The sequence below is a fragment of the Homo sapiens genome, chromosome 9 (assembly GCF_000001405.40).
Source record: "Homo sapiens chromosome 9, GRCh38.p14 Primary Assembly".
NCBI lineage: Eukaryota > Metazoa > Chordata > Mammalia > Primates > Hominidae > Homo > Homo sapiens.
Window position 1 is genome coordinate 86898768 of NC_000009.12, and position 283964 is coordinate 87182731.

Here is a 283964-nt window from a genome sequence, read left to right on the forward strand (position 1 = left end):
ATTCATGAAAAAAAGTTTTTTAAATCCATACTTTTGATTCAATAATGCCATTTCTAGAAATCTGTCCTAAAGAAATACCAGTACTATGAAAAATCCAAGCAATTTTACGAATGAAGATGTTTAGCATGGTAATATCAAAAGGATAAAAAAATAGAAAGGTGTGGAAAATTATAATATATTAATGCATTGATATGCAGCACAAAGAGAAAAACAAACACATGTAAGTATTAGGCACATGCAGAAGTAAATAGAAAGCAACTTCTGGAAGAAGAGCAAAATATTTCATGTATTCTGTCATTACAATCAAGGTGCATCTACACAGGTAGATTTAATCCATAAAGATTGTATTAAACTATCGGAGAATCTGTCAGATATGGTGAATATATGCCCCAATATTTACGTAGGTTCTTTTCTATTTTCCTTAAGCATCGGCCAGCTTGAGAAAAAAAGGGACAGAGTACAAAAGAGAGAAATTTTAAAGCTGGGCGTCTGGGGGAGACATCACATGTCGGTAGGTTCCGTGATGCCCCACAAGCCGCAAAAACCAGCAAGTTTTTATTAGGGAGTTTCAAAAGGGGAGGGAGTATGCGAATAGGTGTGGGTCACAGATATCAAGTACTTTACAAGGTAATAGAATATCATGAGGCAAGTGGAGGCAGGGCAAGATCACAGGACCACATGACCGAGGCGAAATTAAATTTGCTAATGAAGTTTCGGGCACCATTGTCATTGATAACATCTTATCAGGAGACAGGGTTTTGAGATCAACCGGTCTGACCAAAATTTATTAGGCGGGAATTTCCTCTTCCTAATAAGCCTGGGAGCGCTATGGGAGACTGGAGTCTATTTCACCTCTGCAGTCTCGACCATAAGAGACAACCACGCCCAGGCGGGCCAGTTCAGAGACCCACCCCCAGGTGCGCATTCTCTTTCTCAGGGATGTTCCATGCTGAGAAAAAGAATTCAGTGATATTTCTCCCATTTGCTTTTGAGAGAAGAGAAATATGGCTCTGTTCTGCCCGGCTCACCGGCGGTCAGAGTTTAAGATTATCTCTCTTATTCCCTGAACAATTGCTGTTATCCTGTTCTTTTTTCAAGGTGCCCACATTTCATATTACTCAAACACACATGCTGTACAATTTGTGCAGTTAATGCAATTATTACAGGGTCCTGAGGTGATATACATCCTCCTAAACTGACAGGATTAAGAGATTAAAGTAAAGACAGGCATAGGAAATCACAAGGGTATTGATTGGGGAAGTGATGTGTCCATGAAATCTTTACAATTTATGTTTAGAGATTGCAGTAAAGACAGGCATAAGAAATAACAAAAGTATTAATTTGGGGAACTAATAAATGCCCATGAAATCTTCACAATCTACGTTCTTCTGCCATGGCTTCAGCCGGTCCCTCTGTTTGGGGTCCCTGACTTCCCACAACATTAAACCTCAATTTAAAAAATATTTATTGAGAAAAAACTCAACAAAAATTAAGAGTCACAAAAAATTTAAATTGTTGCTTCTAGGCTGGGCATGGTGGCTCACGCCTGTAATCTCAGGACTTTGGGAGGCCAAGGTGGGTGGATCACCTGAGGTCAGGAGTTCGAGACCATCCTAGCCAAAATGGCAAAACTCTGTCTCTACTAAAAATACAAAAATTAGCCGGGCTTGGTGGCACATACCTGTAGTCCCAACTACTCGGGAGGCTGAGGCAGGAGAATCACTTGAACCCAAGCGGCAGAGGTTGCAGTGAGCCGAGATGGCGGCACTACACTCCAGCCTGGGCAACAGAGCAAGACTCCATCTCAAAATAAATAAATAAATAAATAAATAGATAGATAGATAAATTGTCGCTGTAAGATGGATTGTAAGGTGAAATGAATTATTAACTGTTTCATGCTTGATGTTGTGAAGTTGTGTGATGATACTTAAAATGCAAAGCTTTTAGGAAAAAAAGCACCAAGTCTGTCCTTAGGGGGACATTGTGCCTCCACCAGCAAGAACATCCATCTTAAATATATGTAGTCCTGAGCCAGGTGCAGAAGGTCACACATTGTATTATTCCATTTACATGAAATACTAAAAATAGGTAGATCCAAAGAGACAGAATACAGAATGGTGGTTGTCAGGGGCTTGAGGGAGGGGGAAAGGGGAACTGCTTAATGAGTATAGGGTTTTATTCTGGAGAGAGAGAAATGTATGGGAACCAGACAGATGTGGTGGTTGCACACTATTTTGAATGTACTAAATTACTGAATTGTCCACTTTAGAATGATTAATTTTATGCTATGTGAAATTCATATCCATACATATTTTAAAGAAGCTTTTTAAAATGATGCATGCTGGGGCTCCAGTCTAGAGGACCTGTATGGTATTGAAGTTTTCCAGTCAGATGGTCAGTCAAAAACAAGTCATAGAGAACTGCCCAACTCTGACTACCCAATTTGCAATGTTAGCAGACAAACTGTATAAAATCAACAATGTCATGACAGTACTGTAGCTTGTATTTGAGAAATTTAAACCATTGGCTGGGCACGGTGGCTCATGCCTGTAATCCCAGCACTTTGGGAGGCCAAGGTGGGTGGATCACCTGAGGTGAGGAGTTTGAGGTCAGCCTGACCAATATGGCAAAACCCTGTCTCTACTGAAAATACAAAATTAGCCAGGTGTGGTGGCAGGCGCTTGTAGTCCCAGCTACTCGGGAGGCTGAGGCAAGAGAATTGCTTGAACCCAGGAGGTGGAGGTTGCAGTGAGTTGAGATCATGCCATTGCACTCTAGCCTGGGTGACACAGCGAGACTCCATCTCAAACAAAAAGAAAAAAAAGAAAGAAAGAAAAACGAAACCATCAAACCCTGACTGGTGGTGGGCACAAGAAGAGCACCTCCAGTGATATCCCATTGGAAGCCACATTACCTCATTGAAGAGCTCGGAAGGCTTAGGGTATCCCAGAGATGGTGCAGGGCTATGTCTGATCCTCTCACAAGGTGGGTGGGGAGCATGGCCAGCTTCTTCTTCTGTTCTCTTCAAGCCCCTCCATACAAGCATCTGTAGATGTCTGTTGACTGGTGCTAAACTTTAAAATATGGACCAACACCATTGGTTAAGAAGAAATGGTTCTAATCACTATACAGAGACCAGATACAATATTTTATCAAAATTATAAAGAACAGATTTACCCCATTTGTTGTCTTTGAAATTTCCTTTAACTGGATCCCATTTTTACCATCAGAAAAGGTTTCACTGAGTAGCAGATCTTTTAGGAGCCTTCAACACTTCTGAAACTGCTCAAAGATAACCAGTCTTACAGAGCTGTTGGTGAAATCACAGAACTACAAAAACGCTCCAAAATGTGTTAACATGCAGAAGCCGCTGGCCATGCAAAACAGGTACAAAGGACAATCTCAAATGAAATGAAGGGAAAAACACGCAGGAGTTCCCTTCTGTAGACTCATTTGTCCTCTGCAGAGGTAGGTGAATTACCAAGAGAAAGCTTTGCAGTTTGCAAAGGTGTTTGAAAGATAAATGCAGTCTTTTGCTTGGTTGTATTAAGTTAGAGAACATTCCTCGTATTAGGATTCTTTTCTAGGACATTATGGCTGGTAATTTTAGGTTTGTCTGTTCTAGGAAACGTTCCTTTTGGGGGAAATGTGCATCTGTCGAAATTTAAGCAATCAGTATCTGCACATTAGGGTGAGGTTTTCACCTTTTTGTTCTCAGAAATATGGAAAATGAGGGAGGATCACACGGGTCTGGTAACACCCCACTTTTCCTTTCAGCGGTTTAATCACACGGGAGGTCTCGCATTTCATCAGGGTGTGAAATGCCTTATATTTCTCCTGGTTTCTTTTTTCCTCTTGCACAATGAATGCAAGTGCAGGAACGTGAATGCGGCCCTTCCCCACCACACACAGGCTCTCTCCCACCCCCTGCCAGCTATCCCTGCTCTGACCTCCCCGGGCCTCCCTAAGGGGACGATGCCCCTTCCTCCGCAAGTGGCAGTCCTGCAGCCCGGGCCCTCTTTCCTCTTCCCCCGGCCTCTGCGGGGGCGCGCGGGCTGGGAAAGGGACGAAATGGAAAAACCGTCCCCTCCAGCACCCTCACCTCCACCGCCACCCTCACCTCCACCGCCGCCGAGCCCGGGGTCAAAGCTGCCCCATCTCACAGGGCCTTCCCAGCGCGCGGCACCAAGACCCCCATTTCTATGCACCCTGGAAAGGGTGATTAATTTAAAGTGAGTGGAGTCTGTTTCTTTAAGACAAGCTCATAAATCGTGAAAGATCACCACTTCTTTTCAAAAGCCTCTCCACGGTCTGAGTCTCCCTTCTGGGTCAGTAAAGTCATTGAAGCTTTAACGGCATGCCATGGCAGATTACACGATACAGCTGTCCCGGCACCGTGAAAATTAAGTTATGCCCCGTGTCAGCAAGGGGGTTTTCCCCTTTCTTTTCTCTCCCCTCCCCCACCCCTCCTCTTTTTTTCTCTATTCCTTCCCACCCCTACTCCTCTCCATCCGCGCTTATTCTCTCCCCCTTCAACCTCGTCCCCGCCCCTCCCCTCTCCTCCCTCCTCCCAGCCTCTCCAGCGATCTCCCCTCGGCCCTTTCACCTTCCTGCCGGGAAGTGCACATCCCAGAACAGGCAGAAGTTGGCCCACAGGCTGCTGTGCTTTGAGCCTGGGCTATTGAGACAGTAAGTGGAGATGATTGCCTTTCAGAGAAGAGCTGGCAAAATGGTGTCTTTTGTTCTCCACCCACCCCCCAACACACACACACACACATCTTTTGCCTCCTTCTCTTCTGCTTATCCCCTTCTCCTCCTCCTTCCTCCTCGTGTCCTAGCCCTGAGTCGAACCCCTCCCGACCTGATGCCAGCAGCGCCCTGTCTGAGTGCTTCCACCTGCTGCTGCTCACTCCCTGTTGTTGGGCCAGCCCAGTCTGCTTGGAGGTGACTCTCCCGTCAGGTCAGCAGCAGCGGTCAAGCCTTAATTTCCTTCCAAAGTTAATCACTAGTGTAGCTGTGGCTGCTGCTCTTTTCTCTTTGCGGGAGGGGAAGGTGAAGAGAGCTCCCAGCAAAATAAGAGAGCAGCTGCTCTGCAGCCCTGAGCTCCCATGCTGATGGTGACTTATACACACATGGCCTCCTAAGAACCTTCAGGGTTCAGGGCCCACCCCCTGCCACACACACACACACAGAAAGACAGAATATAAAGCCTTTAACATCATTCACTTATAGCCCTCTCTGCTGAACAAATTGAAAAAGCAATCTAAATAAAGAAACACACATTTGTCTATTTGCATAGTCTGCATCACCCCAAGAGATGGGAAACATGCTTACAATGTGAAAAATTAAACCCTTGTAGTGCTTCTCCAGCAGGGTGAAGGGGAAGAATGCACTATTGGTTTTGAAGAGTCTGGCTGGCATTTCCTATGGGTTAAGGGACCGCCTTGTTTTGGGGTCCCCGCTCTGCCCACACACTGCCCCACTCCCTGGCTTCTCTTCTCACCACCCAGGGCCTACCTGAGCCAACTCTTTCCTGCAAAATATCCAGGAATTAAATAAAACCACCTGGTAAACTAGAGAGCAGTTGTTGACATGAAGGATATAATCGCTGTACCATGAAAAACATTAAGGTTTTGAGAGACTGACTCAGCTGGGATGGAAACTTTTAAAGCAATCACATTTTATAATATTTTTAAAGATTAGGTGCTTTGGAGGAAACATCTAAGAGTAGGGCAAAATTTTGATTTTCTTGGTCTAAGACCCAAAAGTAGGCCAGGTGTGGTGGCTCACACCTGTAATCCCAACAGTTTGGGAGGCTGAGGCAGGAGGATCGCTTGAAACCACGCTGGGCAACATGGCAAGACCCTGTCTCTATAAAATATTTAAATATTAACATACCTTTCATGAAGGTGATAGGGAAAGGCGACCCCTTAATTTGAGGGGTTCAATGGGTACCCATGTGAGTTGAGGAATTCCCTGAAGCTTAGCCCCATGGGTGGAGAAATGACGTGTGTGAATGGGGTCGCCTGAAGTCCCAGGGGGATCCGGGCTATAGGCAGACTCCTCTGCAGTCCAGCAGCCTTACTCCAGGGGCAATTCTCCACCTCATAAACCCTAACCTTCCTTCTCCTTCCCTAATGAGCTAGCTTCTGACTTCCTGATGCAGTTCCTAAACTGGGTCTGAAGACTTCCAAAGAGGATATTTGAGAGTGGCATGAGCAACTCAGGAGCACAGAGAGAGGTGCAGGCATCCTCGGGGTGGCAGCAATGGTGGTGCTCTCCTTTGAAAATATTCTTACGGAATTGTATGGATGCCTGCTTATCACATGGCAATATCTCTAATATGATGTGAACTTTAGAAAAATCTTGCAGCCAACATGTTTTAATATGGTCTCCTCCCCAAAAAAGACCCTAAGGGAAGGACATGGGTCCAGGCAGTTTATGTGGGGGTATGATCCCAGGAAGCAGGGATAAAAGTGTGGGGAAATGAGACAAGAAAAGAACAAAGGCCCATTAAAGGGTGAATTATCAAGCTTACCACTGAGAGCAAGGGGATCAATTCTACCTAGACTTTCAGAGAAGTGTCCCAAATGCTTCCTAGAATTACCTGCTTGAAGACAGGGGCATTTATCCACAGCCTCCATTTTTCCCATTGGCTAAGAGTTGTCCCATAAGTCTTAATTTCCCTACTCTTCTCAGCCAGGCATGCACCAAGTAAGTCACCATGGGATTGGAGGAGCTCAGAGCAAAAGTGAAGATTGCAGTGTACACTGGAAAAGAGCATTAGGTATTGCACACCTACTTGGAATTGTGTCTCGATGCTCACGGATCTCAAAAAAGGGGTCCTCTCTATATTTTATAGATGAAGCTCAGTGACAGGGAGTACTTTACCCACGGTTCCTGCCTAGTGAGTCATGAAAGTGGAGTTTTTGCTCAGGAAAGCTTCCCACTGTAGCCAGATTGCATAAACTGATTCTCTAGCTCTTCACCTCTATTTCTATCTGATTTCTAGTTGTCTCTTGAGGACTAAAGAAAACAAATATCCCCCATGCAATGATTCTAAAAGGGTTCCCTGTTAGAGTGTGAGACATAGTTTAAGGGCATGTAATATTTTTTGGAGATAAAGGGAACACCAGCAAGGGTGGGGAGGTGACATAGGGAAGGGAAGGCACTGAAGGAGGGGGCATTATTGAGCCAGGTAACACTGAGGGCAACTGATTTGCAATCTTCCCAGAAAGCTCTGAAAGTGATGTAACACACATCCTTCATCCTTCAGAAAGATTCCCACCACGGGGCAGAGGAACTGTAGTACTTATGCCCCACACTCTTGAGTTATTGATTTCAATAGTGGCTGGGTGGGGTGGGCCATGGATCACCAGGCTGTGTTGAGGTAACATAGGTTCCAGCAGCTCCCCAATAGAGACTCAAGTGCTACCACTGGCCTCCAGAATTGAGTGCTTCCACAGGAAAGGGTACACCAGGGGCCTGGGCAGAGTGGTGCCTGAGTTGGCAGCAATTTCCCTATGCATCTTGACCTTCCAGTGACTTGGAGGATTGGAGCTCATCCTGATCAAATTACTCAGGGCTCCTCCCATAATGAGAACCTAAGATGTCAAGGCTTAATGTTGTGTTTGCAGATACCCCTCTTTGTCTGCTCACTTTTTTGCCTAATCCTTCTCTTCCCTCTGTTGTTGCTCATTTGTTACCCCGCAAATATCAAGGTTCTATATTTCTAAGGTACAGTATTGTTCACATACTACCTGGTACAAACTCTAACCTCCTATTAATCCTAAATTGTGTCTTTTGTGGAAGACCTAGTGTTTTCCATAACCTCTTTATGTTCAAGATAAATATAGAACTGAATGTGAATATAAAGCCTTAGACAGTTTTTAAAAAAATCTAGAGGTGTTTAATTTACATCTCGTGGATTTCTTATGTGTAAAAAGAATTTTGCTCAGTGATTTCTGCACTTGATTTGCTAACTCTGAGAAGCATGGCTGATTTGAGCCATGGCTTTCTGTTTCATCAGGTGTCATATCCACCACTGCTATGTTGCTAGCCTCTAGCATCACCCCAGAATTTGTGCAGAATGTTGAACCCAATTTTCCCCAACATCTTTTCTGTTCCAGATGCTGCCTGAACTATGCCTATAGGAAAAAATATAATTTGCCAGAGTTTCTGTTGACATTGTATGGAGGGGTGGGAAATGGGAGACAGTGTTAACGACTTTCAGATCACCACAGAGACAACAGAGATGTAAATTATCAGTAAAACTAGTAGTAGCCCCAACTCAGTTGAAAGAAGATGAATCCCATTTCCAGAGAAAATAGTTGGAAACCCTTAAGAATTTAGGTCTTAAAGACATATATGTGGGCCAGTCTTCACTTTCTAGGTTTTGTTTACCATCTATTAATGCACCATGTTTTTGCTTTTGTTTTTGTTTTGCTCTCCTGTGTCTATTTGTAGTGTTTGTCACAAATTATAGCAGACAATTAAGGAGAAATTAACTTGGAGTGCAAGGGTCTGGGAGTATGTATTGGGAGTGATATAAGGAGGAGGTGGAGGGAGATAACATGTAAAATGACTTTTACTGAAGGAGATCCTGTTTCTTAAAAGCATATCCACTCTTTCACCTTTCAAGCCAAGAATTATAAAAACATTCTTCTGTTACACAAGTAACCTGATACTTATCCTCACTTTCAATTTTTTTTTTACATTCTTCATCCCTTTACAAATAGACCTCCAGTGAAACACACCATATAAATACATGGTCACCCCGCATTTATGCCTCTGCCAATTCTTTCCTCACATGTAAACTTTAGGAAGTTCCACTCTAAATAGTTTTCAAATCCAAGCTGCCACTGTGATTTCATCAAATCAAGCCCTTGTTGAGATCAAACCTTTGAAATGAGAAAAGATTTTTAATCCATTTACACCAGCTGGGGTCTAACTCTTGCAGTCCTGAGAGCTGCAGGATTAGGATTTCTCAAACCCTTTCCATACTTCTACCTCCCACATACCTGGCATATTTTACAGCTATTTTAATCAAATTGTATCAGCACTTGCATTTGAACAAAATCAGGATAAGAATGTTCTTTATAAGCCAGACTTGTTGTAACTGTTGGTGTACTTTAGTGACAAAAAGTTGTCTTTCTCTACAAGGTTCAGCAAATAAAAATGAAAATAAAACTTATTGAAAATAAACTTGAAGCTAAGTCTTTTAGTAAGGGATAACAAAAATAAGAAAATGGCTGAGGTTATAATCGAGGGGTATTTTTGTAATAAGCTCAAAACATTTCTGTGCAGGATGGATGAATGAAAATGACAAGTTCCTTCAACCATATATACTGACATTCTGAATTTAAAAAATCATTTTCTAAAATTATTCTGTTTTAAAGTGTCATCAAAACTATTTTTCTGATAGAATCTGTCTTCAATTTTATTTTCTTATAAATAGCATTTCAAAGAGTTATTAAATTTCTTGTAGCTATGACTTACTCTGCAAAGTTACCTCCGTTTTCTTCTACTGGCACTTGCCAGAAAACAGAGATTGTATTTTACCTTCTCAGTTCAAATTATAGCATAAGGTAATTTGTGTAGTTGTGTGCTACACAAACAAAGCTGGAGAATCTACTCCTAGGAATAAAACCCACAGGCACAAGGAGGCGGGGTGTAGTTGTGGGCGGATGGCATCAGATCCATTCAGAATCTATGTGACAAGCACATGTGTCTCTCCAGAGCCTGCTTTGTGATTTCCAACATGTGATCAAGGCACTACCTGTGAGAAGGAACCCTGCAAGTGGTGAAGTAGTTATTTGTGGCATTTACAGCTGGAGGTCCTCCAATATCATCTCAAGCTGAAACAAATTGATGCTAGATTTTTAAAAAGTTTTGTTAAGTCTCAAACTCTTGATCTCAAGTGATCCACCTGCTTCAGCCTCTCAAAGTGCTGGGATTATGGGTGTGAGCCATCACTTCCAGCCCCTTTTTCACTTATAAGAACTCTTTTGACTGGAGTTCAAGACCAGCCTGGCCAATATGATGAAACCGCCTCTCTACTAAAAATACAAAAATTAGCCGGGTGTTGTGGCGGGCACCTGTATTCCCAGCTACTTAGGAGGCTGACGCAGGATAATCACTTGAACCTGGGAGGCCGAGGTTGCAGTGAGCTGAGATCGAGCCACTGCACTCCAGCCTGGGTGACAGAATGAGACTCTGTCTTAAAAAATAAATAAATAAACAACAACAACAACAAAAAACCTCTTGTGATTACATTGGGCCCACCTGGGTAATCCAAGACACTCTTCCCATCTCAAGATCCTTAACTTAATCCCATCTGCAATGTGATTGTCATGTGTGTCACAAGTTCTGGGAACTTATAATGTAGATATCTTTTTACATTTTCTTCTTGGATGGGGGTGGGGAATTACTCTATCACAGGTGAAAAAAACACTACTATATCAGGCAGGGTTTAGTATGCTAAGTTTAATCTTTACCCAGTTACCTGAATTTAATCAATCTTATTACCTAACTTCTTTTCAACTGAAGAGAAGTAGGAACGTCCCAACTTTCAAGACTGCTTAATGAATACCTAAGTAGCTTCAAAATAATGCCACAGCTTTCAAGGGTTTATTATAAATATCTGTGATTGCAAATAAGAGAACTAAAGGAGACATCCTCTGCAATTACTTCCAATCTCAGTGTACGATAGCACGAACAATCTAGCTTTATCAGGCAACTGTATTCATAGACATAATCAGAAGAAGGAAAATTCCAGTGCCAGGAAACCTTTTGGTTATTACAGATGTTTGGCTATGACTCATCCAATCCTATTTCAGATGCAAAAAATCAACTTTCAAGAGTTCAGTGGATGGCCATACTATCTGAATCATAGAATGAGAACCTCTGTAAATCCATTTCTCCATAAAAGCAACAAAAACACTGGCAAAATGGTCAAAATCAACATTTTCATGACTCTGGAAATTAACCAAAGCCTGCAATAATCTAAAGTGTTTATTTAAGAAATAAATAAACCTTTCCTACCAGCTAAGAGTTATCTTTGGCAAAGTTCAGTCCATAGATGGGTGAGCTCAGGGCCTGGTCCTGGGACTCCGGGGGTACTGCTGTGGTACCATGGAGCTCTCACCAGCCTCCTGGGCTTGCCTTGTCTGGGTGAGCTGGCTTGTGTGTCTTCAGTGACATCAGAATTTTAGGTACATTTTAAACTTGCCTACTCACTTTCCTCTCTCCACAGCTCCACGGTAGTCATGAAAACCAGCAGCCTCCAACTATGGTAGCTGTCACTAGAGGGAGGAAGCCAGCTTTGGAGTCCTATCCCAAGAGCATTGCCATTATTTGAACTGTCTTGCAGCTCCTTGGAAAAGCACCATTTGCAAGGCTGTGCCTTCATTTGACCTAACCTGGAGCTCACCCACAGGGAAACCCTAACCCCAGGGCATTTGCTGAAAACAATCAGAGGAAATTGTTAACATTATAGCTGCCTGAGACTGTTCTACCACTTAGGGAAAATGAGACCCTTACCAAAACCTGAAAGGAGAGCCTGAAGAATGAGATGTTTGTAGGGGGCTTTGAAAAACTCTGACATATTCCTGGGGATTTACAAAACTGCATACATGTATAGAGCTATGTGCATGACGAGGAAAGACCTCACAGGACCCCAAACTCTCATCTCTGGCTGAACTTGAGGCCCTGCACAAGCAGGAAGTGAAGGCTAAGGCAGAGTTGTAAAATGTTAGAGCATTGAGCATGTATTCCCAGGCAAACTCAGGCCCATTTGACAAAAGATGAAAGACTTATTGCTTTAGGGCCTGTAAGCAAATCTCTGACCAATCGTTCACTGATTACTAAGCTAACTGAGATGAGTTTTCAGTTACTCACACCACAAAGACTATAGATTTTATAGGATTAGTCCAGGAAAAGCACTAAATGAGCAATCAGCAGCAGCAACAACAAAGCAAACAAAACAAATTGGGGGTTGGGATGAGGGTAATTTGACTTCCAGAGTTGCCACACTATATTATCTAAAATGTTCAGTTTCAACAAGAACTTACAATACATGCAAAGAAACAAGAAATTATGTTTCATACACAGGGGAAAAAACTAGCCAATTGAATGTTTATCAGAAAGGATCCAGATATTTGCCTTACAAAACAAAGACTTCAAATCAGCTATTATAAATATGTTCAAAGGACTAAAGGAAGCCATGACTAAAGAGGAAGAGGAATATATAGAAACAGTGCTTCACAAAATAGAGAATACCAATAAAGAAATAGAAATTATTTTTTAAAAAAACAGATAAAATTACAGAAATGGAAAATGTGCAAAAGGGACTCAACAGAAAATATAAACTGAAAGGATAAAGATTAGAGAACTTGAAGACAGGTTAATTGAGATGATCTGGTCTAATGAATAGAGAGAAAAAATGAATAAAAATGAACAGAGTCTCAGAAATTCCTAACGCACTATCCGACATCCCAACATCTGCATAATGGGAATTCTAGTGAGAGAGAGGGGCGGGGGGCAAATAGAATATCTAAAGAAATAATGGCCAAAAACTTTAAAAATTTGATTAAAAAGATTAATTTGAAATAAGCTCAAAAGCGCCAAGTAGGGGCCGGGCGCGGTGGCTCAAGCCTGTAATCCCAGCACTTTGGGAGGCTGAGGCGGACAGATCACAAGGTCAGGAGATAGAGACCATCCTGGCTAACACGGTGAAATCCCGTCTCTACTAAAAATACAAAAAAATTAGCCAGGCATGGTGGTGGGTGCCTGTAGTCCCAGCTACTGGGGAGGCTGAGGCAGGAGAATGATGTGAACCTGGGAGGCGGAGCTTGCAGTGAGCCGAGATTGCACCACTGTACTCCAGCCTGGGCGACAGAGCAAGACTCTGTCAAAAAAAAAAAAAAAGCTTCAAGTAGGATAAACACAAACAAATTCACACCTAAACACATCATAATCAAACTGCCAAAAGTCAAAAACAGGTAATCTTGAAAGCAACTCCTCTTATGAGGCCAGTATTAACCTGATATCAAAAGCAGACAAAGATATCTCAAGAAAACTAAAGGCCAATATCCCTTATGAATATAAGAGTCAAAATCTTCAAAAAAAATGCTAGCAAGCTGAATCCAACAATATATAAAAACAATTATGCATCATGGCCAAGAAGGATTTATTAAGGAACACAAGGTTTGTTTGACATCTGAAAATCAATTATATTGATAGAATAAAAAAACAAAAACCATATCTGCCTAGATGCAGAAAAAGCATTTGACTAAATCCAGCAACCTTTCATAATATGAAGAAAAATACACTCAACAAACTTGAAATAGAAGGAAACTTTCTTAACCCGAGGGAGGCTACCTATGAAAAATTCAGAGCTGGTATCACAGTTAACATTTATAGTCTGAGTGTTTTTCCCTCTAAGATCAGGAGCAAGAAAAACATGTCTGTTCTTGTCATTTCAAATCAACATTGTATTGGAGGTTCTAGCCAAGGCAGTTAAGCAAGAAAAAGAAATGAAAGTCATCCAGATCGGAAGAAGTAAAACTACTCTACTGACAGATATTATAATCTTGAATATAGAGAATCCCAAAGAATCAACAAAAAGAGGAAGTGGCCCTCTGTGGCCCTCCACAGGTTTTTGCATCTGCGGATTCAACCAACTATGGGTGGAAACCTGTGGATATGGTGGGCTGACTGTACACATTTTCCATCTGAGTTGGGTTGAATCCATGGATGCGGAACCTGCAGATGTGAAGGGCAAATTGTACTATGTCATTTCATATAAGAGACTTGAGTCTCTATGGATTTTAGAAGTAATGAACAAGTTCACTGATGTTGCAAGATGCAAGATTAATGCAAAGAATCAATCATATTTCTCTTCACTAACAACAAACAACTCAAAAATAAAAATAAAATTTAAAAAACAATTCCATTTAGAATAGCATCCAAAAATACTTAGTAATAGATTTAATGAAATAACTCATACATCAAAACCTACAAGTTTTGTTGAAGGAAATTAAATTAGATCTAAACAAATGAAAAGACATCTCATGCTTTGGATCAGAAGACTTAATGTTGTTAAGATGGGAATACTGCCCAAATTGTTCTACCTATTCAATGCAATCTCAATCAAAATGCCAATTGACATTTTGTAGAAATCGACAAGCTGATTTTAAAATTCTTATGAAAATGCAAGGGATCCAGAAGAGTCAAAATAATCCTGAAAAGGAAGAAAGTTTGGAAACTTGCAGTAATCAAGACATAACAATAAACATCTAGATTAATGGAGTAGAAATGAGAGTTCAGAAATAAACTCTTACATTTATGTTTAGTTGATTTTCTACAAGAGTTCCAAGGGAATTCAATGGTGAAAATAATAATATTTTCAACAAATGGTACTGAGACTATTGGAAATCTTAGAGAAAAGATTGAAGTTGGTTGCCTACTTCATAACTTACACAAAAATGAAATGAAAATGGGCCAAATACCATATACCCAAATGTAATTGTGAAAACTATAAAACTCTTGGAAGAAAACTCCAAAGTAAATCTTCATAAACTTGGGTTAGGGAGTGGTTTCTTAGATAGGACACCACAAGCACAAACAACAAAACAAAAAATAGGTAAACTGGATTTAATTAAAATTAAAAACTATTGTGCTATAAGTGAGAGCATCGAGAATTGAAAAGATAACCCACAGAATGAGAGAAAATATTTGCAAATCTGGGTACGAGGGTTGGGATCCAGGGTGTATAAAGAACCCAAACTAAGAAATAAAGACAAGTAATACAAATTTAAATAGGCCAGAGGATTTGAATAGACATTTCTCCAAAGAAGGTATATAAACTGTCAATACACACAAGAAAATATGTACAATATTACTAGTTACAGGTAAATTAAATCAGAACCACATGAGATACTACTTCATAGGTACCAGGATGGTTGAAATAAAAAAAGACAGATCATGCCAAGTGACAATAAGCATGTAGAGGGAGTGCAACCATCCCAGATCTTTGGTAGGAATTTTAAGGGTACAGCTGCTTTGGAAAACAATTTGGCAGTTTCTAAAAAAAAGTTAGGGATAGAGTTACTGAGTTAACCCAGCATTTCCACTTTACTTCTCACCCAAGAGATGAAAATATGTGTTTACACAAAAACTCATAGACATATGTTCATAGCAACTTTATTCATAATAACCAAAAAGTGGAAACAATACAAGTGCCCATCAATTGATGAATGGATAGACAAAATGGGATGTGTGTGTACAATGGGAGAGTATTTGGCAATAAAAAGGAATGAAGGACTGATATACACTATGACATGGATGAACCTTGAAGTCATTACGCTAAGTGAAAGAAGCCAGCTACAAAAGACCAAATATGATATGATTCCATTCATATAAAATGTCCAGGATAGGCAAATCCACAGAGATGAAAAGTATAGTGATTCCTTAGGGCTGGAGGGAGAGAAAATGTTGGGGTAAATGGGGAGTGACTGCTAATGGGAACTGGGCTTCCTTCTGGGTTGATGAAAATGTTCTAAAATGAGATGGTGGAAATGATTGTACATGTCTGTAAATATACTAAAAAGTCACTGAATTCTACACTTTCAATGAGTGAATTCATAGTATGAGTTATGTCTCAATAACTCTGATTATACATGTGTATTTCATGTATATGTGAAATAATATGTTTACTGGAAAAAATATCTATTAGGAGAAATACCAGCCAAAAGGAGGTTTCTCCAGCTTGAGTCAGCTCAACCACCAATCTAAATTGGATCTTAGTTAAATCTCTTTCCTTCTCTCAGCCTCAGTTTTCTCATCTGCAAAATGGGCCGATGGTAATACCCATTCTTTGGGCCTCACAGAGTTGCTGTGAGGATCGAACTAGGTAATTAGAGTGAAATCAGTGTTCAGAGATGGACAGGGCAGGAAACCAGGAGTTACATTTAAGTGTAGCTTAGTCTGTAGAGAGTGTCAAGGTTAAGAACATAGACTCTAGGGCCAGGCAGCCTATGTTTAAATTCATCTATAGCACTGACTAGCTGTGTGACCTAGAACAAGTGACTTCACCTTTCTCTGTGTAGTTTCTTCTGTAAAAGGGCATCATAGTATTGCTGCCTTCATAGAGCATTATGAGAATAAAATAATTTAATTAAACACATAAGGAAGCTTTTTAAAAAAAGTTTAGTGTACTAAGAGATTGAAGTAAATTCTGAGAATGCACTGCCCAAACTCTGAATACTACAAAAAAAAGAAAGGGAGAATGGAAAGAGGAAGGAAGGTGATGGGGAGAGGATGGAAGGAGGGAAGAAAGAAAGAAGTAAAAAGAGAAAGAAGGAGGGGACGAAAAGGAAAGGAAAAGAAAAGAAAAATGCATTTTCCAGCTGGAAGGCAGAAATGATACAAAGAAAAAAAAGTATTTTCCGGCTAGAATGCAGAAATAATACAAAGAAAAAAATGTATTTTCCAGCTAGAATGCAGAAATTATACATTTTCGAGGGACTGAGAAAGTTACTGCCTCAAATTGCCATCACTGGAGATTATGAAACAAATTACACTGGGCCGTTTAAAATGGTGATTAATAAATACCCTTTATTTATCAGCTGTAGACATTTTGAGTAAAGACAAAAGGAGGAATGTATTTTTTAAATATCTGGAATTATTCCATTTGACCACATTGCTATAAATGATGGTGAGGATTATAAGAAAGAACTAGTCAAACACAGTTTTTTTTTCTGTTTTTTTAAAAAAAACCCCTCTGTTTGACTAGCTATAGAAAATGTCTGAAATGTCTCATGTGATTTTGCACATAAGATTTTTGACAAAATCTTGAGAGACAATTCATTCTTTAAAAACTACTTCTTGAGCATGGAGGTGAGCTCCTGAGAGGTGAGACCGTTGTAGCTTGAGGGGCCCTAAGACTACATCTAGAACGATGGCTCTTGACTCTAACTAGCAGAATAAACTAACAGAAGCCAGTTTAGCATTTCTCCATGTTGTTTGGAATTCAAACATAATGAAATGAATAAAAACTTTTTTTTAATTGTCTTCGGAGAAATTTACATTTTCATATTGAACAGTTCCATCAAGAATCCCATGCGGTTCCTCACATTTCAGGTCTGAGCCTCAGTGTTTAGCCCGTGGGACTTCAGCAAAATGGCCTGTGCTGTGGAGGAACCCACAGTCTCAGCCTGTGCTTTGGAAGAGCTGAAGATCCACTAGGAGAGGCAGGAGGCTGAATGACATAAATGTCAACCAAAGGATTACAGACAAAGCCACAGAGGATCAGATAGGGAGAAAACTAGAAGAGAGAACTAAGAAGAGATCCCAGGAGATGGCAGTTCAGCTGGTCTTTATGGAACAGGCACTGGGGAGAAGTGTTCCTGATACCTGGGCTTGGATGTGGACTCTGGGAAGTCAAAGGCAGGGCCCATGTACTGGAGGTAATTCTGCTTGCCTGGAATGCAGGGACCACAAGAGAAAGTGATGAGAGAGAAGACTGAAAGATAACATGGTATTTAATCATCCCCAAAACTCAAACCACAATCTATGAAATTTAGAATTAGTTCTTTCAGCTCATAGGAGGATACTTTTAAAAGTTTTAATCAGAAAAATATTATAATTGGAGCTATGCTTTAGAAAAAGTAATCTAGTGACTCCCTTTAAAGAACCTTCACTTGGAAAATTTATTTTCTTTTTTGCTTCTGAGAAACTCTTAAGTTTACTCTTTATAGGGAATAGAATCATCTAATTGTTTTCTTTTTCCATTTGTCTCCCAGGATGCTCAGTGCAAATCTGCCATTTGTTTTTACCTGGCTAAATATTATGGCCTTTATAATCTGCAATCAGTTTCTGCTAGTTTCTGATCTTCCACTCTGATATTTATTTTTCCATGATTCTGACTTTTATACTTTATATTTTATCTTTTATTGAATATATTTATCAATATTACCATAAATCCTCAGGCTAAAATGAGGTAGAGTTATAAATAAGCAGCAACATGATATGTATATCTGAATATAGTTTGTGGCAAAGATTGGGCAAGCATGAGTCTGAGTCCAAGACACTAGTGAGGCAGTACCAGCTCCAATTCCAAGCTGGAATCATAGCAACATGAATGAATGGGGGAGTGTGTCTCAGACAATGAAAAGGTCAGCATCCATGAGATTCATACACTTTGTTTATTACTATTTATATGTATTTATTCATTTATTTATGTAAAAAAATAGAGACAAGGTCTCACTGTTGCCCAGGCTGGTCTTGAACTCCTGGGCTCAAGAGATTTTCCCGCCCCAGCCTCCCAAAATGTTGGGATTACAGGAGTGAGCCACTGTGCCCAGCTGAGATTCATACACTTTAGATGTATGATGTGGAGCAGACCAGGGAGTCAAAGGTGATTGATGCCATGGATTAAGCATGAGGTGACTAGGTTTCCTCAAGAGTGATGGCGGCCTTAATACAAATAAAAAACATAGGAAGAAGAAAAGTTTTGCATGTTAAGGCAATGAGGAAGGTTCCAGGAATGATGACCCATAGTTGGACACATACAACACATGGATAGAAATGGAGAAGAGCCATCGAAAGAGAGGCTGAGCTGGAGAAAAAACTTGGAAATCATCTGTAAGGAGTTGGGAATTGAAAGAGAGAGAGAGAGAGAGAGAGAGAGAGAGTGCAAGTAGGTGAGATTTCCAGAAAGAAGAATATATAGAGTGAAAAGAAAATGGCCAAAAATAGGGTCTTGAACAATGCTTGCATTACAGGGTGGGAAGATTGAAAGGAATTAGAATAGATTCCTAAAAGAAGCAGAAAAATGTGGTGCCAGGAAAGCCTAGGTGGAGAAAGTAATTAAGAAGGACATGTGATCATCAATAGGCAAAACTATTGGATTAATTTATTAGAAAAATCAGTGATAACCTTCAAGAAAACTATTTCAATGGACTGGTGGGGCCAAAGCCAATTTCAAGGTGTTAAGAAATGGTTGGATGTTGGGAAAGTAAAGGGCATGAGTATAGACCAGTAGTTCTCAAACACCACCTGCAAGCCTGGGGGCTTTGAGAAATCCAGCCTCTTGGGCCCCACCTCTGGAGACTCTGGTTCAGTGGGTCTGGAAGCAGTTGTCCTGGTGAAGAGGACAGAACCACATGAATCGTCTTGCCTATGCTTGTCTGTGGCTCATGGTGAGCTTGTTGTTTGGATGGTTGGTTGACTGTGTGGTTTGAGGGGAGGTTACTCTCTAACTCCTAAGGGTGGGATAAATTGATTTGGGAAATAGACTGCAAGAGAAAAGTCTCAAATTGGTGTGCAAGGGTGAAAAATAAGGAACAGTGGGGAAAGGAAAACTGGAAGGAAACGAAGCAGAGGAGGGACAAACAAGGAGTGAACAAATATTAATATGACTGAGGACCTGGAGCCATGGCAGGTACTTGAGAGTAATGTAGAGTGTTGGGAGAAAGAGAGAGAGAGAAATACTAAAATCTAGACAGAAGGGTTTGGAGTTGGTACTTCAGAGCCATGATTCTCCAAATGTGGTCCTCAGGCCTCTGCTCCAGACCTATTGAACTGGGGACCCTGGGGCTGGGCCTCAGCAATCTGCATTTTAGTAAGTTCTCCCATTTGGATGCAAGTTTGAGAACCACTGCTTCAGAGAAAAAAAAACCCCAAAAACAAAAAACAAAACAAAACAAAAAAACAGGCCATATATTTTCTTATTAAATGTACAAGCAGCATAGTGAAAATGATGTTTGGAAAAGATTTTCCAATCAGATATCGGGGTTTGCAAAAAGATAAAAATGGATGAAGTTGAAATAACCTAGATTTGAGAGGCTGGAATAGGGTAACAACTAAAGAAATGGATGGAAGAGGCAAATGCAGCATCAGCACAGGGCTTTGGTAACAGGGCACGTGGAAGGAGAGGGAAGAGAGTCTAAGCATTCCTTATTTGCCTGCCCAGAGCAGCCTGTGGTTTTAGTATCAGTCATGATGATCAACTAAGGAAGTTGGGAAAGGTGTGTGCTATGGGAAAAGAAAGCTCAGAGGTTTCTGTTTTGTTTCAAAGTCCAGGTGATGAAGTTGAGAAGGTGTGTCCTGTAGGTCACTGGACATAAAGAGGGACACAGACATAGCAGACCTGGGGCTGACCCTGGAAGGCGGCAGCTGACACAGCTTGAGAGGTAAGATACATATGTAGGTAACCTTGAGTGACAAATGTACTACACCCTCACTACATGTGAGCCACAGTCAATGACCAGCATCTCAGTTGTAGCTGGAGCATGTTGTGTATATGGGTGGGGGGCAGTAAGAGGGAAGAGCAGTAAAAGGCAAATTTTTTTTTTTTTTTTTGAAACAGAGTCTTGCTCTGTCCCTCAGGCTGGAGTGCAGTGGCGTGATCTCGGCTCACTGCAACCTCTGCCTCCCAGGTTCAAGCGATTCTCCTATCGCAGCCTCCTGAGTAGCTGGGATTACAGGCGCACACTACCAAGCCTGGCTAATTTTTTTTTTTTTTGTATTTTTGGTAGAGACGGAGTTTCACTATGTTGGTCAGGCTGTTCTCAAACTCCTTACCTCGTGATCCGGCTGCCTCAGCCTCCCAAAGTGCTGGGATTACAGGTGTGAGCCACTGTGCCTGGCCGAGGCAAATGTTCTTTAGTCATCTAGTTTAAAATGCATATGTGATCTTGCTTTTATTAGAATGAAATACTGTCCATAATAGATCACCTTATAATTTCAAGTAATGATTTACTTTTTTGTTTGTTTTTAATAAACTTCATTTTTTGGGAATAGTTTTACATTTACAGGAAAATTGAGAAAATAGTAGAAAGAGTTCCCAGATATGCCCTCACTCAGTGTTCACTACTATTAACATGTTCTTTTTTTTTTTTTTTTTTTTGAGACAAGTTCACTCTGTTACCCAGGCTGGAACGTCATCACAGTTCACTGTAGCCTGGGTCTCCTGGGCCCAAGAGATTCTCCCACCACAGCCTCCTGAGTAGCTGAGTAGCTGGGACTACAGGTGCATCACCGTGTCCGGTTAACTTTTTTTTTCTTTGGTAGAGATGGGGGGTCTCATTATGTTGCCCAGGCTGGTCTCGAACTCCTAGTCTCAGGCAATTCTCCTGCTTTGTCCTCCCAAAGTGTTGGGATTACAGGTGTGAGCCACTGCACCAGGCCCACATTATATTTGTATGTTACATTTGTTATAATTAACGAACTAATATGGATATACTGTTATTAACTAAAATCCATAGTTTTTTTAGACTTCTTGAGTTTTGTTGTTGTTGTTGTTGTTGTTGTTGCTGTTGTTGTTTTGAGATGGAGTCTCACTCTGTCTCCCAGGCTGGAGTGCAGTGGCGTGATCTTGGCTCACTGCAACCTCCACCTCCCAGGTTCAAGCGATTCTCCTGCCTCAGCCTTCTGAGTAGCTGGGACTACAGGCGCCCGCCACCACGCACGGCTAATTTTTTGTATTTTCAGTGGAGATGGAGTTTCACTGTGTTAGCCAGGATGGTCTCGATCTCCTGACCTCATAATCCGCCCACCTTGCCCTCCCAAAGTGCTGGGATTACAGGTATGAGCCACCATGCCTGGTTTTTACCTGTTTCTGATTTTTATTTTTCCCGTTGCAGGATCTCATCCAGGCTGTATTTACTTGTCCTGTCTCTGTGGGCTCCTCTTGGCTGATAGCTTCCCAGGCTTTCCTTGTTTTTGATGACTTCACTTGGTTTTGAGTTGTTCTGGTCAAGTATTTTGATGTTTTAAAAATATTATAACAACTAACACTTCCTCAGCATTTTATATGTAGTGTCTCTTAACATTCACAGCACAGATACTTTCTGACTGGATAGTATTACCATGATTATGATTTACATAGGTGGGCAGACCAAGGCTCTCTTTTATTTCTCATGACACGTTTAACAATAGAATGCAGGAGAGTTAGGGTAAGAGGTTGAGGACAGAGGCATACATTTTTTCAAAATCCACAGTTAATTTTTTTTTTTTTTTTTTTTTTGAGATGGAGTCTCGCTCTGTCACCAGGCTGGAGTGCAATGGCGCGATCTCAGCTCACAGCAACCTCTGCCTCCTGGGTTCAAGTGGTTCTCCTTCCCCAGCCTCTGGAGTAGCTGGGACTACAGGCATGCGCCACCATGCTCAGCTTATTATTATTATTATTATTATTTTATTATTATTGTATTTTAGTAGAGATAAGTTTTCACCATGTTGGCCAGGATAGTCTTGATCTCCTGACCTCGTGATCCGCTGACCTCAGCCTCCCAAAGTGCTGGGATTACAGGTGTGAGGCGCTGAGCCCAGCTGATAAATTTCTTTATTTCCCGGCACCACTTCCCCCAGTGGCTTCCAGCTACCCGACCCCCCGCCCCCACCACCCTACCCAGGAGGGCAGTTTAATTTTTTCTGAGATGGATTTGCCCCAGGAAAGCTGTTGGATGGTGCGCTTGCTTATCTCATTCCTTTAGAAGGCTGCTACTCCCCTCTCCAAGCAGGACGTTGGAAACACGGGTTGTAACAGTGTGTCACTTTATGGAGACCTGGGAAAACGGGCCAGGTGGCAGCTCCTCAGTGACTGCAGAAAGCAGCTGTCTGAGGATGAAACTTCATCTCGCCTCGACTCCCTCTTATCCAGCCTCTTAGGAGCAGTCACAATTAAGCCAAATGTCTGACCATTTTTTAATCACCAAGCAGATAATAATTCAAAGGACCAGGCCAAAGCAACCTCTCTGAAAAGATCTTATGAAATAATTTCTCTTCGCAAATCCATAAAAATCGCCCAGGACTCCTTATCAATAGGGAGGCTTAAAGGGGGAGCAGAAGTCATTGGATTATGATGTGCTCATTTTAATGAAATTCCTCTCCTGCTGAGATGTTCCCTGCAGATTTTCCATATTTCAGCCTGGGAAAGGTTTGATGCTTTCCTGCTGGTGCCAAGAGTTAATTGAAAACATTTCAGGATAAATTTGGCTTGGGGGCCAACGCTTCCAGCCCATCATTCTTCTTAGCAATAATAGAAGAGTAATACAATTATTAATAGGCATGTTGTATCCTCTTATGGTGCCCGTGGGTTTAGGAACCGTGTCTTTGACGTTCTTTCTAAAACGCCACACAAAACCCTGAAATGCGAGACTAGGAACTTAGAAGAAAAACAAGCTTTTGCTGCTAAATTATATAGTTTGTCTCTTCCTGTTTGGAGTGGATGAATGGTAGTAGATGATTGCTGCTTTTCCTAAAAAGTTCTATTTTCAAATCTAGCATTGGGATTTGAGAAAGATGCACTTATGGATATTAAAAGAAAATGTATGTAAACATTGGCAAAACAATTTACACAACTAAAATCATGTTAAGTTTTAACGTAGTACTCACTGGGGGAATTATTTTGGCATCATCTATCAAAATTGAATTAGCCTTCAATTTTAAATACAGCCTGTTTTACCCTCTACATGCTATTTGACTGTCTCCTGAACTGTATTGAATAACATAGCAAACTAATATTTAGTCATTGTTATGAACGAGAATTCCAATTCTGATTTTCTTTGCTTTTTAATGTGATTTGGAATGTTAACTCTTTTACTAGCACCTTTCCATGTAGTTTGAACACCTATGATTAAATCTTCTCTTGAAACTTAATCTCTCTGGAGTCCTTGTAGAAACGTTAGGATAACGGAGCAAATCAGAAACACATCTCTGTCCTGGGTGTTGCCTCTTAAAGGGAGGAGTTAACACCATCCAACCTTCAGATATGTTCTTCCTCTAGCCAGGAGCACAGGCAAAATGTGTATGAAGGAATGAGTAAGTCACACAGAGCAGTAGCACCGTTTACTTTTTTAGAGCAGTACTTTAAATCTCTAATCTGACATTTAAGTTAATCATTGTGTCATCTTTTTGTTCTCTAAAAATATGTCAGAGTTTCATACATATATATGCACATTTTAGGTGTATGTTTTAATCTCACTGCACACCCATTTTCTACACAGGGAAAACTGAGATGTAACGGTGTTAAGGGAGTGAGTGGCAAGAGCATTTAGCGTTCTCATCTGCCCTTGGTTTCTCGTTTGCTTTCCCTTCTAGGCTGGAGGCTCAGCGAAGGCAGGGATGTGTTCAATCACTGCTTTTTTTCTCCAGTGCCTAAAAGGGTGCTGAACATTCACTGAATAAATGAAAAAAAACAACAACTGCTGACTCTCCCTGACTCTTGCCTTTACTTGGGGAAAAAAACCCAATTAGAAGTAATTTTCTACTTCATTAAACTATAATTGTGTGGTTTTTGTGGAGTTCTCTAATAAGATCATTTTAACTAAGATGCATAATGAGTACTTTGGGGATATTCTCTTAGATGTTAGCTAGAAAGATTACTGCTTCTGTAGTGGGATTTCAGGACTCTCCATAGAACTACACTGCTGTGGTTTGAATGTGTCCCTAAAGTTTATGTGTTGGAAACTTAATCCCCAGTGCAAGCGTTGAGAGGTGGGACCTCAAGAGGTGATTAGGTCACGGGGGTTCTGCTCTCATGGACAAATTAATGCCATTATTGAGGGAGTAAGCTACTTATACAGGAGTGGGATTCTGATAAAAGAATATTTGGTCTCCTTCTCTTTCTCTCTCTCTCTCTCTCTCATGCTTTTTTGCCCTTCTGCCTTCCACAATGAGATGATGAAACACAAAGGCCCTCACCTGATGTGGCCTCTTGATCTTGGACTTCCCAGAACTGTAAGAGATAAAATTCTTTGTTGAAATAAATTATCTAGTCTGTGGTATCCTTTTATAGCAGCAAAAAACAAACTAAGACATACACCAAAAGATGCCTCCACTTCATCAAACAGACTTTGCATGAAATCTCATAATTCCTTCAGCTCTTGTCAGCGTCCCTCAAAGTGTGATCAATAGACTCTCCTAGGGTGCTTGACAAAAACAGATTCTCAAGGCTTGGCCCTCAGAGATTCTGATTCAGTAGGAAGAAGAGTGGAGCCTAGAAATCTGCATTTTGAACAAGCTCCCCAGATAACTTTTATGTATACTAAAGTGTGGGAAATATTGGATTAAAGTTTTGACCCCTGTTGTAATGAATGTGGCCTTAAAAGAAGCTGTTGCCGGCTGGGTGCTGTGGCTCATGCCTGTAATCCCAACACTTTGGGAGGCCCAGGCGGGTGGATCACCTGAGATGGGGAGTTTGAGACCAGCCTGACCAACATAGAGAAACCCCGTCTTTAATAAAATACAAAATTAGCCAGGCGTGGTGGCATATGCCTGTAATCCTAGCTACCCAGGAGGCTGAGGCAGGAAAATCTCTTGAACCCAGGAGGCAGAGGTTGCAGTGAGCCGAGATTGCACCATTGCACTCCAGCCTGGGCAACAAGAGTGAAACTCTGTCTGAAAAAGAAGGAAGGAAGGAAGAAAGGAAGGAAGGGAGGGAGGGAGGGAGCGAGGCAGGGAGGGAAGGAGTTGTCGTATATAATATGGTATTATTATATGATAAGATACTTGCTTTAGGGGGAATGAGCTTTCTTAAAAGCAAAGCCTAACAATAGAGTCCACCAACAGTAGGATTCTCAATAAAGGAAGTCAAAAATGTAACCACAATGCTGTCACCACTCCAAATCCAACTTCTTTTGAAATCCCCTGTATTAGTTGGCTGGGGCGGCTGTTAACGAAGCACCACAAACTGAGTGCTTAAACAACAGAAATTGACTCAGTCCTGGAGGTTAGAACTCCACGTTCAAGGTGTAGACAGAGTTGGTTCCTTCTGAGGGCTGGGAGGAGGCATCTGTTTCATGCCTCTCCACCAGCTTCTGAAAGTTTGCTGGCCATCTTTGGCATTCCTCGGCTTGGCATCACCCTAATCTCTGCCTTCATCGTCACATGTGTTCTTCCTGTGTGCATGTGTTTGTGTGCAAAGTTCCCCCTTTTCAAAGCAAGGTCACCAGTCATATTGGTCCACTCCAGCATGATTTTATTTTAACATAAGTAAGTTACATCCGCAATGACCCTGTTTCTAAATAAGTTCATATTCAGAGGTACTAGAGGTTAGGACTTCAATCTGTGAATTTGGGGAGGAGCATAATTCAACCATAACATCTTGCATCCTCAACAATAGGCACTAGGGACGCTCGAGTTTGGTGCGGGTCATGTTAGGCCAAAGGCAACAAGTCCCCCACTGCAGCTTGGTTGCATAGACATGTCCCAGCAATGGCAGCCACATCAAGTGTAGCATGGACTGTCCCCTACAGTCACAGCCTGAGCTGCTGGATGACAGGCATTGTGGGGAAGTGGAGACAATGGAAGGAAAAACAGAGGCTGAAGCAGAGGAACTAAAAGAGGAAGCTGGAGAAATTGCTGCTGCCAATGACATCCCAAAATTTCTATATCCAGGAGCTTAGGGGCACCATCAATATGGTTGACAGGGGAGACTGGGAAACTTTTCCTGTTTCTTTTTTTTATTTTAAAAATATGTTTAGTTTTCTTGGAGACAGGGTCTTGCTCTGTCACCCAGACTGGAGTGCAATGGTGTGATCAGAGCTCACTGTAGCCTTTAACTTCTAGGCTGAAGCAATCCTCCTGCCTCAGTCTCCTGAGTAACTCGGACTACAGACACTCAGCACCAAGCCCAGCTAACATTTTTATTCTTATTTTTTGTAGAGCCAGAGGTCTCACTGTGTTACCCAGGCTGTTCTAGAACTCCTGGCCTCAAGTAATTCTCCTGCTCTAGCCTTCCAAAGTGCTGAGATTACAGGTGTGAGCCACCACACCTGGCCCTTTTCTTGTTTCTAAGTGTTGACTTAGCCAGGCTGCCATCATTCTCATGTAGCTCATATCAATATTTGGATGGTTGTGGGGGGATTGATACAACTGTGGGGGTGACTGAAGCATGCCTCTCCCCTCACCACACCTTGACTCTGCTATTTGTGGCTGACCAGTGGTGATGATGACGACAATGATAATTATGACATTGTCTCTATAGCATGCAGCATAGTTCCTGGCACACATGAGACACTTAGTGAATATTGGTTGAATGAATAGCTTGAAAGGGCTAAAGCCTCACTTAAGACCAAGCATGTTTGCTTCCTGGGAGAAACATTACAAACAAATTAAAGTCAGATGGCATGTCTGGAATGCATTTACTTGGCAAAAAAGAATCTATTCCAGAAGATTTGGCTTGGCTCTGGGATGTTTTGTATAACCTTAAGTTAGAAATGAATATTTAAAATGAGACTCAGTAAATAAGGCTAAATATAGGACTAACACATACAGACTCTTGGAACTTTATCACTAATGAAAGCTGCCTTTGTCACCCATTCCCAGTGGAAAATGTTTGTATCAGAAGCTGAAGAAGAGATGTTCTCAGGACCCAATACCTTTGAGATGACTCTAATCCTACACTAGGGTCACATAATTTGTGGGTCCACTAATCATAATAGCACCTCACATTTGATTGGGCCTTTCTGGTGCACAGAATGAACTTCATTGTATGCACTCATGAGGTGCACATTTTACCCTCTGCTGAAGGAAGGGCGAAGATCATCATCTCAATTTCGCAACCTTAGTAACCACTACTGTTCACTGACCATCTGCCCCATGTTCCTGCACATGAAGATATAAGTAAGAGCAGTTTGAACTTTCATTCCTGGAATTCTATGGAGTCTCGTCCTTTCCCCAAGCATCTGATGAATTCTCAGAGTATCATTTTTTTTCTAGTCCCCTCTGAATCTAATTTTCTGCTTTTCTTTTTTTTCTTTTGGGAACAGGGCCTCTTTCTGTCACCCAGGCTGGGGTGCAGTAGTGCAATTACAGCTCACTGTAGCCTCAACCTCCCAAGCTCAAGCCATCCTCCCACCTCAGCCTCCCAAGTAGCTGGGACTACAGGCGCACACCACCACATCCAGCTAATTATTTATTTATTTATTTATTTATTTTTGTAGAGACAGGGCCTCGCTGTGTTGTGCAGGTTGATATTGAACTCCTGGACTCAAGCAATTCTCCCATCTTTGCCTCCCAAAGTGCTGGGATTATAAGCATGAGCCACCAGGCCCAGCCATTCTGCTTTTCTTGTACTCTTATTTTCCCTCTGCATTGTGGACCTCTTTATGTCCACTCCAGCACCAGCCCACAGTGAGACAAAACTCTTTGTCTAAGGAACCGCATTCTTCAGTCAGTTACAAAAATCAGGAACATTCAGTAAGGGGTAGTGATGGGTGGTATATTTTTATTAGAGTTCATAGATAATAGCAAAGGATACACATGTAAATTTTATGCAGCAGATAATTTAAAGAGAAGATTAGATAGTCCCCATTGTCTGTAAGTCACCCCAGTCTTCTGTGTCTGGCCATGTTGCTATGTCCTATATTACTCTCCTCTCTCATGCCCTTCTCTTCTCTCTTCTGATTTCTCCACCACAAATTATTGTTTACTTACAAAAAGCACTTGAATTATCTTATTGTGTTCTCCATTCAACCTTTCTATTCTGGAGCCTCCCTCCATGCTGCTATCCAATGACTTATCAAGGTTCTTCCTACACAGTCTATTTTTTCCCTAAAAGGGACTTTGGTTCCACCTGGTAAAATAAGTTTTATTCCTTTCCTTTTATCTCAAATTCTCATGACAATTATGTAAGGTAGATATGTTTAAATACTTCCGTTTTTGCTGTTCTTCACAAAGAAAGCAGTAACATGTATTGTTAATTCCAAGTAAAGATGGATTACAAAAAATATGAATAGCAAAACAGGAAAAACAATTTATAGGATACAATATGGAAATGGTGAAAATGGTAAAAGAAGAAGGCTTAGGAAAAGTTATTGTTTTCTTTAGGAGGAAGATATGAAACTTTCCAACACTTAGACATTGAGAGAAAATAATAGTTAAATATATGGGCTAAGTTTTAAGATAAAACACTAGACAAAGTAGAAGTATAATTTATAACTTCAAATAATTGGGGAAAGGGGGAAGGTGTGAGAAAACAGCCACAAACATCCTCAACATAATAAAAGCCATATATTACAGATCCACAGCTATTAACATGCTGAAGGGGGAAAAACTGAAAGCCTTTCCTCCAAGATCTGGAATACGACAAGGATGACCACTTTCACCATTGCTATTCAACATAGTACTGGAAGTCCCAGCTAAAGCAATCAGATAAGAGAAAGAAATAAAGGAAATCCAAATTAGAAATGAAGGAGTCAAATTATCTTTGTTTGCAGATGATATGATCTTATTATATATTCAGCAGAACCTGAAGACTCCACCATAAAACTGCTAGAGCTGTGAGCCGAGATCCCGCCACTGCACTCCAGCCTGGGCGACAGAGCGAGACTCCGTCTCAAAAAAAAACAAAAAACAAAACAAAACAAAAAACCGCTAAAGCTTATAAACAAATTCAATGAAGTTGCAGGATACAAAATCAACATACAAAACTCAGTAGCATTTCTATATGCCAACAGTGAACAATCTGAAAAAGAAGTTTAAAAACTAATCTCAATAGCACAAATAAAATTAAATGCCTAGGAATTAACCACAGAAGTGAACGAAGATCTCTATAAAGAAAACTATAAAACACTGATGAAAGAAATTGAAGAGGACACAAAAAAGTGGAAAGATATTCCTTCTTCACGGATTGGAAGAATCAATATTAAAATGTCCTTACTATCCAAAGCAATCTACAGATTCAATGAAATCCCTTTCAAAATACCAATGGCATTCTTCACAGAAAAAAAAAAAAATCCTGAAATTTATATGGAGCCACAAAAGACCCAGAATAGCGAAAACTATCCTAAGCAGAAGGAACAAACCTGGAGGAATCACATTACCTGATTTCAAATTATGCTATAGAGCTATAATAACCAAAATCACATGGCACTGGTATAAAAACAGACACATAGACCAATGGAACAAAATAAAGAACCCAGAAACAAATCCACACACCTCATTTTCAACAGAGGTGCCAAGAACATACATTGGAGAAAAGACAGTCTCTTAAATAAATTTTGCTGGGAAAACTGGATATGCATATGCAGAAGAATGAAATGAGGTTGGGCACAGTGGCTCACACCTGTAATCCTAGCACGTTGGGAGGCTGATGCCGGTGGATCATTTGAGGTCAGGAGTTTGAGACCAGCCTGGCCAATATGGTGAAACTCTGTCTCTACAAAAAAATACAAAAATTAGCAAGGCATGGTAGTAGGTACCTGTAATCCCAGCTACTCAGGAGGCTGAGGCTCGAGAATCACTTGAACCCAGGAGGCAGAGGTTGAAGTGAGCCGAGATCACACCACTTGCACTGTAGCCTCAGTGACAGAGTGAGACTCTGACTCCAAAAAAAAAACCAATTAATTAAAAAAAGAAAACTAGACCCCTATCTCTTACCATATACAAAAATCAAATAAATGGATTTAAGACTTAAATCTAAGATCTCAAACTATGAAACTATTGCAAGAAATCATTGGGGAAACTCTCCAGGACATTGGTCTGGGCAAAAATGTCTTAAGTAATATCCCACAGGCACAAGCAACCAAAGCAAACATGAACAACTGGAATCATATCAAGTTAAAAAAGTTTCTGGTTGGGTGCGGTGGCTCACACCTGTAATCCCAGAACTTTGGAAGGCCAAGGCAGGCAGATCACCTGAGGTCAGAAGTTTGAGACCAGGCTGGCCAACATGGTGAAACCCTGTCTCTACTAAAAATACAAAAATTAGCCAGGCATGGTGGCACACGCCATCATCCCAGTTACTCAGGAGGCTGAGGTGGGAGCATCACTTGAGCCCCGGAGGCAGAGGTTGCAGTGAGTCGTGATTGCACCACGGCACTCCATCCTGGGCAAGAGAAAGAGAGATTCCATCTCAAACAATAAAAAATAAATAAAAAATATAAAAAAGCTTCTGCACAGCAAAGGAAACAATCAAGAAAGTGAAGAGACAACACACAGACAGGGAGAAAATATTCGCAAACTACTCATCTGTCAAGGGATTAATAACCAGAAGTTTTAAGGAACTCAAACAACTCTGTAGGAAAAAACCTAATAATCAAAAAAATGGGCAAAAGATTTAAATAGACCTTTCTCAAAAGAAGATATACAAATGGCAAACAGGCATATGAAAAGATACTCAACATGATTGATCATCAAAGAAATGCAAATCAAACTATAATGAGATATCATCCCACCCCAGTTAAACTGGCTTATATGCAAAAGACAGGCCATAACAAATGCTGGTGAGGATGTGGAGAAAATGGAACCCTCACACACTGTTGGAGGGTATGTAAATTAGTACAACCACTATGGAGAACAGTTCAGAGGTTCCTCAAAAAACTAAAAATAGAGCTACCATTTGATCTAGAAATCCTACTGAATGATATATACCCAAAATAAAGGAAATCAGTATATTGAAGAGATATCTGCACTCCCACGTTTGTTGTAGCACTATTCACAATAGTTAAGATTTGGAAGCAACCTAAGTGTCATCATCAGATGAATGGGTAAAGAGAATGTGGTGCATATACACAATGGAGTACTATTCAGCCATAAAAAAGAATGATATCCAGTAATTTACAATAACATGGATGGAACTGGAGGTCATTATGGTAAGCGAAATAATCCAGGCACAGAAAGGCAAATATTATATGTTCTCATTTATTTGTGGGATCTAAAAATCAAAATAATTGAACTCTTGAAGATATAGGGTAGAAGGATGGTTATAAGAAACAGAGAAGGGTAGTGGGAGGGGACCAGGGGAGAAGGGGATGGTTAATACGTATAAAAAAAGTTAGAAAAAAATGATTAAGATCGAGTATTTGATAGCACAACAGGATGACTATAGCCAATAATAATTTCACTGTACATTTAAAAATAACTAAAAGAGTATAATTGGATTGTTTGTAACACAAGGGATAACTTTTCCATGATGTGATTATTATGTATTGCATGCCTACAGCGAGACTCTGCTGTCTCAAAAAAAAAAAAAACTCATGTGCCCTATAAATATATACACCTACTATGTACCCACAAAAATTAAATTTAAAAATTAATAAAACAGCAACAAGCATACATAGTCTGTCCAACAAAGGCTATCAATGGGAGATTTTTGAGAAAAAAAAACCATGAAAGCATGGCAAATTTAAAACATAAAGTAAAATGGTGAGAATGTATCAAAACAAACCAGTAACCAATAAATATAAATAGTTTTTGAATTGCTATGAAGAAATAAAAAGCTCCATTGGATTTAAAAAAATGGTACCAATCAATCAAACAAAATTCATACTACCCAACTATGTGCTCATTACAAGACCTAAATTACAAGAAGATAAATGGATTGACAAGCGATTATGGTTTGGCTCTGTGTACCCACCCAAATCTCATCGTGTACTCCCATAATTCTCACATGTTGTGGGAGGCACCCAGCGGGCGATGATTGAATCATGGGGACGGGTGTTTCCCGTATTGTTCTCATGATAGTGAATAAGTCTCACAAGATCTGATGGTTTTAAAAATGGGAGTTTCCCTGCACAAGCTCTCTCTTCTCTTGTCTGCTGCTATGTGAGACATGCCTTTTACCTTCTGCCATGATTGTGAGGCTTCCCCAGCCACATGGAACTGTAAGTCAATTAAACCTTTCTTTTTTAAATTGCCCAGTCTTGGGTATGTCTTTATCAGCAGCATGAAAATGGACTAATATAAAGAGGAAGATATTTAAAAAGCTACCACTCCCTAAAGTGGTATTAGAGGGATTGTGAGTATGATGACACAACTTATAAAGTAGAATGTACTTTTTAATTTTAATTTAAATATATAGAAAAGCTCAAAAGGTTACATGTAAATGTACTTAGATTATCTATAGGTGTTATCATTATGGGTGGCTTTTAGTGTCTTATTTTTCATTAACTGCATCTTTAAAATTTTTAATGTGTGCGTGTTACTCTCTACAAAGAAAAAGCAAAATGAAGTTTCTTCAAAAAACAGTTAACAAAATAAAAGTAGGTACAATTTTTTTTGTTTGTTTTTGTTTTTGTTTTTGTTTTTGAGAAGGAGTCTTGCTCTGTCGCCCAGGCTGGAGTGCAGTGGCATGATCTTGGCTCACTGCAACCTCCGCCTCCTGGGTTCAAGCAATTCTTCTGCCTCAACCTCCCTAGTAGCTGGGATTACAGGCACACACCACCATGCCAGGCTAATTTTTGTATTTTTAGTAGAGATGGGGTTTCATCATGTTGACCAGGCTGGTCTCCAACTCAGGTGATCCGCCCACCTTGGCCTCCCAAAGTGCTGGGATTACTGGCGTGAGCCACCACGCCCAGCCCTGATGTGACATTCTTACACAAAATAAAATTAAAGGTAAACATTATTAAAAGGGCAAAATTAAGGTTCATATTGTTAAAAAATATATTCCTCCATAAAGATAAAAGTCGTGTACCTAAATGCATTTAACACTATACCTTCAAAATATATACATAAAATCTGACAGAAATAAGAGGAAAAACTGATGGATCCATAGTGTGACAGGAAATATTAACATATCTCCTAAAGAAAATAACAGAAAAAGACATACAGAGAATTAAGATAAGTAAATTGATACACTGTTGTAAAGAAGAACTCAGACAAAATCAGAGATTACACATTTCTTTTTAATGCACCTAATATAAATTTAACATTTTATCATATTAACAGCCATACATTAAATAGCATGAAGTTGCATACAGCAGAAGTTATTAGGCTGTGTTCGTTAATCAAAAATGCTGTAAAACGAGAAAATAATACCTACAAAATTATAACATAGATAATTCTGAGGCTAAAGAGACAATCAAAATAGGAAGTACGTACTCTTTGCAAATAAATTATAATAAGGAAATAGCACATCAAAACCTGTAACCCAAAAGTTGCACAAAGGAAAAGTAACATTTAGAAATGAACTTGTTAGAGCACATGAAAAAATGAAAATAAATAAGCTAAACATTTAGCTGAGGAACCCAGGAAAATAACAGAAACATAAAGTAGAAAAATGCAATCAAGAATGGTACAGCAGAAATTATTAAGATAAGAAACAACCAATCATAGAATACATTTGATAGATGAAACTAAAAACTTGCTATTTGAAAGGACCAATAGGCTGGACACGGTGGCTCATGCCTGTAATCCCAGTCCTTTGGGAGGCCAAAGCGGGCAGATCATTTGCAGTCAGTTCAAGACCAGCCCGGCCAATATGGTGAAACCCCGTCTCTACTAAAATTACAAAAAAATTAGTTGGTAATGATGGTGAGCACCTGTAATCCCAGCTACTCAGGAGTCTGGGGCAAGAGAATCGCTTGAACCCAGGAGGCGGAGGTTGCAGTGAGCTGAGATTGTGCCACTGCACTCCAGCCCGGGCCTCACAGCGAGACTCTGTCTCAAAAAAAAGAAAAGAAAAGACCAATAATACAAGCAAAACTTCCAAAGAAAGAAGGCACATAGAAGCTTAAAAAAGAAGGAAGATATAAACACAGGATCAGAAAATGTTAAAAACTGAAAGAGAATATCTTCCACAATGTAACATTAATATATTGGAAACCTAGATAAAGTGATTTTATTTTATCTATATGAAAATATAGATCACCAACAATAGCTCAAGAATAGGGCTAGGTGCAGTGGCTCACACCTGTAATGCTAGCATTTTGGGAGGCCGAGGTGGGAGGATAGCTTGAAGTTTGAGACCAACCTGGCCAACATAGTGAGACTTCATCTCAACTAAAAATAAAAAAAATTGGCCAGGCATGGCAGCACGTGCCTGAGGTTCTAGCTACTCAGGAGACTGAGGCAGGAGGATCTCTTGAGCCTGGGAGATGGAAGCTGCAGTAAGCTGTGATTGAGTCACTGCATTCCAGCCTGCAGGGCACAGCAAGACCATGCCTCAAAAAGAAGAAGAAAAAAAAAGAAACAAAAAGAATAGAATTTCACAATAGACCAATAAACAAAAAATAAACTGAAAAGAAAATTCTTTAACTTGACAAAGCATAAACTAGAAACCTATACCCAGCATCATAATAAAAAACATTACAAATGCCATCCCTGAAGTCAGCATGCAAGAATAGCCATTATCATACCCTCCTATTTAAGTGGAAATCCTAGCTACAACAATAAGACATGAAAAGTAATTATGTGACATAAATATTATATATATTAAAAAGTAAAAATATATCAGCCATTTTTAAAGTGTAGTGTATAGATTTCTGGAGGATTCCTAAGCTTCTTTCAGGGAGGCCATGGGGTCAAATAATCCCAAAGCTCAATTTTCCTTTTGCACTGTTGACATCTATTTGCACTGATGGAGCAAAAAACAATGGTGGGTTAAACTCATTGTGAATTAGCACAAAGGCAATTGCACCACACTGTACCAGTATTCTTCCCTGCTATGTATTTGCACAAAATATTGACTCTTTCACCTAAGAATAACCTCAATAAAGTAGTAACAATTTTATCTGATCTCAACCCTTGAGTATACATCTTTTTAACATGCTGATGATTAAATGGGAAGTATGGATTAAATGTTTTTCTTAAGAAAAAAGCTTGTGGTTGAGTTACAAATAGAATTAGCCACTTTTTTTTTTTTCATGGAACACCATTTTTACGTGAAGAGACTGCAAAAACGTAACTGTAAGGGAAATTAAGTTTTTCAGACTTGGATATTTGACAAATATTTATTAAAAACAAACACAATTTAAGGAAAATAACAGAATTTGTTGTCAATAGTAAAAATGTGGTATTCATGTAAAAATTAGAACTTCAGAAAAAACTTTTATCCTATACTGTGAGATTGACATTTTTCAACAAAGAATTATATGATGGAATCAGTGGGGATATTAACAAATGTGATTTATTTACTATTATGAGATTAAATGTGTCAACACTTGGAAAATCTTCATAATTCAGTGACAAATATCTTTCAAAAGATTGAGGCATGATGTTACAAAATGATGCATGAATGAATGATCCATTAAAAGTGCAAGATAGAATAATAGAATTTAATGTAACAGATTATGAAATGTTTATTGATATGGTTTCAGAGTCTACCTTATAATTAAACTTTTAAAGTTTACCATTTCCTAGATAGAAAACATTATTATATTTATGTCTAGGAAATCAAAGAGAGTCTACTGCCAATAGTTAGAACTCATAAGAGTTCAGCCAAGTATTTAGACACAACATCAATGTATAAAAACCAATAGTTTCCTATGTACTCAATTTTTTTTTTCTTTTTTTTTGAGATGGAGTTTTGGTCTTGTTGCCAAGGCTGGAGTGCAATGGGACGATCTCGGCTCACTGCACCCTCCGCCTCCCTGGTTCAAGTGATTCTCCTGCCTCAGCCTCCCAAGGAGCTGAGATTACAGGCGCCCACCACCACACCCAGCTAATTTTTTTTGTATTTTTAGTAGACCCAAAGTGCTGGGATTATAGGCGTGAGCCACCACACCTGGCCCGTACTCATTGTAATAATAAAATAGTGTAATAATAATAATAATAATAATAATAATAATCTAGCAGAAACTACAAAATACCTAGGAATAAATCTAAGAAGAAATAAACAAGACCTGAATTTTAAAAAGATACAAAACCTTCAGCAAGACCTGTTTATAGATAACTATAATATTTATCTAACTGGAAAGATGGAAAGATTCACTGTTATCAAGCTGGAATTGGATGGATCTGTAAATCCCATTCAATTCCAATCAAAATCTCAACAAAAGCTTTTTAAAATAAACTTCACAAGCTAATTCTAAAACTCACCTGGAAGGCAAACAATGCAGGATTATGTGAAATGTTTTGATATAGAAGCAGGTCCTACTAGAAACCAAATCAATGCAAGTGTTTGGTGAATAAAATAGTAGATCGGTATTTCAGGTCTTTTCTGGCTTTTTGGCTTTAAAGTTCTATAAATTCTGAAAACCAAAACAATGAACTGCTTTCTTACTACTCTTTCTTCCTATCATGCCAACAAAAGATGTGGGAACAGAACCCAGGGAAAATGATCCATTGTTGTAGAAGATCGTTTATAGAATGGCTGTCATAATTCTTAACATCCCCAAATGCTCACCTCTATGCAAAGGCTGCTGCCTGTCTTCCCACAGAGAGGTCGAGAGTCTATTTCTCCACCTCTTGAAGCTGGGCTTGGTCATGTGAATTTCATATAGATGCTCGCACATGTGCTGCTAGCGGAAGCTTAAAAAGTTCTTGCAGGCCGGTCGTGGTGGCTCCCCTCTGTAATCCCAGCACTTTGAGAGGCTGAGGCGGGCAGATCACAAGGTCTGGAGTTCGAGACCAGCCTGGCCAATATGGTGAAACCCCCTCTCTACTAAAAATACAAAAATTAGCCAGGTGTGGTAGCGTGCGCCTGTAGACCCAACTACTTGGGAGGCTGAGGAAGAAGAATCTCTTGAACCCGGGAGGCAGAGGTTGCAGTAACCTGAGATCGTGCCACTGCACTCCAGCCTGGCGATAGGGCGAGACTCCGTCTCAAAAAAAAAAAAAAAAAAAAAAGTTCTTGCAAACGGGGGCTTCCCCTCTCTTGCTGTTTTTGGACTCTAGCTGTCACGATAAGAAACTTGGGTTACCTTGCTAGATGTGAGACATGTAGTCCAGTTGTCACTGTCAACCCAGCCAATTGCCAGACATGTGAATGAGGCCACCAGGAACCAACCCTCCCTACCCTGACCTAGCAGCTAACTACAGCCAAATTAGCCAAGAAAAGGTCAAGATTATTACTTTGCTGAGCCCAGCCCAAATTATTGATCCAACAAAGGAGATCCAAAATTGGGATCAAAGGAATGACTAAAAACTTTAAGCTATTAAGTTTTGGGGTGGTCTATTATGCAGCAGAGGCCAAATAATAAAATCATGAATCTCCTGGCAGTAACCTAAATATTGGCAGGTTTTTTTTCCTCTTGTTTTGCCTTAAAATACTATTGGTTTCAATAGGCTGGATTTTGTGAAATAGAGAAAAATCAGGAGACAGTGAGCAAGGACCCCCTTTGGCAATTTACATGAAATATGAGTCTATGTGTTTCTAGAACTTACTCATAATTATTTTTAAAATAATATGCAATGTGAAATGTTATGATCAATTTAGTTACTATAAATAACTTGTCCTTCTAGAATATAACAGTATGTTTTCATTTTAGTACATGTCAAGAATCAGGGCATAATTTAGCCCCTGAAAGTGCCATAACAATTTTTGGCTTAGCCCTTCTATCAGAACTTCCCTAAAATAAGACAGCTGTACTTTCATACACTTTTTAAATATACTGAAATATTATAGGACTGAAGTCTTCCACTCATAAAACACATTTTTAAAAACCCAGAAGATTAATATGAGAGCTAATATTTTCCCACAAATATCTGTAAGGCACAAACATATTTTGAGAAAGAGAAGATAAACAAAATGGTTAATGAACAGATGTAGAGAGAAAAAAAAAAGAAAGGTGCAATCATTCTTTAGTAGAGGAAGAATGGGCTTGTTACAGAAGACAAGAGAGGGGGGTTCCAAAAAGCAGGTTTCTAGTGTTGACCCACACTCATAGATAGCAGGAAAGTTCACTCTTTGGTTCACTGTTGTATCCCTAGAGCCCAGCATGGTGCTTAGCCCATAGTAAGTGGTGCTCAATAAATTTTGATTGAATGAATGAGTAAACAATTTATCAAGTCTTCTCACTCTAACACTTTTGTGTTATGATTTATTTTCATACATCATATATTTTTCAAATAGAACAGTTTCAGAGTTTGTGTTATTTTATGAATACAAACTTCTTCATGAATCCAAAGTCTACTAAACAAATAAGGGAAAAAGAGGGCCCGTTCCTCCAAAGTATAGGTAATGGTTGTCAGGGGCAGGTTAGCACCAACAGGGACTGAATCCACATTCTGTTGTTTCTTCTTCATGGTTCTGAATAATATTTTAAAAACATTTTCATTGTGAAAGCAGGATAATATATATTCATTGATGAAATTTAGAGAACATTTAAATCTGTAAGGAAGAAAATAATAACGACTCACAATTACATCATTGACTGCTAACATTAAGACACATTTCCTCTCATAGACAGATGATTAGAAAAAGTCACTGGAGCCAGATGTGGTGGCTTATGCCTGTGATCCCAACAATTTGGGAGGCCAAGGCCAGAGGGTTGTTTGAGCCCAGGAGTTCAAGACCAGCCTGGGCAACATAGTGAGACTCCATCTCCACAAAAAATTTAAACAATTTAGGTGGGCGTGGTGGTGCACATCTGTATTTTTATCTACTCAGGAGGCTGAGGTGAGAGGATTGCTTGAGCATGGGAGGCTGAGGCTGCAGTGAGTCATGATTACACCACTGCACTCCAGGTTGGGTGACAGAGTGAGACCTTGTCTCAAAAAAAAAAAACAAAAAAGAAAGAAAGAAAGAAAAGAAAAAGTTATTTGAATTTTGCCCAATATTTCAAATGTTCTTGGGTTCTTTGGGCTTTTAACATTTTGAGAATCAGTAAGGTATTAAAGTTATAATCACAACCTCTTGATGCAAAGAGACCTAGATTTTATATTCACCAGCTTTCCCACTGAATGACTATGGTCAAGTCATTTAAGCATCTGCTCCCTCATTTTTACAGTGGTTGTGATAACAAAAATAACAATAAAAATAACAATTATTATTCATAAAGATGTAGTAATGTTGAAATAATGTGATACATGTTATGTGCTCGGCATTGTCATGGTAAATAATAATCACTTAATAATGTGAACAATCATTGATTATTATTATTATTTGAATATAATTGTGTAACTTGGTCATTTTAATTTTCCTGGAATTAGTTGTAATTACAATTATGATTACTATTATTGTTAAAATGAATAATATTTTGATCAGTTACGTTTTCTTAGAAATTCAGTGAATTCATCTTGCTTTCTAAGCTTTGCTTATAGTATTGCTCTCTTAAGCATTTTAATATTTAAGTGTACGTGCCCAGAAATGTTATTATTATTCCGTGTTCCTGCTTTCCTCAGACACCTCTCACTTTCTTTCATCCCTGCTAGGAGTACTCTCTGGGCACCCCTTCCTCTTCCCACTGCATGTCTTTCTCCCTCAGTTTTCACAATGACCACTATGCAAGGCTGACTTCTGCCTGAACTTTAGGCCTGTAGCTGGTTTCCTGCAGTGCACCACCAACAGGGCATCCCGTATGTCCTCACACATCACTTGCTCTCCCACCTTTCTTCCTCTAGGATCAAAGGTGACATCATCCACTGGTTACCTGAGCCAGAAACCCAGCAGTCATTTTGGCCTCTTCCCTCCCTGAATGCCCCATATTTGACCAATTATGGTGTCTTGAACCTGACTTCTTCCTCCCCTTCACTGACACTCCTTGAGTTCCAACCCTGGCCTTTGTTCACTGGACCCTGCAGTAGCTTCTGAACTGTTCTCTCATCTCTGGGCTTTTTCCCTTACAGCTAACATATGCTCTGTGCAAAAAAGTGAACTTTTGAGCTTTCAGCTGGGAACACCCAAGGATTCCCAATCTTTCTCATTGTGTAGGGTAAAGTCTATGCCTAGCATGTCCTTCAAGGCTTCGATGACTTGGCATGAACAATTCTTTCAGGCCCCTGCTACTCTCTACTTTGGTGGGAACAGGTGGTCTCATGCATAGCACCATGCTGATTCATCCCTGTATGCCTTTGGTCACGCTGTTCTCCCTGTTAAATCAAGTTTAGCCTAATGCTGTCTCCTTACATATTTTAAGTTCAGCCTAAAGGTTTCCCTGTACCATAACAAGTGGAGATGTGAACAGACCGTAACCTACTCTTGTGCCAATCACCAAGTTTCGGCCAATCCAGTATAGCCAACTGTTTGAACCGTGTGTAAATAAGGCAAACACTGAGCTGTAACCAATCCAGCTGTTTCTGTCCCTCACTTCCATTTTCTGTATGTCACTGTCCTTTTTCTGTCTATAAATCTTCTTCCAGCACGTGGCTGCGCTGGAGTACCCCAATCTACTGTGGCTCAGGAGGCTGACCAATTTGCAAAGCGTTCTTTGCTTAATTAAACTCTTACATTTAATGCAACTGAAGTTTTCTCTTTTATTACCTCTAATCCAATGGCCTTCCCCACCTTTCTCTTGGCTACCTTCCATGCCTGTCTTTAGATTTACCTTCAATGTCACCTTCTCCAAGAAGCTTTCCTTAAACCCAGCATTGTGCTGTGATCCTCTTCTATGCTTGCCATGTCATATAATAAGTTTCTATGTGTGCCTATCTCCTTATTCTGAGTGTCAGCTTGTCAATGGACGTGACTGTATCATATTCACATGGGTACACCCACACATAGCACACCCTCAGGAAATGCCTCTGGAACTCTTTTTATACCCCCCAGCACCTGTTCAGGATTATGGACATAAGTTTTAGTCTTTGCAAAACTCACTTCAATGTTTGTTACAGAAGGATGCTCCACATCAGTGAAACTAACTGGCAGGTAAGAAGTGACATGGATTAAAACCCAAAGGCTGGCATTTTTCCTAAAAGAAATGTCTATGACAAAGACCTCAAATCTCACTGAAATTGTTCCTCATTTTGATGCTTAGTAACATCTAATCAGGGATAAAATATACAATCAGATTTAGTTGTGGTATTAACCCCATTCTGGTATCCAAGAACCCGTAAATATCCTATAGCACTTCTAAAATTTAAATAAAAGATAAACTTGTAAGGACACATACTGATAACCAGAGAACATAAAGTTGTCTATAATAGCATTTTATTTTTTATTACAGATTGAAGATGTCCTTGACAACATTGTGTAGATGCTATCTGTGTGCTTAAGGAGAACATGCTATAGATAATTATAGTATATACCAGCACCATTGAGAGTAGCTGTCTTTGATCAACTTTATAAAATTGAACTCTTAGAACAACAAAATCAGTAAAGTATTGTTTTGGTGAATACCGTATCAAAAACCATAGACATTTGATTTTATTATGGAACCCATGCTCCTGAAATAAGTGGAGAAAACACTTTCTGCATCTCAGCAGCCCTTCGGGATTCTCTTGCATGCATATTACACAGGGTTTGAAGGTAGCCCTCCAAAATATTAGCTGAAAGCTTCCTCGGAAAGCAAATCTTTCCCACATCCTTCCCTGCAGTTCCTCTTTAAGAGGTGTCAGCATGGCTGAAAGAATGAAGTGGCTGCACATTGTTTGGCTGTGCTATTATGTGCTTAACATTTCCATAACAAAAGTGCCACTCGACTTCTCCCCGATTAATGCAGCTCGAGGGCTCTTGTCGTCCTTTAATAAAACATTGTTGAAATCATTTATTTAGAGCCCCTGGTTACTAGTGGGAGAATGACCATCTTTGTGCCAAAATATAGTGTATACAGTCCACTATTTTGTAGTAGATCATTCTGTTATTTAAGAAATTGATTAAATTGATGCTTAGAAGGAAGGTATTTATGCTAATAGCACATGACTTATGTCATTCAGATAGTCAAGGGTGAACCTTTTCCACTGTCTTCCAGAGGCAATCTCTCAAATAGACTACAGTAAAGTCCAACTTTACTTCACTCACAAGGCAACGAGACCCACTGGAAACTCAACCCTCCTTAACTACATTGGCCACAAGGCATTTGCAACCTGATGCCCTCCCACAACCTTGCTTTGAGTAGCTGGGAGAAACAGGGTCAATTGGCAAGAGTTCTGATGTCCCTTGGTGTAAGAGGTCAAAACACAAATAACGCAGGCTTTTCTTTTTATGGGTTGAAAAGAGATACATGAGGTTATTTTGTTAGAGAGCCTCCACAATGAACTCAACAAGCTAACAATGCAAAGCCAAAGTTTAAAAGTAGACAAAATTTTAATACAATGTTTGAGGTTTCTGAAAGTCCTCATTGTATTTTGGGGATCTATTTTTATTTGATTCTCTGTAACATTGCTGGGATGGGGTGAGGGTGTCAATACAGATGGTGGCAAGGAACAGAGAAAGCTCACTCCCATGAGGGTTCTCCTGACTCTTCAAGGCAGAGAGATGGAAAGATTCTGTCTTCACTCACAGGGACCCCATCTGGAGAATGGCGGTGCACCCTAGATGTGTTAGAGCCTGGTGGTCCCTTAAATTTGTGGCAGTCAGGGCCAGGAGCTGTGTCCATCCTTCTAGACATTTGAAGCGTTGCTGTCCAAGTACAGAGAAGTCCTGCTACTTAGTAGAAGAACTTATTTCCCTACAGACACGTTTCCACTTTACATACGTGTATTGCTCACGTACATAGCTATATATTGTTTAAAATAAACAGGGACCTTATGTTATGTCCATTGTGATTATATACAAAAGCGTTGCTGTGTGCTCGGGTGAGCAGTGAAGCCTGAACCTCCTTCTATTTACTGTATGGTCACTGTCAGTTCAATGAACTGCCTCCTTGTTCTCGACCATTGTCCCACACTCCCTTAAACATTTGTCACTGAAGTGCCTCCAAAGACAAATAAACTGTCACTGAGAATTCAAACCTGCTAACTGGGGAAATGGGAAAGGCCGTGAGGACTCATGATTTTACATGAAATCTAGAAGGAGTTCCTCTCACTCTGGCAGAGTTCTGTTAGAAGGGTGATGCTTTTTGAGAATCCCCAGGAAAAGCCAGAGATACCTTTTCTTTCATTAATGGGACTTCCAGCCATTCTCCATGGGACATTTGAGATGGCCAAATGTCCAAAATTCCAAAAGGCTCCCCAGAGAGCGTGAGATATTACAGATGTCAACATCTGTAAAAATCCTTTCTGCTTAGAAGCAGATGGCAATATGCAATCTCATAACCACTAGCCAAAGGGTTCTAACATCTCAACAACCTCCGCTAGGTCTGTAGGGGTACCAGAGGACTCCTGGGCTCCAGTGTATAATTGTTTAAATTAAAATGGACCACCAATCAATGTTCACTTTCTTTAAGGAAGAAAACATAAAGCCTCGTGTCCTCTCTCCCCAAGAGCGAGTTGTGTTGATTTATTCCAGGCAGATGCTTTTGACAGGACCCTGTAAAATCAAGTTGTGAGTTTATTGTAGCAGTTAATTATCAGGCCTTTTCTAGTGCTAATGCCTTTTACTTCTTACTGGGGAAAACTGGGCCTTTTACTGGGACAAAGACTTAACTTTTAGTCAAGCATGTGTTAAAATAACATGAGATGGAGATGATTTAAATATATTTAAGGACAAACGCAGGAGCACTGCTAACTTGTCGTTTTGTAAAGAAAGCTGATTTCATTTACAAGTCTCTGGGAATACTCTTTGTTCGCTTCCCAAAGAAACAACGCTCTCAGCTTTGTTTTAACAATATGTTTACTCAACCATTCAGGTGACTGGAGATTCCAACCACACACCACTCTCCTGGGCTTAAGTCTGACACTACAGCTATCTTAGACTTTCTAATACTATACATATAGAAATCGTGGTTTTAGGTGCACCAAGAAGTGTCTTGAATACCTCCATAAAAGCTGGGAAAAGAGCGAGTTAGAAGCACAAGAAACCTTGAAAAGTAGGGGGGTGGGAGTGGGTATGAGGAAGTCAGAATGGGGGCATAGCTTCGTTAATTACTTTAGGCAGCAGAGAAATCTGGTTATGTTTTTTCAGCACATGTTAATATCAAATAAAGAGACACCAGATCTTGCTAATCTGTCGACCCCTCAGACAAAGTTTATTTGTGGTGACTTTTAAACTCCCGACTTGCCTTCCAATCACCGCGTTTAAAATGAAAAGCTTTAAACAAACACCAGGAATAGAAGATAAATAAACTTTTTTTCCCCCTTGCAAGTGCCTAGCTTGGCGAGGTTCAGGCTCAAATCCCTAGAGGACAGAGCGCTCTCTTTTGTGTTAATGTTTAAAAGATTTTCCAATGCCGGAGTTTATTCCTACTGCAAACATTTCTATTTACAAGGTCAAGTGTATCAGCACTCGACACAGCTTAAGAGTGTAATTATTTATCTAAGGGCGTTTGAGTGTAGATCAGTAGCTCTGGCAGGAACCCAGCCTTCAGCCACTGCTAAACAACTCCTCACAACAATATTACAAGTTCTGGTGATTGTTCCTTTCCCCTGTGTGTTTACTTTTGCTGGTCTGAATGTTTTGCAACAAAATTTTGTACTTTTTCACCAAAAGTGTGAAAATGACTTTGAAGTATTGAGCTTGCAAGCTTCCTAAAACCTATTGGTAACAGATGTTATTGGCATGTTTGATTGAGAATGGCTAGTAGCCAGAGAGGATACTCTTGGGGGTAAGGGGTGATGGGAAGGGGGATACAAAGAGGGGAGGTCTCAGGGGAAAAGGGGGAGGCGGGGCAACATGTCTGAGTTATCCTCAAATTATGTACAGGAGACACTATTTTGTGAATTCTCTCCACAAATGCAAACACCAATAGAAGCCAGTCAATTACATATTTTTGGCTGCCTCATTTACAGATGTCTAATTGTTCATTAAATTAAAGGCAGAAATAATTTCTTGTCTTGTACTGTATTTTCATTTCAGTTGATGGTTGATAGATTCTCAGTGCCCCCTCAACCCCCCTCCTCACCCATTATTGGGTTAACCACAATGTAACTCTGGAAAGTAACTACACCATATTCATTGTTTAAAACTCTTTACTGATGTACATGTTTTAATAAAACAAATAACCAAAAAAAATACACAAATCCATAGTTATTTAAAAACTTAGGATTTTTAAAAAACATGTCTATAAAAATACAACGTTTAAGGCAGTTTGGAAATGCATTTGTACATTTCTACAACGTCCATAAATTCTCTTGAAAATAAGAATGTTAACTTCAATTCTATAAAATACACTGTACATTTTAAGACTGTTCTAAATATAGCACACTTCACAATGGACTGTGGGTTTTGATTCCTGATGACAAATGGATTCTATACATTTCAGGGGGGAAAGGTGTAATATGGATGTGAGTTTAAAACTTTTAATTTCTTTTTAAAAATAAATTATTTCTGAAGCATACAATTTATAAAAATTCTATATACAAAGTACAGCAACTGGTAACAAACCCCAGTTTTAATACATTTTATATACGATGTACCAGGGTTTAGCAACCCTGATAGGAGCAGAGGCAATATACATTCTCCGCATATTTAAACATAAAATTTCTTGATGTAAAGAACAAAAATGACAAAAAAACAAACATCATAAAGAGACTTTCATACATGGCAGTGCAGAGCTTTTTTAAATAAAAAGTTGCATTGTTCAACACCATGGCAACCCCTTAGATCAGCATTTTTGGACCCTTAATCCTAAGAAATGTGCTAAGAGATCAGAGTGGTAGCAATGAAATTAAGGTCAAGGGCTCAAACTTATCCAAAACCAATTTAGGGGTTCCCTCTAAGGCAATCGCCACCCACCCTCACCCCCACGTCACTGAGAATTCTGGGCGCAGATACAAACAGTGAAAGAATGAATCGGTAAGTGGGACTTTTCTGTTTACATAGGATTATAATATCCTCACTGGCCACAATCTGTAAAAGTCGATACTGGCACTTTTTTTTGCCCCCTCAAAGGAAATATGCTAATAGACAGCCCCTTTGCAAATATAATTCCTCCTTCCCAACCCTTCAAATTGCTAAGGCCCCACTGGTCAGCACCTTCCCTTTCGAGTCCAGGACTACTGTTCTGTCCCCCACATGCTTGCTTCCTCCCGGACGTCCTGAACACTGCAGCTAGCTTTCTGGACGGCAGACGAGTTGGGAGTTTCTGGAGCTTGGAATTGGGGCGGGGGAGGAGGTCCAAGAAGTCAAGCTCCGGAGAGGAGCTTCAGGGGAAGTGCCCAGAGTCGTGGCCGGGGAACCGGCTACACCAAGTTGACTTGGAAAAAGTTTTGGGAAGTATCCCCAACCATCCCTTCTATCTGTCCCAAGCCACAGGTGCCCGGCGCGGGGTCGAGGCGAGCACGGGAGTGGGACGCGGGCTCTCCCGCAGCCAACGGCGGGGGGCGCGAGGGCTAAAAGAGCGGCCCAAGCAGCAGCAGCAAGATGGAGGCGAGTGGGGTCCAGGCGCCCCGGGGCGCCAAGCGGCCGCCGCCGCCGCTGCTCCTGCGCCCAGGCCCATAGGGCAGGTCCCCGCGGCCGCCCGATGCAGCAGCGCCGCTGCCCGGGCGCGGTGGGTGCGGGACGCCGTCGTCGTCGTCCAGCGGCTGCTCACCACCCGCGCCCCCGGTGCGCTGCTCGTCATCGTAGTCCTCATCGTAGTAGTCGTCCAGGCCCCCGTCCGAGCCGCTGCTGCCGGGGCCGTTGCCCAGCTCGGCGCCGAAGCACAGGCGGGCCATGTTCTCCTTGACCGACTCGCAGATGGGCCGCTCGAGGCCGTCGCACACGCAGTCGTTGAGCAGCGCCGCCTTGGGCATAGCCAGCATGTCCTCAATGACGGTGCGGCATTCGTCCGTGCAGCGCAGCCCGTTGAAGACTTTGCCGCAGTAGGTCAGGTAGCGGCTCAGCGCCAGGTTGCAGCGGCTGTCGCGGTCGCAGCGCCGCCGGGCCTCGGTGCAGCCCATGACCCCGCCCGCGCCGGGGCCGCCCGCGCCGCCGCCGCTCGTCCGGGGCAGGCACGGCTCAATGGCGCGCTTGGTGGACTTGCAGTTCTCGTCCTGCGCGCAGTCACAGTCCTCCAGGGCGGGCCCGCGGCGCGTGTGGTTGAGCTGAATGAGGGCCGAGATGCAGTGACTCGGGCAGCGCCAGCGCGACGAGAAAGAGGCGGCCGAGGCCGGGAAAGCGGCGGCGGCGGCCCCGGGCGCGTCGCCCCCGCCGTGCTGCGCCAGCACCGGCGCGCACGCCTCGGCGTACTGGTTGTAGGCGTAGCTGCACTCCGGCTCCCCCTGGCACTGCAGCAGCGCCTGCCAGCAGATGAGGCGGCGGCCGTGCGCCAGCCCCGATCCCCGCGGCGCCGAGCCCAGCAGCTGCAGCAGCGCCATCAGGCACAGCCAGGCGCCCGGCACTGTCCCCCCGCGGGCCTCGCCGCCGCCGCCCAGCAGCGCGGCCACCATCGCGGGCAGCGGCGGCCGCCGGGAGAGGAGGGGAAAGGAGACGAGGCGCGGGGAGCGGCGGACGCGGAGCCGGTGGAAAAGTTTGTCCAAGTCCTGCCCACTTCTTGCATGAGTGTCTTCATAAATCCATGCGCGCCGCTGGCTGATGCCCCGCTGGTGGCAGAAGGTCCCCTTTCGCTCTGGCTGCGGTGGCTTCCTGGAAATGAACAGCTGTCGAGATCTGGTCCCGCTCTCCCACCCGAGAGCCCTCCGCTCGGCCCCCGGTGGTGGCGGGAGAGGCTCACTGTCGCCCCGGGGGGGTGCGGGCCGCGGGGCCGTGGCGGGGCTGCAGGACCGCGCGGCGCGGCGGGTGCATTTTGCTCCGCGCCTGCAGATCCGTTGTGCGGCCGGCTGTCCCCGTGCCGGCTGCTCGCGCTGCGGCCGCGGCGGCTCCTTCCTCCTGGGCTCAGTGCCTCGCCGCCGCCACCGCCGCCGCGGTCTCTCGCATCGCGCCGCTTCCTGGCCCGGCGTCCGCGCGCTGCCCGCCTTCCCGCGGCCCGGCCGCCCCGCGTCCCCTCCCCCTCCGCCCGCGGCAACCCCGGCCTCCGCAGAGCTCCGGGGAGCTCTTTCCGGGAAGCGCGGGGAGAACAAGAAAGTCGGCGCTGCCGGAGAGCGGCTCCCTGGCTTCACTCGGCGGCAGCTTCTCGGGTGACCAAGAGCCCGGGGAGCGGATCCGCTGAGCCCGGCTGCAGACTCGTTAGCAGCGAGGCTTTAAATACAAAAGTGGGCCGGGAGCCCCCGCGTGGTGCCGCGGTGCCCCCTCATTATGCATGCATGGAAAAGCAAACAAACAAAAACATTAGCAACGCTCCTCCGGCTCGCCGAGCCCCGGCCCCGCGCGCTCCGAGCCTGCCCGCTTTCTCCTTTCTCCACTCTCTTTCGCCCTTTGCTCGGCCCCCTTTCCCGGCTTTTCGAGATGCTATTGGTCCTGCCTGTTGTTGTTGAAAGTTTTTTTTTTTTTTTTTACGAGCCGCTGGAGTGGGGTTGCGGAGTGGGGGAGGGCGGGAGGGTGGTGGGCAGCTCACATTCAGGCATTCAGGGCTTGAAAGGAACGGCTTAGGGAGCCTGACGGAGGCCCGGAGCTCCTCCTACTCTTAAGGAGGCTCGGATATGCAGCCCCAGCTCGCGCACAGAACCAGCGGGCAGGGCTTAGGGGCAGCTGTTTGCATCCGGCTCAGCCACGGGCCTTTTTTGTTTGTTTTTTTTTTCTTTTTTTTTTTTTTTGTAGTTTTATTAATTCTCGCTGGCCCCCATCTGTGCTTTCGACTGGATTCAGAACTCAGTTTATCTTCCAGGCTCCCTGTCTTTGGGTCTTGATCACCACAGAGGGGAAGGGGAGAATCCAGAGATAAAATGTGAGACTGAAACTGTTTTAAAGAAGCATACAAGAAAGAAGCACACACTTTATTAGGGAGATGTTGATGAGATGCTTACAACCCGCCCGCCACCCCCCAGCCCCAGCTAGGCCATCTGGCAGGTACCGCCCGTGCGCCAGGCATCGTTTTCAAATTGCAAGACCGAAATCCAATCAACCGAAATAATTTCTTAGGAAGATAAGCTTGCAACACGTGCAATAATGAAAAAATTTAACTAGCATTAAAAATATTCAGGAATGTCGAGCAATTACCACCTGGCCGCAGTCACAGGACAGAAGACGGAATAAATGGGCACGCACCAAAGGTTTATATTAAAGTGTAAGTTTCAGCCCCTCAGTATATTTAAGGGAGGCTGCTCTGCAGAGGAAACCTCTGCCTTCTCGGCGAGGGAGTTTCCGAGCTACCTTAACTGGGGCGCAACGCAGCCTTCCGCCACCAGAGGCAGCGGGCGTCTGCGGCCTGTCAAAAACTGGCGCTTTTTTCCTCCCCTTTCCGTGGAGAGACTATCAACTCCATCTGTCACAAAAATTAAGGCTAAATCTCCTCTCCAGAAGCAGAGGGAGCCGGGGCTCCGACGCGCTCAGCGTCGGGCTGTCTGCCTCTCCCTAGAGGCCAAGTGAATTTGAAATGGCAAAAGTCACAGCCGGAGGCCCAGCACTAGGAGATTCCTCCGGCTGCGGGAAATCTTCCTGTACCTGCTGAAGCTGCTGCGTTCCTCAGAGGCGCTTGGTCTGCCGTGGGAAGCTGCACCTCTGCAGTCCCCAAAACCAAAATCAAACCTTAAAAGAGCCAGACTGAGGTAAGGCGGACCGTCTTGCTCTGATTTGAGTATTGGTAGACAAACAGCAATATAAATCGATACTAAAAAAATCCAGAAAGGCTGCAACTTCATGGCACATCAAAACAACCATATCCCTGGCTCTCTGTCTCTTTTTTTTTCTCTATTATTTGGAGTTGTCCTCTCAGTCCGGCCTGGAGGACTTGGACAACTCAGACACCTTCTCTGTGTCTGGGATCCCTCCACAGGTAAGGTTCGAAGCCAATTAGACAATTGAAAAATCCCCTCTTGTCTTTAAAGCTTTGTTATTTTAGGCCCATAAGGAACAAAGTCAGCACTCGGTTTCATCTTTACTTGAATTTTTGTTGAGTTCCTTTAGAATAGTGGGACCCAAACCTTAGCACGTATCCTAAAACTCAGATCCCTAGTTTTTGGAGTTTCTGATTTAGTTGGACTGGTGGGTCCCAAGAATATGCATTTCTAACAAGTTCTCAGGGAATGCTGCTCTCAAACTTTGAGAATCACTGCTCTCAAAGTTAACATGTTTCTTTTCTGTGTTGTTGCTGTGTTTTTGGTAACACTTGCCCCACCTTGGCCTTGATACAGCTCTCAGTGGGGTTTAAGGGAGGCCCAAGAGCTCTGCATGCTTTGGGGACTTCTGCATCCCAGTCACATAGCATTAGCATTGCAAGCCTGAGGGGTTCTCAGCCCACTTTTTACTGTGTCATTTCCATTCACCACAATAGGCTATACTGTCTTCTATCTTAAAAAAACATAATAGTAAAACCTTCTAGACTCCACGTCCCTATTCAGTCACTATCCCATTTTCATGAAAACTTGAAAATCTTGCTTTTACTCACTTTCCCCACTCGATTCACTCTACATAATCGAGTTCCATTCGATTATGTAGAGTCGCTAGTGACCAAAACCTTGCTCTACCTGATTGTCACTTCTCAGTCCTCAGCTTATATGACGTTTCAGCAGCATTGGCCATGACTGATCACCTCCTTTTCAAAGCGCTTTCTAAAATTTTGGCTTCCGAAACTCCATACTCCCCTGTTCTCTCATTTTACTGCCTGGTGGCTCCTTCTGTCTCTCAACTCCTTAGGTAACCACATCTAGTGCCTTGATTTTAAATTGCATCTCCTAATTTGATGTTTTCAATCTCAGTCTTTCTCTGATCTCCATATGTATATATTCACTTGGTTCCAAGGACATCTCAAACTTAAGCTTCCCCAAGAGCACTTCTAAATTTCCATCCCCAAAACCTATTTGTTTACTGGGCTTACTGTGGTAGATACCCTCCAAAATTGGTCTCCATCACTTTTCTCCCTACCTTTACATCCTTACTACTCAGATCAAAAGGCAGAGTATAATCCCCTTCCCCTTGAGTCTTGGGTAGGCCTTACTGACTTTGACCAATAGGACATAGTGAAAGTGACTGACATTCTGGGGCCTCCAAGGCTAGATCACAAGAAGCCTTGCAGCTTCTACTCGGGCCTTGTATTAGTCCGTTTTCACACTGCTGATAAAGATATACCCAAGATTGGGCAATTTACAAAAGAAAGAGGTTTACTGGACTTAGGGTTCCACATGGCTGGGGAGGCCTCACAATTATGGTGGAAGGCAAGGAGGAGCAAATCACATCTTACATGGATGGCAGCAGGCAACGAGAGGGCTTGTGCAGAGAAACTCCTGTTTTTAAAACCATCATATCTCATGAGACCCATTCACTGTCATGAAAACAGCATGGGAAAGATACACCCCCATGATTCAGTCATCTCCCACTGGGTCCCTCCCACAATATGTGGGAATTATGGGAGCTACAAGATGAGATTTGGGTGGGAACACAGAGCCAAACCTTATCAGGCCTCTTGGAATACTTGCTCTGCAGAAGCCAGTCACCACGTAAGACATCTGGACCACCTTCAGACTCGCATGCTGTGAGGAAGCCCATGCTTACTATGTGTAGAGGATACATGGAGAAGGAAAGAGATGCCTGGCCAGCTCCCTGCTGTTTCAGCCATGTGAGTGAAGAAGGCACCAGACTTGTGAGTGGAGACACTAACTTGGATGTCCAGCCCAGCTGAACCTTCAGGTGACTCCAGCTCTAGCTGCCATCCTACTGAAGACACATGAGAGAGACCCCAAGCCAGGGTCAAGATCAGCGTGAAGCAAGTGAGGCATTTTGGTGCAAAATGTAAGGAGGCATTGACCTTCATAATTGGGCTCCAAGACTCCAAGAGTGAGTGCCTCCTTAAATTTTGTACTTTAGACACTACACTCACCTTTCTCTAGTTCTGGTCTTGCCTCAAGCAAGAAGAGCAGAGCTTAGCTCAGTCAACCCAAAGAATCCTGAGAAATAACAAAAAAATATTCTTTTAAGCCACTCAGTTTTGAGATGGTTTGTTATGCAACAATAGAGCATTAGAACTTTTCTTCCTGTCCAATTGCTTAGGTGAAAGATGCTAGTATCTGCCTGAATTCTTTCCTTTTCTTCACATTCTACATTCAATTAATGGCTCATCATAGGTGTCAATAAAATATTTGATAAGTTGAATGAATGAAGAATCAGCACTTCTTGTCTTCTAAATCAGCCAACTCAGAACTAGTCCAAATCATTTCTACTACAAAGAACAGTAATAAAGACCCTGAGAGATTAAAGAATACAGAATAGTTCTGAAGTTTTAAAATATAAAATTATATTTCCAAAAGGGTTGACTGGTTCAGTGAAAGAACAAAAACCTCAATCAACAAATACCAATTACCTTTTGGTGCTTTAGCAACATAACCCAGATAAAGTAGGAGGAGATAGACTTCTGCCCTCAGAGGACTCAACAATATGTCACTTGGCCATTTGGAGTTGTCAGAGGCTCTAACCACTTAGCAGAAGTCTTAAGTCACAGACACCCTGTATTAGTGTGTTCTCACACTACTATAAAGACTGGGTAATTTATTTAAAAAATAGGTTTAATCTGCTCATGGTTCAGAAGGCTTTATAGGCTTCTGCCTCTGGGGAGGCCTCAGGAAGCTTACAATCATGGCTGAAGGCAAGTGGAAGCAAGCACTTCTTCACATGGCTGGCAGGAGAGAGAGAGCAAAGGAGAGGGGTGCTACACATTTTCAAACAGCCAGATCTTTTGAGAACTCACTCTCACAAGAACAGTATGGGGGAACTCCCTCCATCCCTTCCCCATGATCCAATCACCTCCCACCAGGTCCCTCCTCCAACACTGGAGATTATAATTCAACATGAGATTTAGGTGGGGACACAGAGCCAAACCATATCACATTCACTCTCTTGTTTTCTTTATTTACTTGCATTCTTAAAACCAGAAAATATTAATACTTCAGTTTGTGGCAGATACTGCATGGAAACCAAGCACCATCTACTCTAGAATTCTACATTAGACTTTGTATCCTGAAGGTTTACCTCATTCTTCACAAAAGTCTTCCCTTTGTCTGTTGCCTTCTTAAGAAGAATTAATTCTTGGGAACAAGATAGAAGGATGGGAACCTCATGTAGAAGGAAATCCCTTTCATGCACAGTAAAGCAGGGTCATTCTCCCAGCTAATGATCTGGAGCCTCCTCCTGAACCCCAGCTTTGCTTATATCTTCGGCAAGGACCATCTTCGCATCTTTGAGCCCTATTAATTCCATCTAAGAAAAATGTTGTTCACATTCACCCTCCCTGTCTTCTCATGTCCTGGTTTCTTCAAGGTTTTCTTCATTGCTGAATACCAGGTCTTTCCCAACTCTCCTCCAAACCAGGGATTGTAAACCAGAGAAGCATCTCTAAAGGACTCGGGAGCTTTTTCAAAATACATATGCCTGTGCCAACTTCATTACACTTGAATTCTTCCCCAGGGGCCAAGGAATGTGTACTATGGAAAAAAACAAACACACACACAATGGCATATTTCTGCCTCAACCACTCAACATCAGTGGTTGCTAGATTTTGAGATTTCAAAGATCCGTTTATTTTCAAAAAAAATCTGGAATATCTTTTAAAAAAAGATGCCAACTTTTTATTTTATCAAGCATTAACAAACAAACAAACCTACTACTACCATCTGTTAACACCAGTGTCTTATTAAATAAAGAGGATTTGAAACCCCAAAGGCAGAGAAAGAATAACCAGAGAATACAGGCGAGTTGAATACATTTAGATATTTAAAGGACTTACTATATTGTCCTATTTTTTTTTTTTTCATTTTAACTGAATTTACGACACAGGGGAAACTTCTTCAGAAACTTTTGCATCTTCAGACAGCATTTTGGAATAACTACTCTAAAGCAATCCTCCATGCTGATGTTAAATGAGTCGGATGAAATCACTACTCCACTTAAAAATTTATAGTGACTCCTCAGGAAAAAGTCCAAGGTCACTACCAGTGTTACAGCAGTTTGAGGTCTGGTGCAGTGGCTCATTCCTGTAATTCCAGAACTTTGAGAGGCCTAGGCAAGAAGATCACTAGAGCCAGGAGTTTGAGGCCAGCCTAGGCAACATCGCGAGACCCCATCTCTACCAAAGAACACCCACAAAAATTAGCCAGACATGGTGATGCGTGCCTATAATTCTAGCTACTCAGGAGGCTGTGGAGGGAGGACAAAAATTAGCCAGACATGGTGATGCGTGCCTATAATTCTAGCTACTCAGGAGGCTGGGGAGGGAGGATCACTTGAGCCCAGGAGGTTAAGGCTACAGTGAGCTATGATCACCACTGCACTCCAGCCTGGATGACAGAGCAAGACCCTGTCTCAAAAAAAAAAACAAAAAAAAAAACGCAGTTCGAAAGACCCATTCCAAATACTTAACCCCATCTATTCTTGCCTGTGCCCCCAAACACAAACGTATATGTGCACACACACATGCACTCACATACACATACATATGATGCATGTACTCACATACATATATGGATGTACACGTGCACACTCATGCAGGCACACACAGGCACAACATATACCCATGCATGCACTCACGCATACTCATTCGTGCACACACATACACACAAACTGGAATTTCTCTTCTGAGTATCCACCATGGCATCTCCATCCTGCCCTTCTCCGGGGACTTTGGTATGTTGGCCTCTTTAGCAGAGAAATGCTTCTGTCCCCCAGCTTTAAGGGATTACAAGAGAAAGTCTCCCTTTTGACGCTCTACTCCTGGATAATACATGTAAAGTCTCACCGCCCCCTTTCTATGTGCACATACTCTTTGTAACTGTAGTCAACGCTGAGAAATCCATGTTTGTTGCTTAAGCCACCCAGTCTATGATATTCTGTTATAGCAGCCCAAACTAAGATAGTGGATGAAAAAGACAAATTTTTCTAGTAAACAAAGAGCTCTTAGAAATTTACAGCAAAAGGGCCAGGCACGGTGACTCACGCCTGTAATCCCACCACTTTGGGAGGCTGAGGCAGACGGATCACTTGAGGTCAGGAGTTCGAGACCAGCCTGGCCAACATGGCGAAACCCCATCTTTACTAAAAAAAAGAAAAAATACGAAAATTAGCCAGGCTTGGTGGCAGGTGCCTGTAATCCCAGCTACTCGGGAGGCTGAAGCAGGAGGATTGCTTGAACCCGGGAGGTGGAGGTTGCAGTGAGCTGAGATTTTGCCACACCTCAGCCTGGGCGATAGAGCAAGACTCAGTCTCAAAACAAAACAAAACAAAACAAAACAAAACAAAACAAAACAAAAAAAAACAGGAAAAGGACAAACCAAGGGAAAATGGGTGAAAGATAGAAACAGACAATTCACAGAAGCATAAATCCAAATTGTCAGCAAACAAGTGAAAAAATGTTTAAATTAACTAGTAGTTAGATGAAAAGAAATTAGAAAACAATGAGATATTACTTTAACACTCCATAGACCGACTAAAATGTGAAAGCACTTTGACAGCCAGTTCTTATAAAGATACCTTCAAAAGTTGCTTGTGTAAATGTGAAATGTTGGATTCTTTTTTGGCAATACCTTTAAAATGTAAAATACAAATACTGTTTGGCCCAACCCATTCCTGAGAATCTTTCCAATAATAATAAATACTGATAAGGAAGGACACTATCTGCATTCTAGCCATTCCAATAGAAATAATTACTTTTTTCCTCCAAAAGTTCTAGCAAAAGTTTTGGAACCTCAATTGATCTGGGCCATGTGCCCATGTACCTTAGTGAAAGAGATGAGAAAGAGAGAGAGAGAAAGAGAGAGAGAGAGAGAAAAAGAGAGAGAGCACTTCCTGAAGGAAAACCAACGCTGTCATGATGAGAAAAATCAGCCGCTACACCAGGGCTCCACAAATGTGATCCAGTGCTTTGTAGTGGTCCCTGATGAGATGGACCACTCAGCTCATTAGAGCAGGCATTTGAATACTTTTATAGCTATCTCATAGAGTAATATGATGTCAGTTGAAGCTAATAATAAAATTTGAGGCTTCTGTTTTGTAGGTATTCTTTTTTCTAGTAACTTCAAAAATTTTGTTTTACAAACTATCTATGATAGACAAAAAAATTCTGCAGTTTCAGAACAGACAATTTGAGAAGCACTGTGAAATATATACATTAAAATACAAAAAAGAAATGGATACTGGTTATTTTCTTTGGTTTTAGAGGTAAATAAGTTGTCTGGCACAGGAACATAAGGATTTGGCGCTGTGTAAAGATTAATAAAAATGGAAGGAACAAACTTCTAATTCTTCAGAGAACATGGATAACAACTCCAAGATGCAAAATGACAACACGATCCCGCTTTCACTGATGAGTGTATCAACAGAGACAGAGCAGCTGTTTAACATCATCAGCCTACTGTTCTCTATGGAGCAGAAAACACACCCCCTCATCATTGCTTTGGAACTGGGGAGATCAAGATCCTGGCTCAGTTTCAATATCTAATAACATGAGGAAATACCCACAAAATTAGTAGGAGCTCCAATTATCAGGAAACTCGACTTTCATACTTTTTGAAAAGAGATATTAATGAAATAGAGACTTAAACCCATTGGCAAGATACAACATAGAACATTTGAGGCACAACATGCTTCAACCTCAGTGGATTGCAGTTAGCCAGTTAGCAGTACAACGATATTTCTACCAAGAGCATTTTTTCCCCCAAGAGAGTACCTTGGGCACATTTGGGCATTACCTACTAAATTCTCCAATAATTGGGGCCGATTCTACAATATGCGTAGTTAGTATGTTTCAAAGTCGTGCTAGGCCTTATTTCCAAATCTAGCTTCTCACTACTGAAATTAAGAAGAAACTTTTGGCTGGGTGCTGTGGCTCATGCATGTAATCCCAGCACTTTGGGTGGCCGAGGCAGGCAGATCACGAGGTCAGGAGATCAAGACCATCCTGGCCAACATGGTGAAACCCCATCTCTACTAAAAGTACAAAAATTAGCTGGGCGTAGTGGTGCATGCCTGTAATCCCAGCTACTCAGGAGGCTGAGGCAAGAGAAGCACTTGAACCAGGGAGTCTGAAGTTGCAGTGAGCTAAGATGAAACCACTGCACTCCATCCAGCCTGGTAATAGAGCAAAACTCTGTCTCAAAAAAAAAAAAAAAAAAAGAAACTTTTAAATAATTTAACTCTTTCATAAATCTAGATAAATTGTTTTCTAAATAAAAATAACATAGTTTGTAAGTGAACTTATCAAATGCCTCAAAAGTCTGCTTTTTATCTTGTGAGGATTTATATAAAGACAATAGACATCCCAAAAAAACCTATCCACAGGAAAAAAAAAATCTAGCAACAAGCTTGTACAAAATTTGTAAGTTTCAGGTTAATGCTTCTCTAGACAATTTGAGAAAAGTACTACAATTGCTTACATATTTACTGCTGAAAATCTGTAATTGTCATAAATGTCTTGGGAAAAATCTGTAATCTTATTGATAAAGATTACAAGCCATCTAATTCGTTTTAATGAAATATATATCCTAGGACTTCATCAAACACCTCATTGATGAGTTCACACTTTTCCTAAATTTTAAATTTATATGCACACTTACCTGCTCATTTCTCACTGAATTTGATTCAGTTGAATCCAACAGATGTTTATTGAGTTCCCACTGTATGTTCTAGGAAGGCAAATAATGTTTTCTTCAAGTCTTCCATCTCTGTTCCTCTTTTCTTTCTTTATTACTAGACTTTTTTTAAAAAGCACTTTTAGTTTTAAGGCAATTTTAGAAAAATTGATTGGAAAGTACAGAGGGTTCCCGCACAATTCCTACTCCCCCCACCTGTTTCCTCTATTATTTACATTCTGTGTTATATTACTGTGGCACACTCGTTACAACTGATGAACCAATACTGGTATTTTATTATTAACTAAAGTCTTCGATTTACATTAGTTCCTTCTTAGTGTTGTTCATTCTATGCATTTTGACAAATGTATAATGTCATGTATTCACTATTAGAATATCATACAGAGTTTCATCTCCCTAAATTCCCTGGAAGCATTCTGTATTAACCTAGAAGGGATCTTAAATCAAATTTTTTCGTTTACAGCTTCACTTCTTAAAGCTTCTGGATCTAGTATTTCTTTTTTGCCCATTATTTAAAAAATTAAGTGAGATTTTGCATGCCATTTGAATTCAAAAGTTGGTCTCTCTGTGGTACACATCTCCTCAAATGATTAACTATTTATGTTGAAATAGTACTTCTTATAATTCAGTTATCCATCCGGAAATATTTCTTGATTACCTGCCCTGGGCCAAGCATTCTGGTCTGTTTTCTCTTGATTAGTGAAGTTTGTGATAGGTGACCTTATGTAACATATCTTTGTTTCACTCATAGACATACATTTAATTATCAAAATCCTTTACACATATATAGTACAAAATGCAAAAGAATTTTTTTTTATTGTATAATTTTAGCAAGCTTCCACTTAACCTTTGCACCAAGACTGCCACTTCCTTTAGCCACTGTTATCAATTTCTGGCATGCATTTCCAGAGATATTACATGTATACACATATATAAGAATCTTTTTAAAAACAACAATCTTTGCCTTGTTTTTTTACTTAACAGTATATTTTGGGCACTGTTCCATGTCACTTTGTAAAAAGCTGATGTATTCCTTGCTTATCCTTTTTGATGAGTATGTAGCGTTCTGCTTTTGAGTGTTCCATAAATTATTTAAGCAGTCCCTTAGTCCCTTATTGTTGAATATTTAAATTCAAATTCTTTGTTATTCCAGTGTGGCAATGAATATTCTTGCACTTTTGTCATCTCATAAATATTTTAATGCAGCCATAGTTTACATTCGTAGAAGTGGAATTACTGAGTCAAAGAGGAGGTTCATTTTAAACTGTGCTAGATCAATTGTTCTATCTATGTATCTCTGATAGGTCCATTATTCCCTGTAGAAGTTGTGCCAGTGTATGAGAGTGTTTCCTAATATCATCACCAACATTACATGTTATTATTAAGCTTTTGGATCTTTGCCAATCTGATAAGTGAAAATTTATGCCATTGTAGCTTTAATTTTAATTTATCTTATTATATGTAAGTCATACATTATTATTTAAGTCCTCAGGAAGTTAATAAAGTAAAGACTGAATACATTTAACTGCAAGGAGGTTAGGTGATCCAACATCATCCAACTCATAAGTGAGGGCACCCAGAAAGTGCTCTCCCAAGCCCCTGTCCTCTGTCATCCCCCACCTCCCTGTACTATATAGCACAGTGCCAACAGGCTTGGTTAAAGGTTTGCATTTTCCTCCACTTGATCAGTAATTGTCAAAAAATTATTACTTTTTATGAAAAGGAATAAGTTTTCTTACTAAAATGGCAAAATCAGTTAATTCTGAAGAATCCTCCCAGATTTCATTTAAAATTTTAGGAAATCCCTTCCCTCTCACTAGAGACATACTAGAAAAAAAAATCAACATTTTTTATCTAGATAATCACTGAATGACTGACATAAAATATCTGGACTTCTGTTTGAGATGAAATTATCCTATTATTGATGGGACATATTTGAGAAACAAAGCTTCGCTCTTTCCTCCCTAACTTCCTGCTCTGAAACACCTGTTTCCATTCTGTATCTGACCAAACTCGGAGCATTGAGTTTCCATACACTATGGAACCCTGAGAATCTTGTGGTTTCTGAGCAGCCAGTGAAGACTTTGCTTTCCTTTGCATTTGTTGTGTTTGTCAGGTAGAGGCTTGTCTCTGGACCTAAGCTGTCTACTGCCTCACTGTCACAGCCAGTTTGCTGCTCTAAGAGGGTTAATTGCCCTTTCTTGTACCCTCAAATCCACTCTTGACCCTTGGTTTGGAAGGAAGGAAAGAGACAGAGCCATATGGAAGCAAGAAGGTTTCCTATGGTCCCAGGGCAGAGCAGTTTGTGGTAGTTTAACAATTATTAAACACATTAACAAAGTGACCAAATGAACCAACTTTCTGGAACAGACGTTATGTCAATCTTGAATTATGCATTTTTGCTGTTGTTATTCTTTATTCATCGAACAAATATTGCACACCAGCCGGGCGCGGTGGCTCAAGCCTGTAATCCCAGCACTTTGGGAGGCGGAGGCAGGCGAATCATGAGGTCCGGATATCGAGACCATCCTGGCTAACACAGTGAAACCCCGTCTGTACTAAAAATCCAAAAAAAAAGCCGGGTTCCGTGGCAGGCGCTTGTAGTCCCAGCTACTCAGGAGGCTGAGGCAGGAGAATGGCGTGAACGCGGGAGGAGGAGCTTGCAGTGAGCCGAGATCGCGCCACTGCACTCCCATCTGGGCAACAGAGCGAGACACTGTCTCAGAAAAAAAAAAAAAAAATTGCACACCAGTTTGTGTCAGAAGCTGGTCTCTGTTCTACAGGTCTAGCAATAACTAACAGGAGGAAATGCCTCCTCGTAGTTCATTTTATCCAATGGCTCTCATAATTTTCTTTCCCCATTTTCATGGTAAATCTGAGAACTGAGTGACCTATCATTACAAAAGCGGAGTCCGTTTCTGGAATTTCTGGAAAACGGCAGATGCCCTCAGGCTTAGTCTTATCTCTATTCCACAAACAAAAGAAGTGAAGTGAATTCCTTCCTAGGACCTTCTAGGTCCTGGAGGAAAAGTCTATGCCATTCTCAAATCTTTGAGAAACATCTGGGGGAAGCATAAACAAGGTGGAAGAAAAGCCTCCCTTTAAAAGCTGATCAGCCACTTCTCTGCCAAGGGCTTGTCAAAATTGCTCAAGAGGGAGGAAAAAAGAGAGAGAAACAAGTGCACATATACATTTTTAAAGTAGCTAGCAACCAAGACAACACCAATTATTTAACCACAGTAAAGAAACCAGCAGCCAAACCACACTGATTATTTAACCGCTTATCCAAGTGCTGAACACAGCCATAGCCAGCCACATTAATTTAATGTAAATATCCCCAGTAACCAGTCACACGGAGTCAAGAACTGCAGCAAGGGCAGCTCCTCACCTTTCCGTGTCTTGTCTCCAGATGTCTGGAACTGAGAAATTGGCTATCATCCAACCCATATTTTGCTATTTTTTCCCCCTTGGCATTTTTGTTTCTCCAAAAATGGGTTCATCCCTTCGCTGCTGATCTACAGTCTCACGTGTATACACATACTCAGGGGGACATTGCACTTAGTGAATTATGTTCTTTCCCTCTTCATTTCCACCTGTCCTTTTCAAATCAGTCTTTCTCCTTTTTTAACTTCAGTGCTTCCTTTACAGTACATTTGATTCCTACTTCTGTAATTTTCGCTGATCATTATAAGTAAACTTTACTCTCAAGAAGAATTTATCAGGAAAACATGATCTTGCTTTGCTATTTGTCATTACATAATCCATACCATTGGAATTTACTATAAAATATTTCCTTTCAGTGAGAAATGCCCAGACTCATAGATCTCATAAGCCCAGATGTTCATGTTTGAAAAACACAGCTCAGGTTTTAATGGCCACAGGTTTGGCATCTGACTCAAGGTCAGCCAACCCATTGTCTAGCAACCAATCTGATTCCTCTCTTTGGGATTTGAACCAAGAGACATGGAGATTGGCTTGAAATGTGGCATAGATTGGGAGCTGGCTGACAGGGGAGGCCATGTGCAAACAGAGCAAGCTTAACTGGAGAGAGGAGCAGAGAGAAACAGCTGAGGAAGACCCAGTGGTCCACAGCAGTTAAACGTGAAGCAACCGGTAACCATATGCTTCCCTGAAGGAAGGAGAGAGACGCCCCACTGCCTGTCTGTGGTCTAGTTCTATTTCTCAGGAACCGGTCTCTATTTCAGTTGCTACAACCGTGAGATTGATGCTGGATATGCCTCATATTACATTTGTGTCAGCAGATAATAGGGCAAGATTAGGCTCTGGGGTCACCTAGCTGGTCCCTTTCGATTCTGCTCTCTCCTCAATGCCCACCTTTTCTCTGGCCATGGCATCAGTTTTAAAATGATGATTGTGAATAAAATGTCTATCTCATGTGTAGGGAAGCTTCTTAGGCATAATGTAACAAGCTTAATGAGAACTTGAGCTTTGTGGAGTGAGTCATGGAGCTACTACATAGAGAAAAAGGTTCAGGGTGCCATTGATGCCTAACCAGCTTGTACAATACCTCATCAATGGCAAAGCGCAATGTTGGTGGGCTGAACCTCTTCTCTTTCCCATTGCTTTTGAGTGCTAGATGCCATATTCTGACTTCTCTGGTTCAAATCTAACCCGATTTTGGGGGTGGGAAATTAAAAGTGCTCTTGGCGCAGGATAAGTTCGAGATGGTTTTTGAACAACCAAATGAGTATATATATATGGAGATAAGAGAAAGACTAAGATTGAAAATATCACAAAGCACTTTGGAAAGAAGGGGGTGATTGGTCATGTCCAATGCTGTGGAAAGGTCACATAAGCTGAAGACTGAGAAGTGACCATTGCATTGGGTAGAGCAAGATTTTGATCATTAGTGACCTTGACAAGTAAAATGATGAGATAAAATCTGATTATAGTGAATTGGGAAGAGAACACGAGGAGACAGTGGAAAAAGTAAGTAAAAGCAACTTTTTCCAGGATTTTTAATAGAAATGAGAGAGTTACTCACTGGGGACTTCCCCAGGGGAGGTGGTGGGTTATCAGCACAGATGCTAGGAGCAGCCAGGGTTTGAATCTCAGCCTTATAGGAATTAAACTCATTAAGACTCAAATTTCTTAACCTGTAAAAGGAAGTTCAGAGCATAAAATTATTAACTGAAGAGTTGAGTTTCTAGCATGATACACATATTGGCTAAATTAAATCTAACCACAGATGAGATGCTTTATTTGTCTGATATCTATGAGCACACACCTAGTAGCTCTTGGATAGAAACTCATGCAGTTCTGTGTATATGACTCTTTACTGCCCATCTGCCGTGTCCTGGTGCTGTGCTGCTCTAGGTGAATGTGAGACAGTCCCTGTCCTTCACAGCCTCACCAGCTAACCTGAAGCAAGAAGATACCTCTACCACCACAATGACCTATCTTGAGCCTGAATAGAACTTCCCTGGGTTATTTCATAAATGCAGATTCCAGGACATCTACTGGACCTGCAGAAGACTCTGGTAGCAGAGCCTGCCGAATCCCACATGGTACCATCTACAGTGATTTCTTCTGCACACTGGAGTCTGAGGACTCTTGCTAAGGAAACTTGGATGGTTGTGGAAGTTTCTGGGCAGATGAGTGACAACAGAGCAGCATTTGAAGATGAGCCTGTTAGGACTGATTGGAGGGAAGAGAGGCAGCAGTACTAATTAAGATGAGATGGCCATGAACCAGGGTGAAAAGAGTGCTTATGTATAAGGAGGGAGCAGTGAATATAAAAAGAAGGGCAGGCAAGAAAGATTGTTTTCAACGCAAGAAATGACAGTGTTTAGTAACTGAGTGGAAATAATAAATAAAGGAAGTGTTAGCAGCGGAATGTTTCTGTATCACGTGACACCAAAGTAAGTTAGCGGAGGCAAATCCAAACGGGTCTGCAGCAACCTCAATTCTTGCCTCCTCGGAAGAAATAATTAGACCGAGGGACGTAGAGCAGAGTGAGAGACTGAGGCAAGTTTTAGAGCAGGAGTTAAACTTTATTAAAAAGCTGCAGAGCAGGAACGAAAGGAAGTAGAGTACATTTGGAAGAGGGCCAAGTGGGCAACTTGAGAGATCAAGTGTACTGTTTGAACTTTGACTCGGGATTTTAAACGTTGGCATGCTTCTGAAGGGTTGTACCCCTTCTCCCCCGATTCTCCCCTGATTCTTCCCTTGGGGTGGGCTGTGCACATGTGCAGTGTGTCTACTGCAGGCACTTGGGAGGGGCCACATGCCTAGTGTGTCTACTGGAGTTGTACGTATGCTCACTTGAGGCGTTCTTCCCTTACCATTCGAATGTTCTTAGAAGGTCATATGCCAGTTAAACTCCACCATTTTGCCTCTTCTTAATGCATATGCTTGAGCTCACTCCCACAGCTCCTGAGATCTTATCAGGAAGCTGCTGATCACCAGTTTAAGGGTTTTTTTTTTCTGTTGGGAGACTGCCTTTCTCTGGTTCTTGCTGCGACCAATTATTATTTTAGAGAAACTGTAACAACTGCCTGACCATCTCCTGATGGTGACCTGACACTCCTGGTTGGGGGAGCCCTCTGCTGCCCTGCTCATGCCTAACTAGCTACCCACTGTAATAGAAGGAAGGGAGGATGACTCCAAGGTTTCATTCAAGGAGGCTGCTCCCCTTAGTTTCAGATTTGTTTTTCTGCCTCCTCAACATCTCCACTCAGAAGTCCAATAGTCACTGTCAATGGAGCACATCAAAAGCACAAGCTGGAGTTTCCATTTTCCTCAAACCTACTTCTCCCCCAGCCTCTTCCCCATCTCAGCAAGTTACAACTCACGACAAGGCTCTGAAGTGATTCTTGAACTCCCATTTCTTCCATAGTCCCATAACCAAATCCTGCAGCTATACTTTCAAAATCAATCAACAATCTTTCTATTTTTCATTGCCTCCAACTTGACCATTTTGGCCCAACCAACATTATCCTTGGCCTAACCTATGACAACAGCTTCCTAACTTGTCCCTGCTTCTACCCTTGTTCTTCATAAACTATTCAGATCATGTCACTTCTCTGCTCAGATCCCTTTAATAGTTCCCCCAATTCATTCCAAGTCAAAGCCAAAGTTCTTACAGTGGCCCACAGGGTCCTACACGATCCCATCCCCCAGCACCTCTCTGACCTCATCTCTTCTCACTGGCCCACAAGCAATCTGCTGGAGACCTTCAGATGGCTGTGTTGTCACTTATATTTGGCCAGCCGGCTCCCAAATCTGGTCGTTTGTTCCTGCCATTCACTCTGCTGTTGGTGGATCTAAACTTCCTCCGTCCTTCCCTCTCCATCAAGGTTTGGAGGTGGTATTCCTTGCCTTAAATACAATCCTTCCAGAAATCCACATGATGGACTATTATTATTATTCCAATAATGTCACTGTGTCATCTTCACAGAGGCCTTTCATGACCTCCCTACATGGAATAACATTAATCAAGTAACTAGTTGTGACTCTCTACCTGCCTTGTTCTGCTTAGTTTTTTAATTAGCCCTTATCACTTGGTATATTATATACTTACTTTTCTATTATCTGTCACCCACAAACAGAATGTAAAATGCTAAGAGAAGGGCATTTATATAGTTTGTTTAGTGCTAGAGCCCCTGAGCCTTGAACAGAGACCGGCACATAAACCTTCATAAACATTTGTTGAATAAATGGCAAGACTGAATTAAGAGGCAGCGTAGCCACTAGGAAAGAACATGGGCTCTTGAGCCAGGTGGGCTGGGTTTGTAACTTGGCTCTACTTCCTGCTTAATAAGTAATCCTGCACAAGTTACTTTGCATCTCCATGCCTCGGTTTTCTTATCTGTAGAATGCAGGTATTAATAAGAGCCGTCTGTGGCCATTTTAAACATCGCTACACATTCTTTAACACTGCTTCCGTGGAGAGTAAGGTCTATGTTCCTCCCACCCCTAACTCTGAGCAGTCTTGCGACTGCTTTGATCAGTAGAATACAACAGAAGTAGTGCTTCCAAGGCTAGGTACACAAGGTGATCTAGCTTCTGCCTTGCTCACAGGAACCCTTGCCCTTGGAGTTCAGAGCTGCCATGTAAGAAGTACAAGTACTTTGAGGCTGCCATGGTGGGGGGATCCTCAAACTACATGGAGAGGCAATAAGTAGGTGCTCCAATCTGCAGTTCCAACTGAGTCCTGCCTTCAAATCCTCCCAGGCCAAATGTCAGATGTGTAGAAAGAATCACCCAGATGATTCCATCCCCCTGCAATTGGTCAGTTGGTCAGTTCACCTGTAGCTGTTCAGGTCTTTTGAGCTTAGACCTCAGATGTTGTAGAGTAGAAACAGATCACTCCCATCTGATTTCCTATGTCCAGTGTACTTATCCAGACAATCTGTAAGCATAGTAAAATGGCTGTTCTTTTATACCACTAAGTGGAATCATATTGTATTATATCTATGAGTACAGTATTACAGTATTAGAGTATTAAATATTCAAGTATATTAATATAAGTATTAGAGTTAGGTCTCACTCACTTGTGTGTTTCTCTGAGCACGTAGCAACAGTGTGAGGCCTAAAGGAGACACTCCACAAACGTTTGCTTCACTGGTTTCATAAATGCACTCGTGTTCATTATCGTCTATAAACTTCTTGGAAAACATTGTTTTTCAACAATTTTCTCCATTCTTGTCTTGAAATTTGTCATATTTGCCGAGAAGTTGATTGGTAATCTTATAAGATTTAGATTGAAGTTTATGGATGACATGGCTAGTATTGCTAAGAATGTACAGTGCAGCGTAAACACGGAAGTCTTGCATAATCTTTTCCTGGACTTGTGCTTTCTTGAACTGGGTTCAAATCTAAACTGAGCAAGGCCACACAGGGCGTTAAAGCAAAAAATGTACAGTTGGAATGCACTGAACCCCCTCGACTGGGGGAGATAGGCCTCAGAGGAGGTAATTTTTAAGAACCTGCCTTTTATTTCCAGTCACCTGGCAAGCCAATCTAAGAAAATATACAGTACAAATGTGATTTTCTAGTGACACAATTGTCTAGAGAGAAAAACAACTTCAAACATATCATGGTGTTTTGGAAATTATTTGCTGAATATGTCAACATACCCCTTGAAAGAAAAGCAGTTGCCTAGCTTTTGGACTCTTCTCATGTGCAGATTTCTCAAATTTTGAAATAACAAAATCCTTAAAATAATTACTTGGATATGACTCACATTTTTTAGACAGCCTGTTGGATACTTGCTACAAATAATTTCATGTGTCTAATTTAATGGTACAGCTATATAGGGCAAGAAGGAAAAAATAGGAGGGCAGGGAAGCTAAAGAAGAAAGGGAACAGCAAGCAAGGTTTAGATGTAATTGTTTGAGAGTGCTGCCTTAGGAAATAGTAATCTCTTTTGAGGTTTGTAGTCTCGGAATTCTTTTTTTTTTGAGTCAGAGTCTTGCTCTGTCTTCCAGGCTGGAGTGCAGTGGCACAATTTCAACTCACTGCAACCTCTGCCTCCTGGGCTCAAGCAATTCTCCTGCCTCAACCTCCTGAGTAGCTGGGATTACAGGTGTGTGCCACCACACCTGGCTAATTTTTGTATTTTTAGTAGAGACGGAGTTTCACCATGTTGGCCAGCCTGGTCTCGAACTCCTGACCTCAGGTGATCCACCTGCCTCAGCCTCCCAAAGTGCTTGGATTACAGGCTTGAGTCGCGGTGCTCAGCCTAGTCTCTGCATTTTTACTACAGCAAATATTAATGCTTCAATGTCATATATAGCCAGTAAAGCAGAGTCTTCATATTCAAAGTGAAACGTATTTAGGACTGTTTTTTCTCAGTTAACAGTGAAATCAGGGGGGTAACGGTGTTACTAATGATTTCCTATGTATTGACCCAGGGTAGAAAGTTCCTTTCTAGGGGCTGTTGACTTTATGAATCAGGATTATCATCTGAGAGCGCGGGAAGCCTGGTTGGGAGGGTCAGTTGCCAAATAAACAACCTGGGGAACTCTGTGTCTCAAGCAAGAGAAGGACATATTTATTAAACACACATGGTGCTATGGTTTAAATCTGTCTCCCAGTTCAAATTTCATGTCCAATTTTAATCCCTAATGCTGGAGGTAGGGTCTGGTGGGAGGTGACTGCATCATGGGGGCGTTGTTCTCATGAATGGTTTAGCACCACCCATCCTGGTACTGTATAGTGGGCGAGTTCTTACGAGAGATCTGGTTGTTTAAAAGTGTGAGGCACCTTCCTGCTCCCCCTTCCTCCTGCTCTGGCCGTTTGAAGTGCTCTCTGCCACTTTGCCTTCCACCATGTTTGTAAGTTTTCTGGAGGCCTGCCCAGAAGCCGAGCAGATGCCGACACCACGTTCCTGTACAGTCTGTGGAACCATGAGCCAATTACACTTCTTTTCTTTATAAATTACCTGGTCTCAGGTATTTCTTTATAGCAGGGTAAGAACAGACTAATACATTTGGGCAACTGATTTTGCCATTTACATTGCAATTTTATTTTAGTGATTAGCCCAATATTGCACCTTGCAAAACTATCTCCTTCATGGATTTTATTTATTTATTTATTTATTTATTTATTTATTTTGAGACAGAGTCTTGCTCTGTCATCCAGGCTGGAGTGCAGTGGCATGATCTCGGCTCACTGCAACCTTCACCTCCTGGGTTCAAGCAATTCTCCTGCCTCAGCCTCCCCAGTAGCTGGGATTACTGGCGCACACCACCACACCCAGCTAATTTTTGTATTTTTAGTAGAGACAAGGTTTCACTATGTTGGCCAGGCTGGTCTCGAACTCCTGACCTTGTGATCTGCCTGCCTCAGCCTCCCAAAGTGCTGGGATTACAGAGGTGAACCACCACACCCAGCCAAGGATTATCATTATTATTGATGATTAATTTTTTTTTTTTTTTGAGACGGAGTCTCGCTCTGTCACCCAGGCTGGAGTGCAGTGGCATGATCTTGGCTCACTGCAAGCTCCGCCTCCCGAGTTCGTGCCATTCTCCTGCCTCAGCTTCCCGAGTAGCTGGGACTACAGGCGCCCGCCACCACGCCCGGCTAATTTTTTGTATTTTCAGTGGAGACGGGGTTTCACCACGTTAACCAGGATGGTCTCGATCTCCTGACCTCGTGATCCACCTTCCTCGGCCTCCCAAAGTGCTGGGATTACAGGCATAAGCCACCGCACCCGGCCATTGATGATTAATTTTTATTGAGCATTCATATTTTCAGGAGATGTGGTGGGCTGAATACCTACTCTATGCTAGAGTGTACTAGGTTTATATGTGCACCATGCCCTTAATCCTAACATCATTCTACCTATTTGCAGATGCATGGCTTGAGATGCCCAGAGCCATAGTGCTAGCAAGCAACTGGGATATGGAGCTAGATCTCTCTGACTCCAACATCTTGCCTCACTTGCCTCATTGTACATGATGTGCTATCAAGTGCTTACTTTGAGCAGCTGCTGGGAAACAGGTCTGCTGGGGCCTCAAACAATCATTTGGTCTTTAGTCTCTGGTTTAATGTTGGCCAATTATTTTAGCCAACAAACCAAGCAGGTTGGAGGAGTGGGCTGGCTTTGACATCAGCATGTCGAGACTGGCAACCCCGCCTCAGCTCTGATATCATCACGGTGAAGTCAGCCTGGCGTGGCCCCCACTCACAATTCCTGTCAGAATTGTGGTCTAGCCACAAGCCAGACACCGTAGGCTCCAAGAACTGGTAAAAAGCCTGGGCGAAATAGATTGGTGGGAAATGTGCATTCCGTGGGCAGCCAGCTTCCCAAGGCTGCCAACCTTTGCTTTCCTAAAGAGAAAGAAGATTAAGTAGTTAGCTGCCTTGGATTCAGGATGCCAATTTCAACACTACACATGTGCAGAGTGATCCCTTTTGATTGTTTAGGCAACGCTGGAGAGAAATGTGTCTAAAATTATTTTATGTCATTTCAAATGTTCCTATTCTCCATTTTGTGTATGAGCTTCTTGGTGACTTCTTTGAGTCATTCTGATATTTGTGTGCATAGCTAAATGTATATGTGACATAAGCTGTTTTGAGCACCTACATTATAATGTGTCAGGGACAACAGTGCCTCTCTCTTTTCTGAATGTATTTAGCCAGTTAGTGTTAATGTTACCTAAGCTGACACTCCACCATTGTGCCATCGGCTCCAGATCCAGTCCCTGTCCTTCCCCTTCTCTCCCCTCTTCTGTATCACTGAGAGCTTTACCCTGCTGGCTGACTTTCTCAGGCTTCCTTGTAAGCTGTTTTTCAGCAGGGTTTGGCTGAGGGGAGGCACTGGTGAGGGACAAAGGAGAAAGAAAGAAGGGAGAATCCAGGATGTTTTTCCTGTCCCTCTTTGCCTCAAGCAGCATCCCCCGACTCCACACCTCCATTACCCACTTGGCTGCCATAGTTCTCACTGGTTCCTGTGACCTGACCCTTGGGCTCAGGTAACTATGATCTTTCTCTCTGTCCTTCTAGCCTTGGAGACGTGGCAGCTCCCTGCTCATGCAGATCTCTGGGTTACACCGCTGTGCCTGGTTCAGCTTCCTAGCATCTATTATCTATGTAAGGAATTTAATTCTCTCTCTTTGATGTACCCACAGTGGTTTCTGCCTTCTTAGGTGGATCCTGATAAATATAATTACGCTAGTTTTTGTCGCACTTAGGAATGTTTCAGATGCCTATGAATTGCCTTTAAGAGATTTTGGTAAGATATAGTTTAGGGGTCTTTCTTTTAGTTCAACAAACATTCAGTGGGTACCTACTATGCACAACACAAGTTTGTAGGTGAATAGTTATTGATTGTTACACAGCCAGCATCTAAAAAGATGAGACGATCTGAAGAGCGTTCTTTTCAGGTCAGTGGAATGTAATCAGCACAATTGATTTATTGCCTGCACTTAATAAGAGATATTAGGAGACAAAAACATTTATTAATGTTCTTGTTTGATCAGTGTTAATGTCAAGGCTTGTTATACGGGGGTGCCATCAAATCGCCTGCTCGTACATATTCTCACAGAGCACCAAAAATTCCATCCAAATAAATTATTGTTATTATTATTTCAACTGATTCATTTGGCAGGAAAAGTTGGGATCAGAAGAGCAGGTGAGCCATGTTTCCTCCTGCCCTTGATATAGGCAGTCTGGTGTTGAGCTAAGTGAGTGATTAAGACCTTTTTTTTTTTTTTTTGAGACAGAGTCTGGCTCTGTCACCCAGGCTGGAGCACAGTGGGGCCATCTCAGCTCACTGCAAGCTCCGCCTCCCAGGTTCACACCATTCTCCTGCCTCAGCCTCCCAAGTAGCTGGGACTACAGGTGCCTGCCACCACGCCCAGCTAATTTTTTTGTATTTTTAGTAGAGATGGGGTTTCACTGTGTTAGCCAGGATGGTCTCAATCTCCTGACCTCGTGATCTGCCTGCCTCAGCCTCCCAAAGTGCTGGGATTACAGGCATGAGCCACCGCACCCGGCCGATTAAGACCTTTTCTATAGCATCAGGCATTGACCTATGAGACCTGTGAGGTCCACACACTGATAACCAATTCCCTAGGAATGATGAGGAAGACACAGAAGATGGGAGCTATGAGAGCAGCCTTTTGTGATTTTTCATGATGTAACTGATACTTCCTGTGAGCAAATAAGCTACTGGCTAGGTTCATCACAAATGGCCTGTGGTGACTGAAGAGTTGTGCATATTTTTACTTACTAAAGGACATGTATGCAAATTCTTATTGATGTTATAAATCATGGTATTTTGAGGGATGCCAAGAAATTGATCATTTTCACTAAGTGAAATCATCTAATGCCTCTTAGAGGTGAACATCAGAGTTTGGAATAACAAGCATCTTTTACCGCTCTTCCTTGATACTCCTAGACTCTTGCTTTCCTGTCAAACTGCCTCCTATGTTAGCCTCAGAGGGAATGAGGTTGTTAAATTCCAGTTGTGGGATCAGTGGAGGTGTAGTAACCCTAACTTACTATCAGAGTATTCTCTGATAACATGAAAAGAAGAAAGGGGTGGAGGAGAAAGAGAAGAGGAGGGGAGGAGGGATGGGTGACAAGGAGTTAAGGAGGAGTGACGGATAAAGCCATGGCCATTCCAGATGCTGTTGTCTGAGCTACTACCTGCTTGTCCTGTTGCCTTAGGGATGGGGACCCTTCTTGCACTGCATTAGCCCAGTAGGGAAGGCTTGTGGGGCTTTCTATTTGTTTTCATTTATTTACTCTGATAGGAGGCAAGCTTCATTTCCTTAGCTTACCTCTTTTATTCTTTTATACTTAAAGTATACTTTTATTCTTAAATTTTTAAGTATAAAAACCGATCTCACCTGCATTTTCTTCTTGAAACCCATTCAATCTTGTAAGCTAATTGTTTGCCGGTTCACCATTCTCCCAGCTAGATATGAGACACAACCATTTGAAGTTCCTTTTTACGTGTGCCAGATGAAAAATCCAATTCATCCCTTAACTTTCCTTAGTAACCGAAGGAGGTGAAATACACCATCTGTTTGGTTTGTTAAAAAGTGGTGCCTTTGGATATCACATTAATTGGATTTAAAGCGTGGGCAAAATTGAATATCTAGCAGGCCTGGAAGTTATATTTAAAGCTATTTTCCCCTCTCGGTGGAAACAAAATACCGAACATTCATGATAGATTGAGATTTAAAATGGTAGTTCCATAAGAAGGTGGTTCTCCTCTCTCTCTCCGCATGTTCCTCTGTAAAGAAGTTCCTGAATTTAGAATAGAAAATAACAGTAAACAGTATTTTGAAAGCAATGTAGCCTAGTTGGTGTTGAAAAGTTTAAAGATTTAAATGTTCTGTTTGTGAAGGAATTTGCTAATTGTCCTGCAGATGTTCCTTCTTTTTATCCCTTATGTGTCATAGTTTCCTTAACATTCTCTTCCTCCCTTTCTTTCTCTGGCTTTAGCTCTCCATCTTGTTCTCTTTTTTAAAGCAGTGAAGATAAGTTCAAAGAATGTGTAAAACTTCTTTTCTTTCCCTGGAAACAAGGCTATGCCTCAGTGCCAAAGTCCTGAGGCCCTGTCTTGATGAGAAGCCCTCTTGCTTTAATTGTAACTTTTCCAGAAAGTTCTCTCCCAACTCAGTGACTTGTGTATCCTGGATTTAATTTTATTAAGTGAGTTGCAACGTTAAATTATTTGGCCCTATTTCATGACTCCACCTAACATTCTAACCCCCCACTGAAATAATCAAATAGTGAGTAACAAATACCTGTATTTTTTTCAGAGGACTTAAAATGGCGAATTCCTTAAGAGTCCTTGGATGATCAGAAAGCTCTCCTAACAACTCCAAACCATGGCTGGGAATCAGTGTTCTTATCCTTTAAAAAAAAAAAAGACCCATTAGTAGCACTCATTTTTAAGATTTGCTGTTCAGCATAATATTAAAGTCACCTGATCACTTTGCATTCATCTTAGTCAGTATTTTGAATTCCTAAGTTAATATCACCTTTAGAAATAAAGTCAAATGTCTTTGTTTTAGTTACATTATTAATCTTTCATAATGCAATTGAAAATGAACTCTAGTACCTGAATTTATTATTAATTTATTTTTAAAGTAGAGATAATCTTCATTTCTCTTACATGGGGCATTAAACACACATAAAACCAACCTACTAATGTAGATTCAATTCTTTTCCCTGGTGTAAACATGGTAGATCCCACAATGCATAGGCAACTGTGCTAGAAACGGGGCCTCAAGCTGCTTATTCCAAGCTTCCTCTCTGGTGAGCCTTGCCTACAACTCCTCTCCCCATCCCTGGGACTCAGATCCTCCTTAGCAAATGATCTTTCTCTCTCTCTGCTTGCTCTCTCTCTTGCCCTTCCCTCCCCACACCAATTTAAACAATAAAGGCAGAAGCATGAAACCAAGAAATTGCAGTGAGGAAAAGTATAGGTAATATGAGGGATGTTCTGCTTCCCCTATTTTGTGGGATTCATTGAGCAAATGATTTGTCATACAACCTAACTCCTGGTAAGACTAGCTTACCACCTAGTCTTACAAAGTATAGTTGACCACATTGACAGTTTTGCTTAAGGTGGGTCCTGAATATATAGAGCTTCTATAGACATTCCTGATTCTTCATGAAACTTGGCTTTCCTGAGCCATCTTTGCCATGAAAAGCATTTGGTAGCCCTTCCCTATGTTTCATCTCCCTCCTCTTCTCACATACACACACATTGCTGCTACTGCTCCTCTTCCTCCTCCTCACACACACACACCTCTCCCTTAAGAAAGAGTTTGAGAATCACAGAGCTAGAGATAGGACTTGCCTGAGTTCCAGAATATTCCTAATGATGAGGTAGATCACTTCAATCCCCAGAAACATGGATGTGGCATTGAAGAGTCATTGCAAATATGCTGCTAGTCTTCAGGGCTTCTTGCATTTGGTATTTAAAGTAGAGCTTCACTGTTCTCTGAGTTATAGTAGATTTTCAAATTTTTAACATATCTCACTTCCAATATACATAAACCATTAGATTAAGATTATTTTGAGCATAAATTATTTGAGATTATCCATGTGACTACCGACGTTGCATTTGATTATGTGACCAATAGCCAGCTATGAAATCTTCATCAATAAAATAATTTCAGGTGTCACTATAACTTCCTTACCCCAGAAAAAGACTACGATGACGCTCAGATAAGAATTTGATGTATTTGGCAACCTCAAAGTGTCGGAGGAGTATTTGTGAAGTTAAAAGAGTGTTCTAACCAAAGCTATACGGTTATTCCTTGTAGATGGTAAAGAAAGAATGAGAGCATTGTTGGGGTTTAAGGGATTGCATTAACAGAGCTCTGTGTAATATGGTGAAGTAAAACTCCACTGGGAGAGAGGCAGTTTTGCAAATTATGGTGCAGTCAGGTAATTACTCCTCTCCCTCCAAGTTTAGTTGATACTCTCTGAGATTTAAAGTTTGTCTCTGTGAGATATGTAAGTATGTGTGTTCAACAGTCTCTCCATCATGTAAAGGAAGCTAGATGGCTTGTTCATTGACTTAAAAGGCTAATTACCAACAATCACAATTCCTTCTAGTCTGCTGTTCCTCTCAGAGAGGAAAATGTTCTAAACTGGAGGAAGTATAGTGCTGGGCAGGGAAAAGGACAGATCGTGAGTTGAGCCTGTGATAAGAGCCAAAAAGCCTGCAGAGTTTCACACCATGGAGATTAGAAGAAGAAATGGTGGAGGGAGGTACAGGTCAGGTGGTCAAGGTCAAGGTGAATAACTTGAGTGTGACCTGGAGGAGATCCCTTATGAAGGCACTTTTCCTTTCAACTATAGGTGCTTTCCGCCAGAACGGTGAGAGAAGACAGTTTTAAAGTATAATTGTAAGTTTTTTAAAAGTTTTTTTCTCTTAGGATGTAGTTGTCTTGAAGTTACTCCATATCTTCAGGAAAATCTGATCATCCCTTTAGTCTTCAGTGACACGCAAGTGAAGAAGAGGAAACAGGACATTGAGGGAAGCTTGGCCAGGTACCAAATCAATGCCTCATCCCACCCATGCCTTATGGTTCCAGCTGGGAAAGGACAACACCCTTCCAAGGGGATGATGCTTGGTAATGACCATCAACAGCGAGTCAAGGTCCACCTTCAAGGAAGGGGCCATAGGGAGGAGCACTTGAGCTGAGATAGGACTTCCAAGAAGACATCCATAAATACTCAAGTGAGAAGAGACTTTTAGGTTGACAACCCAAGGAAAAAATGGAAAGTGAGGCTAAAAGAAAAGGATTTGTTAAGAAATACTTTAGGATGGCTATCCCTCCAACCTGTTTATCTCCAAGTTGTGAACTCTCCTCTACCCAAATTTATATCTCATGGCTTCACCCTCATGCTTCAGTTTAGAAGTTAAACTTCTCCAAGGAGTGTCACAACTATATATGATACCTTGGATATCTTATAGGATTTTGGACTTGGGTTTCAATTATTTTAAATCCATCCAAATGCCTTTTCTCTGCTGACAGCTCCACACTGCCCACTCAAATAAAAAAGACTCACCAGGAGAATAAATTATTTCTTCCCTTGTCAATGGTAATTTGTGTTCACTAAATTACCTCCAGATCTACTTTCCTGAGTCAAAAATAACTTCATAGTTTTTTTCCCCCCTCCATGTTTAGCTTGGAAAGACATATAGATTTAGAAGTTAACCTCTCTCTGTTAGATGCTCAAGAATAATTAAGCTCGTTTTCTTCTTAAATCAACCAGATGTTTCATTTTAAGATGGAACAATATGTGGTTTATTTGACCCAAGTTCTCATGAAAAGGCCATTGCTTTCATTTTGATAGTCCTGCTTTGCGAGAGGTAAAAATGAAAAACATCTTTAAGAGAATTCCATCTTTTTTTTTCCCTGGGAACAATGCTCAGTCTCAATAGGAAACCACATTTTTTAAGAACATGAAAGTTATTACTGATGATGTCCCGCAATCTGATCAAACACTTAAGGGACAGCCGTCACGTTATGATTTTACCGCACTGTTCTTCATAACTTTCAAAAGAGACTTAAATGTCTACTGTGTCAAGATTTGTTTCTGGCAAGGCATTTATTTACACTATTTCTTTGTCACTTTAGTGTTTTCTTCTAATCAAGCTAGGCTAATATGCTTAGGGCACCTTTCATTTTTGTCTTAAAAAATACCAATAAATGGTTAAGGGTAGTTTTTACAACATGGTGAGTGTTATTTCACAATGTTTCATTAGCCACAAATCCTCAAGTCACTTTTAAGAATTCCAGATGCCCTACTGTAGGTATTTTTGCAGCTGTTTTGTGGGAAATCATGAAAGTGCAACTCCTTTTGACAAAAAAGAGCATATCTCATTTCTACAGGGATTGGTCTCTTTTTACTGTACTTTATAGTAACAAAAAGGGCAATGTAAAGACAGCTGTGTACTGTATATAGTTTCTCCATGTGTCTGAAGTTCAGATAGTGAAAATATCTTCTAATTTGTAAACTACTATGATTTTACTTTGAAGGAAGTCTTTCTTTTAAATTGGTTATGAAATATTTGAAGTTACAACTTTCTTTCTATTATTTGCAGCACACAATTGGGCCTGAAATTTTTTTTATCTGGATCCAATAATTTTGCTTTTGAAATGCATTTTATTATTCTTTGTAACTAAATTCCTAAGTCGACTCCATGCATTCTTTTACTTAGGAGACAACACAGTGAATATAACTGTCGATAACTATTAACTCCTCCTCTAAACTATTAACTATTAACTATCTCCAATCCTCTTAGTATTACATATTTCCTTTAAATTTTTTTTTTCAATTTTGAAAGTTGTATATTTCAGGATGTTATGAATAGCTATTTACTGATATCTTATACCTCAAGAATATTTTGCTGCATAGACAGCCACAGTTTATACATTTTATAAAGAAAGAAGGAAGAAAAGGTTTTCCTTGTGTTAGTTCCAGTACCACACGATCTGTAGTTTTCATCATCGGGCTGTCCCTGAATTGTAATGTGCCCAGTGCTTATTTCTTTCTAACAAAATCACTTAAAAAATGTTGAAACTGGAGATTTAGGGCTCAACGGACCTAAAGGAATTCACATTGCTAAGATTTTGGCTACAGTGTCAAGACTAGACCTGTGATAAACAGGACCTGTGATAAAAGGAAAATAGATGAGGGTCTGGAGATGGGAGGTCATCCTTTGACTCTAGCTCCTTCTAGCTGTGGGTGACATCATTTAGAGCCAATTATGTAGACCCTTACATTTTATAGATGAGGAAACCAATGCTCAGATGTACAAAATTTCGTCTAGAATTTCATAGACCACCCAATGTAAAAAAGGTCAGTTTTCTTATTTTGCCATTTTGTCCTTAACTTCTATTGCTTAAACCTGGGCTTATAGACCTCAGAGTGGGTTCAGAGGAAAGTTGTTCATTCCACAATAGGCAAAGTGACTTAGTAAAACTGTGGGGATGCTGAGCTGAAAAGACACAGTGTCTGTCCTCAGAAGGCTTGACATCTAGTGAGAAATCAACACACAGCCCCGGGATTACAATACACAAAGGCAGATGCCCTGTTGAGGCAGGAATAGAGTTGGGTAGGACAGAAACAAGTGAGGAGGGCAGTGGTTTATGATGCTTGAAGTAGAGTGGAGATGGCCTCCCTGGGCAGACAGAATGACATCCAGACCATGAGGACCTGGAGTGGTGTCTCTGTTACCGAATGCAGGTGTAGAGGGCCGGGGGAGAGGCTGCACAGCAAGTCACAGTGGGATTCTGTAGCCTTTGTCTGCTCTGCCAAGGAGCTTAGATTATTCTACTGTGGACATCAGGGATTCCTTAAAGCATTTAGAACAGGGAAATGACATGCCTGACTTTCCATATTCTAAAGATGATTCACCCATGCCATGCTTTTCTCTCATTGCTATGACAAAACTTGCAGGTTTGAGGGGAAGGCAAAAAATTTCATCTCACCCTAATCAGGCGAAAGTCAGAAAATAACTCTGAAAAGCAAAAGAAGAAATAACCTCCTGACTTAATATTTATCTGAATCACCTCCAAAGTATTCAGTTTACAAGAATTTTCAGGCCTGTCATTGTTTTACTCAAAACTCTTTATTACAATTTAAAGTACTACGTGTAAGACAATTCTTTCCTTAAATTCAACAAAATATTTAGTTCCACTGAAGTGGTTGACTTGTGAAATTGTTTCTGCTTTTCTTTAAAGGATGTTGTAATTTATTGGATCTTTTATTGGACTTAAGGGACCAATTTATTTACATATACTCATATGATCCTTGGGATCAGATGGTCCTTAGCCTAAAACCCTGCTCTTCTAAGTAGAGTGGGAAATTATCAGGACAATGGCACTTTTGTCTTAGGTGTCCTGGGAGAATGAAATATGGTAATGCATTTCTAGTGATTTGTACCATGTGGCACATAGCAGGTGAACCAAAAATGTGAGCTCCTGCCTCCACTTGTGGCAGGCCTACAGGAGAGTGAGTTCTGTTTGATGAGGGCATGGCTGAGCTGGATGGCACAGATTCTGTGAGTCCACTTTACCATCACAGCCTCCTAGGAAACACAACTTGTTCATCAGCCAGCACTGGGAATCCAGGTAAATTAAGCAAGGACTTTGCGACACTTGTCAAGTAAAAAGAAAGCTGTCCGAAGTCAAAATGAGGTTCTTAAGGGAAAGAAAGGAAGGGAACAGCCAGACAGCATATTATGTAATTAAAGCTGGAGTCAAACATCATTAAATGGGGCAAAATTCTGGTTGAAAATGTTTAAAAAGTATTAATTTTTAAAGATATATAGTTATACTTATTTCGGGTAGATATAATAACTTAAGCTATGTTAATAAGGGCCTTCCTAGCAGGGAAAATGAAAATGCCTGGCTTAATAAAACAAAATAACAAATTTAGTATTAGAATTTAGAATGTTAATAATTCATATGGAGAGATTGGAGATAGCTTGTTTTCTTAACTGGTTTTAAAAAACCTCTGAAGTGTTATTTATATTGTTAATTTATTCAGCTAACTTTTCCTCCCTGGACTGTGGGACCATAAGCTTCAGTGCAGCTGCTGCTCAAATCTTCCTTAATTCCCAAGGGAAGTCTGCACTAATGACGCTATACGATATTCAAGGGTAAAAGACTTGGGCCACATCATTGGTGAACTATTCATGGACATAGAAGATAAAATAGATTCTTAATCAGTTGAGACTTGGAAAATATGTTCCAAAAATCTCTTTCTTTTCCTCTTGAAATATGTAGTGTTACAAAGCACATGTGCTCACATAGCCTAGATACCTAGGCTAAGAATGTTTTCTAAACTAAAAAAAAAAAAAGATTATAGACAGGAAAAATATTGAATGAAAAGAGTATCCACAAATAAAAGGAGAATAACATTTCAATATCCAAAGGCTTACTGTGGTCAGCTTGGAGACACAGGATGTGACATTTGAGTAATTAATGGAAAGTCTTTGTAGGAGCAGTGATGATCACGCTTTCCAGAAAAGCAAAGGGAAGGGCCACATTCCCTGTCCCAATCCGGCTGGCTCCATCCTGAGCATTCAGACCACTTTGCTGAGGCCTTTAACTGCATCCCAGTGACACAACTCACACAACAGTCACAGTCACCAATGCAACTCTGGCGCCAGCAAGCTTTAGTTTGTTAGGAAAGAAGTACTACTTTCCATGTATGTTTAAATAGTACAGACACATAATATTAAAAAAACAGAAGCCCTGAGTATGTAATTTGATGCTAAGCCTTTGCAAAATAGGCAGAGATCCAAATATTTTTCTCTGCTAAAAGAGTTGAAAATATGTTTCCAGGGGTGACTTGGCTGGAGAGGTTACCACTTGGGATTGGTGAGCTGAAAAGTCTGATTTGCAGACGATCCATATTTCTGAGACAACCACGAGAGCGCCTAGGGTTGACTGAGATCCAAATAGAAGGTAGTCTCTACAGTTGAACTTTCCAGGCTAGCCAAGTGGGAACGTGAGTGTGGTAGCGGGTGGAGGGGAGGTGGGGGAACAGATCTTATTTTTGAAGCTTTAGACTCAGATTATGGAATCAAGTGAAATGGTGCAAGACCCACTCAAGGTTAGTTAGTTATAAATTCGGACTCTAGAATTCTTTGTGAGGAGTTACTCCCTAGGTTATTAGAGATAATACATTGCTTGAAGGCTATTATCTTGATGGTAGTCTGGTGATAGGGAGATGCCTATAGCTTGCCAGCTAGGAAAATGGCTATCCCTGGACACCCATGAGGTCCTGGGCCCTTTAAGTCAGGTCAACTATATCCTACTGGGCTCCAAAGGCAAATCTTTCAACTCAGCAGATGTTTTATGTAATCTTCCAGGTCCTTCCCTGCTGCTCCCAACATGCGTGTACTTGCTTTCATTTCCTGGCTTCAGATATCTGGGTTCCTATGGTAGCTGCTGTATCTGACTTGGTTCTCCTTCAGGTTTGGCAGTGACCCTCCTGGTGGACTAGAGCTGAACACTGCCACCCATTGTAGACCCCAGCCTGTGAAACAATTCCCATAGTCAAGCCTGCTACCACCTCTCTCCCAAATAAGTTCTGGACTCCTTCTTGTCAGAAATAAATGGCTTCCCTTAAGCCTTATGCAAAAAGAGAGAAACATGACTAATACCTGGTCCTTACTTTCAAGGAACTTACAGTCAATTGCGTCAGATACGGTACAAGAAAATTGAGCTAATGTTACGGTAAGTCTTATGCTACAAGTGTCAAATGGATAGCAGGTGCTCTGTGGTTAGGAGGAGGGAGGGGACACTTCTTTTCGGAGAGACCAGAAACAAAGTGTCTACAAGAAGGATTTTTAGGGATCTACAAATAGTTTTTTAAAATTAGTTATCTATTGCTATTGTAACAAATTACTGCAAACTTAGTAGCTTAGCACAAGACAAATTTATTACCTTCCAGTTCTGTAGGTCAGAATCTGACATGGTCTCACCTGACTAGAATCAAGGCATTGGCAAGACTTCATTCCTTCTGGAGGCTTTGGGGGACAATCTGCTTCCAGGCTTATTTGGATTGTTGGCAGAATTCAGTTCCATGTGGTTGTAGGACTGGGGTTCCCGTTTCCTTTTTGGCTGTCAGCGGGGGTCAGCTTTAGCTCTCAAAGACCTCTCTCCACACCTTGCAATGGTCCAACCCCTACAGTTCAGGATCAGAATCTTCTCATGCTGCACTTCTCTTCTGATTCATCTGTCTACCTTCCATTTCCACTCTCAAGCACCCTGTGATTACCCAGGGCTCACGCTGTTTATCCAGGATAATCTCCTTATTTGAAGGTCGATTATCAACCTTAATTACATAACATAATCACAAGCATAAAACATCGGGTGAAAGTCATGGGGGCCAAAATCCTGCCTAGCACCGTGTTTTTGTGATATCATAAGCTGGTGGGAGAATGGAATTCAGAGGAGTGAAGGGCAGAACCTAAATCACATTTTCATTAAGCACCTAGCAGGTGCTAAGTATGACTCAAGTTTGGAAGGACAAGTTAAGTCAGGACTCATTGCTTCCTCAACACCTCAGCCTCAAGGGGAAGACAGGTTTATTTTTAAATAAATTGCAATACAATCAGCTACATGCAACATCAATAACCAACATTCAGAATTTTGTAGTTTTATTTTGATAGAGTACTTTTTTCTCTTGAATTTCACAAGTTGGCACATATTTATGACCATGAAAAGAAGTTCTGATCAAGGCATTGGCCAAAAACTGCAAAAAATGAGGTGGAATCTAAGGGAGACCCATTCTCAATTGCCCCATCATTCACACCACAGCACTGACCCTGACCTGCCATGTTGCATTACTTTCAACTTTTTCACCCAACGTGGAATATTCTCTCCTTTCAATTGTAGCACAAAATAATATTTAAGGCAGAAAACCAGACTGTAATAGCAACATTCCAGTTGATATTTTGAAGCTCATTAGATCCATTCTTAGTCCCCAGGCAGCATTCTCCACTCTCCAACATTCACTCATTTTCTCCCCTGTTTCCACTTTTACCCAGTTGTATACTCAATAAGAAAATGAGGAATAGAAGACATTTAATTTACTTTGAAAAATTAGTCTCCCCATCCCAACCCTAATGGAGTGTTACAGACAGTGAAGCCATTCAATAAAGGTTTAGCAAATTGAAAAACAAAAATGCAAAGAAAAGAAACAAAACAAAGTCCTTGGTTTTAGGGATTTTAAGTGAGTAGACAGGAAATGGCATTTGCTACCTGAATCTTTTTATCTTTTTCAGGCAGAGGTGCTGAGCAGCTAATTGGAGGGGATAGTATGAGCCTCCAAAGATTAGGGAAGAAAATTGCAGTTGAAGAAAACTTGCTTTGGTTCAATGCAAAAATAATGGGATGAATGGCATGCTGAAATATCATATGACTTACGAAAATGATGAATGGTAAGACCATTGTACATCTTCCATAAAAGCAGGCATTTAAAGCAGACATTGAGAACACTTGGTTCTATGTTCATCCCTTGCTGATCTCTTTGCCCCATGTAACGCTGTTTGTATTCTGGTTTTGGTTACTCTGGAATGGCCAGTGATTCCCAAACTCAATAAGAGGAGAAATGATGACAAGAAGCAAAGGCCGTCTACAGCCCTCACGTTAGGTAAGCAACCAGGTAGTAAGTCACCAGAAATGCGCTGTCATTCATGGGAAGGTTCCCAAAGAGTCAATGGAACATGAGTTCCCTAGGTTAAAAGCCAGTGGCTCACTGGTCTCACTTTAAAGCTTCAACCCCAGGTTCTCCCATCCACATCTCAACAGGCCTTCCTGAAAATATGTTAGGCTACATGGCAAAGGGCAATAAAGTTGCTAATCAGCTGACTTTAAAATAGGGAGATCATCCAGGAGGGCCCAACGTAATCAGAAGCAACCTGAAATGTGGAGGAAGAGGCAGAAGAACCAAAGTCCGAAGGAACATGGTGATGGAAGCAAGATAGGATGGATGTCGTGTGAGGACTCAGCCTGCCACTGCTGGCCTTGAAGATCGAGAAAGGGGAAGGAATGCAGGAGTGTCAAGAAGCTGGAAAAGGCAAGGAGATGGATTATCCCCCAGAATCTCCAGAAAGGAATGCAACTCTGCCCATCACTTGATTTTAGCCCAGTGAGAGCCATGTCAGAATTCCAGCCAACGGAACTGTCAAGAAGCAAATTAGTGTTGTTTTAAGCCACCAAGGTTGTGGCAATTTGGGCTAGCAGTCATAGGAAACAAAGAGCAGCATCATTGAATCAATCCCCAATGTGTGTTAACTGTGGTGAAGGACCCCGGGATGCCCATGGATAAGAAGCCCTTATCTTGAATCATTCTTTGTGCAGGACTGAGTGACAGACTGTCCAAGAAGTCACAAGAAAAAGGTCACTATAACTCTCAACTTGTCAAGCTTCAAATTCTGTGTGTAGAAACAAATTTCCAAGTTCTAGTCTGTTGTAGAGATTAAAAGCTAATATCATAAGGGCCAAATTCAGCAGTCAGACTCTTTACTTGCATGGATTTTTTTAATTGAATTGGTAGCCAAGATTTAAAAATGTATCCTAAACATCAGGATTTTTGACTTTTCTTGGAAAAAAATAGAAAATCTTGCCATATTTGCATTTTCAGGATAGAAGAGTAGTGAATGTCCCTCTAGACAAAGAATGCTCTCTCTGGTTGTCACTGTCCCCACTACTGTACCGTCTCGCATCCCCTCCAACTGTCCTATGTGGTCCTCTGGGCACCTGAGTTTGCAATTCCTGGTACACTGCTTATATACAGTTTCAATACTGGCTTAATTAGGGTAAGGTACTAAAGGCAATCTAGTTAGTTGCAATGTTTCATCCTGCGTGATTGCACAGTGCCTTCATCAATTTCAGAAAAAAAACCTCAGAGATGAGATTGTTTGGCCCATTGCCCCATTCCTTCCAAATTCTTAAGCTATGCAGCACCAAGAAACACTGGCGTGGGTGCCTGATAGGGAATTTCCAGGCCTGCTTAATGACTCCAATTCTGATCAGCTAAATCTTTACTCCCTTGCGAATATATCCAAATCTGACTTCAGCAGATAAGGAGAGAATTTTTCGAAGGATAGAAATCAAGCTGGAATACTTTCAATGTGGTACACAATGTGCTCAAACAAAAAGTCAGATGATCTGATAGCGTCTTCATATGTGCAGGACTTAGAGAAATCCTTGTGCCCTTTCATTAGATTAACAGCATGTACATTCTGACATCAGCTGCAACATGAGCTGGTATTGCAAAATGTGCTTTGGAATCCTGACGCATTAATTGTTATGTTTGGCTTTATTACCAACATATCTTTTTACTCATATCTGAATGCCGATGGTTATGGGCCAACATTTTTGGAAAAACGATACCTTGCAAGCTCACACTTGAAACGGCTCTGAACAGTAAGAGAAGGTCATAGATATGGGAATAAGAGAGGAAAGTCGGCTCACAAGAGTCAATGTCCTGAGCGGCTAGGCAGGAAGGCACCTTTTCCGTGACAGCCTGTGCGTCTTCAGAACACAATGCAGTGAATAATCAGCCATAGATGGGCAAGGGGGAGGCCTGGTCGGGCTTTTGACACAGCCCTCTGTAGGCGTGATGGATGTGGAGAAACTCAACCCTTCCCAGGGGGGTCAGGTGGCACCATCAAAACAAAGAGTGCAAACAGTTCAGTCCTGGAAAAGAACTCCCCCCACACTTACCCCCCTTTCTTTTTGCTGTTTGTGCCAAAAAGTTACAGTATCCAGCCATTCCTGATTAAGTTGGAAATCTATGCAAAGAAAAGAAAAATGAAGCCAATGTGAACATGCACATATTTAAATTGTGCAAAATTTCTACAGAAATAAATAAATAAATAAATAAACAAACTGGCATTGATTTCCAAGGCTGGGTGAAAAAAAAAATCCACTTTCTGGATTAGAGGGCAAGACATTATCCAAATTGGCAAAAAAAAAAGTTCTCCCAAAACTTTCCTTTGGAGGCTGTCGATAAAAACAAACCAGAGGAGGATGGTTCTTCCTCTGACCCTGGGGCCAGCCTGAGAAGATGAAGAAAAGAAACAGAGTATGTGTGTGCCTGCTGTCCCAACCAGAAAACCTTTGAAAAATAATCTTTTTCTGCCCTTTCATTGTTTTCTTGTCTTTTTACATCTCTGAGCAGTGATTCTGTTGGGTTTGGATTTATTTGAGCTTTTGGTAAAATACACCACTACTCCTACCTCTCCTTCCCCGCTAAATCTAGGCTCCTAGGAATTTTAGAAATATCTATAAATTTGCTTAATTGCCAGCCAGTTTCTCCATTTCTAGGCAACTGGCTTCCCTTAGCTGTAATGTCAGAATCTGACCTATGGCATCAGGGTCTCGTTTATCTGATGACTACCAAATGTTAAGGGCGCCGTCAGCCCGCTTTGCATGCCTCTACAACTGGGCATTAGATACCTGGCCTTGGAGCAGGTATCTGAACAGCTCTTCAGCCCTTATCCAAATGGGTGGAAGAGAGCCAGTTGAGAAGGGAGCTTTTGGGAAGATGTGACAGTAAACAGCACCTGCTGTGTACCAAGCAATGGGCTGAGCTTTACTTTGCGCTATGCCCACAGGCATTCAAAGGGCCAATTTTGTCAGTCTTACTTTTACCAATAAAATTCATGGAGAAATTTAATATCTTGACAATCTTAAGCCAGTACATGGTAAAGCTGGCATTGCAAACCAAGGCTGCCTGCCTCTGAAGCTTTACTTATCCACAGAGTCCCATTCTTACTCCCAACAGAAACTTCTAGAAAGATACTTTGATGTTTGCTCTTTTAAACTTCTTATCTCTCATCTAATCCCTCATCACAGAGAATTCCCGCAGAGAGAATTAGATATGGCAGCAAGAGCTTTGCAGAAGTAATTATTAGCACGCCTCAGCTCAAAATTGATTTCCACTCTTGGACCCAGACTCTATCTCAGAGGCAGGCTGTCAGGATAGAAAATGAGGGTTCCATATAATTTAGGCCATTTAGATCACTCTGCTGGCCCCCAGCCACCCACAGCCACCACTGTGTTCATATGGCTTTAAACAAATAACTAGTTTTAAATAAGTAAGAATTTGGATTGTGACAGCTTTATGGGAAAATGTCAGAAGCAGAGTTGTTTCTGAGGGACTAGTTCAGTGGGCAGCGGACAATGAATCCTGTCTGAAAACACAGCATCAGGCAATTAGAGGAACACAGGGATTCCTGGACGGCCATCTACTCTCTACCTTCCTTCTCCCAGCAATCCCTTGGCTCAGTTTTGGACTTTCCCTCTCATGGTGTAAGTTTTGATTCCAGACACCCATTTTGTGTGCTTACACAAAAGGACAGGGCAATGGCATGCAAAGATCATGGGCTGTGAATGAGAATACCTGCTTTTCAATAGTTGTACCATATTAACAAACTGTGTGACCTTGGGCTAGTTACCTAACTTCTCTGGGCCCTTCTTTGTAAAATCAATTGTTCTAAGTCTGGAAACAGTGTAAATAACATACTACCTGGCTTATAGTAGACAGCTAAGTAAAACTTTTCCTTTTCTCTTCACTCTTCTACTAACTTGCTTCTTCAGGAATGCCCTAATTCCAAGGGGTTCCCTTCTTTTTTTGCAAGCCTTATATATTTTAAGAACTGCTTAATTTGATGATGGCATTGAAGATTGAAATCTTGCATTTTATTCATGAGCTGTGTACTGCTGATGGTATTGTTTAACTTCTCTGAGCCTCTATGTTCTTATCTATAAGTTCTTGATAATAATTGTGATGCAGTTCATTTCCAACCAAACAGCCATTTAGTACCTTCTTCTCTGCACAAAGGGCCTAGATTTTGGGTCCATGTAGCCAGCAGAGGTCTCTCAACATGAGGGAAGACCCAGACCCAGTGGACAAATTCTGGTTGATCTAATGTAATGATACTAGCTCCATTCTTCTTTACCAATGAGTGCTCTAGGGGGAGTATAAATGATAACCACTTTTAGCCAAAGAAATAAAAATGGAAGTTTTAAGGTGGAGCCCCAAGAGAAAAAAGCCTTTTGTCCACTACTTTCCACTTAGTTGTTGATGGTGGATGCAATGCCTAGAGAACTGGCAGCCATCTTGACCCTATGAGGTGACAGCACAAGGATGAATACAAATATGCTAATGATGATGGAAGGGATGGTGGGAAAAAGCCAATATTGTGATATAATATTGTAAAATTAATTATCTTGAAGATGTTGTAATTCAGACATAAAGAAATAGTAAAAACCAAATAGTTCTCATTACTAAAGATTGAATGATTTTACTTATGGCTGTCCAAGCAATTCCATTCTCTCCTGTTAGCTGTGAGCCTATTTGACTTACCCTTTTGGCCTGAGGTGAATTTCAAATCTGTCAGTGTCACTGATTGGATAAACAACTTGCAGGGAAAGGAGGTTGTAACTGAGTCATTTGTTGATTATTTGTGGATTATAAGTTGTCTAGAGAGTAGAAAAAAGACTGAAAATGCTAGCCGTGAGCAAAAGTAGTTCATTCGTAAATTCAATCAACATTTATTAAGGTCCTCAATTAGGTGGTGGGAAAACAAGGTCAAATAAGTTAGTGCCCTGTCATTACAGGGCTTAGCAACAACTCAGTAGAGAAAGATATGTGACAACTCAGTAAAGAAAGATAAGTGAACACGTCCAATCGTCCCTCAGTATCCATTGGGGATTGGTGTCAGGACCTCCTATGGATACTAAAATCTGTGGATTCTCAAGTCCTTTATATTAAATGGCATAGTATTTGCATATAACTTATGCACATCCTCCCTTATACTCTAAGTCATCTAATACAATGTAAATGCTATGTAAATAGTTATTATACTGTATTGTTTAAGGGACAATAACAAAAAAAGTCTGTACATGCTTAACACAGGTGAAATTTTTTTCCAAATATTTTTTATTCGAGGTTTATTGAATCTACATATGTGGAACCCATGAATGGGAGTCGGAGAAGGGGGCAACTGTATACGCAAAAAGCTATCATAATTGCCAAAATAGTGATAACAATGTTGAAACACTACTGGGATTACTACTGTTAATGACTACCAGTGATCAAGCACCTCCCCTGCCCCAGGTACTGTCCCAAGTACTTTGTAAATACTGCCTTTTATGATATTTATAACAATTCTTTGTGGTCAGTCCAACTGTCATGCCTGTGTTAGAGGTGAGCCTCTGAGACCCAAATGCACACAGCTAGTTAATGGAGTAGCTAGAATTCACATCTAGGTCTTTCTAATTGCAAAGCTCATAATCCTGACAACCAAGCCATGGTAGAGATTCCAACAGAGTAAGGTGGAGCTTGAAAAGGAGGAAGGAATTAATTTTGCTGGGGGTACTACAGCAGGGAGTGGAAGTTAGGAGCGGGGGAAGTAGGAGGAAGAGTAAGGAAGGTCTTTAAAAGGAGGTGACCCTCCATGGAAGCTCAACTTCCTGGAGAAAAACTTCTCAGAAGAAAATGTATGATGTGCAGTTCTTTAGCATATTATCTAATATGAAGGAGTAGGGGGGATAGAGGCAGAATGGTATCTGAACTGGCCCAGTGGCCCCCCTCCCCGCCCCTGCCAAGAAAACTGCAAGTTCCAATGCAATTGGGACATCAGGGACCTGGGAGAATTATTAGAGCTGTTTATTTTGCCAAAGTACATACTTGAAATCTCATGCATCAAAAGTTTTCTCTGAATACAAAATACTGTGATTGTCTACATTAGACCAAGGAAACATTATATTCAAAGAGAAGGAGAGAAGTTTGAACATACTTATTTAGCATATGAAAGTGGGTGTTCGTGCCAAAAATAATTCTGTGTGGTAGAAACCTACTTAGGCAGTGTCTAAACTAACACAGCAGAACATGTGATGTGAAGATTTGGTGGCTGTAATTCATGCCAACCAGATCCCCCACAACCAGATTTGGTCTGTGAGACCCTCCTCATCCAGCCTCTGCCTTGTTCTGTGGCCTTAGGCTCAGTGGTCTAACTTTTAGCACTCCACTTGCGCTATCGGGTTTTGCCATACAGTTCTAACAACTAAGTATTTTAACCAAGCTAAGGCCTGGACAACACTGAAATATAAGAGGTAAAATAAGATTTTGCTGTCTTTTGAATTATTCAAATATTAAATATTAATATTATCAATCTGTAATTACTTGAATAATATTACTTTGTGAAGATTCTGTTTCTAGTAGATAAGGCCTTGAATACTTCTTTGAACTTTTTGAAAGTGTATACCTATTTTTTAAGTGTATACTTGTTTTTTAAAAACAGTGTTTGCCTGCCTTGTTTGAAGACACGAAAAAATGTACACAAAATGATTTAGAACTGTTGAACTTTTCAGAAAATAATTTAAAATCATCTACCTCATAACTAAAGGTATGTTTTTTTAAAATTACAAATCAATTTCAGCAAGTTTTAAAGTTGATAATATCTCATCCTGTTTTGGGTATACCATGTACAGTAATTAGTACTGTACTTAATTAAAACGATCAGTAATTCTTATCATTTTAAAGAGGGCAAACTGAAGTGATCTTTTTTCAGTGGCAAGAAAACCCCCAACTCTCAGCATAGCCACATTAACCTTCTTTTCGTTCCACAAATTAGCCAAGCTCATTTCATTCCTCAAGTCTCTGCACTTACTGTTTCTTCTTTTTGCTACATTCTTCCCAGAAATACTTGCTTTTCGTCTTTTGTATTTCATTCAGGTCAAATGTCAAATGTTCCTATTTCAGAAAATGTGTCCCCCCCTACCCCTCACCAACTCACCCAGTTATGCAGACCAAAAACCTGGAAGGTTATTTACCAATTTTCCCAGTCCCCCCATATGTCATGTATCAGTCTGTCCTGTTGATTCTGTGTCTCAGTTCCATCTGGAATCTGACCATGTCCTGTCATTTCTATTGCTAAAACTCTAGTCTAAGCCACCATGCTCTTTCATCTGTATTAGCACAACAACCCTTTCTCATTGCAACTTAGCTGGCCATACCTACTGCAGAAACTGGTACCTTGAAAGGGGATGTTGCTAGGATACAAACTTAATATGTTTATTTCTTTTGAGAACTGCCAGACTGTCCCAAAGTGCCTGAACCATTCTCTATTCCAACCAGCAATATATGAGGACTCTAGTTTCTCCACATCTTCACCAACACTTGTTATTTTCCTTTTTGGTTAATAGCTATCCTAGTGGGTGTGAAGGGGTACCTCATTGTGGTTTTGATTTGTATTTCCTTAATGACTAATGATGTTGAGCATCTTTTCAAGTGCTTGTTGGCTGCTTGTATAGCTTATTTGAAGAAGTGTTTCTTCAAGTCATTTGCCATTTAAAAAATTGGGTGTTTTTTTTTTTTGCTGTTGAATTGTAAGAGTTCTGTATGTATTTTGGATACTAGACCCTTATCAAATCATAATTTGCAAATATTTTCTCCCATTCTGTGGGTTGTCTTTTCACTTTCTTGACAATGTCCTTTGATGCACAAAAGTTTTTATTTTTTATTAAGTCCATTTATTCATCTTCTTTTTTGCTTGTGCTTTTAGTATCACATCTAAGAATCATTGTTAAATCCAAGATTCCTATGTTTTATTCTAAGAATTGGAAAATGGAGACTCAAAGAAATACATGTACACACATGATCATAGCAGCACTATTAACAATACTCAAAGGGTAAAAACAGCCCAATTGTCCATCAATGAATGGATGAATAAAATGTCGTTATGCATACAATGGAATTTTATTCAATCATAAAAATAATGTTTTACCGATGTGTGCTACAACATGAAAAACCTTGAAAACATTCTGCTAAGTAAAGGAAGCCAGACACAAAAGTATGGCATAATTCCATTTACATGAAATGTTCAGAATGAGTAAATCCATAGAGATAGAATTCAGATTGATGGTTACCAAGGGCTGGGAGAAAGGAGAATAGGACAATTGCTTAATGGGTATAGGGTTTCCTTTTGGGGTGATGAAATGTTTTAGAATTAGATAGAAGTGGTGGTTGCACAATATTCTCAATGTACTAAATGCCACTGAATTGTTCACTGTAAGATGGCTAATTTTACATTACGTGAGTTTCACTTGAAAAAAGCAAATTGCAAAGAACAAAGTAGAATCGCTCCATTTCCTCTCTGAAAGGTAATACATTTAATATATTTTTATTTCTGCTTTTTCTATATTTCTTTTCAATTTTTTATATATTAGAATTTTAGATACACAGTATTTTTTTATAGTATATGTCTTCTATTTTAAGACTTATTGTTGATATTTGCATTATGCTTAATATTCACATTAACAATAATTATTTAGACTTATTTGTAGTTTTCTGATTTCATTGTTCATCTTTGATGAAAATACTACGCCTTCCTCATTCTTGAATATGTTATAGTATTTCTTTGAACAATTTTTTTTGTTTCTTTTGTTTTGTTTTGTTTCTTTGAGACAGAGTCTCACTCTGTTACCCAGGCTGGAGTGCAATGGCACGATCTTGGCTCACTGAAACTTCTGCCTTCCCGGTTCAACCGATTCTCCTGCCTCAGTCTCCCAAGTAGTTGGTATTATAGGCACGCACAACCATAACCGGCTAATTTTTATTTTTAGTAGAGATGGGGTTTCGCTGTGTTGGCCAGGCTGGTCTCGAACTCCTGGCCTCAAGTGATCCACTCATGTTGGCCTCCCAAAGTGCTGAGATTAGATTACAGGTGTGAGTCACCATGCTTGGCCCTTTGAGCAATGTTTGAAAGAAGAGTATATATGTGAAACTCTACTTGAAGACTTTAATTTCTGAGGATGACTTTCACTTGCTTTCACTTGACTGTTTCATTAGATGTAAAACTCTTAGGACACCCAGAAAGATGGAGTGGATGTACTTTTCCCTATTCTTCATGTCAGAAAGCCAAAATCAAACAAACACAAACCTAAAATATCAAGAGACAGAATACTTTAATGAAGTATTTTAAAAAATAAAAATTATGCTAAAATCTATGATAGACAAAATATAAAAATTTGAAATAGAGTTTGACAAGGCAAGATTAGGGTGGGGTGAGTCATACAGGTGCAACATCAGATCTCCCCAATTTAAAATTTTAGTATTTCATCCAGCATGAATTATAATTCATTACATTTCATTTAATTCTTATTTTTAAAAATTGCAGTAAATATTGTTTCTCCTGATTACTGAATTTTTGGGTGTTCATTAAAATTTTGCACCTCAGGACTTCATTCACCTTACTTTAATCCTGCTTAGAGCACATTTTTTATCCTCAAAACTCTCTAGGTTTTGCTCTGATGTAGTGGCTGTCAAATTTGGCTTCACACTAGAATTTAAATGTTATTCGATAAATTTAATATCCACACTCTTTCCTCAGACAAGTTAAGCCAGACTCACCATTAGTGAAGCAAGATTTTAAAAATCTTTCTAGGAGATTCTAATTTGCAGTTGGGGTTGTAAACTACAACCTTATTTTTTTATTCCTATAGAGTTCAGTGATAAGGAATATTGATCATCTAGTCAGAATGCATCAGTTCAGCTCTTGGCTTTGCGTCCTTGAGTAAGTTATTTAGCATTTCTGATACTTAAATTCCCATCTCATGGCATGGTCCTGAAGATTCAAGGAAAAATCACATGCAAACCCTAAGCACTGTGCCTGGATCTTAGCAACCATAAATGCTTGCCATTAAGATATTGCTGGTGCTGGCCGGGTGCGGTGGCTCAAGCCTGTAATCCCAGCACTTTGGGAGGCTGAGGCGGGCAGATCATTTGAGGTCAAGAGTTCAAGATGAGCCTGAGCAACATGGTGAAACTCCGTCTCTACTAAAAATACAAAATAATTAGCTGGGTGTGGTGGCACATGCCTTTAGTCCCAGCTACACGGGAGGCTAAAGCAGGAGAATTGCCTGAACCAAGGAGACAGAGGTTGCAGTGAGGTGAGAACGCGCCACTGCACTCAGCCTGGGAGACAGAACGAGACTCCATTCAAAAAAAAAAAGAAAGATATTCTGGTGCTGAAGATGGAAACAGGAAAAAGCAATAGCTACGATTTAGTATTGTAGAGGAGAATCTTTTGCCAGTATGAAATCTTTTGCTATATCCTCTCAAAAATATGTTTCCAAAGGATTTGTCTCCATGTCTGTCTTTATTTATTTTGCCTCATATTCAGTGAGCCTATTTGCTTTAACAACACAAATGCTTTAGTTCAAATTTGTCCAACCTGCAGCCCACAGGACAGCTTCAAATGCAGCCCAACATAAATGATTTTTTGGCCCTTTTTTTTTTTTTTAGTTTATCAGCTATCATTAGTATTAGTGTATTTTATGTATGGCCCAAGACAATTCTTCTTCCAGTATGGTCCAGGGAAGCCAAAAGATTGGACACCCCTGCTTTTAGTTCAATACATTTTTTTTCTATTATAACTTTGATTACTTTCTCACTCTCTGTTTTGTTTTCTCCTTTTGGTAATATATATAGCTCTCTTTCTCACTAACTCTATAATCTTTTTTCTTCAATTTCTTGGAGAAGTTTTTAATTTTGTGTTTTTGATGTAAAAACACATATGCACAGTTTTACAAGTCAAAAGCTAAAAGCTTTTGAAAAAAATGGCAGATTCTCATATATTACTTGTATTTATTCTCTTCAGAAGTCACTTTAAAGTATTATCTTTTCTTCTGGCATTACCTTTTTAAATAGCATGTTTTAAAATAGAAATTTTCATGGTTTTTATTTATTTTTTGAATATGTAACACATTAACTTTGTTCAAAAGTTAAATAAATACAAATTTCTAGATTCTTCATATTGACCTTAGTAATAATTTCCTGAATATGACACCAAAAGCACAGGCAACAAAAGCAAAAATAAATAAATGGGACTACATCAACCTAAAAAGCTGCTGCACAGCAAAGGAAACAACAGAATGAAGAGGCAACCTGTGGAATGGGAGAAAATATTTGCAAATCATACATCTGATTAAAAGTTAATATTTAAAATATATGAGTTAGTTCTACAACTCAATAGCAGAAAAACAATCTGACTTTTAAAATGGGCAGAAGACCCAAATAGACACTTTGTAAAAAAACATAAATAATCTTAAACAAATATATAAAAAAGTACTCAATATTATTAATTATAAGGGAAATGCAAATTAAAACCACAATGAAGTAATACCTCACACCTTTTGGATGGCTATTATCAAAAAAATAGGGAAAAGGAAACTCTTGTACACCTTTTTCTGGAACTATAAATTGATATAGCCACAGTGGAAAACAGAGCAGTTCCTCAAAAACTTAAAAAAAGAACTACCAGATGATCCAGCAATCCCTCTTCTTGGTATATACCCTGCAAAACTGAAACCAAATTCTCCAAGAGCTGTCTGCACACTCATATTCATTATGGTATTATTTACAATAGCAAAGACACAGAAACAACTTAAATGTCCATGAACAGATAAATAGACAAAGAAAATGTGATACATACATACAATGGAATATTATTCAGCCTTAAAAAGGGGGTTGGCTTAATGCTTAAAAAAGAAGGAAATCCTGTCATTTGCCACATGGATGAAGCTGAGAGACATTATATCAAACAAAATAAGCCAGACACAGAAGAACAAATATTCTGTGATACCACTAATATCAGTAATTTAAAATAGCAAACTTGTAGCAGAGATCAGGCATATAAGGTTCTTTTACACAAGTTTCTTTTTTAGGTGGAAGTTTCTCTCCCATTCCACTCCCATCTGCCCATTACCACTGTTACTACCAACAATATTTAATTACCTTTATTGTATTTTGTGTACCTTCCACAGTTTTTTTCATGCAAGTAAAAGCAAATATAACATGTATTTTTCTTTTTCTGAAAGTTAACTTGGGCATCACTGTTTCTCTTTGCTGCAATATGTTCTCAGCCTCTCCCTGCCATTACTAGGGTTTCAAATTACACAATTATATTCTTATCTCAAGTTGCATTTCCCTCTCGCCTGACTGCTTATTTAATAGTTTTCTAAATCCTATCAAGAATATTAATTCCAGACTTTCTTAAGTTTATTTCCAGACATATTTCACATAATAATTCTGTTTCTTGAGAGGATATTGTTTCTGATTCCTTAAAACCTTTAGAAGACATTTTTAATTTCTGTGCCTGGCACTTTGTGTCCATTTGCTCATTCCTGCAGAAAGAAAATTTTGTATTTTACCTTTTTGGAAAACTAAGAAATATTTTTAAGGCATTGAGTGGTGTAGGTAAAGAGAGAAGGGAAAAGATTAGATTTTCTGTAATTTTATTTCACTAACACAAAATTTCAGAAAATGAAAAGAAATAAGGAAGGAGTCAGAGCTAGAGGCAGTGTCACCTGGGTTCCAAAGAGTTCTTTTTTCCTGTTTGTCACTGGTTTCCCAGCTGGTTCTGAGACTCCCACCTCCCCTTGGCATAACTGCCTCTTCAAATTCCCTGCTTATTGCCTGATCCTACTTTCAGACATCAGGATAATTGGGAGTGAGTGTGTTCATGGGGTCCTTACTCCAAGTGACCTTCAGTGCCTGCTAGGATCAAACTTTTCCTACAAATGCTGTGTTATAGACTGACCTTAGCTCTGGCACTTAGAAGTTGGTGAGATTCTGCTGAGAAAATGGCACCTTCTCATGCAGTGAACTGTGATTGGCAGACTTTTTCCTCAATCTGCCCTGTTTCCCAGACATCTCACAGAAATTCCTCAAGATTTTTAGTATACGTATGACATTCTTAAATAGTCCCTTGCACAGGTATTTCTTCTTTGTTTTTGTATTGGTGTGACAGTTCAAAGGGGATCTGAAAGTGAAGGATAGATGCGTGCTTAAGATTTTTAGTATACGTATGACATTCTTAAATAGTCCCTTGCACAGGTATTCTTCTTTGTTTTTGTTTTGGTGTGGCAGTTCAAAGGGGATCTGAAAGTGAAGGATAGATGTGTGCTTTCCACACTTGTCATTTAGAACCCATAGTGACTTTCTTAGTTTTCCTCTATCTAGATGTGTATTATTTAGTCACAAGTATATAAACTGAACATTTAAGCTTCTGTGTTGACATCATGGAAGGCAGCTTTGATCTCCCACAGAACGTCCCTGAAAGCCCCTGATAGCCACACTGCTGGTGAAGTACGAGGATGGGCTTAATGCTACATATAACTTTTGACTCCATTAGGCATATTCATAGATGGGGAAGTTTAATTTCTTTCTCACATGCTCCTTAAGAACTTCTGTTATTATCCATTAATTTTTCCCCTCCTCCCTCTGTATAAATAATTTCACATCTCTACTCTGAGGCTTCTCTAAGGACTCTCACTTCATCATCACTTCCCAGTTTATCACATCTCTCACTTAATTCGCGAACATTTTTATTCATTCATTTATTCATTCCCTGAGTGTTTACTGAGTACAGGGAATAGCATTAGAGAGTGAAAAATGAGCCAATTTTCCATATCCTCAGGGATCCCACAGGTTAAATCTAACATGTTAGGAAGATGTTGCAGCTGGAGAATCTTATGGAAATAAGGGGAGGGGAAGACAAGGAGGATGATAGTGTGCACGTCTCTAGCATCTGTACTTTATCTGTGCAATCTTATTTTACACTGATGACATGGTGATGATAGCAATAGTTATTTTTAAATGTTTGTTATTTAACACAGGTTTTGTGCTAAATTCAATATCCATTAACTTACATCATTTCATGATTCCCTTATGAAATATTCATTGTCATATTCCAATTTTACAGGTGAAGGAAATGAAGTAGAAGGATGTTACATACCTTGTTCAAAGTGACATAGCTGAGTCTGCTTGGACTGTGGTTCAAGCCATGCAGCCTAACTCTAGAACCCATGCTTTGCTACCTGACTTTCCAGACGTAGGAGGCAAATACCATAATCAGCTCCTTGTTTAGAGGTGTAGGAATTGAGGCCCAGAAAAAATAAGTAACTTGTCCAAAATATGTAGTGAAATTGGTACTTGAACTTTTGTCTGTCTTTCAACTACACTACCACCTCTAAATGCTCAAATTCAGATCATTTTAGATTTAAGGACTAGAAATAGCCTTGGAGATCATGTTATTAAATAATTACTCATTTTACAGATAATCTGTAATCACTAAAATCATTTACCTAAAGCAGTCAGGAACAGGTTCTATACAGCAAAGCAACTTAACATACAAAGGAAAATTATTGTTTGAAATATTATTTCTATTTTTTTTTTTTTTGAGATGGAGTTTCGCTTTTGTCACCCAGGCTAGAGTGCAGTGATACGATCTCAGCTCACTGCAACCTCCGCCTCCCAGGTTCAAGCGATACTCCTGCCTCAGCCTCCCGAGCAGCTGGGATTACAGGTGCCCACCACCATGCCCAGCTAATTTTTGTATTTTTGGTAGAGAGGGACTTTGACCATGTTGGCCAGGCTGGCCTCGAACTCCTGACCTCAGGTGATCCACCTGCCTCAGCCTCCTAAAGGGCTGCGATTATAGGCATGAGTCATCACACCCGGCTGAAATATTACTTCTATTTAATATTTAAGAAAACAAAATGAGGAATTCAATTCTTGATGGCAACACAGCTCTTGCTAGTAACTTAAATGCCTCATTGTTTCTCTGCAACAAGAGGAAAACTTGGGAAAGGATTCTGTAGGCACTGAGACCATCATAAGGAATTGCAGGACCCAGAGATTTTCATGAAAGTGAAATTGCTCATAGGAAATCAAAGCAAATGGCCTTAAGAGTGGCATCCAGTGGACCGTCCTCTGAAAAGTGACCCACAATTCTGCATGAATCTTTCCAGGACACTGAATTGGAGCCAGCTGATGTAAGGAGCTTACCTTGGTTGCCACCTTCTGGTCTCTGTTTGAGGAACAACTGCATGTGATTAAGGGTAACAGATACAGAATTTGTGTTAAGCCCAGGATGTAATTTGTTGAATGAGTAGCAATTGACTTGAAAATTGGATGGATGGGGATTGTGTTTCTTTACTCTCTCTCTCTTTTCTTTCTCCCTCTCAATACGGCTAGATTAAATCATCTTTAGTCTAGTCAAATCAGTGCTTGCTGTTGTTAAGAAGGATATTCTTGAGGTATAGTACTTCAGGGATGCTAATTGGGATTTGAGCAAGATGAAATTTCTACCCAGGTGTGTGCATCGTATACTGGAGATGGCAAAAACTGGTTCCAAATGAGGGTGTGTTTGTGTTCCTAGGCATGTTCCTATAGGGGCCAAAAAGATGCAAAATCTTCTTTTCTAAAGCTTTTGGTGTTCTCAAGCTTGTCTACACAATGGAATCACCTGGAGAATTTGGAAAACCAAAAATACTGATACCACTGATCCTACCCAACAGATTCTATTTTAATTGGTATGGAGTATGGCCTCAGCACTGATATTTTTTAAAGTTTCTGAGGCGATCCTAATGTGCAGCAAAGCACCGTCAAGCCCCCTCTCTCTGAGGAGGCACCAGCTGCAAGCATGTTTTACACCAATATGTTTGCTGAATATAAACATCCCAGTGCAAACTCTTGCACCCCAGAACTCTGGGCTGCTTGTGGACAGTCTTTGGCAAAGTCTGAATTTATAAACTGATAATACATATAATTCCATAGGCTCCATATGGTTCGTGTTATCCTGGGGGGAACTATACACATTTGCCTTGCCCCAGGATGGAAAGATAAATAACAGATGTGGATAATTTTTATCATACTTGTACTGAACAATAATAAAAAAATTAGAAATGAAGGAGCAGAGAGAGAAGTAAAACTCATGAAAACAAAGCTCAAATCAATTATTCTACGTTATATCTTTGCATTTTTAAGAATCCAAATACACAGTAGTACTCCATAGAAAAACCTGTCATACAGTTCTCCATTTCTAAGGGAGACTATCTCTAGAGTGATGAGACATAATATTAAAATTGTATGTTAATAAAGTTAATCAATTTGTTATTAGTGATAAAAAGTAAAATCTACATAGAGCTTACTGTGTACCAGACACTGTTCTAAGCACTATACAAGTATTAACTTATTTAACCCTCATTATAATCCTGAGACAAATCCTATTATTATCCTTATTTTACAGATGAAGAAACTGAGACCCCAAGAATTTAAGTAATTTGTTCAAGGCAACACACTGCTATGTGGTAGAACTACAAATTGAGCCCAAATAATCCAGCTTCAGATACTATGCAAAGGTATCCTAGGTGTGGGGGTGATAACCTGGTGACAATCCCTTCTCAGAAGGAAAACAGGTCCCATCTACAGAGGTGAAGCAGAGTGTGGAACTGAAAAACTCAATGGAAGAATGGCTATTAAGATTTAGGACGGCTGGGAAATAATAAAGTAATAATAATAATACTAGGTATTGACGTGTGCTACATGCCAGGCCTTGGGTGACATTTGGATTGATTCCCATTTTCTTTACTTTTCAGCAGTGGGGTCTTTCACCTTTCAAGCTCTGCCTGAGAAGTCAACATGGTGGCATTTGGCTAGGTTCTTTTAGGCAACCAATTGTTTTAACATGATTTGTTGAAAAGCCTATTCTCTCTTTCATTGAACTATAATGCTAGCTCTGTCATAAATCAAATTTTCATTTGATTTATGATATGAAAATTATATGCATTTGATTGATATGCATTTTTTCTCCAATGATACTCAACTGTCTTAATTATATAATTTTGTAGTAATTCTTGGTATCTAATTAGGCAAATACCCACTCCCAACCCTGTTTCTTTTGTTTTTAAATCCAGGGGTGTTTTGGATATTCTCGTTCATTTGTGCTTCCACCTACATTTTTCAGTTAACTTGTCAGGTACGAAAAAATAAAAGGCAAAATTTTTTATCCTTAAATCAATTTGGGCAAGTTTGCAGTTTTTTCTTGTATTGTAACTTCCAATCTATGAATATGATCTATTTTTTCACCAATTTATGGCTTCTTCCAATAACATTTTATAATTGTCTTTTTAGAGGCCTTATCTTTTGTTTAGATTCATATCTAGGTATTTAATATTTTTGATGCTGTTATAAATGGTATTTTTAAAAATATATACATTTTTAACTATTTCACATAGAAAACTTTAATGGATTTTTAAAATGTAGATTTGTATTCAGTAAACCTGTTAAAATCTCTTAGAATGTCTAAGAGTTTATTTATTCAATTTGATTTTCTTTTTTTTTTTTTCTCCTGGAGACGGAGTTTCGCTCTTGTTGCCCAGGCTGGAGTGCAGTGGCATGATCTCAGCTCACTGCAACCTCCGGCTCCCGGGTTCAAGCAATTCTCCTGTCTCAGCCTCCTGAGTAGCTGGGATTACAGGCTCCCACCACCATGCCCAGCTAATTTTTGGTATTTTTAGTAGAGACAGAGTTTCACCATGTTGGCCAGGCTGGTCTCAAACTCCTGACCTCAGGTGATCCGACTGCTTTGGCTTCCCAAACTGCTGGCATTACAGGCGTGAGCCACTGCGCCCTGGCCTATTCTACTGGATTTTCTATGCAATTGTGTTATAACTCATCATAAAGATAATTTTATTTCTTTTCCACAATCTTTACAGGTTTAATTTTTTTCTATGCCTTGCTGCACTCTCTATGATTTCCAGTATTGGCACTACTCTGGCCTTTGGTCTTTGCTCTTGCATCAGCCTTTCATAATTGGGTATGTTTGTTGTAAGTTTTCTGTAGAGAGTCTTTATGAGGTTAAGAGATTTGTTTCATTTCTAGTTTATTAAGAGATTTTATTATAGATCAATGTTAAATTTTATCAAAATTTCTCCATTGCATTTCTATTGAGATGATCACATGATTATTAAAAATTAGTATAAAGATTTATTATTTTGATATTTTAAAATCAGGTTTATTGAGGCATAATTTATATATAATAAAATTTACCCTATTAGAGTATCCAGTCCAGTAAGTTTTGGTAAATGTATGCGAATAACACAATAAACAGGTTTAGAACTTTTCCATCACCACAAAAAGTTTATCAGGCCCCTTTGCAGTTAATACTCACCTTCTCTCCAGCCCCAGTAAACCATGGATCTGCTTTTTGTTACTGTAGTTTTTCCTTTACTTTGATTTTTTTGAGTGTTAAGCCAGCCTTACATTTCTGAGTTAACTTGGTCATGATATCTTCTACAAACATTAATGAATTTAGTATGATTGGCTGATGCCTTTGCTTTCCTATACTGTCCTTGCCTGGTTGGTACAAGGATTATATAATACTTATAAAGTGAGTTGAAGACAGTTTCCTCTTTTCACCAGCTGGAATAATTTATGTATTATTGAAATTAATTGCTCCTTAAATACTTGGCAGAATTCACTACAAAGGCACTTAATTCTAGACCTTTTGGAGGAAGATAAAATACTGATTTTTTAAATCATTATTTTATTTTTGTAATACAGCTTATTTTTCCAGAAACTTCTACTTTTCGTTTACATCTTCAAGTCAGATTAAAGTTGTATTAATAACCCCTTATTATTTAAATCTCAGCAGAATGTGAAGTTATGTTCCCCCTTTGTATCCATTTTTTTCTCTAGATATTTTTCTGTTACCTGTTTTAAATTTAATTCCATTGTGGTCAGAGATAATACTTTGTATGACTTGCATTCTTTTATGTATATTGAGACTTGTTATAAGGCACAGAGTATGGTTTATCTTGGTAATCATTCGTGGCACACTTAAAAATCATGTGTTTTCTGCTATTGTTGAGTGGGATGTTCTGTAACTGTGAATTAGGTCAAGTTAGTTGACAGTGTTGTTCAAGTCTTTTATATTATTACTGACTTTCTTTCTACTCACTCTATCAATTAGTGAAAGGTGTCAATATTTCCAGTTATAATCATGGATTTGTCTATTATTACTTTCAGTTAGAAATTTCTAGCTGAAATTATCTATTTCTACTTTCAGTTAGTGTTAGCTTGCTATATCTTTTTTCCATCCTTCTTCTTTTAACCCAATGTATCTTTATATTGACATTACATATATGATTTATATTATATTATGTTACTATATCTTGTATGCAGCATATATTTGGATCTTTTTTATCCAATCTGATGATCTTTGCTTTTTAATTAATGTATTTAGATCATTTACATTTACTGTGATTATTAATATGTATTAAGTTCAAATCTACCACTTTGGTATTGAATATCTAATTGTCCCATTTGTTCTTTGTTTCAAAAAAACTCTTTTTTTGCCTTTTTTTATATCAAGTATTTTAAAATTCTATTTCATCTTCTTTGTTTGCTTATTAGCTATAACTTTATTTTGCTAATTTAGTGGTTGCTTTAGGGTTTATAGTAAACATCTTCAACTTATCACATTCTATGTTCTAGTCATATTATATTATTTAACACATAGTATAAAAACTTTATTGTAGTATACTTTCATTTTCCTCCAGTAATTGTGCGATTCTTGTCATCTATTTTGCTTCTACATGTTATAAACTCTACATGATTTTGTAATATTTTTGTTTAAACAATATTTATTTAGACTTAATAATAAATAATAAAAATATATGCTAACCACGTAGTTATAATTTCTAGTGTTGTTCATTTCTTTGTGTAGATCCATATTTCCACCTGCTATCGTTTTCCTTCTGCCCGAAGGTGCTGGTGATGAATTTTTTCAGCTTTGGTATACTTAAAAAACTTTTTTTATTTTTGAAAATATTTTTTGTTAGGTATGAAATTCTATGTTGACTTTTTTTTCTTTCAGTATTTTAAGAATGCTACTCCATTGTCTTCTTGCTGGCATTATTTCCAGAGGAAGAAAAATCTTTAAGATTTTCTCTTTTTACAGACTTTGAGTAATTTTACTACATTATAATTTGGTGTGGTTTTCTTCATGTTCCTTCGGCTTGAAGTTCATTGAGATTCTTCAATCTGTGAATTTATAGCTTTTTATCTACTTGAAAAAGGTTTAGCCATTATTTCTTTAAAAAGTCATTGTCTCATCTTTCCCCTCTTTGGAAATTTCAATTACGGGTATATTAGGTCATTTGATGTTGTTCCACACATCAATGATGCTCTGTTGTTTTTGTTATTTTCTCTTGTTTTGAGTCATTTTTTCTTCTGCGTTTTACTTTAGATAGTTTATCTTGCGATGTCTTTAACTCACCAGTCTTTCCTTTTGCAATGTTTAATATTTTGATTGTTTGATTTTTTTCCTTCTCACTATGGTTCATATTTTCCTGCTTCTTTAAATGCCTGATAATTTTTTATTGGATGCTAGACATTGTGGATTTTACCTTGTTGAGCTCTGGATACTTTTTGCTTTCTTTTGAATATCTTGAGCTTTTTTTCTGGAATACAATTGTGTTATTTGCAGACAGTTTGATCCTTTTAGGTCTGGATTTTAAGATTTGTTAAAAAGGACCAGAACAGTGTTCAGTCTAGTGCTAATTATTCAAACTACTGAGCTAAATCCCTTCTAAATACTCTACCCAATGCTAGGTGAATTACATTTTTTTGTAGTTTAATGGTGAGTACAGGCACCATTACCTGCCTTATGTGAGTTCCAGACACTGCTCCTTCCAAGTCTTTAGGGAAGTTCTTTCCCCAACTTTGGGCAGTTTCTTCACAAACATGCTCTGATTACTGCTCTGTTGAATAAATAAAGGAAAATCTCTACAGATCTCTGTGTGCAGATGCCCTCTCTAGTATGCTTCCCAGTAAACTCCAGCCACTTTCATCTATTCAGATTTTTAGCTTTGACTCCTCAACTTGGTGACTCTACTGTGATCTCCAACCCCAGGTCATGGCCTGGAATCTCTTGTAAGGCAGAACTGTGAAACAACCCTGCCTTACCTGATTTATTTTCTTTTCTCTCATAGATCACTGTGTTTCATTGCTGATGTCCAGTGTATTGAAAACCATTATTTCACATATTTTTTTCTGTTTTGTTTGCTTCAGGTTGATCCTGAGATCTTGTTCCCGATCTTCCATTTTTGCAAAGACTGAAGGTTCAATCTATTTTTTAGACCATTATTTTTGTTCTGTCATACCTCAGGTTTGTCAATTTTACTTTCCTTTTTCAATAACTTACATTTGGTATTCTCAAGTCTCTTTATGGCATACTTGTTTATTCGTAAATGTGTTATTTGTACATTCGTTTTCTTTGTTATTAATTTTTACTCAAATTCATTATTTCCTTCTTTCTACTTGTCACAGTAGCTTCACATACAACATAAAACATAAACTGGAGAGACCCCACCCAGTATATAAATGTAGCAAAAATTTCATGTACCCCATACATTTGCACAAATAAAACACCCCCAAAACCCTCCCCAAATCCAAAGGCTCAATTTAATTCTATGATTTCAAAATATTGCCACCCACATCACAAAGACTTTCTTGATCACCCTACCTTCTGATAGTCTAGTTATCCATCTTCCAAATTCCTGGAGCAATGGTTCAGAGAGAACACATTAACCCCTGAACAGAATGTTTACTCAGCAGACAGTGGTATCTCAGTTCAGGTAACTAAAATAACTCTTGTCTGACATACAGCATAAGGATGTTCTTCTACAGGCCTGAGGGAATTTCTTGCAGAGCAATAAAGTACACTGGGATATTGCTAACCAAACATTATCACCACTGCAGAAACCAAGAAACATGGAAACTTCACATATTGACTAATTTAAGTCCCAAAAGGCCTACTAAGAATGAAGTACTCACTTGACAAGGGACTGTGAGGTGGCAAGGTGTTCATAGATGTTTATGTTGGGATTGAGTCATGTTTCATCACAGGAGAAGAATCTAGGGCTTGACCAAGCTTAGAATCAAGATTGGGAGCTGGTGCATTTATACAGAAAACATAATGAACCCTACACCTTACTGTGTCCTATGCCAGTAAAGGCACACAGATGACCATTGTTCTAGAAATTTGAAAGATAAAGAACTAGACTATGAGAAGGCAGGGTGATCAAGAAAGTCTTCACAATGTGAGTGGAAATATCTTGAAATTATAAAACTAGTTGGAACCTTTGGGTTGTTTTGTTTTGTTTGTTAATTTGTTAGGGGTACATGAAAAGTTTTGTTACATGTATATAAGGCATAGTGATCAAGTCAGGGTGTTTAGGATGTCTACCACCCAAGTACAATACATTTTTGTTAAGTATAGTCACCCTATTCTGCTATCAAACATTGAATTTATTTCTTCTGTCTTATTCTATGTTTGTACCTTTTAATCCACTTCTCTTCATCTTATCCCTGCCCCCACTCACTCTTTCCAGTCCCTGTTGTCTATCTTTCCACTCTCTACCTTCATGTTGGATGGAAACTTTGTTAACTGAATATTCGCGTTTCCTTAGAAATACTTAAGACAATAGTCCATATCACACCGTTGTGAGCATTTATGATTTTTTTTTTCTCAGATGAAAAACCCAGATGATCTGGGTTCTTTCCCATCAATCTCTAATAGGTAACATTCCTAGGCCCTCTGGCACTAGCACTGCTCCCTAACACAAAGATTGAGTCGCTCATGTTTGTATTCTCAGAGCCTAACCTACTGCCTTGCAGAAAGACTGCAAATATCATCTTTTTCTACACAGATTAAAGATTTTGGGCTTGATTTCTTGGTCAGAGAGAGCTATTGAAGGTTCGTGAGCAGGCAAAGGCCACATAACTCTGTGTCATTGGCTCAAGCTGACCAAGTCATACATCATGTGACCTGCACCCAACTATAGGGAGCTGCTGCATTTGTTTCATTCCTTCTTCATGGCAAAAGTCCTAGGTAGAGCCCAACGTGCTGCCATGAGCTGTGGGAGGTACTGTGATGAATATAACTTCAAGGAATTCAGGAGTTGGTGGAGGAGCTTTACAAGTCAAAACATCCAATAATGACTTGTTTTCACTGAATTTACCTGAATGCTCTGTTAAGTTATGGAGACCTGTCTCCTGTGATTCATTAGATAGAAGCACTATGGATAATAAGACTCTCAAAATACTGTTCTCATTGATATCGAATCTGTCTTGATGAACTGCAGCAATTGAGAAAGATCCCTTTGCCCAGCCTTTACCAATCTCCCTGCCCTTGATTTAGCAGGACTTGAATCACAGCAGAACTGGAAATAAAGTCAATACTATACATATAAAAGAAAGTGTTGGTCAATTGCTTTCTCTATGATATTCTAGTAATTTAATTGTACTTTCAGGTTAGAAAAGTAAAATAAAACAATTCTAAGGAAATCATAATTATGTTGTCTAAGTTGTGTACTGTGTGTCCAAGTATTTATTACACTCTGTATATGATGATAGATAACATTTTTAGAATGCTTTCTCTGTACCAAGGATTGTACAATATGTTTAGTATATACTGTTATCCTTCAGTATCCATGGGGGATTGGTTCCAGGACCACTTCCTCACTCCCCCACCCTCCACACACCCCCAAGATACCAAAATCTGCTGAAGCTCCAGTCCCTGATATAAAGTGAATAAATTTGGGTATAACCTATGCATATCCTCCTGTATGTTTTAAATAATTTCTAGGTTACTTATAATACCTAATACAATGTAAATGCAATATAATTAATCGTTATACTATATTGGTATTTTATTTATATTATTTCCTCTTGTACTGTTATTTTTTTCCAAATATTTTCCATCCCCAGATAGTTTAATTCTTGGATTCAGAACCCACAGATATGTTGGGCTGACCTTATCATCCCACTAAAGACTTGTAACAATCCCAAGAGGTAGGCCTAGTCATGATCTTTATTTTATAGAGAAGAAAATTAAAGCTTAAAGTAACTACAGGATCAGGCAGTGTGAACAAGGTAGAGCCAGGATTCGAACGAGGGAAGTCATGCTCTACCACCGCAGGCTGCAACTGGGCTGGTTGTGCACCTGCCACATATGAACCTCAGATATAGCTACTGTCTGCCAGAAATCCCACCAGTGTTTCCAGCCATATTATTTGAAGGTAAGGTAGAGCACCTCTGTAGTAGTGTTGCTGAAAGAAAAAATACTGAAATTAATAGAAAGACAACAATTTTTCTTATCACATATAGCTATAAGCATGGTGGAAAATTATGTCTATTCTCTCAGTAAGTAGATATAAAGCTGACCAATAATGGCATATATGCCTATATCTCCATAAATTAAGTATTGTTTAACATCTCCTAAATTTATCATAATGCTTCAACAATTTAAAAGAGATACCATTTTAAAGACAGTATTAAAAAAACCCAACAATTTCTCACTCCTTATATATGTACATTTACATATGTACACACACATAGAAATACGTATATACATGTACACACATACCACATACATATATATTTATACACATATGTGTGTGTGTGTGTGTGTGTGTGTGTGTGGTATTTTTCAGTTCACACCTGGAAAGTGAAAGTAGTGCTCCCATTTAGCTATTCCATGTCTGTGCGCAGTATGTTCCTGACAGAAGAGAGTTTCAGTTTAGAAGGGGACTCCTCCATGAACCTTCCTTCCCCAACTCCCAGAACAAAATGAATCCCCTCTCTGTACAGATTGCTTTTACGTCTAAAATAGATCTATGTCTTTTCATGCTGTCTTGTATGAGAGTACACTGTACATGCATCCCTCTCCCTTTCTCGAGTTAAATAAGGTCCAGGAAACTTTGTCTGGAATTCCCAAGGCTGCTTGAGGATGGGAGCTGCTAGCAGACGTGTCAATACGTGTCTGAATATTTCTTTCTAAGTGAACTCTCTTCTGGTAAATGAGAATGAATTTTGGCCCAGTATTGATTTCCCTTTTAGATGACACATTTCTTTTGTTAACATGTTTCCATCTTTGGAGAATGAGGGATAAGTGTGAAAATGGGTACATCTACTTTCTCTCTTTATTTACTGAAAATTTTAATTCATTTTCAGGCAAGTAGGTTCAGTACACGACTTTTCCTGGGGTGAGAGGCTAAAGGAGTGGGAGAGATGGCATTTTCGGTTGACAGAAATAGAGGTCAATCAGTCTGGTGCCCACATGCTTTGTGAATACTGGCAGCCAGCCGGAGTTCAGGTCTCAATTAAGCAGATTAAGCCAAAGAAAGCACAAATGGAAACCCAGGCAAATTACCCCAAATTGCAGCTATTCCAGCGTTCCTATACACTGGATTTCTCAATTTAAACTGACCCCCAAGATATTAAGGAAGAGACTGAGGAGAGCAAACCCTCTGGCCAGCTCCAAATCCATCTGCTTGAATTACAGAGATGCAGGCCCCCATCTGAGGCTTTCCCTTTCATACCAGGCAGGAGGGCATTTGGGGCTGTGCGTGTGTTTGTGTGCATGTGAACTCATAGACGAGGGCATATGTGTACACTGCACACTCAGCATGTCAAAGGCAGCACTTGTTCTGCAGGCCTCATAAGAATAACCACATCACACAATGGCTTCTTTCTAAATAAACAGAAGAGGAGAGTTGGCTGATAAGGCATTTGTAGGATATACCAGGCCAAATTCAGTCAGCAGCTCCTGAATGTAGACAAGTGGCCTTCTATGCTAGTGAGCTTGGGAGAAGATACCATCTCTCCTGTCCACAGGCCCCATAATTGCATCTCATTCCTGACTCCTGCGAAATAATGACCCTCTCTCCTCATGGTTTGCAGAACAACACATGGGGAGGAAATAGTAGATCTGAGCTAACTGGCCCAGAAATTCTAACCAGATGATGGAAAAATGTTTTGTCAAAGTAAGAGTTCTTTGAATTTTTAAGAGCTTTGCATAATCTAATAAGCAGCCTTTTCAAGAAAGTGTCCAAAATGAGGCCAGCAAGACTATCCACCATTATTTCAATATCATCTTGCCAATTCTTTCATTTTGACGGATACAGACAGGAATCCCAAATAAAACATTCCTTCTTAGTCCTCCCCTGCTTCTTTTTTGGCAAGAGTATAAAAGACTTTTCCCCCTTAAGCAAAGCAGTAAATGACACAATGAAAGAAAAAAAAAATGCCTCGCAGAACTGCATTGTATTTTCAACTTTATTAAATAAGCAAAAAAAAACAACTGGATAAAAAGTAATTTTGCAAAGTCTATTAAGCTCCCATTTGTTTGTGGAGGTGTTGGCTAGTTGTCTAGATCCTTGAGTAACTGACCTTTTTAGTTTGTTTTTATGTTGTTTGTTTTCAGCTTTTGTCCACAACAGGCAGTCACTTCAGACCAGGAAGTCTCTAAAAGCACCGAGACTCTTCGGAGGTTAATGCTTTCGGCCAAGATCATGGATGGGGAGGACACAGGGCTTTACCATCAGCACTTCTCTTGGTACCTCACTATCAACAGGATGATGGCCCATAGGAGCAAAGGCACCAGTTTTCATGCACTGCCCAGTTTACCCATTTTGGCAAATCCTTCCTCCTGGCCTCCTGACTATGACACCACCCAGATGTCCATATTTTCTGCCAGGAAAAGCCTGCTGGGGACAAAGCTTCTTACTTCATGTTTATCTTCTCTCCATTTCAGAAAATGTCCCGTCTTACATTGCAACTTGTTGAAAGCAGGAAAGTGATTTTATAGTAAGACTAATTTACATTAAAGTGAAAATGACATTATTTTGAGGGGTACCACTTCAAGTAATTTGTTTATATTTTAATAATATATTGAGAGTCTTGGTGGCTCAGGCCTGTTTTCCTGGCACATAAGGAGGCAAAGCTGGGTGTTTGAGACCAGCCTGGACAATATAGGAAGGCCTCATCTATATAACAACAACAACAACAAAAAAGAATATGATAGAGACATTCATTGAGCATTACATTTTTTGAGCATTATATATTCTGTGTCCTGTGTCTCCATCCAAATTTTAGATTCAAAATATATTATTACTGTAATGTTAACCCCAAAAGAAAAATATTTATTGGTAATAATCTAAGTACTATGATATGTAAAGAAGACCTCTCCAAATGCTCAAATCATACCATATTGGGAATTGATTACTCAAATAGCTCTCTCTATATACCTATATCTAAACCAGGACCAAAGACTGAACAGGCTCGGAAGATATCTTTGTTTTTATTTTTGTTTTAGAAACAGGGTCTCTCTTTGTTGCCCAGACTAGTCTCGAACTCCTGGGCTCAAAAGATCCTCCCCACTCAGGCTCCCAAAGTTCTGGGATTACAGGTGTGAGCCACTGTGCCCAGACTGAAGTTATCTTTGTAGGGTGCTTCTTTCACATGGGAGATGGAACATACAGATCCAATACAGATGGGATTGTTCTATAGAGTAAAACGAACAAGTGCATAATTAATTCCCATGTAAGCCATTCTCTGGTCAAAAGTTTGCCAAAAGTTTCTACCATTTGATCCTCTATCTCTGAAGTGAATACAGAAGCAGTACAATGAGGCAGCTATTAGCAGAGGAAGGGACCTACATGGGACTCTTGTAGCTCATGTGGATATGGAACTGCAGAAGAGAGAGGCTGAGGTTGACGTAAAATAAGACCCTGAAATCCAAAGGCAATCAACGAGATAGCATTGGTTAGAGTTCAAAACCTCAGAGATCCATATGGCTTTCTTGGGGAAAAACTCATTTATCTTGACCTAAGGCAGAAAGTGAGAAGGAGGCAGTAGCCACCAAGACAGAAGAAAACTTAAGCATTTGAAGAGGGAAATTCAATGGGCTCCAGGTGCCTTCCATGTAAACATTTCAGAAAAACTCCCAGAAGTTTGATAGAGCTCATGCGTGTCAATGAAACTGTAAAATCCAGTCAAGTCGCCATCCTGGTTGGACTCTAATAGGGAAGAAAGAGAAAGGATTAGAGCCAGAGAGAAGGAAGACTGCTTCCAAAAATAAATTTCAAGAATATCTTAGGGTAAAAGGATGGACATCTTCACTGGGGACTGAAGATGGGGAGCAAATAGCACAGAGAAGAAAGGTTTATAAGGTTTAGGAGCAGAAAAATTTGATTTGGAATTCCCAATCCTGTTCCTCTTTCAGAGGGCCACTTCTGATGCTGTCTGTTGCTGTTGTGCAAACTTGTTTTTCCTGCAAAGCCATTGAGGCATCTTCACATGCCATAATGTCTGTACTGTTTAACTCCCGAGATAATTATTCTCAAAGGAAGAAGTCACTGATGGAAATCCCTGTAGCTCTATTGGATAGCAAATAAATTGCATTTATTCCTTCTGAAAGAATTGTTTTAAAGCAGAATTACATAAAGGGACTCTATAAAGAACAAATATAGGTTAAAACTTGAATTTTTCTCAATACTCTAGAAAGATGACGGGCTGTCAGTATCCTGCAAATGTCCCATCTCTTCCTAGGACCTATGAAATCTCTCTCTCTCTCAAGCCATCTGGTGTTTGCATTATACTTTCATGTGTTTTTTCACTCACAACATCAGGTCGTCACCCGCACTCTTTCATGCCAGAAATTTCATCCCAGTGATGTTTGGCCCACCCCTTCCTCTCTTTCCTTCACATATTTCTTGAAGTATCAGGATGTTCCTGAATATGAAAAGCCTTTTTCTTCCTGTCCTTTTTCTTATACAGGGCCTCTAAGTATGAAATCAACCATCATACACAAATAGTGTACATATTTTGTTTGTTCATTCATGGGTATTAGTTGCTGTTTGTGTGAATGGTTTAGATGTTCTCTGTAGAATTATTCTCTTCTATTTTGTTAACAATGCCCACTTTCAATTGTAACATATTGCAAGGTAGAAAATATATTCTTTAACCAGGATTTTTAAAAAATAGGTATATAGGAATGTTCCCTGAGAGAGAGAAATATTGGTGCTCATACATTTATGTATATATACAAAAATGTACTCATATTTATATACACACATAGAAATGTACATGAATGAACATATATATACATGTATATGTGAATATACACATGTATGTGTCTATCATAATATCATCCTTTGTTTTATATTTTTGCGTATATTTCAAAACATTTTCAAGATTTTTATACCGTGGTACCCAAATATAATTTATTTATGTTCAAAACAGTGTCTACACCATCATGAATAAGCTGTGGCTGAAAACCATTTGATAATGAAGCAATGGCGCTGACAATGATATTCACTCATTGCCTGGTTTTTTTGTTTTTTGTTTTTTGTTTTGATGCTTTTAAAAACTGCTGTCTAGGGTCGGAACTGCAACTTGCTCCGGAGGGCACGGGCTCCGTAGTCACCAACTGCAAGGCCCCCTCCCCCTGCGGGCGCTCCCCTGGCACAATTCGCGTTCGAGAGTGACCTGCACTCGCTGCTTCAACTGGATGCACCCATCCCCAATGCACCCCCTGCTCGCTGGCAGCGCAAAGCCAAGAAAGCCACAGGCCCGGCCCCCTCACCCATGCGGGCCGCCAACCGATCCCACAGCGCCAGCAGGACTCCGGGCCGAACTCCTGGCAAATCCAGTTCCAAGGTTCAGACCACTCCTAGCAAACCTGGCGGTGACCGCTATATCCCCCATCGCAGTGCTGCCCAGATGGAGGTTGCCAGCTTCCTCCTGAGCAAGGAGAACCAGCCTGAAAACAGCCAGACGCCCACCAAGAAGGAACATCAGAAAGCCTGGACTTTGAACCTGAACGGTTTTGATGTAGAGGAAGCCAAGATCCTTCGGCTCAGTGGAAAACCACAAAATGCGCCAGAGGGTTACCAGAACAGACTGAAAGTACTCTACAGCCAAAAGGCCACTCCTGGCTCCAGCCGGAAGACCTACCATTACATTCCTTCCCTGCCAGACCATAACCTGGATGCCCCTGAAATCCGAAATGACTACTACCTGAATCTTGTGGACTGGAGCTCTGGGAATGTATTGGCCGTGGCGCTGGACAACAGTGTGTACCTGTGGAGCGCAAGCTCTGGTGACATCCTGCAGCTTTTGCAAATGGAGCAGACTGGGAAATATGTATCCTCTGCGGCCTGGATCAAAGAGGGCAACTACTTGGCTGTGGGCATCAGCAGTGCTGAGGTGCAGCTTTGGGATGTGCAGCAGCAGAAACGGCTTCGAAATATGACCATTCACTCTGCCCGAGTGGGCTCCCTAAGCTGGAACAGCTATATCCTATCCAGTGGTTCACATTCTGGCCACATCCACCACCATGATGTTCGGGTAGCAGAACACCACGTGGCCACACTGAGTGGCCACAGCCAGGAAGTGTGTGGGCTGCGCTGGGTCCCAGATGGACGACATTTGGCCAGTGGTGGCAATGATAACTTGGTCAAAGTGTGGCCTAGTGCTCTTGGAGAGGGTGGCTGGGTTCCTCTGCAGACATTCACCCTTCAAGGGGCTGTCAAGGCCGTAGCATGGTGTCCCTGGAAGTCCAATGTCCCGGCAACAGGAGGGGGCACCAGTGATCGACACATTTGCATCTGGAACGTGTGCTCTGGGGCCTGTCTGAGTGCCGTGGATGCCCTTTCCCAGGTGTGCTCCACCCTCTGGTCTCCCCACTACAAGGAGCTCATCTCAGGCCATGGCTTTGCACAGAACCAGCTGGTTATTTGGAAGTACCCAACCATGGCCAAGGTGGCTGAACTCAAAGGTCACACATCCCGGGTCCTGACTCTGACCATGAGCCCAGATGGGGCCACAGTGGCATCTGCAGCAGCAGATGAGACCCCGAGGCTATGGCACTGTTTTGAGTTGGACCCTGTGTGGCGGCGGGAGCGGGAGAAGGCCAGTGCAGCCAAAAGCAGCTTCATCCACCAAGGCATCCGCTGAAGACCAACCCCTCGCCTCAGTTGTTTTTTATTTTTCTAATAAAGTCATGTCTCCCTTCAAAAAAAAAAAAAACAAAACTGCTGTGTAATTACAGAATTGTATTCAATCCTGTTTTAATAAATAAGAGACAATTTACAATAACTCACTTGCAGCAACGTGCTTTGAATCATTTCAGAGAAGAAGGACAGAAGAGATTGGTTGACACCACAGTGTGATTAAAAAAATAGGAGTCAGTGGTATTTATGAAATGAATAAATAAAGCACATGCCCACCCCCATTAACCCACTGCATGGTCAAGTTCTTAGGGAGGTGATGAGGCAACCTCTCCAATATTCCCATTATAGAGCTCCACTAACATTCTGCTTGGTGATGACAAAGTTGCATTTAGATTGGTTGATAGTTGGTATTGAGCCCAAAACCAGGGTTGAAGTTGTTCCAGGGAGAGGCTGGATTGAGGCACAATGTACAGCTAACGTTAACCTCCTCCTGACTTGACCACCCCAGCAGAAGGGCCTTGACACAAACCCGGTGTATCTGCTGAGTGGGCAAATACAAGGAGCGATCCAGGCTGTAGTTGCATGGCCTGAGCAGCAATGCAAGGAGGACCTTCCTTTTGCCTTTAAGCCTCCTCTTCCAGAGAAACTTCTACCAGTGACCTGGCAGTGAGACTTGTGTTTCATGTAGTGATGAATGTTTTAGACCTCCAGACTCTTGTTCTACTGAAGAACCTCCCTCCAGGGTCCTGCGTTGAACTGGCCTTGCTGCAGACTTCCTGAGTTTGTCAGCAGTAAAGGTAACAGTACCCAGAATGGAGCATTCTAGCCAATGGTTAAAAGTCCTGGTATTTTCTCCACAAAGTGATGATAAGAAAGGGGGTTGACCCCTCAGTCATATCAAAAATGTTTAGAGGTCACTGGGTAGACATGAAAGACAACCTGTTGAAAATTTAGATGGAGGTCTGGAGTCATCATACAAGCAGAGGAAAAAGACTGAAAAGAAATAATGTCAGAATGTTAATGATATGGTGATGTTAGAGGTGATTTTAGTTTTTTTCTTTGTGCTTTTCAGTGTGAATTCTCTAAAATGAGCATTTTTTAAACAAGAAAAAAATGTTAAAATAGGCACCAAAAACCTGAATACAATAAAATACTTTTAAATAAGTTCACACTCATATCTAGAAACTCTAAGCAAATCTAGGTTGCCAACAGTCACAAAAGGTAATTCTATTTAGGTTAAAAATGTGAGCTACGACTATCTCCCTTTCAGATATTCACAGAATAGAATAGCAGGACTAAATTGTGTGCATGGCTGAGGAAACATAGCTTTTTGTTTTCTCTGTGTCAGGTGGTTTCTCTCTCTTTAACCAAGATTACATTTCCAGAGTATCTACTTCTCCATTTCTCCTGCCTTTTATTTTTCCGTGGTTGCAATCTCCTGTAATTATGAGAAAAAAGTTTTTTCCTGGAGCAGCATCTCTGAGATTAGCCACTTTGGAGCCAACCTGACAATTCCCAGTTGGTGCTAATAATCTTCTCTGTAGAAACATAAGTTTTCAGGACATTCAGCTCTGCTCTGAGACTTAAAACAGCTGGAAAATGCATGACTTGAGTTTTTAGATCTGACAGCATTTGAATCCACTGTCAAATAGTACTTAATACCTGTTAATCTTTTTGTAGTTTATTTTCTTGTGCTTAGATATTTGCTACAGTAATTAAAAGCAGTTATGAATTCCTGAAATATAATTCCAAATACCTAGTTCTAATGAGTCAATCCAGTACTTGGATAAACAAATACCAAAGTTCAGGAGAGGGTAAAAGTTGGGAGTTGTCTTTATTTTTGAACCACACTATCTTTAAATTGCACACTATTGTCCTTAAATTGTATGAATTCAACCTGGAAGGATAAACCATTCCTCAAATTAAGGTCTTTTGCACTTTGGTGATACATCTTTATTTATGAAAACCTGACATCTCCATTTCATTACATTTTTAGCACTAATCTGTGCTTCTTGCTAGATATTTAACAAATGAAGTTTTTATTAATATATTAGTCCGTTCTCACACTGCTAATAAAGACATACCAGAGACTGGGTAATTTAGAAAGGAAAGAGGTTTAGTTGACTCAAGTTCTGCATGGCTGGGGAAGCCTCAGGAAACTTACAATTATGGCAGAAAGGGAAGCACGTCCTTCTTCGCATGGCAGCAGCAAGGAGAAGTGCTGAGCAAAATGGGGAAAAGCCCCTTATAAAACCATCAGATCTCATAAGAACTCACTTACTATCATGAGAAGAGCATGAGGGTAATCCCCTTATGATTAAATTACCTCCCACCGAGTCCCTCCCACCACATGTGGGGATTATGGGAACTACAATACAAAATGAGATTTTGGTGGGGACACAGCCATCCATATCAGTTAATGACCATTTCGTTCATAAATTCATTCATTCATTCATTCACAGCCCTCTGGATTATATATACCAGGGAACAAAACAGGTTAAAAAAATCTCTGTTCTTGAGGAGCTAAAATTCTAGTAGGTGGAGAATAAACATAATAAATAAGTAAAATACATGGTATTTTAAGCCCTTTGGAAAACACACAACATGGTAGGGAGATATGGAGAGAGCAGACTGCAATTTTAGTTGGGGATGGTTCTGTGTCAGTCTCACTGAGAAGGTGACTTTCAAAGGCTTGCAAAAGAAAAGTAGGTTAGCCAAGCAAAGGGAGTGGCCTGGGCAGGCAGAATGAATGGTGCAGGAGTCCTGAAGAGAGAGAGAACAAGTGGGAGGGGAGGGGTGGGGGAACAGCAGTGCAGCTGTGAGAGGGATGGGGGCCCAGTGAGAGTGAGGTCAGAGAGGTCATGGGGTGGAGGGGTACAGATTACATGGGGTCTCCTGGACCATTATGAAGATCTTGACTTAGTCTGGCTGAAGGGGGAGCCATTGCAGGATTTTAAATGAAGAACTGTTGGCCTCTGACTTTTGAAGGTCACTCTAGCTGCCATGTTGAGACTAGATTGAGGCCAGGCAAGGGTGGAAGCAGGGAGACCAGGTAGGAAGAGGATTTACTTAGACCAAAGCAGTAGCAGGGAAAGTGGTGAGAAGTGGTCAGACCCTGGATCTATTCTGAAGGTGGCACTAACAGTTTGCTGAGGGATTCAAGATGGGGTGTGAAAGAAGGGGAGGGGACAAAAATGAGATAGTCCAAGGGTAAAGGGAAAAGTGAAGTTTCTATCAACTGAGTTTGTATGCCTTTGTTTCTGGGACTCAGGGGTAAACTTCTGAAAGACAAGTACATGTCCTGTGTTCTGTAAACATCACAGAATCAAGAAACAATAAAAATGATGTCTAAACATAAAGTTTGATAGTCCCTGTCATTTATCTGCAACCTACAGGGAGTTTGAGCCTTTCCCATGCCATAGGGAATCTCTCAAGCTCCACTCTGGGGCCTGCCATCTAGGTTGGCACCTGAGGGCAGATGTTTCTGGGCCCTCATCGTTACCCCCAGAGTCTTAGTGATGACCTGTGGATGGCATGGGGATGGGTTACTTCTTATCTGTCTGGATATGTTTTACCCTTTGGACTCCATGGGAATCCAGGTACTTTCCCAAACATGTACAAGTCCAGGAGAGGGATAGAGGATAAGGAATGAGATCAGGTTGCACTCCAGGTCTCACTATCTTATTTTCTTGCACAACAAACAATGCAGGCTTAATCCAGAGGGCATGGGACAAAAATACGTGAAATTTTTGACACAGGCCAGCTCAAAAACATAAATGAATCACCCTGGCCAGATGGAAACAATGGGGAGTAAGTGGTGCTGACTGTGGCAAAACAAAGAGTTGCAGGTGATGGCTGCTACAAGAAAATGTAAGCCCAATAAACAAAACGCGTGTGAGTGGATTGCAGCCCAGGAACAACTTCTTGGCCAATGGTTTGGGCCATGGGAGCAGTACCATGAAGACTCTCCCTTGGTCCTTGGAAGGCTCCTCCCTCTAACTCTCCCTCCCTTCCCCTTTCCCATGGCCCTTTCTTTAACCCATTCATTGCCTACACTACAGTACCCAATTTACCCTACACTACTTCCTGACTTTTGCTCACCCTCTACACAAATAATCTAGTTCTGGATCTTTTAGTCCCCCTGTGTCTTGCTAACTCTACTGCAGTAAATGCATCAGGTGTTTGTCTATAGATGTGAAGTAATTCACATGTTTTACATTTCAGTATTTACCTACACAAATTTACCAATGTACAGTCCTAGCAGCATGCTGCAAGGGAGTCTTCAGGATGCCAACACTAGATTCACAATGGTTTTCATTTTTTTCAGTCAAGTGGGCAGCAGAAATACTATCTTGTCTTTCTTTTTGTCTGTGTTTTCTTGATTGTTGGTGAGGTTGCGTGTCTTTTCAAGTGTTTGTTGATTATCTGAATTTTCTTCTGTGGCTTAACTACTCATATCCTTTGACCCTTGTTCTATTGTGTGGTTTGTCTGTTGTCTTTCCTTTAACAGTTATATATTTTGCAAATACTTTTTCCCAGACTGTTTTGTGTTTTGTGTGTGTGTGTGCATGTGTGTGTGTGTGCGTGTGTGTGTTTTAATGCTGTTTATAGTGTATTTCATTCCTCAAAAAAATTTCCTTAAGGTCATTATATCTGATTTTCTTTTCCATTATGGGTTCTGGGTATTCTATCTTCTTTAGGAAGACTGTCCCCATATCAAGCTTGTAAAGAGAGTCTCCTTTATTTTCTTCTACATTTACAAATTTGGACTTTACATTTGGCCTTTTCATTCATCTGAAAATTCTTTTTTAAATCATATGAAAATTAGTATTTTCTTCAAATGGCTAGCCAACATTATTTTCTGAAAAGAAATCCATTGTTTCCCACAACTTTACAATGTGGCCTTCATCCTGTATTCAATTCTAGTCACTTAATTCAACAACAAACATTTATTGAGCTCTGCTACATGGAGAACTCTGCAAGGTAGAGTTAAGGCTCAAAGTAGAGTCAAAAGCAGATGGGCTCCTGGACTCCATCAATGTTAGCCTTGATTCAATAATATCTGCTGGACTTTACCGTTTCCAAATGTAATGGATCATTAACTTTCTAAGAATATTTCATACCTATTAATGGTAGTTCCAACTATGCCAATGATCTAAGATCGTAACATATTTTATCATGAAACAGGAACAAATAAAGAGGTAATCTGTAAAAAGCTCCCCAGCTTTCCCATGTCCTCATTACAACTCCATTCCAGGTACTCCCCTTATCCTTGAAAGAGCACCCCTTTATCTGTGAGCATCATGAGCAGGAATGCAAGTCCAGAGCCACCTTTGCTCCCTGCAAATGAAATATATTAATTTCCCATGTCTCTCATTGTTTCCTGACCCATTCAGGAGGAATTCGAGGAAGGGAGAGCAAGAGAGTGTTGCAGCATGACTGCCTGTGGCTGCAAGCAAGGGCACCTTCCTGCTTCTCTTGCTTTTCCCCTTTCACCTTTTCTCTGCTGGCCTCCAAGTGAAAAATACTCATCTTCCCTTAGACCCATGAAACAGGAAGAAATATCTCATTGACTTGAGAAAAATGTCTAATGAAAATATGATTATTCCTTAATGCCTAGGAAGATAGCAAATCTATTTAGGGAAATACCTCTTAAAGTTTTGACTGAACTTGAAGTTCATCAGGACATGGCCTCTCTGTGATGCAAGTATAAGGTGAACCACAGCAGATTTTTAATGTCAACAGTGGTTTTTCTTTAGGGGCATTCCGTGTAAACTATTAAGACCTCCAAGGGTCCAAAGTAAAAGTCCTAAATTGAGTTGTTTATACAAAAGCTTTCACAATTCCACAGGAAAGCAAATCTTTATTTTAAGTATGGATGTTTTTCCTCTCCATTATCCCTTCATGAAACCTGCTTTTGACCTAAGGCAAGGTCAAAAGCAGGACCTTGACCTGCTAGAATGGAAGCTTCAGGGTGCGCCTGAAGACTAGGAAGGAGACATACTATCTGAAGTGATCTCCATGATATTTATGATTTCAAGGGCTCTATTTTTGGCTCTTGTAAGGCTTGGTTTTGACTGCTCTGCACATTACTTCGCCTCTCACCTCTTTTACTTTCTTTCCCTTCGCACCACCATCACCCCTGTTCATCAGTGGAAACCAACTAAACAGAGAATGAATGGCTGATGAAAATTACAAAGGAAGCCAATATTGAAAGAATGGACTTTCCAGGGGGTGAAATGTAGGAGAAAGGTCCAGAGATAAGGAGAGTCACTGACAACAGCCGGAATGGCAATGGCAAGAGCCAGGCATGACAGACCGAGGTCCTTCACCCCAAGGTGAACCCCACAACTTGTTCCATTCTTCCTCTGCCATGTGAAAATATCCTCTAAGATGTGTTATTCTTATATATTTGCTGCTAACCCCATCCACTTGTTTCTCATTGGAAGAAAATATTTCTAATTCATTGGAGAAGTTTAAATTCTAGTAAAATTTTCAGTGTTTATGATTCAGAGTTAAATATAATCCCCTAATTTACATTGATTTTCTTTTAAAAGGATGAGTTTGGTCTTTCAAAATGTGAAAGGCCTCCACAACAGTTATCTTCAAATGGTTTTATCTTCTTGTTGCTTCGTTGTCCCTGGCCCTTCTGGAAAGTTGACTTAATTTTATACACCTAGATACTTTTACTTCACCCATTTGCTGTGTTCCTAAGGCACTCCCAAACTAAAGTAAATGGATGAATTTGCTGATTTTTCTTCCATGAATAAGCCCTATCCTCTAGAGCAAATGGGCATAAGCTCTGTAGGCTTCTTGTCCTCATTGGCATAGGGTTTTAGACTTTGTGGAGACAAAAAAAAAAAAAAATCAAATTCCCTTAGAACAAATGACCCAGATTAGAGGGCAATGTATTGGCTAGGAGGGAAATGGACAGAAAGAAAATATGTAGCTTGTCTCTACAACTGTAGTTTTTAAGCCCAAATAGTTTCTTGGAAGGCTCCTTTGGGTGAGAGGGTTTACTGATTTTTTTTAAATTTCTTTAGTTTCTTTCTAAGTCCTACTTCTGGGGCCACTGCTGGATCATCAACTCCCCAGCACAAAAGAAGGCACCAAAGTCCCCAGGGCTGTCCAGAGAACAAAGGGGAGCCTGCTGCATGCTGATAAATTGCTCATGTTAGCACCTGTAAATCTGTTTTGCATTTCATTTCAACCTTTACTCACTGCCGATAACAGCCCCTGAAAATGAATCTTGACAGCATGTTGTGATTTTACAGTATCCAGCAGCAAAGCCCAGCTAATTGTGAGCATATGATTTTTCAAGCACTAAATTTTATACTTAGTCCATGGCTCTGACAAACTTACTTATTTGGCAGTTGCTAATCATTAAGGCATTAATTGCTTTTCTCCCAGCATTTAAGCAAGATGAAGTTTGTTTTCTAAAAAGCAACTTCTGCTAAGCTGGACAGTCATCTTTGATTCTTTGTAGGCTGTTCCTGCGGATGTGTTTTTTGCTGTACTGTTCCAAGAAAAAACAAAAAACTGTTGAGATAGCAAACAAAGGCCCCTGTGCTGAAGTCTTGCAGAAGGGTAATTCCAGTGGTGTCTAGTTTCAGGCTAGAATACTAAGATCATAATTTCAGGCCATCGATGGCTCTCCCAGATGTCTTTGGTCAAGTTAATCACAGTTTGCCTGAAGGTTGAGTTTTCAGGTAATCCATCATGGCGTAATTGTAAATCAAGAGTTCTTTCTAGCTAAAATTTGGGAGGTTTTAGGGCAGCCTGAGACTATGAACCATGAACATAAGGCCCCCAGCCTCTGTCTTTTGAGTTTTGCAACTGAAGCCAATTTCACAAATACTGAAGAAGGCTCAAGACGTTACATGTCAAATGGACACATGAAGTGACTGTCATTTGAGTCAGTAGGAACACATTTGATGTTGTGGGACTCAGGCACACCTGGTCTTCTAGTGGACCCTCCAGTGATGGAAGATTTTCATTCTAGATGGGGAGGCATTGACATCATACCTAGTGTGTCCTCTGCCAGGCACCATAGAGGTGTGGAGTATGCCCGCCGATGCCCTTGTTGCTGGAGGAGAAATCACATTTTTCTGTTTCTCTTAGCTTTTTCTCCCTGGTTCCACAAACTCCCTTTAGTCTATGTTGCTTTTCTTCAGCCTGATTTTAATATTTTCCCTTATTTACACTGAATTCCAATTTAAGTTAGAAAACCTAGTATTGAAGATCGAATCTACTTCAGAGGATCTCTAATCCCTGATGTCCAAAATGTTACCTGCATGAAATACATACAAAATTTTATGCACACACTCACACCCTATTGTATGTTCATTATCTATATATCATTTCACTTACTCCTCCACTTATCCAGTAAATTAGGTATTCTTACTGCCCCCCACCTATTTTTTTTTTTTTACAGGTGAGGAAATTCAAAGATGGAATAAAACATTGTCCAGGACCTTCCGAATTTTGCGGGTGCACAGCCAGGATTTGAAACCTGGACTGGCAGTCTTGGAGAACACACACACCATCAAAACTTCCGTGCACGAGCTACATGGCAATCACTATGCAGTTTTATGTTTTCCATCAGCTATTCTGACCTCCTTCCATGGCACATCAGCTGGAAGTGCTCCTGAGGGCTTACACGGCACTTGTTCATGCCCTGGTGTACCTCCCAGAGCTCTGGCTCATCTTAACACCACTTAGAGATGTTGTTTTGTTTCTCTCCTAACCTGAGCTTCACAACAGCATCGCTTGCAGCCAAGACAAAATGGAATGGTCAGAGAGGAAAATAAGAAACTGGCTTTCCTTTCATACCATGCTGTCCCAGGGGTGGTTTTAGATATGTGTGAAAGAGACTCAAAGTCTGTATTCTTTGAGTTAACAAAACCATGTTACTACCTGTTCAGAAGGAAATAGCAGTGGTATTCATAACAACACAAAGGAAAAAAAATTAAGGCAATTGTCTCGATGAGTTTCCCAGATCATGAAAAGTAAATGTATTTTTCCTTGCATTCTATCCAGGAATATCTGCAACAGTGGAACTCCAGCTAAAATTCAAAGTCAATTCTCAATCCCACTTTGTTACTTTCTTCTTCTACTAAATAGGGAAGTTTATTACTAATGACCCTGGAGAAACAGTCAGGCAGGACCACATATCTTCTGCCTCTGGTCTTGCCAGGCATTGCCAATTCATCACTGCACTTTGTTTCCCTGAGCCCTGACCCAGCCTCACAAGACAGTCACTACAATCAATCAGACTAGATGTGCAAGAGGAAGCAGAGTCTTCACTGCATACCTAGAATAATGCAAACAGCAATATCACAATCAGAGAGTTATCTTTTTCTAAGTGAATATTCCGTCACTGCTGTCTTTGGCACAGTTGCTCTCTCTAAACCTCCTTTTAAAATTCCTTTCTTGTGTTGTTAGGGTCAGGTGACTACAAAAGGTCATGCTTATGAGGATGCATGGATGGTATGGAGAGTTGACTAACCCCCACTGGGAGCAAAGGATCTCCCATTCTCAATCCCCTGTCCTTTCTTCCTAAGCACCTCCTGTTTGAGGAAATTAATATCTCAGTTAGAGAGAATTTGTTTTCATAAAGAAGCAGGAACTTTCTTGGAACTGTAAAGGTACTTCCTTGAAATAATTATTTCTGATTCAGGGCCCCTTTGCTGCTCATACATTCAGAAATCAGGAGCATTTTAACAGGATATTTTCTTGATTAGATGATTTGCATGCAGGTCAATAGAGGGTAGGAGGGTATCTTTTCACCTTTGTACAAAGTTAAGGACAATCTAGTTGGAGATATTAATAGTTTAGTGTTCTGACCAGTCACAGATAAGGAAGAAAATGTATTTGCTGTTGTGAAATTGTGTGTGTGTGTGTGTGTGTGTGTGTGTGTGTGTGTGTGTGCAAGCTGCCAGCACAGTTGCTTAGAGAGGGGACTGGATGTACTGAGAAGAGTAATCTGCTCTCTACATCCCCTTACCTTTATTCTTTCCCCTGGGTATTCTCAGAAGAACAAATTTATAGCCCATAGGTTAATAGGGAGCTATGTGTCTCATTGTAAGTTTCCAATGGCAGCAGAGTAACATGCTTGCTATAAATTGGCAACTGCCTACAATTCAGAGGTTCTGTTCTCAAGATTCACAACTGGTATGGAAAATAAGGAAGTAACTAAATGGAAGAGGCCTCATATTGTTGCTTTATAGGGTGTTTCATTCAGCTGTTCTTCTTGGCTCTTCACAAAACAATAGTTACCTTTTCTTAATAAAAATACTCAAAGAACTAGGAATAAAAGGGAACTTCCTCAACCTGATAAAGGCCATCTGTGAAAAACCCACAGCCAACATTATACTTAATGCTTTCCCCTTAAGATCAAGAAAAATACAAGGATGTCTACTCTTGACACTTCTATTCAACACTGTACTGAGAGTTATATCCAGAATTATTAGGCAATAAAAAGAAATAAAAGACAACCAGACTGGACTGAAAGAAGTAAAACTATTTCTATTCTGAAAAGACATATTCTTATATATAGAAAATCCTAAGGCATCCACTAAAAAACTATTAGAACTAGTAAATAAATTCATCAAGTTTACAGGATACAAGATCAGTGTATTAGTCCATCCTCATATTGCTATGAAGAAATAGCTGAGACTGGGGCTGGGTGCGGTGGCTCATGCCTATAATCCCAGCACTTTGGGATGCCAAGGCAGGCGGATCACTTGAGGTCAGGAGTTCGAGACCAGCCTGGCCAACATGGTGAAAACCCATCTCTACTAAAAATACAAAAAATTAGCTGGGCATGGTGGTGGGCGCCTGTAATCCCAGCCACTTGGGAGGCTGGGGTGGGAGAATTGCTTGAGCCCAGGAGGCAGAGGTTGCAGTGAGCCGAGATAGTGCCACTGCACTCCAGCCAGGGCAACAGAGTGAGACCCTGTCTCAAAAACAACAACAACAACAAAACAAAACAAAACCTGAGACTGGGTAATTTTTAAATAAAAGAGGTTTCATTGGCTTATGGTTCTGCAGGCTGTACAGAAAGCATAGTGGCTTCTGCTTCTGGGGAGTCCTCAGGAAGCTTCCAATCATGGCAGAAGGCAAAGGAGAAGCAAGGCATACCACACGGTGGGAGCAGTAGCAAGAGAAAGAGAAGGGGAAGTTGCTACATACATTTTAACATCCAGATCATATGAGAACTCACTCACTATCCTAAGAGCAGTACCAAGGGAGGATGGTGCTAAACCATTCATGAGAAATCCACCGCCATGATCCAATCACCTCCTACTAGGCCCACCTCCAACCCTGGGATTACAATTCGACATGTGATTTGGTGGAAATACAGATCCAAACCATATCAATCAATCTACAAAAATCGATTGTATTTTTATACACTAACAATCAACATCCTAAAAATAAAATTATGAAAGCAATTCCATTTTCAAAAGCATTTAAAAAAAACAACAACAGCTAAGAACAAATTTAACCAAGGATGTGAAATACTTATGCAGTGAAAATTACAAAATATAATTAAAAGAAATGAAAGAATATTAAATAAATGTAAAACAATCCCCTGTTCGTGGATTAGAAGACTTACTACTGTTAAGATGGCAAAGTTCCTCAACTGATCTACAGGTTCAGTAAAATTCCAGCTTTCTTTTTTTGCAGAAATTGATAAGCTTATCCTAAAATTTATATGAAGATTACCTGGAGTTAGCCTAACTCGAGGTTAAGGACACAGTCCTCTATGATACTGCCCTAACCCAGACACCAGCTGCAAGTTCAGGGGTCCCCAAGTCCATCCTCACTTCTCACAAGCTGGATAAAAATTCGAGTTTCCACAACTGCCTTTGAGTTTGAGAAAGTTTGATAACTTACTGGAATGACTCACAGAACACAGGAAAATGCTATACTTATGACAATGCTTCATTTCCGCAAATAAAGAAGTATTTTAATTATATATAAATTAGAACCAGCCAAAGGAGGAGACACATGAAAAAAAGTCTGAGAGGATTCCAAATGTGTAGCTTCCATCTTCCTTAGGATGTGCCACCCTTTAGGCATTGAAATGTGCTCCTACTCGCTCAAAATGAATTGCCAACCAGAGAAGTTCACCATTGTTTATTTAAGCTTCAGTGTCCAGAGTTCTTACTGAGGCTTCTTTACATAGGTATAATTGATGAAAACATTGGCCACATGGTTGAACTCAATCTCTAACCTCCCATCTCCTCCCCCAAGTCAGGTATGCTGTAATATGGCTCAAAGCCCTAGCCTTCTAATCATATGGTTGGTCTTTCTAGCATGGACCGTCCCCATCCTGAGTTATTTTCTTATCATAAACTATCTACAGACTCATTTTTAGTGACCTTGTCAGCACAAACTAACAGGTGTGGTCCAAAGGCCCACAATGAACAACAAAGAAACTACTATTTTTGAGAAATTCCAAGGGCTCAGAAGTTATCTCCCAGGAATTGAGGACAAAGGCCAGCCACACTCTTTATTATACAGAAAAGGAAAGGACTCATAATATCCAAAATAGTGTTGAAAAAAAGAACAAAAAGGAATCACAATTTTCAATTCCAAAACTTACTGTAAAGCTACAATAATCAAAAGAGTGTGATACTGGTATAAAGCTAAACATAAACCAATGGAATAAAATTGAGAATCCAGAAAATATCCTCACATTTATGGTCAACTGATTTTCTACAAAATCAGGGATGTCAAGACAATTAAATGAGAAAGCACAGTCTTTTTAACAAATAACACTGGGAAAACTGCCTATCCACATGCAAAAGAATAAAGTTGGACCCCTACCTCACAACATATAAGAATTCACTCAAATGGATCAAAGAACTAAATGTGACAACAAAAATTATAAAACACTTAGCAAAAAACATAGGGGCAAATCTTTGTGACTTTACATGATACCAGAAGTCTTAGATATGGCATCAAAAGCAGAGAAAATTGGTAAATTGACCTCAATCAAAATGTAAAACCACTGTGATTCAAATAATAGCATCAAGAAAGTGAAAAGACAAACCACAGAATGGGGAAAATATATGCACATTCTCTGATAAAGAACTTGAATGCATAATATAAAAAGAACACTTATAATCCAACAACAAAACAAATAACCCAATTTTAAAATAAGCAAGGGATTTCAATTGATATTTCTTCAAAGGGTATGTACAAATGACTAACAAGCACATGAAAGGATGCTCAACACCATTAGTCTCTATGGAATTGTAAATCAAAACCACAAGCAGACACTACTTCACAACTATGAGGAAGGCTAAAATTTTAAAAAATGTATTCATGAAGATATGAAGAAATTAAAGGTCTCATACATTGCTGTTTGAATTGTAAAATAGTGCAGCCACTCTGAAAATAGTTTGGAAGTTTCTCAAAATGCTAAATATGTACAAAGTTATCATATGATCCAGCATTTCCACTCCCTGCTGTACACTCAAGAGAACTGAAGACACGTATTCATATAAAAACTTGTAAATGAGTGTTCATGGAAGCATTGTTCATAATTGTCAAAAAGCAGAAACAACCCAAAAGTCCTTCAACTGATAAGCAGACAAACAAAATGTGGTCTATCCACACACAATGGAATATTATTCAGCCGTAAAAAGGAATGAAATACTGATACATGGAACAACATGGTTGAACTTTTAAAATCATTATGCTAAATGAAAGAAGCCAGACACAATAAGCCACATTATATGATTACATTTATGTGAAAAGTCCAAAAATATGCATGTCCGTAGAGATGAAAAGCAGATTAGTGTTGCCAGGGGTTGGAGGAGGAGGCATTGTGGAGCGTCTCTGAAAGGGTACAGAATTTCTTTGTAGGGTGATAAAAATGTCCTACAATGAGACACAGGTGATGGCTGTACAACTTTGTGGATATATTAAACAACAATGAATTATGTATTTTAAAATAGTGTATATTAATTACATCTCAATAAAGCTGATATTAAATAAGAATTGCTTCCTGAGGCAACCATATGTCTTGATTTAGAACATCAACACTGTTTTCATTTCCTTCTTTTTAAAAGAAAATTAACATCATAATGAGAACATTTGTGACTTCTTTATGCACACTGTACATCTCCAGTTTCTGATATCTAGTAGCTCCTATTTTTAGGGTTGATTTCATTTAGAAATAGGAAGCTCTGCTCATGGAAAAACCTGGTTTATTTTAAACCACTTAGCACTCAATAGTATTTTTATAAGAAAAAGATTTGTCCAATTATCGTTTTTTGACCTGTTATCATATGCCAGGTACTACTGTGTTAAGCTCCCAAAAAGTTTTTATAAGAGCTGCAACTTCCCTAAGGGAGTTTATAATGTAATAAAAGAAACAAATGTATTGCACAGGTAGTTACAATATAATGTAAGGTGTGCAATGATGATGGTTTACACAGCACTCTAAAGTAGAAAAAGCAAGATCTTCTCGCTAGTTTTTAGATAAGGTGAAGCCCTAACTAAATCTTATATGAGGAACAAGAGTTACACAGATAAATGAATCTATTCACATAATCTATATATGGAAATGAATTTATTTTGTAGCTCATGAAGTAATTGATAGGTTCTTATCAAGAAAGTGACATGTTGAGATTTCCTTCTAGAAATCTGGCACTCTGGCTTCTCTGTGAAAAATACATTGAGACGGTTAAGAGTAAAGGCAAGAAGAGGAGGGAGGAGTCTATTTCAATGGTCCAGGTGAGACATCATGAAGGCCTGAACTGGGCAAGGGGAGTAGGTGTAGAGCAGGCTTTAAGAAACAATTCGGAAGTATTATTAGGAAGTGAGAAGGATCATAGCTCTATTAAAATTTCCATATTCATAGCAGTTGAGCTCAGCAATCCCATTACTAAGTATATATTTAAAGGAAAATAAATAATTCTACCAAAAAGACACACGCACCTGTATATTTATTGCAGCAGTATTCACAATAGCAAAGACATGGAACCAACCCAAGTGCCCATCAATGCTGGATTGGAAAAAGAAAATGTGGTACAAATATACCATGGAATACTATACAGCCATAAAAAAACACAAAATCATGTCCTTTGCAACAACATGGAAACAGCTGGAGGCCATTGTCCTAAGCAAACTAACACAGAAACAGAAAACCCAGTATGGCATGTTCTCACTTACAAGTGGGAGCTAAACACCGGGCACACATGAACATAAAGATGGAAAAAGTAGACACTGAGGACTACTAGAGAGGGAGAGAGGAAGGGAAGCCAGGGTTGAGAAATACCTAAGGGGTACTGTGCTCACCACCGAGGGACAGGTTCAATCGTGCTCTAAATCCCAGCATCATACAATATACTTTTGTAACAAACTTACACATGTACACCCAGAACCTAAAATAAAAATTGAAAAGAAAAAAAAATAAATGAACGAATGAAATTAATTTCATAAGCACTAAAAAAAAAAGTTATGGTTCAAGTTGAGAGGCCTCCTGCATAGGTATCCCCAAAAGGGAAAGGCAATACAGGAGGAGATGCTGGGTTAGGGCAGAAAAGGAGGGCTTCAGTTGTGGGATGAAGACATGATCAATTACTTGTCCATTTCAAATAGAAATAAACAAGTACATCACAAACAAGTGTAACAATAAAAGGGCAAAATTCTGTATCATTTCATGTATTGACCCTAGGATTACTCTTGTCTCCCTACTGCTTGGTATTTGTGTTCTATGTCTGCTGATTTCTGGCTGATAAGCATGAGTCTTTGTGGAACTCAAACAAATTTACAAGATAAAAACAAACAACCCCATCAACAAGTGGGTGAAGGATATGAACAGACACTTCTCAAAAGAAGACATTTACACAGCCAACAGACACATGAAAAAATGCTCATCATCACTGGCCATCAGAGAAACGCAAATCAAAACCACAATAAGATACCATCTCACACCAGTTAGAATGGCGATCATTAAAAAGTCAGGAAACAACAGGTGCTGGAGAGGATGTGGAGAAATAGGAACACTTTTACACTGTTGGTGGGACTGTAAACTGGTTCAACCATTGTGGAAGACGGTGTGGCGATTCCTCAGGGATCTAGAACTAGAAATACCATTTGACCCAGCCATCCCAATACTGGGCTTATACCCAAAGGATTATAAATCATGCTGCTATAAAGACACATGCACACATATGTTTATTGCAGCACTATTCACGATAGCAAAGACCGACCTGGAACCAACCCAAATGTCCAACAATGATAGACTGGATTAAGAAAATGTGGCACATATACACCACGGAATACTATGCAGCCATAAAAATGATGAGTTCACGTCCTTTGTAGGGACATGGATGAAGCTGGAAACCATCATTCTCAGCAAACTATGGCAAGCACAAAAAACCAAACACCACATGCTCTCACTCATAGGTGGGAATTGAACAATGAGAACACATGGACACAGGAAGGGGGACATCACACACTGGGGCCTGTTGTGGGGTGGGTGGAGGGGGGAGGGATACCATTAGGAGATATACCTAATGTAAATGACGAGTTAATGGGTGCAGCACACCAACATGGCACATGTATACATATGTAACAAACCTGCACAATGTGCACATGTACCCTAGAACTTGAAGTATAATAATAATAATAATAATAATAAAAAGAATGAGTCTTTGTGATAAAACAAAGCAGAATACAACACAGTTTTACTACTCAGAAGCTGTCTGCACGTGCTTTTCTATTTTTCTGAATCTCATTTCTCTGAACAGTCTGCTTATGTCTAATTCTATCATGTTCTCTGTGCTTGCCTCTCCTTTGTTCTCTTTCCTTCTTTAAGAGCCAACTTCCTCTTTCTGCTTCTCCTCCCCCTTTTGTAGTGGACCCATCTGAGGCCTGTGTGTCTGCCTGAGTTCTTTCTACTAGAAACCTGCCTCTTAGTGCTGACTTTAATGCAAGTCAGCAATATAATTCCCTTCCCACCCTGCTATACAGAACCAGAACATTTTACAATACAATGCATCCAGGTTAATTAAAATTAAATCATCATATATAAATGACGACTAAAATAATAAACAGATCTAGTTAGCAACACTGACCTTATTTGATGACTGCCATAAACTCTAATTGAATTAACTTTTTATACTTACCTGGCAGGGGGAGATACCATGATCATAAAGAAACTTGTAGAGTTATACTCTGAGTTCTTTAAAAAGTGGAGCAGCACAATCTAGATGTTAACAGCTCGTTCCAGAGCTACATGGCTTGTTCTGGATGGCAAATGGCCTTGGTTCATCACCACTGAAAGGCAACTTTCTCTGACTAGAAATAGACACTTATTCTAACACTCAGTACAGTTCCTCTAAATATTTACAAGAGAAAAACCATACCCAGTTGAATTTTGCTTCCTATCCCAGAAGGAAGTTTGGGAAATTAAATATAATTAAGCAAACTGATATCTTAGGATGATTATTTGATTCAAGTGAGCTGGGCGAGGCCCTGTGATTGACGGTGTGAAGTGTAATATAGTGAAAAGGAACTGCAATGGGAGTCAGAAAGCCAGGTCTGGAGGAAAAACTGTGTCTCCAGCCAACTGCAATTACCACAGGCCATTCAAACTCATGGATCTGCTCCCTTAAAAATTCCTGCAGCCGGGCGCGGAGGCTCTCGCCTGTAATCCCAGCACTTTGGGAGGCCGAGGTGGGTGGATCACGAGGTCAGGAGATCGAGACCATCCTGGCTAACATGGTGAAAGCCCGTCTCTACTAAAAATACAAAAAATTAGCCGGGCGTGGTGTCGGGCGCCTGTAGTCCCAGCTACTTGGGAGGCTGAGGCAGGAGAATGGCGTGAACCTGGGGGCGGAGCTTGCAGTGAGCTGAGATTGCGCCACTGCACTCCAGCCTGGGCGACAGAGCGAGACTCCGTCTCAAAAAAAAAAAAAAAAAAAAAAAATTCCTGCAAAAGGCAGAGATTATACCTGATAGTTCTACCATCATTTACTTCTGTAATCCATGTATCTGATTCCAGAATCGTGGGTTCAATGCTTTCTCTGTGTCACTATGGTATAGTTGGGAGACAGTACTTCTACTCAGCCTGCCCCTGGGCACTAGGACATGATCAGATGTCAGCCGACTTTTCTATGAGATGATGCTCTATGTGTCTATCTTGATAAGCAGTTATGATGTTTCCAACACAGCAAATAGAAATGTGACCTATGTTTGACCATAATCATAGCTAAATCTCTCTTAGCTAATTAATGTCAATGTTATCTCTTATGCTGTAATTATCAGCATACTGTAATATGTCTAAAAGTTAAATGATTTTGCTTCTCTGGGATGTCTTGTATGGAGGACGGTAGGGAAGCCTAGATGTTGAAGATAGGTGTGATATCCTTGGATTTATTGTGATAGCTCCTCTTACCCTCTGTTTCCCATGATGATTATGAACTTCCCATGATTATGTTTCCCATGATTATGAATTTCCCATGATGATTATGATTATGAAGTTCCAGCCTAGGAACTTCTGCACATTTTAAAGCTCAACTATCTTTTTAAAAATTATGAGGCCAGGCACGGCGGCTCACATTTATAATCCCAGTACTTTGGGAGGCAAAGACAGGTGGATCCCTTTAGCCCAAGAGTTTGAGACCAGCCTAGGCAACATGGTGAAACCCCGTCTCTACAAAAAAAGTACAAAAAATTATCCGGGTGTGGTGGCGGGTGCCTGTAATCCCAGCTACTTGGGAGACTGAAGTGGAAGGATGTCTTCAGCCCAGGAGGTTAAGGCTGCAGTGAACCAAGATGGCATCAGTGCACTCCAGCCTGGGTGACAGAGTGAGACCCTGTCTCAAAAAAGAGAAATGTTTCAGACATGCAAAAGAATATAAAGACTGACATAATGACTACTCTTGTAGTAACCATCACCTTAAGAATGAAACATTACCAATGGAGGTGAGATGCCCATGGCCCCTTCCAGCTGTGTTCCTCTCTTTCTCTGAAGGGCTCATTATCTGGTAGGGCTTTTTTTTTTTTAATTAAATCTTACCTAAAACTCCTTTATGCTGAAGGCATGAAAGCTAAATGTCAGCAAAAATAAGGACAATAAAGATGTTTGAGAGAGAAAAGAATGTTTCATCTGTGATTGTGGATGAGGACCGGCATCTTTAAATACCTGTATCATTTATTTATGGAGGGTCTCACTTAATGATACATCAGAAATATCCTGCAAGGATGGGACACCATGTTTTCAGTCTTTACCCTATTACTAGCTATTCAGATTGTTTCCAGCTCCTTAATAAAGTAAACAATGTTCTAATAATCCTGTGTGTGTGTGGATAGATGGACAGATGGATGGATAGGAAGATGGGTGATAGATAAATATAGATAGATGATAGATAGATAGATAGATAGATAGATAGATAGATAGATAGATCCATCCATCCTAATGTACTGAGGCATTTTATTTCTAATGGAAGGATTCCACCAAAGTATAGGTGCTAGGTCAAACATTGTATGTATTTTTAATTTTAATAGAGATTGCCATAGTTTTCCATAAGCTATTAATTTGAAATTGAAGTTTTCAACATCTGAAGCATGATTATGGAATCTTTGAGTTTCTTGAAACATTTTGAAAACCACTGGACCTAGGATTTTTAGCTATTTTGTTTACCATGTCTGCCTATGTGGCCTTTGAGAAATGTGAAACTCTGTAAAATACCTTGATTATCCTATGATACAAAATAGAGAAAGAAAAATACCGGCTGGATGCTAGAAAATGGAGCTGAGGCCTGACTTCATGTCTTCCTAGACTAAGTTTCTGGTTAGAAAAATGGAAATAGGTCCCAATCGGGGAGGAAATAGAGCATTTATTTGATGCTGCCTTTCAGTACAAGCATTAAAATATGCCAAGTAATGGATGAAAGCCCTTTCTGATTATTTAATGAAGACATGGAATTCTGTGGAGTTCTGCTTCTTATGTGAATAAGAGACCCTCTAGCAATGCAATATTTCAGCTTCCATTTGTGCAAAATTAGATGAAACAAATTACTTTAAAAATAAACAACAACAAAAACCCAAGCTCAGAATCATGCATTCTTCTCAAAAGTAACTTCCTAAAATCAGTGTGAACAAGACTAAATGAAATGAAATAATTGTGAAATAAAGTCTAGAATGTATTCTTTGTGGAAAATTAATTCTAGCTCATAGGAAAGACTCAGTCTTAGTTAACAAATTTGGACAAAATCAGAATGTGCAGCAATTTATATCTGCTGCTCTGGATGTTTGGGTCCCCTTTGAACTCTGGCCTTAAATATTCTGATGGATTTTCTTCATAAGCCCTTAAATTCTCATGGGGTAGACTAATGGCCTTTTCAACAGGCACATGAATTTCCCCTTTTGCAGTCACCACATATGTAGGCAGTACATCTCTAGCAAATCTCCAGACCATCCCAGAGAAAGTAAATCCAGAAAAGAAGAAGGGAAGAGGGGGTGGGGAGGGCAAGAATTGTCCCCTGAGTAAACCTGCAATGCTCAATAGTTAGACTGAATGATGTGGTGGCATTGGAGGCAAAAAAAAAAAAAAAAAGAAAAGAAAAAAACACCTCTAACTTGAACTGCTAAGGTTTTTTAAAGGAAAGAAAAAGAGAGAAGGAAGGAAGGAAGAGAAAGAAAGAAAGGAAGGAAGGAAAGAAAGAAAAGAAAAGAAAGAAAGAAAGAAAGAAAGAAAGAAAGAAAGAAAGAAAGAAAGAAAAAGAAAAAAGAAAGAAAAGAAAGAAAGAAAGAAAGAAAGAAAGAAAGAAAGAAAGAAAGAAAGAAGGAAAGAAAGAAAGAAAGAAAAAAATAATCATGCAAGCAGGCAAACAAACAAAACAAGGTAAAGGGAAATGTTAGGATGCTTTCAATCAAGCCCTTTTAGATCAATTAACACCGTTGTTTATTTAATCTCCAAATTCCATCACATGTGGCAGGCAGGAGTGCTGTTCTTCTTTTCAACTGAAACAATGCAAAACATAGTCTGGATTCAAGGAAATCTTGCCAAAATCCCTGGCAATGTATCACTTTTTTAAGCCCTGTTTTGCTTTTGTGCTCATGGTAACGTTTGCAGCTGTCGAGTGTGGCTTCAGGCTGTCTGACTCCCTTGAGAGAATTTATGTGTTTTTCTACTTCCTTTCCTTATTAGGAGGCAGGAATCTGCGACACCTATTAGAACAAGTATGCATAAAGGGTAATGACCATGAGATTTATTAGTGGTCTGTTCTTCTTCAAATGAGCTCTCAGCCCCTGTTCCGCAAGGGCCATGCCCAGGTTTGAACTGGCCTCTGCTTTCTCGGCAGCAGGTGGGCAGAGTGGCTTTAGTCAAGGGGACGAGGAAAGATGTCGGCCTCTGGGAAAAGCTGGTTCTTTCTTCCACACCAAGGCACGGAAAAGAACCTGGAGTGTCAAGGTTTGGATTTAATGAATATGAAGTATTAGCTGACAAAGGTGAATGGGATCGAAATAGAAACATGAGCTAGATTTTCATAATAGCTCTGTGGCAGGAAAAAGGCTCCCAGAACCCTTTTGTTTTGTTCTTTTTAAAATGGTAGCGTGTGGGGGTAATTTTGTTCCTAGAGGTCTGAGATAGGGGAATGAGCCTTTCCTAGGAAAGCATGGGAATTCTTCTTTCCTCTGTTTCCAAGGAGTAAAAAGGTCGCCATTTGGGGAAAGGGATGACTTTGAGAAGCTAAAAGTGTGCTCATCTGCAGCGGACCCCTCACAAAAACGTTCAAACAAGGAGTCAGGAAAGAAGCTGCAGGTTTTAATAAAATCCACATATCAGCCCGAAAACACTGGGCCAACTACATCTCTGCCCAGCCTCCTGCTAATGTTTGGAGTCCAGACGGAAAGTTCAGGAGAACAAAATGCTTGGGGCCAAATTCATTTTCTGTGAAAATCACCAGTATGTTCAAGAAAACGTAATCCATATGTTTTTGATTCATTCGTCAAAACGTTTCAGTGAGCCACTGGGTGTCCACAAAGCTTGTCAGGTCATTCTTCTTCAAGGCAGAAAACCGTGTTTGGCCATAGAAGGTGGATTCTAACCCCAGAAAGGGCAGGTTCAAATTGAAACTCACTCTCAAGGTGTGAGTGGGCTCTACCTTGAAAAAATCTAATAGGCTCTACTGAGAAATACCAGGAAGAAGAATGAATACATTTTCCTCATGCAGTTTTTAGGCTGGAGATAGTAACTGGGGGAAGGCAAGGGGTCAATGTTCTTTTGAGCTTTTAAGCATGATCAATATTGTGAGATGAAGAAAATTATCTCGGTTACTCTTAGTCTGTTGAGAAAGTTAAAACTTCATAATCAGTTTTGTTTTGTTTTTTCTCATGAACTCTCAAAGATTCTTCTCCCCCCAGCATCTATGATCCCCTACCGGGTAGAGTCATTTTTACATCCCCCTAGTACAGTATCTGACACGTTCTAGTAGGCACCCAATGAATGCTGACCAGAACTGAAACAACAAATATATTTTTTCCTGTACTGATCAATACATAAAGGTTTGCTTCCACCTTGGGTGCAGTTATATCCAATAGCTTGTAGTATTAAAGTCAGAGAATAGGCACTCTGTGTTAAGAAAGTAAAAATGATACATAGACCTAATGGTGCAGATAAGTTGACAGGAAGATAAAGCTAAAAGGTTGGAAAACACATTAATTAGTTCCCCTCCTCTATCTGGGGTCCTCTGGCTTTTTCCATTTGGAGCATGCACTGGAATAAAGAAGGAAGGAACCTACTTCAGGCTTTGTCCAGAGTCATAGCAGAAGGAGAACATTTCATTACGGTGCTTCATGCAACTCACCCAGGTCCCCCGACACATTCACCCTGAACTGCATAAATCTCTCAGTAAGCAGCAAATGAGACCCACGTTTAGATTTCTGACTAAACTTCTGGCTTCTTTTCACATTTTGCGCAGTCATTTCAAGTGAGCTAGCCAAAGCTGCTAATTAAAGAGAGAATGATTTATTTCATAAGTTTTCTTTTCCCTCAGGAAACATAACTCAACTCCAGGCACAGCTAGTTTACCTCGCCCTAGTCAATAAATTACACCCACCTCATTAATAGTTAATTAGGAAAACTGGAAACCCCTTGACAAAACCTCAAGAAGGAAAGGGTCAGCCAGCTCCAAGCCAGAAATGTACAATGAGCCTGATCCGATGCTCCTTTCGTGCTCACAGGCCCAGGTGCCCAGTCCTGAGTGGGAGCCTTGGTTTCTCCCCACATGTTTAGGAAGCTCATTCTGCCCTGCGCTGCCCTCCTACAGTGAACCTTACATGCATGTCATCTTTGTGAGGTAGGGGACAAAAACCCTGTCTTTAACCTTCTTTTATAACTGTTAAGAATTTTTTTTTTAACTATGGCAACAAAAATCTAGAGATCAATTTTCCTTCAATGTAGTATATGTTTCTCCAACAATAAACACATCGCTAAGGTTTAACTTTCAGGAATAAGATACTTTTTTTTCTTTTCATAAAAAAGATCGCAAAGCTCATATACTGCTGACTCAGTCTTTCCATATATAAATATTAACTGGAGGAGAGCCAGACCATGCCAGCTCCCCTAGTTCTCTATATATGGCCAATCAGTGCATTGGTGCAATGCAAGAGGCAGATTTATGTACAATGAGAAATAGAAAACTAAGGTCCACTTATAGTGCCTTGGCATTTCTAAGTATTTCACCAACATGCCACCTAACAGTTATATAAATTTGACTGATATTTCTTAAACTTTAATGTACACACATATGTCTTGAAGGTCTTGTTCAAAAGCAGATTCTGATAGGTCTGACATGGGACCAAAGAATCTATATTTCAAACAGGCTTCCAGATGACACCAATGCTGCCAGTCCTTGGACCACACTGAGTAGCAAGGAACTGGGAAACATCATCCACCTTCCCAAGTTGGCTGGTGGGTCTGAGTACTCGTGTGAACAGGTATAAAAACCAGGTCTCAGTATGCATTATGATTCTCCTCCTATACAAATCATTTTCTAGAACAGGGTTTGGCAAACATTTTCTCTAAAGTGTCAGTTAGTAATTATTTTAGGCTGTGCAGGCCATTCAGTCACTGTTGCAACTATTCAACTCTGCCATTGTAGTGCAAAAGTGACCTTTGAAAATATGTAAATAAATGGGTATGGCTGTGGTTCCAATAAAACTTTATTTATTTCTGAAAGTAAGCAACGGACCAGATTTGACCCATGGGCCTTAGTTTGCCAGCTCCTGTTCTAGAACAATGGTTTCCAAAAGGTTGTGTACTCAGAGCAGTACCCTCCCATACGTGCATATTTATTTATAAATTCTGTATACATCCTACTGCACTAACACAAAAGTGAAACACAAAAGAGGGAAAATTGACATAGAAAATCATATTTCTTTGTTCATTCAGTTGGAGCATCTTGCTATCCCCTGGGTACGCACACTCACCTTAGTGATAGAATTAGAAACTAGTGATGGAGAGAATTTTGAAATACATTTTTCTTGACAAAAGTGATCACATTTCTAAGAGTAGACCTTGGTGTTTTGATGATTTTTTTGCGTTCCAAGACATAGAACAGCTATAATATGTTAAGAGCTGATAGCAAAGACAAGAAAAACAAGCCTTGAATATAATTGTTTTATGCAATCAATACGGTGACACAGTCACTCTGCACCCTTTGGGGCTTATTTGAGCAGTCCTATGTGCCAGGTGCTAAGCTAGCACTCACAATGTTTTATCTTATTTAATACTCACACAGCCCTCTGAGGTAAGTGATTATTGTTGCTGTTTTATAGCAGAGAGAATGGAGACTCAGTACGTTTCTTATTTAGTTAGTTGGTTAGATGGGGTGTAAACGTCATATCGGCCTATTTAAAAAGCCTTTGTCCTTAATGACTGCTATTTATTGCCTCATCAAATAATAATCATTTTCAAAATTTTACTATTTATTTATTCTGTAATGACATCACACTGATGGAAAAATCCCTCTGGTTATAGTGAATGGGTTTGACATACTTCACCCAAACTGCTTCATCCTACCAAGAAGTTGCCAATGAAGGTAACTAGGCCTCTGTGCTGAGAGAGACTGTCATCTAATTTCAACAATATTGTTGGTTTCTAAGAGATTGCTTACTAGCCATAATGTACTAAGAATTCTCATTCATCTGAATAGTTATGTGCTCAAAACCTTCTTATTACTAAAACTCAGTCAGAGATGACAAGGTGAGCCAACTGCCTAAGACTATTTCTATGTAAGAAGGACCTGATTTGTAAGGCAAATAGCTTTACTTGCTTTGCAAGGTTTTCTACAGATCCAAATCAGCCATAGAGAGCCTATCCATATACCTCATTCAGAAGTGAAAGGTTCAAATACAAACACTGACATTTATGTGACAAGGAAGGCCTTAGAGTTATAAACCATGGTTCCACAGTTTAGGAGAGAAGACTATTAGCACATTTTAAAAACTTTTATTTCAAAATAAATGATGCATCAATGTAAGTGCGTGGCAATTATAACCAGTGCATTGATATTCAGACTGAGGATTCTCTCAATAAAACTTGGCCAGTTAATCATGAACTATAAATCAAGAGTAAGAGAATATGTTCAATGAAGAATATTGGGAATAGGAGTGCAGATAAATCTAAAAACAATGAGACCAGAAAATAGGGTGATGAGATCCATATTTTGAATAAAAAATAAGACATATTGTGACAGATATTTCTGCTTTCAAACATTCTTTTTGTCAGGTTGTCCTGGAAAACTTAGGGCAATGATTTCTGTCACTTCAGACATTACTCCTACTTAAACTGTGGTACATTTCACCATTATTGTTTTTTTTTCTCCTGTGCTGTTTTACTTTCCCAATATTTTACCAGTGTCTTTTGGAGTCATTTTCAAAGTAAATAACCAACCTGCCACCCTTCATTTTATTTAATATGCCTTTTAAATACAAAATTCATACTGTATATGGCCTCCTCATTTATATAATTATCCTACCTCAATTATATTGAGATAGGATTTCTTTTTCAAAATATTTTAGTAGAGTTTATGACCTCAAAAATGCTGTCAAAGATATAAAAGCAGGTTATAAGAGCAGGAAATATTCTTATAGAAAACTGTTATATTAAGAACAAGATGCTCTTAATTAGTAAACACATAATAGTAGATGTTTTTGCATTTTTTGCATAAATCAAACATTTAACTACACTACCTTCATAAAATATTTGAGAGTCAAAAAGTAGCCAATTTTCTGATAAGTTGCATGAAAGTAATTACTTAACAGCAATACAGAAACAGTCACCAGCCACGATTAAATGCTATGCCTTGCTTAATAAATGAAAACATAAGTACATACATAGAGACAAAACTTCTACCCTTAAGATCATTATACTACATGACAATTTTGGTACAAAATTCAGGCTTTTTTTTGTTTTATACTTTTGTTTTCAATGAAATTGTCAGTATTCTTTTGGCCACTTATAAATTCTTTTAATAAGTGAGTGTCTCTAATGTTTATTATTATGATTAAGAAGACAATTACTTCTCTAACTTTAAAAATTTTTTTTATTAATGATCTAACAAAAAAAGATGGATTCAGAAAGAAAACTTCAGTAGAGATCAATGTCTAAATGTCACCTGTGCTATAAGTAGAAAAATACTTTTTGATTGTCCAGCATCCCAAATGTCCTTTTTCTTTTTAGGAGAAATCCCTTATTGTATGTGCTGCTGTGGTAATTCTATGCTCTGTATCTCTGTTTGAATTATCTCAGAAGCAAACTGAGAGACAATAAGTTACTTGCAAGGAGTTTACTTTGAAAATGACTCCAAAAGACACTGGTAAAATGGCAGGAAAGTAAAACAGCAAAGGAGAAAAAAACAACAAATGCTGCATTATCAAGCGAGTCATCACTGTAGGCAACAGGAGCTTAATCCTTATGAGAAACTCTGGGAAACAGCCTATAACACAACTCTCAGGGTTTCCACACCAGAAGGATGAGGAAGCTGGGGAACTTAAACATTAACACTGTGATGGTTAATGTTACATGTCAACTTGACTAGACTATGGTGCCCACATGTTTGGTTAAACACCAGTCTAGATATTGCTGTGCAGGTATATTTTTAGATATGACTAATGTTTAAATCACTAGATTTTGAATACAGCAGATTACCCTCCATAATGTCACTGGGCTTTACCCAGTGAGTTGCTAAGGACTTAAGAGAAATTGACTGCCTGCAGACTGCTTCCAGGCTCAAGCTGAAATGTCAGCTCTATCCTGGATCTCCAGCCTGCCCCACAGATTTCGGATTTGTGAAATCCTGTGAACCAACTTACTAAAATATCTCTTCTCTCTGTCTGTCTCTGTCTTCACATACACACACACACACACACACACACAGCCTTTTGGTTTGGCTTCTCTGGATAGCCCTGACTAATACAAATACCCTTGGTTGAGGGCTCCCTCAGGCTAAGGGGTGCAGGTGCTGACAATAGAAAGTGTGGAGGCTTGCAGTGAAATGAGAGGAGGGAATAGTGGCAGGCCACCAATAGTGGCTGTTATACTTTGCCTACCACTGCTGAAGACCAAAAGGGATGAGCCAAAACAATCAGCGGCTAGGGACAGTGGCTTCCAGGGAGTCAGTGGTGGAGTCTATTTATGCAGGAGTCTTATGTCAATAGCAGTGTCTTGGTCTGACCAGGCCTCTTACAAAGTGATTGGGTCCTTGGACTCCCAGAGCAGCCTCATTCTCACCTATTCCTTAATTTCTATTTGCTAGTTTCCTATCAGTTCTATGAGCTATCAGTTGCCTTCCAATGAATTCCAGTCTTTAAAACTAATGACCAGAAACTATGGTTGTTCATTGCAGTAGGGAACTTTGGTATTTATGCTTTTCTAAAACATTTTGATCATTCATTACTGCTCCTAGCTCATATTTAACGCATTCACTTTCGATTTTTAGAGTCTGAATGTTTTAGCCTAGATTATCTTATTTAGGCATAAATCGTTATGTTTAGTAATTTTTTTGAGATATAGGACAGAAACAGATACTAATGTACATTTTATCAGGAAGTGGCAACACTTTAAACCATGGCAGTAAACATGGCAGTGTGTTCGTTTGTTCACTCAATTACAATTTGTTAAAGCATTACTACAGTAATGAGTATTTGGAATATGACAGCGAATTACACCAAGTCCTTGTCCTTACAAAGTTTAGTTTAGAGTGGAAAAAGATTTAAAAAATGATGAAAACAATAACAACAACAAAAACCACAGCATTCTACCATCAGGGAAGAGAGCATAATTTTAAAGGGTTGAATGAAACATTAATTAAACAAATGAGGTATTTCAGCAGAGATGAATAGCATTTTTTACAGTCTCAATTGAGACACTAGAAATTAAAAAACAAATCAGAGTTTTTTGTAAAAAAAGTTTTTTTCTAGGGCCCATGCACAGACTGTACGTTGCCAAGAGGGCAAACATCAGTAAATTTGAAAATAGTTTGAGAGAAATTATTCAAACTGAAACAAACCCAGGAAAAAAGAACTTTATAAACATGAAAGACGAAGAAACGAAGAGGAAAGGAAGAGGAAAAAGAAAAAGGATACGAAGTGCAAGTATACTTCAGGATCAAACTGCTGAAAATCAAAGATAAAAAGGAAATATTAAAGGTAGCCAGAGAAACGCAACAGGAAGAAAGAAAAGAATTACCATAGAGGGAACGGAGGAGCCAAGATGGCCGAATAAGCTCCGGTCTACAGCTCCCAGCGTGAGCGACGCAGAAGACGGGTGATTTCTGCATTTCCATCTGAGGTACCGGGTTCATCTCACTAGGGAGTGCCAGACAGTGGGCGCAGGTCAGTGGGTGCGCGCACCGTGCGCGAGCTGAAGCAGGGCGAGGCATTGCCTCACTCGGGAAGAGCAAGGGGTCAGGGAGTTCCCTTTCCTAGTCAGAGAAAGGGGTGACAGACAACACCTGGAAAATCAGGCCACTCCCACCCGAATACTGCGCTTTTCCGACTGGCTTAAAAAACGGCGCACCACGAGATTATATCCGGCACCTGGCTCGGAGGGTCCTACAACCACGGAGTCTCGCTGATTGCTAGCACAGCAGTCTGAGATCAAACTGCAAGACAGCAGCGAGGCTGGGGGAGGGGCGCCCGCCATTGCCCAGGCTTGCTTAGGTAAACAAAGCAGCCGGGAAGCTCGAACTGGGTGGAGCCCACCACAGCTCAAGGAGGCCTGCCTGCCTCTGTAGGCTCCACCTCTGGGGGCAGGGCACAGACAAACAAAAAGACAGCAGTAACCTCTGCAGACTTAAATGTCCCTGTCTGACAGCTTTGAAGAGAGCAGTGGTCCTCCCAGCACGCAGCTGGAGATCTGAGAAGGGGCAGACTGCCTCCTCAAGTGGGTGCCTGACCCCTGACCCCCGAGCAGCCTAACTGGGAGGCACCCCCCAACAGGGGCACACTGACACCTCACATGGCAGGGTACTCCCACAGACCCGCAGCTGAGGGTACTGTCTGTTAGAAGGAAAACTAACAAACAGAAAAGACATCCACACCAAAAACCCATCTGTACATCACCATCATCAAAGACCAAAAGTAGATAAAACCACAAAGATGGGGAAAAAACAGAACAGAAAAACTGGAAACTCTAAAAAGCAGAGCACCTCTCCTCCTCCAAAGGAACGCAGTTCCTCACCAGCAATGGAACAAAGCTGGACGGAGAATGACTTTGACGAGCTGAGAGAAGAAGGCTTCAGACGATCAAATTACTCTGAGCTACGGGAGGACATTCAAACCAAAGGCAAAGAAGTTGAAAACTTTGAAAAAAATTTAGAAGAATGTATAACTAGAATAACCAATACAGAGAAGTGCTTAAAGGAGCTGATGGAGCTGAAAACCAAGGCTCGAGAACTACGTGAAGAATGCAGAAGCCTCAGGAGCCGATACGATCAACTGGAAGAAAGGGTATCAGCGATGGGAGATGAAATGAATGAAATGAAGCAAGAAGGGAAGTTTAGAGAAAAAAGAATGAAAAGAAATGAGCAAAGCCTCCAAGAAATATGGGACTATGTGAAAAGACCAAATCTACGTCTGATTGGTGTACCTGAAAGTGATGGGGAGAATGGAACCAAGTTGGAAAACACTCTGCAGGATATTATCCAGGAGAACTTCCCCAATCTAGCAAGGCAGGCCAACGTTCAGATTCAGGAAATACAGAGAACGCCACAAAGATACTCCTCTAGAAGAGCAACTCCAAGACACATAATTGTCAGATTCACCAAAGTTGAAATGAAGGAAAAAATGTTAAGGGCAGCCAGAGAGAAAGGTCGGGTTACCCTCAAAGGGAAGCCCATCAGACTAACAGCGGATCTTTCGCCAGAAACCCTACAAGCCAGAAGAGAGTGGGGGCCGATATTCAACATTCTTAAAGAAAACAATTTTCAACCCAGAATTTCATATCCAGCCAAACTAAGCTTCATAAGAGAAGGAGAAATAAAATACTTTACAGACAAGCAAATGCTGAGAGATTTTGTCACCACCAGGCCTGCCCTAAAAGAGCTCCTGAAGGAAGCGCTAAACATGGAAAGGAACAACCGGTACCAGCTGCTGCAAAATCATGCCAAAATGTAAAGACCATCGAGACTAGGAAGAAACTGCATCAACTAACGAGCAAAATAACCAGCTAACATCATAATGACAGAATCAAATTCACACATAACAATATTAACTTTAAATGTAAATGGACTAAATGCTCCAATTAAAAGACACAGACTGGCAAATTGGATAAAGAGTCAAAACCCATCAGTGTGCTGTATTCAGGAAACCCATCTCACGTGCAGAGACACACATAGGCTCAAAATAAAAGGGTGGAGGAAAATCTACCAAGCAAATGGAAAACAAAAAAAGGCAGGGGTTGCAATCCTAGTCTCTGATAAAACAGACTTTAAACCAACAAAGATCAAAAGAGACAAAGAAGGCCATTACATAATGGTAAAGGGATCAATTCAACAAGAAGAGCTAACTATACTAAATATATATGCACCCAACACAGGAGCACCCAGATTCATAAAGCAAGTCCTGAGTGACCTACAAAGAGACTTAGACTCCCACACATTAATAATGGGAGACTTTAACACCCCACTGTCAACATTAGACAGATCAACGAGACAGAAAGTCAACAAGGATACCCAGGAATTGCACTCAGCCCTGCACCAAGCTGTCCTAATAGACATCTACAGAACTCTCCACCCCAAATCAACAGAATATACATTTTTTTCAGCACCACACCGCACCTATTCCAAAATTGACCACATACTTGGAAGTAAAGCTCTCCTCAGCAAATGTAAAAGAACAGAAATTATAACAAACTATCTCTCAGACCACAGTGCAATCAAACTAGAACTCAGGATTAAGAATCTCACTCAAAACTGCTCAACTACATGGAAACTGAACAACCTGCTCCTGAATGACTACTGGGTACATAACGAAATGAAGGCAGAAATAAATATGTTCTTTGAAACCAATGAGAACAAAGACACAACATACCAGAATCTCTGGGACACATTCAAAGCAGTGTGTAGAGGGAAATTTATAGCACTAAATGCCCACAAGAGAAAGCAGGAAAGATCCAAAATTGACACCCTAACGTCACAATTAAAAGAACTAGAAAAGCAAGAGCAAACACATTCAAAAGCTAGCAGAAGGCAAGAAATAACTAAAATCAGAGCAGAACTGAAGGAAATAGAGATACAAAAAACCCTTCAAAAAATTAATGAATCCAGGAGCTGGTTTTTTGAAAGGATCAACAAAATAGATACACCGCTAGCAAGACTAATAAAGAAAAAAAGAGAGAAGAATCAAATAGACGCAATAAAAAATGATAAAGGGGATATCACCACCGATCCCACAGAAATACAAACTACCATCAGAGAATACTACAAGCACCTCTACGCAAATAAACTAGAAAATCTAGAAGAAATGGATAAATTCCTCGACACATACACTCTCCCAAGACTAAACCAGAAAGAAGTTGAATCTCTGAATAGACCAATAACAGGATCTGAAATTGTGGCAATAATCAATAGCTTACCAACCAAAAAGAGTCCAGGACCAGATGGATTCACAGCTGAATTCTACCAGAAGTACAAGGAGGAACTGGTACCATTCCTTCTGAAACTATTCCAATCAATAGAAAAAGAGGGAATACTCCCTAACTCATTTTATGAGGCCAGCATCATTCTGATACCAAAGCCAGGCAGACACACAACCAAAAAAGAGAATTTTAGACCAATATCCTTGATGAACATTGATGCAAAAATCCTCAGTAAAATACTGGCAAACCGAATCCAGCAGCACATCAAAAAGCTTATCCACCATGATCAAGTGGGCTTCATCCCTGGGATTCAAGGCTGGTTCAATATACACAAATCAATAAATGTAATCCAGCATATAAACAGAGCCAAAGACAAAAATCACATGATTATCTCAATAGATGCAGAAAAGGCCTTTGACAAAATTCAACAACCCTTCATGCTAAAAACTCTCAATAAATTAGGTATTGATGGGACATATTTCAAAATAATAAGAGCTATCTGTGACAAACCCACAGCCAATATCATACTGAATGGGCAAAAACTGGAAGCATTCCCTTTGAAAACTGGCACAAGACAGGGATGCCCTCTCTCACCACTCCTATTCAACATAGTGTTGGAAGTTCTGGCCGGGCAATTAGGCAGGAGAAGGAAATAAAGGGTATTCAATTAGGAAAAGAGGAAGTCAAATTGTCCCTGTTTGCAGGCGACATGATTGTATATCTAGAAAACCCCATTGTCTCAGCCCAAAATCTCCTTAAGCTGATAAGCAACTTCAGCAAAGTCTCAGGATACAAAATCAATGTACAAAAATCACAAGTATTCTTATACACCAATAACAGACAAACAGAGAGCCAAATCATGAGTGAACTCCCATTCACAATTGCTTCAAAGAGAATAAAATACCTAGGAATCCAACTTACAAGGGATGTAAAGGACCTCTTCAAGGAGAACTACAAACCACTGCTCAACAAAATAAAAGAGGATACAAACAAATGGAAGAACATTCCATGCTCATGGGTAGGAAGAATCAATATCGTGAAAATGGCCATACTGCCCAAGGTAATTTACATATTCAATGCCATCCCCATCAAGCTACCAATGACTTTCTTCACACAATTGGAAAAAACTACTTTAAAGTTCATATGGAACCAAAAAAGAGCCCGCATCGCCAAGTCAATCCTAAGCCAAAAGAACAAAGCTGGAGGCATCACACTACCTGACTTCAAACTATACTACAAGGCTACAGTAACCAAAACAGCATGGTACTGGTACCAAAACAGAGATATAGATCAATGGAACAGAACAGAGCCCTCAGAAATAACGCCGCATATCTACAACTATCTGATCTTTCACAAACCTGACAAAAACAAGCAATAGGGAAAGGATGCCCTATTTAATAAATGGTGCTGGGAAAATTGGCTACCCATATGTAGAAAGCTGAAACTGGATCCCTTCCTTACACCTTATATAAAAATCAATTCAAGATGGATTAAAGACTTAAATGTTAGACCTAAAACCATAAAAACCCTAGAAGAAAACCTAGGCATTACCATTCAGGACATAGGCATGGGCAAGGACTTCGTGTCTAAAACACCAAAAGCAATGGCAACAGAAGACAAAATTGACAAATGGGATCTAATTAAACTAAAGAGCTTCTGCACAGCAAAAGAAACTACCATCAGAGTGAACAGGCAACCTACAAAATGGGAGAAAACTTTCACAACCTACTCATCTGACAAAGGGCTAATATCCAGAAACTACAATGAACTCAAACAAATTTACAAGAAAAAAACAAACAACCCCATCAAAGAGTGGGCGAAGGACATGAACAGACACTTCTCAAAAGAAGACATTTATGCAGCCAAAAAACACATGAAAAAATGCTCATCATCACTGGCCATCAGAGAAATGCAAATCAAAACCACAATGAGATACCATCTCACACCAGTTAGAATGGCAATCATTAAAAAGTCAGGAAACAACAGGTGCTGGAGAGGAGGTGGAGAAATAGGAACACTTTTACACTGTTGGTGGGACTGTAAACTAGTTCAACCATTGTGGAAGTCAGTGTGGTGATTCCTCAGGGATCTAGAACTAGAAATACCATTTGACCCAGCCATCCCATTACTGGGTATATACCCAAAGGACTATAAATCATGCTGCTGTAAAGACACATGCACATGTATGTTTATTGCGGCATTATTCACAATAGCAAAGACTTGGAACCAACCCAAATGTCCAACAATGATAGACTGGATTAAGAAAATGTGGCACATATACACCATGGAATACTATGCAGCCATAAAAAATGATGAGTTCATGTCCTTTGTAGGGACATGGATGAAATTGGAAATCATCATTCTCAGTAAACTATCGCAAGAACAAAAAACCAAACACCGCATGTTCTCACTCATAGGTGAGAATTGAACAATGAGATCACATGGACACAGGAAGGGGAACATCACACTCTGGGGACTGTTGTGGGGGAGGGGGGAAGGATAGCATTGGGAGATATACCTAATGCTAGATGACAAGTTAATGGGTGCAGTGCACCAGCATTGCACATGTATACATATGTAACTAACCCGCACAATGTGCACATGTACCCTAAAACTTAAAGTATAATAATAAAAGAAAAAAAAATTAAAAAAAGAATCACCATAGACTTCATATTGTAAATTATGCAAGCTGAAAGACAATGCGTAGATGTCTAAAATAAACAAAAACTTTCAACCCAGAATGTTATACCCAGCAATAACATCTTTCGACTATGAAGGTGAAATAAAGACTTTTTCAGCAAACAAAAGCTAAGATAAATCAGTTCTGGCAACCTGAATTATAAGAAATGTTAAGCAATGTTTTTCAGACAGAAGGAATATGATACCTCATACAAATATGAATCTAAACAAAGAAAGGAAGAGTGCTGAAAATGATTGAAAATGAGGGCAAATAATAAAGAAATATTTTCTTACTTTTAATCCCTTTATACAATAATTTATTATCTAAGGCAAAAATAATAACCATGTATTATGGTATTTAGAACATACATAGGCATTAAGAATAAAATGTGTAGTAAAAAATTGAACAGATGCTAGGAGGTTAAACCTGGAAGTACTCAATTAGGAGACTCTCAGACTATACTTGAGATTCTATAATACTTTTGAAGGTAAGAAGTAATATATTAAAGATATAAATTGTAAAACTTAGAGCAACCACTAAAAAGATAAATATTCCATTAATCCAAAAGAAGGCAAAAAAGACTTTGAGAGGAAAAAAAGAATATATAGGACATAAAAACAAATATAATGATAGATCTAAATCTAATCCTATCAATGATGACACTAAATGAAAATGATCTAAAACCATTTAAAAGGCAGGAAATAGCAGAGGTGACAAAAGAAAAATAGCTGAATTGGAATTTATCAAAATCAAAAACTCCTATGCTTCAACTAACACCATCAAGAATGTGAAAAAACAACATACAGAATGGGAGAAAATATTTGCAAATTATATTTTTGATAAAGATCCTGTATCTAGAATATATAAAGAGCTTTTAGAACTTAACAATTTAAAAAGACAGATGACTCAATTTTTAAAAGGGAGAAAGGGCTTGAATAGAAATTTTTCCAAAGATAATATACAAATGACCAAGAAGCACATGAAAATGTGTTCAATATCAGTCATTGGGGAAATGAAATAAAAACCATAATGAGATATTACTTCACACCCACTAGGATGGCTATAATAAAAAAAGATAGTGCTGACAAGCATATGGAGAAATTGGAACCCTCATATACTGCTGGTGAGAATGGAAAATGACACAGCCACTCTGAAAAACAGTTTGGAAATTTCCCAAAATATTAAACAAAGAGTTATCATATAACCCACCCGTTCTGCTCTTAAGTATATACCCAAGAAACTGAAAATATGTGTCCACCCAAACGCTTACACACAAATGTTCTTGGTAGGATTATTCATGATATCACAAATTGGGGACAAGCCAAATATCCATCAACTGATGAAAGGATAAATAATGTATAATATATTCTTACAATGGAGTACTATTAAGCAATAAAAAGGAGTGAAATACCAATACATACTACAACATAGATGAATCTTGAAAACATTACACTAAGTGAAAGAAGCCAGTCACAAATGGCTACATATTGTATGATGCCATTTATACAAAACCTCCAGAATGAACAAGTATACAAAATTGATTCTTGACTGCATAGAGCTGGTGTGGGAGGGAGAATGGAGAGTGACTGCTAATGGGGACAGTTCTGGGGGGAAATGATAAGAATGTTCTAAAATTGGACCATGGTGTTGGTTGCACAACTCTGAGCTATAATAAAAACCATTGACTTGTAAACTTTAAAAGGGTCAATGTTATGGTCTGTAAATTATATCTTTATAAAGGTGTATTGTTTTGTGATATATTTTTATTTTTCATTTTTAAAAACTTCATCTTTTATTTTAGATTCAGGGGGTATATGTGTTGGTTTGTTACAGAGATATATTGCGTGATGCTGAGGTTTGGGGTATGGTTGATCCTATCACCCAGGTCGTGAGCATAAAACCCAATAGGTAGTTTTTCAACCCTTGCCCCCTCCCTCCCTCTGCTTTCTGGTAGTCCCCAGTGTCTATTGTTCCCATCTATATGACCATGTGTACCTAATATTTAGCTCCCACTTATAAGTGAGAACATGTGATATTTTGTTTTCTGTTTCTGCATTAATTTGCTTAGGATAATGACTTCCAGATGATCCACGTTGCTGCAAAAGGCATGATTTTGTTCTTTTTTGTGTCTGCATAGTATTCCATGGTGTATATGTACCACAGTTTCTTTATCCAATCCACTATTGATAGGCACCTGGGTTGACTCCACATCTTTGCTATTGTGACTAGTGCTGCAATGTACATACAATGTATGTGTCTTTTTGGTAGAGCAATTTATTTTCTTTTGGATATATACCTGGTAATGGGATAGCTGGGTCAAATGATAGTTCTATTTTTGGTTCTTTGAGAAATCTCCAAACTGCTTTCCACAGTGGCTGAATTAATTTACATTCCCACCAACAGTGTGTATGCATTTCCTTTTCTCTGCAGCCTCACCAACATCTGTTATTATTTAACTTTTTTATAAAAGCCATTTTGACTAGTCTGAGTTGGTATCTCATTGTGGTTTTGATTCACGTTTCTCTGATGATCAGTGATGTTGAGCATTTTTTCATATGTTTGTTGGCTGCTTTTTTGTCTTCTTTTAAGAAGTGTCTGCTCATGTCCTTTGCCCACTTTTTAATGAATTTATTTGTCTTTTCTTGTTGAATTGTTTAAGTTTCTTATAGATTCTGGATATTAGACCTATGCTGGGTGCATAAATTGTGAATATTTTCTCCTATTCTATAGGTTTTCTGCTTACTCTGTTGACAGTTTCTTTTACTGTGCAGAAGCTCTCTGTTTTAATTAGGTTCTGTTTGTCAGTGTTTGTTTCTGTCACAATTGCTTTGGAGGACTTAGTCAAAAAGTCTTTGCCAAAGCTGATGTCCAGAAGGGTATTTTCTAGGTTTTCTTCTACGACTTTTATAGTTTTAGGTCTTACATTTAAGTCTTTTTTTAAAAAAAACTTCTGTTTTAGGTTCAGGGGTACATATGAAGGCTTGATACATAGGTAAACTCATGTCACAGGGATTTGTTGTATAAATTATTTCATCAAACAGGTGTTAAGCCCAGTACCCAATAGTTATCTTTTCTGCTCCTCTCCCTCTTCCCACCCTCCATCCTCAAGTAGACCCCAGTGTCTGTTGTTTTGTCCTTTGTGTAAATGAGACCCAGCAATCCCATTACTTCGTATATACCAAAAGAAATATAAGGCATTCTACCATAAAGACACATACACATGAATGTTCATTGCAGCGCTATTCACGATAGCAAAGATATGGAATCAACCTAAGTGCCCATCAATGACAGATTGGATAAAGAAAATGTGGTACATATACATCAAGGGATACCATGCAGCCACAAAAATTAGCAAGATCATGTCTTTTGCAGAGCATGGATGGAGTTGGAGCCCATTATCCTTAGCAAACTATTGCAGGAACTGAAAAGCAAATGCTGCGTTTAAGTCTTTAATCCATCTTGAATAAATTTTTGTGTATGGTGATAGGTAGAGGTACAATTTCATTCTTCTACATATGGATAGCCAGTTATCCCATCACCATTTATTGACTAGGGAGTCCTTTCCCCATTGCATAAAACTGTATTTTTAAAAAGGCAGACTGTCAGATTGGTTGTAAAAGCAAGACACAACCACATGCTATCTACAGGAAAGCACTCTAAATATAAACAAGTCAAGTGGTGGGTGATGAGACTGCAGAGGTAAACAAGATTATATACAACCTTGCATGCTCCACTGAAGAGCTTGCGTTTTATGTCCAGGGAAATAGGGATTTTACAGAAAGGTTTTAAATAAAATAGTAAGTTATAAGCCAGGTCAGTACTAGGGTGGGACAAACCAGGAGCCTAGCAAAACGTAAGGCACCATTCACTCTCTGGCCATGTATATGCAGGGGCAGCCCCCAGTTATGAGCACCCCCTTAAATGTTGTCTCCCAGTGCCTCGCTTGCCTCACCCTGGCCTGACCCTGGCAACAAGCTCCCAGCTTTAGAAACGATGCTCTCCACACTTTACCATGTGAGAGTAGATTCAAGGAGTGAAAATCAGAGGTAGGAAGATCGCTAGAAGGTTTATTCATTTATTGTACATATTTAAGTACTGGCTACGTGATAAAGATAAAGCCACACTTTCATGGAGCCTGCATTCTGACAAGGGCAGGGGAAGATGGATAATGAACACCAATACATAAATTAGATAATTTCAAGTGTATGATAAGTGCTAAAAACCCGCAAACTAGTATATTCTGAGAAATATATTTATTACTTTAATCTTAGACTAATGTATCTCTATTTCTGTGTGACTAATATTTTTCTAAAGTTTTTTTAAATAAACTTATTTTTATTCATACAAATGCCTACCATCTTAAACTTTGCCTTTTATGGTTGATAAATTTGAAATTCAAATAACTCATCTGTTGATGAGATAAAAATAACTCTTACCTTGAAATGAAGGATATTTTTAGTTCTACTTCACATCTGGTCTTTCTTGTTATGGAAATGTATAAATGTTTTAACCTGACTCCTGAGGCGGCTCCACCAACAGAAGAACTGAGCAAATGGTTAAATGATATCATCAGATACTTTGGATAGAAAATCAACCAAGTCAATTCCAATAATTGTTTGATTTTTTTTTTCATTCAACTTATGGAAACAAAGTAAAGCTTTTAAAAACTTCATCCTAAGATAAACCATATGTTATTATCACGAATACTATTGAAATTTACTTAAAACGCTCCATATTGAAGATAAAAATATTTGTTTTTGTGATGATACCATGAATACAGATTTTGGTTGGAGTGCAAATTAATATCCCATCGCTGCTGTAACAAATCACCACAAACTGGCTGGGTGTGGTGGTGCATGCCTGTAATCCCAGCACTTTGGGAGGTCAAGGCTGGCGGATCACTTGAGGCCAGGAGTACAAGACCAGCTGGCGCAACATGGCGAAACCCCGTCTCTACAAAAAACACAAAAAATTCAAAAAATTAGCCGGGCATGGTGCTGTGCTCGTGTAGTCACAGCTACTCCGGAGGCTGAGGTGGGAGGATTGCTTGAACCCTGAAGGTGGAGAGTACAATGAGCCGAGATCATGCCACTGCACTCCAGCCTGGGTGACAGAGCAAGACCCTATCTCTAAAAAATAAGAAGAAAAGGGAAAATTTTTTTAAAATAAAGAAAAAAACCCCAAAATTACCGTAAACATAGTGGGCTTAAAATAACACACTTCTTTTTTTTTTTAACCTTACAGTTCTATAGGTCAGAAGTCTCACTGGCCTAACCTTGAGGTGACATCATTGCTATATTTCTTCTGGACGCACTAGGAGACAATCTGTTTCTTTGCCTTTTCCAGTTTCTAGAGGCCATCTTTCCCCTTGGCTCATGGTCCCTTCCTTCATCTTCAAAGCCAGCGGTGTAGCATCGTAGCATCTTCATGTCTCCTTGGGATAAGATGGGGCTCTCCTGGATGATTCAAGGTAATCTCTTAATCTCAACAGCTACAAATTTAGTAACATCAGTCCAATCTCATTCACCAGATAAGGTAACATATTCATAGGTTTCAAAGATTAGGGTGTGACATCTTGTGGGGGAGGGTCATTTTCCTGCCTACCACAAAGTGTTGTAGTAAAAGTACTGTTTTCAGTAAGTTAAGAAGCATATGAAGCAGAAATATACAGGGAAAAGTTGGATGTACATATAATTCATTATTTCACAGTCTTCTTGAAATAATCACTGAGATGTTGAAGTAGACACAGATGCTTCTTCAGCTGCATGGTGTCTTCTGGGGTTCACATGGTCTTTGGTATCACTATGTTCCCTGTGATGGTGGATACTGACATTTTGTGTAAGTTGCACATTTATCATCAACTTTTTTGAGACATGGAAATGAAGTACCTAATTTGTCATGAAACACTCCTTTTCAGTTTTCTAAGCTTATTGCTGCTGAAGGGATGTATTGAAAAATAAAAATGTCTTGCTAAACAGTGCAGTACACACATAGCTGGAGATTGATATCACACAATAAATGACAAAAATCCTCTAGCAAGAACCCCTGTCTTTCTCTACACCTTCTATGATAGACTTGCTAAACTTGTATTTCTCCAATATACACACGGTGTATAACTTCCCCCATTTTGCTTATTCTGCAGATTAATGGCCTGGTAACTTTTTGTGTCTTGCAGGCTGTGATGCAGGCCATGGCACAATTGACTAAGGCACCAAGTACTAGGCAGAGACTTCACCCACCACCACCCAATAACCAGGAAGAGTTAGTTGCCTATACACACTTTGTTTTAATCAGTGAGCCCCCTGCATCTATACTTGAAATATAGGTGTTAGGTTGCTTCTGGAAAAGATCAGAAAAAGACTGCGTCTTAGGACACTCCAGCAAAATACCATAAACTAGGCTCATAAACAACAGAAATTTATTTCTTACAGTTCTGGAGGCTGGTAAGTCCAAGATCAAGGTGCTGGCAGATTCAGTGTCGGGTGAGCCCACTTTCTGGCTCATAGATGGAGCCTCCCTGCTATGTCCTTACATGATGGAAGAAATTAATGAATTACTCTGGGCCCCTTTTATATGGACATGGATCACATTCCTGAGAGCTCTCTCCTCATGACCTAATCACTTCCCAAACACCCCACCTCCTAATACTGTCACCTTGAGGGTTAGGATTTTAACATATGAATTTTGAGAGATGTCAACATTCAGGCCATAGCAGAGGATAATCCCTAGAGGTCTTTCAGATTTAATTAGATGTTAAAGTGCTTTTAACTGCACATGATCCTCACAGGTTACTAGACAGGTGATGCTATGGCAAAAGCTGAAAGAACAAAATGCAGGACAACTAAATATATCTCAGATAAGTTATTGCCTCTACTACTGACAATATTCTGTCAAAAAAAATTCTGGGCCAAATAATACATTAAACAGGATGTCAGAACAAGAAGCATAAGAGGGGACTGGCCCTGGGCCAAGTGAGATTTATGATTATCTTCACTAGGTGGTCACAATTTGCCTAGGGGGACACAGGTGGGCAGAGTCCTGAATGCAGAGAAGGTGCGTGTGCCACAGTGACCTTAGGGAGAAGGGTGCAAGCCGAGGTACAGTAAATGCAAACATTCTCAACAAGAAGACCAGAGAGAAAAGGAGGTGGGAGGGGCAGGAAATACAGGTAGAGATGCAACACAGCCAGATGGTACAGGGTTTAGGAGAATTCCAAAAGAGATTGGTTCCATGTATAGTGAGATCATGTGCTATTTGATCTGGTTTATTTCAATCAGTAGAATGTCTTCCAGGCTTACTCACATTGTAGCAAATGACAGGATTTTCTTTTTTTTTCGTGTGGCTAAATAACATTCTATTGTATTTTCTTTATCTATTCATTCTTGGATTGACACTTAGATTGTTTCCACATCTCTGTTATTGTGAATAATGTTGCAATGAATATGAGAGTGCAGATATCTCAAGATACTGATTTCATTTCCTTTGGAAATATACATAATAGTGGAATTGCTGGATTATATTTCAGTTCTATTTTTAATTTTCTGAGTAACCTCCATATTGTTTTCCATAATGACTGCACCAATTTATATCCCTGCCAACAGTGTACAAGGGTTGCCTTTTCTCCACACTCTTGCCAACACTTGTTATCTCTCATTTTCTTGGTAATAGCCAGGTGTGAGGTAATAGCTCATTGTGGTTTTGATTTGCATTTTCCTGATGATTAGTGATGTTGATCATTTCTTCATGTACCTGTTGTACATTTATATGACTTCTTTGGAAAAATACCCATTCAGGTCCTTTGCCCATTTGCTAATCAGATTATTTGTTTTTGCCTTTTTCCTTTTTTTTTTTTTTTTTTTGAGTTGGGCAGTTTTTTATTTTTTATTGAGTGGGGCAAGTTCCTTATATATTTTGTATATTAAACCCGTATTAGATATTATGGTTTGCAATATTTCTCCCATACTATAAGTTACCTTTTCATTTTGTTAATAATTTCCTTAGCTGTACAGAAGCTTTTTATTTTAATGTAGGCCTGCTTGTTTATTTTTGCTTTTGTTGCTTGCGCTTTTGGTGTCACATGGAAAGAAATCAGTGCCAACATCAATGTCAAGAAGCATTTTCTCTATGTGTTTTTCTAAAATTTTATGGTTTCAGATTTCATATTTAAGCTTTTAATCCATTTTACATTGTGTATGGTGTAAGACAAGGTCCAATTCATTCTTTTGATAATAGATACCCAGTTTTCCCAACCACATTTATTGAAGAGATTGTCCTTTTCCTGTTGTGTATTCTTGGCACCTGTGTTAGTCTATTCTCACACTGCTATAAAGAAATACCAGAGACTGGGTAATTTATAAAGAAAAGAGGTTTAATTGACACAATTTTGCATGGCTGAAGAGGCCTCAACGAACTTACCATCATGGCAGAAAGCGAAGCAGAAGCAGGCACCTTCTTCACAAGGTGGCAGGAGAGAGTGAGTGCCAGCAGGGGAAATGCCAGATGCTTATAAAACCATCAGATCTCATGAGAGCTCACTCATTATTGTGAGAACAACATAGAGAACACTGCCCCCATGGTTCAATTACCTCCACCTAGATCCTCCCACAACACCTGGGGATTATGGGGATTACAATTCAAGATGAGATTTGGGTGGGGCGCAAAACCCAAACGTATCAGCACCCTTGTCAAAGGTTATTTGCCAATATATGCATGAGTTTATTTCTGAGCTCTCTATTCTCTTTTATTGGTTTATGTGTCTCTTTTTATGCTAACACAATACTGTTGATTTCTATAGCTTTGTAATATAGTTTGAAACCAGGGAATGTGATGCCTACAGCTTTGTTCTGTTTGTTCAAGATTGCTTTGGCTATTTGAGATCTTTTGTGGTTTCATACAAAATTTAGAATTGTTTTTCCTATGTCTGTAAAAATGACAGAATTTTGATAGAAATTGCATTCAATCTGTAGACCACTTTGGGGAGTAAGGACATTTTAACAATATTAATTATTCCAACCCATGAGCATGAAATGTCTTTCCATTTATTTGTGTTGTTTTCAGTTTCTTTGATCTTACTTCTATGTGGAATCTAAAAAAGTCAAACTCATGGAAGCAGAGAGTAGAATAGTGGTTACCAGGGGCTAGGGTGGAGGGGGAGAAATGAGGAGATGTTGGTTACAGTGTACTAACTTTGGGTTATAAAATAAATAAGTTCTGGGGATCTAATGTGTAGCATGGTGACTATAGGTAGTTAATAATTCTGTGTTGTTTATTTGAGATTTGAAAAGAAAGCAAATTTTAAGTGTCCTCACCACACACACAAATGATAACTATGAATGGTAATGGATGTGGTATTTAATTTGACTGTGATCATCAGAACACAATGTACATGTATTTTAAATTACCAAATTTTTCATCTTGAATATATATAGACATTGTCTCTCTCTCTATATATATATATAGTAGTTATTCTAACATTTTTAATTTTTAAATATTTAATTGATAATTTTGTTGATTAAATATTTAAAAATTTAAAATGTTAGAATGTCTATTAATATTATGCATCACAAAATAAGGTTCAACAAGAAATGCTTTCTCAAAGAATTTCAAAAAATTCAACAGCAATTCCTTATTTCAAAAGCTCTTAGAAAATAACACATTTTAAAGTAGTAAAATATTTTAATAAATAAAAATTACAACATTTGGCTAGGGGATATTAAAAATATTTGAAACAATGAAAATGTATAATCTTTTCCTGAATTGATAAAACTGAATATTAAAACATGTTATTTCTCAGAATTGACAGACTTTTCACTCAACTTAAAAAGCCAGACACCTTCTTATAACTTAATAAAGTGATTCTAAAGTTCATTAAGACTTGTTTCAACTAATTACATTTTTTGCAAGAGTATCATATAAAGAAATAATGTAGATGAGTGGAACAGAAAATTCTACAACCACATGGATTTATTATTTAATAACAGTGATATGTGATATTACACCTTAAAAAAAAAAGAGACTCTATTTTATCCTAAGTGTATGGAAAGCCATTGGAAGAGTTTAAACCGGAGACTAATATAGTGATTTACATTTCAGAATGATCATTTGGTTATTTTACAGTGAACAGTCACCAGGTGGTGGCAAGAGTGAATGCAGAAAAAACAGGGCAGTCATTCCAGTATTGGAGGCAAGGACTGGTGTGGGAGCAATGCAGAGAGGGAGAAATGTTCAGATTGGGGATAGATTTTACAGGTAGGCTTTAGGGAATTTGCTTATGGATTGGATGTGGGTGGGGAAGATTTGAGGAGGCAAGAAGGACTCCAAGTTATTTGCCATGAGATTCTGGAGTGGATGATGGTGCCATTTACTGAGATAGGAAAGCCAGAGGTTGCAGCAGGGTTTGCGTACTTGTTTGTTGTTTTGCTTTGGGGTAGGAAAAAACCCAAAAACCCAAATCTGTTTGTTTTGTTTCTGTTTTTTTGTTTGTTTGTTTGTTTTTGAAACAGAGTCTTGCTCTGTCGCCCAGGCTGGAGTGCAGTGCTGTGATCCCCGCTCACTGCAAGCTCCACCTCCCAGGTTCATGCCATTCTCCTGCCTCAGTCTCCCGAGTAGCTGGGACTACAGGTGCCCACCACCACACCCGGCTAATTTTTTGTATTTTTCGTAGAGACGGGGTTTCACCGTGTTAGCCAGGATGGTCTCAATCTCCTGACCTCATGATCCACCCGCCTCAGTCTCCCAATCAAAAACCCAAATCTGAACAAACAACGATAGCGTACTTAGACAACTGGGTGTGGCTGATAGCATTGGTAGAACTTGTGGATGGGCATGATGCTGGGGAAAAGGTGACATGGAGTAAAAAAATCAAGAAAACATCATGTCTGCCTCAGGCATGTCGTAGACAGCCACAACACGGGAGTCTGGCTCAAACTTGTGAATTTTCAAGCACGCCTGATATACTCAGGTGGAAAAGCTCTAGATAGTTTTGAAGTTAAAAGCTCTGAAGCTCAAGGGAGATAGCTTGATGGATTGGAGAAATTTAGGGAGATCTCAGCATAAATGGGGGAGAGAGGGGATAGCCTGGGAGTTTATAGTCTAAAATGGGAGGAAGGGATGAAACATTGTGGGGAAAGGAGGATTCCTGATGGGGCCTGAGCACTCAAGCCCTTGTGAAGTGATATAAGGCCACTTCCAGCCTTGGAAAGGGGGTGATCTGGTTTGGCTGTGTCCCCTCCCAAATCTCATCTTGAATTGTAGCTCCCATAATCTCCACATGTCATGGGAGGGACCCAGTGGAAGGTAATTGAATCATGGCGATGAGTTTTTCCCATGCTGTTCTAATGGTAGTGAATAAGTCTCAAGAGATCAGATGGTTTTATAAAAGTCAGTTCCCCTGCACATGCTGCCTTGCCTGCTGCCATGGAAGACATGCTCTTCCTTTGCCTTCTGCCATGATTGTGAGGCCTGCCTAGCCATGTGGAACTGGGATTCCATGAAACCTCTTTTCTTTATAAATTACCCATTCTCAGGTATTTCTTCATAGCTGTATGAAAATGGAACTAATACAGGGGAGAGAGAAGAAGGGGTGGGGAAGAAGAGAAAGATGATTGGGAAAATTGTGTTACTTCACCAATTTGCAAAGGGCTAGCTTTTAAGCAGAGATGACAGATGACATTTATGAGTGCTTCTTAAACTGTTCTTAGCATTCCCCTTGGGCCTACTGATTTGGAATCTTCTGGAGCAAGGCAGGGAATTGGCAGTTGATTTCTCTGATGGACACTAAAGCTCGTGAATGATAATGCCGAGTTTCAGATGCCCATGAAGGTCTCAGGTCCTCACGTGAATGGCTTGTGCTGTTCATACTTACACACAGTGGAGCTCTGTGCTGTTGGTTCATGCTTCTAGATCATGCCACAAAAGCCTGTCTTAGTCCAGTGAGTCCTGAACCCATTTGATCATGAGGCTCATCTGGAACTCTTGTTAAAACACAGATTTCCAAGCCAAGTTCCTAGAAATTCTGATTCAGTCATGCCAAGGTCTGTGTATTTAACAAGTTGTCCCCAGGTGATTCTCGTGATCCAGCAAGGTTGGGAAACATTGCTTTAGTCAAAGTTTTTTTCTGTCTCATATGTGAAAATCTAGGAGCAGATCAGAAGCAAAGGGCAAACAAAACCCCAGCTGAAGAAGCAAAGTAATTCCCAAAGTCTTCCAGATGTTTCCCTGTTTGTGAAGCAAATTCTGGTTTCATTAGCGGCCTCACTTTCATTTATGCTTCTGGTTGAGTTAACCATTCAGATAATAGAGTTCTATGCAGAGACAACGTAGAGAATTATCACTTAGATTATCAAGCAAGAAACAAAAAAGCAGGATGCAAGAGAGGTAGGAGAAGGAAGGAAAGTAGGGAATTCTAAAATCATTTTATTAAAGAGTAACTAGAATAGATTTTGTTTTGTTTTGAGACAGGGTCTCACTCTGTCACCCAGGCTGGAGTGCAGTGGTGTGATCATGCCTCACTGTAGCCTCTACCTCCCAGGTTCAAGTGATCCCCCCACCTCAGAATCCTAAGTAGCTGGGATCACAAGCACACGCCACCACACCTGGCTAATTTTTCTTTATTTTTTTGTAGAGACGGAGTTTTGCCATGTTGCCCAGACTAGACTCGAACTTCTGACCTCAAACGATCCCCCTGCCTTGGCCTCAAAAAGTGTTGGGATTACAGGCATGAGCCCCCACACTCAGCCTAGAAGAGATTTTGACATGATATAATATTATAGTATCTCTATATAGTTCCTTCCTCATGTCAATTTCCCAAATAATTTCTCAGCTTTCTTATAGAATTATGGATCTAGTTTATAACTCATTAATTAATTTACAATTCATTGCCTAACACAATTAAACAAAGGGATCTACTAAGCCTTCTCAAATCTATACTGTTTTGCTCCAACTTTCCTCCTTCCCCATGAAATATGCATTTGGGAGTTGATTAAAATACCCATCTCCCACCACTCTACTCAGTTCCTGCTTCAGATATCAAATGTTCAGCTACTGAGATTGAATAGCACAGGAAGCAGAATTGACTTGTTTCTGAATCCATTTGACTCTTAAGTTTCAGAGAGCAGGCAGCAAATCTTTGACTGCAAGGAATTTATTCAAAAATTTCTTTTCATTTTTACTACAGAGTTAGAAAGCTCAGCTACTGAGTTCAAATGGTGAAAATTTGGAGAGCAAGAGTTGAGAGAGCAAGAGATTACCACAATGTTATCATTAGTGCGGAACACAGCACCATATCAGCAAGCATTCTACATACAGTAATGTTTGAGACCTGGGTCAGATTTGTCAGTTATTAAATATTTGAGAAAACAACAAAAGATTGTCATCTCTAAAACATTCTTTTTTTTCTAGCTGCAGCTTAAAAATCAGGCATTGGGTTGTTTTAAACATGAATGAACATGGAAAGAAAACATAGATATTTAGCATATTATGGCTCCTGACACCGTCCCCGGGGCACTTTCAGTAACCACAACACAGGGACCCTGTAACCTTGAGCTTCAACCATGTTTGAAGACTGCATAAAGGGGTCTTCTACTCAACCTAATCTTAGACTTGGGATTTTCATGATGCTTCCCTTTCACCTTCTCCTTTAAAATCTTTTTATCAATACCTTGTCTCGTTTTCACATATAATATTCTTTACACATGCCCAGCTATTTCTTTATTTTCTTTTTTAAAAAGAGTAAATGCAAATAATAATCTTCTGTTTTAAAACCTTCTCGGTTTTTGAGCCTATCTATCTGGAATTATAGAAATACCCTGTCAGTTTGGTTTCCAAGCCTCCTGCAGAGTGAGACAGGGTCTCACCCTGTCCCAGGCTGGAGTGTAGTGGTGTGATCACGCTTCCCTGCAGCCTCTACCTCCCAGGCTCAAGTGATCCTCCCACCTCAGAATCCTAAGTAGCTGGGACTATGGGTGCATGCCAGCAAGCCTGGCTAGTTTTTCCTTATTTTTTGTAGAGACGGGGTTTTCTGTGGACCTCTCTGGGCATTCTGGTTGCAGTACATTTAGTAAAATGCAGCACAGAACGATGTGTGAAATGCACCTGCTGATGTTGGATGCTACACATGCACTGCTAAGAGTGTATAGCTGTTCCTTTGGAATGCAGAGATTGGGAACCTGAGGCACACGGAACACAGGAATCATAAATGTTGCTCAGAGAAGAATTCTGTGGCATGGGCACTTCAGAAGGAGCTAGTTTAGGGGTGGATGGGAGGGCACGGAATCCAGGTAACCAGGATGTGAAGAGGAATTGGTCAGAAACAACAGATATTTGAGAACAGAAGTGGATAATGGGAGTGAGGGGCGATAGTAGTGACAAATGGCCGTGGAAGGGCCACTGGCAACAAAACTTGCCTACTTCATAATTTTCTCTTGGTCTCAAGTCAATGTTATAATTAATAAGAATTTCAAGACTCAGCTCAAAGTTTAGAGACTCGAGAGAGATGGTTTGGGCTGGGTGCAATGGCTCATGCCTGTAATCCCAGCACTTTGGGAGGCCGAAGTGGGCAGATCACGAGGTCAGGAGATCGAGACCATCCTGGCTAACACGGTGAAACCCCGTCTCTACTAAAAATACAAAAAATTAACCAGGCGTGGTGGCGGGCGCCTGTAGTCCCAGCTACTCGGGAGGCGGAGGCAGGAGAATGGCATGAACTCGGGAGGCGAAGCTTGCAGTGAGCCGAGATTGCACCATTTGCACTCCAGCCTGGGAGACAGAGTGAGACTCCGTCTCACAAAATAAATAAATAAATAAATAAATAAATAAAATTTTTAAAAAAGAGAGAGATGGTTTGGAGGCAAGCATGAGTTTTGGAAATGAATTTTGAGTTCTGCATTGCTGGCTATGTAACATGGGTACAGTTATCCAGCTTTCTTCAGCTCCCATTCCATCATGCAGAAAATAGGGATAGAAATTCCTTAGACATGGGATCACTGCAACAATTAAATATGGTGATAGCTATAAAACTTTTAACAAAGTGCCTGGCCCATGGAAAGCACTAAATAGTTAACCAACCCTATTATTGTTACCATTGTTATTATATCTAGGCAATGATTAAAGTTGTGAGTTTAAGAGAATCCCATTTCTAACTGGTCAAGTACAGTCTGTTCTCCTGCAGTGTGTTGTTTGTGTAATGTGAAGAAGTTCACAAACAAATGGTAAATAGGGAAATGCCATCAGTGTCATAGGAAAATCATGTTAGCTCATGCACAAATTTTCCTGGAAAAGAGGAGACAGAAAGGTAAAAGTAGGATTATAATCTTCGTAGGAAAGGAAAAAATCTCTTAACTTGGCTGCTGCTATCATAGAAGGAGCCCTTTAAGCTATGTTTTTAAAAAAATGAGAAACAAGTTTTTACAGTCAGGCTTTCCTCCTTCCACCCCATGTCAAGATTTGGGCTCCCAACTCTGTGCTGCTCTGGTCTCAGGGCAAGTTGGCAACTTAAGAGTAACCACTTCCGTCCAGACTGGACTCAGCTTTTGCAGCTCTGAGCCAATCCAAGTATTGCGGCTGTCTTCACCCTGGCAGTTTTATTCACTTTTAGTGTCTGTCACCAGGAATGTTCATGATATCTTCCCCAGGTTCCAATCATTGCTTTCCTTGGTGCTCTAGATGAAAAAATGCATGGACACTGAACACTTTGCCTCTTCCCCTTCCTCATCTTTTTTTTTTTTCATAAACTTCGTTATATTTGGTGCAAAAGTTTACAAAATGTGGAGTTTTGGGGGGAATGAATATGTTGCTTTATTTCAAAAATACCTTAAGTGCCATAGGACCTAACGGGAGATCCACTGAGGAATTACTTATCAAACTCTCCTGCAAAATAATTCAAGCCTGAAACTACAGGCTCCAGGTGAAGATCTCCCCTCCATGTAACTCAGTTAATGTCAATGATTGTGGAGGAAAGTCAGGAAGAGTGGAAAGAGATTTTAGAGAAACAACAGCAAGAAATGAGAGGAAAATATGGAAAGTGCTTCTGAGATTATCTTTCTAAAATATAGCCATAAATCATGAAAACATTTTATTCTGTTTTGCAATAGCACACCCACAGACATTCTTTCCAGTTGACTTTTTGATTTGAGGGCTTGTGGGTCATTCACAAAGTACAGCGTGTGTGTGTGTGTGTGTTTGTGTGTGTGTGTTTCCATTATAACCTTGGTTCAACTAAAAATGAAGTGGGATTAGAGTCAACAATCTCTTTGAGTAGTCTGAGAGGCTGGAGCAGGAGCATTGTGATTTAGTGGTTAGAGCTTCTATTAAAGGAACCCTGACAAGGTCATTGTCCTCAAGAATATAGAAGTTTCAGTGAAGACAAAATTTAGGGCTTTCTGTGGCCTTTGATATTTCTATTTTGTTATGTTTTTGTTTTTAATCCAAAGGATATTCAGGATTTACAGTTACTATCATCAGGAACCTCCAACAGATTACCTTTTAAAGCATTAGCAAAGGAGTTAATGTGTGGGCAAGCTCCTATCTCAGGGTGTCAACCTTGCTACTCCCCTCTGCCTGGAATCTGCTGTACTTGAGTATCACACGGTGTATGGGCGAGGCACTCACTGATCACCTTTCCCCAGGCACTCCCTGTCCTCTTTCTTGATTTACTTTTCTGTAGAACGCTCTTACCAGTTAATGCATTCCATATTAATTTTTTTGTTTATGGCTAGCAATTGATCCAGAAAAACTGTTTATAAATTTCGAGGTTATCCAAATTTAAAAGCACCAATTTCCTATTTGTTTTTTTGCTAGGTGAGAAAACACTTTTTACCAGGAGAAAGAGAGAGACAAAGAGAAAAAAGTGGAGAGACAGAAAAATATAGAGACACAAAGAAATAAAGAAACATAATTGGAGAAAATACATTTTTGTAAGCCTTGTTCAGATCCTTCTAAATTACATACCAGAGGCCACCCTAGGCCCAAGATTAAATCATGAATATTCTTAGAAGGTAGGCTGAAAACATATCCTCAAAAGCCACTTTTTGCTTCACAGGTATTGAAAAGGTAACACTTTTTCCCACTCTTGAAGGCACTTTAAATTATAATTAAACCAAAGAGTTTAACATGGATGCTGCACAGTAGTCACTGCACTGGAAAATATACAGCCTATGTGATTTTAGAGCAGGTTTGTAGAACAGAAATAGTACACAATTTTCACAGATCAGCCACAGACAATTTAGGTTAAAAAAATTGCTCAAAAGAGTTGCACTTGAAAACATACTCATAAAAAGGAATGAACTTCGGATACACGCAACACGCATGAATTTCAAATGCATTATTCTAGGTGAAAAAGTCACACTCAAAAGTTTACCTACTGTGTGGTCCTATTGATATGACATCTGGACTAGGAAAAACCATCAGGACAGAAAACAGATTAGTAATTATCAAGGCCTGGGGTCTAAGGAAGGGATGGGTACAAGGGAGCATGAGGGAACCTGTGAACTTGTCCAAACTCATAGAACCATACACTAACAAGAGTGAATCTTACTGTATGTATATCTGCATAAACCTGACTTTAAACAAACTAAATAGCAAACAATAACGATGACAATAAAATGTATGCCCAATAGAAGAACCCAGTAAGAGTGGCTGTCTCTTAGATGGTGAACAGGAAGACTTGGCACAAGGGTGCCATTTTGGAACTTCTTGGATTTTATGCCATCCATATATTCTTCTCACTCAAAAATGTGAAAGTAACAAAAATTGTGTGTGTGTATACACGATACTCTACTGATTCTAAATGCAAGCTTTTTCATATTTTAATATCTCTAAACTCAGAGTGCATCTGAGTACCATGTCACAGGTTTTTAATTTCTTAGCGGTACACACAACACTGATGTGTTTTAGATTTTTTTTAAAAAATAGCCTATTTTCCAGGATTGCCTGCTAGTTCTCTGTTAGACAGTGGAGTTGTCAAAACTAACAAGGTAGCTAAAAAGAGCGCCCGAAGCAATTCAACTCACAGTGTCCCTTAGGCAGATACTATTGTAAACTATCAAACAAGCAAAAAAAAAGAAAAAAAAAAAAGAAGAAGAAGAAAGACAGAAAAAAGAAAAAGAAAAAAGAAATTAAAGAGGTGCTATTCTCTTTATTTTAGAAAGAAAATATCTGAATAGCTCGCAAAATGAATGAGTCATGTGGCTTCTGCAGCAGCCCAAGTGGTGGAAATCAGACTGTTCTTGTCCTCGGGAAAACAACACTAAGCCACATCTGTGATGAGCCAGAAATCAGTTTTATGTAAAAGAATATGTGAGGGAACAGAAAGGGGAAGAAGTCTGGAAAATCCATGGCACAAACCCACAGCAAATTCATCCTGAAGTTTGCACGTGTCACTTACCAATGCGAAAAGACTGGAATCAAGACAGCTCTTCAAGAGGCCTGAAACCATCATGCACTGAAATCAGAATCAAGGACCTCCCTGGGTTTTACACACAGTTCCAGCTACAGAAAAGTTTCAGGATAAGTTAGTATCCACTGGGACTTTGCAGACCAGAATAAGAATTACCCACCAAAGACCATACATGACATGGAATCAGAAAGCTTCCAAATTCATATGGGTGTTTGTATTACTTTGCAACTAATTTATCACCAAGCCTTTTATCATATATCACTAGACATTTTAATATATGTAGGGTTCCATTCTTTCCTATCCTGTTATTTGCTAAAACATTTCTAGCTTCGCCTATCCCATTTATATCCTTGTCTAACCCTCTGCCATTTTCACATAGATTTGGGGGCTTTCGAGATACGGAGGTTGGAGGAAATGGTGAAAGGCATGGGGGAGAAAGGCAAGCGGTGCTTAAGGCAGGGCTGGAGGGGAAGCCTCAAAGATGTTGGACACTTCTGGGAATCTTACGGGAAAGAAAATGGAACGTTAACTGTAGTGAGTTTTGTACATCCTTAGTAATAAAAATAAAGAATGTGGGTAATTGAAAGATTATTGTGGGTTTAATCAGATGCATTTTCTGACTGTGCCATTGCTCTAAGGCTGTACCTCATGGATCATGGTTTCAAGTGAGGCTATATCAGGGGCTATTTTCTAGACCATGGATTAACTGTTACCCTAGACCTAAGTTAAGAGTGCATTTTCCCCATGGCAGGCAGATTTTTGGAAAAATGGTATAAAAACAAAAGAGTCAATTAAATCCAACCACTGATGACTGCCAGAATAATCCTGAAGAGCTGAAGATATGTTGTAAAGACAAATAATACCTGTTGCGATGAATGGTAGAATGCAGGAGAGGTGAACTTTTGTAGTGCTGTGTGAGTTTTGTATGACAACAGTGTTTGAAACCCATTTTGAGAACTGGTAAGCTCAAAATTAGTTTTCAGCCAACATCTTCTGACACCCAGGTTCTAAAATATTAAGGTACTTTGAGATCAAGAGAAAGTACGTGCAGGAAATGCCCAGACTAGTTGGAAGTTATTGCCCTATTCTATCAGATGATGTGTTGTGGCTGTGGGACTTAAAATTAAGCAGACTTTGGAATTGCTGGTACAAGTACTCACTGCCAGAAACTTAAGAAATTAGTGGTAGATATTTTGCTAAGGCCTGGAGAATAAGAATGAGGTTAGAACATGCCTTGGAATTGCTAGAAGGATAGCAAGACTTGGAAGTAAACAGATGTTGTCATTTATGGAGAGTTTGTTGGGCCTCACCCTAATGTTGCTTGTTGATTGTGGGCCTACATTTTTAAAAGACCAGTCAGAGAGAATGACACACCATAGGTTACCAGGAGATGAATTAACTGTTATATGGATGAATTTAATGGGGTACCTCTAATCACAGCTGTTCTGCCACTGCATAATGAACATGACTAGCCCTTACCATAGTCGATCTGCTTTTGGATACTGTGAAGTTGGCAGTATTTGTCTGTCTTAACCACCATGTAAGGATATCTGTGCCCACCACCCCATCTGTCCCGTCTGTCCCTAGTAAGCAGGAAGTCTGAGTAAGGGAGTAGAGAATCCAAAACAATGCATTCTGACTTGGGAAGATCAAAGAAGGTCTTGCTAAGATGTGAGATGTGAATTTTGAGCTGAAACTTGAAGAATAAGGTTCTGTGAGGTGACAAATATGGAGAGAAGCATCCCCAGTACAGGACACAGCATTCTCTAAAATATGAATATGTAACTGTGTTTGTTAAATTTGCAGTACATTAACGCATTGTGTGTGTGTGTGTGTGTGTGTGTGTGTGTGTAATGCAGTTTTCTCTAAGAACATGAAAATAGTGGACCATAGAGAGGATAGTTGGGGAGGCCATGAAGGACTTGAAATACCATCCAAAGGCTGTAATTTTTTTCCCTACTTTCTCAGACATTTCTCTCTGGGCAGCAGAGTAGCCTAGTAAAATGCTGACGTTGCATGAGCTAGAACGACCCCTGACTACTTGCTCAAAGGTGATTTAACTGCCTAACCCAATGCTGAGCAGTGAAAACTTGTCTGTGTCTAGGATTCTAATGGCCAAGACTCAGACGCCCTAGGTAAAAAGTATGTTGAGTAAGCTAATGTAAAGTTTTTACGTGGGCCAAATTCTAACTGTGGCCACATTCTAAACTCCCCTATATCTCTCCCCTGAGTTAACTGAAATTAACAGTGACTCACCAACCATCAAAGGGATTCACAGGCTTTAAAAAGATGAGCCATTAATGAAGGCATCTCTATATCAGCTTCAAATTGGTGTTTTAAATCTTAGTTGACTCCTAGGCATTCAAGTATGAGGCAAAGGGGATCATCATTTGTATTAAAAGAGAAATCCCCAAATCAGAACTGGTTTAATTCCAACCTAATTTTGGCTACTTAAGGAGAGTAAGAATTAAAGAAGTAACAACCAGTTTTTAGTGGATCTGAGAATGAAAAAGTTAACCGTTTGATTTCATTGGGGCCTATTCCACATTAGTTTATTTGAATCTTGTATTCCAGCAAAGGCAATAAGTTCCTATGAAACCAGTTCTTAGTATTAAGCTCATCCATTTGGTGCCTCTGCCAACTGTATGGAGTTGTCTCATGAAGTCTGAGTGAGATGTTGTCTATTGAAGTGCTTTAGTGTATTGCATGATACAAAATTGCAGCTCAATAAAAATTGATCTTATCAAAATTTGAAAATCAAACTTAATGCTTTTAAGAGAGCAGTCATTTCATCTGAGCCTCACCACAAACCTGTAAGTAGAATCATTCCCATTTTACTGATGAAGAAACAGTCTCAGGTTTGAGGTAATTCCCAGTAATCACAGCATGACAACACAGATAAGAAGACCAAGCTGCTAAAATGCACTGGCTGTGGTTTGCTTGCTTGTTTTGACATATAAGCCCCTAAAATATATTTCCTAAAAGATATGTTTATGTCTGTCTACCCACATTAACCTAAGTGCCCCAAAAGGCAGTTTTCACATCTGTCTTGTTCATGTCTCCATTCCCAAAGCCTAGCACAGTGTCTGGAAGACAGAAGGTTCTCAATATTCGTTAAGTGAGTGAATCACAAAATATCCTTTTATCTTGATTTGTTCTCTCCTTGGATTTCTTAGTCTTTTCTGCTATTCAGAAGCTTAGCATTAATCAAATGGACACCTATACCTAGATACCCATTAGCAGGTTTTATCTCAAAAGAAAAGCAATGTGTGACTGAAGTCACACATTTGGATAGTTTTGTTTTCCACACAGCAGAAATGAGCAAATGGGCATGTACACTGTAAAGCCACCATGAGAACTGAGCTGGCATGGGGAGTTCACTGTTGTGGTAATATTGTTGTGGTAATAAGCTCACACTTCTGGCTGCAGCCAGGCTTTGGGAGAGGATCTGAAAGTGTTCCTTCAATTCCACTTGTCTGAAGATTGCTGGGATGCTTCCCCACCAGCCCGTTTCATCTTTCCCTTCCCTGATTCATCTTGAAGGAGGAACTAAGCAAAGGATGAGAGCTTCGTGTGGTTGATTATGAGAAAGTTCAAGGCAGCTGTTCATTTAGAAGCTGTAGAAAGAGATTGCCTCACACGCTTACATTTAAGGAAACATAAGCCTGGAGTAATTCATTTTCCAGTAGAAATTGTCCTGAGTCATTTCATTTTAAATGGGAGCCCCAGTCACAGTTAGGGATGAATTTAGCAACAAACAACATAAGGATTTTTTTCAATCTCAGCTTTATTTTCTGAAACTGTCTTTCAAACAGCCAGAAAACAACTTTAAGTTTTGAAAGAAAGAAGGAAAGAAATAAAGAGAAAGATAAAAGAAACACAAAATGACTAATGTTTTGAGATTTAGGGGCAAATTCCGTGCCCTATGGCTGAATCTTATACAAAATAGAGAAGTATTGAGATGCACTTGCAAATACGGAAGTTCGTACCTTTATTTAATTGGGTTAATATGTTTAATTTATTTTTTAGCCAGCTGGACAGTGGGATTTAATCTGACGACATGCACAGAGATGTGCAATGATGTATATGTAAGGGGAATTCTTCACAACAAATCTATGTCTGAGTGCTTTGGCCTCATCCTTCCTTGATGCAGTCTCTGCCTGCCCTAGAAACAAGAGAACACCTGTTATTCTCTCGCCACGTGTTAGGGACTCTGTAAGCACTTTACCAGCCCATCTCACAACACCCTTCCAAGTTTTCTATTTTTATGATCTCAACTTTACATGTGAGAGACTGAGGTCAAGAGAGACTAAATAACATCTTAAGGTCATTCATGGAATATGGAATAAAGTTCAGAACAGGAATTCTGGCAAATTGAGCCCTAGAATTTAAGTACTTAAGCATGATTGTCCACTCCTCCATCTCCTGAAGTGTGTATCCCTGGAAAACAGGATGTTTTCTGTACCAAAAGAACATGGAGAGATACTTCCACAGCTAAGTATGTCTCTTAAAAGTGTTTGTGTGTGTGTGTGTGATAATGGTGATGATGATTTCCTTAAAGCATTTTACTGTTGATAGCTCATCATCACCTCTAGCCAATGAAACACAGAGTCCACAAAAATGCAATTTGTCTGCCCTGGTTCACCAAAGGGATAAAACTTAAAAGACAAAATTTGTAAGACAAAACTTAAAAGATAACCATAAATGTGGCTTGTGAGCAAAGTAGGGCAGGTGGCGCAGCCATCAGGGTGGAATTTTGTTGTGTACCCTGTAGCAGCAGAAAAGCCCTACATTTGAGCACAGGAAGCCCAATAACTTTGAGTAATTTTGAGCAAGGTACTTAATCCTTCCAAATCTCAATTTCCTCATATGTAAAATGGGAAAATAACACTTGTTCTGTCTACCTTTTCTAGTTATTGTAAGGGGGTAAAAATTGTGTCAACGCGAAGACGAAAACTCCAAATCAATGCATTCGTTTACTCAGTGTATTGGTCTGTTCTCACGCTGCTAATAAAGACTTACCCAAGAATGGGTAATTTATAAAGGAAAGAGGTTTAATGGATGCACAGTTCCATATGGCTGGGGAGGCCTCACAATCATGGCAGAAGGCAAATGAGGAGCGAAGTCACATCTTACATGGCAGCAGGCAAGAAAGAGTGTGCAGGGGAACTCCCATTTATATAACCATCAGATCTCATGAGACTTATTCACTATGACAAAAACAATATGGGAGAAACTGCCTCCATGATTCAATTATGTCCACCTGGCCCCACCCTTGAAACATGGGGATTATTGCAATTTGAGGTAAGATTTGGTTGGGACCACAGCCAAACCATATAACTCAGCCATTCATTCAACAAATATTTATTGGGTGTGTACCCTGTGCAGGCATTAGGTCCTGGAGTTATGCAATTTTAACTATAGGAAAAGATTCTGGATTAAAATGGAATTTGAGGCCAGGCACTGTGGATCACGCCTGTAATCCTAGCTCTTTGGGAGGCCAAGGTGGATGGATCACGAGGTCAGGATTTCGAGACCAGCCTGGCCAGCATGGTGAAACCTTGTCCCTACTAAAAATACAAAAATTAGCCAGGCATGGTAGCATGCACCTGTAGTTCCAGCTACTCGGGAGGCTGAGGCAGGAGAATCGCTTGAACCCAGGAGGCGGAGGTTGCAGTGAGCTGACATCACACCACTACACTCCAGCCTGGCGACAGACCCAGACTCTGTCTTAAAAAAAAAAAAAAAAAAAAAAAAAAGGAATTTGACTTGTTGGGTGGTTGATAACACCAGCTTATTTGGCTTTCTTTTTAGGAGTCAGATGTTATAAACAGAATTGAATATTTTGGGAAATTCTCAACCTCTCATCTTACATTTGGCCACGGAATGCCTGCAGGAAACAAAACAACCAAAATGAATTCAGAGCCCAGCGTAGATGGGTACATCAAGGGAAATCCTGGCTGTCAGGAGGGTGACAGCTCCTGTGCAAGCCACACTGCTGTTGTGTGTGTAGCAGAAGGAAAGCCTACCCTCCCTGCACCACATCCCACGCAGCCCACACCAACTCTGCCTCTCCATGCACTGCCCACCCAGACCTGCAATTAGCACATTCATCAGTGTGCCTGGTGTTTCCTGGTGATGGAGGGCCCTGAGGTGCTCCATTTAGGAGTTAGGCTCTGCCACCTATAGCTCTCCTTGAGCCCATCTATTTTCTCCCATTCAGATGTACACCTTTTGTTGCATGCAATGAATTTTCTGATTTCTGCGTAGTCATTAGAGGGAGAGACCTCACATTAGGAAAATGACCATCACAATAAGCATGCCTATTGGCTACCTTAACTTGAAACAGGAACATGGGCCTGAGGCCAGAACAATTGCACAGGGTCCTGCCCTCAAGAGGGTTGTCCTTAGAATTTAGTATTCTGTGGTTGTCATCTTGATATTCTTAATCATATCATCTTTGGCTTTGTGTTTTGTAAATAAAATTTGATGAGACAGGGAAGCAGGCACTGAGGCTGAGGGCTTGGAGATTTGGTTTACACAGGGTCCTCTTCGGGACATGTTCTTGGCCTTCCTACTCTCTGGAGTTCTGGGTCCTGCTCGGCCTCCTCCTCCTCCCTGCCCGCACCCAGCAACTGGCCCTGGTCGGGGCCTAGGCACAGGCACTGGGATTTTCAGGTGTCTCAAGGCAGCAGCATCATGATGCATTGGCGGGGTGACTTGGTGGAGGTAAGCCTCTCATCTGCCTTGACTGCATGTTACAGGGGTGACAATACCTAGGGGGTCATCCATCTGCCTGGGTCAGGGGAAGTTGATCCAGGGAAGTGAGGGGGATCATGGCAGCCAATGCACACGCTCATGCTTTGAAGGCCTCTGTGGGCTTGTGAGGGTCTGCACTGGCCCTGCAGGCAGCGACACTAAATAGGAACTATAAAACACCACAGCAGATCAAGAGGGAGTGGAATGGGGGGAGAAATGCTTGATATTTTAATTCCTAACACTGCTCCCTGCTTTCTGCACAGGGACCCCCACAATTTTACTTTATACTGGGCCCCAAAAATGATATAGCCAAGCCTGAGTGAGAAGCTCATTTCTGGGATTCTAAAGATCTGACTCTTTTTTTTTTAATTGACAAACAACAATTGTATATATTTAGAGGGTACAATGTGGTGGTTGAAATATGTATACAATACAGAATGATGAACTCAAGCTAGTGGGAACGTTCAAAATCTATCGTCTCAGAAATTTTGAAATACAGATTACATTATTATTAATTATCTGACTTCGTTTTTTAAAAAACGCTCACAGATTAAAAGCAAAAACAAACAAAACACAATGCTGATAAAGACGACCTGTCTCCCCAGCGAAGGGGCAAGGGAAAAAGAACACAAGTTACTTTTACCACATGACCTTTCCAGACAGGAGCAGGGCTGGAGCTTTGGGGACACCACAGAAAGTCTGTTTTGTTGTTGTCGGGGGTGCAGGGTGGTGAGCAGAGAACATCTTTGTTTTAGAGATGAGGGAACGTAGGCGCAGAAAAGTTAGCCGGTTCACCCCAGACACTGAGCAAGTGCCAAACTTGAGTCAGTGGACACTAAATCTTTATAAGGGGAGAAAAATGCTCTGGAACCCTGGTCCTGACAAAAATCATTTTTATTAGAATGTCACTTAAATATGTAAAAACCTAAACCTAAGTGTGACCTCTGTAGTTGCAAAGCTTATGCAACTGTAAACTCAAAACATATTCGCACATCAAATACAAATGAAACTACAAAGCTAATTAAATTCAAATTAACAAAAATACTGTAATAGAGGGCATTTTGCTCAAACTAAATCAAGTTGATTTAATTAATTTGGATTTATTTAATGTTTAATTTAATTGTATAAATATACTTTCATGGTTTGTTCTATATTAAATATTTCTTAAATTTTGACTTATGCATACATGGGGAACTCATGAACACATGGGCATAAAATAATGTTAGCAATTTCAAGGTAGTTTTAAATATTTTGTTTTATTTTATTATATTATTATGACTATATTTCCCATTTAGGATCATCGGACCTCATGCTTAACAAAAATTGCCACTTTTGATGGAGAGTTGCTTGGTCACTTTATAAAATCGTGCTGCTCAATTGAAAATGAATTTTATGATGACAATGCTAACAAATCTGCTCTAATTGAATATCTAAGCCAATTATTTCTGCACTTAGGACTGGAGCACTTCCACACTGAAAATTTACTATTACACTTTCTGCTCACGAAATGTTGGTAAGTATTGCAATAGTTGAATGTAAAGGGCAGTGATTACTTACCAACCAGTGTGGGGGTACTGCAGTATTTAAATACAGGTTAGGGCTCCACCATACCAGCCCAATATCAGTCTTGCCTATTACAGAAATTTATCCTGCCCTTGGCCATGGCCTTTCCAGTCATTGCTCATTGATGAATGTACATAAATATGTCTGTGTATGCGTGAGTAGCATGGCGTGAGTGTGGGTGCTGTGTGTATGCAGATAGATGTATGTACGTGGGTGTATAAATTTGTATGTGTATATGTAAATGTTAGGAAATTTGGCAAATTGGAGGTAAAATTTTAAGGCTCACCAATAATCTTTGCTAAAGTTTTTGTTCTGCACATAGTAGGCACTCAAAAAAAAAAAATGGTAGTTGGCCAAGCGCAGTGGCTCACACCTGTAATCCCAGCACTTTGGGAGGCCAAGGCGGGTGGATCACTTGAGCTCAGGAGTTTGAGACCAGCCTGGGCAACATGGCAAAACCCTGTCTCTACTAAAAATACAAAAATTAGCCAGGCGTGGTGACACACACCTTTGGTCCTAGCTACTGGGGAGGCTGAGGTAGGAAGATTGCTTGAGCCTAGGAGGCAGAGGCTACAGTGAGCTGAGATGGCGCCACTGCACTCCAGCCTGGGTGACAGAGACCCTGTCTCTAAATAAATAAATAAATAAATAAAGTATTATTAATCTTATGTCACCAGATACTCTTTTTCTTAAATATTACTTTTTCTTGGTCCAGGATTTCCCATCAAATCCAAGCCAGTAAAGCATGTTATCCTATGTTTTGACTATCTCAGGCTGGTAAAAATAACTTATACTTTGCCTTTTTTTTTCATTTGACCAATATTTACCTAATACTTACTGTGACTTAGTGAAAAGTGCAGAGCATTTTATAACATTATGTTACTCTATAGTTGTTTTAGATTGTGTTTCCCAGGGACCAGAATTTTGCTTGGGAGGTGATTCCAAGGAGTGCTAGCAAGGTTGGAGAGGTGAGAGTGCGGAGGGATAGAAGCCAGTACAGGGTGCGTTCATGAACAGTTCCTGCTGTGGGCAGCCAGGCCTCCATTCCATTGGGAACCTCTGAGAGAGGATGTAGAGCCTCAGTGCTGCCCCCCAGCTCCCCACAGGGTCCAGAAGGCTGCAGCACTTACTTACCCACTTCTTGTTTTGTTGGTGAGAAGTCCTGCTCCCATGGGCCATGACTTCCTAGCACTCCGGTCTGCCTCACTCATGTGTTGAATATGACTTGGTGGCCAGGAAGTCCCTGCAAAGACAGGTAGGGAGCCTGGGGTAAGAAGACATAAGTGTTCACAGGGAGAAGGCATGCCAAGGGGGGTTGAGTGGGGTGCCAGCACCCCTACAATACTCATTGCAAATCTGTTGTTATATATATTTTGATGTGTGAGGAAGTGGGGGGTCCTGGAGAAGCTAAGTAACTCTCCCAGGGTCACAGGGATAATGAGTGCAGGAGCTGGGATTCGAACATGGCCATCTGCTCACAGAGTCTGTGCTCTTTACCACTGCAGTGATAATCAAAATGAATTTTATTCCTCCATGTGTTTTTCTCCAAAATATTCACTTCAAAACCTAAACAGGGCTGGGCACGGTGGCTGATGCCTGTAATTCCTGCACTTTGGGAGGCCTAGGCAGGTGGATCACCTGAGGTCAGCTCTTTGAGACCAGCCTGGCCAACATGGTGAAACCCGGTTTCTACTAAAAATACGAAAAATTAGCCAGGCGTGGTGGCAGCACCTATAATCCCAGCTACTCAGGAGGCTGAGACAGGAGAATCACTTGAACCCAGGAGGCAGAGGTTGCAGTGAGCCAAGATCATGCCATTGCACTCCAGTCTGGGCAACAAGAGCGCAACTCCGCCTTAAAAAAAAAAAAAGGAAAAGGAAAAGAAAAAGAAAAACATAAATGGATCTTAAGTCTGTGCACTTCATAATTTGCCGAAGGAGAAGTCATTTGATAAACATCAGACCCTTAATAATATGTATTTTGCTTTTCCATTGTCTCTGAACAAATATTTCTGAGTGTGTTTCTGCTTTTTCCTGGATGGTTCTCCGAAATAAAGTCTGACACCTTTCTATTAAGACTGAATGCAAATTGTTCAAAGAGAAACAAACAATTATGACTGCTGAGTTTGAAAGAGCATAGGAACTATGCTACCATCAGAGTTGGCACTGTGTGTCCCAAGGATCAGGAAATGGAACTGGGCACCTCACAAGATGAGTATTATAGTTTATTTATAACATTTGCATAAAAGTAAAAGGGAGAAAGACATAGAGCTAACAATAGCCTCAGAGTCCAGGTGACAAGGACCTTATTGTGAAATGAACTGGTCCTCCTGGCTCTTGTTAGTAACTCCCCCTTCATGAACAAGATCCAAGACAGACACCTTTCAGGGAATGCCATCTGGAGTGAACTGCGGGACATGGAGGTTTCCTGGATCTATGACTCGTAAATCAAAATCCTGGAAGTAAGTCACATCCATTTCAACTATTTCAACCTGACCTCCCCATGCACTGAGTAGGCCTTGTGCCAGCATTTCAAATCTATTCACTGTGTTCATGGCTATGTCTGTCAGGTGATGTAAGCAATATCACAACAGCACAAGACATGGTCCCAACTGCAGAGAATATTTCCATGTTGTAGGAAATTGTATGGAGATATCCATTTTTATAAAGGATATTGTGTCTGTAGAGTATAGTCTTCCTCCCCTGGCCTGCCTGTTTCCAGGTCTCTTCCTACCTGTAAACTCTTTTGCATCAGGGAGGTTTGTGCTATGGTAGGAACCTGAAGCTTTTTAAGGTTGGTAATTCAACTCTTCTTGCCTTTGTGAAAGCCTGGATGGATTGAAATTTTCTGGATGTCCTTGATACAAAGGACTATAAGGAGTCTTATCTTTCAGGGCAAAAAGATGGAAGCACCGGCTTACCCCAGACCAGGAAGTGGGTAAAGTTCCAAAGTTGTTGGCAAAACAGGGACCTATAGGCATGTCTCTGGAAGCACCCTAGTGAGTTTGCAGAGCCTCTGAGGTAATGTGGTGGCACTGGGCTCCTAGGGAGGCTGGAGCCCAAGCACTGAAGATTTGGCCTCATGCATGGCCCAAAAGCAGAGATCTGCCACACAGACCCTTTTGTGTCTGGAAATCACAGACCCTTTTCTGCCTCTGAATGCCAAACACAAGCTTCTCAGATTTTTTAAAAATATAGAGAGAAGGAGAAGTCACAGGAGTGACTCAAAATAATTTTCTAGCCTGCCCAGTGAAGGAGGATGAGGTCAGTTTGAAGCAATTTTAAAGGTATTTCTTGACTGCTTGAGTCCGTAGTTTCACATTCAAGACAAAATAATAATATGAAATGCATACTTCAGTGCGCCACAGGGCTAAGTACAGTGTGTGGAACTCTCATACGATCCTCACAGATCTCTGTGAACTAGGTGGTTTTGTTTGTGCCACCTCCAAATGAGGACAATGAGGCCTAGAGAGTTCTGGTCTTTGCTCAAGCTAGTGCCTCATCAAGGTGAGATGTGACACAGGCCAGTGGATTCCAAAGCCTGTTCGTTTAACACAACCCTGTAAGTCTAACTTGTGAAACAATTAGGACACCAGCCATCAGGGTATATAGGTAAGAATCCAGTTCCTTTCAGCAGTGAATGTTGGAGTATTTCAGAGAAAGCAAGACCCATGTGGACTCAAAGCAGGAATATAAGCATCAGGAGGGCTGATGACTTAATTGATTTTGTTCAACAATGTTTCCCACGTGCCTAGAATAGGGCATGGCCCATAGTAGGAGCTTCATAAATATTTGATAAATCAGTGAATGAATGATTGACAGGAGTCTAGAATTCTGTCTTATATGAAGAGACAAGAGGGCTTTAAATAATCCAAAGGAAAGAAGAAAGCCATTGCATGGCCATTATTAATATTAAAGAGTCAAAAAAAAAAAAAAACCAGGTACTGGCGAGGTTGTGGAGAAAAAGGAATGCTTTTACACTGCTGGTGGGATGGTAAATTAGTTCAACCACTGTGGAAGACAGTATGGGAATTCCTGAAAGACCTAGAGGCAGAAATACCATTCAACTCAGCAATCTCATTACTGGGTACATACCCACCAAAATATAAATCATTCTGTCAGAAAGGCACATGCACATGTACATTCATTGCAGCACTATTCACAATAGCAAAGACATGGAATCAACCTAAATGTCCATCAGTGATAGACTGGATAAAGCAAATGTGGTACATACGCACCATGGAATACTATGCAGCCATAAAAAGGAATGAGATCATGTCCTTTGCAAGAACATGGATGGAGCTGGAGGACATGATCCTTAGCAAACTAACACAGGAACAGAAAATCAAATATTGCATGTTCTCACTTATAAGTGGAAGCTAAATGATGAGAACACATAGACACATGGGGGGAAACAACACACACTGGGGCCTGTCGGAGGGCAGGGTGGGTGGAAGGAGAGAGAGCATCAGGAAGAATAGCTAGTGGATGCTAGGCTTAATACCTGGGTGATGAGATGATCTGTGCAGCAAACCACCACGGCACACATTTACCTGTATAACAAACCTGCACATGCACTTAAAAGGTAGAAGTAAAAAAATAATAAAATAAAATATCGATAGTTTAAAAAAAGAAAGAAAGCCATTCCAAATGGGGTAAACACCTCTTTTCCAAATCACCTTGCAAAATAGTTAGGGATTTGTGTGAAGGAACGCTACTTGACAGCATCCCAAAATGGGCTCATTATCCTTGCTAGTCTGCTCTTCCAAGCCCTGATCACTGCAGTCAAGGAGAAGGAATTCTTTCTGATTCTAGAATGCAGATAGACTCCATTAGAACAAGTAGTATTTTGGGTAAAATAAAGAAGAGATAAGCTGAGGTAAATACCTAGACTAATGACAAGAGAGCCTTATGTTTAGCATAGACTTCTAGTTCAGTGTTTTTAAGCATATAACTGCTCATTATGTCTTCATTAAAGCATTTCAAGGGATCCCCAGGTGAATTATAATGATTAAAAATAATGCAAAGCAAAAAGCTTTTGGATCTACGTTGGTGAACAAAAAGACTCCTCTTAAAAGGAGAGAGTGGCTCAGCTCCAAAAGTCTCATGGAACAGTCTAAGAAGAAGGGAAATCTATAATAGGCAATTTTTAGGGTAGAAGATTGATATGGTTTGACTGTGTCCCCACCCAAATCTCATCTTGAATTGTAGCTCCCATAATCCCCAGGTGTCATGGGAGGGGCCTGGTAGGAGGTAATTGAATTATGAGGGCAAGTTTTTCCCATGTTGTTCCCATGACAGTAAATAAGTCTCATGAGGTCTGATGGTTTTATAAAGGGCAGTTCCCCTCCACATGCTTTCTTGCCTGCCACCATGTAAGACATGCCTTTGCTCCTCCTTTGCCTTCCACCGTGATTGTGAGGCCTCCTCAGCCATGTGGAACTGTGAATCCATTAAACTTCATTTTCTTTTTAAATAACCCAGTCTCGGGTATTTCTTCACAGCAGTATGAAGGTGGACTAATATGAAGATATATGTTAATGTCAATTTAAGAAGACTCACCTTTAAATAAAACTGTCAGGCAACAATGTCACATGGCTTTATTTCTGTTTGACTGCAGGAGCACGTGAGAAATAGACCCCTTAAGGGATTTTCCCTAAGACAGGAGATCCAAGCCTCCTAATGTTCATTCTCAAATCTATTCAGAGATTACTTGGTGGCCAAATAAAAAGATTGAAGGAAAATTACCATTTAACTTATAGGACAGTCTACAACTGAAATTAATGGCGAGATTAAAAAAAGAAAAACCCACCAAAATGTTGCTCATCTTTTATATGAACTCAAATACCTTCTGGCTTCTTTAAATGAAAAGTCTGACATTTTTCCTGGCAGTATTGCTGAAAAGATAAGACAAATGGAAATTCCTGAGATGATCTGGGATACTTATCAGGAGGAACAGCTTCAAGGGAAATGTCTGCTTTCTCTCTCTTGCAAATTACGAAACCATTGACAGAAAGAAACACGTTGGTATTTGATAATAAGAAGGCAGCGTGTATCATAATATTCTAGGGCATATCTGTTCAGTGTAAAAAGAAATTGATCTGCGTAATAGTCGAGAGTCATTACATCACCATTCCCTGCCTACCCACTCCCTAGTTAGCCCCTGTGTGGCCACAGAGTGGCTGTAAAATGGCCCACTGTGCTATTTATATCCATTGCTGCCAGTGTTACTTTGATCTAAACCTTGAGATTCACAAACAGCAGAAGAGGGAATGTTGGTAATGACAATCACTGTCTCAGGAAATAGTTTACAGTGACAGTGGATTCTATTTCAATTTCTGGACTCCAAGGTAGCGTTCACCACTGCCCCACTGGGGCCACCTATGGGATTAACATTGGCAGTGCCCCAAATACACTATGTATACTTTCTGGTTCTTACCCAGCATCAAATTCAATCCCAAAAAGCAAACACTCGTTTCACTTACTCACTTCCTTAAGACTCAGTGCTAACTTGGAGCATATTTTCCTGCTGCAAGATTTTAAGTTTTTATTGGTCCTGGAGGGGCCAGAAAAGCTACAGAAAGGCCTTTGCTTGCAGTACCAGCTTCAAAAACTTTCAGCTAAAAGCAGGAAAGTCAAAAGCATCAAATACAGTCTTATAAAGGCTATTTTGATTTAGAGAAAGCTTTTGAATTTGCGTTTAGTTGCGAATCCTGATGGCAAGATTAACACTGTTTATGCGGAGAAAAACCTTCATGGAGGTGAGATGAGTGCCCGTTTTCGGTGAGAATGGCAGGATGTGCTACACGTAGATTGGGTTAACTATGTTGGCCCCTCTCTGCTACTCTTCTGCTTAAAACGTTTCACAGGTTCTCTATGGTACTAATGCATATTTATCAGAATTCTGTTGGTAGCAAGGCACAAAAACCTAACTTAAAAAGCTTTAGCTTAAAAGTATGTTTATTGGTTCATGTGGCTGAAAATTCCAGCGCATGGGACTGGTTTCAGCTGGATCCAGGAGTTCAAATAATACTGCCAAGATTTTCTCTGTCTCAGGGTGAGGTCTGGGCAATCTTTGTGCCTGGGGTGCAAGATTTCAGGCAGCAGGTCATGCAAGTACTGACTCTGCTCTAGCAGGGCCCTGAGAGACAGAGCCCATGTACACAGGCTTGCCTTCTTAAATTTGCACTGTAGGCATCTTGCCTGCCTTACCCTGGACCCTCTTTTTCTCTTAGCTTTTTTTTTCATGTTCCTTTCTTTCTTGGGTGAGTTCTTCTCACTCGGTGCGCAGAAGCTCACCAAAGCACCAGACATGGTTCTACCACATCACCAGACTTTTTCCTTATCACCTCTGCCTCCCTAAAACTCTTTTTCCATTTATTTCAGGAAAGAATGACCCCAAGACTTGGGCTCATTGGCTCTTATTAGCCCCACTTGAGTGTGGAAGAGTCACTCAATAGAATGTGCTCCCCAAACTGTTTCCTTTTCCTCCCGAGCACACAGCTAAGCACATTCCCCAGGTTCCTCGCATCTAGGTCTGGTCATGTGCACAGTGCCAGGTAGGGAAATGTAAGTAAAAATAAAGACCATCTCCTCCAGACCTGGACCCACTCCACATTCACTTCTTCACTCATTGTCTGGGCATAGAACATTCAGCAGGTGACAGCGCCATTAGTTGAAATGAGCCTAGATCCCTGAGTCACCACTTGGAGGAAGCCATACTGAAGAACCACCTGATCAGGAGCGTGCACAATGTTTTGTTTGTTTGTTTTTGTGAGGGGGAAACCAGCCATTGAGATTTAGAGACTGTTACAACAGCTAGTGTTACTCATTCTCTGTAATCCATTGAGTGTTTGCCTCTTGTTGAACCCATTAGTAGTATCAAAAATGATGGGATGTTCTGAGCAGCCAGCCATTGGTCATGTGCTCATCTTTGGAGCCCTGAGTTAGGTAGAGCCCTATCCCCAACCATAAAAAAGTTAGAGCAGAAGTAATTCCCCCAAAGAAAACCAAGATGCCATTACTAGAATAAGGGGGAGAAGATGCAGCACAGACAACAAACGTGACGTGCACAACAGCCCCACACGTCCCTCTCAGGCTGGCCTCTAATGCAGTGCTTGAGGAACACCCAGCATTTTGAGGTCCTTTTCAAGCCATATCCCTGCTCTCATTCTTGCTCTTCCTCTCCATCTTCCCTCTTGCTCACCTTCTCAGCCCCCACTCTCTTACCCTCCATTCACCTTCTGGAAATTCTGCTGATTTTTAAAACGCGGCTTGGATATCCCTTCCTTCCTGACGTTTCTTCACATTCAAGCTAAGTTTTATGTTCTTCTCTTTCTCTCATGGGGCCCTGTGATTTCTCTTTCTTTGTCTTTACTTCATTATTTAGAAATTATTAACTGTGAAACTCTCAAAGCCGGGATAGGCCTAGTCATCATTTTGTCCCCAACACCTAGCACAGTGCTTCCATCTGGTTGAAATGTTCAGATGAATAAAGAAAGGAATATAGTCCAATCATCAAACCGTGGGCTAAATTCATCTTTGCAGTGGCTATCCACAGGATAGCTAAATCCACATTTCCACTCCTATCATTAAGGAAGTAAGAAATTTTATAATCAAAAACAATCAGTTACATGCATGTTTCTGAAACCATATGTCTATTTTGCAACTCTTATTGTGTTAGTAAATCTAAGGGCTAACTTTTGAGTAAGATAAGGTCTTATTAATTTATTTTTTTAATCTAAAATAGATTTATTGCATTTCACGCAGTTTGAAGGCCATGGAAAGGGGACTAGCACAGTTTTTAATGCATTTAAAAAATAAAAGGGAGGAGGGCAGCAAACACATAAAGTCCTAGTGTCCTGGGTCCCTGGGAGAAAAGAGTGTGGCAATGAACCCACCCACTCTCCATGGGGAATAAATCTGTCTCTTAAATGCAAGGAATATTTCCATGGCCTCTGGATGCAAATACACAGAGCTTTGGGGTAAGAGCAAGGGATGGGGAGAGGACCACTAGTGAAAACGCAGCTACACATATTGACCTAATTCAATCTGAGGGTAGAACAACATGGCAAATCTTGGGGGCAGCAGCTGTTCCAAGGGTCAAGAAATATCGTACACCCACGGGGAGATTTGCTTCTAAAAAGAAGTGGCGGTGAGAAACAAAACAAAACAAAACAAACAAAAGGAGAAATATTTCTTCAGCCACACTCTTCAAGAAAATGCCACAAATATGTGATTTAATATTTTAATTTCATAGCATTGGACACACAGCTCAACATATTGAAATATTGATTCCTTGGAGAAAAAAGGAAACAAAAAATATTGCATCTTTCTGTTGGAGAATCTCGGCCCCCAGGCATGAGGCCTAGTGCGCCATTGTCCTAGCCTGCAGGAGGAGCTGAGGTCGGCCGGGTCCTCTGGGGAAGAAGGCTGTGTTCATGACCTGGGGCTGTACGGCAAAAATTGTGTTGAGTGTCCTCGGCCTTGCCAGCTCCGGCCCTCAGCCGCCAGTCACCCGGGGGGCCTGCCCATCAGAGGGCTGGTTGACTGACTGGAAAAACATGGGCTGGGCAGGTCCTGGCCCGCAGGTATGGATACTTGCTGGATCTGGTAGAGCTGCTGTCCATCTGTGAACTGGCTGAACTACTGCTGTCTTTGCTGGACCTCTGTCTGTGTAATCGGTTGAGCGCTGGTGGCAAGTGTCTGGATCTGTCCCTGCAGAACGTGGGTGCCTGATACAGACTGGGCTAAGCGGATACACTGCAGCTGGCCAGCCTTCAGCTGCACCGGGATCTGCTGGATCTCTCCTGTGTTAGTGAGGATCTGCTACATCACCTGCACGGTCCATCCAGTACCACTCTGGGCCTACTGGGCTTGACCCTGTGGCTGGGCCTGGACAATCTGCACCTGCTGACCTTCTCCAACCTGCGTCGTCACGGGCGTGGTCTGGCCCTGCTGAAGCTGTGCGATGATGATCTGCCCAGGCTGCATGGTGGTCATGGAGCTGGCGGTGGTCTGGCCTTGCTGCTGTCCCTGGACTTGGACGGGCGGTGGGCTGCTGAGCCAGCGTGAAATAGTATTGGACTGGCTCAGCAGGAGTTACAGACTGCAGCACCTCCTCCTGACACTTTGGAGGTTTCAGTTCATCTCTTAGAACAATATCGATGAGAAAATCCAATTGATCAAATTTCGTAATTGCCATGGCGACATAAGTCCGGCAGTTGTTATCCTCTGTGTGAATCCAGGCTCGAAGAGTCAACTCTGTGATAAAAAATCTGGGCTGCCCTGGCAAAGAGCACAGGGGCCTCTGCACTGATCATCTTCACATCTTCATCCAGTTTCATAATCTTCTTAATACGAGCCAGTGGGAGTTCCTGCATTCAGAAATCTTTCACTGCTAAATTCCAGATTTCTTCCATGACCCGAAGCCAGAAGGACTTTAGGCTTTGCTGGGCATCACTGCGGCTAGTACCACCAAATCCTCCTTCTGTGGACATTTCGACAAACGCCTCTTCAGGGAGTCCAGGAAGAGCAGGAGCCGCCCTGGCGCTCCTGCGGAGTCGGGCACTGCATAGGCTCAGGCACCGCGGAGGTGAGGGGGGAAGCGGGAGTCTCGGAGAACGCAGCACGCGCGAAGCTGGCGCATAAACGAGATGGCGGCCACGCCGTTTGCACGGTCTCCCCTTTTCCCCTCCCCCTCCCCTGGCGCCCCGACTCCTATAATTAATTTCATGTAAGAGGTATTCTGAGAGCGTAGTTATATCAAAAACTTACCTGCGTTATTTGCGTGTGTGTGTGAAAAATGAAGATAAAGAGCATATTTAAAAGTAAAATCTACTTTGTGGGAATAGAATTTACTTTTCACTTTTATTTTTCCTTCCCTTTTCCAATGTTTGGGATCCGCAGAGGATGAGTGCTCAACGTACAGCAGAGAGGAGGATAAAGCTGTAAGCAGTGTCTCAGATTTGATTGTGATCTCTCTCTTAAATAATGTCCTCATTGTCTGATTGAGACAGAAACTCCCCACCTCCCTATTAAAAATTTTTTTTATAAACCCTGACCCAGAGGTTTCTGAAGCCTCCATTGATAACACACAATGGCCTGTTCTTCTAGGATGTTTCATGGCCTTTAAGGAAGGCTCTGTTCGCCCGCATGATGAAAGGGTGAGAGATGAGCAAGGAGAAGCCGAGGTTCACCCGCCTCGCCCTGGCTAGGCAGAGGACTGTGGGCAAGTGCAGGAATCCATAAAGGACGAGCTGGGCCGAGGGAAGCCACGTTTGTATCTCAAGGACAAGAAATAGGCAAACCTTCACAGGAAATATTTCCCGGCACCTTTCAGCTTAGAGGACAGAGGAAAGAGGAGGCAAGAAGGAAAAGGGAAATAAAGTCACAGAAGGGGGAGGAAAGGGAGGGAACCTAAGCAAGCACCACCATGAGCCAGAGCCAGTGTTCAAGGTGGCTTTGCCCCTTTTCTCGTCGTGGGCTTTCCGATGCCAGTCCTCTCCGCCCTGGCCTTTGGCTGAGGCCATTTTTCAATGGTCTAGAGGTGAAGTATCCCAAGCGGATGTGTCGTGCTGAGCTGTATTTGCACTCTCTGTCAGCTTGGCCTAGTGCCCACCCATTGTGAAGGCCCTCACTCTAATCCCTGAGCCTGTGAATGTGTCACCTTACATGGCACAGCGGACTTTACCGATGTGAGTAAACTTACAGTCTTTCAGATTAGACTGGGCTCATCTGGATTATCCAGATGAGATACAACGTCACTGGCTTTGAAACTGGAGGGAGGGACCACAAGCCAATGGGGGAATGTGGGCTGCCTCTAGGGGCTGGAAAAGGTCATGGATTCTTCCCGCATTGGACTTCAGAAAGGAAAGTAGCCCCGCTGAAACCTCGATTTTAGCCCAGTGAGACCTATGTCAGACTTCTGACCGACAGAACTATAAAATAATAAATTTGTATTATTTTAAGCCACTAAATTTATGGTCATTTGTGGCAGCTATGGAAAGCTGATATATTCATTAACAGATCTTCAGAAGAGCTAGAGGCCAGAGGCCAAAAAACACTTCATAGTCTGCTTGGCAGCTAATAGCAGGAAACAAGCATTAAATTGTGTGTCCTGTGCTTCTCTGCACTAGTCCCACTCTGCTTAGTTATAAAGGGCTGTAATGAGAGGAGGGAGCTGAAAAAGAACTGAAAGTATTTACCGACGTGGAGAGGAAGGAGATGACAAAGGTCAGCATAAATGGGGCTGTCTCCCATCTTTTAGGGCAAGTAAAAGGCTGGTGAGCCATAGAGTTGTGAAAATTATATTTTAAAATCAAAGTTGGGAAAGATTTCAAAGTTGGATTACTTTTTTCAAGCTCTGGGATTGTAAATATATTAAGGTGATAAAATAAAATGGTGCATGTGAGATCTCTTTGAAAACTGTAAAATATAAGATGTAGTGGGCTAGATAGTTGTCTCCAAAAGAGTAAGTCCGGGTCCTAATTCCTAGAACATCTAAATGGACCTCATTTGGAAAAAGGGGCTTTGCCAAGGTGATCACATTAAAGATCATGAGAAAAGGTATTCTGAATTACCCCTAAATGCAATCACATATATTTTCCCAAGACAGCCACAGATAGGAGAAGAGGAGGAAGCAATGTGGCCACAGAGGCAGAGACTGGAGTGATGGAGCCAAAAGCCAAGGAATGTTGGCAGCTGCCATATGTTGAAGGAGTCACAATCTTTCCTCATAATCTGGAGGAAGTGGCACCCTGCCAGCACCTTGATTTCAGACTTCTGGCCTCCAGAACTGTGGGAGGATACCTTTCTGTTATTTTAAGGCACACAATTTGTGGAAATTAGGTATGGCAGCCCTAGAAAACTCATATATGTAAGGTTAGGAGCTAAGCTAGAAAATAAAAGTACTACTAGAAATGGCAATATATTCATTTATGAGTGTTATTAAGTGGTCCACTGACAATCCCATGTTGTAGTAGGATGATGTGATTAGCATGTGAGCCCCTAATCAGAGTTCAAGTTCATGATTAGGTGGTGAGATCCTTGAGGATCCTGTCATCCCATAGTGCTGGGTGCCAAATAGGTGCCCAATAGATATTTTCTGGTTTGCATATCATAACAAGGAGTAATTCCTCCAAACAGGAGCTCATCAAGAATGTGGAAAAGTAGAACTGCTCCCATCAGGAATCGTGGCCCTGTGGAACCCCAGCTCACTCTTTCTCTTGGGAGCTACTGAATTCTCAGGAAAAGCCTATACCAAGTCCAGCAACTTCAGGGCCATCTGTGACACTCTGTGGACCCCTCATGAAGGTTTTCCCCCTAACTCTTATGCAAGAGAAGTTGACCATGCCCCAAAGCCACATCGACCAGACGAATCCCCATGATATGAGGGGATGGGATGAAATTTTCCAAGGTGAGGGTCGTGAAGCTACCTCTACCCAAGAGGGAGCCCGTTACGTCACATTCCTATTGGCCTCCATTCAAACCTGAGTCCTGCTGCACCGTGAATTTGAGAAAACTTTTGATCCTCAGATTGCTGCCTCATTTGTTTCTAGAAATGTCTAGAAAGTTTCTAGAAAATAGTCATTTTGTGTGGAAGCCTCCCAAAGTCCTTTACTGGCTAGCTTTGGCTCCTGTCACAATACCTTTCTCTCAGTCAGCATGACAACCATCTGCCCTTGAGGCTGAGAGGCCAAAACAAATATGATCAGGGTTGCTATCTTCAGAGTGCTGACAGCACCCTTGGTGTTGGACAACTGGCATGTTGGTTCCAGAATTGTTCCCCAGCCAAGTGCAGCCAGCCCAAGTCACAATGCCAAGGGTTGGTTCCCAAGGGACTTTGCAGAAACTGCAAAGTGAGAGAGGATACTATATACATTTGGATGAGAAATACGCTTCCATCAGCACTGGTTCCCCCACCCAATTCAGCAATACAGGAAGCTATTAAAAAGAATGCATGTTTTAGTTACAAGTTTGGCAATTGTTCATTTATCACTGTACAGTCTCCTTACACCCAAATATGCCCAGGAGTCAAACGTCCCAAATCTCTTTTCTCTCTCGTGGATGAAATTAATCATTTATTCAAATGAGATTTTCTGTGCTACATTGGCATGACCGCCCCTGTCTGGGATCCTGATGTCCCACTCAAGAGAATGGCTCTGTTGTTCTCCTTCTCAGACTGAAGCCCAGAGCAGCTAATTCGCCTCCTCACAGTGGCAGCATCCACACTGTGAATTTGTAGGTCAGGATGTCTGTTAATTCTTTTGATCCTATGGCTTCCTTCCTTGCTGCAACACTTCATGCATCTAGTCTGGTTGTGTTAGGATGGCTATGACCAGTTTTTGTCATGGTAATTGGGTTATATTCCATTCTATTTTAAAAGTAGAAGTATGATGCTTTGTTGAGGCAGTAACAATTCCTGTTATGTCAACTGCACGTTGCAGAACAAATTCAGTTTTCAGTGATTCTGTTTTTTGAGATGAAATTGGAAAGGACTTTGGAAATTGTCTGGCTCAAATTCTCCATTTTGAGATTCTTCCAAAGTCAAAAGCTTGTCTGTAATGGAGCAGGATTTGCAGTCAATTCTCAAAGTCCCCATTCTAAGCTCTTACCATGACCTCAAGCTTCCCAGAACATGATTGTCTGAAGATCCTTGACTATCTTGCATTTCCTTGTCAGTAATCCCATGTCTCATGTTCCTCCTGGAAAGGAATTTTGATATCCATTTATTTTGATAGGAGAGTCCTGGCCATCATCTGGCATGAGCTGCAGAGAAGCTTGTGTCCATCTATGAGGTGGGAGGCATATTATTTCCCAACCTAATTGCAGCTAAGCCACCAAGACTCTAGATGTTAGGGTGCAATGACAGTCGTCCTGAATGTTGGCTCTTGTTTGACAGCATCATTCACTCTTACTGCTGGGACTCACACATGGCAACGATGGGACCCTGAATGAGTTAAGGTGGATGCATTGATGGCCCCTCCTGTACTGCATTAGATGGCATCTGTGTAACCAGCTCATGAAGTTTGGCAGAACATGGAGAAAGACATGAGTAAAGAAGGCATGCTCTTCCCTTGGATGAAAGCACTATTCAAGCATCTCTCAGATAAGAGTTCCTGGCATGATACATTATCCTATTTTACCTTCTGAACAGGGTTGTGTTGAGGATAAAATAGCAAGATGACATGTAAAAGCACATAGAAGGTTTTCATGAGTAAAAATTAATATGACTGCTAAGTACTTGACTTTATATTACTAGTCCCTTTTAAAATGTATTTTTTAAACATGGACAAAATTGCCACATAATATGTAATATAAATTATCTGGGAAAAATTTGCTAACCCTCTTATTTTGGCCAAATGTCTCCCCCAGATGGATGTGGAACTAAGACTCAGATCCAATATTGGCTGTGCCAAATGAAGAAATGGAAATAGATTTGAAAGGTGGGAACTTTGAATGGAAAACTTTTTTTCCTTGCTTTCCAACCTAGAATCTGTTCAAAAGTGTTAGACAGCTCTCAGAATGCACAGTGGGAGAATAAAATTTCAAATGGAAAATTTTAAGTGCCAAGAGCCTCTCATCACTAGGATAACATTTTGTTTTTTCTTTCTTGAATTGTCTGACTTCCTGTCCTTTGCTGAACTATTTTGTAACCATTTTATTAGTATTTAGATGTTACATAAAATATTTTGGTTTGGGTTTTCTATAGGTTTTTGAAGGCATGTGAAATAAGGTCAAATCTTGTATTTTTGTAAAATTTTATCAATACATTCCTAAAGAAGAGGTTCAAAGGGTGGCGATAGAGAGAGGAGAGCAGTTAGTCCTAACCCTTAACGTTATTCTCCTCTTTTGGCACTTTGGTTCTTAGTAAGGAACAAGTCTTTCTTTTTCTTTTTTTTTTTTTTTTTTTTTTTTTGAGACAGGGTTTCCCTCTGTCACCCAGGCTGGAGTGCAGCAGCACTATTGTGGCTCACTGCAGCGTCAACCTTCTGGGCTCCAGCGATCCTCTTGCCTCAGCCTCCTTGAGTGAGTCTTCCTTGAACATTTACTTTCAACCAGGTTTGATTATAAGTGGTTTTGTTTCCTTTTGGTTTTGCTTTTGCTTTTTTCTGAATTCAGCATTTTCTTGTAAGTTGTCACAGTTACACTAATTCTTAAGGAAATAGATTCACTCCACATTTGCGTTGTTGGAGTTGTAGCTACCTTCTTTGTGTAAGTGGTTCACTGATGTGTTTTTTGGGATAATCAATACAGATGAATATTATATATTCATCAGATTTCAGATTAGCAGTCCTCGAATACAAGGACATTGTTTGGTAAATATGAGCGAAAGAGGAAATCTTTAAAGTTAGTGCAGTTGACTCACAAGATTGATGCACTGAGAACAAACTCCATGTCATCTCCATCCCTGGATCTCAGGGAGTGGCCTTCTTCCTCTCTTGCTCTCTGATATGTGACAGTTTGTAAGGTTGCACGAGAAGTTTATCTAGATAGTGGCCTCCAAGTAGACCCCCAGTGGTCACAGAACGGAAAGACTCCCAAATTAATGTCCAACCGAATTTGGACACAAATTAATGTCCAACCAATTTGGACAAAACCAAATGAATATCCTTGAGTCACACAGTTTATTAACTCAATTTAAAACCATTAGTCAGAAGCAAAGGAAAAGAGATGGGTAAGAAGTTAAACCAGTTACACGAAAGGGTGGAAGGACTACACTCTCAGAATCCTCAGCCGTGCAGTATTGATCAGCCCCGTCTCTCTCTTCCTCTTTGCTACCTGAACCTTCCCACTGACAGGCATATGTTAAGGACATAAGAGTGAGGCTTCAGCAATCCCAATGCAAGCCCAGTGAATGAAATGAGCTGCAGCCAACAATACACATTCTATTGCACAGATGCAAACTGTAGCTTGCCTGTGAGCCTGATAAATAGCTTTTGATTTTATCTGCCTTTTTTGGGGAGAGGACAAGTTAGGCCAGAAGAGATGTCACTAATGGGTAGCTGATGTAAGGCCTCATGAATATTGAGTGCCTCTTTGACTCGTGTATATTTAGGGTGTCATGAATATTCAGAGCCTCATATAGCTCATGGATATTTGGTTTCTATTGCCCTATGTATTAGTCTGGGCTCTTCAGAGAGACAGAACCAATAGGATACTGAGATGGGTGGATGGATGAATAGATTAGAGGGATACATGATAGATAGATAGACAGACAGATAGATAGATAGATAGATAGATAGATAGATAGATAGATAGAAAGAGATTTATTAGGGGAATTGGCTCACATGATTGTAGAGGCTAAGAAGTTCAACTCCAAAAGCCTCAGAAGCAGGAAGCCAATGTATAATTTTCAGTCTGATGGGGGAGGCCTGAGAAGCTGAGATGGGGCTGAGGGAGGATGCTGGAGTAAGTCCTGGAGCCCAAAGGCCTGGAGTTCTGATGTTTAAGGACAAGAGAAAGGTGTCTCCACTCCAGGAGAATAAGAAATAATTCATCTTTTCTCTGCCTTTTTGTTCTATCCATGCTCCCAGCCGATTAGATGGCGCCTGCCCACGATGAGAGTGGATCTTCCCTACTCGGTCCACGGACTCACAATCACCTCTGAATACACTTCACAGACACACCCAGAGGAAATGCTATAATACCCCTCTAGGTATCCCTTAATCCAGCCAAGCTAATACCTGAAGTTAACAGCACATGCTACTTCCCTTTGTTTCTTTGTGTAGTGCACATAGACTCTTTTTGTCCACGCATAACACGTCTCCCAGGTTACTAACGTATCTGTATCTAACACATGTCATCAATCTGTATATTCCTCATAAGCTACTTGCCTACACATCTTATGATTTCCATCTATCCCATTTGTTTTCTATAGCAGAACTGAATATTTTCAAATAATACAACAAACACAATACAGCAACATGCACAACTGGTTGAGTGGTGTATTAGGAAAAAAATAGAATTAGTAGTCATTCTTTATTGATGGGAAACATTTCTTTGGACTAACACCCTCTTAATGGCCACACCAAAAACAGGACCCCAGAAATCTAAAACAATAATAATAATAATCTTCTCGTTTGAGTTAATAGCACTGTGCTTTGCTTAGTTGTTTAAGTCCAAAAGCCAGCACTATGTTGATTTCTCACTACCTCATATTCCATCCATCAATAAACCCTGCTGATTCTACCTCTATTTCTCTTTAACATTATCACCCACACTAGTTTAGACCACAGTCGTCTCTTGCCTTGGCAGGGCAGTAACCTACCAACCAGCATCCCTGTGGCCATTCCTGTCTCTCTGCAGCTCACTTTCCACATGGCAAGCTAAGTGGTTTTTAAAATATGGAAATTCATGTGAGTGTCCTCCAACTGCTTCTAGATGAGTGTCAACCAAAGTATGGTCAGTGGAGATGGAAACAACCAAAATGTCTGTAAATTAACAAATGAATAAACAAAATGTGGTATATCCATATCATGGAAGGTTATAGGTTATTTGTCCATAAAAAGGAAGAAAGTTCTGACACATGCTACAACATGGATGAATCTTGACATTAGGCTAAATGAAAAAAGCCAGTCACAAAAGCCCACATATTGTATAATTCCATTTCTACAAAATGCCCAGCACAGGCAAATCAATAGAGACAGAAAGGACATGAGTGATTGCATAGAGCTGGGGAGGGGTGGGTGGCAGCAGGGCAGGGAACTAGCTACAGAGTCAAGGGTTTCTCATTGCAGGGTGAAAATATTCTAAAATTAACTGTGGTGACAATTGCACATATCCATCAATATACTAAAAATAAATTCTACACTTTAAAATGGGTAAATTGTATGGTATGTACATTATTTCTCGATAAAGTTTTTTTGTTTGTTTGTTTCTAAAGTAGTTTGTGAGCAGGCACCATCTAAATCATATGGCAGCTTGGAGAAATGCAAATTCTTAGGGCCCACTTCAGACCCACTAAAGAATCTCTAGGGATGGACTCAGCAATCTGTGTTGTTGTTGTTTTTTTAATTTAATTTTTATTTCAAGTTCAGGGGTATATGTGCAGGTTTGCTATATAGGTAAGCTTGTGTCATGGGGGTTTGTTTTACAGAGTATTTTGTCACCCAGGTATTAAGTCTAGTATACACTAGTTATTTTTCCTTATCCTCTACCTCCTCCCACCCTCCACCTTCCAATAGGCCCCGTGTCTGTTGTGTTAATGTGTTCTCATCATTTAGTTCCCACTCATAAGGAAGAAAATGTTTTGGTTTTCTGTTCCTGCTTTAGTTTGCTAAGGATAATGGCCTCTAGCTTCATTTATGTTCTTGCAAAGAACGTGACTCCATTCTTTTTCATGGCTGCATAGTATTCCATGGTGTATATGTGCCACATTTTCTTTATTCAGTCTACCATTGATGGGCATTTAGATTGATTCCATGTCTTTTCTGTTGTGAATAATGCTGCAGTGAACATGCGTGTACATGTGTCTTCTTTATGATAGAGCAATTTACATTCCTTTGGGTATATATCCAGTAATGGGATTGCTGGGTCAAATGGTATTTCTGTTTTTTGGTTTTTGAGGAATTGTCACACTGTCTTCTACAATGGTTGAACTAATTTACACTCTCACCAAGAGTGTATAAGCATTCTTTTTTCTCCACAACCTAGCTAGCATCTGTTATTTTTTGCCATTTTAATAATAGCCATTGACTGGTAAGAGATGGTATCTCATTGTGGTTTTGATTTGCATTTCTCTAATGATCAGTAATGTTGAGTTTTTTTCATATGCTTGTTGGCTGTGTGTATGTCTTCTTTTGGAAAGTGTCTATTCATGTCCTTGTAGTGAGGTTGTTTTTTCTTGTAAATTTAAGTTCCTTATAGAGGCTGGATATTAAACCTTTGTCAGCTGCATAGCTTGCGTTTTCTCCCATTCTGTATGTTGTCTGTTTACTCTGTTGATAGTTTCCTTTGCTGTGCAGAAGCTCTTTAATCAGATCCTATTTGTCAGTGTTTGGTTTTATTGTGATTGCTTTTGTCATCTTTGTCATGAAATCTCTGCCTGTTTCTATGTCCAGAGGGGTATTGCCTAGGTTGTCTTTCAGGGTTTTTATAGTTCTTGGTTTTACATTTAAGTCTTTAATCTATCTTAACTTAATTTTTGTACATGATGTAAGAAAGGGGCCCAATTTCAATCTTATGCATATAGCTAGCCAGTTATCCCAGCACAATTTATGGAATAGGAAGTCCTTTCCCCACTGCTTGTTTTTGTCAGCTTTGTTGTAGATCAGATAGTTGTAAGTGTGCAGCCTTATTTCTGCATTCTCTAACTTGTTCCATTGGTCTGTGTTTTAACAAACACTGAAGTTTGAGAAACACCAAAATAAATTAAAATCTAAATTCCACACCAGGGCCTACAAGGCCCTATAAGATCTTGTCATCTCTCTAACACCAACTCTGATCATAGTGGCACTGACCTTCTTTCTATGTCATGCAGAGGCCAAGTGGGTTCCTCTCTTACAGCCTTTGCATAATCAATTCCCCTTACCTGGAATCCCTTTCCCTTTCCCTCCTTGCATGTCTGGCTCCTTTCGTCAATCGGTTTTCAGCTTAAATGTTATTTCCTCAAAGAAGCCCTCCTAGACCATCCTAGCTAAATGAGTCTCCCATTCACCTGGTCACATCACCCAGTTGTATTCTCTTCAACACATTTACAACTGTCAGATATTTTCTGTATTACTTACTTGCAGACTATCTGTCTGCCTTCCTAGAATACAGGCAGGTCCTTCTATCTAGCAGGCACTTAATAAACATTTGTTGAATTGCTGAGGAAGCACTGACCTTGAGCCCAGGTACCCAGGAATACATACCCTACTGCTCACGACGGCCTATGCCTAGTTTCTGAGTTCTCTGTACTTGCAAAGGAATTGTGTTGGAAACTGTCTCGCCAAAATTATTCACATTTCCTGGTAACACAAACAACCACCCCAAGGACTGATGCTACAGAATAAGCTAAGGGCAGCTGAGGGAGATGAGCAAAATGGATGAGGAACCAATATTTCTTCTTCGCCGTACTAAAAATTCTCCGAGAATGGCCCCAATGCCTAATACAGATAAGATGCCAGAAAGATGTTTGCATAACTCTTGAACTAAATGCTTCAGATACGGAAAGAAATTCACTCTCACTTTGTAAGAAACCAGACCCCTGAGAGATGACCCCTCAGCTCCTTCAACCCTTTTGAGAATCACCTACACATTCTATTCCCTGCCCTCTCCTGTCCTTTCTGTTAAATGAGATATTTGTGTTTTAAATGAAAACCATTGTTTACCCATCACTAGCAGAAAATAATCAATGTGCATGCATTCCTCATGTAATAAGAATTAAATCCCTTAATCCTGTAATTTGCTCTTACTGGTTTAGAATTTTGAAGTCCAAGAACACATCTGCCATCGAGGAAGTTAATTCCAGGGCTGGCTGGCTCTGCGGATGTATGTATGTGGCCATTGTTCTCGCCTGAGGAATGGTCAGGAGGGGCTCAGGGCTCTGTTCGCATAATGAACCTTATGTTTCTAAACACAGGTGCATTTGGATGTAGACATCTGTGTCATTAAATGGGGGAAGAAATAGCACAATAGCAGCTCAGAAATGGGCCCCTTGGAAATGCAAGGTGGTGTTATTGCAGTAGCTCTTATCAACACCATCGTGATTTCTTTGATGATGGATCATGGTACTGAGACGGTGGTGACGAATAAAATTATCTCACCAGCATGTTTTCAACATGCAGCTTTTCACTGGGGGGTGGATGGATTGGTCTTGCCAGAGTTCACCCCATTGTCTTCTTATTGAAAAGAGTTGTCAGAGAGCCCCTATTCTATCCTACAATCATGCCAATCTGCTTTTTACTCCAACTTTGCATTTCATCTCTGTTATTTGATGTATAAGAATGAAAGAGCTCCTGGGACATGTTTGTACCCTAATGGCTCAGATGAGATGTCCTGGGAAATTATCAAAAATGTGCAGGGCAAAGAAAGGAAGGCTATCAGATGACCCACAGACACTCTCCTGCCACCCTTCACTGAACAGAGCATAAACGTGTGCTGTGTCACGGTTGCAGGATTCCTGTAATTCAGACACCTACAGGTATTTAGGACAGCACAGGTCTTACAGCAATTGATATTTTTGGCTGTTTCACAGGCACATATGCTCTGGGAATTTAGATTTTTGGAGTTAGTCATATGGCACATGACACTGTGCACTTGTCCTGTATTAATAATTTTTAAAAACATTATAACAAAAGTGTACTTCAACATCAAGTAAACAAAGTTAATTTTCTTTTTTATTTTTTAAACTACTTTACAGAGGAATGACTGACATACAAGGAGCTTTACATATTTAATCCGTACAACCTGATGAGTTTGGAGATAAGTTACACTTGTGAAAACCATCACCGCAAGCTATGCCATAAACCCATTCATTACCTACAAAAGTTTCCTCCTGCCTTCTTTATTTATTATTATTATTATTTGTAGTCTTTTGTCATAAGAGCACTTAGCATAAGATCTGCCGTCAGCAAATAGTTTAAATGTACAATACAGCATTTCTAACAATAGGCGCTATGCTATCCTGTAGATGTCTAGTACTTATTCTTCTTGTATAACTGAAGCTTTGTAACTTTTGGCTAATTCCTTCCTATTAATCCCTCCCTGCAGTGCCTGGCAACTATGGTTCTCCCTCTGCTTCTATGGGTTTGGCTCTTAAGATTCATCATGTAAGTGAGGTCATGTGATATTTGTCTTCTGTGTCTGGCTTATTTCACTTACCATAATGTACTCCAGGTTCATTCAAGTTGTCACAAACGGCAGAATTGCCTTCTTTTATTAAGGCTGAATAATGTTCCATTGTATGTATATACCACATTTTCTTAATTCATTCATTCGTCAGTGAATATTTAGATTGCTATTTTGAATGATTCAAAGTTAATTTCAAACTTTGCAAAAAAATTAATATGCAAAGTTATATTTTAATGGGGATCTTAGATTCATAGCTTCATTTGACTAAAAACATTCTGCTAGCTTTCTTCTTCTTTTTTTTTTTTTTTTTTTTTTTTTTGAGATAGAGTCTCGCTCTGTCACCCAGGCTGGAGTACAGTGGTGCGATTTCTGCTCACTGCAACCTCTGCCTCCTGGGTTCAAGCCAATTCTCCTGTCTCAGCCTCCTGAGTAGTCAGGATTACAGGTGTGCGCCACCACGCCTGGCTAATTTTTGTATTTTTAGTAGAGACGGGTTTTCACCATGTTGGCCAGGGTGGTCTCAAACCGCCCTCCTTGGCCTCCCAAAGTGCTGGGATTAGAGGCGTGAGCCACCGCGCCCGGCTACTTTTTTCTAATTCTAAAACTCCTGGTGAACATAATGTCTCAATAAGTTGTAGATGCTATGGAGGTGTTTTATTAACATTCTCAAACTTTGAGTTGGAGCTGCAACTAACGTTCATGTAATCTGACAAAACAGAGATACAGAGAAGTCAAGTGATGTTCCAGAAACACACAATGAGGCTGTGGTAATACCTGGACCAGAATCCAGTCTCCCCACTTGAAGTTCATTTCTCCAGCCGGCATCTGTCTCTCTACCTTCAACCTCAGCTATGTAGGTGACTCGTGATAACAAGCTGGCAGTCTTCACCACAAGGCGCACCTGTATCTGGCCTAGGATGCAGACAGGCAGAAGGAGGAGATGGACAGGAGCCAGGACACCTGAAGCCCAGCCACTGCCCTTGCCATCAGGGGAGCTCACTAATCAGCACCCACATGGGGAGCTGCTGTGACACCAGGTGCCCTACGCTGACCTTAGGGGTGTAATGGCTATTGCCTCACTGCCACCTTTGAAATCTCACACACATTTCCCTATGGCCAATCCTGACCCAGAATTAAACAGTGAAGGCAAGTCTGGAAAGCCAGCTCCACCTTAGCTAAGTAAAAAGTCACCATGCTACGTTACATCTGTTGTTGTATTCACAGAAGCCTTTGGTTTTTCTTTATGACAAATATAAAAGAATATGTATATAGAGGCCTCTTCTGGATTTCCTTGATGGAATTATTGATTTTCTGTCACTTTGAGTATGCCATTGCCTTGGATCATTGTCTCATTATACTGTGTTTATTGGAATGAATTAATGCTACTTGTCTATTTGTGTATCACCTATATATAAAATGTAGAGTCTATTGATCATACTTGCGGCCAAAACAGGTCCTTGAGCATAACATATGTCAGGTAAATTAAGATTAGACAAAATTCAGGATCTATATGGCACTAATGTCTTTGTAACAAATAGCAAAGACATGGATGGAACTGGAGGCCATTATCCTCAGCAAACTTACACAGGAACAGAAAACCAAATGCCACATGTTCTCACTTATAAGTAGGAGCTAAATGACACACATGGACACACGGTGGGGAACCACACACTGGGGCCTGTTGGAGGTTGGGTGGGAGGAGGGACAGCATCAGGAAGAATAGCTAATGGATGCTGGGCTTAAAACCTAGGTGATGGGATGATCTGTGCAGCAAACAACCATGGCACACGTCTACCTTTGTAACAAACCTGCACATCCTGCACATGTACCTTTGAACTTAAAAAAAGGAAAAAATTATTTATACTATGTATTTATGTATGTAGGTAGTATATACGTATGTGTCATTAATATCTACCTATCATCTAAATGTCTATCTATCCATCTAACATCTTCTATCATTTATCTGTCTATTTGCCCATCACCTACTATCTAAAATCAGACAGTGCTACATACACTTAAGAAAGACAGTTTTGATGGGCACACAGCCATATATCTAAAGACTGATAGCTGAGAGACTGAGAAATTGGTGTTGTAACCTCTGAGTAATTTTTTTAACTACTAAACACCTGTTACTCATCCAAAAGCCAAAAGAATTGACGGTTATGTAAGCTGTTTCTTCACTTTGGCCTCTAGAGATTACATCTTGGTACAGATAGGAAATGCAGAAACAGTAAACAAACAAAAGAAACAAAAATATCTAACTACACATGAGTATTGGGAATTTGTTCAGCTCTCATGCTCAGCTTCTGACTCTCAAAGCATTTCATAGATTCTGCAGACTTGTAGCCTGTTTTTATTTTTTTTCTCAGAGCCAAGCCCAACAATTCTACTTTCCTTTCCTCTTTCTAAGGTAAAAAAGCAAAATTGAGACTGTAGGCAAAAATAAAAATAAAAAATAAAAATCAACAAATAAAGAGCGCTTCATACAACAAATAAGGATACTTGGCATAGAGACATTAATATAATGCACTAAGACTATGAATCAGTCTTCCAGTCGTTACCACCAACCCAGAGGGAAAAGGTGAGACAAATGGTTTTCATAACTCATGATAGAACATAGAAAGGGTATTTGTGGGTGGAAAGAGCCCTGGGCTTGGATCCAGAAGAACTGAGTTGAATCCATTTATTCATTTGTGACCTCTTAAGCATTATTTAACTTATTAGAGTTTATGTTTCCTCTTCTGCAAAATGGCTAAATCTTATCTGCTTCCCTGAGACGTTCCAGGGTTGAATGAGTTCATTTATCTGTCTACCTCCTGCTTTCTCTTACCTAATACTTCCTCACCTACTTTTGACTCCATTTGCCTCATAATTTCCCAAGAAAAATCATCAAATGATTGATATATGCAAATGTGACTACAAGTGAGATCACATTATTTTTAAATGTGAAAGGATTAGGATTTAGCAGGCAAGTAGATATTTTAAAAGAACTTACTTCTTAGACTGACAACCGCTGTTTATTTCGCTTTATCAAAACAACTGAACCAACCCAGTGACCAAGAAAAATATTCATGTCAGAAAAAATTGTGGAAGATTTTGAAATTGGCAAAAAAAGATAACTGGGTGTTGTGCCCAGAGTACCCTTATGGGATATCTATGTCTTTTATTTTGAACTATTTTACAACTTTGTAAGCTGTAGATGATTGACGGCAATGCAAATTAGTCATGTCCAAAGACAAACACAGTCTCATCATTGATAGAAGTTATGTTCTATAAAGTTGCCATGAACACTGAATTAAAGAATGTCTACTTCCATAAAGCTCTAAAATACTTTTGCAGGGATGTTGGCTTTTTTTTTTTTTTTTTTTTGAGACAGGGTCTCGCTCTGTCACCCAGGCTGGGGAGCGGTGGCACCATTTCGGCTCACTGCAACCTCCACCTCCCTGGTTCAAGCAATTCTCATGCCTTAGCATCCCAAGTAGCTGGGATTACAGGCATGAACCACCACGCCCAGGCTTAACCTTTTATACTTTGTAATACATTCTCCTTTTCTTTTACAGTAGCAGCTTTCTTGTTATCTTATGCCATATGACAAATACGTAGCAGGTCAATCAGAAAATACAGATATCATGAAGATACACTATAAAAATGATACATACTCTGTGTAATTTATTTTAATTCAAAATATACACATTTACATTTGTTTACCAACATTTGATACAGGGCCAGGATTATTCTTTGATTTTGGAGATAGCTGATTGAAGTTTTGTATTGTCTTTCATACATGAACCACAACAAAAATAAGTATTTTGTAGCTCCCAGCTTCAATTTCTTCTTAAAGGAAGCAAGATCTTAAATCAAAACCAAGAAAACCATGAGAGAGCAGAATCTCTCTGGATTTTGAAGATTTTTTTCCCCAAAAACTTTACAGTTCTCCTAGAACTGTTCAAAGCATTAAGTTTAATTTTTATAGAGAAAATTATTTTTCTAAATTTAATTTTCATTGATTTATATTTAATTTAATTAGACAATTAACAAGGACAACTGACAGAGACAGGTTTGGGAACAAATTTAGCTGATTCTGCTTAAGCATTCAACTCATATGGTAAGAAAATAATTCATAGGATTCTTAAGTAAAATCCAGTACAGCAAATATTTAACAGACTGTGGGCAGCTATTAGTATGCTTAGAAAAGGAACCAAAAGCAGGTAATTCACGGTGAGTTAGATTGCCCTGAAGTGGTTGTTTGTTTGTTTGTTTGAGATGGAGTCTCGCTCTGTCACCCAGGCTGGAGTGCAGTGGGGCGATCTCAGCTCACAGCAACCTCTGCCTCCTGGGTTCAAGCGATTCTCCTGCCTCAGCCTCCCGAATAGCTGGGAGCATGCCACCATGCCCGGCTAATTTTTGTATTTTTAGTAGAGACGGGGTTTCACCATGTTGGCCATGCTGTTCTCGAACTCCTGACCTCGTGATCCTCCCGCCTTGGGCTCCCAAAATGCTAGGATTACAGGCGTGAGCCACCGTGCCCGGCCCAAAGTGTGTTTAACTACCTAGGAGTTTAACTACTGCGGAGTGACCAAGGAGCCCTGGCAGACTAAAAGGAGATACACTAAGAGCTAATCTAATCCCAACTGGGGATGTGGTTTGGAAAATCGCTCAGCCCCTTGCTGTCTCAGTTTTATCACCCATGAAAAGTGAAGTTTGAGCTAGAATAAAATCATGTGCGTCAACTTCATCTCCTAAGTCAATCGTTTCTTAATTTTTTTTTCCATTGCTTGTCTTATTTTGCTTTGCAGATTGCCTAAAATTGTAAAATGCTTCGTATTGTTTACATATAGCATCAATGACAGTGTTGAACTTAAGCTGATGCTTTATAACTCATTTCCTGGCCTCTGAGTTGGCAGTAGAAGTGGAAACCATTGTCCAAGGCCTTTGGTAAGAGTTTTAAACAGTTGCATTAGACAATGGGCTGGCAATATGTGGTAATGGGGACACCAAGTGAAAGCCTGCAGCTCTCAGCTTTGCCCTTGGCCCCCATCAGTAATCTGGGGAGAAAACCCTGAACCAAGGAGTCTGCGTCTGATGCCTTTTCTCTTTTGCTCTGTGCAGGAGTGTGTCAGTGCTGACCCTGCAGCTACAGAAATGACCAAATCAAACCTGTTGTACTGAGGGTAAAGCTCAAATGGACCCTGTGACTACTCCTCCTCCTTCCCCAATAAACCTTTGTTCCTGACCAGAAAAATCCGTGCTGCACTCATAGGAGGGAATATCTTGTTATACACAGAAGAATATCTTGTTATACCCCAAATCATGTGCAATGACTGTACCAAAGTCTACTATGGATAGCAGATAGTTGGATATCCATAGGATATCCATAGTAGACTTTGAATGGTACAGTCATTGCACATAATTTGGGGTAATTCATCTGAGTGGCCGTAATTATCATGGATAAGTGATGTATGGTATAAGAAGATATTTGTTTGTCTCATATGCATATCTTTTTTCCTTCGAGGTTTTTAGGAATATGAGTGTAAAATTAGTGCTCTGAAGTCAGCAATGAGTCATTACCTCTTTGCCTTCATCCATTTTTGTGTTGCTAGAAAGGAATACCTGAGGCTGGGTCATTTATAAAGAAAAGAGAGGCCAGGTGCGGCGGCTCATGGCTGTAATCTTAGCACTTTGGGAGGCCGAGGCAGGTGGATCACAAGGTCAGGAGTTCAAGACCAGCCTGGCCAACATGCTGAAACCCCGTCTCTACTAAAAATACAAAAATTACCTGAGCGTGGTGGTGTGCACCTGTAGTCCCAGCTACTCGGGAGGGTGAGGCAGGAGAATTACTCGAACCTGGGAGATGGAGGTTGCAGTGAACCGAGATGGTGCCACTGCACTCCAGCCTGGGTGACAGAAAGAGACTCCATCTCAAAAAAAAAAAAAAAAAAAAAAGAGGTTTATTTGTTTCACAGTTCTGCAGGCTGTATAAGAAGCATGGCACCAGCATCCGCTCCTAATGAGGGCCTCAGGCTGCTTCCACTTTTGGCTGAAGGTGAAGGAGAGCCATGTGCAGAGATCTCGTGGTGAGGGGGAGGACATTAATCTAGTCATGAGAGATCCACCCCTGAGACTCAAACACGGGCCATAAGGTGGAACCTCCAACATTGGGAATCCAGTTTCAACATAAGATCTGAAGGGGACAAATATCCAAAATATAGCACTCTTCATTCTCCCCAGCACATCCCCCTGCTCCCTTCCCTTAATCAGCACTACTTGAACTGAAGTGGATTTTGAGCCTTTAACATTGTATTTAAAAAAGATATTTGTGTTCTCTGTTCTAAATTTTAAGATCAACTGAGCATGACATTTCAGGTATCTTTCTCTTACAAAAACAAAACGAAACATGAGAAAATGAAATTAAGTTTCTTTTATATTCCCATGTGGTTGTGATTTTCTTTTAAAGCAGGTCAATTGCCTTTAATAGAAAACTTTCCCAATTCCTGTTAAAAAAAAAAAAAAAAAAGGAGGGGGGAAATGTTCCAAATCTCAGTCTAAAGTAGCACTCAGAAACAGATAATAGTGCAAACTACATGAATAAGATTAAGTGTTCTTTTTTTTTTTTTTTTTTTGAGACAGTCTTGCTCTGTCACCCAGGCTGGAGTGCAGTGGCACCATCTCCTCTCACAGCAAGCTCCACCTCCCGGGTTCAAGCCGTTCTCCTGCCTCAGCCTCCTGAGTAGCTGGGACTACCGGTGCCCGCCACCACACCTGGCTAATTTTTTGTATTTTTAGTAGAGACAGGGTTTCACCGTGTTAGCCAAGATTGTCTCGATCTCCTGACCTCGTGATCCGCCCGCCTCGGCCTCCCAAAGTGCTGGGATTACAGGCATAAGTCACCATGCCTGGTGAATAAGGTTAAGTTTTCTAGTAGCCATAAAAAGAAACAGGTAAAATTAATTCAGTAATATATTTTATTTAACTCAATATACCCAAAATATCATCATTCCATCAGGTAATCATTATTAAAAATATTAATGAGATATTTTACTTTTTTTCTCCTTCTTTTGCATTAAGTCTTTGAAGTCCAGCATGGGTTTTACACTTCTAGCACATCTCATTTGGGATTAGCTACATTTCAAGTACTTATTAATAGTAGCCACCTGTGGCTAGTAGCTACTATATTGGGTATTGCCGGCCTAGGGATTCTTTTTCACATGCTGATACCTAACTTTTATTTTATTTCTATTTTGTCACTTTGTTTTAAAGGACAGGAACCATTTAGAGCTCAAGTCTTATGTCAGATGGAAATTTTTCCCAGTTTCTACGTATTCTATAGCAGTTTCTATGAGGTATAGAATTTTGTCAAATGGCCACTATTTCTCATTCTGCCAGGGACACCTTCCCCGAGAACTTCAGTATGTATTGAGAGTGAACAGTGAGTCAAAGCAAAATTACTTAGCCTTATTAATTCCAGTTTTAACCTCCCAAAAACCAAATTTTTCAAATAAGAATTACATACATTATCTAATAGTAAAAATTTTTCAGGCTGTCTTATTCAATATCTCTAAATATGCACAGAGCATTCAATAATTTTCTAGCACCTTGCAAATTGATACAAGCCTAGCTATTTGGTGGAACTTTCAAGGTGAAGAATATGACATGTTACATTAGTTCCTTATGTGTGGATGCTGGAGATGACAACTACTGATAGCTTTCCTCACCCGCCCTGTGGGAGGGGGGGCCTTCCTCCTCAGATTTCCCAGATTATTAATGGAATTTCTTCTTTTGTAAACTCCACACTGACCCCACAAATCTAGTACCTGCACATCTCTATCTCATTATCTTTATTATAACATGATAACATCATATCTCCATTATAGGATTTGGGCAAGTTAAAAAAAATAACAAAACCCACTATGATTCATTATGTTGCCCCTTCCACCAGTCTATGAGCTCCTCAGGACAGAAACATTCCTTATTCTTCACTATGTCTGAGTGAGCCCAAGTAGCAATGCCCAGTGCATGGTTGATGCTCAGCCTTTCAATTGAAAGCAGGAAGTTTTGCCCTCTTCATTCACCTTTGACTCTTACATGTCATATGCCTTCATCAAGATCCAGGTCAGGACACATTTTCTCAATACTACCTGTGCTGGTCAATCTCACCACAGCTGATACCTTCCGTTGAATTGCCTTCATTCAACAAACAGCCATGGGTGCCTACTTTAAACCAGGCACTGTGCTGGGGAAGGCGGTAAAAACACAGATGTGTTCTTAAATTCAAGAGGTCGGAGGAAACGTAGACAAAAATCAGTGCATTGAGTATTGTGCTTTTGAAATACCTTCCTGTGTATTTTTCCTTCTGAGCAGCCTGTTTTGTTTAATCTGTGGTTTCTTTCTGTCCAGTCCCTTCCACTGTGAAGCCTCTGGAAGCTTAGAGTCTCAGGGAGGTGATCACAGGTACTGCTTGGAACAAGCATTTCTAAGGGTAGGGAGGAAAAAGAAGCCCCATTCATGGCCGAGGAAGTATAAAGTTGAGAGAGCGAGAGAGAAAGAGGGAGAGAGAGATGAAAGAAAAGAGGGAGGAAGGGATGGAGGGAGGAAGAGAGGGAGGGAGGGGAGAAAGAGATATCACAGCGGGCCTTGCCTTTCTCTGTCACAGGCAGATCCTAGGAGCTGCTTTTAAGTCTTGTCTATGCTAATTGGAAGTCAGAATTTAAACTAGACTGGACTAAGTTTTAAAATATAAATGACTAAATATTTACTGGATCTCTCTAAGCTATCTAGTTTCTGGCTACCCACACAGATGGTGACTCAATGAACAAAATGAAAGCATTCACTGGAAATATTAAAACTGGTCCATATTTGTACAACATGAAGTTGGCCCTCCTAGTCAAACCCACTACATATGGTGAGGGAAAAGTTCCCAGGTACTTCCTATATGGCTAGAGTGACTTTTTAAAAACTACATTTCTTTCAGAAATCACCACTTCTTTTTAAAGACCTTATCGGAGGTTCAACTGCGAGTATCCTAGATGCAAGACCATAATTGATTGATTGTTCTAGGAGGTTTCATGCACACAATCTGTTCAACAAATATTTATTGAGTGGGTGAATTTGTCAGTTGCTTGTAAAGAAGAGAAAAAGTCTATTTTTTAAAAGTCAATTGTCTTGGTAAGTTCTCATTAACCATTGTTGCTAATTGTACAGAAGTTCAAATGCAGAAATGCTGGTAATTTGTTTTCATACTTCACCATGAAAGAATTTCTCAAACTCTCTATTGTTGTTTTTTAAAAAAGTCAAGGAATACAAGATACAGATTTTAGAACCAGAAAAATCTGGGCTCAAATTCCAGTTCTGTTATGGAGTAGCTGTGACCTTGATCAAACAATCTAACTACTCACAGTCTTGGTAGTCTCAGCTATAGACAAAAAGAAGGAGGGAGGAAGAAAAAGAGGGAGGGAGAGAGAGAGAGGTAGTGAGGGAGAGAGAGGAAGAAGAAATAAAACATCCTCCTTTGAGGGTTGTTGTTGGGGAAGAAGGATTAGAGACAACTTGAGGAAATATCTAATATGGTTCTTAGCACAAAATGGATAGTAAAAAAAGCTGATAATTATGATTATGATCATCAGTGCTATTGGTTGATTTCTCATCCTTGAAATAACCACATTTTTTTCTGAAAAGATCCAATTGCTTTTTGTCTCTGGTCATTCCTCATATTACCTTCTTTATTGCACTCATTGCAGTTAGGGTCTGAATGACACTGGAGATTTGTAAACTGATCTCTGCCTCCAGGGGGTGGCAGTCTTCCCAGCTCTTCATCATGTCATTCACTTGCTTCTGAGGAATGGCTCAATGGCTCCTCATTGTCCTCAGCAAGAACCTTACTTTCCCAGAGATGGTTTTGGGAGGGGAGGGGTGGGGAGTGGGTGATGAGCATGTGAGTCACAATCTTGCAAGGTATTTTGAAGATACACCACACGGAGACATTCAGAAATAGAATCAATGAAAATTATTAACTACATTAGTCAGTATCCTGCTCATCAGGTGAGCTGTGGGCCACTGTAACTGGAAACACCAAAAAATCATCATAGAAATGTCGAAAATTGTTGAGGATCCTGAAACAAGGAAGTAACCAACTCCAGAGCCAATGTGTAGGGCAGGAACACGAGGGATACTCTGAAGAGGAGGGAGGTTAGGACAAAGTAAGAAGCAGAATCCAGACAAGCCCACAGGAAAGATGGAACTCTCAGCCTCCTGGCCTCTCACTAATTCCTTAATGTGAAGAAACTGTCATTTTGATAATTCCTTGCACAGAATTTGTCTGTCTATATGTTTAGGCTCGAGTTAAACTCTAGTAAAATGTTGATAGTTATCATTGCAAAATGTGGATCAGCTTGTACTGAGCAAAACCCTGCAACTCAGGACTTTATGAAGACTGAGAACTGCTTCAGGTGTTGTCAGAGGAGGGAACCCGGACAGTGTGGCCATTACCTGATGATTCATGTCAACGTTTCAGTACCCAGAAGACACATGATTTACTCTGGGTCCCTCCAGAAGCTGACACTAAGCTAAAGATACAAGTATGAGCACTTTATTTGGGAGGTGAGAGTAGTATACACTGGTAGGGGAGTAGGGATTGGCATAGGGAAAAGAAGCATAGAGTGGAGGATTAAGCAGCTTCCACTGGGTGAACTCTGGGAGCCATGTGGAACCCCTCCCAAGGGATAAAGGACCTGTGGGTATTTATACACCAACTCCAGAGGTCATTGGCTGAGGGCTGCTCCCATGGGGCATTAATTCCTTAGTGCTATTGATGTAAGGCCACCATACTTCCAATTCTTCTTCTAAACGAAATGAAAATTGAGTACAGTTATAGGTGAAGAAAGGTGAAAAAGGGTGATGGGAAGGGAGTGATTGAAACAAAGATGCCACAGCGCCCTAAAGCTACTCCTTCCTCACATCAAAGTCCTGGGCGCACTCCTTTCTTCCCTGCCACACACACTCTACTGCATTTTCAGTGCCTGGTGCACATTAGAAATGCAGAGCTCATCAGAGTGTAATTTTTTCAACACAATGAACCTGCTTATATAGTGGAAAAAAATCTTCTAGAAGATTTTGACAGGAAACTCTTAAAAATTTATTTTTAACTGTGTGAGTCAAAATCTAAATTACAGAGCTTAAGAAAGTAAAGAATATATACCAACCAAGTATTTAAGTTTGTGTGTGCATGCTTATAAACACACCTCTCCTTTCTTATTATGTGAGATTGAGCAGAGATCAAGCACCTGAAGTTCTAATTCTGTCCCAGAAAAGCATTCCCTTCCCAGGCTGTCACATCACATGCTCAGACACCCAAGTGACTCCATCTCCCCAGATGCATGAAAGCCAGTTCTCTCAGCTCATCTTCTCCCTAGCTCCCACCCCTGGAAGCTGTTAGACATTTTGGAAGCTGTGCCTTTGGCTCCTGTCCAAGGAACAGTTATTTCCCACTTGTGGCCCTGAAGAGTTCATGGGAGCCTCCCAAAATATGTTGCTCTCTTCCTAGGAGTAGTTTTTGTCCTGGGAGACCTGAGATACATAAAAATTTAAAATCAGTTTCCACTTCGAGAAGGGAAAATGAGTGATGTATTAATATTAGAGCCATTGTCTTGCTGCTTGCCAGAGCAAAAGAAAACCTCTCTGGCTACACTCAACTGTGTATCCTGGGGCTTAGGCTTCCAATTAATTTTAACATAAGGAAAAATTCTTAACTCATATCATAAGGGATCCTTTATTTTCTGGTTCACACTACCTGTCTCTTGTGTGGAGAAATCCAATATAGCCATGAAGAGACAAGGACTCAAACAGGCCATTCTAACTGATGGAAAGCTTGGACTGTGCCCAATGCAGATGTGTCATCACCCTCTTGGGGAGGTGCTAAGTCCACATACTGGGGCTTGGGGGAAAATGGCAAGATTGCTCCCCAAAATGTCACTTAGTCTTAAAAGGAGTGACTTTAATTCCTGCCTTTGATGGTGGAGTTGTTGAATCCTCTGAAGCATGCGCACACGCACACACACACAGAGAGAGAGAGAGAGAGAGAGAGAGAGAGAAAGAGTTTTCCTTTAAGCCTGGAATTCCTCAGGTTTGATTTCAAACTAGAAGAGAAATTTTTGTTGCAGAGACAGCTTATAGAGAAATCCTCAGGCTGTTTGGGAATTTCAGCACTTTGAAAAATGAGAATGTGTGGAGGGATTGTTTTTCTTTGCCATGTCTCAGTCCTTTTTTTCCCTCCCTCATCCACAATTCCAAAAAGAATACCCTTTTATAAGGTCAAGATTTTCATGTGCTTAGTTTTCATGTCAGATTGTTAAGAAAAAATATAAATTTCTTCATTTTGTATATGCACCATAATTTTTAAAAATACAGAATCTCATACACTTTTGAAACACATAGCTAGAAAAAAAAGCATTATCATATGACTCAGGTCATAAAGGTTAAGGTTGGGAAAAAAGATTTTCCTTGTGAACATAAAGTTCTTTACTGACTGATGATCCCCACATAAGTGGTTTAAAAGTTTCCCACTGTTGCTGAAATAGTAAGTCATGCAAAGATGAGCATAAAACTGGATATTTGTTTTTCATCCTGAAATATGTTCTCCTTGCCACTTTTGACCTTAAATGGAGTTTCTGCTGTCTCTGATTCACTCTGTTTCTTTTGTGCTCTCTGTAGTAATGTGCTGGGTAGCTCAGATGTGACTGTGATACTGTTTTCAAATATCTGTGGCCACAAGTAGTTATACTATTTAATGTTCACAGATTCCATATCCTTTTTTCCAGTACTCCTATGTCTTAAATACAAATTTCTTAAAATATGTTTTTATTAAAAGAACTAGAAAATGATTTTTAAAATGTATGTAAAGGGGATTGCTTACTTAATAGTTCATTTGGTTACCTGAATACAAGGTCATGTGGAAAATCTTCCACTTACCACCTCAATCTCTTCTACCCTGGAGCCCATTCTCATTAATTCTGGACAGTTCTGTGAAGAAAGGGGATAGTGCAAAAGGAGAGACAGAGAACAAAAGATGCTTGAGTTTCAAGGTTGGCTGGCCTGACAAAAGTGTCTAGCCCAATCCCTGCATCCAAAATGTGCATGTGCCTACAACATACCTGGCTTTGCTTAAATACCACCACTGACATGTAAGGGTAGGGGGCTCTCTTTCCTTATACTACATGCAAATGATGGAAGAGTTGTTTTTCTTAGAATCAGGCTAGTTAACATTCACAGGAGATTTTTTAACCCCATTTGACATACAAGTTTACCTGTTGATTAGATTATTTTCTGTCTGTACCTGAGGCCTCTAAGCTACATTTGGACAGAGAGGCTTATGTTTTGTTCCCAGCTTTATTGCAGACACTTTATTGCAGACACATATTGCAAGCACTGTGTTAGTGCTTGATATAGTACGCAAATACCTGTGGAAAATGTCTATGAATGTGCCTCTGCTCATTTCATAGAAGTTCAGGTGTTTGGAGATGGCTACCTAAGTAGTAAAATTAAAGAATGGTGCCTGATGACCATGTTCCTTGGTCATGAGCTATTGGATGCTGGTGGCTGTGACCTACTGATGGGGTCAGCTGAACATTGCATGGCCACATTTTGCCACACCCTGGTCAACAGGTCAGTTGATCTCTTAGATTCTTAGAATTTGGGTTCCTAAATTCTCTGGTGGAGTTCAGAATCGGCATTTCAAAAGAAATTTTCTGGGAAATTATGATTTACAGTTGGTTTCGCACTGACCTAACAAATGTGATTCATGAACCGGGCAGCACTCAGAACCAGAAGAGGTTCAGACAGCCCAGCAGTGTGAGTGGTGAGTTTTTATAGGTCAGATTCAGTTGTAAAGTAGAGCGATCACCTGATTTGGCTACAACCAGGCGTCTGCCATATTTGAGCGTGGTGCGATGAGTTGGCTGCCTGTATTAGGCTGGAACCTGACTGCTTGTGATTGGCTGAAACTCAGCGGTTTGCTATATTCCTAAGTCAGGTTTTGGTTTGTTTTCATATTCAATTAGGTTGCAGTTTCTTACATAGGAACTCAAAGTACAGAGACAGCTGCAGTCTAATGGCCTCCTGCTTATTTAATTTAACATCTCAGTATTATACTGATGATATAAACAGAATGCTGTGGGGACACAAAGGAGGGAACAACAAACTTGCTTGAGGGTAAAATCCAGCAGCTCTAACTCTGAAGCAATGACAATATAGTTAGGGAGAAATCACTCCAGTCACTGACTTGCCTGTGGATCCCATTTCTTTATAATCCCTAGAAAGATGTCTTGGAGGTCTTTGAAGAAACATTTAGATTTGTACTAGTGGAGAAGAAATGAAAGGGTTTTGAAAGCAGAGAGAATAACTAAAGCAAAGTGTGAACATCTTATGTTCATGGATATATAAGACTAGGATGAGGAAGAGTGGGTGCTAATTCTAAGTCAGTTGCCTAACATGCATCATAAATTGCAGAATATGAGCACTTTAAAAAACAATCTATTTAAAAAAAAAAAAACTTGTGGATGTCCCAGGATAATGACTTGGTGCTTTTCCATTTAGGGAATCATGTCTCAGAGTCATTTCTGTGCCAATAGTTTTTGACAAATAATAAAATCTCAAAAAATGTTTGATGAAGGACTATTTTACCCACCTGAGGGAAATGATGATCTTTTTATTTGTAATGAATTAGGCTACATAAAATCTAGGAGATGCTGGTAGTTATCTTGAGACCAGGAAGAACATTTTAAGGGGAAGCTACAATCCAAAGGAAGACAGATCCAACTCAAAGATAAAACAATTCCTGGGGATATTACTGAGCTGCTGAGTTGAGATGATTCTAAAGTCAGAATATAGCCAACACATTCCATTTATTGCATTTTTCTTTCAGCTTTATTATTAGATATTTCAAACCTGAAGAAAAGAATAGAAAAATAATATAAGGCATATTGGTATACTTACAGCCCAGCATTTTAAAACTGTTAGAATTTCTTCTGCATTTTTCTTAGAGAAATCAATCATTAAAGGTGCTGTTGAAATTCTTTCTATAGCATCACTTGATCCAATGTCCCTACCTTCTGGTTCTCTTTAGAATTACCTGCTTTCCAGATGTGGGATGTGCAATTCCCATTATGTTAGGGCCCAGCTGCTGTAACAAAGACACACAATGCTTCAGCAGTTTCTAGAATACATCTTTGTTTGTTACTTAGCCCCAGTATGAGCAATGCAGGAAGGAGAGGCAGTGCTCTCCCACAGGGTCTTCCAGGGAACATCGTTCTTTCCTCTTGTAACTTCATCGTCCCCGGACTGTCATCACCTGCATGATTGAAGCTGAGTCCCTGCCACTTCCCGGTTCCAGATGGTGGGAAGGGGTGGAGAGTTTGAAAGGGGCACATCCATGTCTTAAGACACAAATGCTTAAGTAGCACACACCCCTTCCTTTTGCATTCCGTGGGAGAGAACTTAGTCACCCCACCACAGAGCAGTCATGGGAGAGGAGAAATATGGACTATAGTAAGGCTACTGCATGCCTTACTGGAACTCTATTACAATGGAGGTAGAGAAGAGTGGGTTTTGTAGACAACCAGGAGTCTGTGCTGTTGTACTGTAGCCCATTCCTTGATACTACCACTACCTGCATACACATACCTCAATGCTAGAAAGGAAAATGGCCAACTAGCATAGGCCACCCAAACCCAGACATGCCAAAGGAGTCGCAGTGAATGCAGGCATGCTTCTTTCTCAGCCCAGTGGGGAAACTTCTGAAATCTCATTACTAAATATGATGTTTGCTGTAGTTGTTTCATGTATGCCCTTATCATGTGAAGGCTTCTTTTCAGTTTTGTTTTGCTAAGGGTTTTTAACTTTTTAGTCATGAATAAGGGAAGATTTCCATTTTATGGTTTTTGGGGATCTATTGAGACGATTATACAATTTTTTCACCTTAATCTGTTAATGGTGTGTATTGCATTGACAGAGTTTCTAGTGTTGATCCAGACTTATATTACTGGGATAAACCCTACTTTGTCATTGTATATTTTTACTGCTGAATCCAGTTTTCTGCATTTTATTTAGGATTTTTGCATTCATGATTATAAGTAAGATTGGTCTGTAATTGTCTTTTCTTGTACTGTTCTGTCTAGTTTCCATATCAAAGTTCTGTTAGCTTCATAAAATTATATGGGTAGCTAAACTTTTAAAATATAGACTCTGCAAATGTTTGTACTAGAAGTGGAATGTTTGTTCCTTAAAGTTTCCAAAAACTTGCCAGTAAAACAGTCTGGGCCTTTTGCTTTTGGAGGGTAGTATTTTGATTCCTGATTCAACTTGTTGAGTTGAATCAAGTAGTTTATTTTAAGTGTCCTTAAAAATAAAATATTTGTATATAAGGCTATAATTTTACCTATAGGCATGATTTTCCTGCATTCCACAAGCCTTGATATATATGACCTGTGTCATTCATAATTCTCACTGTGATTTTTCTTTTTAACTCATATAGTAGGCTGAATAATGCTTCCTCTACAAATATATGTATGTATGTATACACACATACATGCACACACATCTCTTTCTGTACATATCCTAATTCCTGGAATTTATGACATGGCAAAAAGGCAAATTCTCCCCTAGAGCCTCCAGAGGGAGCGTTGCCCTGACATCTTGATTTCAGGCTGGTGATATTGATTTCAGACTTCTGGTCTCCAGAACTGTAAGAGAATATATTTCTGTTATGTTCAGCTACCAAGTTTGTGGTAATTTGTAATAGCAGCAATAGGAAACCAATACGCCTATGAATTATTTGAAAACACATTTCTAAGTTGCCTAATCCATATTTAGCCTATTCGTATTCCATTTTTTGCTGATTTCTACTTTAATTGCTTTTATTTGGAAACCATTATTTGCAATACTTTGATTATTTGAAACTTGTAGACAATTTCTCTTTGATCTATACATAGTACATTTTTATAGTTTATATGTACCTGAAAATAAAATATATTCTTCATTTGGAGTTGTAGGATTGTTTCTGTATTTATTAGAACAAAGTTTTTACTTTCCTGTTCATATTTTTTATATTCTTTCCAATTTAGAGTCTTCTCAACCAATTATTTCTGATGCATACTAAAATATCCCAATTGGTTTGTGGATTAGTCAATTTCTCCTTTTCATTACATCAGTTCTTGCTTTTTGTATTTTAAGTCTATGTTGTTAGATGCATACAATAACATAACTTTTATCCGTCCTCTCTCTGAGCCCCTGAGTCCCTAGTTCTATGTCAGTGATGTTTTCTGTTCCTGTCCCATGTCATGTCACCATGTCACCAAGTCAGTGAGTGAATTGACAGAAGTCCTATTCAAGATGCTGTGCCTTTAGCTTTTCCCTTCTAGTCTCATAAATTTGTAGCCTCAAGACCCACCCAGGCCCTAGCATCAAGCAGTGAACTGGCCTTCTTTGCATGCAGTAATGCGACCCAGGCCAAACTCTTGGTCAATGCTGCTTTCTTCTATAACTCTGACCCTTTGTATTATTTTTCCATTTGTGGCCTTTAAATGTATTTATGTGGCTTTGAGCCCCAACTATACCTTTTCTTTTCCAGTATACTTTCAGGTATTTAGAGGAGTGTCCAGAGCCATCCTTCCTGGAAGTATTCCTGTATTATTTAAACTAGTTTGAGTAGCATGTTCTGTTATTTGCCACTCAATGACATGATATTATGCCCTCCATTTTACAGATTTAAAAACTGAGGCAGAAAAGCTAAATACTATCCCAAAGCCACATAGCTCACAAGCAAACAATCCAGAAAATTCATTTAAGTCACCTTGCTGCAAAGTCTAGGTTCTCTTTCTTTCACCATACTGCTTCCAAAATAACATTTCTGGAGTCCTTTAACCACACGTGGACCAGCACAGCTGCATCCCATCCTCCACTTGCTGCTGCCTCTTGTGCTGTCGACACCCATGATCCTAGCTTGTTGCATTGATGGCAACCCCATAGCCAGGTTAAGCTGATACTGCCAGCTCTGGGGTTTTCTGATAATTTTTACTTTTCTGACTTTGTCTGGATCACATGCTTCCTGTGTGCCTGCCATGGAGAGCACGCAGCCACACTGTGTTCACAGGCCACTCTCTACCAACCAATCATCCATAAAACAGACTCCAATAAGCATAGCAGGTCTCTTGAAAATGGCCTTCTCTGCAATGTCTGAATCTCTTCTTGCAAAAGCTTTTGAAGGACTCTCAAATATGACTACATATACCCTTCATCATCAGAGAAAATTAATACTCTCGCCTGCCTGGTTCCCCATCATTACTTTTCTCTCAGCCTCAACATTCAGCCAATTACAGCCATTTCAAAGGAATAGATTTCCATTTTCTGATCCTTTTGTTTAATGTAACTGTCCCGAAATTTGGGCCAGGCAGCATTCTTTCTTTTCCTTTCTTTTTTCTTCCCATTGACTTAGACAAGAAACTGCTGTGTATTATTTTCCCTCCTCTCTTGGTAAGATGATATTCACCACATTGGCCAAATGAGCAGAACTGGAAGTGCTCCATACCCCTAAGAAACCTTCCAGTTATCATAGCATGCAGTCAGCAGATATGAATACATATAAAGTTAAAATTAAATCAGCTCCAGGAATGTGCTTTCCAGTGTGTATAAATAGTTCTTTCAACAATGAACTCTTTTCTGACTTAAAAAATAGCATAGTAATGTATTTTATAAAATTAGATTGATAGTGAACCTTAAGTATAGAATTAAGGGCATGTGTGATAATACCAGAATACCCAAGTAAGATTAGACCCATTTTGTTAATGAAATGATTGTATCATAGCAAGTTAAGAATGAAATTGGTTTCCCAAAGAGCCTTCCATGGAACACTTGTCTCATGAGATGGATGTTCTCTGAACTAACATATATGGGATAGAAACAGACACCTCTAGTGCACAATTCCAGATTCTCTCAGCCTCAGCTGTCTCTTCAAGCCAGCAACTGTGGTGTGACTGCCTCTGTGCAGGCTTTGCCCAGCTTCCTGCAGGTGCTGATGTTGTGCTTACACAGTGGGGATACCTGGGTCTGGAGGGTACAGTCCTGCCGGGTGAACTTTAATTAACTGTGGAGAGAATCAGTAGATAACTGCCACCCCTTCCTTTCTCCAGTAGACAGCCCCACACCCATTTCCTCCAGCTCTTGGAGACATCTCCCCAGAGGTGCCTGGATCTAGGACACACTTAGCACTGGCTCTCCCTCTGCTGGCCCAATCCCTGGCCTTCTCTCAGGCTCCCTGGACCACAGTAGCCAATGGAAAGCTTGCACTTAAGCCTTGTTTCAAGCCCTCCTTTCTGGGAAACCCAGGCAAAACATGTAATTCCAAAACATTCGCACATGGGAAATACCACGCACCATATCCCATTTCTGAAGAGCCATGTTGCCTGTTAGCTTCTTAAAGGTTCTGAGGAATCCTGCACCTAAACAAAGAAAACAAAACAACGCAAAAACTTTTGCTTACTATTTAACTTTGTTTACCAAAATTACCAAATTATCAAACTTATTTTACCATGAAACACAGTTGAAAAACAGCTCTTCAAATCTGGGTGTGTAAGAAACACACCTTGGCAAATGCAAATCTAGAGCTTGCTATACCCACATTGAGGATTTAGGGCGTTTCTGAGAGTTTATTTACATGCGTGCTTGTGGTGGGTTGAATGATGATTCTCAGAAAGGTATTTCCATATCCTAATGCCTAGAACCTGTGAAGGTGACCTTACCTGGAAAAAGGATCTTTGCTGATGTTTTTAAGTTAAGGATCTTAAGAAGAGAAAATCATCTTGGGATAACTGCGGTAAGCCCTAGTTCCAAGGACAAGTGTCATTATCAGAGAAAGAGGAGGCGATGACACAGGGTACAGAGAGAAAGGCCATGTAACCACACGGGCCTTGGATTGGATTGATGCAGCCACAAGCCAAGGAGTGGCTGGAACCTCCAACAGCGGCAAGGGGCAAGGAAATTTTCTTCCCTAGAGCCCTTGGAAGGTGTACATCCTGGCTGATATCCTGATTTTGGACTTCGAGCATTTCCAGTTGCGAGAAAATAAATTTCTGTTGTTTTAAGTCACTCAGTTTATGATACTTTCTTACGGTAGCCACAGGAAACCAACACAGGTGCCTTGTGCCCAGTGGAAGAGACATTTAGAAGGGAACTGCCTTGTCACTCAGACGACTGAATTTGGAGTTGTTCAAGTCCCAGAGTGCTCTCTTTAGGGGCTTGTTTTTGTGCACACAGATTCTGAACACAAGGTCTATTTCAGGGCAGGGCAGAGTTGAGGAGAGGAGGCAGCTAAGAGGGATCCAGCACCTGGGAGACTCAGCTCTGCCTTGCCCAGCACCTGAGCACAGTGCACATCAGTCCATGGCCCTGGATCTGGGGTTTCCTCATTTGTGAAAGGTACTGTGTCATTACTAGCTTCCCCTCCAGCTCCAAAGTTCTGGGATCAGCTACAAGAATCCTTAAACAACAAGTTCTTCCCATGTGTTTTATTTTATTTTATTTTATTTTATTTTATTTTATTTTATTTTATTTTATTTTATTTTATTATTTGAGACGGAGTCTCACTCTGTCACCCAGGCTGGAGTGCAATGGCGCAATCTCAGCTCACTGCAACCACTACCTCATGGTTCAAGCAATTCTCCTGCCTCAGCCTGCAGAGCAGCTGGGATAACAGGCATGCACCCCCATGCCGGGTTTTTTTGGTGTTTTTTGTTTTTTTTTTTTTTTGTATTTTTAGTAGAGATGGGGTCTCACCATGTTGGCCAGGCTGGTCTCCAACTCCTGACCTCAAGTAATCCACCCGCCACAGCCTCCCAAAGTACTGGTATTACAGGTGTGAGCCACTGCGCCTGGCATGGGTATGGGAGGGAGGGGAAAAAAAACGAGTGTCCTCTTGAATTATCAGGGATGTGATTAATACATGAAAGTTGATTCAAACTAAGGCTCATCCAATATTAATGCCCAGACAATGCCAGCTCCTCTTATTTTCCACTTTGATTGAGTTAAATTTGGAATGACTATGGGGGCTACAAGTGCTTTTAAAAATTGGGGTAACAGTGGCTGAGTTGTCCTCAGTATAACTAGACCCTGCCATTAATTCCCTTCTAACACTTCACTTCTATTAGCTATTTATGAAGAAACACATGAGCAGCAGCCTCTATTGCAAACCCTTTTATAAATATAGATTTTCTGAACTTTCTGCAAAGATGTGACTTCTGTTATCTCACTTTTCTTGATGAGGTGTTTGAGGTGCCAGGAACCCATGGGGAGATGGGACAGATAAAACTCTAATGCAAAGACTCACTTACCATTAGTCTTCTTTTGGAAATACAGATGTCCCATTTTAGTGTTGCTTTTAAAACCTGTGACTGGCCAGGCACGGTGAATCATTCCTGTAATCAATCCCAGCACTTTGGGAGGCAGAAGTGGGAGGATCACTTGAGCCCAGGAGTTCAAGACCAGCCTGGGCAACATGGAAAAACCCCATCTCTACAAAAAATACAAAAATTAGCCTGGTGTGGTGGCACATGCCTGTAGTCCCAGATACTTGGGAGGCTGAGGTGGGAGGATCCACTTGAACCTGGGAGGTCGAGGTTCCAGGGATCGTACCACTGCATTCCAGCCTGGGCAATAGAGGAAGACTCTGTCTCAAATAAATAAACAAATATGAATAAAAATAAAACCTTTGACCTATGACTATTTTAGAAAAGTCAAATTAATTTTTTATAAGTTGAACTGTATTTACTTGAGCTGTTTACAATTTACAGGTAGCAAAGAGTAAACCAGCAGGTAGTTATTTGTGGATGAGAATCAGTCTCCTTGGGGGCCCCTGCCCCTGTCTTAGAGCGGGGTGCACCTGCGTGCCCACCTATCCTTTCTCTCTATTGCGAAGCTGTGCAGTGTTGGCCCTTCCTGCTCTGCCAACCTGCTGGCAGCCCTGTACAGGGTTTTGCAGGACAGCCTCCAGGCTATAGTAAGCAGCAGAGATTCTTGATAATGGGCCAGATGGAAAACACAGTGACAGCTTTGGATTCCTTCCAGGGCCTAGAAAGGCAGCACTACAGATACAATCACTTCTCCATAGGGACTTTAGAAAAGAAAAAAAGTTACTAACATCTCTAAAATCTTTCCACAGAGTCAGAAGTAAACAGACTTAGCAAGGAGCATATATTTCATGAGGACATCTTCACAGGGCATTCGCAGGATGTCAGAATCATGGCCTTGGTGGAATGAAGGAAACGCAGGACAGGAAACAAGGAGGCCTGAAGTGCAGCCCTGGCCGGCCCCTCCACGCTCTGGGCAGCACCGCAAGCAGACCCCTCGCCACACGGAGCCCTCACTCTTCCTCTGTAGAAGGAGGGGAGGAGACCAGATTCTCGGGGTTACTGTGAGGACACATGCGATGGAAGGAAATGTAGTTTGTCAAGATGGCATCTGTCATACATATGCAAAATGTCATTAGGGGCCGGGTGTAGTGGCTCATGCCTGTAATCCCAGCACTTTGGGAGGCTAAGGCGGGTGGATCACCTGAGGTCAGGAGTTTGAGACCAGCCTGGCCAACATGGTGAAACCCCATCTCTACTAAAAATACAAAAATTAGCCGGGCTTGGTGGCATGCACCTATAATCCCAGCTACTCGGGAGGCTGAGGCAGGAGAATCACTTGAACCTGGGGGTGGAGGTTGCAGTGAGCCGAGATCATGCCACTTCACTCCAGCTTGGGCAAAAGAGCAAGACTCTGTCTTAAAAAAAGAAATTGTCATTAGGGAAGATCCCAGAGAGCACTTCCCTGAGAGGGGCATGAGTTGTTCTTGGATGATTCTCTATGAAGAAGCAGGAGGGCACCCTACATGTCCAAATTTCCTTTTTCGAGAAAACAGGGTAGTATTGAGATTCTTTACCTTATGAGGTAGCCAAACACTTACATGTACTGTGGCCAACGTGAGTATGCAGTGACTACAGATTGTTCTCAGAATAATTTGTGATTAAGGGACCTGTGGTGATCTCATGGGGTTACATCCAAGAGTTAGAGAGCTCCGCTTGGGTGACAGAACAAAAGAAGGGTAAAACCTGAAGACTCCCACTCATCAGAAGGTTACGAATCTACAGCTGCCATCACTCTCCTCCCTCCCCTTTGTTCTTGGAAAAATATGTCATCAAGTGGAGCAAGAAAGCTGAACAATTTTTCCCACAGAAATTATGCATAATTATGGGTCTGTGTTCCTGGTCAAGAACTTGGCATTAAATGGACTATTGATATGCTGCAAACAGAAAGACAGCACGACCGCACGTCACTACATTTCTTTAAACTAAGAATATTATGTTCTGGATGGTAAACAGTTCCAGCCAGAAGGAATCTGAAAGGTGGCCAAGGCCAACATCTCACTTCAGAAAAACAAACTGAGGTCCAAAGTATCTCCTCTGGTCACATGGCTAGGTCACCCAGGGGCTCCTGATTCGATATTTTTTCATACCCTGCTCTTCCTTTGTGAAAAAAAGATCAGTATGAAGACCGTGCTATCCCCTCAACTATTCAAAAGGGTGAATAGGTGAGGAAAACGCAACTCAGGGGGTTTTAAAAACTTGCTTGAAGTTGCATGGCTCTGAACCATCTAAAATTAATTGGTATTTATTATGGCCACTAGAGTAACCACTGACTAATGTAGTCTGAAGCTAGGCACTTAATCTCAAGCCTTGATACTCAGCAGAGTGGGCTGTGGATCAGCCATGTCAGTGTCCCCCAGGATCTTGGTAGAAATCCAGACTCTCAGGCCCCATCCCAGACCTCATGCATCAGAATCTGCATTTCAACATTCCTTCCAGAAGCATTGTTTTTTTTTTAATTACTATCTATAAAAGAGGCCAGGAAATGGGATGTTCTAGACCTTCCCTTAAAATTCTCTGAATTATTCCCTCGCCTTCTCTAACCCTCCATAACCTCCCAATTCTAAAGAAATATTTGAAGGAGAAAAGAGACTGCAAAGTCAGGCTGAAAATCATGGTGAAAGGAAAGTGGACAGGGGCATGCATCTTCTTATTAGGAATGCTGGTTTCTGAGTGTCAGAAATTGTTTGTTCATTGATGGGCCTTGTCTACTGGAGTGGACAGAGAGCCCTCGACCAGGCATCAAGGGGGCCTGGGTGATTATCTCTGGCTGCATGTTGGGAAAGCTTAAGTGACTGGCCCAGTCTCCTCCTCTCTACAAGGAAATAATTGGTTTTCTAAGTAACTTTCATTGACACTATCAAAATCGGTTGTTAAAAATTATCTAGATGATTGTAGCCAGGCATGGTGGTGCGTGACTATGGTCCCACCTATGCAGGAGGCTGGGTTAGGAGGATCACTTGAGGCCAGAAGGTTGAGGCTGCAGTGAGCTATGATAGTGCCACTGCACTCCTGCCGGGGCAACAGAGCGAGGCTTCATCTCAAAAAATAAATAGATAAATAAATAATTTCTAAAAATTATCTGATTATCTTACTTGCCTGGGATTTCTTGGTTTGTGTTTGCTAGTAGATTCTTCATTTTCAGCCCGGGATTCCCACAGGAATGGAAACCTGAGCCCTCTTTTTACTCAGTGTATTTCTATCATCTCGTGTTGAATAATTGATGGATTGTTTTCATTTTAGTCCGAACTTATTTAAAAAAACCACCTTTTCTCCCAGCCTGCTTATCAACTTCTACCCCCTTTACACAACTAGGGGTGCACATGCCTGAGAGCTCCATCAACTGACCCCACTTCACCTGCAAAGCCCTTGTCCATGTCTATGGAGAGTAGCCCAAAGGCAATCAAAATAGTGAGACCAAGTAAATTTCCTCTGTAAGAAGTTCTGCTTGCTTTCCTCTGGATTTTGCCCCATTTCTCTGAGGCTCCAGCTGGTTTTCATGGCTATATACCCCACTTCTGGGTCCTTAGCCTCAACCTTTGTACACAGAGCAACAAGGAGTTTTTCATCTGCATCAGGCTAAATCATGGTCTTCCGTTCTCATAAACACGAAAGTTGCAGGAGCCTAAAGTTGACTTCGAAAGTGACATGCAGCTACACAGAGCTTTTGTTTGCCAAACACTTGCAAATCATTTTCCCCTACAAAAGCCCTTAAAATGTCAGCATTCTGAATATCTCTGCCCACGGGCCACTCTCTTTCTTGGGCCTTGGCAGTGATTTACTGTCCAGGATCCACCAGCCCCAGACCCAGAGAAGGGTATGGATGTTTATAGCTCTCGAGGCACTTTTTCTGGAAATTTCTGGGGGGAAGTAAGGGCCCTTTCACTTTATGGCACTGAAACATTTTTGTGAAGGTATTTTTATTTTCAATAAGTGAACTCAACAAGTGGATACTGAGTCAAGACTAGTGAGGTGTGTCAAAATGAAGCAGAGTTGAATGAAGAAAAAAAGGCCTTTAGTGTGATAACATTCTGGTTTTTCTTTTTTCTCTCTCTCATTCACTTTTCTATTTTTGAGGAGTAGAGTATATGGAAAACAGGCATTCAGCCTCTTTAAGAATCAGTTCTGTGTGTAAATCATAGTTACATGGACTAAAAACAGATTCACGGATGTGGGCTATGGTGGAGGCTTCATTTCCCTGCACAGTTACCACGTGAAGGAGATAATTAGTCATCCTGTTCCCCCCTTTAATCAAGACTTCAGGAAAATCAAACTTTGCTGTAAGACTATCATGAATCATCAAGAGAGAAGTAGAATTTATGTTGATTCATAAATGGGCCACAGAGGCATCTGGTGAGGTTCAGAGGAAGTCAAGACAGAACAAGGAGCAAGAGGCACGCCCGGTATTTCCCCAAACACATTTCTCTGTATTTAACCAACACAATATTCTCAAAAGCAAATGAAGAAAATAATAGCACACCATTTTTTATCCAGAAAGGAAAGATTAACCCAGATCTGAAATACATCATTGTAGTGTTCTAATTAAAGCATACTTCAGGCTCATATTTGGTGGAGGAATTGACTCCCTCCCCAAACCTACATTCCCTAGGCACAGAACAGGATGTAAGGAGAATCCCCAAGTCGCCCCAGATCATTTCGCACTCTGCTTTTCCAGCTCTGACTGCATCTGACTCTACAGATGAGAAAACTGAAGATGATCTTCAAGAATGAAAAATTTTAGAAAGTTTTGTGCAACAATGTTGAACCAAAAAATGAATATTTTGGACATAGCTAGATTTTATTTTGCTTTTATATTGAAGAGGTTGAAAGAAAATAAAAAAAGCAGACTTTTTTTTAAATCAAGAAAATCTTGCAGATAAGGATAATGAAGAACTTTAAGGGCTTCTAAAAATAGATGGACATTCACATAAAAATCTAGCTTTTAGTAGCATTTTATTCTTTTAAAACTTTGTTTATGCTATCTTCTTCCTTGCAGTTTCCATAGACAAGGCAAACATTTGTAGAAAGCTCATGTCCCAAACAGCTATATCAAGTAGGCAGTTTCATTTCTAGAAATCCAAATAAACTCATTTATTTTAAGACCAGTAAAATGACAATAACATAAAATAACTGGCTGGCTCTTCATGCTCCATGAGCAAACATAGATGTATGTGCACTCACGTGCGCACACACACATGCAGATGCACACACAGACATGAATATAACTTCATTTAGCCAAGACAAACCATTCTGAAATAAAATATAAGGGTTTACTCAGTGACTTGGAAGACTGTTAGTTTTACCTGAAATCGGGAGAGAAGGAAAAAATACAACCAGGTCTTAAATGCCAAGGCCAGCACAAAGAAGAGCTGCTGTGATCAAGCATTTTTATCTTCATGCATGAGTTCAGAAGGTCACCCATATTTCCCTCTGTCTGTCTCCCATAATGCGACAAAGTGAACATTCCTCATAGAGAAACCCCCATAGCATTCATCAATTTCACATTGTTTTCATTTTGTTTTATTGAAGTAGGATTTGCATATATTTTTTAAAGTACAGAAATATTAAGTATACAGCTAAGTGAATTTTACCTCTGAATACACACTTATATAGCCACTAGCTTGATGAAGATTTAGAACATTTCTGTCACCTCAGAATTTCCCCCAAATGCCTATGCCAGTCAATGAGCATTTGGGGTCTTAGAGGTCACTACTAGAACATTTTAAGTTTCGTCTGTATTCCACCAGCACAAAGATTGGTTTCTAAAAACTTGTAAGCCATTTGCTTTTCCTGTCTCGAAAATGGGTTACTAATTACTTTTTAGAAAGTTTTGTGCAACAATGTTGAACCAAAAAATGAATATTTTGGACATAGCTAGATTTTATTTTGCTTTTATATTGAAGAGGTTGAAAGCAAATAATTAATTAATGTTTTTTTTTAAATTTATTGAGAATCAACTGTATTTAATTGGTAACTGGCTTTGCCCTGTATACACTGCTTCCCTTCCAGCCTCCTCAAGGGGATGGCTATTTACCTTCCTATTTGTTTTTTAAGTTTCCCCCTTGCATGCCACTGAGGCCGGAGGTGAGGTACGTGTCCTTGATCTAGGCCATTTATCCTCCTGTCGTCACACCCTTCCTTTCCCGCCCCACCTCAGCTTCTCTGAAGTTCAGGCCACGAGACTGCGCCACAAGTTGCTTCTCCTTGGGACAGTCATCCACAGACCGCCTAGTCACTCCTCCTTATTTCTTGAAGAGTTGAGTTTATTCTTTATTTCACTGCCATTCTCCCCACTACTACTCCTGTTATGATTCTTCAAGATTTCAATATCCACAGAAAAAAATTTTTCAATAATTTAGTTTCTTAATTCTCCCTCTTCTTCCTTACCTCCCATGAGCTTGCTTCCACTCTCACCTATCCAATCCAACCCTCCTCTAGACCTTCTCATTACCATTAATTGTGTCTCTTCCATGATCCTGATTTCAAGCCAAGCTTTCTACTTTTTTTTTTTTTTTTTTTTTAGATGGAGTTTTGCCCTTGTCACCCAGGCTGGAGTGCAATGGCGCAATCTCAGCTCACTGCAACCTCCGCCTCCCGGGTTCAAGCTATTCTCCTGCCTCAGCCTCCCAAGTAGCTGAAATTACAGGCGCCCACCACCATGCCACCTAATTTTATGTATTTTTAGTAGAGACGGGGTTTCACCATGTTGGTCAGGCTGGTCTCGAACTCCTGACATCAGGTGATCCACTGCCTCGGCTTCCCAAAGTGCTGGGATTACAGGCATGAGCCAGTGCACCCGGCCAAGCTTTCCACTTTCTGACCATCATCTCCTGTCTTTTCTGATCACACCTCAGTAACCAAACTCCAACTCTTTGATCTCCTAGGACCTCTAACCACTGCTCCCTCCATCTTTTCATAGCTTCTCATCCCTCATGTCCTCTTGTCCCTTGACAGCATCTCCCCCTCCCACTACTTGCCCCATTTCTCTACTCTTTGTAGAAAAACTTACCCAAATAATTTTCTAAATTTATTATTTCTACATTATCTCTTCTGATCCTCTCTTGAACACATTCCAAGAGCTTTTTACCTCTATCACTCCACTAAACCTCCTGTCAATCCAATCCAATGTTTATTTATTTATTTATTATTTATGTATTTATTTATTTATTTATTTATTTTTGAGATGGAGTCTCACAGTGTCACCAGGGCTGGAGTGCAGTGGCTCAATCTGGGCTCACTGCAACCTCCGCCTCCCAGGTTCAACCGATTGTCTACCGCAGCCTTCCTGTTTATTTCTTACTTCTTTCTTGGTTTAGCTGCAGAATTTATGCCAGTTGATCATTTCTCCTTGAAGTACATTTTTTTGCTCTTGGCTTCTAAAGCACCATTTACTCCTAGTTTTCTTTTCATATGATTACCTTCTTATAACTTTTATTTGATTCTTCTTTTTTTATTTTAGAGACAGAATCTTTCTGTCTCTCCCAGGCTGCAGTGCAGTGGTGTGATTATAGCTCACTGCAGCCTCAGCCTCCTGGGGTCAAACAATTCTCCCATATCAGCCTCCTGAGTAGCTGGGACTACAAGTATGCACCACCATGCCCAGCTTGGATTTTTGTTCCTCCCTCAACCTCCAAATGTTGTTGTGTTCCAGAGGCCAGTCCTTTAGTCTCCACCCTCCTCTGTCTATACAGACTCTCCATATAATCTCTAGTAAACGCCATTTGCTTGCTAAATGGCTCACAAATGTCTATCAGCAGCCTGGGTCGTTCTCCCGAATTTGAGACTTATTTATCTACCTGCTTTCTTGGATAGAAAATAAATACCTTAAACTTAGCATGTCCAAAGATGAACTCTTATTACCCAATCCAAATTTGCTTTACCCCCATCTTTCCCATTTCAGTAAATAACTCCACTTAAATAACTCCATCTTTCCTGTTGTTCAAGCCCAAATCCTTGAAGCCTCCCTTCCTTGACGCCTTTTCTTCCCAGATCCTGCTTCCAATATAGTGTTAGTTACTCATGGCTCTGTCTTTGGAATATATTCAGAATCTAGTCACTTCTCAATCCCCTTCTTTTTCTGCTTTCATCATTCCTTGCCAACATTACTGCAGCAGTCTTCTAAGGTCTCCCTGATTCTATCCCTCTGCTTTTCTTCAGTGTGTGTGTGTGTGTGTGTGTGTGCGCGTGCACACACACACACTTTATTTTTCTTTTGTTTTAATGCAGAAACCAAAGTACTTTTAAGCTCTAAATTGGACCTATAATTTCTCTGCCCAAAATCTGCCAGGGGCTTCCATCCCTCTCAGAATAAAATTCAAAGTTTTCACTGTAGCTTATAAAACCCTCCCTGATTTGGCCCCTGCCTCTATCTCATATCCTGCAACTCTTCCCCCACATTCACTCTGCTCCAGCCACTCAGGCTATCATCTCAGGACATCATTATTTATTTGTTTCTTCCAGATATTGTCCATCTGGCTTCATTCAGGGCTTTGCTGAAATGTCAGCATCACACCACCAAAAAGTGATAAACATGTGAGGTGACGGACACATTAATTAGCTTAATTTAGCCATTCCACATTGGGTATACACATATATCCAGTCATCATGTTGTACACCATAAATATATACAGTTTTTGTCCATTTTAAATAAATAAATGTCACTATCAAAGACAATCCTCTCTAATTTATTTAAAGTATACAGATACTTCCTTCTTTTTCTGTCTACTTATCCTGTTTTCTTTTTCCTTCACATTCACCACCACCTGACATGGGATATTTATTGGTTTGTCATCTGTTGCCTCCACAAGAAAGTGAGCTCCATGATAACAATGGCTCAATGGCTTTGTTTGTTTCACTGCTGTTTTCCAATAGCTTTGAAATATAGGAGATGACCAAGAAACATGTGTTTCCTGAATAAATTAACTAATGAGAGCATTTTATAATAATAGAACCCCTGTATCAGATTGACTTAGTCATCATCCATCTTTTGACCATCTTCTTTGGGCCACAATACCAATTGCAAAATAAAAACATTGAGAAACTGAAGACAAATGTGCTCATGAAAGATGGCGTTGATAACTATTTTAAAATATTTTTACAAACACACTGAGATGGTGGTTTGGGTCATATATTAGTCCAAAAGGAGAAAATCAAGTGGTGCCTATCTGTCAAAGAAAGATGGAAACACCAAGGAAAGTCAAGGCTTAATATGTACACATTGGCTAAATGAATCAAAGATGTAAGCACTAGAAATTTTTCAAGAAAATTTGTGTATGACACTTTGATGGCCCGCGGAGGACTCTGAGTCACTGTATATCTATTATGTTTCACTGATGATAGATGTAATCTGTCTCCTTGGCTCTCAAAAGTAAGAAAACACCTCTACACAGGAAAAACATAATAAATTTTATTTGCAAATTAATATCTCTGACCATTGTTCTGACACTCTTGAAAAATGTTTCAGATGTGGAAAGAGTTCTTTTGAAAGATTTATTTTATTTGCTTTAGCAGAGCATGAGAGCAGTGATGCACTGACACAGAGAGTGGGGAAGGGGTGGCTGTGTTTTATTTGCACTACATTTAATTTGTGTTTGACACATGTGCAGCATGGGCTGGTGGGAAGAACCTGGAGCATGAATGGAGAGATGAACTATGAAAACCTAGACATCAAGACATCCAGGCCTCCAACAAGGATAAAATCCCTACCTCTCACCTTGGTCTCCATGTGCCTCTCTGCTCACTATAATCTAACCAAAGTGGCTTTACTCTAATAATTATTAGTTGTTTAGGAAATAGTTAATAACTAAATATTTCTCTGATACCTAATAATGTTAAACTTCTTTTCATATGTTCACTAGCCCTTTACATTTCCTTGTTTGTTTTTTGTGTCGGGTTCGGAACTTTCTCCTTCCTCTGCCCACAATTCATTCCCCTGATCTTCCCTCAACTGTCCCTTCTCCTCTCTGCTACCTCAACACAAATATCACCTCCTCACACTGCAGCTGACCATCCCATGCAATGACACTCCCACCCTGCTCACGCTCTCTTTCTGACATTACCCCGTTTTATTTTCTTCTTAGACTTTACCATTGTCTGCAATTATCTTGTTTCCTTATTTGTGGACGTGCTGATTAAATGCTCCACCCCTTTTGTAACTGAACAAAATTTCCGTGAAGGCAGAGACTGTGTCTGTTTTGCTAAGATCTGTGTCACCAGTACTGGAGCTGTGCCTAATACAAGTATTTTTTGAGGGAGGAAAAATGATGTCTCGTTTCTGAACCTGAGCTCCTTGTCTCTAGAATGAAGGGTTGGATGAGATCAGTGTTCTCTAAGTGGGGACCCAGATCAGCAGCACCAGCCCTGCCTGGGAACTTGTCAGAAATGCAGGTTCTCAGGCCCTTCCCAGACCTGCTGCTTTGGAGACTCTGGTATGGGACCCAGTGATCTGTGGTTTAGCAGCCCTGCAGATGTCTGGATATGCCCTGGAGTGTGAGAGCATCACATGCTCTCTGAGGCCTCTTCTCTTCTTTATGCTTAACTTCTTGGCTTTGTTAGTTACAAAGGTTATTTCATATATAGAAATGAGAACAGAGAATAACTCAGTGACTAGCCTGTTCCCAATGGCTGGATTGAGCAAATCTTAGCATTATGTTGTATTTATTTCAAAGTACTTAAAAATGCATTTCAAATATAGTTGAAGTTTACTGTATATGACTTTTTCCCAGTCCCATTCTCCTCCTATTTTCTACAGAGAGAAGTCACGATAATAAATTCAGTGCTCATCATTTTCAAAGTACTTATATAAATTTACATTTCTGCTAACAGGGCATTAGAATTGCGATTTCTCCATATACTTCCAATATTTGGGATTTGTCAGAGATTTTAAATCTTGTGAATTGATGAATGTGAAATATTATTGGAATGTTAATTTGCGTTTTCCAAATAACAAATGATGCTTAACTTCTTGTGTTTGCTAACCACTTAGGTTTCCTATTAAGTGATCAAACACTATTTCTCCATCAGCTATGTGGTTACAAATATCTTTTTCAAGAGTGTAACTTTTCCGTCTTTGTTTCTGATACTTTTTGTTATACAGAATTTTAATGTATTTATTATTTCCTTTATGGTAAGTAGTTCTAAAATTACCTAAGAAAACCTTCCTTACCCCCAAGATGATAATGATATTCTCCAAAATTTTATAATAAATGTTAAACTTTTCACACTGAGTCTTCAACGCCCTATCTTTGTATATGGTGTGAGGAAGGGATTCAAATTTTTTTAATCTTTCTATAATAGAAGATTGGGATCTTGTTTTTCCTTTCATTCAACATGAAAAAAATTACCTATATATAGAACCTCTGCCCTAATGGTACTTACAGTCTTTTGCAGAAGAGAAATCGTAAACAAATAAGCAAATATATAAGTAGTAATAGTGAATATTTACATAGGCCTTACCTGTTTGAGGCACTAAGCCCTTTATTTAACTTATTTAGTTGCCAGGATTTCTTCATGAGGTAGGAGCAATTAATAGCCTCATTCTGCACATGAAAAAATTAAGGCATAAAACAGTTCAGGACCTTTCTCAAAATTGTACAGCCTGTATGGGAGAGCCAGGATTTCAATCCACACGGTTCACATCTTGAATCTGTGCTTCCAAACCTGACATTACACTGCACTGCTTCTCATCTTTGTTATGGTAAGAGCTGTGATAGAAAGACATGTGGATTCAGATGGGGAAGTCTCTTAGCTGAGGATCAGGGAGTAAGTCTCTCAGAAGGTGATAGTTAGGCTAGGACCTCAAGGATGAGAAGAAAGCAGCTTTTCCATCCACCAGGAAGTGTCTAGCTCTGCTTCTCTAGGTCTTAAACAGGTCAGAGAACACAAAAGAAAGGAAGCAATATATCCACTGTTTAGAGTGAGCTGAGTAATGACTAAGACATAGTTCTCAGTGGCCACAAAATTTAAAGCCCCTCCTCCCCTCCTTGCAAGAAGAGCAAAACCCAACTCTGTGCCTTGGTGTATGCAGCAGCTGACACACGTATGCCATCTACACAGTGGACTACACCCTGAACATGACAGCTTCTCCTCTCCCATTTAAGAAAGTCTATCATTAGGAAATGGCATGTTGTCCTCTTTGGAATGGTTTCTTCTCGTATTACTTTCTTTTGTCTGTATTCTTGGCAAGACAGAGACACCTTTGTAAAACCATCATGGGAGCTCCACACAGAAGGATATAAAACTAATGATGCTGATGAGCAAAACAAAACAAAAAACAAATAAACAAAAAAACTTGCAAAAACTCATAGTGTTTTTAAAAAGTTTATGAATTTGTTTTGGGCCACATTCAAAGCTGTCCTGGGCTACATGCAGCCTGTGGGCTATGGGTTGGACTAGGTTGCCATATACCATATATGAGATGCCATATATCATCATCATATATGATGAACCTACAGCTAACATCACGCTGAATGGGAAAAAGCCTTTTTGTCTAAGAATTAGAAGACAAGAATGCCCACTTTCACCCCTCCTATTCAACATAGTACTGTAAGTCCTAGCTAGAGCAATCATGCAAGAAAAAGAAATAAAAGGCATCTAAATTAGGAAAAAGGAAATTAAATTGTCCCTTTTTGCATATGACATGATCTAATATTTTAAAAATTTTAAAGACACTACCAGAAAACTCTTACATCTCATAAAGAAGTTCAGTAAAGTTTCAAGACACAAAATTAACATACAAAAATCAGTAGCGCTTCTCTACACCAATAATGAATTGGCTAAAAAAGAAATCAAGAAAGCAACCTCATTTACAATGGCTACAAAAAAGTACCTAGGAATAAATGTAACCAAGGAGGTAAAAGATCTCTACAAGAAAAACTACAAAACATTGATGAAAGACATTGAAGAAGACACAAACAAATATAAAGACATCCCATGGTCATTGAATGGAAGAATTAATATGGTTAAAATGACCACACTGCCCAAAGTAATGGACAGATTCAATGCAATCCCTATCAAAATACCAAAAAACCAATGTTTTTCACAGAAATACAAAAAACAAAAAAAATTGTGCGGAACCAAAAAAAGCCTGAATAGCCAAAGCAATCCTCAGCAAAAAGAACAAAGATGGAGACATTGCACTACCTGACTTCAAAATATACTACAAGGCTATAGTAACCAAAACAGCATGGTATTAATATGAAAACAGACACATAGACCAATGGAACAAAATAGAGAATGCAGAAATAAACCCATGTATTTACAGCCACCTAATTTTTGACAGACAACAATAACATACATTGGGGAAAGGACACTTTCTTCAATAAATGTTATTGGGAAAACTAGATATTCATATGCAGAAGAATGAAAGTAGACCCCTATCTCCTATCATATACAAAAATATACTCAAAATGGATTAAAGACTTAAACACAAGACCTGAAACTATAAAACTACTAGAAGAAAACATACAAAAAACATTCCAGGACATAGTTGTAGGCAAAAATTCTATGGCGAAGACCCTAAAAGCATAGGCAATAAAAAAACAAAAATAGGCCAGGCGCGGTGGCTCACACCTGTAATCCCAGCACTTTGGGAGGCCGAGGCGGGCGGATCACGAGGTCAGGAGATCGAGACCATCCCGGCTAAAACGGTGAAACCCCGTCTCTACTAAAACTACAAAAAATAGCCGGGCGTAGTGGCGGGCGCCTGTAGTCCTAGCTACTTGGGAGGCTGAGGCAGGAGAATGGCGTGAACCCGGGAGGCGGAGCTTGCAGTGAGCCGAGATCCCGCCACTGCACTCCAGCCTGGGTGACAGAGCGAGACTCCGTCTCAAAAAAAAAAAAAAAAAAATAAACAAATGGAACTATATTATACTAAAAGGCTTCTGCACAGCAAGGGAAACAATCAGTAGAGCACCTGTTGCATGAAAAAAAAAAAGATTTGCAAAATATTCATCCAACAAGTGAGTAGTTTCCAGAATATACAAAGAATTCAAACAACTCAACAGCAAAAAACAAATGATATAATTAAAACATGAGCAAGTGATCTAATAGATATTTCTCAAAAGAAGACATGCGAATAGCCAACAGATAAGTAACAAAATGCTCAACATCACTAATCATTAGAGAAAAATCAAAACCACAATATCAAAACCACAATGTTAGAGTGGCTATTATAACAGATACTTGCAAGGATGCAGAGAAAAGAGAACTGAAATACACTGTTGGAGTATGAAAGTGTGAATGTAAATTAGTACAACCTTTATGAAAACAGTATGGCGTTTTCTCAACAGAAACTGGACCCCTTCCTTATACCTTATACAAAAATTAACTCAAGATGGATTAAAGACTTAAATGTAAAACCCCAAACCATAAAAACCCTAGAAGAAAACCTAGGTAATATCATTCAGGACATAGGCATGGGCAAAGACTTCATGACTTAAACACCAAAAGCAATTGCAACAAAAGCCAAAAGTGACAAATGGGATCTAATCAAACTGAAGAGCTTCTGCACAGCAAAAGAAACTATCACCAGAGTGAACAGGCAACCTACAGAATGGGAGAAAATTTTTGCAATCTACCCATCTGACAAAGGGCTAATATCCAGAATCTACAAAGAACTTAAATGATTTTACAAGAAAAAAACAACCCTATCAAAAAGTGGGCAAAGTATATGAACAGACACTTCTTAAAAGAAGACATTTATGCAGGCAACAAACATATGAAAAAAAGTTCATCATCGCTGGTCATTAGAGAAATGCAAACCAAAACCACAATGAGATACAATCTCAGGCCAGCTAGAATAGTGATTATTAAAAAGGCAGGAAACAACAGATGCTGGAGAGGCTACAGAGAAATAGGAATGCTTTCACACTGTTGGTGGGAGTGTAAATGAGTTCAACCATTGTGGAAGACAGTGTGGCAATTCCTTAAGGATCTACAATCAGAAATACCATTTGACCCAGCAATCCCATTACTGGGTATGTACCCAAAGGTTTATAAATCATTCTACTATAAAGACACATGCACATGTATGTTTATTGCAGCACTATTTACAATAGCAAAGACTTGGAACCACCCCAAATGCCCATCAATGATAGACTGGATAAAGAAAATATGGCACATACACACCATGAAATATTATGCAGCCATAAAAAATGAGTTCATGTTCTTTGCAGGTACACGGATGAAGCTGGAAGCCATCCTTCTCTGCAAACTAACACAGGAACAGAAAACCAAACACCACATGTTTGCACTCATAAGCGGGAGTTTAACAATGAGAACACATGGACACAGGGAGGGGAACATCACACACTGGGGCCTGTCGGGGGTAGGGAAAAGGGGAGGGAGAGCATTAGGACAAATACCTAATGCAGGCCAGGCTTAAAACCTAGAAGATGGGTTGATAGGTACAGCAAACCACCATGGTACATGTATATCTATGTAACAAACCTGCACGTTCTGCACACATATCGCAGAACTTAAAATAAAATTTAAAAAAAAAAGGAAAATAGTATGGGGTTTTCTTAAAAAACTAAAAATAGAACTATTATAAGATCTAGCAATCTCACTACTGGGTATTCATTCAAAGAAAAGAAAATCAGTATATCAAAGAGATATATGTATCCCCATGTTTCTTGCAACACTATTCACAATAGCAAAGATATGAAATCAACCAAAGTATTCACCAACAGATGAATGGATAAAGAAAGTGTGGTGTATTTACACAGTGGAATACTATTCAGCCATAAAAATGAACAAAATCATGTCATTTGCAGCCACATGGGTGGAACTGCAAATATTGTTTAGTTAAACAAGCCAGGCACAGAAAGACAAATATTACTTGTATTCACTCATATGAGGAGGCTAAAATCATTGATTTCATGGAGGTAAACAGTAGAATGATAGTCACCAGAGGAAGAGAAGGATGTGTGTGTGTGTGTGTGTGTGTGTGTGTGTGTGTGTGTGTGTGTGTGTAGGGGGAGACACTGGCTAATAGGTACAAACTTACAGTTAAATGGAAGGAATAAGTTCTCATGCTTCATAGTAGAGTAGGGTAACTATAAGTTAACAACAATATACTATACATTTCAAAAGAGCCAGAAGTGAGGATCTGGAATGTTCTCAACACACAGAAATGACACATGCTAGTGGTGATAAATATCCTAAATACCCTGACTTAATCATTACATATTCTATATATGTAACCAAATATCACATGGATCCCATAAATATGTATAAATATAATGTATCAATTTAAAAAAGAAGCCAGTAAGCAAATTTTATTTTATTGGATTTCTACAGAATTGTTTTTTATGAAATTGTGCTTTGGGCATACCAAGATCTTATGCAAAGGGCCATAGAAAAAAACCTTACGAGGCTTCAATATCCAAGGAAAGTACATTGTTGAGGACATCAATCATTATGTAATGTTCAGGAGGACACCAGGAAGAATTACATATCTTGCTTTAGAAGAATAATTGAAATCTTTTTCAGTGATGCATTTTGTTCTTTTCCATCTTAAAAACATTGTCAATTGTATAAGTGGCCAGGTTAGGGCCATATCTTAAACCTGAACAGATTTAGATCGATACACAATGAACTTTTTAAGCTTCATTTCTTCCTTCATGGCATTCTTTCTCTAATGTATCTTTTTTCTTTCATCTAAAGTGTATTTAACACTCTATTTTATATTATACTTGTTTTCATAATCCACTAACTCACTCCTGGAATTAAGTGAAATATAAACAATAAATAATCTCTTAAGGGCTAACACTTGGAAAATGCTAAATTCTAAATACCCTTGAAGTCTCAGTGACCAAAATATAGTTGGACTTTAAGAAACATAGCAAGTTGCATCACTTCTTCCTCAGGCTGTATCTTCCCAAATCTTAAGGGAAAGGGAGAGGCAGTTTCACTCTGCTACATTGAAACAAACATCCTCCCCTATGCTCAGTTACCATCTCTGTTGTTTTGACCCTCAGGATGTGGTTATTTGAAAATTCTAGTTGCACTCCTTGTCAAAATTACTCAAGTAACATTGAGGACACACTTGGATTCTCTAGTCAAGGAATTCTGACTTTAAGATGACTATAGGTGTATTGATGGATGAGTGGAGGTCATTATAGAGCATATTTCCTAATCTCATTCTTTCTTCCATTATGTTCTTATCCCGTTCCATTTTTCTCTTTTTGCCTTATTTATATGTGATATGACATGCCCTTTATCTTCTGTTATATCTTGTTATACACTATTAATTCATTTCTGAAACTAGGTGGGATATAAATTAATATATTGTTTCCTGCTCTGTGGGTTTTACAACCTCTAAATTGTAAATTGGTGAAGTCACCAAACCTCAAGCAGGCATTTTGGTGTTACTGTACTTTCGATGGGCAGAATAATGCCTCTCCCTGCAAAGATGTCCACATTTTAATCCTGAAAACCTATGGATATGTTACCTTACACAGCAAAAGGGACTTTGCAGATGTAATTCAGGTTATGGACCTTGAGGTGAGGAGATTATCCCGGTTTACCTGAACAGTTCCAATATAATCAGAAGGGTCCTGATAAGAGGGAGGTTGGGGGGGATAAGACTCAGAGAAGAAGACTTGATGAGGGAAATAGGGCTAAGAGTCAAAGGGGGATTTGAACAGATTATGCTGCTGCTTTGAGGATGGGGGAAGGGGCCACAGAGCCAAAGAATGCAAGTCGCCTCTACAAGCTGGAGACAGGCCAGGAGACTAGAACCTCCAGAAGAAACACAGCACTGCCGACACCTTCATTTAGCCCAGTGAGATTCCTGACTTACAGAACTATAAAATAACAAATTTGTGTTGTTTTATGCCAGAAAGTCTGTGGGCATTTGTTAAAGCAGCAGCGGGAATTGAATACAACATTCCTTGAGAGTCTAGATGACTGCCATATCCCAATTGTGTTTTTACATTTTCTGTCTTTCTCTCTTATTCTTTTTTGCTCCAGAGACTTTGGTACTGTCCATTTCTTAGCCCTGAGTTTGCTCCTGGTATATGGACTAGATTCTATTATCCTGCCCAGAATTGTTCAGGTTTGAACTTCATGCACCTGTTTCGACACTGATACATCAAACCTATTCTGCCTGGGTACTTTGCCCAGATAGGACATCACCTTTCACTGTTCGTTCCTTAAGCTACATGGTGCCCGCCTTCCAAGTGCTGACACCTTCCCACATCTGTAGTGTGCTCACTGTGCAGTCCACCTGCCTTTATGCTTTAGGACTCAGTGCCATTGACAGAACTTTTCACAATGATGGGAATGTTCTACCTCTGTGTTCAGTATGGTAGCCACCGGCTGTATGTGGCTATTGAGCACTTGAAATGTGGCTACTGCCACTGATAAACCAAATACTTAATTTTATTTGATTGTAATTCATTTAAGATTCATTTTAAATAGGCATCTGCGGCTGGTCATTACCAAACTGGACAGCAAAACTAGGTTTTCACAAAATTCATTTAAATAATGATTAATTGAAACAGTCACCAGACACCTATAATCCTTAAGCTCAAATCAGCCAATTTACTTTAAATATTGCTTTAGAGGAAAGGCTGTCATAATAAAAAAATATATAAAAACCAAAGACATTTCTCCATGAAATAGGCTTCAATTGCATGGAGAGTGATCAGCACTTAAACAAAATCCCTCTAACTATTAAATCTTTGTGCATGTTACCATTACCTTCAGAAAGTCATAAAAGGAAATGTCCTTAATTAAAAGAGTAACTTTTGTGGCTCTAGGGACATTTAAATGTCTTCAGTATAAATAAACCACATTTGCAGTTGGATTTAAAGGTGTGTCCTTCATTCGTTCTGTTTTCAGAGCCCCAGGTTGTACCGATGCTGGATTAGGCAAGAATCCGGGCTGTGCTGCAGAATGCCTGCTGGTGCATTTTTGCTGGCAGCTGCGTCCCCACACTGCTTTCTGTGATTAATCTTCCTTGAAACGTCTGTGGATGTAAAAGCCCATGTAAAAAGGAGTAAATGGGAGTAAGAGGAGATTGGTAACTACCAGGCACTCACAGGCTGCATTAACTGGAGGAAATACAGTTGGAGCTTTACTAGAGGAACCCTTAGCCTGGGCTTCAGACTAGACAGCCTGAGGTGAGCTGAGTGACACCAAATGAAAGCTGACATGTTTCCCATGACAAAAACCAGATGGTTTGGTGAAGAATGCTGCTCCAGCTTTCTGCCTCTCTCCTGGTTTCTGCAAATCAATTCTGTAAGATTTAGACCAAAAGCCTAAACTAAAAGAGGCATCAAATGCTGATTTTATAAATCTTGCATTTGATATCTCTTAGTTTTATGCAAATAACTATATGTTTAGGTTTGTAAATGCATTATAATCCAGAAAAGTGAAGGCACAAGAACCACAGGGACAGCCTGTCAATCAGAGATGATGCTGGTTCAACACAGAGACAGCATCCAATACTCCAGTGAGGTAGAGATGTTTATCTCCTTCTGGAGAAGCAATGGGCTCCCTCATTTGGGCATTTCCTTAACTGAATACAGGATTCATCAGTCTCATACTTGCTTCCACTTGAAAAAGAAAAAAGAAAACCAAAGCAATAAATAACTTTAAAATATAAGAAAATGTAGCCAAAAATATATCTCTATAATATATAGTCTGTTTGTCCAGATAACAGAATATTTTCAATCTTACAATGAAATGTATTCAAGCTCACTGCATCCTGGATTTTGCAATCTTAGTAGTACTCCTCTAGAAATTTCAAAATGTTGCACAGCTTTATGTACAAATCAATGACTGAATCACATGCCAACTATTGCAAGTAAATTCTGAACAAGAATTTAATGTTGTATGAGAATTAATTCCCTATTTTCCCCTAGAAGGTAGAGGGAGCTGGGAGAAACATCTTAATATTCCTTGGTTAAGGGTATCTCCTTTTCCTGCATGTTCAGTCTTCACTCTGGCAGAATTTTGCCACCCCCTCACCTCTTGTGCTCTCTGTGAATGGTAGATGCCAACACTCTAACTTCCAAACCCTGTTAAAAAGACTATATTTAAGATGGAAATACGTGGATTGCTTAAGTGGATGTAGCAATAAATTTTCTTTAATAGTTCACAGTTCCTTAGAGTGTCATTATTTGCTTTATCACACTTGAAACCAGCACCAAATATTCCTTCATTCCTTACCTTGCCAGCTAGGACCACTATACTGAAAATTTCCTATTGCATGCATAAAAAGAAAAAGGGCCCATGTAAGGCCAAAGTGGGGTGGGGGGAAATAGATTCTCTCCATCTGAAAGATTGCAGATGTCTGAGCCTGATCAGGGTCTGGGGGGGTGCTGAATTGCACAAGGAGCTTCCATTTCAGTGCAGTGAGCATCAAATGCATATTAGGTTTCCTAGGGACATCTGAAAAGCAATACTGCTTATTTTTCCCTCTGTTGAGCACACATGGTGTGGGGCTTCAAACTTGTTAGGAAAAAAGAAGGCTAGCAGAGAAAGGAGAAAAGCCTAGCTGAGAGGGAGACCAAGAGTCTGTCGCCAGGCAAGAAGGAAAAAATTGAGATGTTCGTATTTTTACAAAATGATTTCTTGTTCAAATTGTACTCTTGCTTTTCAAGAGCAGCCAGGAAAATGAAGTTATTCGTACATTCAAATTTTCCCCTCTGCTGTCATTTCAATTTAATTATTGCTCAAACATCTGTAATGGAAAACGTTAGGGGCTTAGAGCAGGGTTTTCAGTTTGGATCTTTCTAAGTCTGTCCCTGAATAGATGATGGAACTTGGACAAGTGAGCATGGCCTTCAGAGAAACAAGAGGATCCTAATATCTACATTACAGTGTGGATGAGAAGATTTAATGAAGTAATAAATTTAATATCAATGTAACATCAAATAAGTGTAAGTCAATCCTCAGCATGTTAGCTGAGTCCAAATATAATTGTCACATGTTTTAAACTGAGAGTAGGAGTCCTTTTTCCTGCATAGCCCTGGAGTTCTTATTTATACCATATCATCTTGAGTTCAGGATTTTGTTTGAGACAAATTTATTTGAATTTGAGGAGAAAAGACAGTACATGGTGTCGCATCAAAGCAGTGGTCATTGACTTATCTTCCATCAGAACAAAAGGCAGAAGATGGAGGAGGTCTTCCAGGCTCTGTTTTGTAGGAGTTTGGGATTCTTTTCTAAAGACCTTGGAAATGTGGTGATGCCTGCAAAGTCTTCCCTAGACATGGAATTTCTCTAAACTAATTTGAAATTGAAAAGTAGCTGACTCTCAGAATTTGGGGGATCTCAAACCAGATGATCTGGAGTTACGGAATTGTATGGATAATAGTTAGGTTTGCTTACTTGCCATTTGGATTCTGATGTAGCATTTGATAAGTAGATGCCAACAAAAGACTCAACAAAAACATTACCTTAATTCTGACCTGGCTCAGCAGCGGTCTGTATTTAGAGCCCTCAATAAAGTTTTTTTCCAACAAATAGTTTTTTTTTTCAAGTCTTTTATAGACATGGGGCCATTGAATTTTTTTCCTCTCTGGTGTTTTATTGTCCAATTGCCTAGACTCTCAGAATTGAGCAGAAATAGAGAAACCTTTTCCAACGCATACAATTGATGGTTTGGCTCTTACAGTCTTCTGGTCAAGTTGAAGCAGGCAGGGAATGCGATGCCAATGTCCCCAGGCTCAGCTTAGGGCTTCGAGGCCTTCAGTAGGTTCTCCTAGAGCTCTGTTTTTAGAAGAGCAACAGATCCTCTTTAACCAAAGGGAATGAAAGAAGTCCCTTTATCCACCACTCGTGTATTCTTTCCAGTCCTGATGGTAGATTTTGTCAGCAGGAGCCACAGCAGGCTAGGAGTTTTATATAGGTCAGATGCTGAGGCTCTTTCCCCTCCAGCGGCATTTCCCAGCAGGTTGGGTTTCCTCATCAATCACGCGTTGCCCATATTGAGTTTCCTGGTTCAGCTGCTCATGTGGCCATGCTAAGGCTGAGGGAACTGGAGTCAGCATTAATCATGAGACTCGTCACTCTTGGGGCTGGATTGGCTTGGAGGATGCCTATAGTTAGGCTTTTTCCCTGGAGAAATGTCAGCTTAGACAAAAAAAAAAGCTCAACTTCTGCTTGATGTTTAATAGCTTGGTCATTATGAGGGATCCTATAAAACCCCCACCCCCTGCTGTTATGTGGGTGTTTTGTAACCGTAAAATCAGTCATTTCTTCCACAGCATATTTACTGGCTCCATAGAGGACAATCTACAAGGATTCTAACTTACCTCTCACCTGTCTCCTTACCTAGTTCCCACACAATTATCCCTGGAGACGACTGAACCCTGGCTTGTTTGTTTAAGTGTGTTATCATTCAGCTGTGCACTGTTTTTAAGTGATGCCGCGTTCTGTAATTAGTGCTGTTAGCAAAGGTGGCATCTACAGAGTTGCTGGCCGTTGCTGTCAGGTACTGTGGCAAGTTTCAATCACACTGTTTCCTTTAGTGCTAGACGTTGCCTCGGCTTTGAGGTGTGGGAGCTGTTAATTAGTATCTGAAATGCGCATCTGTATTCCCGCTGCTGTATTTCCCCTGATGGCCCCTGTCACTGTGACTTCTAAGTCTTCTGTCTGGGAGCTATTTGTTGAATTTAATTCCACATTGGAGAATAAATGTGGGTGTCCTAGGACTTAGCCCATGGAAGGAATCTGCTGAGAATCTAACTAACTTTTAGGGTTTTTCTTGAAGATGACCCTGTGGCAAGGATTTGAGTGCAAGTCATTTATTTGGGAGGTGATGGGTGGCCCCGGAAACACTAGGAGGGGAGTGGGAAAGGTAGACAGGAAGAGACACCAGCCAGTAGTCATCAGGCCACTTACTGCTGTGGACAGCTGGAGCTTGCTTGACCTCCCTGGGAAACAATGGCGGCCAGGGTAGCATGATCCCACCTAATAGACAGGTGAGTTGCGGTATTTATCCTCAACAGCCCTCTTCAGTCAGAGTAGGCCCCAGAGCCCAGACAAAAATGCCCAGGCAAAAAAATGCAGGTGCTGGCAAGTAGAAGTCTGGGCAGTGTGTGACCATGGTAAGGCTGGGTCCCGGGGAAGTGGGGGAAGGAGCTCCCCTAACTCCACAACCCAGGTGCCAAAGCAAACTGGCAAAGCCGAAATCCCTGATTATGTCATAACTAGAAAGGACCTGGGAGAGGATGTCATTCAAGTCTTCTAACTCCTACAGATATATTTTCCATAGCTGTCATCCAACTTCCACCTGAACACCCCCAAGTGATGGAGGGCTCAAAGATGTCCGTTCCATGGATAGATAGTTCTAGTCGTCATTCTACCTGTTACTTTCAAAATTTCCATGTTTTATTCAAACAGCCATTCATTCCATGTTCATTGAGCATCTCCTGGGTAGGAAGAACAGTATGAAGAACTGAGATTTACAGATGACATGGCCACTGTAGCTCTCATGGTTGCATATGGAGGAGAGGAATAGACAAGCAGAGATGTTATTCTCCTACAGCATTTTCACAGGGTGCTCTCATTGCACCAGATACATACACTGCAGAAAAGGGAGTGATTACCTTTCCACAAGAAAGGAAGGTGAAGCAGTCAGAGTAGGTTTCACAGAGGAGTGAAGAGTGATTAAAGCTCACTGAGTAGGAGAAGAAATGGGTGAGATATACTCAGCATGAAGTTAATGGTGGTGACAGCCACATTAGATTCCCCCATGCTTTGAAAACTATTGATGCCAATAGAAATTCCCACACCTACAGAACAAGCGCTTTATTAGTATCTTAAACTAGAGCTCTACTTATAATGGGATTAAAAGAATTACTTATTCTCTACTTTTAAAAGCATGAGGCCAGGCACAGTGGCTCATGCCTATAATCCCAGCACTTTGGGAGGCCAAGGCGGGTGGATCACCTGAGGTCAGGAGTTCAAGACCAGCCGGGCCAACATGGTGAAACCCCGTCTCTATTAAAAATACAAAAATTAATCGGGCATGGTAGCAGGTGCCTGTAATCCCAGCTACTCAGGAGGTTGAGGCAGGAGAATTGCTTGAACCCGGGAGGTGGAGGTTGCAGTGAGCCGAGATCACGCCACTGCACTCCAGCCTGGGCGACAGAGTGAGACTCTGTCTCAAAAAAAATAAAAATAAAAATAAAAAAATAAAAGCATGCACCTTTTAAAGGGGAATATCAGTATTTTTTCTTCTATCCAGTTTTCCAAACCTCCATCAATTACCCTAGTGGCTCAAAATGAGCTCATCTACAAGATAATTTACTTCCTCTGCAGATATTTTCAGAGGTATTAGGAGCAAACACATGGATACACAGAAACTACCACCAGTTGTACCACATAGAAATAGATTCTATAAAAAGTAGCTCAAGTCAACTACACACCGGTCTAGTAGCCTGTGACTAAATAGTGCTGATCACTGTACTTGCTGCATGTGGGAATGCAGAAAAGAAGATAAGTCCACAGCTTGTCACAACATTCACAACCTTCAAAATGAGGTGAACCTAGAAAATGAGCTAATCAAATATGGGTGTGACTGGTTTATATTTGCATACATGTATATAAAGAAAGAGGTGTGTGTGAGAGACATTTATCCTGAAAAATGAATAGAAAAAAATTGGCATACTCCTCCCTAAAATAAGAAGTTTATATTCAACAATTTTTTGTCATTTTAGAGATAAACAGGAAAAAGTAGTCGAGATACCATCATGTAGAAAAGTCACAAACTGGCTGTCTTTAAGCCAAATTCAGCTTGTAGATGGGTCATGCTTGGCTCACACAGTGTTCACCCACAGAGAGTTTTAAATCTGAACTAGTTGCCATCCTTTAAAAATAATGATAGTATAGATCAAAATTCAAGTTCCCAAATTCACTTAGAGTATCAAACTGCCTGGCAATTCTGAGGCTATATTTCACATGACATTCAGTGGTTTTCTCCTTTTAATAAGCAAATACTTCCTAGTAGACCACTCCCCTCCTCTTACTATGGAAGGTAATTATCACCCATCATTTCATTTCTCCTGGCTTCTTTCATTTACATTCCCGGTCTGGCCCTTGCAAAACTTTGAGATGGCCAGAAAGGTATAAACTAAGAAATGAAGAACAGACTTAGATATTTAAATTTTATTTTCTATGTTGCATTTCCCAAGATCACTGGGAAACTGAAAGATGCTCCAGGATAAAAGACAGTCCGTAGGAAAATAAGTTTGATAAACTAACCCCTTTTGAAATTCTCATTGTGCCAGGGCATGTAGAAAATGATGAAAAGTCTCTGGGAAAGCTCATGACAGGCAAACTTGCCTGGCTTTGGTTAGACAATAAAGAGCTACTGGAAGGTTTCAGGTAGTGGAGACTATGCATTAGATCAGAACTATGCATTAGCTAGTTAAATTTGCTGAAAGTACAATTTCCCTAAAAACAAGAGCGAATGTAAATTAAAGAAGCACTATCTATATCCTTCATGTTTTTCCTCTCATCTTAGTCTTATGCATGGGTTTTGCACTGAGCATCTTTCCCAGTTTCACCATTAGTTGACCCCTGCAACTTACAATCCTTGTACTTAAATTCACATCTCTATAAATTAGTAACAATGCCTTATGTTCTGATACGTATGAGGATTAAATGAGATAGTACCTATATTCTCATTTATATCTTCTTCTTACTACTGCTATTATCTATAGATTCATAGATTTCTATATACATATGTTCCAGAAAAATTTCCTGGGCATTTTGATATATTATATAGGACACTGAACTCATCTACTTACCCAGTGAAAAATTTATGTCCTCTGAAGTTTATTAATGAGGCTCCTTTGGTTGAAATTCTAATTATACTGTATGGACTTATATATTTTTGTCTTCCTCAGGGAAAGGAAGTTACAAATTTTTGTCTTCCTCAGGGAAGAACATATAGAAAGAAAGAGGAAAGGAAAAGGAAAAAGGAAGGAAGGGAGAAAGAGAACGAAAGAAAGAAGGAAGGAAAAGAAAAGGAAAGAAAGGAAGAAAGGAAGGAAGGAAGGAAGGAAGGAAGGAAGAAAAGAAAGAAAGGAAGAAAGAAAGAAAGAAAGAAAGAAAGAAAGAAAGAAAGAAAGAAAGAAAGAAAGAAGGAAAGAAAGAAACCTTGTTCCCCTAGAGAATAAGAGTGAAAGTAAGCCAGTGTGGCAAGTTAATGTTAGTCGGAAACAACAGAAGCTCTTTGCAAACTAGGAGAACAGAGAATTGGCTCAGTCATTTTCCAGAAATGAGAATTTCTAGGTCAACCGCAAAATTAGAAGTTTATAACCAAGAGTTCAGCCAAAAGAGCCAACAGTTCCCCATGAGTCTGAGGGTTATCCACTACAGCTATGTTCAAGCTTATGTTCTGTTTTCAGCTTGGTATTCTAACCATGCTATGGCAGAAATATCTCTGATCATGCCCTTCTTGCATTGGTTTGATCTTCCATCTCTGAAGTCAACTAAGGCCACATGCAGTAGACATTTCTGTAAAGACCATCACCAAGCGTGGGATGCTTGGTGCAAAGGCATAGATGAGATACCCCGAGCTATGATGAGGTTACCTAAAGAATCTCAGGAAGCCAACCCCCAACTACCTGAAGGGGGAACATTTCAAAAATATTAGGATCTTACTATGTTTCAGGAACCAGGCTACAGATGGGGAAACAACAATAAACAAAAAGCAGACCAATCTCTGCCCTGTAAAGCTTATGGTCTAGAGAGGAAGGCAGACAAATTCTGCAACTTTGGTTAGTGTTCAAGAGGAAAGAGGCTTAGTACTTTGAGGGGCTGTCATCCGGCTTCATCTTGGAGGTCAGAGAAGGCATTCCTGGGGAAGCAAAATCTAGATGATGACTAAGAATTAACCAGGCAAAAAAGGGATGGAAGTAAAATTTCAGATTCTATTTGCACCAGCCTCATAGCAATAGCATCAGAAATATTCAAGGATCTGAAAGAAAAAATACAGTGTAGTTGAAATCTACAGAAAAGATCCAACTGATGCACCAAGAGAAAAAAAGGAAAAGAACAAAATAGAGCATAAGAGATATAAGGAACCCAATCAAATGCTCCCTAGCACAGCTGCAACTTGAGTCCCAGAAGGAGAGGAGAGGCTGAAATGGGGCAGAGCATTATTTGAAGAAATAATATCCAAGAGTATTCCAAAACAGGTGACAGACTTTGACCCACAGACTAGATCTAAATGTTCAGCAAATCCCCGCAAATGATAGATAAACAAATTGTAATATGCCCATACAATGGGGTTCTATTCAGCACAAAAGACAGAACTTCTGATATTTGAAACAACATAGAAGACTCTAAAAGCATTATGATAAATGAAAGAAGCTTGTCACAAAAGGCTACATACTGTATGATGCCATTCATATCACATTCCGAAAAAGGCAACACGATAGTGATAAAAATCAGACCAGTGGCCACCAATGCCTGGGGTGGGTAGGAAACTGGCTGGAAGGAGGTACAGGAAAACTTCTGGATTGGGGGCCTCTCACATATTAACAGTATGATAAAAACAGGCTACAAAGTAATATCACCAGTAGGATGGAGATTTTGTTATATTTATAATAGAAAAGTCTAAAAGAAAACATCCATAATTCAACCATCAGGAGTTAGCTACTGCTTCATTTTTGTTTGCTTTTAATTGTGTTGTTTACACTTTTCTTTACTGAGTTTTCTACAATGAGAATATAACTATTATAGTTAGGGAAAATATTATTTTTGAAAACAACTAGTAATATTCATACTGATTCTAAAACATAAGCAAGCTATTTCCTAATAAGTTTATAATTTATTTTCTAATTTTAAATATTCTCCTTTAATAAAAGAATGTTTTTAAAATAATTTTAAAATTTTGTATTGTTAATTCTACACACACACACACACACACACAAGCTTCATCCATATTTTAAAATCTCTGTCTATAGTAATCACTACCTTTGGGTTTGCAGAATTCTTAGCTAAATTATTCACTTACCTGACCACCCCCCCCCAACAAGCCCCCAAATAAAGTGAATTTCCAACATGGTGTTTGCATTGCTAATTGATGTCTACCTGCAAGATTTTCCAAGTGGAAGGTACAAAGGGAGACGGCAGGTCTCCAAAAACAGATCAGGGCTCCCTAGCCTTTGTGTGTCACCTGTTTCTAAACAGCACAATTAGAGCAATAAATGCTGCAGCCCCGTGTTTGGCCTGACGGGATGATGACCCTGCGGCTCAGCAAGGCCACGTATGACAGACTAACTACTTGAAAAAGGACTCTCTTGAGGGTTACTTAACACAGTCACCTGTTGATTTATGAACACGCACACTCACACATACCTTGTCTCACCCTTTTAATCATATCAATTTGCTGCATCTCAGCAAAAGAAAAAAAAACCGAAACCACTAATTACTCACAAATAAGTCAATGGCAAAGCTCCACATCTGCTCAATCTGGATGGATGAAGTTTGTAAACCACTAACACTTCATTTTCCCCTATTTTGTAATGAATTTTTAATTACATAAGAAATAAGTGAATTCATTCTCTTCTGAAATATTAGGACATTTACTCAAAAGTGCCTTTTGACCACATTCTCCAATTTCTATCCCTCTGAACCCTCCCCTTGGATAGTTTGGGGTTTGGGGATTTAGCCTTGCAGTCCTTTTATATATGGTCTATAGTAGCCTATAGTGCAGCACAGAGAGCGGTATTTCTTCATGAGGGTTTTTCTTGTTTTTCTTTTCTTCTTTCTCTCTCCCTCGCCCTCATTCTTTTCTTACATAAATGGTTTCATACTGCAGTTTCATTCTGCAAATTGCTCATTTTTTTTTTGAGCCTTATCCCAGGCTAGTTCAACTAGATCACTTTTATTTATTTTAACTGCTGTATACAATTCCATCATATAAATACAGCACACACACACTTTACTTATTCCCTGTTTGATTCCCTGTTGATAAACAATCCAATTTTTCACCATCACAAGCAATGCCACCACGTACATAGTCATATCTGACAATCCATGTCCACATGTTCCTCCCACCCAGGCACACCAGGTCCATTGCCACCACACTGAAATGTCAGGCAGCTTGACAATCAAGTCACGTGGTGCCTGGGTCTCAGTTCTCCGCGTTCTGGAACTCGGTGGAGCAGGGCTCTTAGGGTCTTGTGGCCACCTCACCGGGTCAGACTCTCCCCGAGGTGGGAGGACAAGCTAATAGGAGAAACAGGGCCATTTCTTCACCCAACCACTCAGGCTGCCAGACTCATTTTCAGATTCAAATGCAAAATTTCATTATTTCCCCTCAAACCTAAAACCCCACCTAAAGGCGGTTGAGTATTTGGCATTCCCTCTACATTGATCCTGGCTGAGGAGGGCCCGGGGGACTCAGGTCTGAGGAGGACACGTTTTCCAAGGCGGCCCTCCTTCCAGTGCTGCCAGGAGAGGGAAAAGGCACTCAGGGAGTTTTTGCTGGAGATAAGAGCAATTTTTGAAAAAAAGGTAGTAAGGCAGGAGGTGGAGTCTGCCACGGGTCTCTTTCAAACTTGCTACTTTCCATCCCGTTAATACAATCCCGGCCCTGTTTCCCGGCCCCGCGGCCATTGCAGAGTCATGAAGTCATCGCAGCTGCGCCTGCAGCCAGGCGGGAACGGGAACGGGAACTGGCTGGCCGCGGTCCCTTCTGTCCCCCGCCAGCCGGAAATGTCCGCGCGCTGAAAAGCAGACGCTGCCTGCCCGGGGAACGGCGAGAGAGAGCGAGAAAAAAAAAAGCCTGAAGGCGGCGCGGCAGCCAGCGAGAGGGGAGAAACAGATTCACACCCAGGGGCCTCCGGGCAGGGCCCACGGGACTCAGGCCGTGTCCCGCTTGGAATGTGGAGCAGGCGCGGCCTCGGCGTCAGCAGAGCTCCCCTGCATCTCCTCCTGGGGGTGTGGGGGCCGAGTGGGAGAACTGGCGGACAGAGGAAAGGGGCCTCGCTCGCAAGGCCCGGGCGGGGAGGCCTGGCCTCCTGCTCAGTCGGTGCAAATGGAAAAAGAGACGTAAGTGCCAAGTCCCAAAAGAGCAAGTCATGGGCCCCGGCTTTACAATCTGTTTCATGAGTTATTCCTCCAAGCATGCCTGGCAGTCGAGTTTCTTCATTAGTGCTGCAGCAAGCAGATGGGAACATGAGCGCCCGAGAGCATGGAGGCCTCGCAGGCAAGCAGGTGGCAGCCCCCAACATTCTGGGCAGGCTCTGGGGTCGAGGGAGCACGTTCTGATGCTTAAATAGCCTCACCTTTTATCCTGACTGGGGTAGTCCTGTGTGGTGGTTTGGTGCCCGTTTTACACCTAGACCCTCTCTCTACCCCTTGACTCGCTCTCTACCCCTTCATCCATAAGTAATGTCTGCCTCCGCCTGATCCCAGGCTGCCTTTCTGGGGTTCCAGAGACGCTGGTTGTGATGAGCAGCAAAGGGCCTCACTGTCTAAGTCGCCCAGCAGTTCCCTTGTCCTCGGGAAGGCTGCATCTTAATGGAGACCAGGAAAGGTAATGCAGGGATGGAGTCTGGATGAAGACCTGCCAAGTTGCGAGGAAGGTGGAATGGCATAGACACGGCGTTCCAAGCAGCCAGGGTTAGCCAGTCAGCTTTCCCAGTGATAGAAACCTTGTAGGCACTTTATCCTGTGACCCCAACTGTCCTCCTCAGGTGTCAACTTCCTTTCCATTACCATTAACTCCTCTTATTCCAACCACAGCTGTTGTCAACCCTCTCAAACCTCTGAAAAACAGGATAAAAGCCCCAGTGGGTATCAAAATCTCTGCCTTGAAATCCTTTTGAAACAAAGATTGTTATTGAGGGAGGTTTTCAGAATGAAGAGGAGGCTGCTGCCGTCTGAATGTGATGGTATTATTAGGAGGTGGGGCCTTTGGGAAATGATCAGGGCATGAAAGTCCTCATGAGTGGGATCAGTGCCCTTATAAAAAAGGCCCCAGAGAGCTGCCTTGCCCTTCCCACCATATGAGGACACAGGGAAAAGGCACCTTCTATACAAACCAGGAAACAGACCCTCACCAGATGCTGAATCTGCTGGTGCCTTGCTCTTGAGCTTCCCAGCCCCCAGAACTGTGGGAACAAACATCTGTTGCTTATTAGCCACCCAGTGTATGGTATCCTGTTAGAGCAGCCTCAGATGACTAAGGCGGCAACTTTCCATCCCCATGTCTGCAGGCCTCAGCCCCCCTCCCACGAGCATTCTCTTCCTTCTTCATGAACATGGGATTTTGTCGGTCCCCCATAGTCCCCAATCCCTCTAGCACTTTGGTTTCATAATGAAAGACATAAGAGGAAAGAAAGATCGCAGAGAAGCAGCACATGGAAACCATCCTGTCTGGAGCAGAGGAGCGAAGAGAGAGGACAGTCTGGGGTAAGATGTTGCTGAGGAAACCCAATTGGGCTGAGGAGTGGCTGGGCTCACCATCTTCCCTTCTTCTGTCTCCCCCTCCGTGGGACAGTGCTGCTCCCCGTGTCCAAGGTCAGGGACAGGGGACAGGGTGGGATTGCCACTTGGGCAGTGTCAAAAAGAAAATAGAAATTCCTGAGGAATGGCTGAGATTGACATGAAAGACAGCCCTCAAGTGGCCCCCACACATCCCTTTTGGGAACCTTTCCTCTCTTTTACCTGAAGTACCTTCATAAATGAGTGCCTGCTTAATTTGTTTTTTAAAAACGGAGTGAAAAACAGGCAATGTTTATGTCTCAAAGAAGCGTTTCTGATGAAAGCACAATAAATGCAGTTTTGCAGTACCATGCAAAGCAATAAACATGGAGTAGCTTCATACTGTGAGTTTAGGTGTGAAAAACTGTAAATACTCGTTAACAAAATCACCCAACCAAAATCACACGAAAAAAGTGAGCTGTATAACTGCGTATTGGCTATGACCTGGGTGTTTGTATAATCTATCATCCAAACAAGAAGCTGTAGGCACAAATCAAACCATCTAGAACACAGGTCCCACTGGCTACAGCTAAACTTGTCAGAGGTTACATCAGTTGTCAGTGTTGTGATGTATAGTAGCCAGCAGTGAACTCCATGGAAGTAATAATGAAAGGTGAACAGCAAGAACACAGCTGTATCATCATAAAGTCAGCGTTGTGGCTCAGACACAATAAAGCACACCTCTGCTCATTCTCCTCCACAAGCTACTGACAAAACACCGAGGACAACAGGAAACAAATGGCAATATGTGGATTTCACAAAAGAGGAAACCCCACTTCCAGTGACATTGCTTCCTGTCATCTGTTCCTCCTCTAAGAGCAGAAAGCCATCATTCTTCGTCTCCAAATTTTATTTTGGAGGTCATGACACATGGGTTTCCTTGGATCTTTGAAATTTACTTGAAACTTAAGAAGAACAGGCTAGACTGTTTTGTGCATCATGATCACAATGATCAATGATCCTAGGCATTGGGAGAACCCTACTCTTGCCCCCAACAGTTCTGGAAGAGACATCACATCTGCTCTCAAGACAAATCCACAGTACAAGATAGGACATGCTGTCTTTCCATGAGACCATGAGTTCCTCAAAGGCAGTGAACATGTTCTAATTTTATCCACTTTCTTTTCAATTTGAGGATGATGCATGCTTCAGGATAGGAACTGAAATACTAGTTCCCTTCTCATTCCTAAAAATGTATACCCACCCATCTTCCACGAGCTCCTGGAAGTTGAGTGGGTCTACATTTTAAACAAATTGCTTACTGGGAATTCATAGGCGCTGTGGTGATTCAGGTAATGGAAGGAAGCCCATGCATAGGAAGGCAGGAGTTAGAGGCAAGATAGAAGCAAGAAAGAGTCAAGAGCGCATCAGGCCCTCTGACCTTTGCCCTTGGCCATCTGCAGCATAGGAGGATGCCCCTTGTGCCAGGTGGCTCTCAGAATCTGGGGACTGTAAGAGCCAGGATCAGCACCCGTCAGTCACATGCTGAGCCCAGCACTGACAATGAACGTGTTCTGTCTATGACTCAAGATATACACTCCATCTTCTTGAACCTTAAAAATATTACATTGAGTTCCTCAGGAAACAGCATTTAGAAATGCAAGCATTTTCATCTCATCGTTTATCTTTAAGACAAGGTTCTGGAGCCTCCTAGGAACTCATTTAAGGGTGCTGAAAAAGGAGTGGGTGAGGCTTTAGTTTGCTTAATCTCAATATTTGAAGTGTATAACATTATATTTGAACTAAAGTTTAATTTGCTAAAAAACGCAAATTGTTTCTCTATTCTGTAGAATATAATTGATTTGTAATGCCTCCTACATGACAAGTGGGAATACAGACTGTGGTTTGCTCTCAAGATGTGTATAGGGTAGTGGGGTAAGAATATGTATATATCCAGATTGTTACAGTCTAAGGCAGATATGGGAAAGCCCTGCTTTGAGTTCTCACAATCTAGAGCCTTCCCCAGTCGCTGAGGGGTGATAAACAAATATCAAGGCATTGTCCATTGTTGTCTGGGAACTAACCTTTTGTCTCTGTCATATAACGCTGAGTTTCTGAGGGTCCCAGTGTGCGTCAGGGGCAGGAGAAACAGTAGGAAGCTCTGTCTGGCTTCTTGCTTCATCAGACAGGACCCGGGCGTTTTTGCCTTATTTAGAAATATACTTGTTTTATTATGACACCGACCGTTTGTTAGCACAGAGAGAGACAGAGAGGCTCACAATGTTTGAGTCCCTTATCTCGCATTGTTTATGTTCTTAAAATAATTTAATTAACTTAATAAACAAAAGCATTTTCAATTCATAAACAAAGAGAGCTCAGAAAAATTGAATGTTCCAAAAGGCAAAATGAATAGAAAAGTCACATCATCCCAAGTCATTCTCTCACCCTCTGTCTTGCACATTCCTGCAAGCCCTGTCCCTAAGAACCAATGGGACTTCTAAAAACTGTCTTCATTTCCTCATTTTGTAAAGATTTTAGTGGGATCTTGGAAGGCTTCTAGACAGATCAATATTAAAACTGGTTCTAAATGCCATGGCTATGTCTACCTTCTGAAATTACTCTAAAAAGATAAAGTGAAAAGGACAAATGATTTGGAATTTACAAAGCCGTTTTAAATGTATAGATAGATTCAGGTTTGGTTTTGTTGTTGTTGTTGTTGTTGTTGTTTGTTTGTTTGAGATGGAGTCTCCCTCTGTCACCCAGGCTGGAGTGCGGTAGCATGATCTCAGCTCACTGCAGCCTCCGCCTCCTGGGTTCAAGCTACCCTTCTGCCCCAGCCTCCAGAGTAGCTGGGATTACAGGCGTGCGCTACCATCCCCGGCTAATTGTTTTATATTTTTTAGTACAGACAGGGTTTCACCATATTGGCCAGGCTGATCTTGAACTTCTGACCGCAAGTGATCCACCCATCTTGGCCTCTCAAAGTGCTGGGATTACAGGGATGAGCCACTGCGCCCAGTCTGATTCAGTTTTTAAAGAAGGAAGAGTTTAAAACTCTAAGGCTGAAGGATGATTTCTGAAAGAGCCAAAGGAATGAAGGGGTTATCTCATTCTGGGTTTAATGCCATCAACACAAGCAAGCAGACTACATAATTTTAATCTTATACTTTTATTAATTTTTGAGATATTTTATTATAAACTTTTTAACCCATAAATGATTCGGAACAGTGTAAAAATACTTATACTCATGACCTCTGAAGTGCACTGTAATCTCTGCACTTCAATAACACAAATGCAGTTTCTGAATTATGAGTGTAAATGTACATGGATGGAATATAAATTATTATGGGGACAAATGTGCTATCTACAAGTAGTTATGTATTTTATACAGTTAATATTAGCTAACTTGGTTTAAACATTAATTACATGTTAGGCACATACTAAGAAATTCAAGTGTATTATCTCTTAATCCTCCAAGTGTATTATCTCTTAATCCTCCATGAACCCATGAGGTAGACACAATTGTTTCTTACATTTTACAGATGAGGAAACTGAGGTTTGGAGTTTGCCCAACAAACATAGCTAGAAAGTGATAGAGCCAGCCTCGAACCCAGCCTCTCTGACACTGTCCTGTGGGATGGTGAAGAGACGGCATGGAGATATGATTAGTTGTAATATTATTACAGCAATGATTATTTTAAAAAGCAGGTGATTTGTCATTGTTTTTGACATGTCTCAAATTTTTCCTGATAAACCCTCTCATCTATGTCAGTCATAGTTCAATCAGAAGCAGACGCACTAGGAGGTAATACATGTTTTATGTATGCATGTCAAACACACAGACACACACTTATACACACATATACATATATACCTATGTGTGTGTGTGTGTGTATCTTTGTTACAGGGATTTGTACCTTACAAAGTTGTGGGTTCTTGCTAAGCAATCTCTGTAAGGACATTGTCCACAAGGCAGGCAGTGGGGAAGCAAGGACAAGATGGAGCCCACGGGCACAAGCTGGAACCCATGAGGATGGACTGAGACTCATGCCAATTCTTGCTGCCTCTGACTTTGATGGTGTGGGTGTCCTGCAGGAAAAGCTTGTGCCCTTTATCACAGAGCTGGCCCAGGAGCCAAGAGGCCAAAGCAGGACAGCAGGGGCCTGCTGTCCCACACCAGCAACAAGCAGCATATGTGTGAGCTACAAAAAAGGCTGCTGCTTCACCTCCAACCTTCACATGTCCCATAGGAGGCTCTTTTGTGGCTCACTCTAACCAGAAACATGCAGGGGAGGAAATTCTGGGAAATGTAGTTCTGTCTAGGCAAGTTGACACATTGCAAAGCTACCACACCAAAGTGCACCAAAGGTACAAAGATGGATGGGATATGGCTCCTGCCTTCAAGGGGCTAATCATCTAGGGGTGTGAAGGGAAAGAGAAACATGAATGTATAATATCAACACAAATATTATATTATAACAAGTATTATGATAAGTGCACTAAGGGTGCAACAGAAGCCCACAAAAGTGGCTCACCCTACCCAAGCTGGGATTCCAGGAGAGCTTCCTGGAGGATGTGGTGTCTAAGTGGCCTTAAAGGATGAAGTAGAAGTTGACTAAGAAAAGAAGGTTTAGTAAGGATATTAAGGTGGGTGGCGAGAGGGAATAACCATTAAGGTCTATGGCAGAGGCAGGATAGAGAGATGTATAAGCAATAAATGTGGAGGGCTGGGAGTGGAAGGAAAAGATGTTGGAGAAGTCAGTGTTGCAAACTCTAGAAAGTCTATGCATTGTACTACAGGGAGCTTGGACTTCATGTCCCAGTGATTGGTGAGCAATTCAGGAGTTAGACACATGAAAATGATATGGTCATTGAGGTAGATAGTCTCCAAGATATCACCTCACTGGCTTTCCTCTCTGTGCATGTGTACTGCTCACTGCATTAAAAGGTAGGCTTTAATTTTTCTCTTCTTGAGTTTAGGCTGGCCTAAGCAACTGCTTGGCTTAGGGAAGACAACAGAAGTGACATTCTAAGAAGAAGTCTTAAGTAGTCCTGCAGCTTCTGCCTAGTTCTCTCAGAATACTAGCTCCTGGACCATGACATCTCCTCTTAGAAGCAAACTGCCATGCGGTCAGAGTCTAAACCCCATGGAGATGCCACATGTAGGTGCTCTGGTCAGTCACCCCAGCTGAGCTCCCAGCCAAAACTATCTTGTGCATTGCTATCATGAACATCCAGCCAAGTCAGGCCTTTAGATGACTCCATTCCAAGCCACCATCTGAATGCAACTGCATGAAATACCCCAACTGAGGATTGCCCCTTAACAACCCACAGAATTGGAGATATAATCATAAATTATCTTAGACTTCCAAGTTTTCATGTGGATTGTTACACAGCAATAGATAACCCAAATTGCCATGTTTATGTTTTGGGTGTTTTAGGGGGAAGGAATGGAGGAGGGAAGACACTTTAAGTGAAGCTTACTGACTTAAAAAAAGATAAAATGAAAGTAGGAAAACTTTGTAGGAATTCATTGCTATAACCAAAAGAGAAGGTATGAGAACCTGAGCCTGAGAGTACTAGTTGGGGTGAGAAGAAAAGCTGGATTCTAGAAACAGGAAATAAAATTAATAGGCTTTATGATAAGTGAAGGGCAAAGGAGAGAGGAGGAGTCGAAAATGTTTTGTGTGTTTCCCCTGTACGACTGGGTGGAAGCTAGCTATCTCAATCACAAAGACCCAGAACACAGCAGAAGGATCAGGTGGCATAGAGGAGGGAATATTATGAGTTCTATGAGGTTTCTAAGTGTATGGTTAATTTTGTGTGTCAACTTGACTGGGCTATGGGATGCCCAGATCACTGGTAAAACTTTATTTCTGGATGTGTCTGTGCTTGTGTCTCAGAAGAGATTAGCATTTGAATCAGAAAACTGCACAAAGAAGATCCACCCTCACCAATGTGTGTGGGCATTGTCCAATTATTTGAGTACCTAATAGAACAAAAAAGCAGAAGAAGAGCAAATTCTCTCTCTCTCTCTGCTTGAGCTGAAACATTCATCTTCTCCTACCCTCAGATATCAGCACTCCTGGTTCTCAGGTTTTTGGACTTAGACTGGAACTTTTACCACTAGCCTCCTAATTTGCTGGCCTTTGGACTTAGACTGAATTACATCATTGGTTTCCCTGGTTCTCCAGTCTGCAGACAGCAGATCATCTGTTGAACTTTCAACTGCCATCAGCACATGAGCTAGTTCCTATAATAAATTTATTTTTATCGATATACCTATCTATCCTATAGGTTCTGTTTCTCCGGAAAACCCTGACTAATACAGTAGAGGATATCCAGATTGACAACTTCAGGAGAAAGTCTGATTTAGGAGTCGGAAGCCCAGATTGGAAAAACCTCTTGATAGATGTCACTCGGGAAGACCATGAAAACAGCCAAAATAATTCAAAGAGAAGATGCAAAGTGAACTGTGAAACAGACCAAAGATGAATCTCTTTGGTAAATCCCCTGCCTAAATCCCCTGCCATGGAATAGCTGCCTAAACTTGGGCAAATAACTTGACATTTCTCAGTTTCCACATTCCAAAAATGGATTTTTATGAGAATTAAATGTTATGATGCATTCCAGCTACCTGTCCTAGAACCTGGCATAAGAGCTCAGTACATGCTGGGGAGGGTTATCATCATCGTCATCATCATCTTATTAACATTCATGTTGAAGGGATGATGGGCTGCTGAGAAGTTCATGAAGAAGGTGAAAAACTATTACAGAGGTGGGAGGAAAAAGAGAGGACTATCACAGAAGCAGAAGAGCTGAGAGTATTGAGAAAGGGTGACGGGTTAGGGGGACTAGCAAGTACCCTCTGGCGTTGGCAATATTCAGTTTGTTGAAGGCCTTGATGAACTTTAATGAAGTGGTGAGAGTTAAACAAAGCTGAGATAGGATATGAATCTCAGGGAGGATATGAGGACTCATTGATTACCATTCCAAGAAACTTGTCTGAAAAGGAAAGAAGAGATGGTGGTAATCAGAGCAGAGTGGCAGGATGCAGGGAGTTTTTATTTATTTATTTGTTCTTGTTGCTGACATTGTTTTCATACTATTTTTTGTTTGTTAAAGAGGGAGAGTTGTGAGTATAAAATAACCTATAAATAGGGAAAACCAGGAACAGATTCATGTGAAAGCCCTTGACTGAGAACAGAATTAATTACCCGTGCAGAGGTAGTCTTCAAGCCTTGGCAGGTAAGCAACTGTCTGAGACACAGCTGGCTCGGGAACAGGGCCTTTCTTTGGCTGGCAGGCTTGAGGCAGCATAATTTGGAAGCGGATATGAGAAAGGGCATAATAATGTGAAATTTGACTGCCTAGTGGGGGAGAAACTTTGAATATTATGAGGCGGTTATGAAAGTATTTCCTTCTTATGGCTTCAATGGCACTGCCTCTGAGCATTAGTGTTTGTCCTCAGGAGGTAAGTGTGGGGACTGTATCAGCAGTTACTACCTAGATAAGCACGGTGTATAGGGGTAACATGGTTTATAGAGCATGCAAGCCTTCACCTCTTTGCTAGATGAGATATGGAACCTAAATTCGGAGACCACGTGACCCCTGAGGCATGGGGAGGTGGGGTCAGAAAGCGTTACTGGCCATGATCCAGACCCAGGCGTGGAGAAACGACCTACTGGGGTTTTCAGGGAGCAGGAAGGTGGGGCAGGTACAGAGTATATTCTGGGGGACAGTTTCATAAAAAGTGAGTAGATCTCCACAACTTAGTTTCTAGACTAAATGGACTAAGCATGTTCCGCCCTATTCTTCCTACTAACAATAACAAAAAGCTCTGGACAAAATTTATAAAGCAACCCACAGAAGACTCCGAAGTTGGAAAAAGAAATAAAAACTGGCGATTTCCTCCATACTCAAGGCATCATGTAGCAGGGAGTGCCTTGGGTGTTGTTTATGTGTTTGTTTTCTTTTGTTCATTAATTTTTTTCTCCCGTGTATGGCAGTGTGGGCTCTAGCAATGCCTACCACCCGGAAACACAGATGGGTACAAATTTAAAAACCCCAAGAAAACTCTTTTTAGCCAAATGACCAGTGTTTCCAGCAGAGCAAAAACATTTTGACCACATCTGCCCTTTTGTGCTGGCTAACCCCTTCCCCTGCCACCATGTGCTGCTGGGGGGACATTGTGGATGAAGCCCACTCATTTATTCCTCCTCCTGCAGTAATGTGACCATACCCTTCCCACTCCTAACTAGAGGCTGGGGGAGGACTATGTGGGGGAGAGAACTGGAGAAAGCAATTTTCTAAATTTGTGTATGAAATCCTGGTTAGAACTCTGAGTGCCCCATGCACAAAACAGACAAGAAACAACACAGCAAAAAGATTCAAGGGTCAGAAAAACTGAACACTGGTCTGAAACACTGCCCGGGTTTCAGATTGGCATCAGGGTAGCACCCAAGTGGGGCAGATTGAAATAGCACTGTAAAGGCTTTGAAAATGAAATGACTTTTGAGCCACAGCTCACAAAGTGAACCGGAACAAGCATTCTGAACTTAAACAGGTCAAGTGCCTGCTAAAATCAAAGACTGAAATGGGAACCAGAATAATATAACATACTACTGAAAATGTCTAGGATGCAATCCAAAATCTCATCACACTGAAAACCATAAAAATCTCAACTTGAAAGAGAAAAGGCAATTGTAAGCATTGAGATTACACAGATGTTGAAACTATCCAGCAAGAATCATAAAGCAGCTATTATACAAATGCCCTGATTTTAAAGCAAGTATGAATGCTCGAAACAAATGACAAAGTGGAAAGTCACAGCAGAGAAATAGAAAATGTAAGGAAGAACCAAATGGAAATTTTAAAACTGAAAAATACAATAACCAGTTTTTAAAAATTACTAGATTCAGAGGGAAAGACCAACAACTCAGAAAAAATGGGCAAAGGATATGAAGAGTTTACGGAAAAGGAAATGTAGATAACTCTTACCCATATAAAAATATGTTCAGCCTCACTCATATAAGAAAAATCAAAATTGAAATTACACTGAGACACTGCTTTTCACCTGTCAGAATGGCAAAACTCAAAGTGTGAATATACGCTATGAGAATGTGGAAAATTCTCATAGATTGCTTGTGGGCATCTAGAACAATTTGGTTGAATCACTAAAATCCACATGCCATTTGGCCCTGCAATTCTACTTTTAGAAATTTATCATATAGGAAACCTGCATATGAGTGAAATGACATACGTGGAGTGTTACTCCTGGCTGCATTGTTGGTAATCACAAAGAACACTAGAAAAAACTTAATGTCCATCAATAAGATGCTGATTAAATTAATTATTATACGTCATACAATGGAAAGTTAGAAAACCGTAAAAAAATGAAACCCTCTCTATAACCTGCTACCATATAATAAATAAAAGGACAGGCAATGATCTATATGTGTCTGTTTGGATATGCATTAAGAAACTTCAAAGGACAGGTAACAAAAAGTGGCTGCCCAGAGGAGAAGTGAGGGATGGGAGGGAGTCTGGACTGTAGGCCTAATAAAACCCCCAGATAAATAAAAACAAACCTACAAAGCACAGAAATAATCCTTAATGTCCAATCCCAGGGCTTTATCATAGTGGTCCCTTTATGTTTGGATGAGGTAAACCTATCCAATGTTTCAATTAACTTGGCTTATTATTAAGTCAATAATATTAAGGAACTTAATATTAGCAGGGATACTCTTTCATCTCAGGCATGTTAGATGCCTTCCATGATCTCCACGAGGAGGAAGAGCCCCTGAATCACCAGGGACACTGGTGAGGATGAAAGCATTTTGTTATGGATCCTTTTTCTTGGTGGCCTGAGCTGCTGGGGGCTTGAAGCCTGCCTCCCTCCCTGCAGGACACCCCACCCGACTGCTTTCTGCTCATCACACAGGGTGCCCTTGCATGATCACTATCCGCCCACTCCTAGGTGTCTGGTTCTGTGTGTGTGGTTTCCTACAGAACCAGACAGAAAAGTGAGTTCTGTTTTCTTCTCATCTTCCAGGCACCCAAAGCAAAACTTCACAAGCCCAGCCCTGAGCACCTGTCACATTGGAAGTGCTTCCTTCTCTGGTTCAGGAATTTGGTTTTGATTTTTGTTGGGGTTGCTCGGCCCCTATTGAAGGACAGAGTTTGAGGCTGGGGGTCTCTCCTTAGGCTTTTCCTGACCCTATGAAACAACCACAAACACCATCACTTTCCATAAGAGGATCAAGTTGCTTTTCTGAAATCACAAGGAGTCACTGATCTGCGCTGGCTTTCTCACGAGGGCACATGTGGCTGGGGCACAGCTGTTCCCATCTGTTACTTGGGCTGACACACAAGGACAGCTGTGAAGGGAGCGTGTCTCCTCCCCATCTCTGTTACAATGAGGCCTTGGTTTAGCCCAACTTCTGAATCCAGGTTATACTCCCTAATTGGCATACAAAAGCCCCAGGAATAAGGCAGAGAAGACTGGACCTTGCAAAGCTCGGCTCCAGTCATTTAAAATGAAATCAATCTCACTTCTCTCCTTTTCCCTCAGTGTCCTAAAATAATATTTGAAGTTCTGTTTAGTCTCTTTGGAGAACTGCCAGTGACTTCGAGGCATGTAGTGAAGCTGTATTTCAAGAGATGATTACACCCAGGACTTTGGAAAAGTGATTCTCACTTAGGAATAACATATGATACAGATTTAATAATCTGCCATAATACCTGTCTCCCCACTTTTTTTGTCTCAACCAAATAAGAGTAAAAAACTGATAGTGGCAAAAGGAACCTCTCTTCCATGGAAGTGATTGTTAAAGTGTTTTTTTTAATTGAATGAACTATTATCATGGCGAGTTTTGAAAGGAACCACATGCACAAGTTCTTAGATTTTCTGCTTTTGCCATTAACTATAGTAAATGTTTTCAAAAAATCTCTTTCCATCTTTTGCTAGTTGAAAAAAAAGAAAAAAATATTCTTACTGCATTGAAGTTATGAGTGAAATGAACAGTTTTTGAGAAAGAACAACAAAAAGCCCACTTGCCTGTTTTCTCCATTGTAACTACAATTATGTAATTAATTGTCAAGCTTGGTGACTCCCTTTCACAATCTGGAGAAGTGACACTCACTCTTTTTGAAAGATATGACAAACATATCTTTAATTACATAATCATTATATAGGGGCATCCTTATCAAATATTAATGAAATATAGAAAAACCCACGGTCATGTTGGACTGACTCTCCTGTAAACTAAGGATGACTGTGTTAATTCATTCTTGCATTGCTATAGAGAACTATCTGAGATTGGGTAATTTATAAAGAAAAGAGATTTAATTGGCTCATGGTTCTGCAGGCCGTACAGGAAGCATAGCTGGGGAGGCCTCAGGAAACTTACAATCATGGTGGAAGGTGAAGGAGAAGCAGGCATGTGTTACATGGCCAGGAGAAGGGGAAGAGAGAGAAGGGGGAGGTGCTACACACTTTGAAACAACCAGATCTCAAGAGAACTCACTATCATGAGAACTGCAAGGGGGAAATCCACCCCCATGATCCCATCACCTCCCAGCCAGCCCCTCCTCCAACATTGGGGATTACAATTCAACCTGAGATTCAGGTGAGGACACAAATCTAAACCATATCGGTGGCATATCCTTCCAGACCCTTTTAATGCATATGTACACATATTTATATTTACATTCAAATATATATGTAGATACAAATATTCATATGTAGATACAACTATGAATATAGAAATATATAATGTCAAGATCGTCTTTTACATACATAGAATCATGTTGTACACATTATTCCACAACTTGATTTTTAACTTAATATCCTGGTGATGTTTCTGTATCAGTACGTGTAAATTTACCTGACTACTGTGAAATATTCCATCCCTTCTATATGCCACAATTTATTAAACATTTTCCCTATATATTTAGATGGTTTCCAATATTTTTCCTATTAAAAATGATATTTCGATAGACATTCTTGCACAAAGTTCCTCAGGCACATGAGTATTTTCCTATAGTACACATCTAGACATGGAATTGTTAGGTCAAACGATCTGCATATTTTTGTTTTAAAAGATGTTGCTAAACAGTAGTTGTTATGGCTAAATATGGTGACAAACTCTATATTAGCTTAAATAATCCTCGTAATCTATGATGAGGCACTATTATTACCCCTAATTTGAAGTTGAGAAAACTGAGGTGCAGAGAGGTCCAGTAACTTGTTCAAGGTCACACAGCAGGTAACAGTGGAACCAGAATTCAACTCCTGGTATCTAGCTCCAGAATCTATGCTCTTAGCCTAACAGTTGGATGCCTCTCTCTAAAATGCAACTGTACAGATATATTATGTGCATTATAAACTATATACAAAAATTGAAATTAAAAGGGAGGCTATAAATTAGGTAACATTTTATAATACTTATTAACACTCAAAAGTTTTTCTTTCAATAAAACTATTCTTAATAGTAATATTTTAGTGAGAATAAAATAATTGAATATGTTCCCCTTTTTTAAAAAAATTGACTCTACCCTTTTTGATACAGCCATTGGAAACTTTGGTTCTAAGTTCAATTTATTGTCTGTCATAGCTGAAAATATTGCTGGGCAAAGGTAAACTCTAAGGGAAGAAGTACATCATTGGCTGTACTGTCTAAATCATAACATTCATTTTTAATCTCATTCACAAATTAAACAAAGTATTTTCCAAAAGTTTGGCTGGAAATGTTCTTTTTCCCATTTATCAATATATTTTCCTTAGAAAGTAATTAGGGCTAGGCAGGGTGGTTCATGCCTGTAATCTCAGCATTTTGAGAGGTTAAAGCAGGAGGATCGTTTGAGCTCAGGAGTTTGAGACCTTGTCTCTACAAAAAAATTTAAAAATCAGTCCACTGTGATGGTGCACACCTGTTGTTCCAGCTACTCAGGAGGCTGAAGCAGGAAGATTGCCTGAGCCCAGGAGATCAAGGCTGTAGCGAGCTATGATCACACCACCGCACTCCAGCAGAGTGGAGTGCGTGGCAGAGTGAGACTCTTTCTCTCTCAAAAAAAAAGTAATCAGAACATGTCACATTTTTTGTATTTTTAACAAATTAGATTTCAAAGTTTGGTAGCATGTTCTCAGTATGGCTGCCATTATCTCTTTCCTATATATGCACACCACTCCCCTGTTGAGATAAGAACTTTGTTCTTCCATTCGCTGGAATCTTGGCTGGTTAGTGACTGCTTTAGCCACAGAATATCGTAAAAATGATACTGCATGGCTTCTGAGACTTGATCATCAGAAGCCTTTGGCTTTTGTCTATATGTTAGTGTTCTACAGAGAAACAGACCCAATAGGATGTACAGTCATCCCTTGGTATCTGCCAGGGATTGGTTCCAGGACCCCCACAGATACCCAAATCAGTTGATGTTCAAGTCCTTTATATAAAATGGTGTAGTATTTGCATATAACCCATACGCATCCTTCTGTATACTTTAAATCATCTCTAGATAACTGATAACTAATATAATGTAATGTGATATAAATTGCTTGGGCTTTCTATAATAATATGTATTACAAAATACAGAGAAAGAGGGAAAGAGATGACTGACCAGGCCCCAGCTGCTCCAGTCATCTTAGTCCAGATACCAGACATAGAGTGAAGAGATTGTTGGATAACTTCAATCTCACTCACCATCTGACTGCGGCTGTAGAAGAGATCCCCAAATGAGAACCATCTAGACAACCTTGTCTATACGCAAAACTGTGAAAGATAAAAAGTTATTTTAAGCCACTTAGTTTTGGAGTGGTTTCTTATGTAGTGATAGTTATCTAGAACAGAATTTTACTGAAATACCACACTTGGGAGACTTTTCAACAGGTTAGAAAAGTTAATCTCATGTTTTTATTGAAGTGTGCAGATACAAGTATTTTGTATGAGTATACTCATAAAATTTTTGCAGAATCATGATAATGAAAAACATTTTCAAGCTTTCATTCCCAAAATGCTTTTTTTGTGGGCAAAAGTCTCTATTTAAAAAGCATTCTTTAAATTACTTATTTTTTAATTTTATTTCCATAGGTTTTGGGGGAATAGGTGGTGTTTGGTTACATGAGTAAGTTCTTTACTGGTGATTTGTGAGATTTTGGTGCACCCGTCACCCAAGCAGTATGCCCTATACTCAGTTTGTAGTCTTTTATCCCTCACCCTCCTCCAACTCTTTGCCTGGAGTCCCCAGAGTCCGCCGTATCATTCTTATGCCTTTGCATCCCATAGCTTAGCTCCCACTTATGAGTGAGAACATACGATGTTTGGTTTTCCATTCCTGAGTTACTCCATTTAGAATAATGGTCTCCAGTTCCATCCAGTTTGCTGCAAATGCCATTATTTTGTTCCTTTTTATGGCTGAATAGTATTCCATGTTTTATATGTCACATATCCATGTGATATATATATATATATATATCACATATCCATGTGATATATATATATATATATATATATCACAATGTCTTTATTCACTCATTGATTGATGGGCATTTGGGCTGGTTCCATATCTTTGCAATTGCAAGTTGTGCTGCTATAAACATGTGTATGCAAGCATCTTTTTCATATAATGACTTTTTTCCTCTGGGTAGATATCCAGTAGTGGGATTCCTGGGTCAAATGGTAGTTCTAGTTTCAATTCTTTAAGGAATCTCCACACTGTTTTCTATAGTGGTTGTACTAGTTTACATTCCACGAGCAGTGTAAAAGTGTTCCCTTTTCACTGCATCCTCACCAACATCTATTATTTTTTGATTTTTTGATTATGGACATAAATAAACAATTCTCAAAGGAAGATATACAAATGGCCAATAAACACAAAAAAATGTTCAGCATCACTAATAATCAGGGAAATGCAAATCTTTTAACTACTTATTGTTTAAGTGGCACTTTTCCTAATAGGAGCAGATTAAGTACAATTTTTTTCCAAAACTATCTGCTAAGTGGCATGCTACTAATCACAGTTGTCATCACAAAAAAATTAACTTTTTGTAACATTTTATTGTGAAGTAGTTGTGAGAACAGTACAAAGGGTCCTTGAATAATCTTCACATAGATTCCCCAACAGTTATCATTTTGTCGTATTTGCTTTATCAGTCTCTCTAAATATGTATGTATGTATATTATTTTTTAATGAACGATCTGAAAGTCAGGTGTAGGCACGATGCTCCTTTACATCTACATAGTTCAGTATTTGTTTCCTATGAGCTAGGGCATTGTCTTACAAAACCACAGGGCAAAACCAGGAACTTAACAATGATAGAATACTGCTATCCAATCTATGAACTTCATTCAAATTTTACCAATTATTCCAGTAATGTCCTTTTTAGCAAAAAATAAAAGTAAAAATTTTATTTAGAATCAAATTCAGAATTATGTACTGCATTTAATTGACACGACTCTTGTCTGTTTTAATTTGGGATGGTTTCTTACTCTTCCTTTGTCTCCCATGACCTTATTTTTGGAAAGTTCAAGGAATTTGAGTTCATTTCCTCAAGCTTAGAATCATTTTTGGCAACAATACCACAGAAGTGATTCTGTGTCCTTCTCAACCCATCTTATCAAGAGATAAATGAGGTCCTTTTGTTCCATTACTGATGATGTTAACTGAGATCACTTGGTTAAGGTAGTATTTGCCCTGTTTCTCTACTGTCGAATTGCTATTTACTTCTCCTTTTGTGTTTCGTAGTAGTTTTGGAGGAGATACTTTGAAACTACATCAATATTCTGTTCCTCATGAAATGTTCACCCAGCGTTTTAACATCTACTGATGATTATTACTCTGATGATTGCCAAATGGTAGATCAGTTGTTCTTGAGAATTTAAAATTTTGTAAAATCAAAATGTATAATCAAGTTTTAATTTTGATCATTCCTTTAAATACTTTATGTGAGATAATTAGTGAACTATTTTTTATTAAAGAAGTAATTTACTGTTAAAAATATATCTTTTCCTATAACATTTTCTGCAATCGTTCACAACATATTAGTATTCCTAAATTTTATTTTTGAAATAATACTAAGGAATACCAAAGCTAGAGCATGTTAGATATTTGTCCTTTCTATCTGCAGTGCAAACCTCCCACATGACATAATTTATTTCCTAAGGGATGCTTCTCCATACCTTTGACAATATTTTCTAGTCATCTTTTAATAATATTTGCTACCAAAGAAATGTATATGTTTGTTTCAAAATTGTTCTTGTGCAGTAATTCAGCTATATTTTTTACCATACAGTGAAAAACAAATATATACTTATATCTTCACTTATTAAATTAAAAAAATTAAGAGACTTTTAAATAATTATTATTAAGTTTAGAAAATTTTGGAAAATAATGTAGTGAGGTGACATTAATTTGAATAGCTCTAAATATTTCTACAGAGATTTGTCTTCATGTTCTGAATTATTAGTTATTAAATGTATTATTTGTTTTTTTGGTATCAGTAGGCTCATTAATGGTCTTATTAGTAACAAGATTCTTTACCGTGAAATTACTTGCTAACATTACTGCATGTAAATCTAATTTTCAGCAATATTCCTGATAATTTTCCTGTTTTTGACCACTTTTTGTAAGATCTGGTTAGATTTGTGGAGTTTTCCTTATATAGAGAGTCAATTTTCATTATTTGTGATAGTTATATTCTATAAAGTCACCACAATGAATTAGCAAATACTGAACCATTGTTCTTAGGGGAAATACAAGGTTAGGTGCCTGTGAACATTTGGTCACAATATTTTCATCACCCAATCATTACATAGCCTTATTTAATGTGCTTCTGTTTAAAGACATCTTATTTAATACACTTAGGGCCAATAGCACTATAAGTCATGTCTGAAGGAAGCTCCTCTAACACAAATTGCCTCCTGAAGGCACACCACAGCCTTCTTGCACTTAGGAACAACAGACAGCACTTCAGCATGACTCTTCAGTGACATGATCAATAAAAAGCACAAAAACGTGAAAAACATGGCACTAAATAGTCCCTGAAAAGGACGCTTGCTTACAATACGAGAACTGAAGCAAGAGGGCAGAGCGTCACCTTGTGTGACTTCAGTTAGCAACATGCAAGTCCGTTGATGCAACTGTTTCACTGCTGTGCCCATGTCTGTGAATTACCACAAAAGTGCTGTGAGTATTGATTGACATGGGGATTACAAATAAATTTCAGTGAGTAGACAAATTCACAAATATGGAATTTATGAATAATGAGGGTTGACAGTCTTTATAGATCAAAACACTCAAACTAGGACTAGAAAAAGTGTTATGTCTTCCTTTTCTTCTAGTAGCTTCTTGTGCTTTTATTATTAGTCTTATCTCCTGTCCGCAGTGTCTTCGCATAAATCTGTTGAGCTAACTGTCTCCATCTTCGGAGGATTTGTTTAGTTAAAACTAGATAGTAGATCCCAGCATTCTGCCTAACTAGATATCTATAAAAATGTGAGCTACAGTATAGCCATCATCTAGATAGAATGGGTGGAGGCGCCACAGTGAATCATTTTTCCTCCCTCAGAATGCCTCACATACACTGCACCACACACAACCTCTGACAAATAGATCACATGAATCAGCAGTGTTGATCCACATAGTAAATATTATAAAGCTAATTTCTTTATTAATTTATTGATGAACATAAATTTATGTAGAGACTTTGAGAGTTGAACAGGAAGATGACAAGTGTGGATGTTTCCTCCTGATATCTTTGATGCCAAGAACCTAACCCAAGAGAGGGAACCGAAGCCCATGTGGATTGATGCAGTAACAGGGAACAAATTTGTCCATCAACCTGAAGCAGCTAAACACTAATCAAAACATAAGCAAAAGCTGTTTTCTACACAATCAGACAACAAAGGGCAGTGATCTAAGAGATGGTAAACAAACGTGGTAAGTTCCATAATGGCCCCAGCTTATTCCCTATGGAGAGTTTCCAAGTCATGGTGCATGGAGAGGAAACCCAGGTGGAGCCCAGCAATGTTGCTGAGTCTGAAGGCCTCCTGAGGTAGGCGTCCAGGGAGGCCAAGACTTCGAAAGTTCACAGAAAAAAATAACAGTAAGGAGAGAACTTCACAAAGAGCTCCAAAGAACTGTGAATAGTCCCTCTCAAATCTTCTGCTCAATACTGGTCAGTACATGTATACAAAGAAACTATCCAAGGCTAGGGAAATAACTCAGGTATCAGAGGGAACCATCCCTAGACCTCTCATAGACTGGGAATGATTTCTGTTTCCAGTAGCCAGGGTGAAAAACCTCATAAGTCACAGAGCGTTGTGGAAAGTATTCAGAAGGGTGTTACCTCAGTAGTGGGGCAAAATTAGCCATGGACAACATACTGGTATGGTTTCGCTTAACAAAGATGAAAACAAGACCGAAAAGGATCAAGCTGCTTTTATACCTAATTGCATCCCAGAATAAAGCTCAAGAATATTTATAAGAACACAGAAATTTCCAGGACCCAACAAGGTACAATTTGCAATGTCTGATGTCCAATAAAAAGTTACCAAGCATGCCAAGAAACATGAAATTACAACATATAATCAGGAGAAAAAAAATAGTCAATCAAAATTGACTCAGAAATGAGACAAACAATAGAATTTATAGACAAGAATATTAAAGCAGTAATTATAACAGTATTTTATATGTTCAAGAACTAGGCAAAAATTGAAAAATTTAAATATAGACATGGAAAATATAATAAAGACTCAGTTAAATATCTAGAGATGAAAACTACAACGCCTGAGATGAAAAATACACAGGTTGAAATTAACATCAGATTAGATATTGCAGAAGAAAAGATTAGTAAACTTGAAACTATCCAAAATAAAACACAAAGAAAAAACTACTAAAAAAAGTAACAGGGTGTCAGTGAGCTAAGGAAAAAGTTCGACTCTTCTAATCCATATGTAATTGGAGCCCCTGAAAAAGAAGTTGGACAGAAAAAAATATTTGAAGAAATGAAGGCTAAAAATATTTTGAATTTAATGAAGAATATAAACCCACAAATCTAAGAAGTTCGATGTACTACAAACACAGAAAACATAAAGAAAACTATACCTAGTACATCATCATTAAATTGCTTAAAATTAGTAATATTGAGTGTATCTTAAAAGCAGCCAGAGAGCAAAATGACAACAGCAGATTTTACACTGGAAACAATGTAAAACAGAGGATAGTAGAGTAACATTATTAAAGTACTAAAGGGCAACATGTGTCAACCAAAAATTTCTACCCAGTGAAAACAGATTTCAAAATAAAGATTATTTTAAAACTTTTTAAGTTCAAGAAAATGAAGTTTTTTTTCAGAAACAAAAAGCTAAAAGAATTTATAACCAGCAAACCTTCATTGTAAGAAACTTTGTAGGAAGTCCTTCAGCCACTAGGAAAATAATACCAGAGAGAAATAAGAAACTGTAAAACGAATGAAGAACACCAGAAATGGTCATTTTGTGGCAAATATATAGGATTTTTTATTACTTATATCTCTTTAAAGCATAATTGCTTAAAAGAATATAAAAATAACACCACAGTGTGTGGTTTATAACATATATAATAGTAAAACTTGACAATAATAGTGCAAGACTTCAGAGAGAGGAAATGTAAGTACACTATTGTAAGGAGGTTATACGTGAAAATAGACGGTGTTACGTTAAAGATGCATACTGTCAAGCTTAAATCCAAAGGCTAAAATAATACAACAGAGTTGTAGGTAGTAAGCCAACAAATGAGGTGTATCATTTGTACTCATTTTAATTTTTGGAGGTGACTGAGTGATGACACAAAGAAGCTAATGTCTTTTTTTTTTTCTTTTGAGACAGAGTCGCACTCTGTCACCCAGGCTGGAGTGCAGTGGCGCGATCTTGGCTCACTGCAAGCTCTGCCTCCCTGGTTCACGCCATTCTCCTGCCTCAGCCTCCAGAGTAGCCGGGACTACAGGCACCAGCCACCACGCCCGGCTAATTTTTTGTATTTTTAGTAGAGATGGGGTTTCACCGTATTAGCCAGGATGGTCTCGATCTCCTGACCTCATGATCCGCCCGCCTCAGCCTCCCAAAGTGCTGGCATTACAGGCATGAGCCACCGTGCCTGGCCACTAATGTCATTTTTAAAAGATTTTTATAACTTACATTTCCTGAGAAGAAGGCACATAACACACCATGCAGGACCATGTTAGGAAATACCACTGTTGGTCAAGAGGCAGAAAGGGGTGAGGGGAAAGCCTAAGCCAGAGTCTTTATTATGTTTTCTGTGGGAAAGACAAGTGGGTCAGAGGAAACAGCTTAGGATTGACTAGTCTGAATAATTCTGATAGGCTTTGGGGCATAGGGCTTGTCCCTAGTTGTCTGGTACCTGGCCCTGAGTTGATTTAGTGAAGGAGAAATAATGACTTGATGTGTGAGAGTTGGAAAAAGGAGGTGGTTGGTTATATGAACTCAGAATTTGTGGATTACTGTATACCAAGATATTTCTAAGAATTAGCTAGTCCTGGGAGAGGCAGTTTCTTTCCAGCCAGTAAGGCCCTCAAAGATGTCAAAACATTATAAATATAAAAAATTAAAACTATGGTTAATATAAGAGGTGAAATGAAATTATAAAAATACTGAATCCAAAAGAAAGTGGAAAAAGAACAATGAACAGATAGCACAAATGTAAAACAAATAGAAATATTTTTACCTTAAATCCAAATATATCAATAAAAATATTTACTGTAAATGGACTTCCTAATTAAACTCTAGAGACATTCAGATTGAAGAAAAGTAAAACTCAGCTATAGGCGGGGCGCGGTAGCTCACGCCTTTAATCCCAGCACTTTGGGAGGCCGAGGCGGGTGGATCACGAGGTCAGGAGATCGAGACCATCCTGGCTAACACGGTAAAACCCCGTCTCTACTAAAAATACAAAAAATTAGCCGGGCGTGGTGGCGGGTGCCTGTAGTCCCAGCTACTCAGGAGGCTGAGGCAGGAGAATGGCGTGAACCTGGGAGGCAGAGCTTGCAGTAAGCCGAGATCGCACCACTGCACTCCAGCCTGGGCGACAGAGTGAGACTCTGTCTCAAAAAATAAATAAATAAATAAACTCAGCTATATATACTGACTTCACCAAGCCCACTTTAAATATAAAGACACAAATAGATTAAAAGTAAAAAAGTTGAAAAAGATGTGGCATGCTAACATTAATCAAAAGAAAGCTAGAGTGGCTATATTAACATTAGGCAAAGGCAATTTCAGAGAAAAAATTATTACCATCAATAATGAAGATCATTTTATAATGATAAAGAGGTGCATTCATTGGAGGACATAACAATCCCAAATGTTTATATGCATAATAACAGAGCTTCAAATTATATGAAACCAAACTGATAAAATTGCAGTAAGAAATAAACAGATCCACAATTACAGCAAAATAATAAATAGACAGAATATTAGTGAGGATATAGAAGACTTGAACAACTCTATTAATCAACTAGAACTATTAATTTTTGGAGAAGAGTTTATCCAACGACAATAAAAGACACATTTCTTTTCAAATGCATGTATAACATTTACCATAATAGAACAATGGAACATATTCTGGGCCATAAAACAAATATCAAAAAATTTAAAATGGTTCAAACAAAACAAGTATGCTCTTTTATTACAATAGAACTAAATTAGAAATCAAAACCAGAAAGATATCTGAAAATTTCCCCTGAATATTTGAAATTAAATAATACATTACTCTACAGCTTGTGTCATAGAGAAAATCAAAAGGAAAATTGGAAGATATTTTTAACTTAATGAAAATGAACACATTGCATACCTAAATGTATCTGAGGAGGATAAAGCAATACTTAGAATTTATAATTTATATCAAAAAAGAAAAAAGGCCTCAAATGTTGACCCTCAGTGTGCACCCTAAGAAATGAGAAAAAAGAAAAACAAGAGACCTAAAGAAAGCAGCAGAAAGGAAATGAAAATCAGACAAAGATATTACAATAAAAGACAATGGCAGACCAATTTCCTTTATGAACATGGAGGCAAAGAACAATATATATAAATATAATACATGATGACTAAATGGAGGCTTATATTCAAAATGCAATTGGTGCAATTCAGCATATTAGCAAACTAAAAAGACAAACCATTTAAACATCTCAACAGATGCAGGAAAAGGATTTGACAAAATCAAGCAGCCATCCCTTATAAAAACTCTCAGCAAACTAAAGTGAACATTCTTGACTCAATAAAGAACATCTACAAAACACCTACAGCTAGTATCTTAATTATAATAGACTAAATGCTTTCTCCCTCAAATTAGGAGCAAGGAAAGGGTATCTGTTGTCAACATTATATATTCAACATTGTAGTGTGGAGTTTCTAGCCAGTGCATTAAGGCAAGTGGGGAAAAAAATTTCCGGATCGGAAAGGAAAAAGTGAAATTATCTTTTATCATAAGACAACATATTGTCTATGTGGAAAAATCCTACAGAATCCACAAAAAAGCTACCTAAACTAATAAGTACATTTAGCAAAGTGGCAGGATACGAGATCAACATACAAAAATCAATTATATTTCTGAAACTAAAAACAATATGACATTGACATTTTTAAAATACCATTTACAAGCCTAAAAAATATTAAACACAGCTAGGCACAGTGTTGCATACCTGTAGTCCCAGCTACTCAGGAGGCTGAGGTGAAAGAATTCCTTGAGTTCAGGAATTCAAGTCCAGCCTGGGCTGCATAGCAAGATCCCATCTCTAGTATATATATATATATATATACACACACACACATATATATATGTATATGTATATACACACACACACATACCACATATACTATATAGATACAATAGTGTGTGTGTATATATATATACACTGTGTGTGTGTGTAAATATCTGAAAGAGTAGATTAAAGAAAAGAGTGATGATGAGGGATATGACATCCAGAATAAGAGATTTGGCCTGCCATGCTTTGAATGAGCAGATGAAGGAGACAGGCAGGAGGGTGAGGGGGAGGGAGTGACAACTTAGAAATGCCTTTAGCTAAGTTTTCAGTAAGGAGACTGGCACAACTGTTTGGTTTTGAGTAAGCTACCTTCATCAATAACAAAATAGCAATAATCCTTTATTGAAAACTAGCTATGTATCACGAAATTATCTTAATGCTCCCTTTATATAATCTTATTTAATTCTTACAATACCCCTATGAGGTAGACGTTTTAATCCTAATTTCATGGGTACAGAAAATGAGGCTCAAAGAGGAAAGAGATTTGCCCAAGTAGGACTAGGTGAGTCAAACTCAAAAGCACTCTTGTCCGTTTTCTGTTGCTATAACAGAATACCTGAGACTGGGTATTTTATAACTAAAGAAGTGTTTTTGGCTTATGGTTTGCAGGCTGGGAAGTTCAGGGAATGACCCTGGCTTCTGGCAAAAGCTTTCAGGCTGTGTCATAACATGGTGGAGAAGGTCAAAAGGGAAACAGACATGTATGAAGAGGCAAAACCCAAGGGATGTCCTGACTTCATAACAACCCACTCTCACAGAAACTAATTCATTCCCATGAGATCTAATCTAGTCTCACCAGAGAGAGAACTCACCTACTCCCTTGATAACAGCACCAAGCTATTCATGAGGGATTTGCCACCATGACCCAAATACTTCCCACTAGACACTGCCTCCCAACACTGCCACATGGGGAATCAAATTTCAACATGGGTTTATACAGAAACAAGCAAACCATATCCAAACCATGGCATGCTCACTTTTAAACACATCACTTCTAGGACAGGGTCATACTCATACTCTATTCGTAGTCAATGAGAAGTAGAATAATCTGCATACAATGGATTAAAAACATGTTGAAAACAATCTTCTCTCTTCTAAAAACACACAGTAATGACCAGATGCTCTGAAATATATCATTAGATACTAGTACCAAAATAAAGAAACTGCCACTGTCAGCTTGCAAAATGCATAAGAAAGCCAAACACTAAAGGTTTCAACTCCATTTAAATAAGCAAGTAAGTCTTATGGCAATATCATCATGTGACTTGGTGTTAGAACATAAAAACTGTAAGAATAAATGAATTACAAATTATTTTTACAAGCACAAATTGTTCGCAACCATTTTCTTTTATAAATGGTCAACTTCACCTCTCAAAATCCTAGGCCAAAAACTCTATGTGACTAGAGATTAAATTCCTTCATTAGTAGGCCAAGGATCAAAATATATTGTGTTTTTATTTAGATAGTCTGAGAGTATTGAATTTGTGCTTTTCTTATCACTAACATTCATCTCTCTGGATCATCCACTTTTCTTTGAACTTGAAAAACAGAAATTTGATAACATAAAATATTTAAATCAATTAAAACAAGAACCCAGACAGAACCAAGTAATTCTGGGAGTTAACAATAATAACTCTTTGATCTTGATAAAGTTCAGTTTAACTGTTTATTTGAAAAATGACCAGCATCAATACTAACTTTCCAGGGTGCATAAATGTGTTTTTCCACATTTACAAATGCTGTGTTCTGCTTTTCTAAGATGAGAAATGAACCAAAGTCATACAAGTACTTGTTAGCAAAAGAAAAAAGTCTTCATTTGCGAGATTAAAAATTTGAACCAACTTTGCAAAATTTTCTATCTTATGCAGGACAATTTGCACATAGTAGGTTTTCAGCAAAGTTTCTTGACTTATGGTATGGTCATGGCCATCAATGATTGCTGTTGTGCATTAACCAAATAATACAAAAACTTCTGTAGAGAGGGGATAATGCTGCCAGGTATCACTGATAAAGCCAGAATGGAGTTCATGAAGTTTTATTTGATCTGATTTTTATTTGGCTAAATTTTATCTGGTCTGAAAAGTACAAAACACAAACAAAAGTAACAACAATCTCTCATATTCCAACCCAGAATTATTGCTATTAATGTTTGCCATATTTACTTCTAATTTTTCTATGTATACATATGATTATAAAAAGTGTATAAGCTATATGGTAGTAAAATTTTCTTTTAAAGGAATAAATAGGTCTTTTCTAATAAGGCTGAGTATCTTTTGCCCTCTACACCTGTTATGGACTAAATGTGTTTCTCTAAAATTCATATGTTGGAGCTATATTTGAAAGATATATATGATTATATAAGTTTAGTGAGAAGGGCTTTGTAAGAAGTGGTGGTTCTTTGAAGATGTTCTCATCATTAAACAAATCACAGCATCTTTAGTCTTGAAGACACTGTTTTTCTTCTGCTTGAAAACATTTCCTTTTACAAGCTTTTTATGGTACGTAGAATCGAGAAAAAAGAAATTATTCTGAACTTGATGAGGAAAGAGACTTAAAGCGTACAAAGCATACACTGATAATAATAACCATACACATTTCCATAGATCTTTTTATTTAAGATATATTTACATATATTATTTCATTTGAACTCTGACAATATCAAAGACTTTTACCTTACGAAATAGACCACTGGTTTGTAGCCATCAAAGTCACAAATCCAGGGTAAGGAAGCAAATTTCCTTTTGGACTAGATAATAAAGTCTCCTTTTGATTTATTTTCCTTACTATATTGGCCTCTTGAGTGTTTGTGTGCATTGTTCTTTTTTGGATCAGTGGACTATGTACTCTTAGAACCCATACAAAAGGGCAATTGATATAGTTTGGATATATGTCCTGCCCAAATCTCATGTTGAATTGCAATCTCCAATGTTGGAGGTGGGGCCTGGTGGGAAGTGATTGGATCATGGCGACTGATCCCTCATTACTTGGTGCTGTTCCCGTGATAGTGAGTGAGTGTTCAGGAGCTCTTGTTTAAAAGTGCAGCACCTCCCCTGCCCCCCCCCCCCTCTCCCCCCATGTGATGCACCTGCTTCCTTTTTGCCTTCCACCATGATTGTAATGTTTCTGAGACCTCACCAGAAGCCAAGCAGATGTTGGTGCCATTATTGTACAGAATCATGAGCCAATTAAACCTCTCCTCTTTATAAATTACCCAGTCTCAGGTAAGTCTTTTTAACAATGCAAGAATGACATAACACAGCAGTTGTAATTTTTATAAAGGAGATTATGTCCAGCAAATCATAAATCTATGAAGTTCCAAGCTGTTCTTACAATAGACTATAATGACCCATCTTGATATCCCCCTATCCATAGCAAGACATACCTCCTGATTCACAGGAGGCCCTTACTTTTTTATAGAACAGCATGAGCTGCATCACGTTGTAACACTGGGTGTGAAATAAGTTGGAAGAACAAAAGAAGGAAAGGAGAAAAAGAGGAAGAAAGAGAAGCAGACAATCAAAAAAAATCTGTATTAAATAAAGGGAGAAAAACAAATCAAGTGCGTGAGTGAGAAAGAGCCAGGTTAGGCGTTGTATTAGACTGGGTGACTTTAACATCAGACATTTGTTTCCCACAGTTCTGTAAAATGGGAAGTCCAAGATCAAGGTACTGGCAGATTTGGTTATTGTTGAGGATCCTCTTCCTGTCTTTGCAAATGGCTGCTTTCTTGCTCATATGGTGAAGACAGAAGGAGCTCTGGTCTCTTCCTCTTTTTATAAGGACACTAATCCCATCATGGGAACCCAACCCTAATGATCTCATCTAAATCTAATTACTTCCCAAAGACCTCACCTCCAAATATTATCATGTTGGGAGTAGAGCAGGTATGTGGTGGTCCTCTGAGCATATGATCATCACACATCACTCTAGGTGCTTATTTATTGGGTATACATGTTTATATTTCTGAGTATAGTTAATCTTCTTTCTAGTGTCCATCTCAAAGTGAACACACAGAAAAGACCATGATTGAGAAGATGGGCATGAGGGAGCTTCAGAAGTCTGTCTATTTGGGAGCTGGGGAATAGAAGTAGTGGGCATTTTGAAAGTATAATCAGTGCTTTTAAAAATCTTCCTATAAGTAAAATTCCTTGTGGCCCATATGGCATTGAGGATAATTTATGAGGCTCTGTCTCAGACAAGGAGGGGAAGGTATGGCCTGGTATAACAAAGAAATTATTGTTCAGTTTCAGTTCACAAAGTAGATTGTTCTGGGTCCAAATGAAGACAATATTTTTAAAAGCCGGGCTTTTGTTGAGGGCTTTTTTTTCTAAATTCCTCCTTATACATCTTTATGTCTCTGCTTTAATAAGTGTCCCCATTATATGTGAGTTCTGATCTACTCAGAAAGCAGTATGGCTATAAGGTGGAAAAGGAGGAGGATATGAAGAGGAACTCCTACCCAAGAGAAAAGAAAGGACTTTCTCACTGGAGAAGATGAGTGGGAAAAGGTGGAGGAGATAGAGATTTGAAGGAGTTTCTTATGGTGAGAATGCTGCCTGGGTTCCTGCCAACCTTAGGCTTCCACCCAAAAGGAGAGGGCAGCACAAAGGAAATTCTGATGGAACCCTCAGATAGATGAAAAGAAAATCTGAGGACATCCAGACTGGTGTTCTACTTGTCTGTAGAGACCAATATGGTGCAGCACAGTAGAACAGCAAGGGCAGCACAAGAGTTACAGATGATGAGCTTGAAGTGGCTTTTCTTAGTCTCTCTGCACTCCATCTTGGGTGTGACGGCTGGCTGACACACAAAAGAGAGCTGATAGAGATGACTGTCTAACCTGCCTGGGAGAATCACCACAACAGGGGGCAAAGAGACCATGAGGGCTCTAGGGCTCTAGGGTGGTGTGCCCACATTGGGATTGCCTGGTAGACTTGGCAAGACCTCACCAAATCTATAGAACTACAGAAAGCCAAGCCTAATAAACTAGGGAAGATGGATAAGTCCCCAAGAGTAAGTCCGCAGCCACGGCACCTGTCTTTGAGGAGACAAGGGACAACAACTTACGCTGTCCATGCATGCATCAGCTGCCAAAGCCAGCCCCCAACAGAACCTGATGGCATAAAGACCAGATGCAGATTTCTGGTCCTCCCAGCTCCTATTCCCAGAACACAATGGGAGCACCTCTCCTGCTCCCATGCATAGAGCCTCCAGCTTGAGGGCTCAGTGAGGAGAGGAAGAGAAGAGAAGCCATCCTGACAGAGACTAACCTTGAATTGAACTTGAATTAAGCCAGTAGAGATTGTGTTACTTTCAATTTGGCAAGTTTATATTAGCTGGAAGTCTCCAGAGAAAAATGAGTTCAGTAATACAGAATAAAGGAAGTTGCAGTGTTTTGTACCTCAGAAACTTAATACATAAATTTCAACCCAGTTGCCCTACTTTTAAAGGCCAGTGCTCTCCCTTCCTCTGAGAAATCATCTTCTGACTATTTTCTTTGCCAAAGCAACTTGAGCTTTATCTTACAGATTTTCCCACAGGCATTCTAGGACCATCTCAACCTAACTAGCTTTGTTGCTTTAACCTTTGGTTCTGGCATTCCTTTTTTTTTTTTTTTTTTTTTTTTTTTTTGAGAGGGAGTCTAGCTCTGTTGCCCAGGCTGGAGTCCAGTGGCACGATCTCAGCTTACTGCAACCTCCGCCTCCCAGGTTCAAGTGATTGTCATGCCTCAGCCTCCTGAGTAGCTGGGACTACAGTCATGAACCACAACACCTGGCTAATTTTTGTATTTTTAGTAGAGATGGGGTTTCACCACGTTGGCAGGACTGGTCTTGAACTCCTGACCTCCAGTGATCTGCCTGCCTCGGCCTCCCAAAGTACTGGAATTACAGGCATGAGCCAATGCGCCCGGCCAGTTCTGGCATTCTTACTGACCCTCAAGCCTGATCAAACCTGAGCACCCCTACTCAACTGGCACTTCAGGTTACAAGCCAACCTTTCTTCCCATCCCTAAGAGAGTCTACATTCCCCTAGTTACCACTCACTGGTTCCATAGCTAATCGGGTTCTAAGTTCATTAAGGGCAAAAACTATGCCCTATACATCCATATTCTAAGTTCTTAATAAAAATGTGTATATGTACATGTCCATATGTTTTTGCCCACATAGAAAAGGTATTTTTTGTAAATTAGAAACACAAGCACAACACACACACACAACATACACACATACAACACATACACACAACACACATATATACAAAATACACACATGCATACCACTCTATTCACACTGAGCATTAAAAATTGGACCTGTTCCAAAGTGTATGTAGACAGTTAACACAGGCATCATATCTAAACTGAGATCTTTTAAGGACCCAACAATAAACTAGTTTAATCACCATATTAATCATTATTATTGATAAATGTGGGCTGTGCTGGTATGTAAGCATAACAACATACAAGTATGGCTTTTTGACTGAAATCATTGTCTATCCAGTTACATGACAGCAATAATAAGTTATCATAATTAGTGACAAAGCTTTCTTTTGTTGTGTTTCTATAGAGAAAAACCCTGGGGCTAATTTTACCAGTATGCACATATGATATCACTTCCTGAAAATGCATGAACATGAAGGATTTTGTTGTGGTTGTTGTTGTTTTAGTACAACAGGGCAAGAAATGCTATAGAAGAAATGGCCTCCAGAAATGTGGTTGATTTATATCTCAGGAATGTCTGCGAAGGTTAAGGGCTGAGATGGGGGGATAGACATTCTCAGATAGCTGCTAAACCGAGCAGGCTCCAGCTAACAGCCATTTGGCCTACCGATACCAAAACTACTACCTGCACGCATCTTAGGTTTCCTTCTGTTTCACCAGCTTTTCATTCAAATGGAGTCACATTAATAGTGATAATCTGTATTTTTACCCCCACAAGTCCTCTTTGCTCATTCTAAATTTATTTTCCACTCAAAGTTCCCCCAGATATTTCTGAGACAATCCAGGGTAGCTCGTATGAGCTTATTAACAAGTCTGGTCAGGTGTCTCTTGACATCCCCCGGCACTGCTGTCATTTGCAGCACAAAGTATTTTTCTTGCCACACCCACTGGCTCTCAGGATGCAGGTGAGTTCTTCCTGGGGAGAAGCAAGCTCGTGAACAGCTCCACACACTCTGACCACCTTCTCTGTGCCTCACCATGGAAAAGGTCCCACTCTGGAAGATGCACTCAGAGCCAGAAAACTTCCTTTCTTTTTTGTGTGTGTGTTTATCCTTTAGGGATACACAAAGTAGTGTCACACAGAGTTTTTAATCAGAGGCACTTTTTTAATTTTGTACATAATGTGTGCTTTTTTGTCGGCTCCAGATGAGAGTCCAAAGGACTGGGCCTGGGGCAGAAATAAGTGACAGACAGCACTGTACCAGCATAGCCTGTAGCCTGAACTGAGCCTCTGCCATCAGGGCAAACAGACGTCCAACAGGCTTATCATGTTAGCTCATCTGGAAAGCCTGACAAGTAAAATTTGCAGCTGTCATCCAAGCAGATCCCTTACTCCACACTACTTACGGGGACATATAAGTTTTATCTACGTATAAAAATAGTCCAAATTGGACATTGAAAAATAAGCATCCAGAAGCGTTTTTGATCAAAACTACAAGAAGATACTACCTCATACCCATTAGGATGGCTACTATCAAAAAAATTTTTTTTAACTTTTAAAAACAAAATAAAAAGTGTTATTAAGAATATGGAGAAATTGAAACTCTTGTGTACTGTTGGTGGGAATGCAAAATGCTGCCACCACCATGGAAAACAGTACAGTAGTCCCTCAAAAATTTAAAAATAGAATTAACATATGATCTAACAATTCTACTTCAGGATACAGTAAGTTCTCATGTAGTGTTGTCCATAGATTCTTGGAAACTGTGACTTTCAGCAAAACAATGTACTATACGCCACAGGAACTTAGCTCTCATTTATATCAATTAGTCTATGGTAAAAGTGATTTCATTGTACAGTACGTTGTTTTGCTTAAAGTCTCAGTTTCCAAGAACCCATCAACAACATTGCATGAGGACTCACTGTATATATCCAAAAGAATTAAAAGCAGGGTCTTGAATAGATGTTTGTATACTCACATTCATAGCAGCATTATTTACAATAGTCAAAATGTGGAAGCAACCCAAGTGTCAATCAATAGATGAAGGGATGAATGGAATTTGGTATACACATACAATGGCGTGTTACACATCCTTAAAAAGGAAGAAACTGTGACACATGTTATAACATGGGTGAATCTTGAGGAAATTATGCTCAGTGAAATAAGCTAGCAACAAAATAACAAATACTATATGACTCCACTTATATGAGTTACCTGGTGTGACACACATGCACACACATACGCATATATACATATTTTGTTGCTGGCTTTTTTCACTGAGTATAATTTCCTCAAGATTCATCCATGTTAAAACATGTATCACAATTTCTTCCTTTTTAAGGTTGTGTAACATCCTTACATATATATATGTGTGTGTGTGTGTGTGTATATTTGTGTACATATATATGTGTGTATATATATTTGTGTGTATATACATATATTTTATATATATATATATATATATTTCACTCTTGAAGGCATCAGAGAGTAACCAGGGCAAGGAAAATTTGCAGGTTCAAGATCTGAAAAAAAAAAAAAAAAAAGCCAAGGGACTTAAGATGTGCATATTTGGGGCCGCTTTTCCCCTCAAGCTGATTATTAATTCTGAAAGTGAAAGTGGTGACTGCAAGGCTGAGAAGTGGACAGAGCTCTGGCAGTCTCACAGGTATGAAGGGAAAAATAAAATAGAGTTCACAGCCCAACAAGGAGGAGAGGCCCTGATATCCCAGGCCTCTAGTTGGAGCTCCAAAAGATTATACCAAAAGAGAAAGGTAAATCAGAACTGGGTCAGTCCTCAGGATAAAGGAAATCCATGTTCAGATTATTTCAATTTTATAATATAATCTTCCCCAGCCCATCCTCCCACTAGAAGAATAAATAAATTATCTTTGAAGGAAGAAAACATCCAGAGCTTCAAATTACCTTCACAGTTCATCATTCAAAATGCCTGGCATTCAATCAAAAATATACAGGGCTCTAGCTTTCAGTTTAATAGTAACATATCAATGATGGTGTCTTCATTTTGACAAATTTACCACAGTGATATGAGATAGTAGGAGAAACTGAAACTGGCTGAAAGACATAAGGGAAGTCTAGATTACTTTTGCAACTTTTTGTAAATCTAAATTTATTCCAAAATAAGAAGTTTATTTAAAAAGAAAACCAGCCAAACAAGAATATAAGAATTTATTTGAAACCAATTGACTAAAAATGAAGAGAAAATAAATAACCAGAAACTGGAGTTATCAGATACAGACTTAAAAAAGCATATTGATGAATATGTTCAAGGAATTAAAGGAAGTAGAATTTTTTTTTAACTGGAAGGTATTTTAAACCTGGAAATTCTAGAACTGAAAAATACAACAACTGATACCAAAAGCTCATCAAATGGGTTTAACATCAAATTAGACGGGAAAAAATATTGAAAATGAAGCACAAAGAGAAAAGAGAGTAGAAAATACAAGAAAGAATGCAAGATATGT

At 40.1% G+C, this 283964-nt stretch overlaps 1 protein-coding gene, 5 long non-coding RNA genes and 2 pseudogenes across 7 annotated transcripts, besides 7 other annotated features; 5 read left to right on the plus strand and 3 right to left on the minus strand.

The window, feature by feature from the left end:
* Positions 41954–42654: an enhancer, noted in NCBI's record as "OCT4-NANOG hESC enhancer chr9:89555636-89556336 (GRCh37/hg19 assembly coordinates)". NCBI's record gives its function as "activates a minimal SCP1, AML or CMV promoter by ChIP-STARR-seq in naive H9 embryonic stem cells {active_cell/tissue: H9 hESC(naive)}" and the evidence as "EXISTENCE:reporter gene assay evidence [ECO:0000049][PMID:30033119]".
* GAS1 (growth arrest specific 1) lies at positions 45595–48739 on the minus strand. Its single transcript, NM_002048.3, has one exon. It carries the CDS (start codon positions 48010–48012, stop codon positions 46975–46977), a length of 1038 nt encoding a protein of 345 aa, NP_002039.2. The 5' UTR covers positions 48013–48739; the 3' UTR covers positions 45595–46974.
* Positions 47730–47799: a silencer, noted in NCBI's record as "silent region_19998". NCBI's record gives its function as "represses an Ori minimal core promoter by ATAC-STARR-seq in GM12878 lymphoblastoid cells {active_cell/tissue: GM12878}" and the evidence as "EXISTENCE:reporter gene assay evidence [ECO:0000049][PMID:35858748]".
* Positions 47870–47949: a silencer, noted in NCBI's record as "silent region_19999". NCBI's record gives its function as "represses an Ori minimal core promoter by ATAC-STARR-seq in GM12878 lymphoblastoid cells {active_cell/tissue: GM12878}" and the evidence as "EXISTENCE:reporter gene assay evidence [ECO:0000049][PMID:35858748]".
* Positions 49931–103266, plus strand: GAS1RR (GAS1 adjacent regulatory RNA). Its single transcript, NR_049794.1, has 7 exons — positions 49931–50226; positions 52100–52232; positions 83003–83158; positions 88681–88848; positions 90035–90139; positions 98547–98636; positions 99827–103266. It is a non-coding gene; the product is annotated as a GAS1 adjacent regulatory RNA (long non-coding RNA).
* Positions 71162–71331: an enhancer, noted in NCBI's record as "experimental_108378 CRE fragment used in MPRA reporter constructs". NCBI's record gives its function as "activates a minimal promoter by MPRAs in K562 erythroleukemia cells, with activity observed for both the introgressed and non-introgressed 9:89584929 variant alleles {active_cell/tissue: K562}" and the evidence as "EXISTENCE:reporter gene assay evidence [ECO:0000049][PMID:34662402]".
* Positions 103267–109683: 6417 nt separating the features above from the next.
* Positions 109684–143359, minus strand: LINC02893 (long intergenic non-protein coding RNA 2893). Its single transcript, NR_027471.1, has 2 exons — positions 143104–143359; positions 109684–111443 (listed from the first exon to the last, which is right to left on the minus strand). It is a non-coding gene; the product is annotated as a long intergenic non-protein coding RNA 2893 (long non-coding RNA).
* CDC20P1 (cell division cycle 20 pseudogene 1) lies at positions 112807–114443 on the plus strand (annotated as a pseudogene).
* Positions 134668–137916: an enhancer, noted in NCBI's record as "VISTA enhancer hs1463". NCBI's record gives its function as "enhancer in: limb[6/7]" and the evidence as "EXISTENCE:transgenic organism evidence [ECO:0001131][PMID:17130149]".
* Positions 143360–154519: 11160 nt separating the features above from the next.
* On the plus strand, positions 154520–168150 carry LOC124902196 (uncharacterized). Its single transcript, XR_007061638.1, has 2 exons — positions 154520–154643; positions 167313–168150. It is a non-coding gene; the product is annotated as an uncharacterized LOC124902196 (long non-coding RNA).
* Positions 168151–185118: 16968 nt separating this feature from the next.
* Positions 185119–186458, minus strand: NFYCP2 (NFYC pseudogene 2; annotated as a pseudogene). Its single transcript, NR_036691.1, has one exon. The product of NR_036691.1 is annotated as an NFYC pseudogene 2 (transcript).
* Positions 186459–203405: 16947 nt separating this feature from the next.
* LOC124902197 (uncharacterized) lies at positions 203406–203903 on the plus strand. The gene is made up of 2 exons (XR_007061639.1): positions 203406–203596; positions 203771–203903. It is a non-coding gene; the product is annotated as an uncharacterized LOC124902197 (long non-coding RNA).
* Positions 249480–249988: an enhancer, noted in NCBI's record as "H3K4me1 hESC enhancer chr9:89763162-89763670 (GRCh37/hg19 assembly coordinates)". NCBI's record gives its function as "activates a minimal SCP1, AML or CMV promoter by ChIP-STARR-seq in primed H9 embryonic stem cells {active_cell/tissue: H9 hESC(primed)}" and the evidence as "EXISTENCE:reporter gene assay evidence [ECO:0000049][PMID:30033119]".
* Positions 249877–260959, plus strand: LINC02872 (long intergenic non-protein coding RNA 2872). The gene is made up of 2 exons (NR_161226.1): positions 249877–250131; positions 257806–260959. It is a non-coding gene; the product is annotated as a long intergenic non-protein coding RNA 2872 (long non-coding RNA).
* Positions 249989–250496: an enhancer, noted in NCBI's record as "H3K4me1 hESC enhancer chr9:89763671-89764178 (GRCh37/hg19 assembly coordinates)". NCBI's record gives its function as "activates a minimal SCP1, AML or CMV promoter by ChIP-STARR-seq in naive H9 embryonic stem cells {active_cell/tissue: H9 hESC(naive)}" and the evidence as "EXISTENCE:reporter gene assay evidence [ECO:0000049][PMID:30033119]".
* Positions 260960–283964: the final 23005 nt, after the last annotated feature.

Excerpts from the sequence above, each read along its gene's own strand:
- GAS1 (NM_002048.3), bottom strand. The coding sequence starts at position 48,012 with ATGGTGGCCGCGCTGCTGGGCGGCGGCGGCGAGGCCCGCGGGGGGACA.